The sequence below is a fragment of the Pseudorca crassidens genome, chromosome 13 (genome assembly GCF_039906515.1).
Source record: "Pseudorca crassidens isolate mPseCra1 chromosome 13, mPseCra1.hap1, whole genome shotgun sequence".
NCBI classification, from domain to species: Eukaryota; Metazoa; Chordata; class Mammalia; order Artiodactyla; family Delphinidae; genus Pseudorca; species Pseudorca crassidens.
The window spans coordinates 26,178,910-26,422,702 of record NC_090308.1 but is presented as its reverse complement, the minus strand read 5'-3'; the positions used below and the strand labels follow the sequence as shown (position 1 = coordinate 26,422,702).

Sequence of the window (243,793 nt, the reverse complement as noted above, 5' to 3'; positions counted from 1 at the left end):
GCATCAAAGGACGAATGAGACAATGAGGAACTATCTGGCCAGCTTCTGAAAGAAAGGAATGGGATTCAGAGGGTGTGCCTACAGTTGGGGCTGCTTTGGGCCTGGCAACTTTTGTGCACAGGAATTAGGCGACTGGGAGGCTGAACTGCATTTCTGACACCTCAAAGGATGAAGAAAAAGTAAGGGTGTTATAGTCTAGTCTAGATGTATGTGTGAATTGGACGCAAAATGACCCTTTCGTGGATAGCAACTCTTCCTTCCGAACATATGAGTAGCCCAGAAAAAAGTCTCAAACCCTGAAAGTGGATTAAGGTAACTCCAGGCATTCAACAAACAAAATTCACTCCAGAGAAAGACAAATCATCCTGGACCATGAATTATTTCACAAATATAAGATCCGTGGATGTAGACAAACATTTTAGTGCATGGTAGAATGGTAGAGTAGGAACAAGAATACGAATCCAATCCTGCCTTAGCCTGCTGTTCCTGAGTTCTCCCCTCCAGAACCACTCTCCATTCATATCCCCATAGACTCTACCTCTGGAGGCTAATCTGTATGAATTAAATCAATGGGTTTCCTTGCTTTCTGTTTACCAATTGGGTTTGGTCAATGCAGAGCCCAGCAGGGGTTCTGAGGAAGGACAAATACTGGGACTCATGAGTCACCTCAGGCTGGCTGTGTTGCTCAATAGGAAGTCATTCCTCTTCTCAAGGTGGCAGATCCTAAAGGAAGTACAGGCTTTCATACTCATCCCTCACCTTGTCCTTTGGCACCTAGAAATGATGATGGCTCTGAAACTGCTGGCTCCAAGTTACTGCGCAATACCTTCAAGCTTCCCTATAATCCCTCCACACCTTTGCAGTTAGTCTTTTTGTAAATAAACCCACCTCACATTATCCTGTTTCCTGCTGAGACTCTAATAACTACCAATGAGCCTTTAGAAATCAGAAAACTAATTTAACCTCTTTCAATTTATTTCTTCATCCATAAAATAGTGTTGAATTAAATTAAATTGAAAATCCTTTAAAGCCTTAATGTGCTTCGTTTAAGAATTCAGTAGTGATACCTGTTCTTTTGCTGAATTGAAATGTGTGAAGAATCAAAGTACTACTGGGTAACCAAACAGTGGATGAAGGTATGTTATCTTTATAGAAATATTTCAGCTAATACATATAAAGAGTCTGAGATAGTTAGAATGTCACCATTTTGCAACGCAGTGAATTTGGATCCAGGTGTGGATAATCAATAGTTACTAACATCACTAAAGGAGAGACAACCGGATCTGTCATATGCCTCCTGATAGGAAAACAGACCACCACTTATGAGAGGGTCATACCAAAAACAGTAGGCGTGAGTCTCATCAAAGCCCTGGAATCCAAAGCTGAGGTTCAACAACTAATTCCAGGAAATACAAAGAACAAAAAAACAGGTTAAAATACTCCGGAGATGCAATGAGTAAAATCTAGATGGTGGGAAATTCTGCAAGCAAAGGACTCGTTTTAATTTTTGCACAAGTAAGTTACTACCACTGTAAATGATGCTAAGTTCATTTTCTAGTAATGACATGATCAAATGTGTCTGAGAGCCATTTCCATCTGAAAAAAATACAAGTGCCCATCACCATGCTAACTGCTTTCTATGCATATCTCACATCTCCCATCTTTATAATGAGAAATCCAGGAACCCAGGGGAAAAAGGTTACCCAATATCAGGCAAGGAGTTAGTAACAAGACCAGGGTTCCAATCCCGAGCTTGTGCTGCTTGTTATAATGGGAGGATAAGACCATTGCATCTGAAAATATCAAACAACCTGCTTTTTTCATTGTGGTGTGAGGACATACAACCAGCTCATTTAAAGCTGCATGAAGTTTAAAAGAAGGGTGATGAGAAGTTAGGACAGAGTCTATCTGCCAAATTTGGAATTGAAATATCATGTCCAAAGACCATTCTTTCTTCTTATCCTGGAAGCTGGGTACAGTAGCTGTGTTTCTAAAGTCCACAAGGGTGAATGTGGTTTGTGTTTGTTTGATGCTTCTGTTTTGTCTTGAAGTTTGCCATTTATTTCATAATTAATGCTAATTTAATACAAAATCATGTTTTGGATTTCTAAATTCTCCGAGAAAAACCTGTGCTCGTGGAAGATGAACCAGGTTCCTTGGCTTATATATTAGCTTCTAATTCTCCCTCCACCTGCTTCAGCAAACTCCTGGAGCAATGGTACTTAGCCATGGGCGCAGATCAGATTCACCTGAGGAATTTTACACACATAGAGACCCTCCTCCCAACTCCTAACCCCAGAGATATGATTTAAATAAGTTTAAGAACAAGAGGCTTTCAATATACCTATAGGATTTGATAAAGCAATTTTGTTATCTAGAGATCTTACTCTTGGGATTCTTTTCATCTTTTTTTTTTAGATCAGTAAAAATTTATTTATATCTTTTCATCTTTAAGTGACTCAATAAATGCTTAAAAATGGACAGAATTGTCACACAGAGTGAAGTAAGTCAGAAAGAGAAAAACAAATACCGTATGCTAACACATATATATGGAATCTTAAAAAAAAAATGGTCATGAAGAACCTAGGGGCAAGATGGGAATAAAGACTCAGACCTACTAGAGAATGGACTCTAGGACACGGGGAGGGGGAAGGGTAAGCTGGGACAAAGTGAGAGAGTGGCATGGACATATACACACTACCAAATGTAAAACAGATAGCTAGTGGGAAGCAGCCGCATGGCACAGGGAGATCAGCTCGGTGCTTTGTGACCACCTAGAGGGGTGGGATAAGGAGTGTGGGAGGGAGGGAGACGTAAGAGGGAAGAGATATGGGGATATATGTATATGTATAACTGATTCACTTTGTTATACAGCAGAAACTAACACACCATTGTAAAGCAATTATACTCCAATAAAGATGTTTAAAAAAAAAAAGAAAGAAAGGGATTTGCCATAATACTTAAAAGGATTTGTACTCATTCATTTAGCACTACATTAAGCTTTAAGTATTAAACAATAAAGTATGATCTCAACTGAGTTCACTCCTATCTGGAGAGACAGATGTGTAAAGAGATTGAGCTGCGATAGAATAGGTACAGAAAGAGTAGGAGGAGGAGCTATATCAGTACAGCTGAATGGGAAGAAATTGTGGCCTCTGCAAAAGCATGCAAAAATGTACTGACACGGGCTTCCCTGGTGGCGCAGTGGTTGGGAGTCCGCCTGCCGATGCAGGGGACACGGGTTCGTGCCCCGGTCCGGGAAGATCCCACATGCCGCGGAGCGGCTGGGCCCGTGAGCCATGGCCGCTGAGCCTGCGCGTCCGGAGCTTGTGCTCCACAACGGGAGAGGCCGCAACAGTGAGAGGCCCGCGTACCGCAAAAAAAAAAAGTACAGACACGAATTGGTATGTTGAATTATAGAAAACTGCAAGCATTTCAAGTACTAATACGTGTAAAAGAGTCATAGTAGTAATAGCTTCATAGAAATTATGGTCTTACCGTCCGCCACTACTAGCTATTGCTACTCATTTTCAGACAGGCTGGGACCTGGGACCTGAGACCCTTTGCTGCAGTGCTTGCACCTGGACAAACATCTCCTTGAGCAACAGAATACAAAGACACTGTAAGGGTCTAAAAATAATTGTATGCGCGTCCAGCATGCGCAGTTGGGGCATATTATGAACAACAGCATACAAAAAGACCAAACCCAGCTGACACTTCTGAGGTGCCGGAAGCAAAAGCAGTGTACTGCGTGTGATGCCTGCACACGGCCCCACCAAGGGGTGGGCAGCCCACCTAAGCCACCACTCGGCCTAACCCACCGCTCCTCCCCTCACCTGGCCTCTCATCAATTTCTAAAGAGTCCAAGAACCCAGGTCAGTCACAATTATTTCTACAAAACTACTACTGCAACTGCTCTATTGTTGTGCTACTACTATTACTAGGATGCATGTCTGATATGGTAGTTGTTAAGAAAGCATGGAAACCAAGGCTGAGGCCGGATTTTGAAGCATCTTCATGAAAGTCAAGTTTAATTTCATCCTATAAGGAAAAGAGACATTCAAGGATTTTAAGCAGAGGAGTAATATGACCCCATCTATATTTTAGAAAGAAAACTATGGCTTGCTGTAGAAGTTTAGGCCTGTGGCTAAACCCAGAAGGAAGTTAAGATGCTTCTGTAAGATTCCAAGCCTGGCCTCGGGAAGGAGCAGTGATCTTGTTGCCTCTCAGGTCTCCTCAAGCTGGAATTATTTTTGATGTCTTTTTTTTTTTTTTTTTTTTTTTTGCTGTACGCGGGCCTCTCGCTGTTGTGGCCTCTCCCACTGCGGAGCACAGGCTCCGGACATGCAGGCTCAGTGGCCATGGCTCACGGGCCCAGCCGCTCCACAGCATGTGGGATCCTCCCGGACCGGGGCACGAACCCGTGTCCCCTGCAACGGCAGGCGGACTCTCAACCACTGCGCCACCAGGGAAGCCCTGATGTAATCTTTGATATGCTTCTTTTAAAAGTATAGTTGCCAACATTTTCATTTCTATTTCTGTCCTAATAAGTTAAAGCAATTTTAATGCAGAGAAATGGTTCTCTTCACTTTTTGTGAAAGGAAGACCAAGGCCCTATCTATTTAGTATTGTTCTATGTCCCACGCACACTCACCATTTCCCAGACTGTCAACGTGTCCCCTTCTTCCTCCCTCACTTCGACTAACGTTCTTACTGTTAAAGGCATCCCTTTAATTTAGATAAACAAATCATGGCAAATACGTAGATAGAGCCACAGTAAGAGCTTCTGTGTAAGAAATGGAAACCAACTCTGACTACCAAAACCAAAACATGAATTTTTTATGAGGATATTGGGGCTCACGCATCAATGCAAGGTTGGCGTCCAGGCTCAGAAAAGGCAGAAACCAAAAGCCTTCAAAGGCCAGGAGCTATAGCTAAGGTCGCTCCACAGGAACAATATCTGTGACTTTTTCTTTGTCACAGAAAATAACTGTGAATTACAGTTGTTAAAGACATACGACTTCTAAAATTAATAGTGCTACTTCATGAATAAATAGACAAATCAATCAGACAGAATAGAAAATCCAGAAATACATCAAGTTACATAGGAAAATTTAGTATAAGATAAAAACAACCTTTTAGAGTATTGGAAAAAAAGGACTTTCAAAAAAGTGGTGTTGGAATAACTGCAAAGCCATATAGAAAAGTTAAAATTGGATTCATTTCCCACACCATACACCAAGAAAAATTCCATATGGATATGAGATCTAATTATAAAAAATGAAACAATATGAGTACTCAATAAATATATGGGTATATTCTTTTCAGCTTAGGAGTGAGAAAAACTTTCAGGACTATGACTCAAAATTCAAAAACAAAAGGAAAAATAGATAAACCTGATAGCATAAAAATAAAAAGTCTTTATATGGCAAAAGATGTCACAAACTAGAAAGACAAATAGCAAACTGGGAATAAATATCTGCAGCTGATAGCACAGCTCATAAAATGAGTTTCTAAAAATAGAGACTAAAAATCCTATAGAAAAATGAGCTATAGAAAGCTACAGGCAATTCATAAACATGGAAAAACAGGTGTCCTTTACCCATATAAAAAATGCTCAACCTCATTCATAATGAGATAAATGCAAGTTCGCATTCCATTTTTCAGTTACTAAGTTGCCAAAAATCCAAAACTTTGACAACACACTCTATTGGTGAGACTGTAAGAAAGTAGGCGCTCATTCATATCTGGTGGAATAAAACAATGATAAAATACCTGCAGAGGGAAATTTGGCAATATCTAACAAAAGTATGTACTCACTGATCCCTGGCCAATCAATCCTACTTCTAAAAATGTATCCTGAGGTTACACTGGTGAAATTATGAAAGACATTTTTAAAGACTGTTCATTTTAGTACTATTTACAATAGCAAAAGATTGAAAATCACCCAAGTGTTCATAAGTCAGGAACTGGTTTAATAAACTATGATATAGTCACTCAATGGAGTACTATGCAGCTATAAAAAGGAATGTTGACTATCTTTACCATAACCATTTTTTCTAGTTTTCTGGTTATTTTCACTAGGATGATAATCCCAGGTGAATTCAAGAAATAATTTTTTTAAGTAATGTGTTATATTGCTACTGAATTTTGTAATATAAACTCATACATACACGTATATGTCTCATTTTCTTAATAAAATGGTAACACATGATATACAATTGCCTACTGCTTATGGTTTCAGGTATTAGACAACAGGCAGTACAGGACTGGGAACCCTGAAATAAGGGAAATGAATGAGGTGACTTCTGTCAGAAGGCATTTTCTGTACAGTGCTGTAAGGAAGGAGAACTCATACATACACGTATATCTCTCATTTCCATTAGGATGATCAAAGATTATCTTGATATCTTGGAATACTATATGAATAGCAAAGATGGATACATGTAAATATAGGCTGCCCTTGAGATAATCTGAAATCCTCTTTCAATGTATGGGCCAAAATATCATATATATTTCTACTATGTTTATCTTAATTACAGATCTCTAGTATAGAGTTCCAATTTATGAGACCTTTGAATAAATACAAATATTTATTGTCTTAATGATTTGTGAACTAAAACTTACAAAAGCCAACCAAGAAAAATTTGTTTAAATAACATTTTATTTAGATAATAACATTTAATTAAATTGATCATTGTGATGATTAATTTTATGTTTCAACTTGACTAGGCTATAGTGCCCAGTTGTTTGAGCAAACCCTAGCCTAGACGTTGCTATGACAGTATTGTGTAGAATGGTTAAAACATACAACAGCTGACTTTAAGTGGATTACCATCTGTAACTCATCCAATCAGTTGAAGACCTTTAGAGCAAAGATTGAGGTTTCCTGGAAAAAGAATTCTGCCCCAAGACAGAAACATAGAAATCCTGCCCTAATTTCTAACCTGCACGATGTATATTAAAAAAATATGTCAAATGCTAAACATTTAAACTTTACCCACAATTTCAAAACAGAAAATTTTCTGTAGATTCAAGAAGTTATCAATTTTCCTAACTTGTGTTAGAACTAATTCACAAAATGTACAAGTGTTTATATACTTCAAGCACAATACATTTCATTTGAAGCCTCATGTTTTTCATTACATAAATTTAACTATTTAATTTTAGTACATGATTCTGAATTTGTGCATGCCATCAAACATACCATATCCCAATTCCCAATTTGGTATTTTTTAGTAACTGTGCTTGTCATTACTGAGAAAACCAATAAAACTATATTTCTTTAAAAATTAAGGTAAAAATTTAAATCTTCCAGACTCATTGTAGAATATTTTGTATCTTTAGGTATTTAAAATATGTTTAATATAAAATACCCAAATTTGGAGTGTTAAAAAAAAATCCTGAAATTCATAAATCATTTTTCTACCCAAAGGGATGGGAGGGTTGGTTTAATCCCTATCTTTGTAAAACCAGAGATTTTATTTAAAACTAGATAAAATTTAAAACTGTCATTTTTTTCTCCTTTATTTCTTTGAAGTTCTTTGTCTATTTCCTATCTTTGAAGTCCCTTTGAAGTTCCTATTCTTCTCCTGTGGCCTATGACATTTCTTTTTTACTTTTTGAGCTTACCTCTGATTTCAGAAAAAAAAAATTATTTTTAAAAGTTTATTTCACACCACTTTTAGCTTCATACAAATACATTCACAGTCCTACCCCCTTTCTGGATAAAAGCAATTTCAAGTACAATACTCAACCTCCAGTTCATTTTATTTCATATATTTTACCAATTAAAGCTTCCTAATTTCAATTAAATCATGTTTGGAATACACAAGTCTTAGATAATCATTCTTGAGCCCTGAGATCTCTGAATGCCATTTCCAGTTCAATAGACTTCTACTATGTTTGTATGATTCACAGCACTCCAAGCTCTTTTTGGATAGAATAGAAAATTTTGTCTGTATAACAGATTACCCCACACTGTAAAACAGAGTCTTAACATTTAGAAATATTTAAAATTCATCAACAGGGGACTTCCCTGGTGGCGCAGTGGTTAAGAATCTGCCTTCCAATGCAGGGTACGTGCGTTCAATCCCTGGTCAGGGAAGAGATCCCACATGCATGCCTCGACTAAGAGTTTGCATGCCACAACTAAGGAGCGCACTGGACGCAACTAAGACCCAGTGCAACCAAAATTTTTTTTTTAAATAGAAAAATAAAGTTCATCAACAGCTCACTTACTGCCTCTGTTTCACTGGGATTCTTTATTTCAAACATGGACAGTTCTTTACTCTTTGTAGTCTAGGCTTATTCTGATTTTTAGTTTCTGAAATACTAAGCTTTAGACTATGAGGAAGTTAATTTCAGTACATCTGACCTCTTCTGGGGAGATGTCTTTAGTCCATTTAAGGTAGTTGGGGCAAACTCCACTGGAGCACAGCACTTTAATAAGGCCCATACCCTGGTAATTCTATTTCCATTATTTATAGGATATTCACTAGGATATTGCCTTTCTCAAATTGGAAGGCTGTTAGAAAAAAAGCGTCAGGGAATAACTAGTATGGCTAGGGTCATGTGTAGCTCCAGAATGAGACTATATCTAGATCAGAGGACTAGGAAAGGCTTGGCCTTGGTTTTAAACCCAGGCCTGTGGAGTGAGGGGTAGAGACAGCAGACGTCAGCTATTACAAGAGAGGGAGCAAGAGGTGTGTTGAGTAGATAGGATTAATAGTCATGGCAGAGACTTTAAAGTCTCTACTTGTAGACTGAAAGGAATTACCCAGTCTAACCTGTTTTTGTGTGAATTCCATCACATTATTCCCATCAGCATTTCCTGGGACCTGAGCTCTGTAACACTGATACTTTGTTCAGTACTCAAGTGTCATAGTCACACAAGGGAGACTTTTTACCAATAGTCCTGCCACCCAGCATGAAAGGGATTAGATAAGAAATAGTTGGTCGCAATAATTGGAAAATGAAAGCATTCCATGTTTATTCCCAAATAAGCCGAGATATCTTTATCACACCACTTATGGTCCTTTATAACCAAATGCAGAAATTATAGTTTTGTCAAACGTGTGTGTGAACCTGATGCTGACTGCCTCACTTCCGAGTATAGGGGTTGCTCTGTTGAGCAGAGTCCATATTGAGTCAAAGCATGCAGTTTCAGTGGAGAAGAGCCCTGAAAGTAACATACTTTGTATCATGTCGCTCACTTCTAGTCCTTCTGGTTACTACAAATTTCTAGGGGAAAAAAGAGAAACTCTGAAATGTGGTTTTCCTCTCTTACAAATGTTCTCTTCTGTGCCCTCTGCAAATCCACCTTTGCTGTGCTGCTAGTGTAAAGGGAAGGGTTTCAGATTTTTTTTTTTTTTTGCCTCTTTAGGAAGAAGTTGGTGTTTTCTTTTTACATGAACATTTAGTCAAACTTGCAGAGGGAACGTTTTTATTAACTGTCCCCAAAAGTTTGTTGGATACTCTAAATCCCTATTAATTTTACTTGGGCTGTCTATCATTCATCAATCATTTCTCTGCTCATTTATTATCCTTCCTATGTACCTTTAAATTTAGATTGGTTTAATGGGAATATGATATGAATTTCCCTAAAAAGAAGGCACTTACTATCATCAATGAACATTACTAGCTCCTCATTTACTAGTGGCCCTGACTCATTCTAAGCTTACATCATACTCAAGAAAGGGGAAATGAACAAACGAAAAAAAAACCCCAAAAAACCCCATTGTATTAAGCGATGCATTTCCAATGGCATTTTACTTTTTGTATTCAATAGTTATTTATCAAATTTAATTACAAGTTCATATAGCTTTGATCAACAATACTAGTGATCATACTAGTACTGACAATAAATGAATGATAACTAGTCTTAGAAAAAGACAATCCCCCAAACCATATGGTTATAGGATATTTTTTTAATTAAAAATTTAATTTACATGCATATTTTTCTTATGGTGATATATGATAAGGAAATCAATAAAATAATTCCAAGCATAAAAATATATTACATTAGAATAAGATTCAGAGGAGAATAATAGAATGGAATTATGAGTTCAAGGAGAAAAAGAAATGATAAAATTTCTAACAATTAAAGATGAATCTTCAAGCATTTTTAAAAATTGATAATAGTGATAGGCAGGCTCTATAAAATGGCCCCCAGTGATCCCTGCCTGCTGGGGTTTTTTTTTTTTTTTTTTTCGGCTGTACTACTCGTGGGATGCTAGTTCCCCGACCAGGGATTGAACCTGGGCCCTCAGCAGTGAGATCACAGAGTCCTAACCACTGGACCACCAGGGAATTCCCTGCCTGCTAGTATTTATACCCTTGTGTAATCCCATCCCTTTGAGAATGAATTGACCTAATGACTTACTTCTAACAAAGAGAATATACAGCAAAAGTGATGGGATGCAGCTTCCAACATTAGAAAAAGACTGTGGTGACCAAAAGACTGTGATTTCTCTTCCAAAAGAGGATCTTGCTAATCCTCTTTTGTTCCCTCTCTCCCTCTCTCACCTGTTCTGAGGGAAGCCAGTTGTCATGTTGTGAACTGCCTTATGGAGAGCCCCATGTGGCAAGGAACTGAGGGAGGATTCCAGCCACTGGCCAACAAGGAACCAGGTCCTTAGTCCAACAGCCCACAGGGAACTGAATCCTGCCAACAATTATGTGAGTGAACTTGGAAGCAGATCCTCCTTAGTCAAGTCTTTAGATGAGACTGGAGCCCTGGCTGCCCCCTTGATTGTAGTCCTGTGAGAGATCTTGAGTGATCTGACCCAGAGAATCTGTGAGAAAATAAATGGTTTCTTTAAACTGCTTAGTTTAGGGACAATTTGTTACATAGCACTAGGTAACTAATATAATAATTGTGAATCAAATGGATATTGTTTTTAGAATCTGTTGGACACATTTAGGAATGAGAAAATATTTTGAATTTTAAAATGACATTTTTCAATAAGCTTGAAATGATATCATTTGCAGCTATTTAAACTTATGAGAAAACATTTTAGAAGGCAACTTAAAACCTGTGTGGGGTTCATAATTTTTCTAAATTCTTTTAGGGAGTAGAGAAGTGAAAAATTAGCCAAGACCTAACAGCATTGGGAAACCCCATTCCTTGGTGATAGTGAAAAAGGTTAAGGGAGAGAATTAAATCTTAAATGGAATTAAAGAGTTCAGTTATCTGCCTTGAGAAAGTAACGTTAGTAATTGAGCCAAGCTAGATGGTGCACAACTAAAATAATAACCTCTACCAAATGAGGACTTAACAGTTACACATTTTACCTCATTTAATCATTACAACAACACTTTGAGGGAGATTTTATCTTTATGGAGATTTGAGGAGGCCAGTTTTTCACACCCAAATTATTATGTTGAGTTGAGCCTACAGAAGGGGCACTCATTTATCCAGCCATTTCTCCATGTGATCCAATATCCATTTTTGGGATAAATCCACCCATTTATCTCATTTATCCTATGACTAATCAAGGGACTGTCATTACATGTGCAGCTCACCTAAAATGTTATACTGCCCCAGAGCTGAAAGTGGATAAAAAGATGTCAGACTCTCCTCGTTATACAAGTTAAAAAACACAAGGCCTGGGTTCAGTCCTAAGTCCCTGATTCTGAAGGCCTGTGCTCTTAACAGCTCTGTCTTTCCAGTAGATATGAAAAATGGTTAAATGCATTTTCTACTGTGTTCAGATTATGTCAATCATACAGATTTTTGCCTCTCTTTCTACATAAAAGTTCAGTAAATACTAACACTCTGGTTAAGATGCTAAAACTTTTTTATTGTAGTAAAATATACGTATCATAAAACTCACCATTGTAACCATTTTAAGTGTACAGTTCAGTGGCATTAAGTACATTCATATCGTTGGGCAACCACCGCTGCCACCCATATCCCAAACTTTTTCATCTTTCCAAATGGAAACTGCATTCCCATTAAGCAATAACTCCCTATTGCCCCCTCCTCTTACCCCTGGCAACCACCATTCTACTTTCTGTCCCTATGAATTTGACTGCTCGATGTACCTCATATAAATGAAATCATATAATATTTGTTCTTTTGGGGCTGGCTTATTTCACTTAGCATAATGTTCTCAAGGTTCATCTATGTTGTAACATGTGTCAGAAGTCCCTTCCTTTTTTTAAATTTTATTTTCTTTCTTTTAATTTTTTTTGGCTGCGTTGGGTCTTAGTTGCAGCACATGGGATCTTCACTGAGGTATGCGGGATCTTTCGTTGGGGCGAGTGGGCTCTTCCTTGTGGTGCGCGGGCTTCTCTCTAGTTGTGGCGGGTGGGTTTTCTCTTCTCTAGTTGTGGCACACAGGCTTCAGGGCGCGTGGGCTCTGTAGTTGTGGTGCGCGGATTCCAGAGTGCATGGGCTCTGTGGTTCTGCTGCACGCAGGCTCTAGTTGAGGCGCGTGAACTCAGTAGTTGTGGCTCGCGGGCTAAGTTGCCCTGCAGCATGTGGGATCTTAGTTCCTGACCAGGGATCGAACCCATGTCCCCTGCATTGGAAGGCGGATTCTTTACCACTGGGCCACCAGGGAAGTCCCAAGAAGTCCCTTCCTTTTTAAGGTTGAATTGTATGTATGTATATACCGCCTTTTGTTTATTCATTCTTCTGTCTGTGAACACTTGAGTTGCTTCCACCTTTTGGCTATTGTGAATAATACTGCTATGAACATGGGTGTATGAATACTTGTTTGTCAGTTCTTTTGGGTATATATCCAGGATTGGAATTGCTGGATGATATGGTAATTCTATGTTTAATTTTTTGAGGAACTGCTATACTGTTTTGCACATTGACTGTATCATATTGCATTCCTACAAGATTTCAAGTCGTTAGTGATGAACAATGAGTAATACAGACAATTAGCCCACAATTATGGACTCTCGGAGCGCAAAGACACTTTACAGTACATTAGTCCAAATATCCTTCATATTCGAAGATAATGCTTAAAGTGTTTGGATGATGATTATGTTACCCTCTAGCAAACATTGATTAAAGGCTTCCTACGTGCCCAGCACAATGCTGCACAGAACTAAAAGGGAAAAAGAAATTACCCATCCTTTTCTGGAATTCTTTCCTATAACTACCATATGCAGCCTTAAACATAGCAACCTGTTCATTTACCTTGGATAATCGGATTCACCTGGGTGGAAAGACCATGCATTTCAATTATTTTACTTCCTGTCTATCTCCATGGGAAAGATAAACTAGTTTCAATAAAGATGTGGGTTGGTAAATATTTGCAACTAGAGTCTTTATGAGGTCACCATAGCAGTTATAAAAGCAAAACAATTTAAATATAATTGTAGATCCTTACGTAAACCTGACATCTAGCCATGTCTACCTACATTATTTCAGTCTTCCACAGCATTGGCCAAGTTTAGAAGTTACACAATGCTGATGTTTAATGAATGTTTAGATGAAAACAGTTTCTATCTCAGTTGTGAAAAACCAAATACCCTGAAATGATAATGAGGATAGGTAGTAGACAAGCATATTATAATAATAAAGGGAGCTCTGTATAAGTGCTGCTAATGCTCTAAGTGTTCTAAGTGCTGGAAATGGTCTCTCTGCTGGACCTTGAATGACCTGGTATCTTACCTCCTCTTCAAGACTTCTGTTAAATGTCACAATAAGTGAATACTATTCAGTTTTGAAGAAGAAAGAAAGCCTGTGATTTGGGACACTATGCTAAGTGAAATAAACCAGACTCAGAACAAATACTACATAATCCTGCTTATATATGGAATCTAAAATAGTTGAATACATAGAAGCACAGAGTATAATGGTGGTCGCCAGGGGCTGGGGTGGGGGAAATGAGAAAATGTTGGTCAAAGGACACAAAGTTTCAGTTATGCAAGATGAATAGTTCTGGAGATCTCATGTACAGCACGGTGACTATAGTTAACAATACTGGATCATATACTTGAAATTTGCTAAGAGGGTAGATCTTAAGTATTCTCAACACACACACACATGCACACACACACACGACTATGTGAGGTGATGGGTATGTTAACTAGTTTGATTGTGGACATCATTTCAAAATGATAGCGAAACATGTATAAATATATACAATTTCTATTTACCAATTACACCTCAATAAAGCTTAAAGAAGAGTACCAATAAGGTGTGCATGGCAGACAGCAAGTCTATGCCTTAGTTTTCTTGGCTGTGCAGAATCTTAGAAATCAACCTGTTTAATACCTATAAACCTTTTCAAAGTTTTTTCCTCCATGAGCTCCAGAAATGTCATGGTTTCATAAGCGATTAATCAGAAGTTAATATCAACATCAGAGAATGAATGTAACCACCCTGCATTCATATAACCTCAGTCTAAAAACAAAGAAAATTAGAATTTTGTCTGGCCTTTGCTGCAGAATTATAAACGTGCAATTCCTATTTAACTTTTGAAATATTTAGATTAGTTTAATCTTGTTGTAGTGTTTGAAGACCTCCTAGCTAGAAATTATTGATCCAGTTGAAACTTGTCCATTTTACAGAGGAAGAAATAAAAATCTAGGGAAAGTATGGAATTGAGAATTAAAGGGCAAATTGAGATTAAAACGCAGTATTCTTTGTCCCATAGCTTACTTGCATTTAAAAGAGGAATCTTTAATTAATTTAAAAAGTCACAGGGAATAAATTCCTTTTTTAAAAAATAAATAAATACATAAATTTATTTATTTATTTTTGGCTGTGTTGGGTCTTCGTTGCTGCATGCAGGCTTTCTCTAGTTGCGGCGAGCGGGGGCTATGCTTTGTTGCAGCGCGCGGGCTTCTCATTGTGGCGGCTTCTCTTGTTGCAGAGTACAGGCTCTAGGTGCGCAGGCTTCAGTAGTTGTGGTGCACAGGCTTAGTTGCTCTGCAGCATGTGGGATCTTCCCGGGCCAGGGGTCGAACCCGTGTCCCCTGCATTGGTAGGCAGATTCTCAACCACTGCGCCACCAGGGAAGCCCGGGAATATGTTTCTAGTACTGGAGTTTCAGGCAGTCTTTGACTCTACTTCCATCCATATGCCTAGCAAAGCTGGACTCCAGTTGGAGAGTACAGGTGTGGGGAGAGGTGTGAAGAGAGGGAAAGGGAGAGATAGGAGAAGATAAAAAATATTTCATGTCTCTCTTATTCCTTAATTTTCCAATTCAACTCAAGTTGTCAAACATTTATGGAAGGCTTACTGTACATTGAGCATTCTTTAAGATTCTGGAGATTCAAACAAATTAGACCTGGAGTTGACTTCAAGTGCCTAAAATCCAGTATAGGAGTGGGTTTATTTATGTATATGTTTGTTTTTATTCTAGAAAACCTAGCCTGTGGGATGAACTACAGTATTCTACAACGCTGTAGTCACGTATTACTAGGGAAGGAGTGGCTAATATCTCAGAGTCCCTCAGAATTTTTTCCATGGTCAGGATTATCATAAACAATTTATCCCAGTTGGAACCAGCCTTTGTCCTTTCCAGAGAGACCACACTATTTTTAGCTTAGACTGGAAATTTTCCTGTACCACTCTTGGCCAAGGTTCCAGCTGTTTTGTGTTTGCTCACTTCAATATTTTCTTAACTTCTCTTTAGCAATGCGAAAAACTCCAGAGATTTCCTAATTTACTCTTTGCACTATTACAAAAAATACAGTGAGGGTTTAGGCTTGTATTACGCTGCAATCACTCAATAATAATATTTCCTGAATGCCTATCTCAGGTCCCTGGGATACACCACTGAACATAACAGGCAAAGATTCCTGCCAGCGTGGAACATACACTCATTACTACATATAATAGAAATCTGAAATAATTAAGGCTCAAAATATAATTTTTTCTCTCATATAAAGTAAGTCCAGATTTAGTCAGTCCAAGGCTCCACTGGTGGCTCCACTGTCACTAAGGATCTTGACTCCTTCACTATTCGTTCTCTCAGCCTTGTCTCATAGCTTTCATCCTCAGGATCACCTCATACTCAGAAAATGGCTGATGTAGTCCAGTCATCATGTCTATATTCCAGGCAGCAGGAAGGAGGGGAGTGCAGGCAAAAGACCGTGACTTCATGCTAATTAGTTCTTTTAAAACAGCTTTCTTAGAAGCCTCGCCCAATTATATCCACTTAGAAAAGGGATATCTGCTAGGGAGCCTGGAAACTGTAGCTTTAAACATGGCAAGTATATGCAGCCAACAATTTGGAGGTTTTGTTACCAGGAAAGAAGGAGAGAATGGATGTTGGATAAGCAATAGCCTTTGTCACATATATCTTAATCTTCAATATAATGCGTGTGCATGTGTATGTATGTATCTATAAATAGAGAGATGATAGGTAGATAGACAGGTGGATAGACAGATGTACAAGGAGACAATTTAGAGCATCATAAAGGGGACTCATCATATATATGTAGTACTTTGGGGGCTGTTTTTACCCTTGTAAAAAATAATATATATAAAACCTAACTTTAAATATTAGACTTCTACCCATCTTTAAATTTTTACAGTGATTATCCCACCTAGACAGTTATTGTTTAAGGAGTGTGGGGTATGGGCTGTCACTCATTTCACTGAGTGAAATCCACTATCCTTAGTTCTCAAAATAATCTGCCGATTCCTTACTGTATTTATAATCTGAGTCAAAAAGGTCTCCCTGATTTCGTAAATAAGAGAAAAAAAAAGGACTCCTCTGAGAGGTCCTGTATTTGGTTCAGGTAAAAGACTGTGTGTCCTTAAACCCTTCGGTCACATTGGGGGTTGGGGCTTGAACATATAAACTGGGGGTGGGGGGAGGGGGAACACAGTTCAGACCACCACAAACAGTAACACAGAGAGCCGTGCTCTACCATCATTTCTTGATAACTGTGGCAACGCAGTAGATGAAATACATAATACCTCTTAATGATGTAAGCGGGAGGTGAGAGTGCAGTCAGCTTCTCCCTTCCTCTCCTCTTTAACATGCCCTGTAGCCCCAGGAATGGAAGAGACGTGTGGCTCTAAAGTAGTGGGTGTAATGGTAAGAGCTCTGTGCACCTGCAATACGCTCAGTTCTGGCTCAGTTGTGGAAGAGCCGACTTCCTTTCTTTTGGCCTGAGTTTCCTAATTTGTAAAATGACAGTGATTAAGTTCAATTACTGTCACAGCATTTTATTTAACTGCTAGAGTAACAGTAAATAACTTCTTGAAAGATTCTGAATTTGTACTATATCTCTGGTTTGTTTTTGTTTTTGTCTTAGAAACACTTTTGATTGAAAGATTGGCATATGTATCAACAAAAGCAACAGCATATTTTCCAGATGTCTTGACAGGGGGGGAAATTCCTTCAGTAGTATATTAGTCTACACAGGATGCCGTAACAAAACACCACTGATTGGGTGGCTTAAGCAATAGCTATTCATTTTCTCACAGTTCTGGAGACTAGAAGTCCATGATCAAGGTGCTGGCAAATTTAGTTTCTGGTGAGGGGTCTCTTTCCGGCTTGTAAATGGCCACCCTCTTGCTGTACCCTCACACAGCTATCCCGCTGTGTACGCGCAGAGAGAAAAGAACTCTCATGTCTTTTCCTCTTCTTATAAGGACTTCAATCCTTTTGGATTAGGGCCCCACCCTTATGACTTCATTTAACCTTAATCACCTCCATAAAGCCTCTATCTTCAAATTTGGTCACATTGGGGGTTGGGGCTTGAACATATAAACTGGGGGTGGGGGGAGGGGGAACACAGTTCAGACCACCGCAAACAGTAACACAGAGAGCCATGCTCCACCATCCTTTCTTGATAACTGTGGCAACGCAGTAGATGATATACATAAGCTATATGTTAGTTTAATGTCTCAAATTGCTTCTTCATTTTGGGCTTAAATTATTCAAATTGGATAGCTTAACTGACTATAAGACTGGATAATTGCTCCATGCGCTCTCATTTCCCTGATTTAACTACCTGAAAAATAAAAAAACAAGCTTCCTTTCAAAGGGTACATGGTCTTAGATCCCATTTAATTTAACACTTACTCTTCAGAATTTATTTCTTCAGAGCAGAAGTCTACTACGAACACAAAGACAGAAATAGTTAATAACAACAATAACAACATACTTTTGTCTTTCTGTTTCAGGCATTTAACTAACTTTTTCAAATGACTAAAAAGCCAAGAGAGAAAGAAATCTAAACTTCACTGAGCGCTTACTATGTACCTGGCATAATACTAGGCCCTTTGCATAAACTGACCACTAAATCCTTACAACAGCCCTAGAGGCTATTATTATATCCATTTACAGAGAAGAACTGCCCACAGTTGAACTGAGAGGGTGGAACCTGGATTTCAAACCAGATCTGCTTAGTTCCAAAGCCTGTTCTCAGCAATATTATTTGGGGTAAAACTGAATATACATAATGTCAAGTAGATTAAGATACTTCTATGTTGTTAAAAAGCATGGGATTAAGACTGTGTGTGGTTATGGAATGGTCTCCAAGATATATTGTGGGAATTTTTAACTGATAGTTGCATATGGTTTAAAATTAAAAGATTTTAAAAAAATATCCAGTGACTAGCAAGTCTTGATTCCATCTTATCTCCTAGTGTCTCCATTATTGCTTCCCAGTGGCAACCACTATTACCAGTTTCCTTGTGTTTCTTTTGAGATATTCTATCAATTGAATAACAGGACATCTACACACATACACACATTTTGAAAACACAAATGGTGGCATATTAAAGCCCTGTTCTGCACTTTATTTTTTTTAGTAAACACTATATTGCTCTCTGACCAGGGGCACTGAAAAGTTAGAGTGAGAAGGACACTGCTTCTCACTATATACTCTTGAATAATTTTTTTAACCATGTGCATGTATTATTTTTCTCAGTTGTAAAATGTACAAGAAAATGTCTGCATATTTTTAATATTTGGATAAAGATCTTAAAAACAAATAGTAAGATTTTAAAGAAAACTAACTCAAGGCCATTTTATGTCTCTTTTAATTTTATGGCACAATTTCTTCTTCTTGAGGAGCATGATTTTCGCAATATTTACTTTCTGAATTAAGCTTTGGGTTGTGATGCTACCTAAAATCAACGCACCTCTAACAGGAAATGTTACTCTGTTGTCTATGAAATATAGAATCCAAGTTTTGGAATAAAGTATGGCTACAGCCTGGTGGTCTTACTTTGAATTAAAAAAACCTTCATTTACAATCACTTTTCTTTAAGACAAATCTTGGAGTCATGATATTAAGAGATAAAAAGAGTCAGAATCTATCACACTTATTTTACACCTGAGAGAGAGTACCAAAATGTAAAGCAATGTGTCCCAAAACATAAAACAAAGATTCCTAACATTCAGCCCACTGCTGTTTCCATTAAAAAAAAAAATCCTTAATAATCATTATCCTTATAAATATTTTATTCATTAAACTTGTCATAAAAAGGATATGACCTGCACAACCCCCCCCCAAAAAAAAAGAGAAAATAAGAAAAGCAATTACAATTCTTAAAAATGATATTAGATGAATGTTCTTTTCATATTCAGAAGTTAAGTTCTAGAGATGAGTTAGAACTTCTGGAAGTATTCAAGCTCGAGGGAGAATATGAAAGAGGACAGAGAGCTTGTGGGATAACAAAGCAAAGACTTTTCCTGCGTAGGGGGTAGCATTAAAGAACACCCAGAAAAGTTAGTGGGTGTAGGGAACAAAAGAATCTTTCAGAAGAAATCTGTAGGCAATCCTTGTTAGTGAGGTGGGGGAGGGGAGATTTTATTTTCTTTTTTAGCTTTTTGAAAGTTTTCTCTCTGAAGAGTGGTGAAGAATAAAATTAAATTATAAAACTTTTCAATTTACTTAAGAACATTAAAGTTTGTTTTTAATGCACCAGACTTTCTGTAAAATTAAGACTATTTTTTAGAGCTGTTTTAGGTTCACAGCAAAACTGAGGGGAAGGTACAGAGATTTCCTATACATTCCCTGACCCCGCACATGTGTTGCCTCTCCTACTATGAACATGTCCCACCAGAGTGGTACATTTGTTAAAACTGATGACCCTACATTGACACATCATAATCACTCAAAGTCCATAGTTTACATCAGGGTTCAGTCTTGGTGTTGTACATTCTGTGGGTTTGGACAAATGTGTAATGACATGTATCCATCATTATGGAATCATACAGAATATTTTCACTGCCCTAAAAATCCTCTGTACTCTGCCTATTCATCTTTTCCAACCCCCTCAATCCCCAGCCCCTGGCATCCACTGATCTTTTTACTGTCTCCATAATTTTGCTTTCTCCAGAATGCCATAGTTGGAATCATACAGTAAGATTGGCTTCTCTCACTAAGTATTATGTATGTATAGTCCCTCCATATCTTTTCATGACTTGATAGCTCATTTATTTTTAGTGCTGAATAATATTCCATTGTCTGGATACACCACAGCTTATTTATCCATTCACCTATGGAAAGACATCTTGGTTGCTTCCAAGTTTTGGCAATTATAAATAAAGCTGCTATAAACAACCATGTGCAGGTTTTTCTGTGGACATAAGTTTTCAGCTCCTGTGGGTAAATACCAAGGGGCACAACTGCTGGGTTGTATTATAAGAGTATGTTTAGTTTTGTAAGAAACCACCAAACTGTCTTCCAAAGTATCTGTACCATTTTGCACTCCACCAGCAATGGATGAGAGTTCCTGCTGCTCCACATTCTCACCAACATTTGATGTTGTCAGTGTTCCGGATTTTGGTCATTCTTATACGTGTGTAGTGGTATCCCAGTACTCTTAACAATTCTCTAAGTCATATGGCTTCCAGATCCTTCACTGCTCTGCTTGCCCTTCTCAGAAGCTCTATATTATGAAAAACTGAGGCTCGAAGAGATAAGTTATTTGCTCAGAATCATACCGTCAACCACATCTGAGCTAAAATTTGTATTCATCATTATTTGCAATGGATTGACACACAATGCAGCCACTTTTTTTTTTTTTTTTACTGTGAATAATGCTGTACCGCAAATCATCACGCAGTCTGGGGACTATGAGAAGAATGCCAGACAACTTCTAAGATTTCTCTTTCACATGAAAGCATGCCTGCCTTTTTGCACAGGTTTGAAGGAAATCAGTGCTGTTTCTACTTCTTAGTTAATGAAAATGATAGCTTTTGAAGAATATGCTATTTTCCAGAGCTAAGAAATCCAAGGCAGGTAATGAACATACTAGGTTTTTAATGTCTGATACTCACTTTAAGATGACCATGTATGTTCCTTTTGTACTTGGTAAGTTGTTTCTCTATCTGAACTTATCTTTCTTAAGAATATATAAACACATACACAGTCCTGAGAAATAGCTTCGTACTATTGCGCATATTTGTCTGAGAGAATGAAATATATATAGTGACCTAGGTTTGTGTTCATTGTAAATGGTAAGATTTATGAATTGTCGAGTCAACCTTACAAAGAATCCTGGAAATGAGTGATCCTGATCTGACTGTGATTCCTCCTGAGGTCAGCTCTAGGACACCATATTCTGAGTCTTTATGCCACTTAGTCATGATGGGAATTATAGTTGACCTGGATTTCCCCATTGACATTTCCACTTGATTAGCTGTGTTTCATTCTAGACTTAAGTAGGAGGAAACTTCTGTTTTTCTTCTCAGACATATGCTCTCAAATCTATAGAAGTCAGAAGTCCTAGCGGAATCACACAACAGACATTTCTGGTATGTGATTCACCCATAGGGACTATGTGGGCATCAGTACAGGGCCTCCAGGTGTTACTTAACAAATTAGAGCCATTTCTTACTAACTCAAACTAATTGGACAAAGAAAAGTCTGAATTAGTAAAATCTTTAATCATATACTTAAGAAAACCTTTTAATTGTAATAATTTCAAACTTACAGAAAATTTATAAGAATAATACTTGAAGTGCCCATATATGTTTTACCCAGATTACCAAATTTTTAACATTTTAAACCACACTTGTTTTTATCTTTCTCTCTACTGTGCCTGTTTATATTATTTATTTTTTCTGCACCATTTGAAGAGTTATCCTTTTATAATTCCCTTTACCTCGTATTACTTCCTAAGTATTTCCTAAGAATAAGGGCATTCTCTTATGTAGCTACAGTACAGTCATCAAATTTGGGACACAAATGGATACAATAGTTTTTATCTAACTACCATTCATAGTTTTCAATTATCCCAATAAGGTGTGCATGACAGGCAGCAACTACATTCCTCAATCCTCTTGGCTGCACAGAACCTTAGAGATCAACCTGTTCAATATCTATAAACCTTTTCAAAGTTTTTTCCTTCGTGAGCTCCAGAAACATTACGATTTCATAAGCAATCAATCAGAAGTTAATATCAACATTAGAGAATGAGTGTAACCACACTGCATTCACATAATCTCAGCCTAAAAACAAAGAAAAGTACAATTTCAGGCTGGCCTTTGATGCAGAATTATAAATGTGTAATTCCTGTTTGGCTTTTGAAATATTTAGATTAGTTTATCTAATCCTGTTATAGTTTTAAAGACCTCCTGGCTAGAAACGATTGATTCAGTTGAAACCTTTCCCTTTTACATAGGAAGAAACAAGAATCTAGGGAAAGTATATTACTGAAAAGTAAAGGGCAAATTGAGATTGAACCTCAGTATTCTTTGTCCTATAGCCTACTTGCCTTTAAAAGAGGAGTCTTCAAGTAATCAATCAAAAAACTCACGGGAAGGGCTTCCCTGGTGGCACAGTGGTTGGGGGTCTGCCTGCCAATGCAGGGGACACGGGTTCAATACCTGGTCTGGGAAGATCCCGCATGCTGCGGAGCAACTGAGCCCCATGCGCCACAGCTGCTGAGCCTGCGCTCTGGAGCCCGCGTGCCATAGCTGCTGAGCCTGAGTGACGCAACTGCTGAGGCCCGTGCGCCTGGAGCCTGTGCCCTGCAACGGGAGGGGCCGCTGCGGTGAGCGGCCCGTGCACCGCGGCGAGGAGTGGCCCCCGCTCGCCGCAACTGGAGAGAGCCCACACGCAGCAGCGAAGACCCAACACAGCCAAAATTTAAATAAATAAATAAATAAATAAATAAATAAATAAATAAAAACAACAACAAAGTACATTTCTAGTACTGGAATTTCAGGCAGTCCTTAACAGGAAAAAACAGGTCACTGGTGGATCAGGGGGTAGGCGTGGGTTTGATTGAAAACGGGCACAAGGGAACTTTCAGGTTAGTTAGGCTCTGAAAATATACTACTAGGTTAGGCTCTCGTTAACTAGTTTTCCCTGAGACCAGGCCTTGTTAAGAAGAACCGAATGCGCTGGCTTATTTCAAAATGGTTCCTTTTCTCTTCCCCCTGCAGGATGCACAAAGTGGTTTTTTCCCGATATTTACTGTGAGAAACTGGCTGGCCTCCTAGGCGTAAATCTCACAATACTGTAGAGCATGACTCTTTTCACCCCCATTACCATAATCTTTGTTTAAATTCTTATCTTTTGCTTGAACTATTGCTAAAGTCTTAACTGGCCTCCCCATTTCCAATCTGTTTTCCAGTTTGTGTTGCCAGAAGATCTTTTAAAATGAAAACTTGGTCATCTAATTTCTCACATTAGAAAACTTTGATGGTTCCCCATTGTTTACGTTACAGTAGAAGTCAAATTCCCTTGGTATTGCACACAAGACTCTTCATGAACCAATACAATATTCTAGTCTCTCCGTCCAATACTCTTCACCATACCCCTTTCATCTGGGCAGGCTGATACCTGGCAGCCACAATCTCCTATGGGTCATGCTGTTTTAGGTCTCCTGTTATTCCTGCTCCTATAATGACCTCCACCTCCTTGTCTATTTAAAGAAAACCTTATCATCATTTACACAAACATTACTTGTTTTCTGAAGGTTTTTCTCCCATCCCCCATCTTCCAGCACTGACAATTCCTTTTAAAAATAGCCCCTATATATTTCTCATAGCATCTACAGTTTTTTGATTACACTTAACTGATGACACAAACTATATCTTATTGCATTTGAATCCCCAGTGCCTAGCACCGTCCTTTGTGTATAAAGTGGCCATATGACTAGGTTTGTACCTGTTGACCTGGCTTAATTATTAACTGCACTCTCTCTTATTCTCAGAAGGGTCTTGTTTAGCAGATAAGCAATATATGGCCACCCTCTACATGGTATATGCCTGGTAAATATTTGAATGGATGAAGGAGCCTTCGTTTTCATCTCTGGCATCTGAGCACTTACTACTATACAATAAATATAGGAAGAATTTTTTAAAAATTTTAAGTTAGTTTCTTACGATTTTTTTTGCCTTAGCTTGACTACCGCTGATTTAACTTTGCTTTAATTTACCTCGGGCAACACGGCGCTCAATTGCCTTCTGGACTCGCAGCACGGTTTCAGACTTTGCTGTAACTTGTCTCATTTTGTAATCATCAGCCACATTTCCTGATGCCAGTCTTTCAAAAGGTCAATAAATTAATAAAAACCAGATAGCCCGCAGTGGAGGCTGATACGTAAAAACAGAAGGTGTCAGAATCACCACCTAACTCTCAGAAATACTGCCCTCACGTCTACTTCGTCACAGCGGGCGCCAAGCATCTGTTTTGCCCAAGACAAAAATGGCCTCCGTCAGAGTCAATTCCCTTTCCTTTGCGGACCAATCGAAACCTAGCATTCAGGGCACCCAGTGTCCTCACTTCCGTCTCAGCTTCTAGGATCTCTAATTCTCTTAGCGAGTCCGGACCGGTCGCCTCCAACTCGGAAGGGCTTCGGCGGTTGGGGCGGCCAGGCACGCAGGCGGCGGGCGGGATGAGCGCGGCGCGTGGCGGAGCGGTGCGGACGCTGCGGGTGACCGGCCGCCACGGCTATGCAGCCGAGTTTTCCCCGTACTTGCCGGGCCGCCTGGCCTGCGCCACCGCGCAGCACTACGGCATCGCGGGTGAGGCCGGGCCGCGCTGAGCCGCCGGGGCGGGGGCGGGTTCCAGCTGAGTTCCAGCTCCCTCTGGTGGTCCAAAAGCACTTCCGACAGTAGACGGCGCCAGAAAAGAACACCAGGGGAAGCAGAGGAGGAATGCCTGGCTCCCTGACCGCCTTTGTCCAGGCTGGGGAGTTGGTTGAGAGTCGAGTCCATCATCTTTTCCAGTTACAGTGCGGAAGTAGCGTGTGGAAGATGCCTAGTGCCCCTAGTTCTTATGCCTTAGAGCGCACCGACACCATCGCTCCTAGTGACACACACCCCTCCAGGTACACGTGGCCCTGCGGAGAGCGGGCTGAACCTGTGGGGCCCCTTCTACCGGTCCGACGGGACCAACAGCTCTTGGAAGACGGTCTGCAGGGTCACCCCAGTACCCACTAATTGGACCACATTCCCCACAGGCAGCATTCCGGCTGTGCGTCTTAAGGATGCTCCTGAGCAGACGCCAGGAGTTTCCCCGCAAGTGCCAACACGAAATTGTTCACGTTCTTTTCTCGCTTTTTCTTGTCTCCGGAGGAATACAAACATTTGCAGGCAGTTAAGAGGTTCAGGTTAATGGTCTCTGGTCCTGGACTAGGTTGAAAGGCGGGGTTCTATTCTTGACTTACGGGCTTTCTTTTAATTCATCTCGTAGCTGTTGTATACGCACTGAAGGTCTATGAAAAAATTCATTGCATGATGTCAGCTCTCGACAATATTTTTTGTTGGGTCCTACAGTGATTTAGTGATTTCTAAAACGGAGAGGGAGAGAAATATTTGCCTTAATATTTTCACCATTAGCTTTTAGTGGTTGCAAATTCAGGTTTACGATACTTGCCTACCATTTAGGTTGAAGACTCGTGAGTTTGTAATGATATTTTAAATTAGATCCTTAAAAAAAACGCCTTAAGAGGAATTGATACGTTTTTTTAAGTCAGTCATATTTAATAGTTTTCTTTCCTTCAACCCAATAACAAATATAACTTTTAAAATATGCTGATCCTTTAGTAAAATAATTCCTCTTTGGTAGATAATGATATGTTGTGTTCAGCATTTTACCACCAAGTACGTGGTGAGTTCCAGTAGGCATTTTGTTTTAAAATTCCATGCTGAATTTATTTTATTTTATTTTTAAAGTATGGAACCAGTACTCTTTATTTATTTTATTTATTTTTTAAAAAATAAATTTATTTATTTATTTATTTTTGGCTGCATTGGGTCTTCGTTGCTGTGCGCGGGCTTTCTTTAGTTGCACCAAGAGGGGGCTACTCTTTGTTGCGGTGCACAGGCTTCTCATTGCGGTGGCTTCTCTTGTGGAGCGTGGGCTCTAGGTGCACGGGCTGGGTAGTTGTGGCTTGCCGGCTCTAGAGCACAGGCTCAGTAGTTGTGGTGTGTGGGCTTAGTTGTTCCGTGGCATGTGGGATCTTCCTGGACCAGGGATTGAACCAATGTCCCCTGCATTGGCAGGGAGATTCTTAACCAGTGTGCCACCAGGGAAGTCCCAGAAGGTATTGTAGATTTATTGTGAAGGCAGTGTGATGTAGAAGATACACAATCCCTGGGGTCTGTTAGCCTGAGGTTTCTCACCTGTAAATAGGGATGATAACACCTGTTTGGAAGGTTTGTGTGCCTGTCATCCTGCCTGGCCATAGAGTATGCACTTAAATATCTCTCCCCTGTTAGAGCTGTGTCTGGATTCCAAGCATAGGTGAGATGGTAAGCTTAATATTTAACTAAGCACAATGTAGAGAGAGAGACAGAAATGGAGAGCACGGTCCTGATCATTTTGTATACATGGCCTCAAGTAACTTGAAATTTGTGACTGTAAAATTAGGTACTCAGTACTTGATACCTCTTTGCCTTGACATGGTCCCCCAGCGGGTTCAACAGCATGACCTCAGCATTTTTCTCCCTAGGCTGTGGAACCCTGCTAATACTGGATCAAAATGAATCTGGGCTTAGGCTTTTCAGAAGGTAAGATGACTCTAACTATTAAACTTATATGTGTTCTCTGTTGCTTTTAAGACCTTAATAGAATTAGTTTTGAATCTTTGTGATCAATAAGATGTTTTAATTTGCCGTATAAAAGAACCTTCAGGATTTGCATAGTATAGAGCTTATTTTTGCCATGAACTTGTGATTATGTCACTTTTCTTCTAAAGCTCTTGTCTCTTAGTATTCACTTATACATTGTAAAACTTAAAAAAATGTGAGCTAGTTGGTATACTGTTTGACATTCCTATCTTTGCTTTCTTCCTAATGTACTTTAGCTTTACTCATTCAGGAGCTAATTATCCATTTTGTGGATTATCGCTTCTTTCCCTTTCTTCTTTCCATGCCTGTCTTGTCTGTGTGACTGTTAGACTCATTAACGTCTCCATCAGAGTTAGTCAAGGGTAGAGAAAGGAAAGGAAATTTCATCAGAAAATAACTACCTGCTGATAGCTCAGGTGAAAGATTTATGGGAAACACTGAAATTATTGATCTAAATTAGTACTTTCAAGTGCTTGTTCTTCCCTCCTATGAAACACAGAAAGCAGTGAGCACCCAGGTGTGGCAGCATGTCCTCATGTAAATGGTGCCGTATTTCTAGTTGGGAGCCCTGATTTTAACCTAGCTGTGCAGTTTTCTGGCTGTGTGACTGGGCTGTTCTTTTAAGCTCTCTGAAGTTGTTTCTGAATCTGGCAAGTGGCTGCTCTACGAATCTCCCATATTTGTGAAGCCCATGTGAGATAATGTGAGTTAAAATAGGTGATAAACTGTAAAAAAAAAAAAAAAAAGCAATGATTGTTATTTTATGTTCAGCTGCCTATGTAACTAGATTTTTTTGTTTTAATTTTCCTGGTGTAGCTTTGACTGGAACGATGGTTTGTTTGACGTGACCTGGAGTGAGAATAATGAGCATATCCTGGTCACCTGTAGTGGTGATGGCTCGTTACAGCTCTGGGACACTGCCAGAGCCACAGGGCCACTGCAGGTCTACAAGGAACACACTCAGGAGGTAGGAAGGGAATCTTTCTGGGCTGATTGTTTTTCTTTGGTTGAAATCCATTTGGGGGTGGAAACATGGGGAGATGTCTTCAGGGGACAAGAAGTTTAAGCTTTAGTGTTTCTTGTACATGTGTACATGTTAGATGTCACTTGTTATTTGATTATTCAAACATAAAGTACCTTTTAGCCTAAGGAGCTGGAAAAGAAGAAAAGGTCAGGCTTCTCATTAGTCAGTAAAAACGCCTCCGGCAGGAAGTATACCGTGGCGCCGGTTCCTCCAGAGGCGCATCGCTTTCTTTACGCTGTAAGGAAGGATATGCCTCCATACGCTGCCTTAAGATAGAGGTAGGTGGACTTTTCACAGAGACATCGTAAGATTGCCTTTAGGACTTCACTATGATTCCTAAGGATTTTCAGAATATATGGAAGCAAGAGCTTGAAATACTGACTATAAGGCAGAGCTTACTGAAGAAGTTTAAAAACTAAATCTCTTACATGTGCTAGATATTGTGTGTGTGTATGGGTAGCATAGAGAATAGTTTGGCCTTCAGTCATATTAAAATACATATATACTTTTCATGAACATGATGGTAAAGACATTCTCTTTTGGTGTTTTACCTTAAATGTTTTAAGAATTTTCTCAAGGTAGCAATAGATGCTTCAAATGAAAACTTGCAAATTTACTTTCAAATTTGTGCCTGGCTCATGGAAAGACCTCAGTAAATGCTTATTAGGTGCAAGAATGTTAGTCTCTTGTAATAATAGACACATAATAGGTTATGTGAAGATTGTAGACATCATTTTTATAGTTCTAGCTATTAAAAATGAATATCTCTAAGATCTGACTGAAAATAATAGAAAATTTTAGTTCCTCCATTTCATTGTAAAGGAGGCTCTTTGAATAAATGTAGTTATAAATGATCGTGTTTTCATAGAACCACTGAATACCAAGACAACTTTGGTAAAGGAGGAACTTTAGTTTCAGCATGTTCAGTGCAAAAATCCCCACAAAGCAGCATGTCCAAAATTCAGACATTTTGGTACCTTCATGATTTTTGCCATTTTCTTATACCACTTAGATTATGATTAACTTAATGTTTTTCTTTCTTTTTTTTTTTCTCTTTTCTTTCTTTTTTAAAAATATTTTTCCTCTCAAAAGTTTTCTTTCTTTTTCTTAAATCTTTGGGCCTTGTATTGCTTATCTATATAAATTCTAGGGCTGTAGCTAACAAATCGTGAAATAATATATCCAGTTTTATTAAATGGTAGATACTGATTTAATGTTTTCCTTTAAATGAACTTTACATAGTTATTTCACTTATTCTAAAACAGCACATATTCATGAAACCATGGAATTGATAGCTTAGTATGTACATTTATTTCATGTATGGTAAAATAAATTTATAACGAATAAAATAAAATGTATGTACCAGTTAAAATCATCTCTCGTACAACCAATGGTGTTTGTACTGCTACTACTCTGGAAAATACTGTTCGAGAATGTTCCGTGTGATGGTCACGCAGTCTTTACTTCAGCTCAGTGAAAGTGAATTTCACTATCTCATGTGATAACTTATTTGACTTTTTGATTGCTCTATTGGTTAGATAATTGCTCTCTTAGGCCTAAATCTACCTTCAATATCAACGAACCGTTGCTTCAACTTCCCTTCTCTGACATGGCGAGACCAAGTGCAGTCCCTCTTTTCCAGGAGACCCCTTGAAAATCGCTGTCATGCCCCCGTAAGTCTTCCCTCTTCCAGACTGTACCTTTGTAGTTCTTTCGACCTGTCCTCAGGTTACACGGTCTCTATATCTTTCACCCTCCTGGTAAACTCCTTTGGGTGATCTCTTGTTTTACAGTGTTGCTTTTAATGTTGTAAAACCTGATTTATTCCAGAAATGTGTTTATTAGTGCTGAGCTTTATATGACTTCGCCACCATGATCTTGAGCCTCTGTTTCTGATGATATTACCTAACATGGCTGTGCATTCTCCTTAGCCACGTTGTAGTGCTGGGTTACTTTCAGTCCACTTGTAAAGATCTTTGTACTATTGTTAAACCAGTGGTTTACATCATTCTATAATTATGTAACTGGTTTTTTGAACTGAAGACTTATTTTATTGTTTGTTTTTTCAGACTGTTGTTCTAGGTTGTCCTTCCTCATTTTCTTGTCAAATGCAATTTTTTTTTTTTTTTTTTTTTTTTTGCGGTACGCGGGCCTCTCACTGTTGTGGCCTCTCCCGTTGCGGAGCACAGGCTCCGGACGCGCAGGCTCAACGGCCATGGTTCACGGGCCCAGCCGCTCTGCGGCATGTGGGATCTTCCCGGACCGGGACACGAACCCGTGTCCCCTGCATCGGCAGGCGGACTCTCAACCACTGCGCCACCAGGGAAGCCCTCAAATGCAATTTTTGATAAGCATTTTGTATCAGTTAGATGCCTTGGCTGTTACCATAAGAGAAAACCAAACTAAAAGTGCTTTCAACGATCTGAGTTTTTTATTTCACATAACCAAGGATATGGAGCTGGGAATGGGTCCAGGTTTGTTTAATTTAGGCTTGGCAATGTCATCAGATACCCGGGTTTCTCCTGCCTTTCCGCTCTGCTCTCCTCGGTGGGTTTCTTTCTTCTAACGCTCCATAGAATTCCAGTTATCATCTCATCACATGCCCAGTCGTAACTCTGTCACTTGTGAGGGAAACAAGTCACCACTCGTACTTTCATCTAAGTAAGATTCACCCCGGGATGAGGAAAGGACAGAGCTTTTCCTGAAGGGCAAAACTGGGGTTCTGTGAGCAAGGAGAAAGGGAGATTGGTGGTTGGGGAGTCCCCATCACTATGTGCCACAATATTACTTCTTGTCTTTCTCACGATTGTTAGTAAAAGTCGAACCACACCAAGGCGGATGACGAGTAGAGAACTGTAGGACCCTCAGAAAGGTTGTCCTCCATGAGATTGTTAAAGAATTTCTGGTGGTCAATCTAAAGCTCAGTATTATTATACCAAATATTTGGCATTTTTCATTAAAGAGAAATACAGCATTTATTTAAAGTTTGTCTCTTATTCCAAATATGCAGAAACACTTAAAAGGATTGATTTAAGGTCAAATAGAGTTTTGAGGAGCTAATAAATATTTGTTGAATATTCAACAAATAGTGTTGAATGAAGTCCAACAGTCAGTTTTCAGATAGTCAGACAAGTACTTACTGAAGCAAAAAGGAAAATTCCAAGACCTAGATATATTTCAGGCCTTAAGGAATAAAGGTCCTGGTGAAATGAAAGAAAGAAAAACATGGAAAGTTTCCCTTTGCATGGCTTCTAAACTTAGCATCAAAGCAGGAATCGGATTCTTCTCTGTATTATTTAACTGCAGAGGCCATTATGTCTTTTGAGCCCCATAAAATGCCTTCAGCTTAGCCTGCTGCTGAATATATAATAAGAATGGAAGAATAAGAAAATTTTAAAAAGTTCAGCAAGAAGGAGAAAAAAGAGAGTAATTGAGAATTTTGTTTCTGACTTCATGGCTTATAGCACTGTGCTGTTGAGAGTGAGTTAAAAGTGACTTTAAAGATGACAGACTCCGTTTAATATTCATTTCAGCATCTAATTCTCAGTGTTGTTATTACAGTTTTTTAAAATAGTTAAAATTTGTCTTCGTTGTCAAATAGTGAGGCTTATCAGTTTGCTGAAAAATTTTAAAAGATATTTGATCCATTTAAAGTTTTTGATCATGAATTTATAAATAAAGGTAAAGAATCAAGGCATTTATCCTGCTTTTCCTGTATGAATTTCACTGTGGGGTAATCAAATCGTTGGTGCAGAAATTTTCTTGTAATAGAATTCTACCTAGTAAATGTAGAAGGGATAATAGAATTAGAAAATCACCATTTAGTAGCCCCTAATGAAATAATGACCCTAGGCAAGGGTTATCTGTGGATGCTAAAACCATTAATTTACAAGTGATCCACCTTATGGACAATCTTAGGATCACTAAAAGTGGATCAACCAGAAATTACACACCTCCTAATACAATAGAAAGCTAAAAAAAAGATTGAACTGAATCAAATCAAACCTCTAGATCTAACTTCCAATTTAAAGAAAATAGGAAGGGTAGAGGAAAAAGTTGAACACCACCATGAGGAAACAATTAGCCAAATCCAGAATGTATTTAGAACATTCCATAGGACCAATAACTTTGTTTCTTCAACAAGTAAATGTCATTGGTGGGGTAGGGGGACCTGAACCAAGGTGGGAAAGGGAACTTTCCTAGATTAGAAATAACTTAAGAGACATAACAGCTAAGTATAAAATATGGATTTTGTTTGGATCTTATTCAGATAAACCAACTATAAAAGGACGTTTCTGAGACAGTCAGGGAAATATGAATATGGACTGAGTATTAGACAATGTTAGGAACTGTTGTTAATCTAAGATGTGAAAATGGCCTTGTGCTCATGTAAAAGGTGAAGACATTCTTTCTCCTGAAGTATTTGTGAGTGAAATGGTCTGATGTTAAAATACTCCAGTAAGTAATGGAACAGATGAAACAGGATGGGTAAAATATTGATAATTATGGAAGGTATGTGATGGATACCTAGGGATTTATTATGCTATTCTCTCTACTCTTATGTGCATTTTAAAATATCTATAATGAAAAAAAATTTAAGTTTCACATTAAAAGAAATATGTAGCCCTTTCTTTTTTTTTCTTTTTTTTTTTTTTGTGGTACGCGGGCCTCTCACTGTTGCGGCCTCTCCCGTTGCAGAGCACAGGCTCCGGACGCACAGGCCCGACGGCCATGGCCCACGGGCCCAGCCGCTCCGCGGCATGTGGGATCCTCCCGGACCGGGGCACGAACCCGCGTCCTCTGCATCGGCAGGCGGACTCCCAACCACTGCTCCACCAGGGAAGCCCTGTAGCCCTTTCTAATCGCTCAGTAATTAAAAGTCAGTGTCCCTTTCCTTTGTATTGATATAGATAAGTATGAACATTCTGGACACAGTTTTTATTTGATGATTTTTAATTAAATAGACCAACTTAAAAAGGGCAACACTGTACAGTAGATTAAAAATGAGCTCTTTGGGAATTGGACTCAGTAATAAAATTTGTCCTCCTCAAACTGTGGTTCTGATGAAGTTCAGATTTCATAAAGCAGCACAAAATATTCTTCAGTGTTTTTCGTTTTTCTTTGTGTAGTTTCCCAATTAATTTTCTTCAATTTTCTTTCTACCAAGAGTAATTTCATTAAGATAGGCCTTTAGAGGACCCTGCTTTTAAAGCATAGCTGCATATCTCTCTTCTTTTTATATTTCCCGTGTCCACTATTTGAGTGGGAGTGGAGGGGGGAATTGGGAATAGGGAAAAGATGTAAGAGTAGACTAATGTGAGATGTACTTTCTAGTCTCCCGCCCTTGTTATTATTTTCTAGTCTTCTTACTTTACATTATTTTTCTTAGTAGTTTTTAAAAAATCACAACCTGAAATTGTGTACTTATACTTACAGCCTATCTTCCCTTGCTAAAGTATAAGACCCATGAAGGCTGGGGCTTTATCTGTCTTGTCTAACACTATACTCTCCCTCCCACATGCCTTGTTCATAGTAAGTGCTTAATAAATATGTATTGAATAGTTATGTGACTTGAGGTTGGGATAATGGAATCTAGTCATCCTTTTTCAGCTGTCTCCCAAACATCTCTCTGGTTGTAAACTTTTTTTCAGGGCTTGAGGTTAATGCCCAAACCCTGTTCTTCCTAGACATTTCCACTTGACTGTCAGGCTGTCACCGCAAACTCACTGTGTCTAAAATTACACATTATCTCCCTTCCTCCAGTCGTCCAGCTTTGTTAATGCCACCGTCACTGACAGTTCTGAGGCACAAAACCTTGGTGTTATCTTGCAGTCGTTCACTAGTCCTGTAATCCCTAGGGTGCTTTATGTCCCCGTTTATGTCTTTGGGGGAGTTTCTGGTCACTATTTTCACCTCTGCTTTCTGGTATTGACATTTTAGCCAGCCCTCAGGGCCCTGCTAGGATACCTCTCTTCTGGGCATCAAGCTGAATTTTGCATCCCTCCAGCTTTTGTATTTATGGTCTACAGTTTTCGTTTTTGTGTTTTAAACACAATATCCTGGCTTATACTGTTAGTTTCTTTCCCATGTCCTAGTATATTAAACACAGTAAAACAAGCAAACAAAAAGTATATGTTGATTGAGTCACCTTTATTTCCTTCTTTTTTATCCCATTTTTAACCTCACCATGTATGTCCTATGCTTGATTTTGTCCTAGACCCTGGTGCTTGCCACTTTGTTATGAGTCACATAGAAGAGCTGGCAGCAGCCCTGGTATCAGCATAGTTTTCTTACGTCGTGTCTCTTGTTCTCACTGGGGCTGGGTTCTCTCTGAGCCCGCGGAGGCTCTTGCAGTTTTAAAAGGTGAGAAGTTGTCAGGTTTCAAGTCCTCTGTCATGCTGGAAGTGTGTAGAGGTAGAGGAGTCTGAGCTAATGATGTTATCTTTTAATTGTATTTGTTCAGTTATCCTCTAAAATGAAAACAGTAGCTCTTTATAACTACTTAGCAACAGCACAGGTTGTGGAGATAAATTTGGTTGGTCAAATCATTTTAACTCAGTTTCTTGAGTGCCTGTTACATTGCAATGAGCATGAACAAGATGGTTCTGTTTATGATGGTTCTTCCAGAATATAGCAGGTGTGGCAGTTATTTAACACTAAATTGAGTGAAGCATGGTGAATGCTGAACTAGGAGTAGGTGTAAGATGCTGTCGGAGTGCACAGAAGGCAGCATCTGACTCCTCGATGCCTGAGGGGTTCATCAGGGAGGCTTACTTCACAGAAGATTTAAAGGGGCTGAGTCTTGACAGATGAGCGGGGGTTCACCAAGTAGATAGATAGGTAGGGGCTTTAATATGGGTATGGATAATTCATGAAAACAAAATGCAATCAGTCTGGGCCCAAATGGAGCTCCAGTGAAGGGTGATACCAACAAGGGCAGGGTTTTATTTCCTTAATATCACAGTGCAAGGTCACTGAAAAGTTCCATTTTAAAGCGCCGTCATGCAACATATTGTAGAGACAGCCTAGCATCATGATTAAGGTGGACTCTGCGATTAGGCTGCCCAGGTTCAGACTTCAGCTCTGCAGCTTACCAGCTGTGGGAATTTGGACAAGTTACTTAACCTCTTTGGGCCTTGGCACGGTATCTACTGCACAGAAGTGAAGATGAAATGAGACAAAATATGTAAAGTGCTTATGACAACATCTGGCAAACAGTAGGTGCTCAATAAAGATTTCCTATTGTGGTTATTTTTGACTGTTCACATCAGCTTGGAGCAGGGGTTGGCCAGTTAGTACTCGTGGGCCAAAGCCAAATCCAGCCCACTCTCTGATTTGTAAAGTTTTATTGGAACACAGCCATGCCCGTTTATTAAGTATCATCTGTGGCTACTTTGTGCTCTACAAGGCTGAGTTTAGTAGTTGTGACAGAGACCAAATGGCCCATAGTATATTTATTATGAATATAATAAATATATTAATACAGTTATTATATAAATATTTAAGGCCTAAAATATTTATATGGCCCTTTACAGAAGAAACTTGCTGAGCCCTGGCCTAGAGGGTAAAATCAACCTCTTTAGGTCTCAAGCTCTTCCCTGATTGCTTCCGAGCCTGCCTTTTTCCATCCATAACTGACAGATGGCTGCAGCAGCACTTTGGATTTTGCTGACCTTTCTGTATACTTTATGAGCTACTCTCTGTTGCTGGATCATGATTTCGTTAGTGTTCCAGCTGCTTTTCTCTCTTGTGCAAGAATATGGGCTGCAGCAGGGCCAGAACTGGGTGGTGAAACACTCACCTTAGTACATAATTTAAGTACATAATTTAAGGGGGCCCCAAAAGCTCAGTAGTCAAGATAAATAATCTCTTAATGCAGTATTTAAAAAATCAAAATTAATGTAAGAAAAATCTACGATGAACAAAATATCAAAGTTTTAAGTAAGGACATAATCGGTATTACTAATTATTTTTTGTTTTAAACTCAGGTTCCAACATGGCTAGGCATAGCACTAGGCAGCAGAGAACAGGGAATCCATACTTAAGCCACAACAAACCCCAGACAGTCATGCTTTCTGCATAAATATGGTAGAGTTTTTAGATTCAAAATGACCTGCTGGCTGATCACATTTAATGGCATACTCAGGTCCATGGCAGGACTACTTTTGTAAAGTTTAATTATACACATATTTGGTTGAACTTAGCTTCCAGTAGTGATCTGTATATAATCCGTTGTATCAAATAACAGAATTAAAAGTATTTCCATAAGTTTTCATATAATTCATTTGAAGTGGTTTACTGAGAGCAGCATTGGATAACTAAAGCTGTTTACCAAGAGATCTGAAAGTATCACGTCATTCCGATAAGCTTTTTCAAAGAAAGACCAGAAAGGGATATTAATTGAATTTTAATGCTTTCTGATAAACATTGACCTGGCAAGCTTTTTTAGATGACTAACTTTCTAATCTGCTCTGACATTTCTTCAGGGTGCTGCAAACAGTGATTTGTTGGTAGGTTTAAAAATATGTATAATTTGTTTTAGTGAAGAAGGTTTTGGAAATATTCTGTAGGATCCTGCTAAAGTAGAATGGAGTCTTATCTGTTAAGGGTAAGGCTGGAGGAACGGACAAGATGACCTTTCCCTTTCTCAGACACCATATTGAGATTTGCAGGACTTTATTTGACGTTTCAACGAAGTGAATTAGTTGTTCTAACTGGCTGTCACTGTTACAAACAGATAAATGTAATATTGAACTTGATGCTCTTTTGCATTCTAAATGACACTTTAAAATGTTTTTAGGTGTACAGTGTTGATTGGAGTCAAACCAGATGTGAACAGCTTGTGGTGTCTGGCTCGTGGGATCAAACTATCAAACTGGTATGTCCACATTACTGTATTTAAAACCAAATATTCCCTTCCTCAAAGCTTCCACTGAAGTTTTTTCTTTTCTGGAACATACTTCTATTGCTTTTCAGTTAGGCAGTTAATTTTCTTTTCAAAAAATATACTAAAGCATTTATTAGAATTTAAAATTTTCTGTTCTTCTAGCTATAAACTGATAATTAGCTCAGTGTTGATTATTTTGGCCCCTTAAATATCATCTTGCTTTATATAAAAATAGACTTTTGGGCTTCCCTGGTGGCGCAGTGGTTGAGAGTCCGCCTGCCAATGCAGGGGACACTGGTTCGTGCCCTGGTCCGGGAGGATCCCATATGCTGCGGAGCGGCTGGGCCCGTGAGCCATGGCCACTGAGCCTGTGCGTCGGAACCTGTGCTCCGCAACAGGAGAGGCCACAACAGTGAGAGGCCCGCGTACCGCAAAAAAAAAAAAAAAAAAAAGACTTTAAAGAAATCCTTGAGATATATATGTATATTGTGTGTGTATGTAGATACATATATGGTAATATAAAGCATGATGAATTTGCCTCTGTTAGGTAATTGATCTGTTCATTTGTTTGTAGTGGGATCCAACTGTTGGAAAGTCTCTGTGCACCTTTAGAGGCCATGAAAGTGTCATTTATAGCACAATCTGGTCGCCCCACATCCCTGGTTGCTTTGCTTCAGCCTCAGGTAAAGAATTCATTTACCAAAAGCGATATTTGTAGGGAATGGCGGCCTCACTTTCCCCAGTAGGTGGCACTGTGTACCTTAGATTTGGAGAAGAAAAGGGACTGCATTCCTATTTGAACTCTTGAGACTCTTTCATTCTTTCTCAGTCTCTAGGTAAGAATTAGCCTGGCCTGCTTCTAAACCTTTGACTTAACGTGTGCCTTTTTGGTGAGGTGAGAGGTAAGGGACAAAGTGAGGGCTTTGGCATCAGACTTGATTGAATTTGGAAACTCTCTTCAGTGGCCGATTGTGGGGCGTCAGGGTGATGCGATGGGTTTTCGCATCAGTAATATGGGGCTAAGAATGTCTAACTTACGGGGTTGTTGTCAGCATGAAATAAGGAAACATGTAAGATGTCTAGCACACAGTCAACCTCCTTTGCTTGATATTTACCCTCCTTTTAGGGATAGTCTCTTTAATTCATTGCCACTAAGCCATAGCAAGAATATGTTTGGTATGATCTTTTTTCCTAACTGTTTACTTTTGATTCATGTCAGCAATTCTAAGATAAAGCGGATACTTACATTTATATGTCTCTATGTTTTTTGTAGAGAAAAGTCATTTTATAGAAATTTAAAATTACACTTTGTACTGTTTGCATAAGGATTTACAAATTTGGTTTGTTGGCCGATTCCTAAATCATGTATAATCTGAACAATCTACTTTATATATAATTTGAAGAGAAACATTGCACAGTTTCTCTGCAGTGCCATTTAAAACAGCTTGGTCCACCTGCCAAATGGTCATTTAAATAGCTGTCCTCATCTTCACTCGCCCCTGGCTGCTCTGGAGTGGGTCTCCCCTGGCCATTTACCTTCTTCTCACACCCTGTAACCCTGCCGTCACAGCTCTTGTACTTTCCTCCTCTTACCTTTTCTTTCTGCCAGTCTATCCTGTCACCCTTCTGTTGTCCTGACTTTACATGAGCAAGTTCAGTGGAAGGGTCCTTCCATAAGGTGATGGGGAGTAGAAGCTGAGATAACAAGAATAACACTCCCTTCTTCCCATGGTTAGAAGGTAGAATCATTCCCAGTGGGGGAAACAGTATGTTGGAAGGCATTTAGAGGTTATATTCATGTGGTTAAGGATATGGAATATTAATTCTCAGTGATATTGTAATATCTGCCACAGTATGACTTTTCATACTGTGAATTTTATAAGCACAACTATTAATGAATAAGTATGGTTAATTAATGATTAATTAATGATTAATGGTCTGTCTTAGGCAGATCATAACCAGTTATAAATCTTTCAAAGTTGGGAACCAGTCTAGCTCCTTTTATTAGCTACTGAGCTGCTTTGCTTAGATGGCTTTATTTTTGGTTGCTTTATCAGAACAAAGGTTGAGTAACAGTTATAAGAATGTGTTAATTAATCATAAATATTTGTGGTGATTGACAAGATAATATCAGCTCTTTATTTCTTGCTTCTTTTATAACTTTCAAAAAATAAATTTATGAAGAGAAAACAGAAATGGTATCTCGATAATTCCTGTTTGAGCATGTACGTAGTAAAGAAATGCAGACAAAACAGAAACATGCCAAGTAAAAGTAAGTGCTCATTCCCCTCCTCCTATAGAACTACTGTTAACATTTGCTTGTATTCCTCCATAAAAATTCTTATGCTCATTCCAGAATATATGTTCAAAAAATTAAAAATATTAATGGGGAATATTCTTCAGGAAAAAGTCAGATATCTTTAAAGGCTGAATTTGCTTAGTGATGTTAGGTTTTACATGCTTATAGGTATAAAACTTTTGTTGTTGTTGAAATTGTACAGGAAAATAATTTTGCAATTTTGAGTCAGAAAATCTCCTGTCCCAAATTCATTTTCCCCACTGAAAACATTGTTATTATAAAACAATTTTTGATTGTGGAGATTTCTTAGTAATTACAGCTGAATTGAGTGAATCATACCACCATTCAGAAAGAGTTCTTAGACTATAGGTTTAAATACACTTGATGGAAGAGAACATCTCCCAATTATATATTATGAATTATACATATGCATTTATATTATATATTTAAGTTTATAAAATTAAAACAAATCTAAGTAGAAAAAGAGGTACAACAGGTTTCTTTTATTTGATATACCACCAATAAACGTTTGTCTAAAGAAAGATTTCTGATACTATTTCCTTCCTAAAAGCTCTGATACCTTAAAATATATTGCTTCACTTTTCTTTTAGATAATTTGTATAATGTATTGAGTGCCATTAAAGCTGTAAAAAGCGTAGAAATAAAACAAAGGTGAGCAATTTAATTGGCGTAAGCAAGGGCAGAGTTTCTTTTCTAAGGCTGCCTTTTTGAGTCACTTTCATCTGCCTCAGAAGACACATACCGGGAAGGAGAAACTGGTATCTGCTCAGGGTATTCCAATGTAAGGAATGATTCAGTTAGACCATTTGGGAAAATGTATGCATAAATATAATCTATATGACACTTGTTATTTTCCAATGTGTTTATTTCAGGGCAGCAACACCTTATAGATTAGACAAAACAATAACAACTTTCCCGGTCTAGATGATGTCAGTTTATTCTGATAATGAGAATGCTGATAGTGTCAAGGCAACAGTTATTTTAAGGTTTGAACCTTGAAATGGTGAATGGATGTGTCTCCTCCATCTGTTAGAGGTTTGCCAATTCCATGAATGAAAAATTACAACTAATTGTTGTTTTGATTTGTGTATTTGATTACTAGGACTAGTGAACACATTCAGTATGTCAGCTGGCTGCAGTAGTTGTTCTTTTGTGAGTCACCTGTTCATGTCTTTGGCCTGTTTTGCTACTGAGAGCTGTTTGTTGTTGTTTTTCTGTATTGATGTATGAGCTCTTTTTTTTTTTTGCGAAACGCGGGCCCCTCACTGTTGTGGCCTCTCCCGTTGAGGAGCACAGGCTCCGGACGCGCAGGCTCAGCAACCATGGCTCATGGGCCCAGCCGCTCCGCGGCATGTGGGATCTTCCTGGACTGGGGCACGAACCCATGTCTCCCCTGCATCGGCAGATGGACTCTCAACAACTGCACCACCAGGGAAGCCCTGAGCTCTTTTTATATTTAGGAATTAGTTCTCTGTATCTTACGTCTGTTACAAATATTTTCCCAATTTTTTTCTGTCCTTTAACCTATTTATTATATTTTAATTTTTACTGTATAAGCATTGAAACTTTTTGGTAGTCAAAACTATCAATTTTTTGCTTGATAGGTTTCTGACTTTCATTTAGGATGAATAAGGAGTTGGCTCAGTGAAAAGTGGGAGGCCTTAGATGGCATAGCAAGAGAGAACATTCCAAGCAGAGTAGTATATTCAGAATTAAGAACTTGATGTGTTTGAGAAACTGAAAGAGGGCCAGAGGCACTGTTGCCTAAGAGGAAAAGGGTAGCAAAAATGAGGTCAGGATCACAGGCAGGGGCCCAGATCATGCCTTGTGGGCTGGATTCAAGACTCTGGATTTTATCCTATGGACAGTGGGAAGACATTGAAGAGGTTTAAGCCTGGGAGTTATATGATTAGGCTTGCATTTTTAAAAACCCATTTTGGCTGTTGTGTAGAGAATAGTTTGGAGGTGAGCCAGAGTGGTTGCAGAGAAACAATTAAGAGAGAGATGAAGGCATGGATAAGGATAGTGGCAGAAGGGATGGAATAAAGTAGGCTGATTTGAGTGGTATTTCGAGATGATTTTATAAGATGTGGAAGAGGTGGGAGAGGGATGAATAAAGCATAAGTCCTAGATTCTTGGCAAGGACAAATTCATGGATGGTAATGTCATAACTGAGATAAGAAATACATTTGCAAACGAAGATCTTGAGTTAGTTTTAGAGCACGTTGAGCCTGTGGGATACACATGTGGGGTTGTCAATAGCACGTGGAGTTTGGAGCTGAGAAATCAGGCCTTATGAATAAAAATTGTGTCGTTGGCTCATAAATGGGATCTAAAGCCATTGCAGTACATCAGAGCACCCAGGAAAGACTAAATAGAAGAAAGCTTAGAATAGAGCACAAGTTGGCAAACTATTGCCCTCAAATCAAATGACCCACTGACAGTTTGGGTAAAGTTTTATTGGAACACGGTCATGCCCATTCATTTATATATTGTCTGTCTATGTCTGTTTTCATGCTATAGTGGCAGAGTTGAGTAGTTATGACAGAGACTGAATGACCCTCAAAGCCAAAAATACTTACAGTTGGGCTCGTTACAGAAAATGTTTGCTGACCCAGGTATAAGTCTCATTTGAGGGGAGATAAAGGGATGGAAGGTCTTTTGCACAGTGTGGTTATTTAGGGGAGGAGAGAAGGCACAGTAGCAGGGGAGGGGAAGAGTACTTCCTGTATTGTCTCCTTGTTTCATTATCTAGCATCTGAAGATAGGCAATTGGTAGGATAATTGCTCCTTTCTTGCTAATAAGCTAAATCAATGCCCTGAGATGTTGAATCATGTTGAGTGGGTTCCACAGGAAATATAATATCACAGAAATCCTTTCTATTTGTTATGTTTTTTAATTCTAAAACTTAAAAATGACCAAATGTCCCTGAATTCTGAAGTATGACTAGGTTGGAGAACCTCAGAAGTGGAAACCTCCAGGTAAATTGTGAACAGACAAATATGTCCCATTTAGATTAAGCAATTTTTTTAGATCCTAAGATAATAGTGAATTATAATAACTTCTGTGTGTAGAGGTTCAGTTAACTCAGAAAATGTTTTGTTTGCTGATTAAAATTAATAGTATTTTCTAGAATGAAGAAAGGTACACTGATAAAATTATTCCTACTATTTTTAAAATTTCTAAGTTGTAGTTTCTCAGTCCATAATTTGAACCAAATCTTTTCTGAAATATCAAGTCTTTGGGGATGGGACCAGTAATATATTTTTCCTTGTCACATTTCCTTTTCCAAGCCTAAATTTCTTCTTTGAGTTTTTTCAGTCTTTCTGTGGCACAACTAGCCATAAGGCTGGGTGTGTATTAAGTAAATGATAGCAATATTAACACACTTGTTTGAATTAACTAACCCTTTAGCCTGCATATATAACTTGAGTTAGTCATTTTTATGCTTTTAATGGAAATGCTAATGAGTTTCATGTTGATAGTGAATCAGATCTGCAAGATGACTGCAGTTAAGCATAATGGTTATAATTTGACCATTTTATAATTTTACTGTTGGTGAAAAGCCCTAATACAGAGACTGTTAGTACAAGTTCAATTAAAATTCTTGTAAGGATGTGAATTAGTTTGACATTAACATCATTTTCTTAGTGTAGGGATGCCCTTTGGTCTTATATTCTACAGTTTCAAAGTATTCGCCTCAAACTCTGGAAGGAATTAGTGGTGTAGAATAGATCCATCTTCAGAATGAACTGAAACATACTTCTCTTCTAGTGAAGCAGAGAAGGCATGTCTGCTAGGAGCTCTAATTGGTAGCATTTGTAATAAACTAGAATTAATAATGAGTATAATTTAGAAAAGTATTAATAAATAAAACCGTAAATTACTGATACATTTTAAAAAATTCCTTTACCTTACTATTGCATGTAATTTTATTAATTTGTATTATTATTTAAGGCCCCCAAATTATCTTTGTTTTTAATTGTTCTTTTACTGACCATGACCAAAGGTAAAATCTGATAGCGACAAAGTCAGGCAGGGGGAACCTACAAGATGGCGGAGGAGTAAGACGTGGAGATCACCTTCCTCCCCACAAATACATCAAAAATACATCTACATGTGGAACAGCTCCTACAGAATACCTACTGAATGCTGGCAGAAGACCTCAGACTCCCCAAAAGATGCCTGAGGGCAACCTACATGCGGAGGCGGGGCCAAAACCAAAGTTGAACCCCAGGAGCTGTGCGAACGAAGAAGAGAAAGGGAAATTTCTCTGGGCAACCACAGGAGCAGCGAGTCAAATCCCCACAATCAACTTGATGTACCCAGCATCTGTGGAATGCCTGAATAGACAACAAATCATCCCAAAATTGAGGCAGTGGATTTTGGGAGCAACTGTAGACTTGGGGTTTGCTGTCTGTGACTGATTTGTTTTTGATTTTTATGTTTATCTTAGTATAGTTTTTAGCACTTGTTATCATTGGTGGATTTGTTTATTGGTTTGGTTGCTCTCTTTTTTTTCATTATTTTTATTTTAATAATTATTTTTTAATTTATTTTTTTCTTTCTTTCTTTCTTTTTTCTCCCTTTTCTTCTTTTTAAAAAATATTTATTTGTTTTTGGCTGCATTGGGTCTTCATTATTGAGTCTTCGTTGCTGCACGCAGGCCTTCTCTAGTTGAGGTGAGCAGGGGCTACTGTTCGTTGCAGTGCATGAACTTCTCATTGTGTGAACCTGCAACCTGCGAAAAGGAGACCACAGACACAGTAAGTTAAACAAAATGAGAAGACAGAGAAATATGCAGCAGATGAAGGGGCAAGGTAAAAACCCACCAGACCAAACAAATGAAGAGGAAATAGGCAGTCTACCTGAAAAAGAATTCAAAGTAATGAGAGTAAAGATGATCCAAAATCTTGGAAATAGAATGGAGAAAATACAGGAAACTTTTAACAAGGACCTAGAAGAACAAAAGAGCAAACAAACAATGATGAACAACACAGAAAACAAAATTAAATATTCTCTAGAAGGAATCAATAGCAGAATAACTGAGGCAGAAGAACGGATAAGTGACCTGGAAGGTAAAATAGTGGAAATAACTACTGTAGAGCAGAATAAAGAAAAAGGAATGAAAAGAATTGACAGTCTCAGAGACTTCTGGGACAACATTAAGTGCATCAACATTTGAATTATAGGGGTCCCAGAAGAATAAGAGAAAAAGAAAGGAACTGAGAAAATATTTGAAGAGATTATAGTTGAAAACTTCCCTAATATGAGAAAGGAAATATTCAGTCAAGTCCAGCAAGCACAGAGAGTCCCATACAGGATAAATCCAAGGAGAAACATGCCATGACACATATTAACCAAAGTATCAAAAAACAAATACAAAGAAAAAATATTAAAAGCAGCAAAGGAAAAGCAACAAATAACATACAAGGGAATCCCCATAAGCTTAACAGCTGATCTTTCAGCAGAAACTCTGCAAGCCAGCAGGGAGTGGCAGGACATATTTAAAGTGGTGAAAGGGAAAAACCTACAATCAAGATTACTCTACCCAGCAAGGATCTCATTCAGATTCAATGGAGAAATTAAAACCTTTACAGACAAGCAAAAGCTAAGAGAATTCAGCACCACCAAACAAGCTTTACAACAAATGCTAAAGGAACTTCTCTAGGCAGGAAACACATGAGAAGGAAAGATCTACAAAAACAAACCCAAAACAATTAAGAAAATGGTCATAGGGACATATATATTGATAATTACCTTAAATGTAAATGGATTAAATGCTCCAACTAAAAGACATAGGCTGGCTGAATGGATACACAAACAAGATCCATATATATGCTGTCTACAAGAGATCCACTTCAGACCTAGGGACACAGACAGACTGAAAGTGAGGGGATGGAAATAGATATTCCATGCAAATGGAAATCAAAAGAAAGCTGGAATAGCAATTCTCATATCAGACAAAATAGACTTTAAAATAAAGACTGTTACAAGAGACAAAGAAAGACACTACATAATGATCAAGGGATCAATCCAAGAAGAAGAGATAACAATGTAAATATTTATGCACCCAGCATAGGAGCACCTCAACACATAAGGCAAATACTAACATCCATAAAAGGGGAAACTGACAGTAGCACAATAAAAGTAGGGGAGTTTAACACCCCACTTTCACCAATGGACAGATCATCCAAAATGAAAATAAATAAGGAAACACAAACATTAAATGACACATCAAACAAGATGAACTTAATTGATATTTATTTATCAGAAAACAACAGAATACACATTTTTCTCAAGTGCTCATGGAACATTCTCCAGGATAGATCATATCTTGGGTTACAAATCAAGCCTTGGAAAATTTAAGAAAATTGAAATTGTATCAAGTATATTTTCCAACCACAACACTTTAAGACTAGATACCAATTACAGGAAGAAACTGTAAAAAATACAAACACATGGAGGCGAAACAATATGCTACTAAATAACCAAGAGATCACTGAAGAAATCAGAGGAAATCAAAAAATACCTAGAAACAAATGACAATGAAAACACAATGACCCAAACCTATGGGATGCAGCAAAAGCTGTTCTAAGAGGGAAGTTTATAGCAATGCAATCCTACCTCAAGAAACAAGAAAAATCTCAAATAAACAACCTAACGTTACACCAAAAGCAATTAGAGAAAGGAGAACAAAAAACCCCCAAAGTTAGCAGAACGAAAGAAATCATAAAGATCAGAGTAGAAATAAATGAAAAAGGAATGAAGGGAACAGTTTCAAAGATCAATAAAACTAAAAGCTGATTCTTTGAGAAGATAAACAAAATTGATAAACCATTAGCCAGACTCATCAAGAAGAAAAGGGAGAAGACTCAGATCAACAGAATTAGAAATGTAAAAGGAGAAGTAACAACTGACACTGCAGAAATACAAAGGGTCTTGAGAGATTACTACAAGCAACTATATGCTAATAGGTGGACAACCTGGAAGAAATGGACAAATTCTTAGAAAAGCACAACCTTCCGAGGCTGAATCAGGAAGAACTAGAAAATATAAACAGACCAATCACAAACACTGAAATTGAAACTGTGATTAAAAATCTTCCAACAAACAAAAGCCCAGGAACAGATGGCTTCAGAGGCGAATTGTATCAAACATTTAGAGAAGCGCTGACACCTATCCTTCTCAAACTCTTCCAAAATATAGCAGAGGGAGGAACACTCCCAAACTCATTCTACGAGGGCACATCACACTGATGCCAAATCCAGACAAAGATGTCACAAAAAAAGAAAACCACAGGCCAGTATCACTGATGAACATAGATGCAAAAATCCTCAACAAAATACTAGCAAACAGAATCCAACAGCACATTAAAAGGATCATACACCACGATCAAGTGGGGTTTATCCCAGGAATGCAAGGATTCTTCAATATACGCAAATCAATCAATTTGATACACCATATTAACAAATTGAAGGATAAAAACCATGTAATCATCTCAATAGATGCAGAAGAAACTTTTGACAAAATTCAACACCAATTTATGATAAAAACTCTCCAGAAAGTAGGCATAGAGGGAACCTACCTCAACATAATAGAGCCCATATATGACAGACCCACAGCCAACATCATTCTCAATGGTGAAAAACTGAAACCATTTCCTCTAAGATCAGGAACAAGACAAAGTTGCCCACTGTCACCGCAATTATTCAACACAGTTTTGGAAGTTTTAGCCACAGCAATCAGAGAAGAAATAGAAATAAAAAGAACCGAATTGGAAAAGAAGTAAAACTGTCACTGTTTGCAGATGACATGATACTATACATAGAGAATCCTGAAGATGCTACCAGAAAACTACTAGAGCTAATCAATGAATTTGGTAAAGTAGCAGGATACAAAATTAATGCACAGAAATCTCTTGCATTCCTATACACTGATGATGCAAAATCTGAAAGAGAAATTAAGGAAACACTCCCATTTACCATTGCAACAAAAAGAATAAAACACCTAGGAATAAACCTTCCTAAGGAGACAAAAGATCTGTATGCAGAAAACTATAAGACACTGATGAAGGAAACTAAAGGTGATACAAACGGATGGAGAGATATACCATGTTCTTGGATTGGAAGAATCAACATCGTGAAAATGACTCTACTACCCAAAGCAATCTACAGTTTCAATGCAATCCCTATCAAACTACTAATGGCATTTTTCACAGAACTAGAACAAAAAATTTCACAGTTTGTATGGAAACACAAAAGACCCCAAACCGCCAAAGTCATCTTGAGAAAGAAAAGCAGAGCTAGAGGAATCAGGCTCCCTGACTTCAGACTATACTACAAAGCTACAGTAATCAAGACAGTATGGTACTGGCACAAAAACAGAAATATAGATCAATGGAACAGGATAGAAATACCAGAGATAGACCCCCACACATATGGTCACCGTATCTTTGATAAAGGAGGCACAAATATACAATAGAGAAAAGACAGCCTCTTCAATAAGAGGTGCTGGGAAAACTGAACAGCCACATGTCAAAGAATGAAATTAGTACACTCCCTAACACCATATACAAAAATAAACTCAAAATGGATTAAAGACCTAAAGGTAAGGCCAGACACTATAAAACTTAGAGGAAAACATAGGCAGAACACTCTATGATGTAAATCACAGCAAGGTCCTTTTTGACCCACCTCCTAGAGAAATGGAAATAAAAACAAAAGTAAAAAAATGGGACTTAATGAAACTTAAAAGCTTTTGCACAGCAAAGGAAACCATAAATAAGGCAAAAAGACAGCCCTCAGAATGGGAGAAAATATTTGCAAATGAAGCAACTGACAAAGGATTAATCTGCAAAACATACAAGCAGCTCATGCAGCTCAATATCACAAAAACAAACAACCCAATCCAAAAATGGGCAGAGTACCAAAATAGACATTTCTCCAAAGGAGATATACAGATTGCCAGCAAACACATGAAAGGATGCACAGCATCACTAATCATTAGAGAAATGCAACTCAAAACTACAATGAGGTATCACCTCACACCAGGCAGAATGGCCATCATCAAAAAATCTACAAGCAATAAATGCTGGAGAGGGTGTGGAGAAAAGGGAACCCTCTTGTACTGTTGGTGGGAATGTAAAGTGATACAGCCACTATTTAGAACAGTATGGAGGTTCCTTAAAAATTTGAAAACAGAACTACCATAAGACCCAGCAGTCCTACTACTGGGCATATACCCTGAGAAAACCATGATTCAAAAAGAGTCATGTACCACAGTATTCATTGCGGCACTATTTACAATAGCCAGGACATGGAAGCAACCTAAGTGTCCATCGACAGATGAATGGATGAAGAAGCTGTGGCACATATATACAATGGAATATTGCTCAGCCATAAAAAGAAACGAAATTGAGTTATTTGTAGTGAGGTGGATGGACCTAGAGTCTGTCATACAGAGTGAAATAAGTCAGAAAGAAAAATACTGTATGCTAACACATATATATGGAATCTAAAAAAAAAAAAAAAAAAGGTTCTGATGAACCTAGGGGCAGGACAGGAGTAAAGACACAGACATAGAGAATGGACTTATGGACATGGGAAGGGGGATGGGTAAGCTGGGACGAAGTGAGAGAGTGGCATTGACATATATACACTACCAAATGTAAAATAGCTAATGGGAAGCAGCTGCATCGCACAGGGAGCTCAGCTCGGTGCTGTGTTACTAGCTAGAGGGGTGGGATAGGCAGGGTGGGAGGGAGACACAAGAGGGAGAGGATATGGCGATATATATATACATATAGCTGATTCACTTTGTTACACAGCAGAAACTAACACAACATTGTAAAGCAATTATACTCCAATAAAGACGTTAAAAATAAATAAGTCGGGCAGAATTGTATATATTAGCCCTTTATTCAGGCTGAGTCACACACACTTCTTTGTATTACATTGGCCTTTTGTGTAGCATATTATACATAATATTGACTCTGGATGTTATATATAGAGTATTCAGTGTGTGAGAGTGAATAGCAGAAAAAGACTGTGTGTAGAGTGTTAGCAGTATAATTACAAAACTTAAGTATCTCTACTTTGTAAATAGATAGTATATAAAAAGAGTCTTTTATCAACAGAATGTCCATTTGCTTTAACAGAAAAAAGAGACAGTTTAATGACATTACCTTCATGTGTTATATTAGAAATGAATGTAAATTGTGGTCATACCAGCCAGCACGTCTTTGGTTGAAAGTGAAAGACATTCTGACCCAAACTGCCTTAAGGTAGAAGGTAATTTGTTTGCTCACATAGTTGAAATGTCCAGAATTACACCTGGCTGTGTACACACAGCTGGATGTAGGGCTCAAAGACCGTTCTTGCTATCTCTTTTGTTCTGTGTTCTGTTAAGTTGGTTTCAGTATCTGGTACCACATGATAGCAAGATGGCAGTAGCTCTAGCCCCTGCATCCTTTCTTGTTTCTGTGCAGTAGGAGAAAGTGGGAGATTCCTTTTCAGACATCTAAAAATGTTTCATTTTCTCTCATGGGCTCTGATGGCCTGTGTGGATGTTCCTAAACTAATCACTGTGCTTGGGAGAGGAGGCTGTAATGTGTTGATTGGCTTGGGCCTGGCTCAGCTCCTGCAGTTGAGAATGGGAAATGGGAGAGAGGTGGTACCCAGCTACATACACTGAGAATGGCAAGAGTGAATCCTGGTTAGGTGAAGAAGATGAACTAAATTGTCTGCACATCCAAGGCTTGGAATAAATCAGAAGGGATTTGACAAAAACCTAATACTGGACCTGTGAGCTGTAACCTATGTTCCTTAAAAAAAACTGAATATAGTAAAGCCATTTTTCTGCCAGATTTTATGATTTTGGAAACTCATTGGAAGGCTTATTTATCAACCATTTGACATTTCGCTGAAATATTTCTTCATGATGACTTTTCCAATATTTGCCTACTCAATAAAGTTGAAAAGACTTAAAGTTTTTCTTCCACTCTACAAAAGGAGGGTTTGTGGCATAGTAAAAGTTGGGGTAAGCTCTAAAGCTCTCATTGTGCCTTTGCCATTTCAAGAGAGAGAAGAAAATTTGCTTACCAGGCTGTGTGCAGTGCACTTCTTTGCATGTTTTCTTTGCTTGACTTGTGTTTGTATATTTCCTATAGGGCATGTATATTCTTTGACATAGCTGAGCACCTTACACAAGCAAACACTAAAGTTTTTTGATCATTATTATATAATATATGGGAATAACCATTTTACCAGAATTTTTAAAACATACTTAAGGTTAAATTTGATTATTGACAGGGACATTGTCAGTGAGTCAGTCAGATATTTAGTGAATGTCCACCTGTGTCTGGGCACTGAAGATACAGTGAGTGTATAGTCCAGTGGGAAAGAGAGATGCTAAGAAAAAGCCTAGCAACCATAACGGTAAGGAGCATGAAGCTCTTTGAGGACGAGGGCACAGCACAGTGGTTAGGGACATGGACTCTGCAGCCAGCCTCCCTGGCTGCTTTCACCACTGTTACGTGACTTTGGTCATGCTACTTAACTTCTGTCTCTTCAGTCCTCATTTAAAAAATAAGGGTGATAATAATACCCATGTCATGGAGTTTTGGTGAGGATTAAGTGAATTAGTATGAGCAAAAGGCTTAGGACAGTGCCTGGCACAGAGTAAGGTCTCTCTGAGTGGTGACTCCTATGATTAACCTGTGTGCTCAGAATTCTGTGGAAACGTAACAAAGGATTCTTGAGCTTGTCAAAGTTGGCTGGTCAGAGAAGCTTCTCTGAGGAAATAGTGTTTAAACTGCTACCTTATGAACAAGTAAGAGTTAGGAGATGAGAAGCGGGAAGCAGAGGGAGGGGATGTGGAGAGAGCAGGGCATATTTGAGGAAGATCTGAATGGCCTTTGCATACGTATGTGCTGTAAGGATTAAGAGTCTGCTTATCTAGAAACTAAAACTCTGAGAACGGAGTTTTAGAGTAACTTGCTCCAGGTAGAATCTGGAATGCATGCTTGTGTAATAACATACTAGTCCAGTGATCCTGAAACCTGGCCCACCAACAGAGTCATTGGGAAGCTTGAAAAAACAACAGAATTCTAGCCTTCATCTTAGTCCTACTGAATCAGATACCTCTGAGAAGTGTATGTATGTATGTATTTATTTATTTTTGGCTGCGTTGGGTCTTCCTTGCTGTGCGCGGGCTTTCTTTAGTTGCAGCGAGCAGGGGCTGCTCTTCATTGTGGTGCACAGGCTTCTCATTGCGGTGGCTTCTCTTGTTGCAGAGCACGGGCTCTAGGTGCGTGGGCTTCAGTAGTTGTGGCTCGCAGACTCAGTAGTCGTGGCGCACGGGCTTAGCTGTTCCACAGCATGTGGGATCTTCCTGGACCAGGGCTCGAACCCGTGTCCCCTGCATTGGCAGGTGGATTCTTAACCACTGCACCACCAGGGAAGCCCCAGAAGTATATTTTTTAATCACCCCAGCTGAGTCTAGTGATCAGCCTAATTTGGAAAGCACTGTACTAGTCTGTGGTGTCACTCTGTTTAAGATGCCTAAATAAATAGCTTATTTCTGTTGATGTAATGGAAATTGCATGTTTGTTTTAATAGAAATATACTCATCTCTTTAAAAAAAAACCCGACAGAATGGTTTCAGTGCTGAATTCAGAGAGGAAGTGGTTTCCTTAGATTGAGAACTCTTTAGGTTTTTTCCTCAGTTTTGTCATAGTTTGAGTTATATTATGGTCTTTATCAATTAATTCTCTTACTTTGTCTTCTTGCTTACAGACAAGAGCTTGCTATAAAACATAGTATAATCTTTGCATAAAAATAGTTTCAACTGCAGAATTCATGGTTGAGAAACCCAGTATTGTAAAATATTTGTCTTCACAAATATTACAAATGGTAGAAGCTTATATGATAGGCAGTCAAGACATAGTTTTATGTTGAATCCTGTGGCGCACGTATAGCTAATTATGTCTTTCAACTGCTTATAACAGTTTATAGTTTAAGATAGTATATGCAAATATAGCATTTGAGTTTTTCCAAGAATCTGGTCACCTTCAAAGTTGTATGGTATTTGCAAATCTAGACCTAAATATATCATTAGCTAAGTTAAGACAGACCAAAAGGGAGGAGTATATAGAGATTTAGATCTTCCTTAGCAGAGTTCTCTAAGGACATTGGTTTTGTTTAGTTCATGAAAGTTGTATTAGTACAGAATTCATATTTCTAAATTATATGAGATGAAAGGGAAGAATATTTGAGCTCTTTACGTAAAGAGGATTAATATGAAGTAAACTTTCTTTTGAACAATGAAAACTAAATTACTGCTATTACAGACTCCATATAATTGCATAAATCATAGCCATGCCTGAATATGTGGAGTCCAGTAGTTAAAAAAAAAATCATTCTACTCTAAGAAAAAAGTCATATTACATCTGATAGGCATCTGGCATTTCAAGTAAATTATTTGGGCCCAATATGCATCCTTTTCCTACTCATTTCACTTCACAGTTTCAGATTCACTGTTTACACTTATTCTCCTTACCCAGTTACTTAACGCTGCAACTTGAATTAGACATAATAGTAGCCAGCACATCCTATACCATATTCTGCACTTAAATTCACTGGTTCTGCTGCCAGTGGCAAGTCTGCAACTGATAAGAGAAGCTGGTAATTCAGGTGGTTCTATGGCACTATCACATCTGGCTGACAATGAAAAGCCAGTTGTCTGGAAAATGTAATTTGAAAAATACATAAATATAGATGTCCTGGTGGCTAAAAGAGTTGAATGAGTCCTGGTACCAGTGGGCCAGAAGGTCCCTCTCCTACCTGGAAAACAAAGTGGTGAGGAGGAAGTGACGAATGTGTGCAGCAGAAGTGGAATTCTCAGCTCATTCAGAGCAGTTCTGACTTTTTTGTGCCCTTTAAATTAACGGCAAGAGGGGACAACCTAAGCCATGGTGTTTTTAAAAAGCATTGCTTGAATATGATGGTGAAGAACCAAAATATTGTCCCAGAGTAATTTGAAATACACATATATAATGTATATGATATACATAATATAACAATACAGTATATAATATACATACAGAACAGTGCATAATCTTAAGCATGTGATGAATTTTCACAATGAACACATCTGTGTACCAGCACCCAGATCAAGAAACAGAGCATCCCAGAGGCCTCCTTCACATCCTTCCAGTCATTACCCGACCCCCCCACTCGAGGGTGACTACTGAACTGCCTTGTAATAGCATAGATTAATGTTACCTGTTTTTATGTTTTCATGTCTAGTTTCTTTTGCTCAACATTATGTTTTGTGAGATTCATCCATATTGTTGCTAGAATTACTAGTTGTTTCTTAATTTCCTAGTCCACGTTTATTGTAATATTTTGGTACTTTAAAGCATTCACATACACCCATAAAATATAATTATTAGGAATGTAATTATTAGGATGAACACAAGCTCATTGAACTTTAAACAAAGCTTAGTCATGGTTATAGCAGACTTTATGATTTCAGACCTGATATTACATATAAATTTTTGAAAGCTAGTATACATCATTTAGGCATTTCCTATGTTTTAGTGGAAGGCTTGTGCCAAATTGAATCTTTTTCTCTGGGGCTAGGCTTTATAGCGTTTGAAGCTTCAGGTGAATTCCATTCACTGCTTCCATGATGATAAGGACTCACCTTGCCTATAGGTGATAGAACTTGAGCAATCTTAGGTCTTTGTAGAATTTATTGAAAAGCAACCCCAAAAGGGGAAGGGATGCTTAAATGACCCCCGGACACATTCTCTGTCTCTAACCTGGACTTTTCTCTGCTTGTTGACTTGACTCTGCAGGCCAGCTTTCTCCATACAGTGAAACACAGGGCCACCAGCAGCTTCTCAATTTTATAACCTGTAAATTCTACTGTGAGAGAGGGACTGACATTATTTTTTCAGTTATACTTCAGAAAAATCCCAAGTAGATACTTTTGACCTGTCAGCTGTGGCAGGGGCAGAAAATGAGATAGTATGACTGGTCTTGCTTAGACCTGTCCTTGGCCAGTCGATTGTGTTGAGCCATAGGTCTTTCTAGAGTCACATGGTGAAAAGAGGGTGCTGTTCCTGGAAGGGTGTTGCTGGGCAGACCAAATCTGGACATCTACACCACCCTGCTGTAAACTCTGAAGGTTAGGGAAAGTCATGAAAGATCATTTAATCAAAGCTACTTAGACTTCTGAAAGAAATTCTACTGACTGGTGGCTAGACCACAGACAGTGATTATAATTAGGACCCCTGAAATTTTGGGAGCTCTAGTCTATACCAATTCTGAACCATTTCCGTTTGGTACTTTCAAACTCATCATTCCATCTCATCCCCACTGTCCTTAGCTAGATTCAAAAACGTTAGTCACTCTCTTCTATCAGAGTGGTTTTCAACCTTTTGTAAAGTAGGAGGATGATGCTTTTTAAATATAAAAAAAATTTAATCTCGCACACAAACAATAGTACATATTTATGAATACATAAAAATGTTGTAGAAGTATTACCAAAACACAAACTACAGGGATGCACACCGAATTCAGGATTGTGGTAGGCTTGGGCAAGGAGGATGGGGAATGGGGTTGGAAATACAGTAGAGGTTTCAACACTATCTGTTGTGTTTTGTTACTTTTACTTCTAAAATAATTGTGGGGCAAATATGACAGAATGTTATGTGTGTGTGTGTCTATTAAAATTTTCCCCAATTTATAAAATAATTAACGTATAAATTAAAAGAATAAATTGCTCAAGGTTTCGCCAACATTGATCACGTGGCACTTCTCCTCCGACAACATTAGGGGGCAACGTTGTGTAGTTATAGTTCACACAGGCTAGGAAGCCAGGCAGCCTGGGTTCTGATTCTAGGCCCTGATTCCATTGTTTCCTCTCTGCTGACTTACTTCAGCTCCATGTGCTTCAGTTTCCTCATTTGTAAATTACTACAAAAATTACTTTTTATGTTATCAAAATTTTTACCTCACTTGTTGTGATGTTTTTAAAGTTAATATGTTCATCTCTTGGTATCTGTTGGCGATTGGCTCCAGGACCCTCCCAGGATATCAAAATCCCTAGATGCTCAAGTCCCTTGTATAAATTGTCATCATATTTGCATATAATCTATGCATATCCTCCTGTATACTTTAAATCATCCCCAAATTATTTAAAATACCTAATTCAATGTAAATGCTGTGTAAATAGTTGCCAGCACAGCAAATTCAAGTTTTGCTTTTTGGAACTTTCTGGAATTTTTTTTCCTGAATAGTTTTGGCCCATGGTTGGTTGAATTCACAGATTTGGAACCCACGAATATGGAGGACTGACTGTACACGTAAAATGCTGACCAGCATTTGGCATATAGTAAGCACTCAATAAATATTAGTTATTATTTATTCATGTTATTAATAGGGACAGGAATGACTTCTAATCATGGTTATGTTTTGTTATTTTATTTTTAAAACTTTATCTCATTTCAACTTTATAAGGCAGATTTGTTTTTGTTGTTTTTTTTGAAGTATAGTTGAGGTACAATGTTATATAAGTTGCAGGTGTACAATATAGTGATTCACGATTTTTAAAGGTCATACACCATTTATAGTTATTATAAAATATTGGCTATATTCCCTGTGTTGTACAGTATATCCTTGTAGCTTATTTTATGCCTAATAGCTTGTACCTCTTAATCCCCTACCCCTATATTGCCCCCCTGCCCTTCTCTCACCCCACTGGTAACCACTAATTTGTCCTTCACGTCTGTGGGTCTGTATAAGACAGATATTTTATCATAGGTGAGGAAGGTAAGAATCCAGGATGTTAAGTAACTTGACTAAACGTCAACAGCTACCAAATGATTGAGCTGGATTAGAACCAAGCTCTGGAGCTCCAAAGCCCCCATGCTTAACTTCTACATTTCATTACCACCAGCAATTTCATTCTTATCTTTCTTAAACAACTTGCAAAGAAATCAGAAAAAAATGGTCTAAAACTCTTGAACTTAGGTAAATGACCTATGATTTAGAATTGGGATGATAGGAAATTGTATGTAGGTAACCAAAGGAAATTTTTAAAATTTAGCATTTTTATATACCACATATTAGCGTATCTACTATATTTTAGAGACCATGCTAACGATTTACAGAAACTTTGTTACACTAAATTCTTATACCATCCTGCATGTAGTCATTCTGTTTCTTTTTTAGAAATGAGGAATCAGTCTCAGAGATATTATATAACTTCTGCAGGGTCAAACAACTACTAAATGGAATCAAGACTATGCCTGCCATCATATTGGTTTTTTTTTTTTCATTAAGCTGAACTAGCTTTCTCACATGATCAGTTATTGTTTGTAATTTAATTTTGATGTAGATATACGTATATTCAGGGTTTTTCATGTGGTCATTGTTATTTCCTCATAGTTTACAAAATCGAAGGCAAACAGCATGTAAAACATTTAATCAGGGTTGACTTTGTTCAGCTATGTGATATAAATCATTTTTGTAGTAATTCAGAGTATTATCTGTAGTAATCAGAGTAATTCAGAGTATAATCATTCAGAGTATAATCATTCAGAGTAATTCAGAGTAATTCAGAGTATAATGACAAATTTTCTCAACTTGGTTTTTCCAAGGTGAAAAATATACCTTTGGATGGCCCTTTAAAATATAATAAATGTAAAAGCTAAGATTTGAAAATTATCCATTTCAACTTGGTAGATTTTGCACACATTTAGCAGTAAAACTATTACCATTTTGTTTCTTAGAGAATATGCTGGTATAGGGTGCTAACTTTATTTATAAGAAACAAAGATTTTCAGGGCCTTTTCCTATCCTGAAGAAAAATGCATTGGGTGTGTGTTTAATCACTGCTGTGTTTGTCTTAGTGTGAGATTTAGATTTTCCTGCTTTGAGTAGATCTAAAAACATTATCATGGTGCCTTTTTTTTTTGTAGTTCATCACTTTTAGTAGGTCTTATGCATTATTATAGAACAAAAACAATGTATATGTGTATATGATATATAGGTGGCAGTATCCTGATAGTGAAAGTGGTGTGTTTTCCCCTGACTTGTTGTCATGGGTACCGAGTATCCAAGTGGTGTGATGGAAAGTGATCAAGTCTTCCTCTTTCACCAGGTGATCAGACTTTGAGAATTTGGGATGTGAAGACAACAGGAGTCAGAACTGTGGTTCCAGCACATCAGGCAGAAATTCTGAGTTGTGACTGGTGTAAATACAATGAGGTACCTTGTCTGGTTCTATCCTGAGCTGCTGAGCCCTTCCTAATGTTGAAATGTTTTAGATTTTATTTTATCTTTGTTTATGTGGACTTTGATAGTGTTTATGGACCATTAAGTTAAATTCAGTCCCTTTCGTTTCTAATTGATGATTGTGAGTGACCTGCATTAGCATTAATTGGATTTAAGTGCACATAAAACAGGCTGAATAAGAAACAGAAATTCTCAAAAGTTCAGTAGTGCAGCCTTACTTGTTTATTTGGGAAACTGCTTTACAACTTACGTAATTTTTTACTTTATTGCTCTTAACCCTGCCAGTTTGTATCATCTTTTGCTTTCATTTCTTGTTCATTTTGCTAGTGAGGCTGCTGAATTATTTGTATCTTGATTTTTAATTTGACAGTCCATCAGTTTTTAGAATTTTCTGTTTTATCTTCCCTTATAAGCCTAACCAAGCTTCATGTTTCTGTAAGATAGCAGTGTCCATTTGTAACTTTTTGCAGAGCTTCAGCTAACTATATGAGCATATGAATTAGAAATAGAAATGGATTAAATATGTGTTGATATGCTGTTTAAATATATTTATGTACCTGAAGTAGTCTGTTGACTATGACAAATAAGTATAACATATGCCTTATTTTTCCCACTTTTAAAGTAATCAGTGAAGGTTAAGAGAACATTGTATCAGCTGAGTTCTTTAAATAGAAAGAAATAAAATAGATTTAAAAAATATAGAACATATTCAAAATAATACTTGATTTTAATAAAATTTTCAGTGCTGATGACTACAGTTCAAATCTCTCTCGTGAATTTTCCAAATAGGAAAATGAAATTGTGGACTGTGTGTTATACTTTTAGGAATTCTAAAAAAGTTGCTGATATATACTTGAGAGTAGTTTAAAAATTTTTTTTTAAATCATTGCAGCTTTTTTTCAGATGAGCTTATATTGAAGCCGAAAATGTTCAGACAATGGATTACTGCCCTGGTTGATGTGGAATGGGGCTGAGTGTGGACGCAGCTCTTGGCCTCTTGAGCCATGAACTCTGGGTTCACCTAGGGTTCTAGATAGCAGAATTTATAAAACCTGACTAGATAGGAGACTTACCACTTTCTGCATAAATTCTCAGATAGTGTTACATATTATATTAAGACATGGCCCATGAGAGTTGAGAGCAGTGATTGATTTAGAATTAGAAAAACATAAAAATTTAATTTATACTTTGCACTTTCAAATATTTGTAAATTAGCAGGCCTCTTGCCTTTTAATGCTTGGTAGAAACCTCAGAAGATGCTGAAAAGAAGGGTGGGCTCGTTTGTCAGGTATAATTTTTAAAATCTTATGTTCTTATTAATATTCCTAAAAGTAGATTGGGAAATCTACAATGCTGTTTGCGACTATGCCTTTTTCTGTTGTGTATAGTGTTCCATCATATGCCTAAAGCATATTGAGTTCCTTTTCTCTCAAGTCCTACTAATTTTTGCTTTTTGATATATATTTTGACTCCTTTCTATAATGTTATGTAACTTTTCAAGAATGACTCCTGGGGTCAGATTAAATAAATACCAGAAAATAGACACTGTTTCTAGTAGGAAAGCTTGGGTACTGCTTAATTGCAAAGATGTCACACTTTACTTTTCTCTGAATTGTTTTCAGAATTTGCTGGTGACAGGGGCAGTTGATTGTAGTTTGAGAGGCTGGGACTTGAGGAATGTACGACAACCAGTATTTGAACTTCTTGGTCACACCTATGCTATTAGGAGAGTGAAAGTAAGTTTTTATCTTTTCTTTTTATACATAGAACAAAAATATAAATATATTTAATGAAGTATATATAAAAGGTGTTTAGGGGATGGGTTATTGATTCTTTTTTATGCATGTTTTTGTTATCCAATGAATGATAATGAATATTGAAAGCTAAAATTGGGTAAAATACTGGAATAATTATTGAATGAATTGTAATATGTAGTCAAGCAGTACTTAGGATTAAATAAAAATGTTTTTCTCATTCTGTCATTCCCATTCTACTATTCCTTTTAATATTTTTTAACTCTAGTAATTTACTTTGAGTATTATATTCTTTACAATTTTTCATTCAGTGGGAAGATTTCTTTATTTTGTTGAAACTTGCACAGAGAGAGAGTTAATTCTTTATTTTCCCTAACATGATTGTATATATGAATGTTCTCAGAAGTTTAGGGTAGAGACAGTTTTCCACTTTCTAAACAGCAGAGGATGAGGTAACATTTTTCTGCTGATCCCCTCAAATTTGTCAGGTATAAGGTGACTTAAGTTAGTTTCCCAGCTTTTATTTAGGTAAATTTTGCTAAGTCACTGTGGAAAACATCTTATTAAAGGACATTTCCCAATTTCATTCTTTGTTTTTTTACATTAAGGATAAAAAGGTACCTTTTTGATCTTTTCATTAAGATAATTATGTTATTCCTATTTTAAAAATTCTAAATTGTAGTTAATATTTTAAATTTTACTGGTTACAACTCAACATATGAGACACAGTGCCCTGATTTTTTTTCATGGCACACAGGTTTTAGTAGTTAAAACATATTTTCTATATATATTTCACAGTGCTTCTGAGAATGAAATAGGGTAATGTAGTGAAAGTATTTTGCAAACTATGAAGAGCATTCACATGTAATTATATTATGTGTATATAACTATTAAAGTACTGGTAAGAAAAACATGGAAGAAATAAAATTGCAATGGGCAGCCTGGTAAAACATGTTTATTACTAAATACTACTTGTCTTTAAATTTGCAGTTTTTGACCTTGATATCATTTTCATTAGATGTGATATACAAAGAACATAAAAATTATTTTAAAACTTTTAACATTTAAATGTTTATTTGATACTTGTGCTAATAGCAATCATAATATGTATTCACAAAATTGGTTAAGTTAGATGAACTTTATTATAATGTTCATGGGAATGACCTTATGAAGTAGCATGTTATAATTACAGTTAACCTCAAAAAGGGTTTTTTGTGGTTTTTTTGTAGTTTTCACCATTTCATGCTTCCGTGTTGGCCTCTTGCTCCTATGATTTTACTGTAAGGTACAGTGGCTTTTGATATGTTTCATTGTGAAATACCAAGTACCATTTGCCTCTTTGCAGCTTTTCTGAAGGGTAATAAGTTATCTTACTAATATAAAAATAATCTGAGCTGAGCACATAAGAATATTTGCCACTGAGATTAATATTATTTTTTTCTGTTTTTATGATCTGGCCACATATATGAGTAAATTCTTTAGTATTTAAAGGTTAGCTTGATTGTTCCGTTTAAAAGCCTTTTTTCCTGACAGTTGTTCCTCGTAATATCTTCCTATGCTATAAATTGAATAGCCAGTATCTTTTAAATTAAAATTTTAAAAATTACGACATTTTATTTCTTCAGTCTAATTATGTGAATCTTAAGGCTAAGATTGTTATATATGAAAAAAATCAGCATGAGTGTATGTATGTTTGTGAATATATGACTTTGTATGTATGTGTATGCACATGTGTATCTATGTATTAATATGTGTATGTGTATCTCTAATCATACCCCCAGTTCTGATCCCACACCACACAGGGTTCATTCTACTTTTTCTCCTTTTCCAGATTTAAAACTCCTGATTTAAAACTCTCTTATTCACAATATATTTACCTATTTGCTACCCTAGAATTCTCGGAAAGTAGTTTAGAAATCACTGTATATCAGTTCATAGAGATCTTTTTCATTCTGTATAATACTTCATTATGTAGACGTACTATAGTTTATTCAACTAGTTTCCTACATATGGGCATTTAGCTCGTTACAAATATTTTATAAATAAACAGTGCCACAATGAATAATAACCTTGTAAGTATATACATTCACATCACTAGAGAATTAGCTTCAGAATATATTCCCAGATGTGCGATTGCTGGATTAAAAGGTAAACATATACATATATATATATATATATGGTTTTGTTAGATATTACCAAATTCCCGTCCATAAAGAATATACCAGTTTCCATTCCAAGCAGCAGTGTTTGAGACTCCCTGTTTCTCTACCATCTAAAGATCGTTGATTCTTTTTTTAAAAAATTTATTTATTTATTTATTTATTTTATTTTTGGCTGTGTTGGGTCTTCGTTGCTGCGCGCGGGCTTTCTTTTAGTTGTGGCGAGCGGGGGCTACTCTTCGTTGTGGTGCATGGTCTTCTCATTGTGGTGGCTTCTCTTGTTGCGGAGCACGGGCTCTTGCCACGCAGACTTCAGTAGTTGTGACACGTGGGCTCTAGAGCTCAGGCTCAGTAGTTTTGGTGCACGGGCTTAGTTGCTCTGAGGCATGTGGGATCTTCCCAAAGCAGGGCTCGAAGCCGTGACCCCTGCATTGGCAGGCAGATTCTTAACCATTGTGCCACCAGAGAAGCCCCAAGATCATTGATTCTTTAGGGGTTTCCAAGTTTGTGATCATATCATCTATAAATATAGTTTTACATCTTCAATTCCAATTCTGATGCCCCTAATTGATTTATCTAATTGCATTGACAGATACCTTTATTACAGTGTTAAATAGTGTTATAGAGGATGTCTTAATTCTTGTATTAGTAAAAATGCCTCTAGTGTTTCCTTGTTAAAAGTAAGATACTGACTTTAAGAAAAAGTGTATGTATTTATTTATCATGCTAAGAAAGTATGCATCAACTCCAGTTTTCTTGAGTGTGTTTTTTTTTTTAGAGTCAGGAATTGATCTTAAGTTTTGTTGAAGGCTTTTTCAGCATCTATGGAGATGATCATGATTTTTTTTGAGCTATTAATATAATGTATTATATTAATGGATTGAACCAACCTTGCATTCTTAGACTAAATCCCTCTTGTTCTTTGTGTATCGTTATCTTACTGTGGTGTTGGATTTTGTCTGCTAATATTTTATTTAGAGCTTTTACATCAATATTTGAAGGTGATATTGACCTATATGTGTATGTGTACCTCTAATCATACCCCTCATTCTGATCCCACACCACACAGGGTTCATATAGGGTTTTTTTTCTGTTTCTTTTTTTAAATTTTTGGTTTGTGTGTCAATGTTTTAATTGCTTCATAAAAAAGAATTAAGAAGTTTTTCTACATTTTCTAAGCTCTGGAACAGTTTGTGCAACACGGAGGGTATTGGGTTTTTGAAGCATTGGTAGATTTTCCCTGTGAAACCATCCGGGCATGGCTCTTTTTGTGGAGTACTTCTTGATAACTTTCTTTATTTCTTCTATGGAAATTTGTCTGTTTAAACTTTCTATCTCTAATGGGAGTTTAGGAAATTATCCTTTGCTTATAGGTTTTCACATTTATTTATACGGATGTCTGTAGAGCCATGACTTTTTAATTTCTTCTGATTCAATGGTTATTTCACTATTGTCATTTCTGATTTTGTATATATGTGATTCCTACTTTAAGTTATCTAATGGCATGTTTATTTTGTTATTTTTTCTTCAGCATACAAGATTTTGATTTATGAATGAGAACTACTGTTTTTCTATTCAGTACCTCATTAATTACTGCTTTTATCTTTATTTCCTTCTTGATACTTTCTTTTGGCTTACTTTCTTTTTCCAACTTTTGATCTGGGAATTTACTTATTTTTATTTTTTCATTTTGTTAATAAAGTGTTTAAGGCTATGAATTTTCTTCTAGTTTTCATTTCAATTGTAACTCATACATCCTGATATATAATTTTTTTCATTATCATTAAAAAAATGTGTAACTTCTATTTGTATTTCATCTTTCTCCCAAAAGTTGTTTAGTAGGAAGTTATTTAATTTCCATATGAAAGTGCCTTTTAATTTTTGAAAATTTGTTAATAATTTCTACTTTTATTGTGATCAGAGAACACTGTTATTAGTCATTCTGTTTTATGGAATATGTTGATTTTTTTGTGGAGGAGAACCTAGTAAATGATCAATTTTTGTGAATGTTACATATGCAATTGAGAAGAAGGTATATTGTCTATTATCACATTGTAAAGTTAAATATATAACCATAAGCTCTACTAATTGATAATGTCATTTGGATCATCTGTATCCTTTCTTATTTTTGGCCCACTTAATCCATCTTGTACTGAGAATGGAATGTTAAAATCTCCTATTATCAGTGTGTTTCTATCTCTGTCTCCCTGAATCTCTTCTAGTTTTGAGTTCATAAAGCCATATGCTGTATTATTTGGTGCATAGATATTTTCAACATACATTAGTGAACTGAGACTTTTAGCATCAAAGAGACTCTTTCTTTGACACAGCTAATTGCTTTTTAGTTTTAATTATGCTTTATCTCTTACTAGTATCATTGCCTCTGCTTTCATACTATTCCCATCTTCCAGGTATACCTTTTTCCATACTTTTATTTTTAGTTTTTTTGAACCATGTTGTTTCTGGTATGTCTTTCATACAGAGCATATATTTGGGTTTTGCTTGGCAAGCTAAATCAAAAATCTTTTTATTATAATATGCAAGTTTAACCTATTCATATTTCTTGATAAAAATATGTTTGATAGCAAGTCTGTCATATTATTTTATGTTATGATTATTTTGTGTATTATGTTCTATTCATTGTGTGGTGTATTTTTTTGTTTTGCTTTGGGGTTTTTTTTTTGATCTTTTATCAAAAAATTTATATTTAGGTAAGTTTTTTTCTTTGTTTCATTGGTTTCCTTTGGTCTTATAAATTTTGTAATGCTTTTATTCCCTTTATTTTGTTTTATTTAAACTTAAAAAAAAACACCCCAAACAGTTCACCCACTTCTCCTTCTCCCCATCTGCTGCCTCTGGCAACCACCAATCTTCTGTTCTATCTGTGAACTTGTTTTCTGTTTTGTTTTGTTTTTGTTTTTTTCCATCCATGTTGTTGCAAATGGCACAATTTCATTCTTTTGTTATGACTGAATAATATTCCATTGTATACATATGACACAATTTCTTTATCCATTCGTCTGTTGATGGACACTTTGTTTGTTTCCATATTTTGACTGTTGTAAATAGTGCTGCAAGGAACATGGGGATACATATATCTTTTTGTGTTAATGTTTTCTTCAGATAAATACCCAGAAGTGGAATTGTTGGATCATATGGTATTCTATTTTAAGATTTTTGAGGAACTTCTGTACTGTTTTCCATAGTGGCCTTACCAATTTGCATTCCCACCAACAGTGCACAAGGGTTCCCTTTTTCTCCACATCCTTTCCAACACTTACTATTTCTTGTCATTTTTTTTATCATTTTGATAACAGCCATTGTAGTTTTGATTTGCATTTCCCTAGATTCATGATGTTGAGCAACTTTTCATGTACCTGTTGGCCGTCTCTATGTCTTCTTAGGAAAAATGTCTGTTCTGATCTTCTGTCCATTATTAAAATTGGATAGTTTGGTTTTTTGCTATTGAGTTGTGTGAATTCTTTATATATTTTGGATATTAGCCCTTCATCAGATATATGATTTTTAAATATTTCCTCCCATTCAGTAGGTCACCTTTTCATTTTGTTGATGGTTTCCTTTACTGTGCAGAAGCTTTTCAGTTTGGTGTAGTCCTACCTGTTCCTTTTTACAATACCAGTACCATACTGTTTTAATTACCATAGCTTTGTAATATAGTTTGAAATCAGGGAGCATGATGCCTCCAGTTTTGTTCTTTCTCAAGATTACTTTGGCTATTCAGGGTCTTTTGTGGTTCCATACAAATTTTAGGATTGTTTGTTTTATTCTGTGAAAAATGCCATTGGAATGGCCATCAAACTCAATAGTAAAAAAGCTAAAAATTTTTCCTCTAAAATCAGGAACAAGACAGAGGTGCCCACTCTTGCCACTTTTATTCAATATAATATTGGAAGTCCTAGTCAGAGCTATTAAACAAGAAAAAGAAATAAAAGGCACCCAGATTGGAAAGGAAGAAGTAAAATTGTCATTATTTGCAGATGACATGATATTGTATCTAGAAAACCCTAAAGACTCCATAAAGAATGTTAGAACTAATAAATTCAGTAAAGTTGCAGGATACAAAATCAGTACACAAAAGTCTGTTGTACTTCCATATACTAATAATGAACTATCAGAAAGAGAAATTAAGAAAATAACCCCACTTACAATTGCATCAAAAAGAATTAAATACTTAGGAGTAAATTTAATATAGGAGGTGAAGTACCTGTTTATTGAAAACTACAAGAAATTAATGAAAGAATTTAAAGAAGACACAAAGAAATGGAGAGATATTCTGTGCTCCTGGATTGGAAGAATTACTATTGTTAAATTGTCCATACAACCCAAAGCAATATACAGATTTAATGCCATCCTTATCATTAGTCCCTTGTTTTTCAAAAAATTTAACCATTTATTATCTGGTTTGTTAGTTTTTAATGGTATTTATTTTAACTCCTACTTGCTGCATGTACAATAACTTATTTTATGAACTTATTTTACCTTCCTTTTTTTTTACCCTCCCTTTTGCATCAAATTTTAAGTTGTTTTATTTATATTTTGTTAGAACATACCACATATAACATGTAATACATACCATGTTATATATTATTCTTCCACTCTTGTTTCCAATTTTGTTTTCATCTTAGGTACATAACTAAATATATTAAATGCTCATCATCAATCTTTTTGCTAAAATTTCCTCATCATGTTTTAGTTTGATGAAGTTTATATTCTAGTAAATTCCTCAAGAAGGGCTCATGGGTACAGACTTCTCAGGAGCTCTCGCATATTTAAAATTATTTCTCTGTAGTCTCGATGCTTGAAGGATAACTTAGCTGAACATGAACTCCTTGATTTACATTTCTTTCCTATAGGGACTCCAATTAAACATAAATTGAATCTCTCTTACTTGTCTTCTATATCAGATGCTTTCTCTCTGATACGTTTTTAGTCTCATTTTCATTCCTTGGTTATTTTTCTCCTGTCTTTGATGTCCTTATATTTTTGTGTAAATTTATTCTTTGAGCACCATGTAATTTTGTCTTCATTTCTGATATGAATTTGCCTTTTTTCTTCTATTTCTTTCTTGTGTCCAGTTAGCTCTATTTCACTTTTTCCTGTTTTTGTCCACTTCTTTTCTTTGTTTTTGAATTCTTGATTGTAAGGGGAAAGCTCTATACTTCCGACACCAGATGTATGTGGAGTTTTCCCACACCAAGAAATTCTCTAATTCTCAGCAGACACCAATGGTGTGTCCTACAAAGTTAACTCAATTCTAATTCTATCTACCTGGAGATAACATCAGATCCCACAGATTAAGAACTCAGTTCCACTAGACTGCCCTGACTTCAGATGCAAATTGCAAGCCTAGATTGTCACCTGTACGTCTGACTGACTAGCTGTAAATTGGGGTTCCCAAGACCCCCTCCTCAGGTTTTATAATTTGCTAGAATAGCTCACAAAGCTCAGGGCAACGTTCACTATGTGTACTAGTTTATTGTAAAAGATATTATAAAGGATAAAAATGAACAGCCAGAAGAAGAGGTACAGAGGATGAGGTCTGGAAGAGCCCTGAGTGCAGGAGCTTCTGTCTGTATGGAATTGGAGTGCCCCACCCTGCCAGCACATGGGTAAGTTCACCAACCTTGAAGCTCATCAAACCCTGTTCAAGAGTTTTTATAGAGCTTAATTTCCAGCCCTCCCTCTTCTCTGGGAGTTCAGTGGATGGAGCTGAAAATTCCAGCTCTCTAAACACATGAGACTATGTAAGGACTCCATCCTAAGTCACCTCATTAGCATAAACTCAGGTGTGTTCCAAAGGGACTCCTTATGAATAACAGAAGACATTCCTATCATTCAGGAACTTCCAGGGGTTTTAGGTGCTCTGTGCCAGGAACTGTGGACCAAGATCAAATATATTTCTTATTATACTACACTGATCTAGGTCAATTATTTTTCCTTCCTGTCCCCAGATGCTTGTTTAGAGATATTAATTCAGTTTAGAATGTTATATTACAGTTTTTCTTACACTTTGCTATTTATTTTTTTGAGGTGGTCTTTTGTCAGGTGAAATGTTTGAGTTTATGGTATCCATTTTATTTTTATGTTTTTTAAAAAATAGATTAAGACTTTATGTGTTTCTGCATATCCATGTACAGGATTGATGGTTTGGGATTGGTACGTTTCCTTCCTTTTAATCCTCTTTTCCCTTTAAACTATTAACTTCCTAAAATAACTCCTTGTGTCCATATACTTTAAAACCTGTACTCTACTCTATGCTAGGCTTTTTTCACTATTTTCACTCATAGGAAGGTGGTGGCTCTAAATCAGTTTTAGACCTTATCCTAGCTCTTCTCGGTTCTATTCAGTTTTTCCTAAATTTCCCTTGCTGTCCAATAAAGCTTGGATCTGGAACATGGGAGAATGCACATTGGGATTCTGGGGGATTTTTTTTGTTTTGTTTTGTTTTTATACATGTAATTACAAGTTTGGATATGTTGAAGCCTGAGTTTTATGTAGTTTTATTTGTTCTTTTTGTTGTTCTGTATTGGTTTTTGTGAGGATACACTAAGAGGTTTGGATGTACATGGCCTCATTGCTTCAAACTACCCAGAATTCCTCTCCCCTTTACTTCTGAGTCAGTATTTGATATGGCAGAAGCTATGTAACTTTGTTAGTGTAGAATAACAATAAATTACAACAATGCCTTGGGAGAAATTACATGCTCTAACTTGGTTTTTTTGACTGATCCAATACAAGCAGGCAGACAAACTGGGAAGTATAATCACACTGTCTTCCAGCTCTCAATTAAAACGGTACCATAACAAGTTTTTTTCTTTAATAGTCTGTATAAAATAGTATGGAGTGATTATAGAATTTTTAGCATGGGAGCCAAAAAATGGCAACCTGGCAGACAGGAAGAAAACTTATCAGTTGTTCACCACCCACCCCAATCTTTTCCAAAGTGCATCTCTGGAGCTAGATCATTGGCTGGAGGTTAGCGCTGTAAATATGGCTTTGAAGACCATTAACTTACTGGTGGTTTGGTCCATAGGAATGCATCAATCAAAGGGCGATAAGTTTAGAGAAAGAAAAGCAAAAAAACAAAACAAAACAAAAAAACTATCTTCAGGAGGGAATTAATGTTGGAAGGAAGAAGGGAACAGCCCACCCAAAACAGGAGGAGACCCCAGAACATGCAGTATGTCAGAGAAACTGCCGGCAAGGATATCAACCAGATGTGGATGGCCAGTAATGTGAGATCCTCCAGGTAGGCTGAGCAAGATGAAGAGTGAACTTGGAATCTTCTCTCTTACATAGTGTCACCTGTGGGCTCAAAAGGGATTTCCGAGTATAGAATCTAGTTCTCGGATTTCAAAGTCTTTTCTGGTGTTTAAAGCTGTTTGCAAAAGTCTTGACAACTGAGGTGGGAGCATTAATCTTTTGACATCTTAAATCCATTTCACTGTTCTGTTTCTAATTAAAGGGGAAAACCTAGTGACTACTTATTCTTTCTTTTCAGAATTGTCATTATGATCTTAATTCTACTGACCACTCCCTGTTTTATCTATATACTTAAGTATCCTAAAACACCCGGTTGGGAAATGCCTTACCTTTGTTGATGTAGGTTTAACTCGGGAATATGTTAAAACTGGGCTTTTAAATGCAAACTGCAGTACTCTAAAATCTTGTAGGTACCTAACTATGCTCAGAAATCATTACAGTTTTTGGCTCAGCGTCTTAATATTCCCTCCACTTTTTATTGAAGTATAGTTGATTTATAATATTATATTAGTTTCAGGTGTACAACATAGTGATTCAGTAGTTTTATAGATTTTTTCTCTCCACTTTTAAAAATTAGGCTTTGATTCTTTCCTGAATTCTGAGCAAGACTGGAGATTGGGGGATAGATGTTTAGTGCTTCTGGGGAGAGAGAGATGGCTTAGGTCATGGTTCTGTGACACACTACAAGATCAAAAACATCACAGCTAGATTTGTAAGCATTTGGAAAAATTGAGATTATAATTAGGTAATATGAGATCTTAAACATAGTTGAAAAAGACTTCAAATAGGCAATTTTTCTATATAACTTCGAGTTCAGGTTTCTTTACTGTGTAAAATGGAATTAGTAATATCCTCATAAGCTTGCAAGGTGATTATAAGAACTGCATAAGAGAACATACTTGAAAATACTGTGCTAATTCTTTATCTCGGTTTCCAACCTTTGCTTCTCTTCTCAGGCCACCCGCCCCTCAACCCTATTCCCTGCACTTTCAGCAAACAACCTTATCTCTCTCTTTAAAAAAATAACTGTAGGATGCAAGCACAGATTATCTATTTTCACTGCAAGCCTGTAAACTTATTTAAATCTCTACCTATCCGTTCCTCCTCTGCTATTCAGAAGTCTTGCACGAGTGCTCTTAACCCCAAACACTTCTGTGTCCTTCAGCACTTTGTTCCATTAAATTACCTATTCTCTCTGTTATATCCTCAGTCTCCAACTCTCTACTGACTTTCTCCTCAGCCTGTAACTTCTTCCTTTATCCTGTATTTACCTTTAAGTTTTCTTTCCTTCTTAGCCAAGCTTTTAGTGTCGCCTTAAGCTCCATTCACCAAGGCCGTAAAAGCTCTGCAGTCCTAGGGTGCTCTGCTTGGAGGTCTTACCCTATATCATTTGAATCTGTAAAATGGATCCACATCGCTGATTAAACAGGGCTAATTATCTTGAGAAGGCTTTTAGACTTTGGCTTTTGAAGTCGTTTGGCAGTGAGTGGCTCACTTATGATTGATTATGACTTCTTGGCAATCATTATGCTTACTTAGGAATTTTTGTGAAGTGAAAAACTCTAACTTAAAAATTGTCTTCAAATGGAATGAAATGTTTAATACAAAACTTAGCAGTTAATAATGTTAATTTATGTACACTTAATTAAAAATTGATTTTAATTTTCAGCTCTTAGACATTTTTGTGGACCCTTGAAAGCATATAGTCCTAGGCACTTATGGCTATATGTCCATTTACTCCTAAGCCCACAGCTGGCTTTAGCTACACTTCTTTACTGAAACTGTTCTGGCAAAAGCCATCACTGACCTCAGTAATACCACATCCAGTCCACTTGTCAGGACCTGTCATACTGGACCTCGCTGCTGTATTTCAAATTGTTGATCACACCTTCCTTCTTGAAACTCCTTATCCCAGGGATTCCATGTTCTTCTTTTTTTTTTTTTCTCATCCTCCCTGACCTGACTCTTCCTTTTTGTACTTCATCATAGAATCTTTCTCTCCCCCTTAAACTTGGCAGACTCTGGCTTAGTACTTTTTTACATGTCCATTCTAAGTGATAATGCCCACCCCCCTCTTCCAGCTCTGACCTCTGCTGAGAGCTTCAGGCCTGCTTATTCAGCTCTATGCTGGATTCAGGTACCTAGTGTCCAAACAAGCATCTCACTCTGAGCTCTTTATTTCTTCCCTTCCTTCCCTCTGCAAGGCTTGCTTATTTATCTACATTATTTGTCTCAGTTAATGAGAACAGTATCTCTAGTCAAGTCTGAAACCTGTTCTCCTTTTCTCCTACAAAATTGGTAAACATTTTCCCAATATGAAGTGGAGTAAGAAAACTTAAACCAAATTGCTTCACTGGCAGTATATAGAAGCGACATCATTTTACTTCCAGAAATAGGATTTTAATTTTAACATACATTATAGCTACTATTACTGTTCCACCTTAATACTAAATGTAACTGGGGCTACTAATCATATATTCCAATGTAGTATTATCAAAGACTTTCTTATGCAAAGGAAAATGAATAGAGAAAAGAAAATAATTTGAAAAACTTTAATTTTTGAATGTATGTGTATATGTATGCATATTTGTAACTCTCATCACTTGTTGAAAATACGACTTTTAATTGTACTAATGCCTTGTGTGAGTTTAGTCTCTCATTACTTTTGTGTGGTGACCACTCATTAGAAAGGTCAGAAAAGGTGCATTTTGGGTAGATTTTTACACCATGTGATATGAGTTAAATTTATCCTCTGAAGAATTTTAAATCTCAGTGGATTGATGATATTTTTAGTGGCAGAAAAATTATTTTAAAACAAAAATGATTTGAGGCATAAGACCAACAGTAACCTGTTTAGTTTTTAGCGCTGATAATTATACAGATATCACTCTAGATTCTGTATGGCTACTTTCTGTAATGTAAACTCTTCAAATATAAGTTTTCATTTACTTGCTAATTTATATTTTGTTTATTTTTTTAAGCTTTTAAAATAGTTTATATGGTGGGCATTATATCAAAACCGACACTATGATGGATATTTTAGTTTTATAAATTGCAAGTTCCATATTTTTTTACATGGATCTATTATCATATCTAATAGGGAAAATCTTTAAGTCCTTTACCTGTATAGTAGTTCATTATGCTTCATCAAGTAAGTAATAAAGATCTAGAAAGTAATGTATAAAACAGATTTGAAATTATTTTGTATGGTTTAGGTTAAATAAAAATTCCAACCTTCTGGAAAAAATATCAGAACTCTCTTCAGTTGATGGGCAATATATTCTGTAAAAATAGACATTGGTTCTTTCTAAACTTCACTGAAGATAGTACTAAATTTAAAATATTTCAGAGTGGATTATTTCCATTCTTTTATGAATGTTATCATCATAGGTTTTAGCATATTATCTTTCTTCCGATGTACTTTCCATTAGATTACTGCTTCTTCTGTCAAGCCGTGTTTGCTGTACCAGCCACACCTAAGTATAGTTTGAGTTCTAAATGCTAGTGTTTGGTTTTATATCAAGTAGATCATTTCATAAACACAGGGAGAAATCAACAAACCAGGTATATATGACAGCCAAACAAAATAAAAGCTATAATTATGTTTCTTCATTAGGAAGAACATTTTGTCTCTTCCATGTTGTAGCAAATATTTCTCAGATAAAGATATAGCTTTCATAAATTGCTAAAGCTAAAACGATGAGTTTAGCCTCAAACAGAGCAACACTATTCTGTTTCATGATACCTTTATAAATATTCTAACCTTTAAAACATTTTAAAATCAGTGGTCTTTGGTAATAATAAACCAAATAGCAGGGTTTTTTTTAGACTTACAGATTTTTTTTTGGCAAGAAAAATATGAAGTGAATTTTAATTCCAGTGTTTTCAAACTGTACTCATCTACAGCTTGTATGATGTGAAATTCTTTGCCCATACCAGCAATTTTAATGTTTCCAACTCAACTGTTAAGCTCCTTTTTGGATATAAAATGATACAGCTGTACTCTGCTTTAAAATTCAGGCATATTTTACAGAATGGCTGTTATCTGTCAGCCATTGTGGTAGACAGTTTGGAATATCTTGCTGAGGAAATGATGAAAGCAAAGGCTTAAAGAGGAATAGAAGCACACAAAGGAACCCCGAGCATGTCAGTTGTGTTGGCGTAGTGGGAGATATGTAGTCACAAAAATAGATGTGGGGTAGTGAAAGATACATGTTGAAGGGACTAACTGTGGGTTGGCACATTCCCGGGTAACACAGGAGTTAGGGCCACAGACTATGAAGCCAGACTGCCTTTAACTCTCTGTATAAGCTTGAACAAGTTATTTTAAAACTGTGTGGCTCAATGTCCTCATCTGTAAAATGGAGATAGCGATAGTACCTACTGCATTAAGATTACTGTGAGGATTAGGTGAGTTAATATACACAAATTCTGGCACATAATAAATGCTATATAAGTGTTTGCTACTATAGTCATTATTATTATCGCCAGAATGGATGGTGACAGAAGAGCATCTCTGTGGGGTTGAGGCCCATTTCAGCTCTAGTCTTCAAGGGTAAGATAATTTTTATTTTACGACAACAAAACAGGCAGCCTCAACCTGGCCTTTTGTTGGCCCCTGCCTCCTTGGAGTTCAGTTTCTTAGTGACAGTGTGAAACTTTTTGTCAACATGTTCTCCAATACATAGCTTTTACATTCATAGTTCTAGCTCTGAGTTCTAAAAATATAAATACAAGGTAAGAGTATTTTATCAATGCTTCTCTTGTGTGTAGACCTGATAATGACACCATTTGAGTTTACTAACAATTTATTATTCAACATGAAACACAGTGAGGGCTGACCAGTGGTGTGCTGATAGATATTTAGCAACCAGCTCTTTAGGTGGGTGGGGGGAGCCTGATGTGTAGTGTTTGAGATAGGAGTTCAGTGGTGTCAATACCCCAACCAGGGCAGTATCAAGCTACCTGTGTGATATGATGTCAGTAAGCATGGGGTCGGGAAGAGATGTGCGCATCCAGCTCTCACAAGCCAGTATGAGCTGTCTCCAGCACTCTGCTGGGACTGGCCCTAGATGCTTGCTATCTTAATAATTATTGATTTTTTTAAAACTTCTGTAATTATATGTGCATGTATCTACATTTTCATTGAAAAATGTCTAGAAAGGAAAGGTATACACCACGTAAACTTTACTTAAGCATTCTCTATCTCCTCTCCTTTCAGGGGCTTTCTGCTCCCTTGGCAGAATGTTTTTTCCCTTCAGTGCATCTTAGATTTCTAGAACTTTCACATTGTCTCCATGGGCTTCTAGAAGAACATTCTTACCCATTTATTTATATGGAGGTAAAAGGGCTTAAGGCTTAACGTGTATGTTTTCCTAGTTACACTTACACTTTAAGTTACACCTTCAGTAATTCTTAGTGGGGACATATTTGATTTTGTGGCAATGGTGGAAGACAGTACTGGCATTTGGTGGGCAGGGACCAGGCATAAGGTCCTGCAATGGCAATGACAGTCCCTACAGTTAGGAATTGGCTCCCCTTCCTCCAGTGTCAGAAGTGCCCCGATTGGATTGGATTTCAGGCATTCGGAACACTGAGTGCGATAGGGCCAAGAGAAGATGAGTCTTTATTATGCCGAAAATCCTTCCACATCAATATCTGTTCTTACATTTAACTTCTTAGTTTTGGTTATCTGGGTCTAACTTAAATTTTCACACAACACTGCTGTGGGGTGTGTGCTCATTTTATCCAGAAGACAGTTGACTCAGAGAGAGAGAAAGACTGGCTGATGTCACACAGAGCCAACTTGAACCTAGATCTTCTATTTCCGGTCTTTTTATGTTACTTGATACCTGAAGACATCTTGTAAGCCTAGGGCTCTTATGTTTCTGATCGAAATTGCTGAAAACAAGCAGAATCACTAAAAGACTCAAGTCATGTCTGTAGTTTATTTTTAGATAGCTCAGCAGATAGTATTTTATGTACGTATGTGTAGAGAGAGAAAGATAAAGCAAATGTGGCAAAATTTTAACAACTGGTAAATCTAGATGACGGGTATATGGATGTTCAGTATATTATTCTTTGGATTTTTCTGTGGGTTGGTAATTCAAAATAAAAACATTTGAGAGAAAAATAAGCTGTATTTGCTCATGTAAAATAAGATGCTGAAAATGTTTCTTACTATCAATACCTTTAAGTTAATTATTAAATGTGATATTTAATTATAATGTTTAATTGTAAAATAAGATAAATAGCTTTATTATGTTGCATAAGTGTGAAAATGGCCTTTAGGTGGATTGGGGTGAATTTAGAAGCCTAACAAAGCAGCAGACACAGAAATACCTTTTATCTTTGTCACATTTACTCTCGTGGGACTTGCCTTTATACAGTAAGTGTCTTTACTTTGGTGTGCATGATGGGCTTTTTTTGATCCTTATGATTATTAGCACAGAGATTTCCACTAGCAGATACTTCTTTTTCTTCCCCTTCCCCGTAAAAAAAGGTCAGCCAAAGTAAACAGATAGTATAGCTGAATATGTACTCTGTCTCACAAACCTTTCATTTCAACTTTACCTAGTCCCCCTTACTCACAAAAAAAGGTCAGTTAAAGTAAATAGATAAGAAGTGTGGCTGAATGTGAGCTCCTGTGCAGGCTTCAAATGATCATTTTACTTCATCTTTTAAGACAGTTGCTTTTAATTCCTCTACATTTGTTCTTCAAACCACAAGAAATTGTGTGGCTAATGGTATGATACTAACTGTTAATATTTGTAGGAACTACGACTGTATTCTTAAAATGATCCAAGAGTTGTTTAATGTTCCATACCTTTCAGACATCTTAGATACAAATGTCTTTGTAACTCTATCACATTTTTTGCTTTGTAGCAAAGGTTCACTAAACTTCATCACTGATATTAAGAAAGCATCTTAATGTAGTTGTCTTTGGTTTCCTTTTTAATAGTGTGAATATTTGCATTCGCACCTTTGTTTAATTCTTGCAAGGATATTTTAGTACCAAATATATTTTATGTTAATAAAGCATGTTGCCTGATTACAGGGTAGGGCTTATCTGTTTCCTTGTTTTGTCCCTGGCATCCGGGGCATGGATGCACTAAATAATTGTTTATAAATATGAGTGAATTTAAATTATATGAAAATATATGATATCCTTTGGTCACTCTGATCTTAAAAGCTTGCAAAAGATTGTATTTAAATGAGGTTTTCACTTTATGTTTGAAGTAGTAATTAATAAAACCAAATTTAAAACAGAAAGTCCTATTGAGATAAGAAAATGATATTTTTCAAGGAGAAAACTTGCTGTTCTCTTGTATTTAACTCAGTAATGGCTAGATTGCAAAATTTTACTGTTAAACAAAACTTGGAATCTTTTATTGGTATCCTGATTGTTAACTAAAGTTACAGAAAGATGTTTTATTTTTTTCTACAGTCAATTGTAATATGCACTTTACTGTTAAATCTCTTTAAGCTTTATATTCGTAATGCTTAAGATATTTGTAGGTATGAACCAGTAACTCTCAAGTTCATTGATATGTCCCCAAAGATTTTTTCCATTTGACTTGTTTAAATTAGAAAATTCTTAAGGTAATTATTCTCATACTGGAAATATCTTTTGATGAAGTGAAACTTAACTTTGCTAGTTAAATGCCAGGTGAAAAATGAAAATAATTTCCTATAAAATGAAACAATACACACTAATTAGAAAAAATGTGTAAGACTTTGGATTTTAAATACCTTGATTGATAACTGCAGAACGTTTTTCAGAATTATTTAGTACTAACATTTTTCTTTAAGAATCACATCAAATCCATGTCTAATTCAAAACCTAATGCAAGCACATGAAGAAATAGATCTAAAAGGAGTGAGGACGCTGGTCAGAATGGCCATCATCAAAGAATCTACAAACAATAAATGCTGGAGAGGATGTGGAGAAAAGGGAACCCTCTTGCACTGTTAGTGGGAATGTAAATTGATATAGCCACTATGGAGAACAGTATGGAGGTTCCTTAAAAAATTGAAGACAGAACTACCATGTGACCCAGCAGTCCCACTACTGGGCATATACCCTGAGAAAACCATGATTCAAAAAGAGTCATGTACCACAATATTCATTGCGGCACTATTTACAATAGCCAGGACATGGAAGCAACCTAAGTGTCCATCGACAGATGAATGGATAAAGAAGATGTGGCACATATATACAATGGAATATTGCTCAGCCATAAAAAGAAATGAAACGGAGTTATTTGTAGTGAGGTGGATGGACCTAGAGTCTGTCATACAGAGTGAAGTAAGTCAGAAAGAGAAAAACAAATACCGTATGCTAACACACATATATGGAATCTAAAAAAAAAAATGGTTCTGAAGAACCTAGGGGCAGGATAGGAATAAAGATGCAGTTGTAGAGAATGGACTTGAGGACACGGGGAGGGGGAAGGGTAAGCTGGGACAGAGTGAGAGAGTAGCACTGACATATATACACTATCAAACGTAAAATAGATAGCTAGTAGGAAGCAGCTGCATGGCACAGGGAGAGCAGCTTGGTGCTTTGTGACCACCTAGAGGGGTGGGATAGGGAGGGTGGGAGGGAGACGCAGGGGGGAGGGTATATGGGGATATATGTATACATATAGCCGATTCACTTTGTTATACAGCAGAAACTAACACACCATTGTAAAGCAATTATACTCCAATAAAGATGTTTAAAAAAGGCCACTCTGGGAAACTGTAAAAATAAATAAATAAATAAATAAATAAATAAATAAATAAAGGAGTGAGGAATGTTAAGCCTTAGCTTAATGCAGTAGAAGTCACCGCTTTGAACTCTGAATTGTGCTGATTAGTTCCAACAGAAATTTTATGGATTTTGTCAGTTAATTTGCATTATAATTTTAAAAGTCTGTTGTGCAGTGTCGAAAGGCAGCTGAGTAGATTTTGTTGTATATATTTGTACAACATCTAATGTAAGTGTTGCTTTGCCTCATCTTCCATAGCAGGAAGTCAGAAGATAAAATCTGAAAATGAAAATAATCAGTGAATTCTGTGTGTGTATTATTTAGAAAATATGGACTAAAATATCAGAAGAAACAGCTAAACGAATTGAAAGTGATTGCCTCTGAGGTGAACTGCTCTTTGTCATGAACCTTGTAGAAGTAATGGACTCTAATCTGTGCAATTATGGTTTTTAAGAAAAAAGTTATAGAGCAGGGAACCTCAGTGTTTTCCTCTCTTAGTGACTTGCATGCATAGTCAGTCTTTTTATTTAGATCAGTGGGGTACTACCTGTCAGCTGTTAGTCATTTACTCTGTCCCCTGAGAACTCAGGGATAAATAATTCACCCTTGAGGGCTGTCCTGAAACCCCAGTGTAGAATGTGGGAATACTAAATGTTCTAAAACTGAATTCTTAGAGATTTGACCTAATAGAATGAACTATATGGAGAATAAAAAACAATTATTAATCTGTTTTCATCTTAAACAAAATTCAGCATCGTCCCTTTTCTTTCTTCACTATTAGATCGTGTGTGTGTGTGTGCGCGCGCATGTGTGTGTAAAACAGTAACCATCTTGAACTAGCTTCAATAGAAAAGGGGAATATTTCTCAAAATATGGGATCCCTCAGAGTCCAAGGCTAGGAGTGTAGCAGAACCTAAGGAAACTACTGAAACTGCTTTACTCCAAATGCCTGCTTCATCATTCCTCTTTTTTTCCCTTAAGCTTTCATGTCCAATCACTGGAAAAGAAACAGAATTACTTGGTCTTCTCTGTCTCTGTTTTTCTCTGTCCCACCCTTATTCATGTCTGTCTTCTTCCCCTCACCCCCTTCACTGTATCCATCCTCCTCTGAGGAGAGAGTTGTTCAACAAAGGAGATCCTTGTAATCTGTGCAGACATTTCCCGGCCTGATAAACCCGAGTGGGTTTATTCACAAATGCTTAGCTGCTGAGGTGAAGACACTAAGTATTTCATGGTTATAGAGCTAATCAATGACCAGAGCACAGGCAGGCGGCTGCTGTGAGTTTAATGTTCTTCAGCACTGAGGTGTGGAGTGAGGTTCCACTGCAGCCTCATCTGATCGTGTTAATCACGTTATCGTCTGTACTTCTGTGAAATGCTCTTCTGCTCCAGGTACTCACATGTTGGCACCAGGTACAGTTGAGATGTACATAGACTATTCTTATCCCTGAGATACTGATAACTACTTCATGAGTAGATAGCGTTCTTACCATTTCTTTTTTAGTTTCTTTTTTAGTCAGATATTTGTTTGGAACTTTACTGCGAAATTATTTCATGGTTCTTCAATTTGTACCAGTAAGCAGTAAACAAACCCAGTGTGAGTTTTTCTTTTTTCCTTTATCTCCTCTTGTTGAGGTGTGGCATTCTTCAGAAAGTCGTCTGCATCCCTATGGATCGCAGCCATAAATACTTTCAGAACGAGCCTTCCTTTAATGGTTTTCTTTAATTTGTCAAAGTACTCTAGGCCTTGTGGTGTATGGTTCCTGGGCTTAATGTTTATTGTGATGGAGTAGAGTCAGCCCATCTAAAATACTGATCTAATTAAAATCTTAATTGAAATATTATTATTAATTCCTTTAGATAAAGAAGCTTAAGTCTAGAATTTTATCATATTTAACCCTGAAAGTTTGTAAATATGGTATGCTTTCCGGATATCTGTAATTCAGTGTTCTGAAAGTCATCTGTGAAAACTGTTAAGTAATTCTTCAAAAGTAATCATATATTCTTCATTTAGCAGGCAATTAATATTTTTCTGTTTTAAACTTTATTTTTATTATTACCGGTTCCAAAAACAAAAAAAACCACAAATAACTCTCCAGTCTAATCATTTAAATGAGCATTAGCACTCAATAAGCATTTTTGAATTAATTAATGAAAGTTTACCTCTTTAAAAAATTGTTTCGATAGTCTACAATTTCTATTTGTTTAATCCCCTCCAAAAGTGATACAGATGATAAAATAATAAGGCCATGATTTCATGTGTTCTACTCAGGGGCTTGTGACTTCAAAAGGATGGGAATCTCTGAGGTTACAAAAAGAGCTGATCAGTTCTCAACTGATACCCAGGTTAGGAAGGGACAGCAAGGTAGATGAGAGGATGCAGTAAGTGCACATACAAAAATATTAGAAGGGAGAAAGGAAAATTCCTATGCTTCTTGCCATGGGAAATGCAGATTTATTCTAATTCATGAATTCCTTGGGGTATTGGTTTTGAATGTAAATTGGCAGGCTAATGGAGTCTTGGTGTGGGCTTTGGTTTATGAAATTTTCTATGGAGTTTGAGGAGTTTGGGGGAAGCCTGACTTGGTCCAGTTCATTTGAATTTTCAGGATGTTAATCAAAACCACCTGAAGAGTCCCAGATCCTTCCCAGCTATATGCCAGATTCCCTGGCATGGCCCAGGCCTAGAGAAAAAGGGAATGGGAGCATCTTTCAGTAGAATGTACTGGACTTGAAGCCACTAGTGTCTCGTGCCTTGGGGCTGCCGTTAATTAGCTATGTCACCATGAATTGCTTAATTTCTTTGACCATATTCTCCTCATCTCTGAAGTGAGAATAATTATACCCTGTATATCTACCTTGAAAAGTTTTTGTGCTGATCAAAAGCAGTACAAGAGAATGAGAAAGCACTGTGTAAACTGTGTCAGTCTTTGTTGCTGAGGATGGATTGGGTAAAGTGAAGGAGTCAGTTTTGGATCATCTTTGTCCTTTATTATTGGTAAGCTGGAACTAACAGCTGTTAATACACTAACAGGTTATTAATAAATTCTTCCCAGTAATTTGTTACCACCAGTGATCAGTGATTCTCAAAGTGTGGGCTTAAGACCAGCAATATCAGCTTCACCTGGGAACTTGTTTCGGAAGCAGATTCTCACGCCACACTCCAGAACTTCTGAATCTGGTTTTAACAAGCCCTCCAGGTGACTCTAATGCAAACTTAAGTTTGAGAGCCACTGGTCTAGATCAGTGATTCCCAGTTAATGGGTAATGTGCCCCACGGAGGTCAGACTCTCAACCTGGGCTGCACATTACAATCACCTGGAGAATGTTTGCACCTCCCAAAGTACCCCAGGCCAATTAAATCAGGATTTCTAGGAATAGTGCTCACAGGTCAGTATTTTTTTAAAGTTTCTCGGTTGATTCCAGTATAGTCAAGGTTGAGAACCACTGCCCTATTGGCCTCACCTTCTGCCTGAAATCACTACTGTTTCTCATGGGAATTTATCAGATCTGTATCTTGAAATAATTTAAGTTTGAGAAGTACTGCTTTGGATGGTGATTCCCAAACCTAGCTGGTTGAGCATCAACATTTCCTGTGAAAAGCTTTCTGGATTCCTTTCAGACCCAGTCAACTGGAATTTCCAGGAAAAAATTCCTCAGCAAGGCTGGGGCATGTGTATTTACTGAATGTCTGGTATAAGGAGTTTTTGGTCCATCATTTGGGAACCACATCAAAAGGTGATTTAAAAGTTACCTTATTTGTGAGGTTGGCCTTAGTTATCCATCTTGTCCTTAATATCCTCACTTAATTTTTTTATTCATCCTTTCATGAAATATTCTTTGGGTGTCCATGTGTCAGACAGATACTTTTATACATGTAAGAGATACAAATAGGGTACTGTCCTTGAATTCAAGGAGCTTGGTGCCCATTAGAGGAAAATAGATAAATGCATGGAAGCACTGTAAGTATTATGATAGAAGACAGAAACATGGGAATCATTCTTGATTTCTTCTGTCCTCTTAATTCTTCTGCCTAAATTTATCTCCAATCCAGGAACCTTTCTTAATCTTCACTGTTACCGCCTTAAATCCAAGCTGCTTTCTCTGCTTTCCACCTGGCTAACTCCTCAACCTTCAGATTTCAGCTCAGTGTCACTTCCTTGGGAGTTCATTCTTACATCCCTCTGCATTGTCTTTTGGGGCATTTGTCAATTGCAATTACATTTGTGTTTTTGTGATTAAAAAAAAAAGTGTCAGTCTACCCCACTGGACTGTGAGCTGTGGAAGGGCTGAGGCCAGGTCTCTCTTGCTTCTGGTGCTTATACCTCACACATTCTAGGGCTTATAAATTGTTGAATGAATAAGTAATTAAATAATGAGAAAAGAAGTTGTTACATTTTTGCTCATCACTCTAGAGAGTGCTGGACCCAAATAGTGCAAACAGAGGGAATTACAATGGTGCAATTTGCTTAAAATTTCAAAAGCACTAGATGACTATGAGTTACTAATAAAGGACCTCAAATGCCTTCTGGTCCCTAAAAAATTAAATTATGAGCAGTGTGAAAACAAAAACCTCACAAATACTATCTGATTACTAATTAATAACTAACTTAAATTAATGTACATGCAAGGCATTGAAAAGTTGCCAAAACATTTCCCCATCTTTTTCTTGTAGTTAGGAAAGACTCACAAGGAGTTAATAACTAACTCAAGTTGAAAACAGGAAAGAAAAAGGAAGAACTTTGAAAAATATTTTAAGCCCTCTGTTGAATTCACCTGTAGGCTTAATTTCAAAAGCATTGGTATAGAGATTTCAAATTACATTTTAATCAAGTAAAAAGTAATTTCAGCTTAATTTTTGAAATAATTTTGGTGTTTTATTTGACGCAGTGCTACATGCTTGCTTTGTTCAAGAATTGTGCATTCAGAAGGCAAAAAGGAACTCAACCAAGACATTGTACTGTGATGAATTTTTCTCTTTCCATCTCCAATTTAAATGAAAAATGTCCCTACAGTTCTGTAATATTTTTAATCATTGGAGGCCTGTCCAGTATATTTACTTCCCATGAGAGAGCTTAAATAGTCAGTGATTTCATCAGCAAAGAGACAAAAAGGCACCAAGCAGTATATGTGCTGGACCAAAACAAACATTTCACTTAAAAGTAATGTGCCTTATTTGACCACTTAATGATATATGTAGCCTGACTTCTCCCATATTAAAAGGAGCCCATTTTACTTGTGTGATAGGTGCATGAAGGCTCTCGGATATATAGAACTTTTGGGGCCCTGGAGTCCGGGGGAAGATTGCACGGAGAGACCTTGCCCACTCCCTTAATTGCAGTCGTGAGAAAACCTGGAGAAAAGCTCGCCTCCTCCTTACAGTTCACCCCTTCCTGTTGGCACTTGAACGGAGATAGATAAAAAAATTCTGGCAGTGTACATGTCAAACTGTTAACAGTGGTTGCCCTTGGAGGGTGGGAATGAGGAAGGAAAGACATACATTTCTTTTGTTATTTATTGAAAAGGCCATTTATGATGAAAAAACAAGTTATAGTTTATAGTCACAGTGCTCAGCTTTTGGTTTTCTCAGCGTATTTAGCTTATGCAATTTACTGTATTCAACTTGATATTTTTTGATAAGACATTTTAATTTACTGAAAATTATTCATATTAATATTGCTTTTTCTGGTTTTCCTGGCTCCTCCCTTTGAGGTTAAGAAAATTGAAGCTCAGGTTCTACCTATTTCACACACCCTCTAAGGCAAAAGCTGGTTTCCAGTTCCACGTCCTCCTCTGGGTTTCAGTGTTTCCATAGTTTTTACCTGAGTGTTCCTCACTGATGCTTTTGTGAAGTTTTTGTGGTGTTTGTTTTTCTGTATTATGTAGGATTTTGGTTTTTTTCAGTAAGAGTGTTGGTCTAGGCACCTAGTCAGCTATTCTGCTGGGAATGAACCTCCCATCATTTTTGCAGCATAATGTACACTTTGTATATTACATAGTTTCTATCAGAGCTATGAAATGGTATCATAACCAATGGCACTTTTATGGCATTCACTAGACTAGCCCTCCCTTCACCAAATACTAACCTTAGAGTTTTAGCATGCGTTTTGTTTGATGAGTTTTTTTTGCAAAATGCAGATAAATACTTGATAGTTTTTCCTATGTTAAAATTAGGGTGGTATGAATCTGTGGTGTGGAACTGGGTGGGGCTGTGACTGCCCATCAAGTTATGTATTAGCACAAATTCAAATTGACTTTTTGAGTAGAATTTCAGCCCTCCTGCATGTGTGACTTTCCCTATGACACTTATTCAAGCTAAAGTTGGATGGTTTCACACATGTGTCCTTATTAGGTAACCTAATTTTCATAAGGCCCACCTCTCCTGTCCTCAGTGTAGCCTTATCCTTTAACTGGCTTAAAATACCAATAAAAACTGTTTTCTAGGAACTTGTCAGGAGGGTATAAATGAATCCTTGTTGCTTTTTATTATCCCTAAAAAATTCTAAAAGAAACCAATCTTTATGGTTTGTCTAAAGAGTAACCCATTCTACTGAAATAAAATCTAAATCCCAAATGAAGTCAGAGAGCTGATACCTGGATTAAATTGACTTTCCCATAGAAGGGACTGCTAAACTACCCTTTGGGGTGATGCCATTGACTCATGAGTAACAGCCCATGAAACAACATCTCTGTGTTTCCTTAAGAGATGTTGAGGATGCTCTTCATTACCTAAGCATAGGGTTTCTTCTCTGTGAACTCCCAAGGATGAATTCCCTTCTGAGATTTCCAAGAGCAATTTGGATGTAGACACTATGAATTCAGGGCCTGATCGTGTCTCCCTTTCTTCTTTGGCTGATGGAAAGCTTAGCGTCTCAAGGTCCTCCCTGTCAAGTATATACAACTTCGTGAATATATTTTTGTTTACCAGTCTCACTGCAGGTTTGAATTTACTTTACTATCCTTACTTTTCATTTAAATTATATATTTTTGCCATATTAAATGCATATTTTGAAACCATTTTGAATATTTTTTGGAACAAAGTGGGTATATACAAAATCATTTGATTATTGTTTCAAATAATGCAAATCAGTGAATAACCATGTTTCAGGAATGAAATTACACAATTACATATTTACTTTTGGTTATTCAAAATCTGGAACATTAGATTTCAGTACAATTTCTGTCTCTAGACCCAAAGGAACAAATATGCATAGACAGTGGAGACCACTATTATGATTTCTGAGAGAGACTGCAGCCTGTTCCCTCATTTGTTTGGACAGGAAAATTTTCAAAAGTAAAATCACTCTCTTTAAATATTGTGTAGATTTCAGTAATCTGATAAATGAGCTATTTATTCATTGTCTCTCTGGTACCCAACAGTGGATTATCCATAGCAACAATCCTTTTCAAACTTAATGAGACCGACTCTGTATTTATTAGGGAAATAATACCACCAGGTTAAACAAACTGACTGTTGGTTCTGTGTATTTACTCTCTTTCAAAGAGATCTGCTAAACCTTCAGTGTGTTCCATGTCGTAGATCATTAGGGAAGCTGAATTGGATATGACTCTATGATTCTGAATATGCCATTTTTGTGGTGTGTTTAGAGTCAAATAATAAAGATGATGAGCAAATAAAGCTTTAGACATAAAGTACTATTTTGTGCATTGAAAATAGGGCCAAATTCTTCTCCGTACAGTAGAAATCAGAGATATATTATGATAACTATTACCACTCCCAGTCTATAGAGGATAAATAGAATACTTAATACTGGCCCAGGAAAACATATTTCAGTTTTTCTTTATGCTAGAAATTACATTGACGTGGACTCTATAAGAAAGGTCGTGCCTCAGAAAAAAGGTAGTTTCAGAATTGCAGAGATTTTCATAAGAGAACAGATTCTTCTTAAAGACTTTGAATTGCTGTTGAAATGTAAATTAAACCTGCAATCTTTTCATGTCAGTTGTTGAGAAATGAAGTAGTATTTAAAGACACAAAATGTTAGAGTTCATGTAATCCAATATCCTTATTTTATAGCCATGAATGCTTTTAGAAATTGCTAAAAAACTCTAGTGTCTCTCATCTCAAATGTCCTTGTACTATATAAAAAAACAAACTAAATGTGTTAAGCTTCCATCCTACAGAGTATGCTAATGGGAATATAATAAACTTTTGCAAGGGTAGATTGAGTAATAATTCCATTTGGTTTTTGTCTTTTTATATACAGTAGAAAAGAGCACATTTTTTTCCTTATTAGATTTTTAAATGTACATTAGTAGTGGGGCTCTGCATTTATGTATTGATTGAACCTGTTTTGATGAAATCTGCTATGTTAAATATCTATTTTTTCTTAGATAAAATTTTTTGTAGTTTTAATATTTAAATTATTTCTTTTTCTTTATGTTCACAGATTCTGGAACTTTTCAAAACCTGACCCTCTTCTTGAAACAGTGGAACATCATACAGAATTTACTTGTGGTTTAGATTTAAGTCTTCAGAGTCCTACTCAGGTAATGGATCAATCGCCACATGTTTTTTCTACCCATACAGTTTACAAATAGCTCTACGTGTGGCATGTGTTGCTTTTATGAACAAGAGTCTTGCCTTTAGGGCAGGGCAAAGTACATTTACTTAGTAAACCTGATCTTTTTTGCTGTATAAACTTGAGCATTTGAAATACTAGGGAAGAAGAGGTATCCAGAAACTTGGCATACCTCTCTCCTTTTGAGAGATTGACTTGTCTGAGAGGAAAAGGAAACTTCCCCAAAAATATTGTGCTTAACATTGTAGACCTCTTCCAATGGGTAACAAGAGAAGAATGGAATGAGGAAGGATTGTCCCCAGAGGTTGGTGGGAGTCAAGAGTGTGTGGTCCTGGATTCAGCTGTCCTGCTAAGCATTTGAGATGATGGGCAGGTCATTTCCCTGTCAGGACTGTCACCCTCATCTCCACACCCCACGTTGGAAGAGAGGCTTTACGTGAAGAACAAAGTAGAGGAGAGTGGCAACTGTTTTAATTACTAAAGTTCATATTTCCGCCCTTTCTTTCTCTTGAGAACTTCAGAGTCAATATTTTAGATTTTAAATATTCTTCAAGTTTTTTAAAAAAGCAGTTTCAGTTTTGAAAATTGTAAACTCAGGTCAGAAACACTGGACTATGTTGAGTGATAAGATGCTTTATAATACAGACTATGTGAAAACAACATATCAATGGAACAAAGTAATACGTGAAAATTCTACAATATGACCAAGAAGTTACGCATTTATGATAAATTTTAGAAGTTAGACAAAAAGCAAATTACATTTCTCAATACTGTATTCTTAAGTTTAAGTGAATACATGGGTTTCTTCTTTTTTTTTTAATTTATTTATTTATTTTTGCTGTGTTGGGTCTTCGTTTCTGTGTGTGGGCTTTCTCTAGTTGTGGCAAGTGGGGGCCACTCCTCATCGCGGTGCGCGGCCCTCTCACTATCGCGACCTCTCTTGTTGCGGAGCACAGGCTCCAGACGCGCAGGCTCAGTAATTGTGGCTCATGGGACTAGTTGCTCCGCGGCATGTGGGATCTTCAATCACATGAAGTTGCTCCGCGGCATGTGGGATCTTCAATCAGACCAGGGCTCGAACCCGTGTCCCCTGCATTGGCAGGCAGATTCTCAACCACTGCGCCACCAGGGAAGCCCATGGGTTTCTTTTTATTTTAGGAGTTCAAGACAATTCTGAGTTTAAAATGTTTTCATTAGACATTAGAATATTCTCATTTACATTAGAATAATTGTTTGAAAATGACTTAACAGCATCTAAGAGGAGAACAAATTGAAATAGTGAGGGGTGAAATGGCATTATCTTTAATGTGTATACAATGTGCTTTAAATGTACTAGTTCTTTTTCTGAGAAAAACATTTATTATAGATGATTTTTTAATAAAATAATTATACCTGTTTGCTAGCCCAGTTTAAAAAAGTTGTAACGTACCTATTGAAATATGGCAATACCCAAAAAATGACCCTAAATAGATATCTTCCTTCTCGTATATTTCTATTAACCCATCTCTATGATCCCCAGACTGTGGCCTGAGGCAACACATGTGCCTCCGTGACACATGGCAGTTCCTCACCCAGGTCTTGGAGACAGCCAATCAAGAGTTGTGTTTCAGATGTCTTCTGTTAGACATTCAAATGGAGATAGGCAGTTTGATAGAGGCTGTCCACCTCAGGGAAGAGTTTAGGGCTAGAGACACAAATATGGGAATTTTTAGCATATAAATGGCTTCAAAAGTTTGGGGGCAGAGTGAAATTATCTGGAGAGAATATGTGGAAGAAGAGGCTCAGAAAAAACTAGAAGCCTGAAAGAAGAGAATTCCAGCAAAGGGGATTGAGAAGGAATGACTAGTGAGGTAGAAGAAAAACTATAAAAGTATGGTATCTTTGAAGTTCAAAGAAAATAGTAGTTCAAGGAGGAGAAAATCACACATGCTGCTGGTGGGAATATAAAATGTTGCCATCACTTTGGAAAAGTTTGACAGTTTCTTAAAAAGTTAAATGTAAATTTACCATACACCTCAGCAATTACACTCTTAGATATATACTCAAAAGAAATGAAAATATATGTCCACATAAAGACTTGTATGTGAATGTTCGTAGCCAGAAAGTAGAAGTAATCCAAATGTCCATCAACTTGGTGAATGAATAAACGAAATGTGGTATACCAATGCTACAACATGGATGAATCTCCAAAGTATTATGCTAAGTGAAAGAAGCCAGATACAAAAGACTACATATTGTATAATTTTGTTTATATAAAATGTCCAGAAAATGCAAATCTATAAAGATAGAAAGGAGATTAGTGGTTACTTGGGGAAGGAGCTAAGAATGGGAATTATCTGCAGATGAACACAAAGGGTCTTTAGGGAGTGATGGAAATGTTCTAAAACTGGATTGTGGTAATAGTTATACAGCTATGTAATGATACTAAAAAATCATTGAATTGTACACTTAAAATGGGTGAATTTTATGGTATTTAATTTATATTGGGTTGGCCAAAAAGTTCATTTGGGTTTTTCCATAAGATGTTTCTGAAATACCTGAATGAACTTTTTGGCCAGCCCAATACCTTGATGAAGCTGTTTAAAAAAAGAGAGATAGAATGGAAGAAGTTCTGATTTTTCCTAAGATGTAAAAAGATGAAAATCTTTTCACTGTAAAAATAAGAAAAAAGGCAGATAAACTATAAAATCAGAACTTCGTGAACCCATCAGAGAGCTGAGGTGGCAGGGAAAAAAGAAGCCTGAAATCCGAAGAGAGACTGACCCCTTCCTCTAAGGAGAGATGGGACACTAGGACTATTTTACCTGTGACAAAGCACAGGAAGAAGACACAGCTGCTATACAAAAGGGATATAATGGAAAAAGTGAACAACATGTGTGAACAAATGAGGGATTTCAGCAGAGAGATGAAAATATAAGAAAGAGTCAAATGAAAATAGGAAAAAATTTAGAAGTACAGTACAAGGGATACAGTCCTTCAATATACTCATCAGTAAATTTAGAGATAGGTCACTAGAAACTACCCAAGCTGAAACAATAGGAGAAAACAAGAATGAGGGAAGTAAAAGAGAATAGAACATCCAGGAACTATGGGACAATGTCAGATTGGAGTCCAGAAGGAAGGAGAGAATAGGGAAGAAGTATTTAAAGAAAATTTTCCAGGGAATTCCCTGGCGGTCCAGTGGTTAGGACTCAGTGATTTCACTACTGTGACCCAGGTTCAATCCCTGGCTGGGGAAGATCCTGCAAGCTGCATGTCATGGCCAAGAAAAAGAAAAAAGAAAAATTTCCAAAATAGTAGAAGTTGTCAAACCACAGATCCAAGAAGTCCAGAGAAACCCAAGCAGGATTTAAACAAAGAATCAAAACATCAAGGCATACCCATATTCAAACTGCTAAAAAACAAAGATAAGGAGAAAATTTTAAAGGCAGACAGAGGAAAAAAGAAACATATCCAGAAGACTAAAGATAAGAATTACAACAGACTTCTTGTCATAAATCATATAGACCAGAAGATGATGAAATGTCTTTTTAAAGTACTGAATGAAAAAACTGTGAACCCATAATGCTATACCCAGTGAAAGTACCATTTGAATATAAAGAGAAAATAAGGAAATTTTCAGACAAAGGAAAGCTGAGAGCACATCTCTGCTGTAAGAAATGTTAAAGGAAATTCTGTGCAAAGAAATAAGCCCAGACCAAAACATGAAACTATGGAAAGAGAGAAAAGGAGGGAGGGAGGGAGGAAGGAAGGAAGGAAGGAAGGAAGGAAGGAAAGGAGGAAGGGAGGGAGGGAGGAAAGAAGGTGGGAGGGAAGGGAGGGGAGGAAGGAGAGAAAAGGAAGAAGAAGAAAGGAAGGGAAGGAAGGGAGGGAAAGAAGGAGAGAGAAAAAAAAAACTCTGGAAATGGCAAAAATGAAGTAAATATACAAGTCACTGTTTAAGTTAATTTTATCACTCTGAAAAATAATTAACTGCCTAAAGCAAAAGTAGTATTGTATTCAATACATTTGTGTACAATATATTGTAAGGTTTTTAATATATGCAAAAGTAAAATGTAGGACAATAATAGAACAAGGGAAGAGAGGCAGGAGTTAGAAGTATACTATTGTAAAGGCATTACTACATGTGAAGTGCTATAATACGATTTGAAGGTAGATTGTGATAAATTCAAGATGTATATTGTAAGCCCTATGGTAACCTCTAAGAATTTTTTTTTTTTTTTTTTTTTTTGTGGTACGCGGGCCTCTCACTGTTGTGGCCTCTCCCGTTGCAGAGCACAGGCTCCAGATGCGCAGACTCAGGGGCCATGGCTCATGGGCCCAGCCGCTCCGTGGCATGTGGGATCTTCCCGGACTGGTGCGTGAACCCATGTCCCCTGCATCGGCAGGTGGACTCTGAACCACTGCACCACCAGGGAAGCCCTCTAAGAAATTTTTTAAAAAGAGCTATCATTAATAAGCCAATGGTGGAAATGCTTATTTTAAAAATCAATTACTTCAACATAATAAAAGCCACATAGAAAAATGACACTTAGCCAACATCATACTCATTGGTGAAAGACTGAAAGCGTTTTCTTTAAGATCAGGGATAAGACAAGGATGTTCACTTCTACCAGTTCTATTCAACATAATATTGGAAGTCCTAGCCAGAGCAATTAGTCAAGGAAAAGAAATAAAAGGCGTCTAAATTGGAAAGAAAGAAGTAAAATTATATCTGTTCTCAGATAACATGATCTTATATGTGGAAACCTTTGAATCCAACCATTTCAACAATTATATTAAATGTAAATGGTCTAAACACCGAAATTAAAAGACATTAAAAGTGATAGATATGTGAGGGACTTTGAGAAGACTAGGTCAAGATTTAGTGACCTATCAGATTTAGGGTTTGAAGAAGAGGTTTTCTGACTCCAAGTTCTAGGATTTGGTTACTTTCTATATAACATTTTCAGTGATTAGTTTATCCTGTTCTTCTCCATTTTATTTATACTGTGTCTTGGACTTTAAACTTTCCTTTCAAACTAAGATCATGATCCCAACCAGTATGTTTTTTTAAAAAAACATATCTAACATTAACACATTTTAACCCAAACATTTATTTTTATTATTAATGTATAGTTTTACCAAGTAACATTAAACTCCTTTCTAGGGGAAGTAAGAATCAAGTTCTTAGTGCATCTCCCTATTTTTTTCTCACTTATTTTATCTCAGTTATCTATTTCTATATAACAAACTCCCCCACAACTTATTGGCTTAAACAACAATTTTCTTTGCTCACAGTTCTGTGAGTCAACAATTTGGGCTGAGCTCAGCCAAGCAGTTCCTCTCTTGGTGTCTCATGTGGCTCTGGTCATCTGGTGGCTTAACCAGGACTGGGTGGTCTAAGATGGCCTCACATAGATGTGTAGGTGTAGCACTGGTTGTCTTCTGATCCATGTGTCTCTAGATAAGTTCAGGTTTCTTCACCTAGCATTGTAGCTTTCCAGGAGGACGAGAGCAAAAGCTGCAAGGTGTCTTCAGGACTAGACTTTGAAGTCACACGGCATTCCTTCTGTGGCAAAGCAAGTTACAAGGCCAGCTCAGATTCAGAGAGTGACAGAGAGACTCCACGTCTTGTTGGGAGTAGCTGCAAAGAATTTGTAGCCATTTAAAATCTACCACATTAACCTTTTGTTGGTATAGTTGATAGTTTAAGTTATTTTTGACATATAATATTTATTCTTTATTCTCACAAATATGTATTCAAGTTTACTTGTTGCATGTTAATTTAATTTCACTCTTTGTTCATAGCTTATTCTCTTAGAAAGTATCTTTCTCTCACCTCTTAGAAAGTACCTTTCCATCTGCTTTCAAAAATGTGTCACCTCTGTGGTGATCTTAACAGCTGTGAGACTTTGCTGATGTTACTTTTGGGCTCCCATGTCTTAATATATTCCCTGTCTTAAAAGAGATTTTTCTTGTATTTATAATTTTATATTTTTCTTTTTAGCTTCTCCATTCTTAGAGATCTGAAAAATGAGATCCAAAGACATTCTTGTATTATAACCTTCTTTCTTTTTGACAGAGTGTAAGATCTTGTCTTTAAAGGTTTAAAACTTGACAAATAGGTGTCTGGGGTCATTCTTTAAGGGTAATTGCTGAGAAATACTCTGTGCCCTCTTGTTAACCAGGATGAAATCATCTTTCACTTCAGAAAAATTTTCTTTGAATTTTTTCCCTCTGATCTGGCATTTTCTCTTTTCTTTCTTATCATTATCTCTACATTGGAAACCTTTTTTTCTGTTTTTAGGCTTATGATTCTAGACCTGTAATATGTCCATTTGTATAATTGGGATTTTCTGTATTAATGTATTTTTAGAATCCCTGACTTTGTGCTCTGCAGTATCAACTCTGCTCTTTTGAACGTTCATGGATATTTAGTTTAGTATTTATAAGCTGGGTACAGGTTTATATATCATTACACATTCCTTTTGGAATATAGTTATTTCTCTTTTAAATCCCCTTTAAAGTAGGCATTATTAGTTCATTCCAAGACATGTCATCTATGTGTTTAATAAATTTATCTTTTTTCCCCATGATGAAATTGGAAAATTATGTTTAGAAGAAAGAAAAAAGATTACCCATGGTTTTGCCACTCTAGAAGCAATCTCAATTATACCATATTAACTTGTTTCTTTTCAGCCCTTTTTTAGGAATTTTTATTTGAAGTGTAACACCCATATTGGAAAAGGCACATATTTTAAGTGTGCAACTCAGTTAAGTTATCAAGAAGTAACTATACCTGAGTAACTACCATTTAGGTTAAGTATGGAACACACTACCAGCATCCCAAGAAGCCCACTCATGTTTCCTCCCAAATCTTATACCCCTTTCTCCTTCCCAAAGATAAGTACTCTCTTTTTCATTTTGTTTCAGTGTAAGATGCTTAGATTTGGTTCTGATTTAAACTAGTTCTGTAGGTGTAGTTTTTTGGGGTTTTTTTGTTTTGTTTTTTTTTGTGGTACGTTGTGGCCTCTCCGGTTGTGGAGCACAGGCTCCGGACGCGCAGGCTCAGCGGCCATGGCTCACGGGCCCAGCCGCTCCGCGGCACGTGGGATCCTCCCAGACCGGGGCACGAACCCGTGTCCCCTGAATCGGCAGGCAGACTCTCAACCACTGCGCCACCAGGGAAGCCCTGTAGGTGTGTTTTTTAATGTATATTTGACTTTACTGATGTTTTAGTAAAAAATATTAGCAGGGCCACCAGGGAAGCCCTGTAGGTGTGTTTTTTAATGTATATTTGACTTTACTGATGTTTTAGTAAAAAATATTAGCAGGGCCACCAGGGAAGCCCTGTAGGTGTGTTTTTTAATGTATATTTGACTTTACTGATGTTTTAGTAAAAAATATTAGCAGGGCCACCAGGGAAGCCCTGTAGGTGTGTTTTTTAATGTATATTTGACTTTACTGATGTTTTAGTAAAAAATATTAGCAGGGCCACCAGGGAAGCCCTGTAGGTGTGTTTTTTAATGTATATTTGACTTTACTGATGTTTTAGTAAAAAATATTAGCAGGGCTTCCCTGGTGGCGCAGTGGTTGAGAGTCTGCCTGCCGATTCAGGGGACACGGGTTCGTGCCCCGGTCTGGGAGGATCCCACGTGCCGCGGAGCGGCTGGGCCCGTGAGCCATGGCCGCTGAGCCTGCGCGTCCGGAGCCTGTGCTCCGCAGTGGGAGGGGCCGCAGTGGTGAGAGGCCCGCGTACCGCGAAAAAAAAAAAAAAAATATTAGCAATATGTGCGTGTGTGTGTGTGTGTGTGTGTGTGTATATATACACACACACATAGAATCATTATGCTGTATACCTGGAACTGATAAAATATGGCAGTTCTATCTCAATTAAAATAAAATAATAAAGAAACAACAGCAAAAATATTAGGGTACCATTTAAAAATTCAGCTTATGTTTTGATTCAGATCCCTATTCCACAATCTTAGATATCACGTTTACAGGTTGACAGTGGATAAAATATTTTAAAATTCTCAGTATGAGGTTGTAAAATCATATTTTGAAGATGGCTATCATTACTGGTAGTTAGGATATATGTGTCCTGTTCACCTTTAATCTGAGGTGATATTTTCTGCATCTGTCGCAGACTAGCTTTAGAGTTGAAAAGAACACGTGCCAGAAGCACCCAGTGTCCTCAGGCATTAGTCTCTGTTGTTTCCTCTTTGTTGCTTTCATAATTGTGTAATTTTTAGCTTAAAACTGTATAACAAATGATTGTTTTCCCCCAGCCATAAAACCTTCCCCAGGCCCAGCTCCGTAGGATCTTGGTGTAACCCTGTGTCTACTGCCCCCTGCACTGCATGAGCTGCCCTTGCAGTAAGAGCTTCTCAAATTTTTGATGCCTTAGCCTCTGCTGCCTCTGGGCTCTCATTCCTGAATCAGTCATTTACTCTCTTATTCATTTTTCTTTCTCTAGACTATAGAGCATTGCTTAAAAAACAGCAGACTTGACACACAACAAGTTACTTTTCAAAAAAACTTCAGTTGGGTTCTTGGTCCTACTCAACTTACCTCTGAAGTCTTTTTGATTTTTTCTTTTCTTTTTTTTTTTTTTTTTTTATGTGGTACGCGGGCCTCTCACTGTTGTGGCCTCTCCCGTTGCGGAGCACAGGCTCCGGACGCACAGGCTCAGCGGCCATGGCTCACGGGCCCAGCCGCTCCGCGGCATGTGGGATCTTCCCGGACCGGGGCACGAACCCGCGTCCCCTGCATCGGCAGGCGGACTCTCAACCACTGTGCCACCAGGGAAGCCCATGAAGTCTTTTTGATTTTGTAACCCATTCTCCACAGTATCGTTTCTCAACCTTCTGCAGTATCATTAACACTCCGGACATTTGTCCTTACCTCTTATCTTATTGTTAAAATAGACAAGAATGAATATCTTCTTCCAGTTCTATCACCTCAAAATATTTATGTTCCATCTCTCTTTTTCCCCTTTCCATTAGGTTCCTAATTTTCTCATTGGCTTCTTCGTCCAGGTCAATAATCCACTGGTTTTTGTTTTGTTTTTAGACCATCAGTCAGTTCTTTTCTCTATTTTCAAAACTCACTTGATCCCACTGTCTTACCTCCCTACCAGTAAATTCAGTTTCTCATCTATTATTAGACATTAAGAATTAGTAGTTTACCTGTTGCTTTTAGTTTCTCAAAGTCAACACTCTCTTTTAAGCCCCTGCATCTGTCTTCCTTTCATCATTCAATTAAGCCCCAAAAGGTCACTAGTTAAAGCTCCTGAAAACCAAGTTAGCCTTTTCTCAGACTTTTTTTAGCTATATAATGTTAATTTTTTTTAAAGAAAAATCTTCCCCTCCTATTGCTTTAATGCTAACCATGCTAAGCAGTTTTCCTTACCTGTTTGCTAAATATCTCCATCTCTTAGGCCAGTTTCTTCCTTACCATCCTTCCAAAAGCAGATATTCTCCAATATACAAGTCTTAGTCCTCTAACTTTTATGCATCTTCTTCTTGCAGTTGGCATTTAATTATATGTTAGTGATCCTTGACCCGTTTATCCAATTGCCTTTACTGTGTGATCTCAATAGATGTTATTATATACTTATCCTTCAGTATTCCTAACATGGTCAATTGATTGCATGATGGGGCCAGACTAGAGACCTGGGAAAGCATCCTAGTTTTCTTGTTTCTCTTTGCATCCCTAAATTCAAATGGGCATCAAGCTTATGAATTTTTCCTCACCAATATCTCTGAAATATGGACCATACTATTCTAGCTCCACTGCCTTAGATAAGCATTTATTAGTATCTCTGCCATGGATGACTGCAGTAATCTCCTAACTGGTCTCTAAGCTCTTTCCATCATTCCACTGATTTCTCAGCACTGCTTATGGGGAGAGCTCTCCATAATGCAAGTATGATTTTGTTAGTCCTTGACCTGAAATATATCAATGGCCCCATTAAAGGCAGCAATAAGATGAGGTTTGCCACCCTTATTACTGTTAATCAACATGGTTCTAAAAATTGTAGCCAATTAGTAATAGGAGAAAACAAAATGGAATATAAATATTTTTAAAAGGTAGAAAATTTTATCATTATTTGTACTTCATACTATTGTCAAATGTTATAATCCAAGAACATCAACTTTAAACCTATTAAAAATAATAAGTGTTCAATAAGGTCATTAAAGATATACAAAAATGAATACCATGTGGATACCAGTAATCATCAGTTAGAAAATAAAATGGCAAAAATTACTTTTACATGGCAAAAACTATGTGTGTGTATGTATGATACATAGAAGAATAAAAATTTTTAAATGTGCAGGACTTTAGATAAAGAAAATTATATACCTTCACTAAGGGACTTTTTAAAAAGACTAGAATAAATGAACAGACATATCATGTTCTTGCAACAGAACACGTTTTTTTTTTCTTACGGCTGTCATTTTTTTAGGCCTTTTTCATCTTATAAAGATATTACGTTTGCCTCCTAACAGGCCTTTCTCTTTTTGGAACGCGTGGTCAGTCACTCCTGTGATTGCTCTTTAACTAGTCTGGCCATTAACTTTCTGCCATACTAGTTATATACCAGTTTTAATTTACAAATCAACATAGATAAATTGTCATCCTCATCATGTCCTCTCAGAAAACTTTCAAGAGGCAGCTTATTGCCTCCATAGTAGAGTCTGAACTGTTAATCTTACTTTCAAGACTCAATATTATCTATGTTGCTTTCTAATTTTATTTCTCAACCATCCTATGTAATCTCCCTATTTCATACCAATTATATTTTAATATTTGTGATCTCCATGTGTTTGCCACTTTTTCCCTCACTGTCCTCCACTTCTGCCTGGGCAAAGTATTTCTGCCTTTCCAAGTCCTGGACAAGGTCTTCTATTCCTTCTCTCCTTCCTCTTTTTTTATTTCAGTACATATTCGAGTGCCAGCCATGTGTCAGGAGTTACATAGTGAATTTATGCAAACTCCCTGATATGTATATACTAAATAAATGTTGAATGAATGAATGAATGAATGAAAAGACCTTTTTTTAGTATATTAGTCAGCACTTTCCTTACTTTTACTTAAACTCCATACTGATTAACATAATAAACCACGTTCTTCTCTGTAGTCACTTCCTTCCGGAAGCTGGTTGAGTAAATAAGACGTATTTTCTTTAGCCTGTTATTTAATACATTGCAACATAATGTCTGGGCTGCTTTTTCAAAATTTAGAGTTGACTGTGATTTCTTTCATTCTCTTTACATCTCTCTGCTTATTTTTCTTGTTCATTTTTGCTAAAGAGGTCATATGTCATACAGATAATTATAGTAGTTTGAACAAGTTTCCCAAGGGCAAAAGCAATTGTCCACAAAATTGAGAGAAATGAGTATAATGATAAATAGGAAATGGAAAACTTGTCAATAAAGTAAATCTCTTAATGGGTCTGTAGGGCTTCTTTGTTATATTAATAGCCATATTAAATCATTTGAAGTGTTACCTTATCAGTGGCATGTGTAAACATTTTAATAAAATGGAGAAAATTGATAAATTAAGGAATATAAATTCATTTTCTAAATTATACATGTATTTAAAGTCTGATATTTTCATTATAATGTTTCCTTTTCCAAAATTTGCATTTATAGGATCATTATTATTGAGGATGTTTTATGACAAGTCTTATTTGATCCATCAGTGATAAATTTTTATTATAAACTCCTTATTGACTGGGTTTGTTTCTTTAATACCCTTGGGTCTACTGTAGAACTTAGCCCAATACTTTGCACATAGGAAATGGTAAAATATTTGTTTAATACAGTTGCTCTCAAGCATTCCATGTATAACAATGTCATGATGTATACACTATAGCTGTATTCAGAAATTAATGGGCTATAGTGATAGATAATAAATTTCTATTCAGTTTTTCAAGAATGTTTCATTATATGTTTTAAAGAAATTGACATATTAGGGTAGTAGCAAGAAATTCATATTTCTAATTAGTGTGCTTATTCTTAAAACTTAGAAATATCTATTGTGCTGTTCAAAGTAAAATTGAAATAACTAAAAATAGAAGTTATATGGACTCTTATCCTATTAATTATTTTCCACTACCCTAGGAAATAGCAGCTTTTAAAAATAATAATGAAAAAGGCTGATCCTGTCTTCAAACTTTACACTAAACAAAGAAGTATAAAACTTTTTGACAAACCATTTTTCCTGTAATGTCGATAACTTTCATTTTGAGTTTTATTGAAAAGGTTTGTGTTTTGATCTCAGATTAAAGGAAACTTAGGGGAGATAGGGATGAAATGTACTGCAGTGGGGCTTGCAGGTTAAGAAATAAGTTTTCTACTTGAATATCCTTGCAGAAGATGTAGAGACTGGAGGCTCCTACCTTGTGGTGTCTGCATGCACAGCACCGCAAGGGGAGAGGGTCACACAAGATAGGCCTTGGCAGCCAGCCTTCAAGAAACCCTAGACGGGAGTCAGACAGGAGCCAGAAAAAAGCCTCTCTCAAAAGATTAAGAGTTTCATCAGAGGACTTATAATGCAATTTAGTAACCTTTAAGCTAGAACTTTTAGTTTTTCATTTATTCTTTTTTTGTTGTTGAAGTATAGTTGATTTACAATATTGTGTTAGTTTCAGGTGTATAGCATAGTGGTTCAGTAGTTTGGCAGATTATTCCATTACAGGTTATTATAAGATAATGGGTATAATTCCCTGTGCTGTACAGTATGCCCTTGTTGTTTATCCGTTTGATATGTAGTAGCTTGTATCTGTTAATCCCATGCTCCAAATTTGTCCCTCCTCTCTTCCTTCTTCCCTTTGGTAACCATAAGTTTGTTTTCTATATCTGTGAGTCTGTTTCTATTTTGCATGTATACCCATTTGTAGTATTTTTTAGTTTCCACATGTAAGTGATATCCTATGGTATTTTCTTTCTCTGGTCTTCATTTATTCTTATTTATTCCACTGCCTAGAACACTTTCCTTCTCTCCATTGTATCCCTGCCCCACAAACAGAGGCTCTCTGGCTTAGCCATACTTCTTTAAGCCACAGCTTAGATAATATGTCCTTCTGAAAGCATCCACTTTCCTCACATTTGGTTATAGTGACCCTTTTCCTATTTCTACTAGACCCTGTCATTCCTCTATCATTGTTCACATCACTCTGCACTGTAGGTATCTATTTACTTATTAATCTCTCTGCTGGACTCCAGATCTGTGGGGACAGAGACGAGGACCATCTTGTTTACTGTAATATCTCCAGCATACTTCTGACACAGAAGAGGTGCTCAGCAAATATTTGTTGAATAAATGGATGAATATAAGTATTTATGTATATGTGTATTATATTTTAGATAGCTTCGTAGTGCAGAGGAGTATTTTACTAACAGCTCCTGGGACATAAAAGAAAGCTCCCTATGAAACCTCTAATTAATACAGGCAGACCTCGGAGATATTGCAGGTACGGTTCCAGACCACCACAATAAAGCAAATATCTCAATAAAGTGAGTCACACAAATTTTTTGGTTTCCTGGTGCATATAAAAGTTATGTTTACCCTCTATTGTAGTCTGTTAAGTGTGCAATAGCACTAGGTCTAAAAAAAAGTCCATACATTAATTTTAAAAATACTGTATTGCTCAAAAATGCTAACCATCATCTGTGCCTTCAGTGGGTTGTAATCTTTTTGCTGGTGGAGGGTCTTATCTCAATGGTGACGGCTGCTGAAGGCTGGGGTGGCCGTGACAACTTTGTAAATAAGATAGCAGTGAAATTTGCCGTATTGATTGACTCTTCCTTTTACAAACAACTTCTTATACTATGTAATGCTGTTGGATAGCATTTTTACCCACAGTAGAACTTCTTTCAAAATTGGAGTCAGTCCTTTTAAACCCTGCTGCTGCTTTGTCAACTAAGTTTATATAATATTCTAAATCCTTTGTTGTCATTTCAACAGTCTTCACAGCATCTTCAACCAGGAATAGATTCCATCTCAAGAAATCACTTTCTTTGCTTATCCATAAGAAGCAACTCCTCATCTGTTAAAGTTTTATCATGAAATTGCAGCAGTTCATTGAATTGAATCACAATTCAATCAGGCTCCACTTCTAATTCTAGCTCTGTTGCTGTTTCCACCACTTCTGCAGTTACTTCCTCCACTGAAGTCTTCAACTCCTCAAAGTCATCCATGAGGGCTGGAATCAGCTTCTTCCACATTCCTGTTCTTGTTGATAGTTTGACCTTTCCCCATGAGGCATGGATGTTCTTAATGGCATCTGGAATGGTGAATCCTTTCCAGAATGTTTTCAGTTGACTTTGCCCAGATCTATCAGAAGAGTCACTATCTATGGTAGCCTTATGAAATGTTTTTCTTAAATAATAAGACTTAGAAGTCGAAATTACTCTTTGGTCCATGAGCTGCAGAATGGATGTTGTGTGGGCAGGCATGAAAACAACATTAATCTAATTGTACATCTCCATCAAAGCTCTTGGGTGGCCAAAGTGCATTGCCAATGAGCAGTAATATTTTGAAAGGAATCTTTTTTCTGAGTAGTAGTTTTCAACAGTGGGCTTAAAATATTCAGCAAACCATTTTGTAAGCAGAGGTGCTGTCATCCAGGCTTTGTTGTTCCATTTCTGGAGAACAGGCAGAGTCAATTTAACATAATTCTTAAGGGCCCTAGGATTTTCAGTATGGTAAATGAACATTGGCTTCAACTTAGAGTCACCAGCTACATTAGCCCCTGATGAGAGAGTCAGTCTGTCCTTTGAAGCTTTGAAGCCAGGTATTGACTTCTCTTCTTGAGCTGTAAGAGTCCAAGATGGCATCTTCTTCCAAAAGTAGCCTGTTTAGTAGTCTGAACATTGGGAGTGTGTTGTTTAGTGTAGCCAGCTCATTGTCTTGGTTTGATCTTCTGGATTAACTTGCTGTAGCTTCTGCATCAGCACCCTCTGCTTCAACGTTTATGTTATGGAGAGGGCTTCTTCCCCTAAACCTCATAAACCAACCTTTGCTCCTCCAAATTTTTCTTCTGCAACTTCCTCACCTCTTTCATTTCTTCATAGAATTGAAGAGAGTTAGGACCTTGCTCTGGATTAGGCTTTGGCTTAAGGGAATGTTGTGACTGGTTTGATCTTCTATCCAGACCACTAAAACTTTCTCCATGTCAGCAATAAAGCTGTTTCACTTCCTTATCATTCGTGTGCTCACTGGAGTAGCACTTTTAATTTCCTTCAAGAACTCTTTTTTTTGCATTCACAGCTTGGCTAACTGGTGAAAAAGGCCTGGTTTTGGGCCTGTCTTGGTTTTTGTTTTGTTTTGTTTTGTTTTGTTTTTTGCGGTACACGGGCGTCTCACTGTTGTGGCCTCTCCCATTGCGGAGCACAGGCTCCGGACGCGCAGGCTCAGCGGCCATGGCTCACGGGCCCAGCTGCTCTGCGGCATGTGGATCCTCCCGGACCGGGGCACGAACCCGTGTCCCCTGCATCGGCAGGCGGACTCTCAACCACTGCGCCACCAGGGAAGCCCTGTCTTGGCTTTTGACACGCCTTCCTCACTAAGCTTAATCATTTCTAGCTTTTGGTTTAAAGTTAGAGACATGCGACTTTTCCTTTCACTTGGACACTTAGAGGCCATTGTAGGGTTGTTAATTGACCTGTCTTGGGGAGTAGAGAGGCCTGAGGAGAGGGAGCGAGATGGGACAGATGGCCAGCTGGTGGAGCAGTCAGAGCACAAACAACATTTATTGATGAAGTTTGTTGTCTTGTATGGGCACAGCCGTGGCACCCCAAAACAATTACAATAGGAATGTGAAAGATCACTGATCACAGATGACCATAACAAATATAGTAATAATGAAAAGACTTGAAATATTGCAAGAATTACCAAAATGTGACACAGACACAAAGTGAGCAAATGTTAGAAAAATGGTGTCAGTAGACTTGCTTGATGCAGGGTTGCCACCTTCAATTTATAAAAAACCACAGTATCTTCAAAGTACAATAAAGCGAATCACGATAAGACGAGGTATACCTGTGTTCATGGTGCTCAGAAATTCCATTTATCCCCCAAATCCTATAAAACTTTTTGCCTTTACCCAGATCTCTGACCTCACACCTGATTAGGTGCTCGTTACCACATTTGAGGCTCTACTCAAGAAAATCTTTGGAGGAGGAAAATCACTGCGCATACATGGATTCATTCATTCATTCATTCAACAAGCATTTATTAAAGGTTTATTATATACAAAACACAAGGAGTACAGATTTGCTCAAGACATGTAATCAGTGACTCTAAAAAGATCCTGTTTAGGTTTAGTTGTACAAAAGTGTTTACATCCATATGTGAATGTTGTTAGAAAACAGAAGCTATATTGCCCAGAGGACTGTCACTTTCTTCTTAGTTGTCATAAAGCATAGAGCCTAATTTATTGTGCAAGTGTGGTAATGTGCTCAGCTCTGATGCCTGAAAGATTTTGCTCCATTTGTTCCCTTTAGAACAGATTTTTTTAAATCTGTATTTCCTTAATTTGGCCCTGTGGGTTTTAGCCCATTTAGAACTCACCAGGGTACAAATCTCAAATAAAATGAGTAAAATAAAAATATTGTTATTAACCATAGTTTAAATGGGTAATAAAATTTTCTAATGCGTTTAAGTAGAAATTCTGGATACTTGCTTACGTATCAATAGAATAAGATCGGGAAGCTATGTAAACTTTTGGTTAAGAACGCTTCAGGTAGGACTAGTGTTTTTCTTTAAAGATAGTTCAGTCATGTTTCTTCTTTCTTAGTCCTCCTCCCAATTCATGGTCTTCCTACCACATATCAACCTACCAGATTTGAAGCTTAGATTCTAAATAAAAATGTGAAAACATGGCACAAGGTGTTTTCCATTGTATTAGTGGCAAATTAACCTCTTCTTTCTCCTCAAGAAAGGAAGAGAAATTTTCCTTTAGAAGATTATTTGAATAATGCTAAATTTCTTTTTAGTCAACAACAAAAAATTCCTGCACATAAAGTACTCCCAAAGAAGTCCAGGTTAGTGCACAGGACAAAAGTCCTGTTAATTGATATACAGTCAGCCTTCTGTACCCACGGGTTCCCCATCCACACATTTAACCAACTGCAGATTGAATATTAGGGGAAAAAAATTCCAGAAAGTTCCAAAGAACAAAACTTGATTTGCCACACACTGTCAACTATTTCTGTAGCGTTTACATTGTATTTACAACTATATACATGGCATTTACATTGTATTAGACATTATAAGTAATCTAGAGGTGATTTAAAAGTATATGGAAGAATGTATATAGGTTACATGCAAATACTACAGAATTTTATATAAGGGGCTATAGCATCCATGGATTTTGGTGTGTGTTGGGGTCCTGGAACCAGTCCCCTGCAGATACTAAGGGAGGACTGTATATCGGGGGTTCTATAGTAGAGGCTCTCATTTCTGGCTGCATATTAGACTCTTCCCTACGTATTTATAATACTCAGCTGGTGAATGCTCTGGATTAACTTTTGGGGGGCCAGGGGTTGAGACTCTGAAGGAAATTATTGCTTTTCTCTCCTCTCCCCTCAAAATGTATATACCCACAAAATACTGCATTGTGGACTTTCTGAAGCCCATCTGTGGACCTTGGTTTAAAGACCCCCAGCTGGGGCTTCCCTGGTGGCGCAGTGGTTGAGAGTCCGCCTGCCGATGCAGGGGACACGGGTTCGTGCCCCGGTCCGGGAAGATCCCACGTGCCGCGGAGCGGCTGGGCCCGTGAGCCATGGCCACTAAGCCTGCGCGTCCGGAGCCTGTGCTCCGCAACAGGAGAGGCCACAACAGTGAGAGGCCCACGTACTGCAAAAAAAAAAAAAAAAAAAAAGACCCCCAGCTGTAGATCAGCCCTAGGTGATACCAATGAAGCTGCTCCCAGGACCACACCTTGAGGACCAGTGCTGTGAGGATGGCAGTCATCTGTCTTACCAAGCCCTCCAGGTGATGCTAATGCATGCCAAAGCTTGAGAACTACTGCCCAATAGAAATGCCTCTAGGAAACTACAGTTTAATAGTATGCTTTTGTCTCAATTGAGGGTTGAGATGTTTATTTTAAAAACAGCCATATGAAGAATGACTTGTATCTCTTGTAAATCCACTCTTTTGGTATTGAATGCTTTTTGTAGTGGAGGTATATTATTATATATTTCTCTTATAGTCAAGTTCTAGAAAAAACTTTATCTCCCCTGATGAACTGGTAAATTTATTATGCTGTTTGCTTATCTTACATTACTGTTTGCATTTGTCAGCTTTGCTGTCAGAAGGTGGAGATAGAGCTCAATTTCATACCCCATTTTAGCAGTTATTCTTAGCCTCTTTTTCCTAGTATAATTATCGGCCCCTTATCCCCATTTCATGTGTGTTCTTTTAATGAAATGGCTTTTCTGTGGCCATGTTAAAGGATAATTTTCAAAATGGCAGTCATGGCTCTCATACAAATATAGCATGAACATGTGTCAAAGACCTTATGTAACTTGTGAAGGATTTTACAACTAGCTCAAAGGAGCCGAAGAAAAGACACATATAGGCAATTGCTGAATGTGAAAATGAATTTACTAATAGGTGCAGAACCGGTCAGTATCTATAAGGCAGTAACATTTAATGATTAGAATCATCTCTTGGGAGACAGGATGAGGCATCAGTTGCATCTCCACAGGACAACCTTCATTTGCAATTTTAATGGCTGAGAATCATTTGATTACTATCAGTTTTCTATAACTTTAGAGTTGTAAAATAATCCAGTCAAAGACATTGGAAGGCATAGACCCCTATAGAATCAGGTAACCCTGTGGGGCTCTAGGACAATGCCAGCATTCTGCTGAAAGAACACCTAGCAATCTTTTTGCTGATTGCAATCTTTCACAGTTTTTCCTGACAGCAAGGTAAGGAGCAAAGAAATGAGTCCTCATATAGGAGACTGAAACGGAGAAAGAGGATCTTCGGTAGATGAGGAAGGAGATATCCTGTTATCGTCTTCTCATTCTCTATGCTGACTCTGGCCTTGAAGGAGTCTTCATGGCAGGAGTGCATTCCCAGGGATGGGAGGGAAAGATGGCTTGTTGTGGAGAAGCAGGATGAGACCTGGGAAAGATTCCTTGCTGTGTTTGACAAGCTAAAGCAATGAGTAGATCTCATCCAGTAAAGCAGATTTTTTATTATCATGTCATCTGTTTGTTTATTTTTTGGTCTTTTTGTTAACCCTTATTTTTAGCAGTCTTTTTTTTTTTTTTTTAAATGTCTTTTAGGCTGGCCTCAGATAGGTAGTTTGGGAAATTAAGAAAAAGCCCCAGGGGCTTCCCTGGTGGCGCAGTGGTTGAGAATCTGCCTGCCAATGCAGGGGACACGGGTTCGAGCCCTGGTCTGGGAAGATCCCACATGCCGTGGAGCGGCTGGGCCCGTGAGGCACAACTACTGAGCCTGCGCGTCTGGAGCTTGTGCTCCGCAACAAGAGACGCCGCGACAGTGAGAGGCCTGTGCACCGCGATGAAGAGTGGCCCCTGCTCGCCACAACTAGAGAAAGCCCACGCACAGAAACGAAGACCCAACACAGCCAAAAATAAATAAATAAATAAAATTAAAAAAGAAAAAGCCCCATGTTTACCCTAAGTTATAGAATGCCTTTAAGGCCATTGGGGTGGTGATGGTAATTAATGAGTGCCCCCTAACCCGAGACCCACAGCGACCACACCGTCACCTTTCTTTACCAGGAAGTCTCTACAGTGCCTTCCTTAGAGAATCTGGAGCTGCACTGTTAGTTTACTAAAGTGCTTCTTACCTTATTATTTTTTTAATTGTTAGCTTTTTAAAACTTATAGCACTAGATGGGGTTTAATTAATTAGTTAATGGAGAAATAGTGTTTGCATTAATTTGAGTCAATCTGTTCATAATTCTGTATCATTGCAGTTTTAAGTCTTTCTCATATTACCAATTAATGTAGTACAGAATTATGAACATTTGCTGATTCAGTGGTCTTGACATCTGTTTATAAGTTCTAAGTAATTAAGAAGCTGGATTGAAAGGTGCTAAATAGGGATTCAGAAAGGTAATTTACGGATACCTTATATTAGAAGCTTACGTCTCATTTCTCTGATCCTTTTCTCCATAGTAGTTGACACTTAACATACAGAAAGGCCCAGCACTTGGAAAAAAATATACATAGGTGAGACGGATAAATTTGTATAATGATCTTTATATTCCGTGGTATAAAAATTTACAGTTGCGGGCTTCCCTGGTGGTGCAGTGGTTGAGAGTCCGCCGGCCGATGCAGGGGACATGGGTTCGTGCCCCTGTCCGGGAAGATCCCACATGCAGAGCGGCTGGGCCCGTGAGCCATGGCCGCTGAGCCTGCGCGTCCGGAGCCTGTGCTCCGCAGCGGGAGAGGCCACAACAGTGAGAGGCCTGCGCACCGCAAAAAAAAAAAAAAAAAAAAAAAAAAAAAAATTTACAGTTGCAGGATTAGGCAGATGATGAGTGTCAGTTGGCCTTTTGTGAGGCACTATTTTCAGTGGACAGACTCAACAGATTTAGGTTCTGGTTCCAACTCTGCTGCTCTAGTGTGGTTATGAGAAAAAATTAATCTCTGCAATCTTAATCTATAAAATACATTCTTTGAGCTAATCTTCATTGTGTCATTGTTATGACATGGAACATGACATGGTCCATGCCCTCAAAGAGCTGAAGACACATGTGTCAATAAATAAGCACAGCTGATTATTATAGGTACAGTGAATGACTTCACAGAGGAGGTAATGCTTAAATGGATTCTTCCCAAAAGAGGTGTCATCTCCAGGCAAGACAAGGTGAGGGGCGGAGGGAAAGGGAAGGAGAAAGAGGTTATTCAGGGTAGGGGATCAGTGAGAGGATAAGAGCACAGAGGCATGAACAAGATGCCAGGATTTGAGTGTGTGAGCCTGGTGCAGTGAGAATAAAAGAAGTGGGTAGCAACCAAATCTTGAAGAGTCTGGTTTTTAATGCTTAAATGAAAAAAGTTTGACTGAAAGGTCTCTAATGCTTTCTCTAGCTTGGATTCTGATCTGAGATATTGTTAATGAATGATAAGGAGTTAATATGTTCTGATTAATCTGAGCAGTTCCTGTATTCTGTAGTGACAGCCAGGTAATTAGATTGACCAGGACTGTGAGTTCCCTTATATAACTTTCAGCCTTTGCAACCATTAAAGGATGGGAAATACAGTGCAAATAACTTTGGTCAATTCCCTCTCCTGCTACTTCATCCTTCATGTTACTATCTACATTTTTTCGTTTCTTCTTCTTATTTTATTGTGGAAAATTTCAAATGTATAAAAAGCAAACAATAGGATAATGCACTTCCATTATCCAGCTTCAACAATTATCAATCAACATTCTTGTTTTGTTTATTCCTCTACTCATGTCCCACTCCTCATTCATTATTATTATTGCTATTATTGTTGTTGTCATTATTATTCTTACTATTTTTAGGTATCATCTACATACACTGAAATGTACAAATCTTAGATATAGGTTTTTGACAGATACACTTGTGTAATCTACATCCCATCTCAATACAAAACGTTTGCATCTTCCTCCAAAATTCCCTTGTACCCCTTTCCAGACTTTCCCTAGCCCCATCCCTCCCTCCAGCTGAAAAGACAAAACAAACCAAAGCCCTAGTTTTTTTTTTCATCTTAGATTAGTTTTGCCTGTTTTAGAACTTATATGACGGAATCTCCTGAATGTACTCTTTTGTTTCTGGCTTCTTTCCCTCCACTTATTATCTGTGGGATTCATCCATGTTCTCGTGCCCATCAGTAGTTCCCTCCATTGTTTTGCTTAGCAACATTCTGTTGCACGAATTTACTACAATTTGTTACCCATTCTTTTGTCTGTCTTTTGGTTGTTTCCAGTTATGCGGTATTGTGAATGAAGTTGCTGTGTACATCCTTGCATACATTGCTTTGTGAAGATGTTTTCATTTCTGTTGGAAACCCCTCTAGGAATGGAATCACTAGGTATATGTTTAACTTTATAAGGAATGGGCAGTTTTCCAAAGAGTGGTTATACCAGCAAGGTATGAGAGTTAGAGCTGCTCTACATCCCTGCTAACATATGATATTGTCTATCTAAAATTAAAATTTTAGCCCTTCTTATGAGTAAGTAGTGGAATCTCATGGTGGGTTTTATTTGCATTTCCTTGCTGCCTAATGATGGTGAATATTTTTATGTGCTTATTGGTCATTCATATATCTTTTTTATCTGTTAATAAAATTTTTTTTATTTGTGTTGTCTTTTTATTATTGAGTTATAGTTGTTCTTTATATATTGTGGATACAAGTTCTTTGCCAGATATATGTTTTGTGAACATTTTCTCCCATTCTGTGTTTTGCTTATTCGGTTTCTTAGCAGTGTCTTTTGATGAGCAAAAGTTTTATTTTTGATTGAGTCTAAGTTATCTAATTTTTATGGTTATTGCTTCCTGTTTAAGAAATCTTTACTCACCTTTAGATTGAGACTATATTCTCCTGTGTTTTCTTCTAAAAGCTTAATACCATTAGCTTTTATATTTCAGTCTGTGGGCCATCCATCTCAAATGAACTTTTGTTTATGGTGTGAAGTTGGGGTTGAGTTCATTTTTTTCCATATGGACATCCAGTTCTAGCATCATTTGTTGAAAAGACTCTTCTTTCCCTGTTGGATTGTTTTGGTACATTTGTTGAAAAGCAGCTGTCCGAGTGTGGGGTCTATTCCTGAGTATGTTCTGTTCCTTTGACCTACTTGTATATCCTTATTCCAGTATTGCATTGTCTTGATTACTGTAGTTTTATGATAAGTCTTGAGTCAGACAGTGTAAGTAGTATAACTTCGTTGTTCTTTGCCAAGATTTTTGTGGTTATTTTAGGTCCTCTGCCTTTCTACTTCAACTTTAAAAGTCACTTTCTCCATTTCTATTAAAAAGCCTGCTGGGATTATGAATTATTTATAAATTATTTGGGGGGAGAATTAACTTCTTAAATACTGAACCCATGAACGTGGTATATTTTCCATTTATTTGGGCCTTCTTTAATTTCTCTCAGCTGTGTTTTAGTGTGGACATTTTGCATATCTGTTGTTAAATGTGTTGCTAAGTATTTTGTTATTTGATGCTATTGTAAATTAATTTTTTGATTGTAATTTAAAATTTTTTCTTGCTAGTATACAGAAATATGATTGATTTTATATAGTAATCTTATACCCTGAGACATTGCTACACTTACCAAATTTTTAACACACAGTTCCTGAGCACCATGAACTATCTTCCCTTCATGTTTTTATGTGACTTTTTGGACTCGAATGTCCATATCTCCCATGTCTGCCCCTAAAGAGGGCCAGTGTGAATGCCACGGCATTTGTGAAATCTTCTGACACTGCCCCAGTTGGATTCAAAGAGTTCCTCCGCTGAGACTCTCTATTAGAGCACTTTCCACTTTTGGTTTTGAATGAGCCATTCTTTGAAGGCAAGAGCTATACTTTACCTCCTTTTTTATCCCCACAATAGCTAGTATGATGCCTTGGTTCACAGTTTAGGAATGTATCTTTTCAACATTTATCTCAGGACCTATAGGGAATTATGTAGCTCTGCCAGGAAATCCTTACAGGCAACTTCAATCATTTGGAACCAGTCCCCAAAGTGTATCTTAAAAAGGGAAAATAGACCTTTTTTCAAAAACGTGTCCCTGTGTACTTCCTATTTAAAGAGATGTTCCCTGCTGGATGATCTACTTACACTCTAAAAGACTTAGGCTTTTCTGCCAGTTTTGAACATTTGTAGATTATGTTTCCTTTTTGTTTTCAGGTGGCTGACTGTGCTTGGGATGAAACAATAAAGATATATGATCCTATTTGTCTTACCATGCCTGCTTGAGATAAACTACTCAGAAACAAAGGATATGACTGAAGAACTGCTTAGCAGGAAATAAATGATTGATAACATAGAGTTTATGTTTTTATATACTATTCAGATTGAAAATTGAAAAATGTATTCTGGAATCAGTTTTGAGGAAGCTGATAAAGACTTTGGCTCACTATTTAAGCTTCTGGTACATGAGCCATATTTCTTAAAATCCTAAGGAATATTGAAGTTATGATATATCTTATAGTATCTATTAAAATATAACCTTTCTAGTATAAAATGGATTAAAATATGAGAGATCTATAGATTATATTGATATATTTCATTTTTAATTTGCCATTTTTGATGAAAATATCACTGCTGTTGATAAAAATCTCAATAAACTGCATCCCTTGATCATTTATGATTTTATGACACCCCCAACAAGGTTACTTTTTCTAATATAGTATATATATATATATATATATATAACACTATATAATATAGATATACCTGTGGTTCAGTAACAGGGCTCTAATAATCACTGATTTATTCAGCAGTTATTTATTGAGCATCTACTGTGTGCTTGATACATGGAATGAATGAGATTCTTTCAAGGACTGGTGTCTGTCATGCTTTAAGAACATGGATTCAGAGAGTTAAGAGCTTACATGTATTTTACATTTATTCAAATATTTTTAGATATTATACCCATGACCCTATGTCTCTCTTCCTATTTCTCTACAATCAGATTTTTAAAAAACTGGTCACTGGGCAAAAAGTCTTAGGTCCCACCAAGGTTTCAAGCAATTACCCTTGAAACTAAGTAATGAAAGCCCTAAGTAATGCTGTAAACCCTCCTTACTACCTCCCTAAGTCTTGAAAAACCTTTAGGTGTGACGACCTATAAAGAATTAGGTTAAAAGGGAAAAATTAGTGGAATAGACAACTTTGCATAACACTTATGTTTTTATATAATGTTAAAATAAAACATTATAAATGGCGAAAATTGTCATTAAATTTTTAACAAGTTTTTGAGATTTTTTTAAAGAGCAAAATATACTTGTAGTAATCAGAACAAAGATAAATGTAAATGTATGTATATTGTCTAATTTACATATTTCCCTGTTTACTTGTTACAGAAAAAAAAGTAAGCTTACAAAACACAAAAACAAGCCCACAGGAACAAAAGGAGACATAAAGTGGAGCCAGGAGTGGGCTTGAAAATATATGCCTTAAAGTCCCAGAAAGTTGCCACTGGCAGCATAAATGGGAAGTCTGGTCAAGTACACAATGCTGCCCAAGGCCTGAGGGCAAGGACTTCGTCCTAATCCCTGGCTTGGCCCTAGCACCATGCCTGGCACGTAGAAAGTGCTCAATGCATATTTGTCAAATGAATGAATGGTCTCACAGAAAGTATAACTCTTTTCAGTTCTTAGACCAATCAGTGCTAATTGTTTTTGAGAGGCCCCCATAGAGAGGACACTGCTTCACATGAATGTCTTGTAAGGAACAAGGTGCTCAAACACATCCTTCGATGGGTCACGATGATTAGGTTGGTTCGTAGAGCTGCTCTGTGTTGCATGCAGTTCAATAAAAGTGGGTTCACAGTGAATGTTCTCTGTATCGGCAGAATTTATAATAGACCTTTTTAAATACCTAACCCAGATCATATTTACAGTGAAATGAAATTACTTATTTTTCTTTTAGAATGCAAGAGATTTTATTAAAATAATCTACCATGTATCATTTGAAACAAATACTTGTGATTTAAAAACTAATATCTCTCTTGATTTATTTCCCCTCTATTTCAGGGAGGTTAGAGATGTTTAGAACCCTAACTTCATAATACTTAACTCAGGTGCTTGGAGTCTCTCAATCTGAAGGAGGGTGGGTGAACATTTCTTCAGTGAGTTCCCTGAGCTAGGATTGGCAAACTAGAGGAAAAGGAGCTGGATTGTGTCCTGAAAGGGAATGCACATGATTTTGGAATTCTTGGTAATTCACAAGCCGAGCAGCCTCTGGATTTTAGAGGACAACCAGTCATTCTTCTAGTTGGGAAAATTAGAATTTGTCTCCTGGCAACTGAGTTCTTGGGTTTCATCCTGCCTGCCTCCCCAAGTTCCTCCTGCACCTGCAGTGACAGCACAGCACTGAGGAGTGGATGCAGGAAAGGGGAACTCAGGTCACTGAGCATCTTCTGTGATCTGGGCATTACATGAGATGCTTTCTGTATCTAATCCCCTTTAATCTTTATAACGTCCCTGCAAGGAAGCCCTCCCATTTTCCAGACGAGGAAACGAAGGCTCTCGGGAGTCATAGCGGAAATGTGGAGCTGGAATTTGAAATCTGCTATGACTGGGTCTGGTCCTGCCATGTGGCCACCTTTTCCTAGGAATAACAGAAGTTGGCCCACTGAGAAATAGTAAAGCTGTGGGACACGCTGGTGACTAGATCCTGATCATTCCTGAGAAAACTGGCAAAATTGTGTTTCCAAGTCTAAAGTGCTAAGAAGCTGACCCTGGGTCTGGGGTGACCCTAAAGTATATCAACCCCAGGGAGACCCAGGCTGAGAGCCAGCCATCCCTTCTGCCTTTGGCAGTGAGTGTTCTCTGCATATCTTAGCTATAATTTGACTCTTCCAGCAATGAACTCATTAATTTCTTACTTAACTGGCCTCTTCTTGAAAGAGATAATCCACTTACGTGTTTTTGACTTCCATACTGACTACTCCCAAATCTCCTGCCTTCCCCACTTGGGTCTCCCTCAGCCTTTGCACTCATTTTCTTTCAACCAAATTCATCTTGCTCACCAAATGGGCTCCTCCTGCACATGCTTTTTTCATTTGTTATCAATACTGTCTACCCAGGCTCTCAAGCTAAAGACCTAAATGCCATCCTTGTTCCTTTCCTTATTCCCACCTCTCCAGTCGAAGGCACATCAAATAGGTCACTAAGTCCTATCCCTCTCACACCCTAAATACTTCTCCATTCTGTCTCTTCCCCTCAATCCAAACACCACTGCCCTAGTTCAAGCCGTCATTAGCTTTTCTCTGGATGATCACAACAGCTTCCTAAATGATGTGTCTGTTTCAAGTTCTGTACCCTTGGAGTCATCCTCTTCAACACAGCTGCCGGAGGCTGATCTGAAATGCAATCTGACTACATCAATTTCAGTGTAAACCTTTTCTCTGCTTATAAGATTGTCTACGGGAAAAAGTTCAAGCTTACTAACCAGGCGGCCAAAGTCCTCTGGGGCTAGCCCTTGCCACTCTCTGCAGCGTGGCTTCTCTCCACATTGTCACGAACTTTGTGCTCCAGCAGCACCAGTGTGCTCACTAACTCCCTGTGTAAATAATGCAGGTTTTCATTTCTATCTTAGCTTAAGGTAGTCCAGGTGCCTGCATTACCCTGCTCTTGGCTTGGCAAATTCTTACCCATCATTTATTTGAAAGTCATGTGAAATGACTAAAGAAAAAGTTTGACAACACACAAAAATTAAAATAGCAAAACACACTCTTAGCAAAGCTAAAAGAAGACATATTGGAAGGATATATTTGCAACATATGTAACAAATGATTTAATATCCAGAATTTATAAAGAGCTCTTAAAAATCACTAAGAAGACAACCAAACATAAAAGCAACAAAGGATATCAATAGGAAAACAAGTGTTTAATATACTGCAAAAGGATACTTAGTTGAACTTTGTCTCATTGATGACAAAGACTTCTTTTGCTTATTAGTTTGGCAGACATTTAAAATATTGATACTATCCAATATCGGTTAAAGCGAAAGTACCGTTATACACCTTCTTGGAAGGCAGTTTGGCAACGAAGGTTTTAAATTAGCCATTGACCCAGCAGTTTCAGGTCTAGGATTCCCTGCCTGTACCCACCAAATCCTTACAGAAGTATCTAAGAACAAATTTCCAAGGGTAATCATTACATCAGTGTTTGGTAAAACCTAGACGCCTGTCTGGAGAAGAAAGATTATATGACAGAACAGTCATTTAAAGAATAAGGTAGAACTGTGTGTGCTGACATGGAAAAACAGATTGTTATTGATATGTGTGTTATCTGTTTCTGTGTAACAAATCACCCCAAAACTTAGCAGCTTAAAGCAACAAACATTTATTTATCTTACAGTTTCTAGAGGTTTGGAATCCAGGAGTAGTTTAGCTGCATTGTTTTCGCTTAGGCTTAGGTTTTCTCATGACATTGCAGTTAAGCCCGTCACCTAGGTCTGCAGACATCTGAAGCTCAACTGGGGCCGAAGGGTCAGCTTCCAAAGTCACTTACGTGATTGTTAGCTGGCCTCAGATGCTCACTGTAGAACCCTGCACTGGCTGGCTGAGTGTCCCTACGACATGGCATCTGGCTTTCCTCCAGACTGGATGATACAAGAGAAAGAGAAAATTCAAGATGGAAGCCTCGGTCTTCTGCACACTAATCTCAGGAGTAATGCCATCACCTCTGCTGCATTCTACTGGGCACTCAGACTGACTGTTGTACAATGTGGGCGGGGTTAACAGGAGTGTGAATATGAGGAAGCCAGCCATCTCTGGGGGCTGTCTTGGAGGCTGGTTACCACAATATGCTTTTATAGACAAATGTGTATGATATCCTAATTTTATTTTTTTTTAAAGGGAGAATTATGTATGTATACATATGTGCACAAGAAAAACTGAAAGGTTCATGCCAAACTCTCAACAGTAGCCAGCTCCATGTAGTGGGACTGGGGGTGGGGAATACTGAAGACAGCATGTTCACTTATTACTTACAAAGTTTGTTTTCCTTTTATGTACTATAATGAGCATGTATTACTTTTACAATTAAAATAATGAAATAAGACCGTATTTCCTTCTCCAGGAAGCCTTCTAGGACACACTTCTCAAGCCGATGCTATTGCCCTCCTCAGCACTCTCCTTTCTGCCACAGGCCCCCACTGTTGCATGAGTGTCATTGTGTTGCCTCACCTCCCTCTGTGTATCCCTGAGGACTAAGATGAGTGCTCATCTTTGAATCCTCTGTGGCTAACAGACTGCCTGGTACAAAATACTAGCTCTGTATGTGTTTGTTGAATGAATGAGCTAAAGGATTTATTTAATGCCATCAGAATTTATTGTGTGGCTCCAAAGGTAATGGAGGTTGAGTCTTGACCCTTGATACCAGTAGGTCAGATAGCTTTTTGACCTTCAGATCTACATTCATGTTCAATTAACCTTGCTAAACATAGTATTCTTTTTTTTTCTTTTTGTTATATTTGGTTCTTATATCAGATTTGTTATCAATTGTTTGGTTAATGTGATCTGATATCTATTTATATATGCTTATATATTTTGAAGGCCTGAAAAACTGTCATAGTCCCATGAAATTAAAGAAAATAGTTACTGAATGAAACCCTCTCCTCATTTTCTCCCAAATACAAGCCTGTAGTGGACAATTAATACTTTTTTTAAAATATTTTTAAGCCATTTAGAGTTGGGTTTTTTTTTTTTTAACACACATAGTATTCTTACTTTTCCCATTTTTCCTTAGAAGATTTCCCATTTTTCTTTTAGGAGATTATCTAGTAACTGGTGTGGGAGATGGTATTAAATTTTTTTTAAATGAAAGCCCTAATGGAAAAAATTATATGCAGTAAAATGGAGAAAATGTACTGTTTCATGCCAATGTAGGTTTCAAACATTAAGCTAAATATTCTTGCCTAAATGAGAAGGGTAAGAGAGCTGAATCAGCCCCAAATCTTTTACCTAATGTTAGTATCACAAATGGAAGCAATTATAATTGCTGGCAGAAATGAATCATTCCAAAACTAGGTCTGTGCAGACAATTCTTTATATTCACTTAATATGGCTTAAAACAACCATCCTTTAATTGGAATAGTCCCCAGAAGTAGAAATGTGTTATTAGCTGATGCTGTCTTTAAAAAATTAATTTTCAGAGTTTTTATCTGAGTGTACTATGAATATATGCTTATACCACCACACATATAAACATAAATTTCAACTGTTGCTTCAAACCTCATTATTTTCTAAAGGAAGAACATCAACACTTGAAAAACAGAGTCTCTGAAATAGCCAATAGTGTGTAACCATAGCTTGTAGCTACAAAACCCAAGAATTCGCCAGGGAACCGGAAGCACAGTTTTCAGTATAATGCTTTCCGGTTGCCACAGGGGGCCATTCCGCAAGCATTTTATTGAGTGCCCACTTCTGGGGGCCTACTAGGCCCTGGGCATACCAGCAGGAGGACTGGTCGAGACCAAGCTCTCTCCCACCAAAGGGAGCTCCCAGCACACACAAAGCTGCCGCAGATGAAGGACTGCAGTGATGCTACCAGCCCCTGATGTAAACTGTTATTTTGCTGCTGCGGCAATAATAATCGCGGCTTCAACATCTGGGCTGGAAGCGTTACGTTTAGCACAGAAGTGGAAATATGGAGGAGAAAACAAAAGAATTAGTAGGGAAATGTGCCGTGTGTATTAGGGCAATGTGGTGGTTAGAAGGTTGGGATCCCAGTGGGGGTGGGTGGGTAATAGAAGTGAAGGAAAAGAGAGGTAGGGCGCCGCGATCTCGCGCGCTCTTCCTCGCTCCGGAATCCTGGCCAAGCCGGTAATTTTTAGGCAGCGCGAAAACTAAACTGTGCTCTTAGTGGTGACCTCTGCTGAGCGAACCCGCTATTGCTACCGAGTTTACGGTCCGGACATTACTTTCCAGGGAACGAAATTCAGATCGTAGGGACACAGAAGTCTTGCACCTGCAGAAAATAAGAATTTCATTCTTTTTACTCTTAGCCAAGTAAGAAGTAAACAGTTCACAAGTCCTGTGGGAGACAGACATGCCCTGGGCCGGGGAGGCAGGAGGTAGGGGTTGTCCTCCCCAAAGCGGCCCGTGACGGTTCCGCAGGTGGCGGTCGGTTCCAGGGCATCCAGAGAAAGCTCGGCTCTACGTCCGCGTTCTGCCCCTGGGACCACGCCCTCCCTCCCCTGCTTCCACCCACACCCCATTCCCCAGAGCGGCCAGTCTCTCCCCGCTCACCCCTGGGAACCGTTGCCCCGGCGATCCTCCGGAACTAGTAGAGGCTACTTGGACTTAGTTTCTGCTGTTTTGCCTATTTCACATCTTTGCCTCACTTGGAATAGGTGTCCCTGCCCCCGGCCCCAGGCTCGGCTGCCCAGCGAGGCCACGGCGCCCCCGGGAACCTCCCCCCGCCCCTAGCCGCGAGCGTAATTCCAGGTCCCTCCTCGGAAGGCGCACAGGCAGAAGAGCGTGTCGCCCGGGACTGGGAGGGACCAGCTTCCCGCTCTAAATAAAGCACGTCCCGGCGGCGGCCCGGGGCCCTGGGCTCCTTCGATATTGGGGCGTTGGCGCGCGAGAATCCGTGAGCCCCGCAGCCCGCTGGCACCGACCTTTTCCCCTTCCCTGGCCGGCAGCTGAACAGGGTCCCGCGGCTGCGCCGGGAGGAACCGTGGGTGGGAAAGCCGCTGCAGCTCAGGGGGAAGGGGGCCGAGGGCGCTGTCACTTGTTGCGGCTAATGAACGGTGCCCGACCGTGGAACGCAGCTGTTTCTAAAGTCTTTAGCTGTGCCCGCGATCCCCCAGCCTGCGCCCCTCAGCTCGGAGCCGGGAAGCAAGGGCAAGCGGGAGCAGCTGGCCATGCGGGAGAACAGAGGACCGCGCCCCGAGAGCCCGCCTGGCTGGGTGCTAGGTGCCCGAGGGGCGCAGGTCCGGTCCCGCTTGCGGCCGCTGCCGGGGCTTCCAACCGCAGAGCGTCCTCCCTGACGGGGAAACCGCACGGGACACAACCCAACGCAGCTCGTCACCTACTTACAAATCGCTGTCGCTAGGATTCCCGCCACTCCTCTCAGACCAGCCCCCCACCCCTGCCACTTTTCGGAGTCCCCCGCCCCCGTCACTGCCTCCCCGGAGCTGCGGGGCAGTCGGACGCGGAGCCGCAGAGCCGCGAGGACGCCCGGCTGGAGCTGCCCTTTTGCAGCCGAGCCGGCGCCCCCTGCCCTTCACCGTGGTGTTGGGCGGGCTCCCCTGCCGCCCTCGCTCCGCTCCTCCCGGCTCTCTTCCCCGCTCTCCTTCCGCAGGTCTCGGAGCTCCACCACCGCCGGGTGCGGCGGGGCAGGCGCGATGCGGCAGCTGTGCCGGGGCCGCGTGCTGGGCATCTCGGTGGCCATCGCGCACGGGGTCTTCTCGGGCTCCCTCAACATCCTGCTCAAGTTCCTCATCAGCCGCTACCAGTTCACCTTCCTGACCCTGGTGCAGTGCCTGACCAGCTCCACCGCGGCGCTGAGCCTGGAGCTGCTGCGGCGCCTCGGGTTCATCGCTGTGCCCCCGTTTGGCCTGAGCCTGGCTCGCTCCTTCGCGGGGGTCACCGTGCTCTCCACGCTGCAGTCCAGCCTCACGCTCTGGTCCCTGCGCGGCCTCAGCCTGCCTATGTACGTGGTCTTCAAGCGCTGCCTGCCCCTGGTCACCATGCTCATCGGCGTCCTGGTGCTCAAGAACGGCGCGCCCTCGCCGGGGGTGCTCGCGGCCGTGCTCATCACCACTTGCGGCGCGGCGCTGGCAGGTGAGCGGGACCCGCGCGGACCCCCGGTACACCCCACCCCACCAGTCAGAGACCGCGGAGATCACTTAGGGCAAAGCCCTCACTTCCAGATGGGGAGACTGAGGCAGAGAGAGGCGGAAAGCTTTGAACGTGGTCGCTCGGCTCGAAAACGGTACTTCTGAGACCCAGCAGAGCCTTCCCCAGGGTTCCGGCCTCCCCCTTTCAGAGCCCCCTCCCCCGCCCCCCGTCCTGGCTTCCGACCCCCGCCCGTCTCACTCCGTATCGCCCTTCCGTTCTCGCCCTCCCCCTTCCGTCTTCCCCCTTTATTCGTTCCTTCCTCCGGGAGGGGTGGGAGAGCAGCCTGAGCCTGGGAGCTAGAGTCCCCAGACCAAGACGGATGGAGGAGGCCGTGAACTTCCCTGGGTCACTCGGGGCCGGAGTAGGGAGGGACGACGGGAGCCAAGCTGGAGCCCCGGGGCTAGTTTGGGATCTCCGGCGCCGCGCGGGGGCCTGCGGGCGCGAGGCAGAGGCAACTGGATTGAGACCCGTGCGGGCCGGGCTTGGAGGACTGAGCGAGATGGGAGCTGGCGAAGCGGGGTGCCTTCATTCGAGGGTCGAGGGGAGGGTGTTCTTCGCCCGGTTCCCAGCCCGCCGGCGGTTAGAAGCCACTAGCCGGGGCCCGCTCGCTCCTCCGGTGCCCCACGGAGGCGACAGGCGTACCACGTGCCTGGGTGACATCCGTGCCAGCTCGGGAAGCCACAGCGCCTACCCCGAGGGCATCTGCGCTGTCCTGGGCCTCTGTCTTGGATAGAGGTAGACGGGAGACCCCCGGGGATAAGGAAGGGAAGGAGCGCCTCTCCTGCCTCGAACTGGGCATTGGCTGAACTTGGCTCTTCCTTTCGATAAGCGTGGGTAGAGCTGGGCGCGAACCCTGTCCACTTTCCAACAGACGCCTTTGCCCCAGTGGGTACCCACCCTTGCCAACCCGGTGTCTCCTCTTTTTCCTTCCTGCCCTGGCTCCTCCGGCCTCTTGATGCGCTCCAGGAGCCGGCGACCTGACCGGCGACCCCATCGGGTACGTGACGGGCGTGCTGGCGGTGCTGGTGCACGCCGCCTACCTGGTGCTCATCCAGAAGGCGAGCGCCGACACGGAGCACGGGCCGCTCACCGCGCAGTACGTCATCGCTGTCTCCGCCACCCCGCTGCTGGTCATCTTCTCCTTCGCCAGCAGCGACTCTATCCACGCCTGGACCTTCCCCGGCTGGAAGGACCCGGCCATGGTGTGCATCTTCGTGGCCTGCATCCTGATCGGCTGTGCCATGAACTTCACTACGCTGCACTGCACCTACATCAACTCAGCGGTGACCACCAGCTTCGTGGGGGTGGTGAAGAGCATCGCCACCATCACGGTGGGTATGGTGGCCTTCAGCGATGTGGAGCCCACTTCTCTATTCATTGCCGGAGTCGTGGTGAACACCCTGGGCTCCATTATTTACTGCGTGGCCAAATTTTTGGAAACCAGAAAGCAAAGCAATTACGAGGACTTGGAGACGCAGCCTGGGGGAGAGGAGGCGCAGCCAAGTGGAGACCAGCTGCCGTTCGGCTTGGAGGAGCTGCCCGCGGAGGGTGGAAGTGGCGGGTCGGAAGGTGGGACGGCAGCAGGTGGCTCCACTCAGCAGGGTGGGCAAGAGGCGAGGGGCGGCCCCAGAGGAGTCCCGCTGGTGGCCGGGAGCTCGCAGATCTCACACAGTCCTGCAGAAGTGAGCAAGAGGTCATTAAAGGATACTTACCTGGAAGTGTGGAGGTTAGTTAGGGGAACCAAGTACATGAAGAAGGATTATTTGATAGAAAATGAAGAGTTACCCAGTCCTTGAAAAGGAAATGCATATATGTATATATGTACATACCCTTATTTTCTATGTTAGAGATGACATATTTTAATGAGGAGCCGCCCAATATTTTGCTTTGAGGAGTGGGGAAGGGAAGCAAAGAAAGAAGCTGAAACGCCTGACAGCAACAAAATTAGCAACGGCGTGTGAATAATTTAGCGCGAGTTTAGCCGAGCATCACAGAGACAAAAGAATGTGAAGGTGACTAACAAATTAAGGCAGGGTTTCCGGCTGCAGACTCCTGGCACATTTTTTTCATTATGACCATAACCACGTATCTGCATGTACCAAGAGTCCTTCAACCACCCCCTACAAAGATGGAGTGTAGAAATGATGGCAGCGCTTAGTAAACTCAAAGATTACATTCAGGGGCACCTTTTTGATGATAGTTAGATCTATAGTTTTTATGGCCAGCTGGGAAGAGTATATTATTGAAATGACATTTTTAAATACACTGATGTTTACTGTTTATAGTCATCTAAAATATGTTTCCTCTAATATTTCCTCACTTTTAAAAAATATATAAGTGCTCTACTATTCTATTATATATTGGTAGAAAATGTTAAAGCTATTTTGAAACTGAATCCTTAGCTTTCATCATGAAGTTTAAAGTTGGCTTTTGGTAATTATAAAAACAATTGGAGAGGTTGTTTTGGTTCATTGCTTTATAATATTTATTACTGAATGCCATAACCTTTTTAAAAAACAGTTTGACTGTGTCCAGTATTCTCTCAAGGAAATGCAACGGCTGACGTATAATTCAGTATTAACTGAAACCCAAACAGAAATGAGACCGTTCTGTTAAGCTAGGCCTTTCAAGTTGCACTGCACATCCAAACCGTGTTACAAAAAGAGCAACTGCTATATTCACTTTATGATATTTTTCTATCTTAAATTTGTCAAAATAAAGTATGAGTCTCTCTGCTAAAAGGGATAATGTTAGAAATTTGTTCTAGACACATCTGTGTCCTCTTGCTGTTGTGTGGCGTGTGTTTGCCTTCCATGGTGGTGTTTTAGTCTCTGGGATGCAGGGCCCATCCCATCAGGAGCTTCCTAAATTAGCATGGCAGTTTGGTTTCAAACAACAACAGCATCAAAACACTCTCATTTTCCAGTCAAGGAAAAGTAAAGTAAAATAAAGTCCTGCCTCATGCTGCAGTGTGAAAGCCATCCACAGCTGACTTCAGTTAACATAGAGTTTGAGACATAATAGTAGCGGGCAGCCAGGGGGAAGTCTTCCTGTCAGCCCTCTCCTGGAGAGGTACTTGGAGGGTGAAGACACTCATTATTTGCCAGCATATTTCTGAGAGTCTCAGATGGTGGCGTCCTTTATTTTTCTTTATTTTTCCAAAAATCAAAACAGAGCAAAAAGCAGAGGCGTCAATTTGTCTCCACAAGTTGGTTAAGTGACATTGTAATGGTTTGTAATGGTTTGTGACTGGGTCTGGTTGACTTGTTCTCACGGCAGTTGATTGTTTCCATAGGTACCTCTACAAGCCATTTAAGATGTAGGAGCTCTCACTTGGCTGCAGTTAGGAATGGTTGGCTAGAGTTATACTGGCTTCTTTCAAATTAAGCGTTAGTTGTAATGCCGGCATGCCAGAAGGCAACATCCTGCTGCAACTCTGTGAAGCTGAGAATTAGTGAAAAGCAGCGAAGTTGAATGAAGTATATATATTTTTGTTAAGTCCACTATCAGGCAAATGGATAAAATGATTGTTTTTCACTGAAAAAAGAATTCCTTTTGGTTAAAACTGTTGGTTTGCATTTATTACAAAAAGATTAACTCTTTTCTGTCAATAAACTTGTGGAGACACTGTATCAGTTAGAATTCTCCAGAGAAACAGAACCAAGAAGGGGTGTGTGTGTGTGTGCATGTGCGTGTGCGTGTGCGTGTGCGTGTATACTGAACCTAAAAGATTTATCTATCTACTTTAAGGAATTGGCAACTGTGGGAGTTGGCAAATCTAAAATCTGTAAGACAGGCCAGCAAGTGGGAAACTCAGGTGGGGCTTTTATGTTGCAGTCTTGAGGCAAAATTCCTTCTTCTGCAAACCTCAGTCTTTGCTCTTAAGGCATTCAACTGATTGGATGAGGCCCACCCACATTATGGAGGGTAATCTCCTTTACTCAAAGTTTACTGAGTATAAATACTAGTTATATCTTAAAAAGTGTCTCCACAGCAACATTTAGACTACTATTGGACCAAACAACTGGGCACCACAGCCTAGACAGTTGTCATAGAAAAGTAACCATCACAGACACCTATGGTAGGAGGGGTGAGGGGGGTATGATAGGATAGAAAAAAACCAGGAAGATCAAAAGTGTCACATGCATTGGTTTGGGCAAAGCTTGGGAGTCTCTCCGTGGAGCAAGCAAGTCACAGGGCAGGGCAGCATAGGAGTTAGTGCTGGAGCTCAGCCACGGGAGGGCATGATTAGGTGGCAGCCATGGCCTGGTTTGCAAATCCTTCCTCCATGGTCAGTAGCACTTGAGTCCATCCACAGACTCAGGTCCACCCTGACCTTTGGGCTCTGTCAAGGCATTGAGTCAGGCACGAAGGAGGCTTCTGACATTCTCCAGAGTATCACCATGGGAGGGACTCAGCTGGAAGTCACAACTGTCACGTGAGTGACCCAGTCTTTGTGCCCATTTCTGACAACTTGGATTCTCCCTTTTTCTGAGAATAGGCCCCCACCTTGTACGCCTTTTGGTGTCTGGTCCCAACTGACAATCTGTTCCTCTATCAATTCTTCAGGATGGAGGCCCTGCCTCACACTCACTTGCCACTTCTCAGCTGGAATCTGTCTGTGGAACACAGCATGATGTCGGGCCTTCTCAGTGCTGGCCCTGAGCTGGACCCCTACCCAGATTCTGTCTAGCCCTCTATTGTTAACCGAGTCATAGATCAATCAGAAGCTCTGGGGTAAAAGATTTCCCAGAACTGTGCAGGTGAGAGGGTGTGTACATGCTACTGTGGGTTGCTGAACAGAGCTGAAGCAGTGACCTAAACTTCTATGAGACTAGCCATCCTGAAAAGTGGTGTCAGAGGGCCTACTAGTCTGTATGATGAATAGCAATAGTTCACCAAGACAAAGCTGGGTGAAACTCACAAGTCCCTACCTGACTGAAGATTTTTTTTTTTTTTTTTTTTTTTGCCTTTTAGTTTGAGAAGTTTCTATTGACCTATCTTCAAGCTCACTGATTCTGTTTTGACCATGCCCAGTCTGTTGATGAGCCCATCAAGGTCATTCTTCATTTCTGTCAGTGTTTCGGTTTTTTTAAAAAACTTCTAGCATTTCCTTTGAATTCTTTCTTAGAGTTTCCATCTCCCTGCTTACATTGCCCATCTGCTCTAGCATGTTGTCTACTTATTCCATTAGATCCATTAGCATATTAATTATAGTTATTTTAAATTCCCTGTCTGGTAATTCCAGAACCTGTGTCAAATCTGAGTCTGGTCCTGATGCTTGCTTTGTCTATTCAGACATGTTTCATCCTTGTTACTTAACATGCCTTATAACTTTGTTGTTGTTCTTGAAAGCTAGGTGATGTATGGGATAATAGAAACTGGGGTAAATATGCTTCTAGTGTGAGATTTCATGGTAATATTGACTTTGTTTAATGTTTACTGCAACTGTTGTCTTTGGGCTTCTCTAAGAGCTCCTCCTTAAATAGAGTTTGACACACCTCAGCTCTTACAGCTGTAATCCACTCTTATTAGATTGGAGCCTTGTCGGTGTGCTGGTAAAGTGTAGGGGCGGGGACGTGTTCTACAATCTTATTATTACATCTCAGTCTGTTAGTGGCCTGTGTCCCTGGGTTGTGACCTTCACAGGTGTTTCTTAGCCTTTTCTTTTTTCTCCACTTAGATGATACAGGAGGACCAGAGGGGCCTCCAGTGGGAAAAATGCCCTTTCCCCAGGGTGGGAAAGTCTGGTAAGTTCCTGCCGCTGGAGAGTAGGCCTCTGTTGTGAAGAACCCTCTGGGCATATTTCAAAATGATTACTCTTTCCCTCCCTCTGCCAGAGTGCCAAGGTTTCGGAGAAGTCAAACCCATGAAAATGTAGTGGCTCCCCTAAGACTCCTCCAGGAGTTTCTCACGTGGTAGTCCACATTCAGCTTCCAGAAATTTATAAAATTTACCATTGAAGTGTTTCTACCAGTTTATAGCTCCAATGGCTTCTGCTTCAGGTAAGGAGGTCTCTGCTGTAACTTCCTGGATTCATCTGTCTATCCAGATTTAGGGGTGGCAGTTTGCCCTGTGACCTCAGTTCTCTGAAGAGTCCTTGCAAAGTCATTGATTTTCAGTTTGTTCATCTTTTTCTGCTTGTAAGGAAGATAGTAACAACTTCTAAGCTCTTTATATGATGGAGCTGAACCAGAAGTCCTGGCTGAAGATTTTTGAAAAGTCTGCTCAATTTCTATAATGACAGCCACTGTGAAGGGAAAGTAGACATTCCTAAGGAAGGTTCCAAAAGAAAATAAAAGCACCCAAAGCTACTGGCCCTTCTTGTAACTCCTGACCTCTGCACCTCATGTTGCGTGTTGGCCACTCCTGCACTCAAGCTGTGGTGATATACGCAGGTGAGTGTGGGCAACTTTTGAGTCCGAGTGTGAACAAGGGTCAATGCACATTGAGATTGGTTGCCACAGTAGTTGTCATTAGTATAAATCAAAGTCGTTTTTATTGTTGCTATTTGCTTAAGTCATTTTAAGTTGAGATTTCTGCCACTTTCAACCCAAAGAGTCCCAAGTGGCACAAATATAAATGAATGGTTCTTAGCCCACAGGGTGGGGTGAACAACAAAAGAGGTTTTTGTTTGTTTGTTTTGTTTCTGTTTTTCATTTTTCACCATGCAAGCTGTTACCTGCACCTGACTAGGGATTAGATATGTCACCCTGGTCTCTTACAAATTACCATCTACCATGTATCACCTATGGTCTTAAGCAACCCATGGTTTTACCTGTCGTCTTTCTCTTCAGTTTACAATTCAGTTGAATCCCACATTCATGCTTCACAAATTCACTGGACATTGGAGCAATGTTGTGTATTGCACACTATTATAAATAATAATACCTGAGGTTTATTATTACAGTGCTTGCTATTTGCTCGAAGCAGTTCTAAGTGTTTTATATGGACTAATTCATGTAATTCTCACAATATTCCTACAGGTTGGCATTAATATTATCCCAATAATACAAAGGATAAACTGAGGCATGAAGAGGCTCCGTAACTTGCCCTGGTCTCATAGCTGGTAACTTGTAGGTGTGGGAGCTGATCTGAACCCAGGTGGTCTAGCTCCAGTGCCCATCTGTCTCACCATTATGCTATTCTGCCTCTTGGTAAGAAGCACTCAACCTCACATCATAAAGCTGGAGGAGGTGGGAGTGGTGGTGGGCAGTTCCAATGCTTGTTAATTTTGCAACTCAGTGAGGACCCAGACTCTATCCATTATTCCTTTCTGCTGTCCTCAAAAAGGAAAAGGATCCAACCTACATGTTTGTACGTACGAACAGTTTTCTGTTTGTGAGCACTAAGGGACCCAGAGAGCAGTTGAGATACCATGAAAACAGAATAGAGATAGGGGTCCAATTGCTATTTTTTTTTTTTTTTTTTTTGGCAGTACGAGGGCCTCTCACTTTTGTGGCCTCTCCCGTTACGGAGCACAGGCTCCGGACGCGCAGGCTCAGCGGCCATGGCTCACGGACCCAGCCGCTCCGCGGCATGTGGGATCCTCCCGGACCGGGGCACGAACCCGTGTCCCCTGCATCGGCAGGCGGACTCTCAACCACTGCGCCACCACGGAAGCCCTCCAATTGCTATTATAACCAAGTCCCCAAGATCTCCAGGCTTTTTGGTCCATCTCTCATTTAATAGTCAAATAAAACAACTTAATCCTTCACCTTAAATAACCCTGAAAAGTACAGAGCTTCAGACTAGTGTTTCTGAGGATTCCTTGAGCATGCTCAGTGTTGTTGATGACTTCCTTCTCCCAGCTGCTGTGCCAATCACTTAAAAAAAAAAAGCTTTATTGAAATATAATTTACATCCATAAAATTTGCTCATTTTAAGTGCACAATAGTCATTAGTATATTTATAGAATTGTACAACTGTTACCACCGTCTAATTCTAGAACATTTTTAACATCCCCAAAAGAAATCGTGTACCATTAGAAGACAGTATCCATTTCTCCTGAACCTTCCCAGCCCCTAGCGTCACAAACCTACTTTCAGCCTCTATGGATTTGCCTCTTCTGGTTGGATGCTTCCTGCTGTCCTGAAATTGCTCTTTCAAGCTGCTCTTCCTAACCCGCTCCTGTGCTCCTTTTTTACGCCAGCTATTGCTAATAGACAGTTGATGTTGGGATGCAGTTGAGATCTGCTAAATGCTTGAAGCTCCCTATCACAAGGGCATTTCAGTGCAGGAAAGGAAAACTTGAAAGTTAATGTCGAAAGCCCTTGCTCTTGGTGTCTCTGAGTATTTCTCTCCCTACTTGGGCCTTGCTTGCTGCTGTGCACAGTCCCTTTCCCATAGTCACACTTACCCTAGACTTAAGCCCCCAAGGCCCTTATTTTCTTAATATTTTTCTGAAGAAGTAACCGGAAGGGCTATAATGCTGTTCTCTAAGACAAAAGAGCAATCATTCTCCAATATAATTCTTCACCACGTCCTAGAATGTGGAAAAGCCATAGTTATTAAAGCATCACCACTTTTCTGTCCCACTACACAAAACACACACACACAGATATGTATATATGGGGATATATATATATGTGTGTGTATATATACACACATGGATAGAGAAAGTTACTCTGGAAGATTTTACAATTAATGCAAAGTTAATTGCCCATCTGTCATCTCCCAGCCCCTCTCCTATTCTTCCTTGCACACAGAACTCTAAACTTGTTCAGGTACAAGCAGCAATGTGCTCAGGGAAGGTGGGCTGACCCCCTAGTTGGATTAGTCATCATTTTTCTAAAGCCATCGTGGTGGACCCATAGCTCTTTGCCAATGATTGGTTTAGCGGTGGGCCTGTGACCCAGCTAGAGAATGAGGTGAATGAGTAAGTATGCTAGGGAAGGGGTTCTGGGCAATTTCGCTCTGATAAGAAGATGCTCTTCAGAAGAAACTCCCTTTATCCCGCCTTTGCATGCAGTTGGTGTGGATGTGATGTCTGAAGCCACAGTAGTCATTTTGCAGCCGTGAGTGGACAGCCCTAAGGGTGTACAGCAATGTGCTGAAGGCAGCCAAGAAAATGAGGGAAAGAGTCTGTTTCTTGACACCGTCATTGTGCTGCTGAATTAGGAACATTGGAACTGCCTACTTCAGGCTTCTTGTTATAGGAGAGGATAAACTCCTATTCTAAACTCCTATCCTATTTTTGGTTGGGCATTCTTTTTCTTTCAGTCAAAAACTTCCCAACTGATATAATTTAAATTTGATAATTACTTTTGCTTCTGAAAGAAAATACACTTGAAAAGCAACACCGATTTTTTCCATTGCAACACCGATTTTAACCCATCTATCCATAATTTATCCCTTTATTCAACATTTATTAAGTAAATATTATATACCAATTTCTGAAATGTGTTTCCTTTTTTAAAATATTTCTTTATAGTCAATGTAATTAGTGATTTTATATACATGAAGGATTCCTTCCAAAAGGGCTAATTTGAGGATAAAGACTAGTCAAAACATTCTTTGAAAGGGCAATAAAAACTCTAAGGTTGGGCTTCCCTGGTGGTACAGTGGTTGAGAGTCCGCCTGCCGATGCAGGGGACACGGGTTCGTACCCCGGTCCGGGAAGATCCCACATGCCGCCGCGGAGTGGCTGGGCCCGTGAGCCGTGGCCGCTGAGCCTGCGCGTCCGGAGCCTGTGCTCCGCAACGGAAGAGGCCACAACAGTGAGAGGCCTGCGTACCGCAAAAAAAAAAAAAAAAAACCTCTAAGGTTTATCTTCTAAAGTTTATCTGAAAGGCACAACTGGACAATGTTTCTCATATTCACCAAGAGTTTAAAAAACGAACTAGAAATGTGATTTAAAAAAAAGGGGCAAAAGGTGTCAAAAGAAAGTTTTTAGCAAAGGAGATCAAATGTCTCTTATACAGATGAAAGAATCCTTAACATCATTTAAATAGGAGAAAAGCAAATTAAACCACAATGAAAACACGCGTGTCAGCAAGGCTGTTGGAACGAAGGTTGTTCAGGAGAAAGCACGTTGGTACCACCTCTGAAGACAAGAAAATGGATGATAAATAATGCACCTTATTATGGGCTGAATGTTAATGTCTCCCTCCTCTACCCCCAATTCATATGTTGAAATCCTAACCCTCAAGGTGTTCGTATTAGGAGGTGGACCCTCTAGGAGGTGATTAAGTCATGAGAGTGGAGGCCTCCTACCTGGGATTGGTGTCCTTACAAGAAGAGACAAGTGAGCGTGCCTTCTCTCTCTGCTCTCTGCCATGTAAGTGGACAAAGAGGAGCTGGCTCTCTGCAAACCAGAAATCAGGCCCTCTCAAGACACGGGATCTGCCATCACCTTGATGTTGGACGTTCCCGGCCTCCAGAATTGTGAGAAATAAATTTCGGTTGTTTAAGCCACTCAGTCTATGGAATTCTGTAGTTCAAACTGACTAAGACACAGCTATTATTTCATCCAGAATTTATCCTAACAATATGATTGCACATGGGCACAACAATATATGTACAAGGACTAAACCATTTTTGCCATACCAAAAATGACAAGAATCCTAAACTTCTATTTAAAGAGTGCTGGTTAAATAATTTATGATACAGCCAAACAATAGAAGACCTGCAGTCATTTACAAAGAAAGACTTGGGGATGATCTTCAAGATATGTCTAGGAAAAGCGTGCAGTATAGAAAAGTGTGGATTGCATGCTACCGTGTGTCTACAAAAAGGGATGCTGTCCCTTTGTATGATATGATATCTTTGGAAGACTACAGAAGAAGTTGGTAATAATTCACAGTTGTCACTGTGAAGGGGAATCAGGTGACAGTGATACAGGGGTCAGAGGAAGACACACTGTGTACCCCTTAGTACCTTTTGGATTTTGTGTCCTCTGAATTATCTACTTAAAATTATTAGCATAATAACTTAAAAAGGTGACTACATTCCATGATGGGACCAACAAAGCCTCTTTGTCTCCCAAATTCCCCTTTCCATGGGTTCTTGCTAAATACTGGTGTTTGCTGCCTGCTGTTGAACATGATACTGACAACCCACTAATAAATACACCAAGGCTTGGTGAATCCTTAATATTCCCCCCAAAGTATAGAGGATAAATAAATCAAATTCCAAAAAGTAATTTAAAATATGTGCTTGTGCCCGATAAGATTGCTAAGGTCTGAATGTTTGTGTCTTCCCCAAATTCATATGTTGAAAAAATAATGCCAAATGTGATGGTATTAGTAGGTGGGGTTTTGGGAAGTGCTCAGGTCTTGAGAGGGGAGACTTCATAAATGGATTATTGTTCTTACAAAAGAGACAAAGATTTTATTTTAAATAAATACCTTTGGTGGGCACTTAGTTTTCCCCAGGCATTCCTTCTCCCTTCTTCCTTCTGGTACTGGAGTGCCCTGCTTCAGCTGCAGACCTCAGACTACAATCCCAAGTCTCCCTGCAACGAGCTGCAGCCAATCGGATATGAATGAATAGAATGAGGACAATGCCCATATCACTTGTTTAAAAGAAACTTGCTTGTTGATGAGAAAGTTTTGGAAATGGATAGTAGTGATGGTTGCACAACATTGTGAATGGAATCAGTGCCATTGAATTGTATACTTAAAAATGGTTAAAAGGGCAAATTTTACTATATATAGTCTGGTCAGACTGCTATAACAAAATACCATTTTAAACCACAAACATTCATTTTCACAGTCATGGAAGCTGGAAGTCCACGATCAGGGTGCCAGCATGGTTGGGTTCCGTAAGGACCTGCTTCCTGGCTTATGTAGACAGCCACCCTCTTGCCATGTCCTTACTTGGCTAAGTGAGAGCTCTGGGCTGTTCATCCCCTTACGTGGGCACCAATCCCACCATGGACTGTTCATCCCCTTACGTGGGCACCAATCCCATCGTGGACTCTGGGCTGTTCATCCCCTTACGTGGGCGCCAATCCCACACGACCTCATCCAAATCCAATCATCTCCCCAAAACCCTACCTCCAAATACCACCACACTGGGGATTAGGGCCTCAACATATGAATTTGGGGAAGGTCACATTCAGTCCATAGCAATATATTTTACCACTATTAAAAAAATTAATAATGTAATATACCCAAGTCCATTGACCGGTACACTTTAAACGGGTGAATTGTATGGTATGCATATTTTTAAAAAGTAAAACAAACCTGCTTGTCCTTTCCTCTCTCTCTTTCCTGTCCCATGGCTGGACTGTGGATGTGGCACTGACCCAGCTATGACCAAACACATTTAGAAGAAAGCTGGGAACCTGAATAATCCTGTGAGTGAGGTTTTCTACCATCACAACCCTACCCCTACTTTCAGACGATTGTGAGAGAGAAATACACTTGTTTGTTGAACTTCTGTACTCAGGATTCTTTTTAGTTCAGCAGTTTAGCCAGTGTTCTCACCGAAACACTGTCACCTCACTTGTCACAGTGAGAAAGACAATGATTTGGAAAAAAGAGACAGGGATTGAGGGCATCAACCTACTCTCTTTCTTCTGCTCCTTCCCTCCGTCATCTTGACCAGCACTCCATTTGTAACCGGCAACGTCCCAGGACTCCACAATTCCTATACCCACTACATAATTTTACTTTAATTTACAGAACGCCCAGTACTGTAGATAAGAGTAAGCTACTACTATCCAATTTTTTTCCTTTGATTTCATTAACAGTGGATGGAGTTTCAATGAGCACAATATTCTACAGTAGAACTTAAATAAGAATTAGTTCATGGTTCACGCCAACAGAGTCAATTGAATATATCAACTATATTCAAATAAGCAAATCAATTTTTTCCCTAGCTATCTGAGTAATGTCTGTTTGCCATTTGTTCCTTTTATTTCACTACAGAAAAGATTATGGAACATGAAAGCAGAAGGGTAGAAACCATCACTTTTCTTAAATCCATCCTTTATTATAAACTAATTCGGTAGATCTTCAGAGCTTGCAAGAATGTAGCAATGGATTAACTTCAGTGATACGTTCTCAAAATAACCCATAAAGTAAATTTGATGCAGCGGGAAGAACAATTACTTATTATCAAAGGGCATGCCTTTGATTATGTCTCTTCACATGATGTAATTCCAAATATGTTTGGCTCATTTCTGCCTCTGGATCAACCTTTTCCTTTGATGTGATGGAAGAGACAAAGGTTGATTTTAATTGTTTGATGCCAAAACACCTGTTGAAAAATTTAAAAACTTGATAATCTTGATGTTTTTCTATCTTGATGCAGACCTAATTCAGAGAGATCTGGACAGTGGACCAAATTCCTTGCTTTTCGTTTGGCTATTTGGCTTCATGCAAGATAGCCATGTGTGTGTATGTGTCCTTGTATCAAAGATCTCTTAATGAATGAGAGATGCTCTTGGTCTTGGACTGGCTTTCCATACAATTATGATGAATCTAGAGTGCTAATGTATTGTGTGATTTAATAAAACATCACCAGTTATAAATCTCTGCTATATAGCACCCCTGCCTTGGATTAGTGGAAGTTAACACAGGTCATGTCTGAAATTCAAAAGTCCTGACTATATGTGGAGTGCTTTCACACTGATTGCCCAGTTCTTTGAAGGGCTACAATTCTTTCTCATCAATGATTGCTGTGCCCAGTTACCCTTAAAGCAGCCCATTGCAAGCAGCCCAGTTCAAAAGACCAGTTTCCTATTTTCCTTTCAGGAGTAATGTTCAATTTTCAAATGATTTAGACAGGCAAATTGGGGAAAGTTTTACATTTTGCAATTTGCCTAGTGGGTGTCTTCCAAAATCTGCAATATATTTTATAAACATTATTACTGACTTGGTAAACGGCCATTTCTGTAGGCACTTACTGTCATTGTGATGGTATAAAGGCAAATTCACTTTACCTAATATTCCCTAAGCCTTCCAGAGTGCTGCAGTAATCATAGGATGGTGCTACCTCTTCCATGTGATGAATGGCTTTGTAAACAAACACTCTCCCCTTTAATTCCATCACCATATGGAGAGATGATTGTGGAAAGGGAGCCAGTAAACCAGGCAGTTCACCGCACAAAGGCAGGTACTCCACTGTCTTATCTGCCCTATTTCCCACTGCCCAGCACTGTGCCTGGAACGTGGTCCAGCACTCAATAAATATCTGTTGACTGACTGACAAAAGAAAACCAAGTCATGAAAAATCAAAGCACAACTTCAGTTTTCTCATTCAATTGGAAACTACATTGGATTATAAGCTCTTTTAAGATGGCCTGATTGGTAAGCCTGATTTCCCTAAAGTGCCATTCTTGGAAAATAAAATGCTGTAAATTGAATCTGCTGGGTAAGGAATTGGCTGTGTAGTCTCTGCATAAAAGGCAGAGGCAGGAAGGCTTGGTGCAGACTGTTTGGAGGTCTGCTCAGTGAGATGGGGAGCTCTCACCCAGCACTCTTGGTTCCCTGAGGCCCCATGCAGTCAGGTTTTAGGAGACTTGCTCTGACTCAATCCAATAAAAATGTTCATAAAGAAATTTTTTTTTTTTTTTGGCTAGGATGCTTGTCTTGAAAAATAATATAGAACATTGTTAACAATTCAGACAGGAATGGTAGAAATAGGTCAGACAAAAAATGAAGGGTGAAATTGGCCTGGCCTTTCTTTAATCTTTTGAACAGTGTTTGAAAGAGCTCTTGGCCGATGAACAAATTTGTTCTGTATTGTGGAGTTAATATCTGTGCCAGGGTTTTTGTCATCCCTCTGGGCATGGTGATCAATATAACTAATAAAGAGGAAATGGCTAGACTGAGCCCATTGGAGGCCAGCAATCTCCCTAAGGGGTCCCACAAAAGAAGACACCCTGAGATAATAGTCACACTGAGTTTGGAGAAATGTGGGTCTTCGCAGAACAGTTAGTGGCTCCTCAGTTAGCACTGAGTTACCTTGAGGAAGCTTGGCAACATCCAAGGATGACACTAGAAAAGAGCAAGAGAGTGAACCAAGCGAGTGAGGGAAGAAGGAACCATAGGAGACAGTGAATGAGCAGAAAACAAGGGAGGCTTTAAAAAAAAAAACAACTTTATTTTCTTAGAGCATTTTTAGGTTCACAGTGAAACTGAGAGGAAAGTACAGAGATTCCCTACACAATGCATGGCCTCCCCCATTATCAACATCCACCATCAGAGTGATACATTTGTTACAATCGATTAGTCTGCCCTGACACATCCCGCTAAGTCCATAGTTTTCATTACAGTTCACTCTTGGTATTGTATATTCTGTGGGTTTTGACAAATGTACACACATCCATCATTATAATATCATACAGAGTATTTTCATGCCCTAAAAATCCTCTGTGGTCTGCCTATTCATCCCTCCCCCACACTCCCAGCCCCTGGCAACCACTGATCCTTTCGTTGTTTCCAAAGTTTTGGCTTTTCCAGAAGGTTATGTAGTTGGAATCATACAATATCTAACCTTTTCAGACTGGCTCCTTTCCCTACTTAATGATACGTATTTTAGTTTCCATGTCTTTTCATGGCTTGATAGCTCATTATTTTTCAGTGCTGAATAATATTCCATTTTCTGGCTGCACCATGGTTTACTTATCCATTTACCTTCTGAAGGGTATTTTGGTTGCTTCCAAGTTTTGGCAACTATGAATAAAGCTGCAAAAACATCCAGGTTTTTGTGTGGATTCAGGTTTTTCAACTCCTTCGGGTAAATACCAAGGAATATGATTTCTGGATAACATGGTAAGAGTATATTTAGTTTTGTAAGAAACCACCAGACTGTCTTCCAAAGAGGCTGCACCATTTTGCCTTCCACCAGCAATGGATGAGAGTTCCTGCTGCTCCACATCTTCACTAGCATTTGGTGTTGTCAGTGTTCCAGATATTGGCCATTCTAATATGTGTGTAGTGGTATCTTACTGTTATTTTAATTTGCATTTCCCTGATGATATATGATGTGGAGCATCTTTCCAAATGCTTATTTGCCATCTGTATATCTTCTTTGGTGAGGTATCTGTTAAGGTCTTTGGTCCATTTTTTAATGGGATTATTTGTTTTCTTGCTGTTGAGAAAGGATCCCTTATTAGGACAGCAGAAGAGTTTACTGATGTTGGGAGTGAACCAGTGGTCTGTATCTGAGATATATATATATATGGTATATATATATGTATATGTTTATCCAATGCTAACACAATCTAATATATATGTATATGATATATATCCCTGATATATATATGTATCCAGTGCTAACACAATCTAAGTCACACCCAAGAGAACCTCTGATTAAAACACAGCGATAAAGAGAAAAATATGTAGTCACCAACTCAAATGCAAAGGGAAAAAATGCATGTTATCAGAGGTATTGTTTGAGAATCAGATAGAAGCCCTGGGTCCAATAGGATTTTTAGGTTTAATGGTTCGATGAGAAAATTAAGGAGGTTTTTCCCTTTAGAGGACTGTTGACTAATTGCCAAAATAGAAACCAATCTAGTTACCAAGTCCTTCAACGTTAGCAGGAAGTTAAAGATGTGTATGAAGAACTGCAAGGCAAGAGCATATGCTTTACACAAGACTCCCATTATTACCCAGGGTGGTCTCAGTTTTCCTTTTTGAAAACTGGGATGATCAAAGAGCTTCAGGATTAAGCTTTTTAGTTTCCTTGTTTCTGTTGTTGTTCTACACCTTGGTTATCCTTAAAAGCTTAATATTTCAAATTCTGACTAAAAACGAAATAAATGATTTGCTTTGCAGAAACTTGCTTTACAGAAATCGCTTTACAGATTCTAAACATTGTTTAGGTTAGAAAGTTACCACATGGGGGAAAAAAAAGAAAGTGACCGCATGAGAAGAGGCTGTTCAGCTTCCTCAAGCCTCTCCCGGAAGGATGCACGTCAACACCTGTTAGAGGATTCCCCCCACCCTTCCACCAGCTATGTTTTTATTTATGTTTGTGTATTTGTGTCCCCACTAGACAGAGCTTCCACGGAGCAGGGCTTGGGTTTGTTCATCTTTGTATTTCTAGTGACCATGTGCTTTATAGCACCTAGTGTGCATTTGGTAAGTGCTTGCTCAATCCACGAATCCCTTCTGTGTTGAAAATATGTTTTCAAACAAAGAAACACTTGTAATAAAAGGAGTTCACAGGCCCTTCAATGGCAGGCCTTGAAGAACAGTGATGCACTGAAAATCCTCCCTGCATTTCCTGCTATGGTAGTGTTGTCAAAGTGTTCAAACCAAATTATACCACAGACATCCAGTTAATTCTTTTTCCCTTTTTATTAAGTCGGCCATGCATTTCTTACTTGCAAATTATGTTGTCCTCAAACCTGGGCATGTCACTGTTATGTAAGCTGGACATTTAGGGACAAAGAATTTGTTTTTTGTTGTTTTGTTTTCAGGTTCAAAAATGGAAAAAGATCTTCAGGGAAACTAGCAGAGCTGGATGAGTCCAGCTGTGGAAGGGTAGGAAAGGTGGCTTTCTAAAAGAGGCCTAATCAATGGAGCCCCGTCTGTGTGGCTGAGGATGCATTCAAATGGCTGCCAGACACTGTTATTAGTTCTGGATGAACAATGAGAACTGTAATTTTTACTGGCTTAACTTTGAGGATTTTCCCAAAGCTGGAGGCACTCTGATTAAAATCTCCAAATTTGTTAACTAACAAACATTCCTAAGCAGGCCAGAATTTCTCCTGATTGAACACTCTTAATATACAACATAGAAGTGCAAGGTACCCCAGTAGATAATTATTTAAATGAGGTGCCAAATACTTGTGTTAAACAGACATCTTAATTAGCAAAACAGATATATTTTTGCATTTAAAATACTTAATAATACCACTATTCAAGAGTTATAAAGACTGTCTGCTCTGAGAAGGTCAATGAAGTCCCTACGTTGTTCATCTCCATGCATCCCAAAGTGCCTTTCTTATTTCCTTCTCTTCATGGCATTCTCATGGATTTGCTTGAGGTGTTGCACTTTCCTGAGAGAATAATTTTTATTGTCAGATATGTAAAATGATGTTTTCTTAAGACTGTATGAATTGGCAAAACTGAGCATAAGAATATAACCTAAAATATTTTGTAGAGAAGCATCTAGCTTGTTTGTGATGGTTTTATTAGCTGCTTATGGCAAAAAAGTCTTTTTTTTCTTAAGCGTTCAACAATGCATGATTTTTATTCTCTCGCTCTGAGAGCTTGTATCAAAATATATATATATATTAAACCAAGGAAAATAACTGAAGATTTATGGGCCTCTTGTGCTTTAAAAAGGAAATAAAAAAGGTAGCCACTAATTTGCTCAGATACAGCAGGCTTAGTGGTCCTGTATTTTGAAGATTTTAAGAATGTTTCTTAAGGTGGGAGGAAAGGGAAAACATTCACTATCCCTTTCCAGAATTTAAACAGAGGGCAGTAGACATTCTTTACACCCAAATAAAATTATGGCAGCAGTTCACATGTGACCAAGGTGAATGTAGAATGGAGATGTTCTAAACACAGCTAGGACTCTCAGCAAAGCTAATACTCTAAAATCATATGATTACATTTTGAAAGAAAATGCACAAAAACCAAATAGGAATTTTGAGATTTTTCATTTGAAGGTAAATCTTAATGCTATTAAATTCACAAATATGTTAATTTAAATACCCAGTTCTATTATCTAAAACACACATTGCAAACATACAGATACCTATTCTCTCCACATGTCAGAGCCCATTCATTTCATGGTTTGGAAATGGGGAGAATAGATCCCCTTAAACTGCAAGTCAGCAGTTGTTTCTTTACAGTTAACTTTAGCAAAACTCATTCAAAATAGTAATTAACAATGATCTTCTTTACTTGTTAACTCACAAGGAAACACCTTCAAAACTGCATTTTGTTAAAGTTTCTGTACTAAAATGTAGAAAAACTGAACTACACAAATATTGAAAAGTTAAAATTTCCTTAATTTTTTATTCCTGGTACCACTACCACAATTTACAGGACAATATACCTGATTTAATAAAAATAAAAATAAAAAGCTACAACAGATAAAAGACCTCAGGAATGTACATCTAATTGACACTACAGTGCATTCATCAATAGCTGCACTTTTTGCAAACTGTGGCTATGACCGTCCTGAACAAGAAGGGTTTCCTGTTTAAGCTGCAGTAACTTTTCTGACTGTGGATCATCGTTCCTTCTGGCAGATTTTTACAGTTCCTCTAATGCATTTGGGACGACTGTCTCAAAGTAACCTGCAGCTTTCCTGATAACTCCTTGCTCTCTCTCCTGCTAAGAACTGTAACCCTTTTCTTCTGGGTTTTTAGAACCTTCTGCTACCATCCACCACTTCCACCACCAGACCCATAACCACCACCATAGGGACTTCCCGAGCTTCTTCCACCCAAACTGCCCCCCTTCATGGGTCCATAATTTGATTGCTGTTGTCCACTATAATTTCCAAAATCATTATAGTTCCCACCATACCATAGTTACCTCCAAAATTTCCTCCTTTACTGTAACCATCATATCCCCCCCCCCCACCGCCACCATATCCCCCATCTTGGTTTTCATATCCTGGTCCACCACCACCATAGCCTCCTCTACTACTGTAACCAGGACCACTGCCATAGTTACCACTGTCGCCTCCAAATCCATCATATCCACCATCACCTCCTCCATGACTACCTCTGCTGCCACCACCTCCACCACCATAGCCTCCTCTTCCACCAAAGTTTCCACCACGGCCAGTTACCTCCATCGCCTCCAAAGTTTCCTCCACGACCCATAAATTTGCCAGATCCACCTCCACGAGTCTTCCTTTTCTGAGCTGGATTATGATTGGTCCTTGTCCGAAGCTCTTATTAGAATTATTAAAAGAAAGGTGTTATCACTCTCTCTGAGTGATACTCAGCCTTCTTGGATGATGGATTTTAGTGTCTGCAACAGTGGTTTAAATTTGAAAAAGACTCGATTTATACAGCTACCATGACAGATGAAAATGAGGGAGTATATTCCTAAACTTGAAAAATATTAATATGATCTATTAGGCTTCTTTCTTTCCTTGACCAATCATCCAGGTAACAAATATTTCTTGGGCACTTTGTTGAGTAAGGCACTTTGGGCACACAAAGAAATGTACTTAAGACTTAGCTCCTGCTCTCAAGGAGCTAACATTCTCCTTGGGAAGATGAGATATATGTACATGGCAAGTGACTTAACAATCCAAAATAGTACATGTCAGTACCAAGAACAAAACAAAACAAAACAACAGACCTTTCATTTGCAAACTATAGATGTTTGCTCCAAGGCAGAATAAAGTTAGTAACTACCAAAGCAGGATTAAATTTCACTCCCTTGGTAAGTCTCTAAGCTTGAAAGGTTAGAGGCATATAATTTGGGAATGAGAACTATTCGTCTACAGACAGTGCAAGTCTAGATTGTGAGCCAGATCCTTCAGACAGGTTAGTAAGTGGAAGAAAAACGAATTTCATAGAGGCTACGTGAAATGACTGGTTTTATCAAAGTAACTATTGGAAAGGGGACAAATCATTCCAGCAATTCCCAGGCAGGCTGGAATGATTGGACACCAAGCATCAGTAGAAATAATGTTAATGAGATTCCTTCTCAGGTGCCACAAAAAGCATTATTCTTCCTCTGTTCATATCATTGCGGAATAACCACAATGGCTGATGTGCTATTGACTTTCTGGAACCCAAATCTTGTGCAGCTAAATCAGCCTTTCTTACTGTTCACGCTGGGATTCTCTAGATGTCACCATCAGAGTCCTTGTCACATACAGGGTTCTCCCTTCCTGCTTCCCCTTGAGGAGGTAGAATCATCCACAAAAGAGGCCAGTTGCTTTTCTGCTCATTCATCCCACATGAGATGAGTGTACCTGAGCTGTTTCAAACAATGCCCCTCCAGATTAGAAATGACCTAGAATGAGATCAGACTCTGAAAGGTGGTCCATATCTGGAGAAGGTTAAAATATGAATGTGGCTTTGTACAAGACGTTATTAACAATGCCTGAAAACCAACAGTTGAAGCCAAGGACCGGTGATGACCAACCATATAACCAATTTGTAATACATGGAGGTTTGGGGGGACCACTATTACTTTCAAACACAAAATTTCCCGTTGCTACAGAAAAAGGAATAGAGAAAGAGCTATGAGAAGGGAAAGAGGCTGACTCAAAACTCAAACAGGAATATTTCATGTTAACAAGCTGCCTGCCAATAGTTTAAAAAAAATTCAGGAGTCTCCATTAAATTGAATTTCAAACGCATCTCTTTTGTGATCTGTTAATGAGGACAGTTTGACATTTTCCCAGGTGAAATAATTTAAGTAGAAACCATGTGACATTATAATCAATTTAAGCAGCTCTCTAACTACTTCAAGTTTGTCAAAGTGTTTTACAGTTAAAGCTATAATTAGCTAGCCCTTCTAAATTCACTGTGAGGTAAAGATTTGAATTATCAAGGAAGCTTTATAACTGTGGAAACAAAGAACAAATAATTTTCAGAAAGAGGCAGCCATTTGGGTGCTGGTTACAAGGATATGTTCATCTTGTGAAAATTGATCAAGCGACATACTTAAGGTATGTGCACTATTGTGAATGTATATTACATATCAATGACAAGTTAAAATAAAAATGTGTGTGTGTGTGTGTGTATTAAGAAACCTGGTATAAAGAGAAAGAAGAAAGATCCCCTTCCAAACTAACTTTTCTGAAACTACCCAGTAAGGGCGTTTGTGTTTAGTGTAATGGGCCTTTGTCCTGCTGAGCCAGACGCCTGAGGTGCTAAAACTAACTCAGTTCCTCCTAGACTTAAGTTGGAGTTTGAAAAGCATAGACTTGTGTGTTCAGGTGTGTAGATGGGAGTTAAAGTGGCAAGAAGACAAATAGATGGATTATCACATGGTTTGTTTACCGAGGGGTTTGCTTCCTCCACGGAACTCTGGGGTCTTGACGGCCCGGTGCACTAGAAGCAAGTCATGACTGTGACCTCCAGGTTCAAAGCTTTCATCTCGCGGAGATGGGAACAAGCTCCTAGAGGGGAAATTGCTAGAGAGTGGCTGACCCGCTCACTCCCAGGGCCTCGGTGCTTTAGATCCAGATAGACCTGGAAGCAAATTCCAGCTTGATGGTTTATGTACCCTGGGCTGTGGGCAAACCAGTGGACCTTTCTGACTCAATTTTCTGAGAAGCTTAAAGAGAGAATATAATAATGCCCATACGGTAGAACTGTTGGGATGATAAAAGGGAAAAAACACACAAAGGTCTGGCAGGCACTGTGTTGTATGAATTCCTGCACCACACACACCACTCCTTTTTCCATTTAAAACCAGAGAAATGGATCAGATTAGTCCCAGAGTTCTCAGCAGGCAGGAAATGGAAGGTGACAGCACCTTCTTAAAGCAAAACTCACCTCTGTCTCCCTCCCTCTGTCTCCCTCCCTCTCTCTGTCTCTCTCTGTCTCTCTCTCTCTCTCACACACACACACACACATACACACTCTCACACACACACGTTCCTCCTTGACCTGAGTCTCCTATTTTAGCTTTCGATGTCAAGCTTCCTGAAATTTGAGTCTGCTCTGCTGTTTGCGCTCTCGCTTCTCCCATTCAGTCTTCAGTCTCTGAGATCTGGGTTCTAGCCCCACCACTCCACTGCAACCGCTCTGCCAAGATCCTCAGAGATGTCACGCTTACAAAAGTCAAGTCCCTTCTTCAACTTGATCTGATTACTTTTCTGTGGCATTCGTCCCGTCGATCGCTCTTTCTCTGAAACACATTCCCTCCTTGGATTTTACATGGCTCTCACGGTTTTCATTCTGCCCATCTGCCCACTGCTTCTCAGTCTCTTTTTCAGGGTCTCTGAAATGCAGGTGATCTTCAGGGCTCCCTACCTCTCCTTGACCATCTATCTCACCCCCACCTGTGACTCCTCCTACCTTCCAGATGGCACACAAATGTATCTTTCTATCCTGTCCTGTCTCCTGAGCTCTACGTCTCTGTATCAATCACCCGTGGGAAGCTCCATTGATTAAACATCTTGTCTCAGCTGTGTCCACCATTGCCGCTGTCTCTACTTCCTCCTCCTCTATCAGGCTCCCTATTCCTGAGCCCTGAATTGTACCACCATCTATGCTGTCGCTTTAGCTCTCCCTCACTACTAGCAACGAATCCATCGACAGGTTTGGTACCCTCATTTCTTATAAATCCTCTTGAAGCATATGTGTTTCTTGTCCTCACACTCACTGCTCTAACCTGGCCTTTTCTTTTCTTTTTTTTTTTTTTTTGCGGTACACGGGCCTCTCACTGTTGTGGCCTCTCCCGTTGTGGAGCACAGGCTCTGGACGCGCAGACTCAGCGGCCATGGCTCACGGGCCCAGCCGCTCCACGGCATGTGGGATCTTTCCGGACCGGGGCACGAACCCATGTCCCCTGCATCGGCAGGTGGACTCTCAACCACTGCGCCACCAGGGAAGCCCCAGGCCTTTTCTTTTTAACTATTATTATTACTCTTTTAAAAAAATATTTATTTATTTATTTTGGCTGTGCTGGGTCTTCATTATGGTGCGCAGGCTCTTTGCTGCGGTACGTGAGCTTCTCTACTTGCGGCTCTTGGGCTTCTTTAGTTGTGGCACCGGGCTCTAGAGCACGTGGGCTCAGTAGTTGCGGCTCGTGGGCTTCGTTGCAGTATGTGGGATCTTAGTTCCCCAACCAGGGATCAAACCTGGGCCCCCTGCATTGGGAGCATGGAGTCTTAACCACTGGACCACCAGGGTAGTCCCTAGCCCTGCCTTTTATCCTAGTTGGTTTTCTTGATTTGAGTCATTTAGAAAGGAGGTGACAGCCTATGTACAACACTGATGCTGTGAATACAAATCAGATTAATCCCTTCTTAAACATGCTAGTCATTGCTTCCCATCTACTTCAGAATGAAGTTCAAGCTCTTAGTATAGCCTTCAAGACCCTCTATGATTGCCCTGGCTCTCTTTTCCAAATTTCACTTTTTCATTCCATATCTCATATCTTGAGATTGTGCAGCTGAGATTGCCAGTAATGTCCTTCGCTTTTCCTGAACAACTTCCATTCATCTTTCAAAACACAGTCAGCTCTGGGAAGAATTCTCTCACCTTCACCTTCTCTTCTGCACTCCATCCCCAGCTGGGTTGGGTGCCTGGTTCATAACATTCTGCTCATAACAGGAGACCTCCCTCTCTGCATTGTGATTGTCTGTCTACTTGTCTGACTTTTTCATTAGAGGCAGGAAATGTGTTCTTTCATCTGTTTTGCCAGGGCATAACACGATGCCCGCATGTACCAGTCCCTCCATAAATGCAATTTGAGTGAGTGATGAGTTGGCTAGAGCAAGTCTGTGGGAAACTTTGGTGAGGCTTTGGAGGAGGAGGGAGGTGTGAGTGTGTATGAATCGGGTGGCTTATCGACTCCTCCACAGTCTAGAACTAGCTCAAAAGTAATTTAAATACAAAATGAGAAGCTCATTTTTTTCCCCTGATCCACCCACATTATCATTTCACTGCTACCTGAAGACTAAAAACCATATAGCTTTCTGTTGCTTGCATGACCCTGTCAAGTGATCTGAAACATGTCATTCGTGAGCAGTGTCTCTGGCGGGGCTGACACCCACAGGAGAAGATTTCTCCCAGCCTTTGCTTTTTCTCTCCTTCATTCTTCTGAAACACATCATATATTCCTGTGAGCTTTTTCATCCCGGAACAATTCTCCTCTGATGAAAACATCCTCTTCATCTTGTTCCAACCTCCCTCTTCCCCCAAAAACCTCCATGGATAGAACAAAGGTGATGACTTTTTAAAAATTTTAATGAGGCATCCAGGGGAGTGGCGTAGAAGGAGATTTTAATGTTGCACTTAAAAGAAAAAACAGACAATTTGTCTGAATCTTCTTTTGGAAATGTATCAAAGGGAAATATTTGGAATTCAAATGTAAATTGTAAAACAGAAAACAGAATGTCCATTAGAATGAAATTGATGCTGACCAGTGGCCCAACGATCCCACAGAAACAAAGATTTTTGTTCCTTTGAAGTTAAATAAATGTTAGTTATACTATGTTTTTGACCTCATCTGTTTTTCCTTAGAAATATTAGTATAGAATGGAAGATAAAAATCCATAGGCAAACGACTAAACTCAATCTTATCTTTGTTCATCTGTCTTCATTGTTATTTTACATCAAAGTCTGGATCAACTTAATTTATAAGGAAAAGAATATTTATTCCATGACCCTGTATTGAAGGAAAATTGTTGAGTTAAAAAACAGTTATTGGGTAGAGGGAGCATGAAATATTGAAGAAATTTGTTACCTTTTGTGGACATCAGTATCTGTAAGCAGCTACCTTACAATTATAAAAATTCATTTTGCTTAAGTGAGAGAAAGCCTCTTAGGGTTATTATTTAGTCACAGACTTCCTCCATTTTCAGTGGGTGTTTACTAAGAAAATGGAAGTAGAAGAGTGATTATTTGAGCAAAATGTGTTTCAGTGCTGATTACCAAAAGCCTTATTTTCTCTACAGAGTTAAGATCTCTTCAAATTCTCTCTCAATTTCTCTTTTTGTTTTTGTGTTTGTTTCTTTTTTTACTTTGAGTAAACACAGCCATTAATGACTGAGCTACTGTGGCCAGGCCCCCAGTCACCCACTGCTGTGGCTGCTGGTCTGGAGATAGTTTACCAGGGAGGAAATAATGTAGACGAGAAGCTGGCAGGGGGCAACGCGTAGCAGAGGGTCTCTTAGTAACACAGATCTTCTTTCTCAGTTCTCATCTTTCATTTATCCAAGTTCCATTCCCCCAAAGAGGTCTTCCTTGCCTCTCCCTCCAGGCCCTCTGGTTCCATAGCCCTCAGCAACTACATTCATACCTATGCTTATTTATGGACTTTTCTCATGTCCTTCTCAGATTATTGTCCATCAGTAGGTTTGATTTTCTCTAGTAATTTATATATTCTCTAGGAGACTGGGTTTCTTGAGTTGGGAGTTGAGAAACAGACAGAACCATAACTCTATTGACCCTCATTCTCTGTCAGTGAAGGTGACCCTTTCACTGGGATATTGTATTTACCGTGAGTTTTTATACTGTTGGTTTGGTAGTCTAGATAGCACCCTTTTCTGAAGGATGAGGTCATTGACTAGGTCAGTCATTCGAGGAAGATTTGCAGCACTCAGATGCTTATGGAAAGTTGAGAGAAAAGAGGTCCAGGAGGGCTGTGGGATGGGAGTCTGTTGGGGTTTGGGCCAGAGGGTCTCAAGAGGTCCAGGAAGTAGTTCCCAAATGTTGGATCATAAGACGGCAATCTCCACAAAGAACTAAGTTGGGAGCAGAAGAGACCAGGAGTTTGCAGTTCTGGGTTTGTCTTTGTGCTGGATTAGAAGGCAGAGACTAGACATGCTATGCTCAGTCAACTACTGCAGGGTCAGATCCCAAAGTCCCATGTCAGAATGTCTGTAAGCTTATTTTATTCTCTGTGTTCATTTCCATTTTATCTGCTGAAAATACTGAGTAAAATCTTTTTGAAAATTTGAGCTTTTCTAAGATATGCTAAGAGGAGCTAAGGGAAAAGTTATAGGGTTAGGTTATGCCTCTAGACCAGGAATAAATATTTTAGGTTTGTGGGCCATATGGTCACTGTCACAGCTACTCAGCTCTGCTATTGTAGTGTGAAAACAGCCACAAGCAACACATAAATGAATGAGTGTGACAGGGTTCCAATATAAGTTTATTTACAAAAACAGGCAGGGAATTCCCTGGTGATCCAGTGGTTAGGACTCAACGCTTTCACTGCTGGGGGCCTGGGTTTGATCCTTGGTTGGGGAACTAAGATCCTGTAAGCTGCGTGGTGCCTCCCCCCCCGAAAAAAAACCCAAAACAGGTAGGAGGTTGTCGTTGGCCCACTGACCTTAGTGTGCTGTAGACAGGAAAGGGGGTATGATCCATCCCTGAGGGCCAGGGTAGCGGTAGCAGAAGGAAACCAAGTAAGAGATGCAGAAGGCATAGGTGGCTCAGGAGACAGGCTAGGATCTCCTGGCTGCCTAAGACTTGAGTGTTTGGGTTTTAATTTATTAAGAGAGATACTTCCCTACCCCCACCTCAAAAAAATCTTGAGAACAGGGATTTTTTTTCTTGTTTGTTTCTGCTGTATCCTCTGCACCCATGCAGTTGCCTGGCACTCCAAAACACTTGTTGATGAGTAAATATTTAGTGAATAAAATTATCTTACATAACAGGGTTGAATGAACATTTAGTATCTCTGTGACCCTGGGCATGACTCAATATATGAACAAACAAGCAAAAATACTAGTTTCAGTATTGCAAGGCTAGAAAAAACAGTTGCAAAGAGAAGAAATCAAATATACACTTTCAATTTAAAGCTAATTGAAGGTGAGTGTTGTGTCTACTCATCTCTGCATCCAGCACAGGACTGTGCCCTATGTAATCCACACTGTGTTGGTAATGAGATACTTGAGGGTGGAGCCAAGTCTTGAAGGCAGACCCTAATGGTGGGCAGTGCTATGGTCTGAATGTTTGTGTCCTTCCCCCCGCCCACCCCCAGAATTTATATCTTGAAACCTAATGCCCAATGTGATGGTATTAGGATAGGAGGTGGGGGGCTTTAGGAGATGTTTAGGTCATGAGGGTGGAGCCCTCATGAATGGGATTAGTGCCCTCATGAAAGAGATGCCAGAGAGCTTCTTTGACCCTTCCACCATGGGGGTGACACTGAGAAGATCCCATCTATGAATCAGGAAGCAGGTCCTCACCAGATGCCAAATCTGCCAGTGTCTCCCATTCTCCAGAACTGTGAGAAATAAATTTCTGTTGTTTATAAGCCACCCAGTCTGTGGTATTTTTGTTGTTACAGCCTGAATGGACTAAGATGGCAGGGGAGGGGAGGATGACTTAGCAAATCTTCACTAGGCTTCTTACAGAATTATCCATTGCACCCATGTGGAAACCACCCTACCTGCACATTTTGGTATTTTCACTAATAATACCTTTTTGGAGACTATGCTATTAGGTTATATTGTATTATGTTTAAAGTATTATGTGGACTAAGTGCTTATATCTATGCTTCTTGCAAAGGGAAGGCAAGTTCCCTGCACTTTTCAGATTTCACCACCTGCCACTTTTCAGATGCCAATGTGGGGACATGGGTTTGAGCCCTGGTCCGGGAAGATCCCACAATACTTTTCAGATTTCCCCACACTGGCATCTGAAAAAAAAGCCCATATGGACGCTAAGGATTTGGGAACTGATTCCCATAACACTACCTGTGCCTGGGGTAGGGCATGATGGACATTCTTGAAAGAGTTGATAAGAACTCTTTCGAAGGATAGGATGACAAGGGTGGGAGGGAGGTGTAGAAAAGGCAGTGGGGAGGAGGAAGGCAGCACCAGTCCGGTAGGAAAATGGGGGAGAACTGAAAGGGCACAAAACAGTTAACTCACCTTTGCCTGTGATTGGCCCCTCTGTGTCATATACTGGGCATTGACTCACCCTCACCAGCACAAGATTTAGAACCGAATGTTTTTGTCTTGTGTTTGTTGGACGAGCTGATTTTTATTCAGAGTTTCAGTCAGGAAAGGAATCAATATTAGAATACGTGGTTTACAAAACAGGTCAAGATTAGAAGATAGAAAGGGTACAATTTGGAAAAAGGAGAGAGGACTTAAGGTAAAGTCTGGGCAGGCTGATTTTGTGTCCCTGGCTTGTGTCATTAGCACTGTTAGCAGCAGATGTTGCTTGCTCTTCTCAAATTAAATTTTAATGTCCTTAGAGTTGGAATAATGCAGTTCAGTTCTCTCTCAACCAGAGTATACCATCTCTCGGTACTTTCAGAACTGTTAAGGTGTATTTTGTGTGTAACCTTTATTTTGTGTGTAATACATATGAATGTTTTTGAGCATCATTCAGAAACAGGCCATTTCTCTTTGACAGGTCTGTATCGATTCAGGGAAATGTTTGCTATTAGGCTGACACTGTTGTCAGCTTAATCCAAAATAACGTTAAGATTAGGCTCTATAGGTGGAAAAGTCACTAAGCTAAGTTTTAAAAACTACCTTTGAATGAACAGATGAAAAGAAATAAGAAAATTAATTTTAAAAATCTTTGCTTGAATTCAAAGTTCATGAAACTCTGTTGTGAACTTACTTTTAATACATAACTTTAAAATTGAAGAAAATATTTGAAAATTAGTTTCATATTTTTTCAGCACTGCTTTTAACTCTGTTCACCGGAATTGCAAAACTTATCTATTTGTAGTAATTTTGCTTTCTAAATATGACTCTTAAGCATACGTATTTATCTCATTGTTAACACATATCTTTACGAAAGAAATAAGCAAAAGTTATAGTCACACAATTATCAAAGTATCCCGTGTAGATGATTTCTATTTTAATGAGAAGTCGAAAAAGACTTCTGAGACAGAGCCTTCCCTATTAAATACTACATAACCCTCTCCTTGCTGATGCCAACTAGATCATATTCCAAACTGATGATCCAGCTGTTAATTCAGAAAATAAAGCAGGTGAGAAGGTCTCTATTTTGCCTTTAACTTTCATTATTTTAACAATTTTTTCTTTCTCGCTTCAAATGCAAGTCATTAGCAAATGTCACCTAAATGGTACTTCCTTTGTGACTTTGCAGCTCTCTTTGTTATACATTCAGCAGGCCTGAAGCCTCTTCTGTGTATTTCTGGAAAGCTATTCCTCTGTGTAAGCTAAACAAATGGTGCTGTTTAAGCTGTTAAAATACAGTACCATAGTTGTTTGTTTTTTGGTTTTTTGCATCCTCAAGTTGCATCTAAATGAGAGGTCTGACTAATTGGTTCTAGGAATAGTATCAAAAGCAGCCCTGGAGAATTTCTCCTGGTATTAAGGGAATGCACTTCCGGCGCTCTCGCCGACCTCAAACAGAAGGAAGGGCGTCCCGGTTTCCCCTGGAGCCGCTTGCACTTATCTCCACCAGCTTAGTGGTAGTGGGATGCGGTGGTGGGGAGAGCAGGAAGAAAGATAAACGTGGCATACTGCAGGCAGACCCGTGCTTGGAGGGGAAGGAACTGCTCCAATCGAGAGAGGAGCCGGGGCAGGGCTGGCCACGTGGGCGAGCGACCAGCGCTGTCACACAGGGTCCCGCGCCCAGAAGGGGGGCCACCCCCGCACTCCCAGTTTCTGCCGTAGCCGTTTTACCATAATGATTTATCTTTGAATTTGTGTCAGGTAAGTGAAGTCGGACGGGACAATGAAGTACGGGCCGAGATCCTGGAGCCTCCCGCCGCCCTCCCGCCTCCCCGGGGACCGCGCATCCTCGCAGCCGCCCTTCTCCCGCGCCGGCTGGGCAAGGGCTCCGGGAGGGCGGGGGGCGCGCGCGCACCCAGACTCTTGGCAAATGAAGGGAGGGCACTAACCGAGAGTGTGGAATATGGCACATGAAGGGATCGACTTCTTTCCGACCCCATGCCCTCTCCTCTTTAAAGCTGCTTGAAAGGTTTATTAGTGGTTCCTGGATCTCTTTCCCAAAGGGTTGGAGTAATGCCCTGAGGGCTTGTCACGTAGGCCTTTACCCCTTCTAATCAGCCAGATGGCAGCTGCGGGAAGCAGCCAGGGAGGCAACAATCACGGGACAGTGTTGACAGGGAGGTCTTCAACTGAATGGGGAACACGAGGAAGCATATGCCGTGGAGTTTCTCCGCCTGGGATATTAGATTCGCTTTTGTCAGTTGGGTTTTACGTATTAGTTGGGAATACTTCAATAATAAACAACAGCTATTTGATTATGTTCATTTACTGGGCCAAAATAGAAAATTGCTTTAAGAAAAAAGCCCTTCTAGATTAAAATTTCATCTCAGAAACATGGATAACTTGTCACCGCTCTTAATCTAAAAATTTTCCTACCTTTGTAAGTGGTTCAAAGTGTGTGTGCTGTTTGTGCTTGTGTATTTAGTTTTTTATTTTTATATGAGAAATTATATAAAAAGAAAACACACTCTCTTCAGTAGCAACCTGTAAATCTCATAATCCTTAAGGGAAAAGGGATCAGAGAAATGGAGCTACAAGGAGAGACGTTGCCTGCCTTTGCAGACCTCAGTGTGGTCACTGGCTTCCCTCAGCAAGGGCAACATACCGTGCAGATGTGCAACAGAAAGCAAGCAGAGAGTCTAATGAAAATGCCAGTAAGCCCTTTGGGAAGCTGGCAAAGTGTGTGACAAACGCGGACACAAGCTCCATCCATAGGCCTATTACTAGAATAGGGACAACGTCCAGCTCCCTTAACTGTGGAATGACATACTTATACCTGCCACTGAATTGCCTCAGTGTCACCTGTGAACTATACCTAATCTTAGACAGCAAGAACATTTGCTCATTCAGTTATCTGTCTCTGTGTCCATCAACTCATCCATCCATCCAAAAGATTGAATGTGGTCCTTTAAAACTGTATACAACAGGCTCTTCTGTCAGTACAAATATTCCCTCTTGGAAACCGTAATGTGACATGAGTTATGATTAAGTGGATTATATTTTTCCTATCAAAACAGCATTAAAATTGAGAGCTTTCTTCTGTTCAAATCCCAGAAAAAAGGTAAACAAGACACAAAATATTTGGCAAAAGCATCAATACAAGTAAAACCCCACAAGCCTCTATAATCTATAATACAGTAGAAGTATATGTGGGAAGACCAAAGCTGTGAGAGAGGAAAGGACTTGCCTGGTGTCAGTCACTTAACTCAAAAAAGCTAAGCTTATAAACCTGGTCCTCAGATCCACGTTCCTTTTCTGATACCATATTTCCTCTCTCAGAAAAATCCAAAGATTTATTTAAGGTTGCTTAAGTAAGAGATCACAGTATACTGTAATACGTGCATACAACATGAAAAGTTACAACTATATTTCATATGATTAAATTAAATCATTAGCCAAAATATATATTGAAATAGTTAAAGATTGTTATTCAATTAAGAATGTAAATCAACTATACTTCAATAAAAAATATAGAAATTGTTTGCTTTATTAAGAGCTACTAAAATTTGGCGGGAACAGAGGGGAAGCCCATTTCCCTTAATAAAAGTGCTCAGGAACATCTGAGCCAGTAATTAAGTGGGCTCGGTCCGTTGTTTGCCTGACTAGGTTCCATCCGTTCCTTCTTCTTTCCCCACAGACCCAGATTTTATTTGGGTTCCTGTCACTTCTCTGCCCCTTTGTGCCTCAGTGGCGTGGACCCCTTCCCAGCTCTAGGGCTGGTCTCCATGAGTGTAAGGAGGTGTCCACACCCTTGCCTATGGTTGGTTTTGGGAAAGTCATATGACTTAGTCAAATGGGACAAGAGGGGAAGACTGTTGGAAGCTCTGGGGGAGATTTCCAGAAGATGCCGTCTCTCTGAGGTTATTTTGTCAGGGCTGAGATTTGCAGCAGCATCTCACTACCTACCCATGAACTAACAATGAAGTGAGTCAATGAATGGTGTTTATTGTTTAAGCCCATTGAATGTTTTCCTTTGTTTGTATCCCCAAAATGGATGCACGGATGCAGCAAGTGCCCCCCTCCTCCCCTCCTCCCTCCCTGGCTCCCTATGTCCCCCTAGCATGTTGCTATGCACAGGTGTCCTCCTCATTGTGGAGGATGCTTAAGTGAACGTGAATTCAGAATCCCTGCCCCCAAAGGGCTTACAGCAGGCTTCACAACTTTTTTCATAACCAGTGCCCTCCCATGAAAATGTAATATCACAGGTATACTAAATATGTGTGTCTAATATCTATCTATCTATCTGTCTATCTAAGCTTTATACATTAAAATAGTAAGCCTTTTTTCCCCCCAAGAAGCAATTTTTGCCTTCTTGGGAGAGATATTGCCTCCGTTGAGAACGGTTTAGAGGGAGAGATGGAAGCAGGCAGTCATGATGAGATACATTACGATGAGGATATCCCCAGGATGGGAGCACCTATACACATACAGAAAGCAGAGGCATTGCAGATTCTTTTACAGAACAGTCACTGCAACACACAAATATTTAAAACTATTACCATGGGCTTTATTTGGTCTTAAATTTATCTTGTTCCATTCTCTTCTCTCTTTCCCCATCATCTTCTCCCACAACAGCTACATTCTGACAGTCTGAAAGAAGAAAAGCAGAACCCAAGGACAGCCAGGGTTGGGGAGGGGGTGTAGGGAAAGAGGCTTCAGGTCATAAACCTCAGTTTTGTTGGTAAATCATCTTATTTTCTGTCATGTCTCTGAAATCTCTTTTTCATCTTTCTCTTCTTTTTTGTTTTCTTTGCTATCATCCTCATAAGCCTGTATTGCCTCTGGTCTGGGCAATTATTTCTCTCTTTTTTAAAATTATTTACTTAGGACCAACTGAATTTCAAGTACTTCCTATTACAGTCTCAAGCAACACAACAACCATGTGGATTAGGTATTAATGCCTCCATTTTACAGACAAGGAAACTGAGGCTCGAGTGTTTTAGTGACTGGCTCAAAGCTAGAAGCTAGTAAGATATAGACAGAGCTGACACTTAAACCCAGTTTGCAACCTATGCTTATGCTCCTTCTGCTGGTGTTTTGTAATGTATTTTAAAAATTACACATGTGATAAATGAATACCTTCTCGGCAAAAAAATCAAAAAGATATCACAACTTAATATTCTTATTAATCACCCCTCCCTATTCCTATTCTTCCTGTCCCCATCCCCAAAGGTAACCACAGTCACAGTTCGGTGTGGAGCTTTCCAGATCTTATTCTAGGTATTTCATGTGACTATTCGTGCTCCACTGCACTGGAGGGACCAATACAGCACCTCAGGCATTGGCCCCCCTGCTTGGATGACTTCCCATGACACAGTCCAGTACCTTGCATGTAGCTGAGCAGCTCCACTTGGTAACTGGCTGGTTTGCAAATCCTTCTCCTCGTAAATTACAGCTTGCCAATGTGCAAGTGGCTCTCTCCTCTGCTCCAGACCATGCCGTGAATATTAGGTATGTTCCTTTTGGTTTATGTTTTCACCCCTTCCCCTCTTTACACCATTTTTCCTCATCACCTTTTAACCAGAACACTTGGGTCCCTTTTTCTCTTTAGGATAGCAGTGGTTCTTTTTGTTGCTGACTGGGAAGAGTACTTAGGTAAATATCAGTGTGGACTGTAAAATAAGCTTAAGATAGCGCTTTTCTACCATGGGCTAATTTACTACCTCCTTCTTTTTTTGCACCTTTTTCTTCAGTTAACAGAACTTGTGAGCTAGTGATAGAGAAAATAAGTTATTTTAAGGTTGACAAACTGCCTGCAGTCAGCCCCAGGGATTATCACTAGACTAGATACACGCCGTTGCCCTTGCTCCCCGTACACTGCTTCTGCAGCCCCTTCCGAGCTCGACAGTAGGACACTAGGGAGGTAAGGGGGACATATTTGCAGGGGAGAAGCTGGTGTTGCTGACCTTTACGGAGATAGGCAAGTGGGGCATGGAGTCCAGAGGGCCCAACCTCGGCCTCTGTGCCTATGCACCCCAGAGCCCCTACCCAGCCTGGAGCCCTGGCTGTGCACTCCAGAGCCCGCTTCCAGCATGCAGATCTCTAGGTAGAGTTCTGGGTAGAGACCGTGCACGACACCAATCATATGGCCATGATGCTGAAAGGGGAGGTGGCTCATCTTCCCTGCAGAGACAGAAGTCAGACCTCAGGGCCTTTCTTGCCATACTTAGTGGACTGTGGACACACACTTGGTCCTTGCTGGTGTTACTTGAGGCACCAGTCAGGGGGTTATACCAGCTGGAAGGAATGTGGAGAATAATGGAGGAATCAGCCACTGTCTACACCCCACAGGTAGGGGCAGGGAGATGAGAGAGCGCCAGCCACTGTGGTCCAGAAACTGCCCCAGCCTCTGGGAGTCACAGGTGGGTAGTCACAGATGCTGCCACCCTCCCCCATAGGGGTGGACACCATGCTGCAGGGGTCTTGTCAAATCTTATCAGCTTCCTGATGAAGGAGGGCTGGGAGGAAGGTGAGGCCTGACAGATGAGAAGAATGGAGAGAGGGGAACGAATCTGGGTGAAGTTTTGGTCAAGTTTGCCATCCCCATTCATCTTCTCTGTCTCAGGACTCCTTATATGAAAACCAGCCACCATGTACTTTACTCAGCGATTCATCCCTAAGTCCCGCTGATGGACAGAAATGCAATGTAATAACTTCCACCACAAGGTGGCAGCAGCATCTCCTTGGCTGTGTTCAACTAGCCTGGTGGGCACATTTTCTTTAACTACAGAAGAAATGGTTTTCTCCCTGCTTGTACTTTCAGAAACAAGTTGCTCTTTGAGCACCCGAGGATCTTCACAGTACTTATCACAAGGAGTTTTCTGAATGTTTCTCTTTCCTTAAATTAATGTCTTGGAAAAAATGAGGTTATGCATTAGCAGGTGCCTCTTCTGTCTTTGCCTAACAGCCAGTATTTAAAATCTAACTCTTCGTATCTGTGAAGCCAGTGGTTTTGCAATGGGATTAAGGGGACAAGGGAAGGTGACCAGATGTTCTAATTGAGGCAGACAGTCTTGGTTCCGGTAATGAGCAGGTGCTCTGGAAGAAGTCCCAGGCAGGCTCTGCTGCGCCCCTTATCTGAACCAAGCTGATGAGCTGGCCCCTTTCCAGAGGAGGGTGACCAGAGCAGACAGGGATCTGGAAACCAGGTGCAACTGGGACATGTGGAGGCGAAGGGGGATGTTTGCTGAGGAAGAACGCTGCATTTAGACATTTGAAGGGCTGTTGTGGAGAAGACAGGTGGTTGGAATCAGATTGGTTAAATGCTAATTATGGAAGGGACCTTAGAAATCCCATCAAACACACTCCCCAGTTTACAAAAGGGGAAAATGAGGCCAAGAGAGTGACACTTTCCTAGTGTCACACAACTGGCTGGTAATAGAGCTAGGACAAGAACATTGACCTTGGACTGTACCTAAATATGGTCACCCATCAGGTTGTAAGCTATACCCAAGGTGGGGGGAGGGAGGGTGATGGCTTCTGTTTAGTGTTGAGGCAGAAACTGAATGTCCATAGAGAGAGTTCCTGAATTGCACAGAGGGCTGGCCACAGCCCAGCCACTAGAAAACCTCTGCGGTTACTTCTAGGTTCTCTGCCTCTGTGCCGTTGCCGTGGGACTCTTCCAGTAACTGGTAGATAATTCATTGTGTGTAGTTGGGTGAAGTGAGGGTCGGAAAGGCAGTCCCCAGGAAAGGTCTGGCCTTCAGAAAAGGCCACGTTTGTGTGCTTCTCCACAACAGGAGGCTACGGAGTTCTCCGGCCTGGGATCCCCTAGTGTTCTTGCCCTTGCAGAGTCCCCAGGCTCTGACTTGGGGGTGGGGTGGGGAGAATGGAGCCAGGAGAAAGGAGCATTGCAGGATTCTCTACACAGCAGCCAGGCCCTTGGAAAGGGGGCGGGGCTACTTGTGATCTGAACTTGAAGCTCCCATTGCCAACTTCATAGGACCCCACTGTTGTCTTTATCCCTGAAAAATCCTTCTAAAGCACTATATGATATTAATGTTCTATCAGCTTTCCATGTATTTGTTTATTCTTTGTTAAGGTGCCTGCCTGACCTGGGCATGAGGTTTCATCACACCTTGCATGCCTTTTTTTAAAATTTTTAAATTGATGTATAGTTGACTTACAATAGTGTGTTAGTTTCAAGTGTACAGTAAAGTGATTCAGTTTCATATATGTATATATTCTTTTTCAGATTCTTTTCCATTATAGGTTATTACAAGATATTGAATATAGTTCTCTGTGCTATACAGTAGGTCCTTGTTGTTTATTTTATATATAGTAGTGTGTATATGTTAACCCCAAACTCCTAATTTATCCCTCCCCCCTTCGCTTTAATCATAAGTTTGTTTTCTATGTCTGTGAGTCTATTTCTGTTTTGTTAATAAGTTTATTTGTATCTTTTTTTAGATTCCACAAGTAAATGATACCATGTGATATTTGTCTTTCTCTGACTTACTTAGCTTAGTATGATAATCTCTAGGTTCATCTGTGTAGCTGCAAATGGCATTATTTCATTCTGTTTTATGGCTGAGTAATATTCCATTGTATATATACCACATCAAAAAGACAACATACGAAATGGGAGAAAATATTTGTAAACAATGTGACCGACAAGGGCTTAATTTCCAAAATATACAAACAGCTTATACAGTTTAACATAAAAAAACCCAAACAACCCAATCAAAAAATCGGGAGTAAACCTAAATAGACATTTCTCCAAAGAAGACATACAGATGGTCAACAGGTACATGAAAAGATGTTCAATATCACTAACTATTAGAGAAATGCAAATCAAAACTACAACAAGATATCACCTCACTCCGGTCAGAATGGCCATCATCAAAAAGTCTACAAATAATAAATGCTGGAGAGGGTGTGGAGAAAAGGGGACCCTCCCACACTGTTGGTGGGAATATAAATTGATACAGCCACTATGGAGAACAGTATGGAGGTTCCTTAAAAACTAAAAACAGAGCTACCATATGATCCAGCAATCCCACTCTTGGGCATATAACCAGAGAAAACTCTAATCTGAAAAGATATATGCACCCAATGTTCAGAGTAGTACTATTTACAATAGCCAAGACATGGAAGCAACCTAAGTGTCCATTGACAGAGGAATGGATAAAGAAGATGCGGTACATATATGTACATTTGATGATTATCTGGGTGATGAAGAAATGAGTGCAGGCCATTCCCTAGATATGAGACACTGCAGCAATTAATTAAGCACTTAATGACTATTTTCTTAAGATGGATAGGAGTGACAGCAGTGCCCAGAAGAAAATGAGGTCCTTCCACTGCATTCAGCCAGAGAGTGCAAAGGTCATGCTAGAAGAAACAAGGGCAATTATGCTCCCAAATGTGTCCCACATACCATAGGGAAGTTGAAATGACTTAGGTGTGAAGAGGAACATTTCCAAATGGAATTGTTGTGTACATATTTTCAAGTGTGCTAGAAATCCATGGCTGGTGTATTAAATTTATTTATTTAGAATGAGGCCAAAGCAATTACTTAAGTTAAAAAAGTAGGTAGGTTAGAAAAATGACAGCTGATACTAAGTGCAGTGTGCCTAGTCTTGTACTAAGTGCTTGATAGGTAGTCCCTCATTTAACCTTCTCACAGCCATCCTATGAGTTGAATTCCATTTTCCTGGAAACTAAATGAGAGCAAAGAAAATTTGCATAACTTGACCAAATGCACACAGTTATAAGGGGCAGACCTGTCTGGTTGCAGACAAACTCAGATCTGTCGGAATTCAGAATCTGGACCCGGAACACCGTGAGATGCGGCTCTTCAAAATGTAATCACTCCTCCTCCCCAACAGAGGGGCTTTGTTTCTGCTGGATCCCACAGTAGGGCCTTAACAAATCTTTGATGAATGGATGAGTGAAAGAATGAGTAGCACATGATAGATGCTGATTGAGGCAAAAGTCATAAGGTGGTACATGGATGCCTGAAGCTTAGGAAACCCTGACCTAGTTTAATGGTTTCAAAGTGTGTTCTCAGGAACTCTCCTGGGATTCAAGCCGCAGAGGAGCCTCTGGGGCTGCTATGAGAAGCGGGGGAGGTCAAGAGGCAGGTTTCCAGCCCATTCTATCAGCTTCAACCAGGGCAGCTCTCTTTGTTTTTAACGTTTATTTCCCCTCCTCCCACTTTAATTTTTGAAAGTCTTTACTGCTGTTGCAATCAAGACAAAACAAAGCAAAAATCAAACAAACAACAAATAACGCCTCACAACGAAAACCTCCCAGTGATCCCAGTGCAATAACCTCATGATACAGATGAAGAAACAGTCCCAGAGAAGGAAAGTTTAGAACAAAGCCAGAACTTGAATCCAGTCTCTCTGACCCTTATCCCAGTGCTTATTCCATCACACTGAGAAAGTGATATTTGAAGTTTTGTTGGAAAACATCATTGTAGTACTGATGTCTGTATCTAGTATGTGGAAAGATAGCTGTAGGGTCCAACCCTGACCTACACAGAGATGCATTTTAAATGCTAGGTATTCCCCTCTACAGAAATGTCTTAGGTGAGTTCAATTCCCACCATTCACTTGCATAAAGAACAGGTAATTTGGAAGCATAAATTTAGGAGGAGTAGGCGGAATTAGCCAATCCGATCTTTCAAAAAGGGTTTAGTACACATTGTAACAAAATATATTGCTCAAACGAAGGTGACTTAATAAATCATAGTTCAAACCCTAAACATAGATAAAAGATAACGTTATTACATAATACATGGTGAGTGCAAGATGAACTGTAGACAAAAAGTGATTAGTTAAGCAATAGGAAGAAAGTCCTTCCAACTAGGGTGGCTTCAGTGCTTTAAGATACCAGCAACTCCTGAGGGGACCTTGAAGGATTGATGGGGTCCAAGCATTCATGATATAGGGAGGGGGAAGACTTTGGGGAAGGCAGGTAAGGATTTTGGAAATACTTTTATGATTGGAGCTGGGGCATTGGGCTGGGTAGCTGATGAGTGTGGTAACATCTTTGAGGCAGAACATCTGTTATACTGTTTACTTGAACTAAATGATGGGAAAGAATTTTTAAACATTTAAAATAATGTGGAAATCAAAGAGGTATGCATTATTGTCAATAATAGTAAATTTATCATTTAAAAATACAGTTTCCTTCAACTATATGCGATGTAAGATTTTTATTCTTTAAGATCTATTATTGTTTTAAAATCACATATTTGTCCAATTTTATGGAATAAATGTAAATTGTTAAATGTAAATCAATTTTAAAAATCAAAATCCTAGTTCAAAGGAACTGGAGATTTTTTTACTTAACATAATCATACTGTGAATTTTTTTCGTTAAGAAATGAATCACTGTACATAAAAAATTACAAGTTTTGTGTTTTAGAGGAAATAGGACTTGACACGTTCATTCTAAAAATAAGACTTATTGTGAAGAATAATTTGTGAGATTACTAAGAAAACTCAGAAAAGATAAGTAATGAGGGAAAAGTACTGAGGATTAAATCAAAAAACCTTAATATAATAGCTTTATACTCATACAATAATACACATGAATCAATGGAACCAAAATACGTACTAGTTCATAAGGGGATTTTATATGTGATACGGAGGGTACATTACTTTCCTAGGGCTGCTGTAATGAAGTACCACAAACCGAGTGGTTTAAAACAACAGAAATTTATTGTCTCACAGTTCTGGAGGCTAGAAGTCCAAATTCAACTTGTCAGCAGGACAGTGCTCCCTCTGGAGATTCTGAGGAAGAATCCTCCCTTGCTTTTTCCTAGCTTCTGATAGTTGGTGGCCATCCTCGGTGTTCCTTGGCTTGTGGCAACATGACTACAGTCTCTGGAGCCGCCTTCATATGGCCGTCTTCGCCCTGTGTATCTTAGTCTTCACTTGGAGTTCTCCTCTCTGTCTGCTTCTTTTCTTCTTATAAGGGCAAGCATCTTATTGGATTAAGGGCCCATCCTACTCCAGCGTAACCTTAGCTTAACTAACTACGTTCTCAATGACCCTATTTTTTTTTTTTTTGCGATACGCGGGCCTCTCGCTGTTGTGGCCTCACCAGTCGCGGAGCACAGGCTCCGGACACGCAGGCTCAGTGGCCATGGCTCACGGGCCCAGCAGCTCTGTGGCATGTGGGATCTTCCCGGACCGGGGCACGAACATGTGTCCCCTGCATCGGCAGGCGGACTCTCAACCACTGCGCCACCAGGGAAGCCCAATGACCCTATTTTTAAATAATGTCATTATGAAATACTGAGGCTTAGGACTTTCAACATATCTTTCTGGAGGACACATTTCAATCCATAATGGATGGTATCACAAAATTGTAGGGAAAGAAACCATTGCTCAAGAAATGACAATTTATTTAACTCTTTTGGACAAAAAATAAAGTTGGTTGGACACACCTTACACTTCAGCCCCAAATAAATTTCAAATGGATTAAAATTAAACCTAAAATATGAAAAAGTAAAACAGAAAAATAGAAGAAAAATGACTACATCCTAGGAGGTCAAAGACTCTAACTATAGAAGCAGTAGTAGATGTTTGTCTAAATTTGTCAGAAACCCTTAAAATTAAAAAAATGAAAAAAAATACTAAGGCAGGGAAAACACTTGCAATAAATATGACAAACATATGCAGAATTCTTCAAATTCAATAAGAAAAACACTAATGCAACAATAGAAAAAAGTGATAAAATTGTGAACAGTTAGTATATTTCAATCAGACTTTAATGTAACATATTCAAAAATAAATTTAATGCAAAACCTGCATAAACAATAGGATAACCATGAAAAGTATGTCTAAATATATGAGCAGAAAAGACCTGAAGGTAAATACCTCAAAATGTCAACAGGGGTTTTCCCTTGGTGCTGGAATTACTGTTGATTTTTATTTTCTTCCGTATATTTTCTGTATCTACCCAATACACATGTATTCTTTTTACAGATAAAAACATTTTTCTTTTAAAGGCTACCCACTCCAATTTATTTCTGTGCAAATAAAGATTGCTAAAATTGAATTGCTTAATGTAAAATTATAGCCCTAGTATACTAAATTAGTTTTCCAAACTGATGTAACAGAAATCCAAAAATGCGCAAAGTTGGCTCGAGACTGCTTGTATGTTAGAGATATATGTGTGTCATATCATTTTTTTGGTTTTAGTGCATATCTGAATGTTCTGAATTTCCTTTTCAGAACAAGTAGTACATACCAGCATTAGTTTTGATGCTTTAAATGGGCCCTTTAAGTGGCTTGGCTTCCCAAGAGAAGTTCTTTGAATATCTCAGATCATGGGAACGAGGGTCAGGAATATGCAGACAGAGACTTCAGGTAGAATTTGGCTTTTAGACAACTTGCCCCAACTTGGGGGACCTTTTTTATACTCCAAGGTGCTCTTCTCTCCCTCTCTTCAGTCAGATTCCAGTTGTTGCCTTTCTAGTGCCTCTGACTGGACTATAAAAGCAGAGCTGTTAGTCACCCAGTCACTGGTGTGCATCTCTGCTAGTATCTTAAATGAAGACCTAAGGAATTTTTGGTTGTGGGAAGCTGTGTGTGTGTAGGTTGTACAGAGGGTGGGGAGAGGACTTCTTTTTCTTTTTGAGGTGAAAAAAATTTCCGGTAATCTTCATTGCCGTTGTTCTGATTTCTCTTTACTCCTCCAGAAAGGTTAATGACTCTTTGAACAAAGTTGCCCCAATTCACAGTACCCAACACTTGGGAAGTGACCAAAGGTAGCAAGGGAACTATGCCTGTATATTACAGGATAGCAAGTTTGGAGGAAGTTGAGCACCATCCCTTTTTACTTTTTTAAAAATTAATTAATTAATTTTTGTCTGTGTTGGGTCTTCGTTGCTTCACGCAGGCTTTCTCTAGTTGTGGCGAGCGGGGGCTACTCTTCGTTGCAGCGCACGGCCTTCTCATTGCGGTGGCTTCTCTTGTTGCGGAGCACGGGCTCTAAGCGTGTGGGCTTCAGTAGTTGTGGCACGCGGGCTCAGTAGTTGTGGCGCATGGGCCCAGTTGCTCCGCGGCATGTGGGATCTTCCCGGACCAGGACTCAAACCCGTGTCCCCTGCATTGGCTGGCAGATTCTTAACCACTGGGCCACCAGGGAAGTCCCAGACCACCATCCCTTTTGACCCGTAAAATAAAATATACTCAGGATTATAGTGTCTTTAACCCACATCTCTGGTTTGTGACTGAGTTGGGGGCAGATCTGCATTTTACTTGCAGATGGTCACTTAATATTTGTCTCATGAGTTTCATCGTTCTTGCCTTAATGGGATGATATAATTAATATAGTCAAATTGCATCACGAGGCTAGCTGACCATACATAAATTGTTAAATATAAATGGATAAACAGAGGTTCATTTTTTCCAACTGGCCCCATCTGATGGCAAAGGAAGTAGAACTGCCAAAAGCTAAGCCTGTGTTTTGAAATCAAGTAATTATTCCGGGTGGAGAAACTGACACAGGAAGGCACAGTGGCAAGCCAAGCATACCCCCGCCTAATGGGGTGTGTGGCATGTTAAACTGCCTTAAATTCCCTGAAGTGGTAGGTCTCTGGCAGGCTGAAAACAAAAGTCAGGAAAGTACTGATTCAAAATGTATTGGTCATCTCTATTTGGAAGTGGATACTTTAAGCCAATCCCCCTTAGCATTCCTGTACTTTCATAACTCTTGTTGCCTTTTCCGTAATTCTGGAGACATGACCTTTATCGTTGGCCAGGTTCTAGACTAGAAGAAATTGTGCATCCAGCTCTGGCATTTGTCCCTTTGGAAAACGAGTGAACTACTCAAAACTGTCTAAAAATCCTTTCTCAAATCTCCAGAGGAGATGATTTTCTCCTAGACTACGCAACCCAGCTATTGATACCCTCTCCCTGTGTCTGGCTGGTTAATTAACCTGGGCATGAAATTCTGGGGCGTCCCTCGCCTTTCATTCTCTCTCCCTCCCATTTTGCTTTTCTTCTCTTCTCTTCCTTCTTTCTCAAAGCAAAACACATTCCTCAACTTGCCTCTTGAATCTCAATTTAGCACTTTTCTCACTTGAAGCCTGATCTTGAGGTCTTGTCTTATCCTCAGTCCCAATCAGTTTATCAAAATATTTTTTCCAAATAAACATAGAGCACTTCCTCAGAGGAATTCCAGTGAGTAAATTTTCTCTGTCTCATTCCATTTATAACAGTGATGTTATGGAACTTGAAAAGTATAATATTAAAGACAAAACGTTGCCTTACTTAAAAGATAAACAATATTTATGATGCAATCCTTATGTATTGATCACTCTCCAAGTGATTTCCTTGCCTTCTCTTACTAGCTAACCTTTCTGGCAACCCTAAAAAATAAATGTTTTATTCCCTGTTATTAAGCAACTTGTCCGAAATCACACAGCTAGTAAATGGTGAAACTGGGATTTGGACGTAGGAGTTTGGTTTTTACTATGACATACACTTACATCTAGGGAGGCATGAAGGACATAAATTTTTTTAAATTTCTTTTTGACATTAAGTTTTGAACAAGGTATGAACAGAGAAGCAGGAGAGAGTATTAGATAAGTAAAATATATTTGGGAATAGGTACTCAAAAACTGCTTTATTAATTTATTAAATATTCTCTATTTTAGAATTGCTTTTTTTCACTGCTTTAAAATTATTTTATTGTCATCATTCATTCATATATTGAGCATTTTTGCATTCCTTTTTATTTATTTATTTTTTAGTTTATTCTTTTTTATTGAATGAAAGATTTTTTTTTAAACATCTTTTTTGGATATAATTAGTTTACAATGGTGTGTTAGTTTCTACTGTATAACAAAGTGAATCAGCTATACGTAAACATATATCCCCATATCTCCTTCCTCTCGTGTCTCCCTCCCACCCTCCCTATCCCACCCCTTTAGGTGGACACAAAGCACCGAGCTGATCTCCCTATGCTATGTGGCTGCTTCCCACTAGCTATCGATTTTACATTTGGTAGTGTACATATGTCCATGCCACTCTCTCGCTTTGTCCCAGCTTACCCTTCCCCCTCACTGTGTCCTCAAGTCCATTCTCTACGTCTGTGTCTTTATTGTTGTTCTGCCCCTAGGTTCTTCAGAACCATTTTTTTGTTTAGATTCCATATATATGCGTTAGCATACGGTATTTGTTTTTCTCTTTCTGACTTACTTCACTCTGTATGACAGACTCTAGGTCCATCCACCTCACTACAAATAACTCAGTTTCGTTTCTTTTTATGGCTGAGTGATATTCCATTGTATATATGTGCCACATCTTTATCCATTCATCTGTCCATGGACACTTAGGTTGCTTCCATGTCCTGGCTATTGTAAATAGAGCTGCAATGAACATTGTTGTAGATGACTCTTTTTGAATTATGGTTTTCTCAGGGTATATGCCCAGGAGTGGGATTGCTGGGTCGTATGGTAGTTCTATTTTTAGTTTTTGAAGGAATCTCCATACTGTTCTCCATAGTGGCTGTATCAATTTACATTCCCACCAACAGTGCAAGAGGGTTCCCTTTTCTCCACACCCTCTCCAGCATTTATTGTTTGTAGTGAATGAAAGACTCTTTAAATTCTATAGTGCTTTACAATTTTCAAAAGTTTCACACACATGATTTCATATAATCTCATAATAACTCTTTTTTAAATGCTCTGCCCCTATATTGCCCCTCCTCCCTTCCCTCTCCCCATGGGTAACCACTTGTTTGTTCTCTATATCTGTGAGTCTGCTTCTTTTTAGTTTTATTCACTAGTTTGTTGTAGTTTTTAGATTCCATATATAAGTGATATCATACAGCATTTATCTTTCTCTGTCTGACTTATTTTAATGCCCCCCAAGTCCATCCATGAGGCTTTAAATGGCAAGCCTTCATTCTTTTTTATGGCTGAGTAGTATTCCATTGTGTATATACACCACATCTTCTTTATCCATTCATCTGCTGAAGGACAATTACATTGCTTCCATACCTTGGTAATTGTAAGTAATGCTGCTATGAACATTGGGGTGAATGTATCCTTTTGAATTAATGTTTTTGTTTCTCATTTGGTATGTGAGCTAGTCTAGGCACAAAACAGTTCTTGACTTCAAGTTTGAGTTTTGTCTTCTAACCAGTTCAGAACCCAAGGAGGAAGTTGGGGCGGGGATGGGAGGTGGTGGTTAGGGGTGGCTTTTGTACCCTGCCAAACTCCACTCCTAGCTCCTAAATGAGGGATGGTCCTTCACTCTCAGCCCTTAGGGCCAGTGCCCCATCCTACCCTGTTGGACATCCCTTTCTATTTAGATACTCATCTCTCCTTGGACTCTCTGTCTCCTCCTTGTTGGGTCTTCTAGCCCCTTCTGACCTCTGCTGCCTCCAGGGAAGAATGCCACTCACTTATCCATTCTGGATGGGGTGGGCTGAAAATGTATAGTATGTGTGACATCTGCAAGACAATCAGTACATATGCCCCTAGGCTTTCTGTGTAGTTTTTATGCCCTCTCTAGAACTGCGATCCCTAATGCCCTCTTCTCATATCTAGGCTTCTGTAAGTATCAAGCCCAGAAGGGTATATGGTGGTGAGAGTCAGAGGATAGAAACCATTTTTCTTCTATAAGCCATTGCTTTTATATCTCTGTGCTCCTGAATATCAGCAATGAGAATACTTTACTATTATAAAATGTACTTTTTGGCGAATGGCAGAATAGTGACTATTGCTTGGAAGGGACCACATTATTTTATATATATATTTTTTTGCTTAAAACAACACACTCCAGAAACTGACACACCATTGTAAAGCAATTATACCCCAATAAAGATGTTAAATAAAAAATAAATAAATAAAACGAAAAAACCCAACACACTCATACAATCATTATTACTACCATTATACCATTTTTTTAAATATGAAAGGACTTTCATATATATCATTTTACTTAATCCTCACAACAAGTTTTAGGAAGGTAAGTTAGATATGATTATCTGCTGTGAATCTCAAGTTTGTATGTTCTCCTTATTTCCTATCTACATTTTCTGGCCTGTGATTGTTATGTTCATGAAGATATGCTATCTTACCGTGTCTGGTTAGTTTTTCTAAACTCTTTTCCGTGGATTAACCTCTGTTTTATTCTTTTTTATTTCTTGGATTGACAGGATATAAAAATATTAAATAATAGTTTTACATTTGACATTTTTTATTGGTACTGACTTTAAAGAGAATGGCTCCAATATTTCCCCACTTTTTCCTATTTTTAAATTTTATTTTCCCTTTGTATTTTTTGAATGCTTTATTCTTTTCAGATAGCAAAATTACCATACATCATAAAAATTTTGGAAAATATCTTAAAAAGCACAGAGAAGAAAATAAAAATAAGTTAATATAAAAAACTCCACTTAGAAATAAACCTATAAACTATGTTGTGTCTATTCCTTCTAGCTTCTCATTTCTCTCAATTTTATACTATCATAAATTATTAAAGCTCCCAACTGTTATACATGTTTAATGTTTATAATTTTCCTATATTTTAAGGGATGCCATAATAAACATTTACTTACCTATATATTAGAATACTTCTGGGAAGTTCCTAGTAAAATTGCATAATCAATTTTAAAGCTTTTGATGAATTATACCAGATGGTTATTCAGAAAGTTTTACCAATATATGCTTTTAAAAATGTTGCGTGAGTCTATGTGTTTTACCACGTGCTAAATAATCTTAGGTATAATCATTGTTTCAATCTTTGCCTCCTTGATGAGTAAAGTAATACTTTAGTGTTGTTTCATTTTGTATGTTAAACTCTGATGAGGCTGAGTATTTTTGTGTGTATGAATTGCCTTTTCCCATCCTTGGCTCATTTTTTTTTTAATCGAGGAGCTAATAAAAGAAAAAACCTTACTCTAAGAACTTTCTATACTAAATATATTAATCCCTTGTCGATTACATATTCTAATTAGCCTGTTATTTGCCTTTTTAATGGCATTTTAACAATTTTTTTGAATTTGAAAATTATGAATGGTTATTGAGTTTTACCAAGTATCTTATTGATACTTATTAATAGTTTTTCTTATTTTTAAATCTATACATGTGATACATTGCAGGAAGAAAAAGAAACCATATGTTGGACTATCCTTGTATTCCATAAACTCTTTTAGACATGTCATAATTTTGTTTGAATCTGATGATATTTTTCGGGAGAACAAATCATTTCGTGTTATTAGAGATGCCAATTATTTCCTGCCTTGGGGATTCTTCCGCAGCTGAGCTGTGGCACTGCCTTCCCAACTCCAAGTATCAGGACACTGCTCTAGAATTGGACACCTGACCAGAGGGTTCCCTCAGTAGACTCACCAGAGACCAGGCTGGCATGACTTAGGAACGTGGAATTTTGAGTGATTCAACGGTGAGCACCTGAGCTGCAGGTGTGTTGGGCCACATACAAGATAAACAAGCAGCTATGCAAGAAACCCTGTGGTTCCTGAGAGGTGGGAGTTGCAGGGTGGGTTCTTGAGGGCTCTTGAGTTTCTCAAGTTTCCAATGAGTCTCAAAGGCACCGTCTGCCCCTGGATTCTGAGCCCCTCCAGGGTTCTTTCAATCATATACTTTCCTCTCTTTTAAGGTAGTTGGAGATTTCTGACTTACGCAACCAAAAAGCCTTCAGTTGACACTCAGGATGTCACTGGCCTTCTTCAAAAATAGGACAGGGGGCTTCCGTGGTGGCGCAGTGGTTGAGAATCCGCCTGCCAGTGCAGGGGACACAGGTTCGAGCCCTGGTCTGGGAAGATCCCACATGCTGCGGAGCAACTGGGCCCGTGAGTCACAACTCCTGAGCCTGCGTGTCTGGAGCCTGTGCTCCGCAACAAGAGAGGCCGCGATAGTGAGAGGCCCACGCACCGCGATGAAGAGTGGCCCCCGCTCGCTGCAACTAGAGAAAGCTCTCGCACAGAAACAAAGACCCAACGCAGCCAAAAATAAAAAAATAATAAAAAAAAAAATACGAAGGGGACGAACTCAGCACTATCTGATCTGGAAGTTTCCCTTAAGCTCCACAGTTCTATAAGTCTATGGAATTAATGGTCCCCTTTATTGGGACAGTTTCTAAACCCAGCTTGGTAGAACTCTGGAATAACAAAGATTCAGTGAAAACCAGGAGCCAGATGGCGATGTGTTAAGACAGACCTCTTAAGACAGGAAGACATTTCCAATTTTCGAAAAATTGTGTTTCCTTAAAACCTGAAGGAGCATTTTGCTTCTCAGTCACTCAATTGAACGAGTACCTCTGCTTCCTAAACAGGGTAATTTCAGCTGTCTGTGCTTCTCTTCACGTACCTCAGACTGGGCATCTGGCAGTGACAGGTAATCAAATCATATCGAGGGACACTGAGCCATCTGCCTTGATCTCAGCCCTCAGAACTGAGCTATTGGAAAGGGTTTCAGCTTTTCATCTGCAGCTTGCAAGCCCGCATGGTCCAGTTTTCTCAATGAAAGTATTGATTTAGGCCTTTAAAAATAATTCCCGGCCTTGCTGACATCAAGGAGACGACTCATAGCATCAGGATAAAAGAGAATCAGGCTGTGAATAAAGCCATTCAATTTTCTTTTGCACACAAAACAGAAGTCTGAAATGCCCGCCTTCAATGGCCAAAAAAGAGCAGCGAGATAATTAGGACTTTAGGATTAAGAAAGCACAGTGTTGGGAGATAATGAGGAGGCTGAGGGTGACAACAATTCCTGGGCTGCTGTCAGACGGGATATATGAAGAGGGATGGAGCTTATGCTCGATGCAAAGAAGGATACCTTTATTTCTGTTAAAGACTTGAATGTACAACAAACATCAAAACTGATTGGCTTTTAAATTACTTTTAAGTCCCTTAGTATCTTAGTCAGTTTGCTATAGCAGATTCCAATAGACTAGATGACTTAAACAATAAATGTTTATTTCTCATGTTTCTGGAGGCTAGAAGTCCAAGATCAGGGTGCCACGATGCCCTTAGTGAGGGTCCATGTGGTTATGTCCTCACATGACCTTTCCTTGGCATGTGCACAAAAAAAAAGAGGGAGAGAGATCTCATGTCTCTTCCTCTTTTTATAAGGGCACTTATAATCATGGGGACTCCACCCTTAAGGCCTAATTTCCTATTTACCACCACCAAATACCATCAAACTGGGGACAAAGTGTTTCGACAAAAGAGTTTTGAGAGGACACAAACGTTCAGTCCCTAGCACTTGAGAATATGTATTCTATTCAGGGATCTTTGGATTGCATCTTAGGTTGAGTTTCCCATAAGTGGACCCTGAGATAAGGATTCATGGGAAAGTAGTTTATTAGGAAATGTCCCTAGGAGAAACTGGTAGGGGAGTGGGATTGTGCAAGAGTGTCAGATCAATATCTCACAGGGCGTAACTCTTACTCAATCCTGCAGTAAGTAAAACCATCCAGAGTAAGGCAAGGGTTACAAATAGCTCCCAGGGGATGTAAATTCCCGGGTAGTTATAGCTCTTAAGACCAACAGGCTGGGCAGCCTGAGAGTAGTCCTCTAACAAAGAGCTGCAGGTACTGGTTGGTAGGAGTGAAAGCACCTTGAGGGAAGGCCCTTGTGCAGGAAAAGGATCCATAGGGTACGGATGGTGCAAAGACAGCAAGTTGCAAGAAACAAAAACCCACCCAAGGTAACGTAAGCAAAGGGGTATCTCAGTTAAGATTTCATTTGGCTGCATATAATAAGAACTGGATTCAGCACCCAACCAAAAGAATTTATGTTTCTAATAAAATAAGAAGTTCAGAAGTTGGCAGTCTGGGATTGGTGTAGCTGCTTCCTGATGGTATCAGTGAACAGTGTTCCAGCTCAACCTTCTTGCTTTTTGCTTCATGCTTGCAAGACGGCTCTTCTACCTCCAGCCTCATGTGTGCATTCCTGTAGGAAGAAGAAGAGGAACAGAAAGAAGGCCATATGTGTATCGGGAAACCAAACACCAGAAATCTAGAACAGCCTTCTGATTATTTTTTATTGGCTCTGAGTTGCATAATTACCTTTAGATGTAAGGAATTCTGGGAAGTGGCATATGGCTCCCCTGAAAAGACTAACTTTTCTTTTAGTAAAGAAGAGAGAAAGGACAATGACTGGGCATCCAATAGGGGATTTTTTGCAAAAATACAGTGGGCCATCTTATGAGCATCCAAGGACAAGACACAAGCACAGCTTGGATTCCCGAGGGATGGTGCCAGAACTGGCCAATGAGGAGGTTGTGTTTTGTAAGTTAAGTCTGAATAGATAATGGAACATGCCTGTGCAAAGAGGAGATATGTGAAGTCACAGCACACACACACACACACACACACACACACACACACGCCCTCATGCACGCTGGCTTAGTCCTGTGGCACTGTGAGCAGTGGCCGATGTTCGTGCTAAGCAGTTAGCCTGGCTGCACACGCCAAGGCTGGGACCTGGGTCCGGATTGGTGGTGATGATGGCGACAGCAGCAGCAGAAGCAGCAATAGTGGCAGCAGTAGCCATAGCTCTGGAGAGAGGAGGGTCCGCGTTTGAAGACGATGCTAGGATCCATGGTGGGTGCCTGTCTGCTGATCTGGTCGTGGAGCCTATCTCTGGGGCACTGACACAAATCTTAAATCTTTGGCCAGGAACTGCTGGAGCTCAGCTGGTAAAACTTTGTCAGCAAATTATTACTAAATAAAAAAAGACACGTGGGCATTGTAATAAAGCCTATCAGTGAGTTGCTAGAATTCTTCATAATTTAAAATCTCTGGTTTTGAAAACTGTTGCAACGTTGCCAAATACATATCCACAAGCCTAGAAATAGAAATTAAACTTAAAGATCATCACATCTGATGGAAAAGAACACTATTGTCATATGAAGCATCAGGTGAACCAATTATTAATGAAGGAAATCATTTTAAAATTAGTTTTCTCTTGTAATGGAAGATACAGTGATAGAATACATAAACAGATGTTTGAATTGTATATAAATCATGAAGTCAGATTTCTGTATAACCCCCACAAGTTACAGGAAATATAAGAGGAAATGTTAACATGCCATTGTTCAAATTTGCATTTAAAATTAAATCCAGACTTACATGAAAGGGATTTGTATGAAGGATCACATTTTTTAAGAAAAACTGTTCTGCAAGAATCATCAGCTCTAGATGTACTGATATTTGTATTTCAAAATAAATAATCAGAAAATTTCCCCAAAGTTTTCACAGCCTATAAAATACTCTTAACGGCTCCAGTAACTGGAGTTATCAGAAGATAGACATGGGCTTCCCTGATGGCGCAGTGGTTGGGAGTCCGCCTGCTGATGCGGGGGACGCGGGTTCATGCCCCCGTCCGGGAAGATCTCACATGCCACGGAGCGGCTGGGCCCATGAGCCATGGCAGCTGAGCCTGCGCGTCCGGAGCCTGTGCTCCGCAACGGGAGAGGCCGCAACAGTGAGAGGCCCGCGTACCGCAAAAAAAAAAAAAAAAAAAATTCAATCTTGACTTTTCCAAGAGCACCTCACATTGCTTTCAATATCAATTGAAAATGAAGTTGCTAAAAGTATAAATTTTGATGGCCTAATAATTATGTTTGCAGTAGTGAGCCAGAAAAGCCTAATGATCAATCAAGCCACCACACTAATAAACTATTATTTATTGTGTTATATGAGATCGTGACACAAAAGAATATTATTTTGTTCATTTTGTAAGTTCAATTCGTAAATGATTCCTATGTGTCACGATTATTCCCTTGTTATGGACTGAATTCTGTCCCCTGTCCCCAGTTCATATGTTGAAATCCTAATAACCTTCTATGTGACTGTAGTTGGAGACAAGTCCATTAAAGAAGTAATTAAAGTTAAATAAGGCCATAAGGCTTGGGCTCTAATCTCATAGGACAAGTGTCCTTATAAGAAGAGGAAGAGACGCTCGACATGTCTCTCTTTCTGCGTGCACAGAGTAAGGGTTGTATGAGATACACCAAGAAGGCAGCCATTTGCAAGCCGGGAAGAAAGTTCTTAGCAGAAAGCCTAGCAGCACCTTAATCTTGGACTTCTAGTCTCCAGAACTGTGAGAAAGTAAATTTCTGTTCTGTAAGCCACCCAGTATGTGGTACCCTGTTAAGGCAGCCTTAGCTGACTAATATACCCCTGTACATTTTATGAATAATTTTAAAGGAAAAATCTTTATATTTTAGTACCTTTAGTGGCATTTTCCCCCTTGCTTTTGAATAAGGGGGTCCACATTTCCATTATGTGCTGAACCCTGCCAATTATATAGCTGGTCATTCTCTGAATTGAGGTCACACTCTGCGTCTCTCCTAGGGTCTCTTCTCTCTGCTTCCTTTCTCTCTAATCAGCTTTTCATGGTTGCATATAACCCAACAGGCCACTTCCATCCCGACTCTACATGACCTTTTAGGTCAAGTGCTCAACATCAACCCATTAGTTTCATCTCAGAGCCCTGACTCTATATTTCCAAGAGAAAGAATCTAACTGGCTTGGCCACACATGTGTTCCTGGATGTCCAGGCCTCCAGCTGCAGGAGCTGAGATGGAAGGCGATTCCAAAGGCTGAGGACTGGGCTTGTGCTCTTAAGTGAGGCAATTAAAATGCATACGTGGGGACTTCCTTGGTAGTCCAGTGGGTAAGACTCTGTGCTCCCAATGCAGGGGGCCCGGGTTCAATCCCTGGTCGGGGAACTAGATCCCGCATACATGCCACAACTAAGACCTGGTGCAGGCAAAATAAATAAGTAAATAAATAATTAAAAAGAAACAATAAAATGCACATGGGGAGGATAACTGGCTTCAATTCCAAGCTCAACTTCTTTTCTAAGGGTGTGCGCTATCTTCACTCCTAAATGTAACCAACCTCAGTTTAAAAAGGAAAAGCAGAAACCACTGCTCTGTGCTAACAAGTATTTCAGGGCTGTGTTGCTCAGTTCTCCATCTACAAAGAACCCATTAAGAATAGGATTAGGTGGAAATTTTCAACAGAATAATGCAATGTCCGTGAATTTTTAGCTGAGGATCCTCAATTCATTCCAACATGGATTTCTGACATACTGTCTCACTTAACATTAAACTGTATTTGAACAAGTTAAACAGCAAAGATATAAACAAAAAGAGCAGCATATTTTCCAATGAGATAAATTTTAATAACATTTTTGGGTTAGATTCATACCTATAATTTTTAAAATGTACTAAAATCAGGAGTCTTGCTATACATTTCCAGAAGCAAACTTGGAAGAGTCCTGTTGAATTAAAAGTACAAATTAAAATCATTGATTACTGACAACTACCATATGCTATCACTTATATGTGGAATCTAAAATATGACACAAATGAACTTATTTACAAAACAGAAACAGGCTCACAGACAAAGAAAACAAAATTATGGTTACCAAAGGGGAAAAGAGATGCGGGAGGGATAGACTAGGAATTTGGAATTAGCAGATACAAATTACTGTATGTAAAATAGATAAACAACAAGGCCCTACTGTACAGCACAGGGAACTATATTCAATATCCTATAATAAACCATAATGGAAAAGAATATGAAAAAGAATATATATATATATATATATATATATATAACTGAATCACTTTGCTATACACCAAAAACTAACACAGCATTATAAATCCACTCTGCTTCAATAAAATAATCACCAATTACCAAAAAGTTTAATATAGTCACACCTTAGTTACCTAGAATTCAGGCTTACTGACAACTCCTGCAATCTGGAACCCAGCAATGGAACAAAGTTCCCTGAGGTACTGAGACATCTCTCACAGAATCAGTGCACTGAAGCTCATTTGCGTTAATTGTAGATGCGGGACCCAGTCAAAGCCCGCTCACCCTTACTTCATACTCTCTCTAAATAATTTTGATTTTCTGGTTTGCCAGCCCACAGCAGATTAAAACCAAAAATTTATTAGGATAGTGGAAATAAGTGAATGGAAAGCAGAAATGCTGCTAAAACGTATAAAGTGATTATTGACATTGGAGAGGAAACTGAAAGGAGGAACTGTAAAACCACAGTAGTTTGGAGACATTTAATGCACACATGCACCCATTTTGCATTCTCACATACATTTAATAAACATGAGCCGAGTGCCTCCTATTAGCCCATCACTGTGCTTGGTGTCCAGGAAACTCAGTGCCTACCCACAAGGGCTTATAATCCAGCATAAAGATTGACAAACAAAAATGCCATTATGATATAGTAGGGCGAATGGTTAAGTGCTGGATAAGACTGAGCCCAGGGCCATGAGCCAGAATACATTTAAAGTGTTCCAGGTGAGACGCGAAGAAGCCCTAATTAAGACGGTGGAAATGAAGAAATGTGTGAGATATGAAAGATCAAGGAGGTAGAATTTCCACTTCAGGATGACTGATTAGTTGGGAGAGGTGAGGGAGAAGGAAAAGGCAAGGCTGGCTCTGAGATTTCTGGCTGGCATGAAGAAACAGTGAGAGGCTCCAATCTCTCCAATAAGGGCATCACCTTATTACAGCTGACATTTTAAATGAAGACTTGGGAATCATGACATAAGGTCAGGGAAGTATGAAATCCATTTAGTAGTGATTTTCTGTATTGGGGAATAAAACACTTCATTGTAAATGAACGGTATACAGAGAAGTCCTTGTAAGTTCCTTGAGGGCAGGACATACATGATTTATCCTGGTGTCCCCAGTGCCCAAATCTGGTGGGTGCTTAATAATAATTTATTTATTTGGCTTATAGAAACCAATTAGAATCACTCTGACCTTTTCTAGTCATCTCCCTTTAGGGAGTAAGATAAAACGGAGGAAATTTGTAAATGTCTTTCGTGCTTGAGCAGATAGCTATTGGCTCCAGACATAGTCTTTCAAACAGAATTTTTCTTAAGGCAACTGAAAAGTCTGTGTTGTCATATTGGATCAGATCTTCTGAAGACCCTGGCAAGTAGCCTTTCCATCTCCTTAGATTTCCAGTGGCTTTTACAAAAGTAGCAGACACCAATTCGCTCTCTGATGCTGTAGGATCTGGAGGGACACTGGCAGTGCCACCTCAGGGCAGCGGGAGTGGCCCTGTGTACTCATAGGCACTCTGCGTGCTCACAGGTCCAGGGATACGTGTGCAGTAGGAGCCTGTCATTCCCTAAAGGCAAGGAGGCCTCATTCAGCCTTCCTGACCAAGTCCTCATGGGAATCTATTCAGAAAAGAAGCTTATCTCCAAGTGGCAACTTGTAAACAATTAATTAAGTCAAGATGCACTTCAAAGAAAAGCTCAGAATTAGGTCAGGGTTGGATGAAGGGAAAACACAGTCTAGATGCATTATGGAGCTTCTCTGAAAAGAACTGTTTTCGTGATTTTAATCACTGACATCTACTGGAGCAATGTAATTTTTCTTTTATTTGAATGTTTAATTTTGGAAGTTAAGCCTGAGAAACAGAAGCATTTTATCCTTTATCAGATAGCTATGAGTCATGATTGATACGTGTGAAAAAATGAGTTATAAAATCTCAGTTGGCTTTGAAGCAGGAACAGAAACAAGAGAAAATAAGAATCACATTGCGTAAGGAGAACCAGCTTCCAAAAGCACTCCTGAGGACGTTCATCCTTGCCCATGAAATACAGCTTCCTCTATCAGATTGCTAAATTTGTGAGATCGAATAGCAGACTTTGTCACTACAAAATCTCTAGTTGGATAAACACTACACTGCAAGGATATGGGTGTGTGAATTCAAACGACACTGGGCAGTGGGTCTTCTTGGTCTTTATGTCTTATTCTTTATGTCTCTCGGTTGGAGGAGCCATGCTTTTATTTCTTTTGAAACCCTCCCTCCCCGTCCCCCGCAAGCAGCTGGGATTTTCTGTAAACCTGAAAGTTGTTCAGTAAGTGTGGCTGGCTAGTTGCCAGGTAGAGGTGAACCGTTCCCACGTCAGCCACCTCTGGGTGGGGAAATCATTCTGGAAGCATTTAGCTGGGAAGGGGGCCGCCAAGGAAAGGGCACACAGCCTAGCTCCTGGGGGCAGAGAGAGGCTCATCACCTCTCCCTGGACTTGCTGTCCGCGACCAGGGGCTGTGGGATTGCGGGAGGGCTTGGTCAGCTCAACGTTCACCTGGGAGCAGGTGGGGCCTGTAGACAGGCAGGCAAAGGAGGCGCCTGGGGGCGGTAGGGTACGGGCAGGCAGCGCGGGGCGCAGGGACTAACCCTGTACCGTTTCTGAATGTAAGTGGAGGGGGCGCGCTGAGAATGGGCTCTCCTGTCACGAACGGCTCCTCGTCCTTAGGGGAGGGTGATGAAGCCGACTCTCTTCTGAAACGACCGTTGGACCCGAAGGAGTCAGTCTGGGATGTAAAGGTCAGTGGCTTTGCCTGCTGCACTTCACGGAAGACGGTCGGTGCGCTCTGCCTTCCCGCGCTGAGCCAGCCACCTCCCTGGAAGCTGAGCCTCAGGAACGCTCCGCGGAAGGAAAGGCGGCAGGGGCTGCACCTGCTCGCAACTGCTTCCCACTCCGGCTTTCTCAGAGTCCTGACCCCGGCAGCAGCGTGGAACTCAAGTCAGCAGATGCTCAGGGATGTGAAGACGGCTTGGGCGGCTCCGCAGTTGAGGGCATATGTAGGAACCAGAGGCGGGAACCTTCTCTGTCAGAGACAGGCCGAGTTTATGCATTCGTAGATGAATTCTGGGCTTGTCTGAAATTTTGCTGGGGGTCTCCAAATGTAATCCTTAGGCGCTGATTTCTGTACTTTCCCTGGAAATACAGCTATGACTCAGAGATATTTATGTTCACTAACTGCCTTATCAGATACGTAGGGTCTTTAATAATTCTTTTCTATCATACCTACCACCTAGCCTTGAACGCTGTTTAAAAGGCAGACTTATTGAGGGTTAGGGCCTTGCTCCTACAAATATATTTGCATTTCAGATTCTAAACAAACCAAACATGGCTTCCTAAGAGAGCATCTGTTTATATCTAGCAGTATTGAAATATTCAGCTAATTCATCCCACTTACAACTACAAAGTTTACTTTGGTTCTTTTAAATAGTTAAAATTAAAGGTTCCCAAGGTTGTATGAGCTCCTTTTTCTGGGACTGCGTTGAAGAGCTATCATATTCTTCGGGTGGTAGACTGCGCTGTTTGCTAATTTCCAGCCTGATAGACGTCTCAGGGGACGATTCACCGTCAGCGTGCCCATCAGGTTTTACTTCCTAATTTCAAATACATTTTTGAATGTTCCTGTCTGAGTTTATACACTGTGCCTGTACTTATAACATTGTTGGAAGGATGTAGTTCATTTAATTCTCACTGTTCCATCCTAATTACTTTTTCTGTGAGTCTTTGGTCTTTAAAAATGCGATAGCTAGGGCTTCCCTGGTGGCGCAGTGATTGAGAGTCCGCTTGCCGATGCAGGGAACACGGGTTCGTGCCCCGGTCCGGGAAGATCCCACATGCCGCGGAGCGGCTGGGCCCGTGGGCCATGGCCACTGAGCCTGCGCGTCCGGAGCCTGTGCTCCGCGACGGGAGAGGCCACAACAGTGAGAGGCCTGCGTACCGCAAAAAAAAAAAAAAAAAAAAAATGCGATAGCTAGACGCCTCTCTGTCCTTGAGGGTGGTGCGGGTAATAGCATGAATGTGCTCCTAATAGAATTTCCACACTTTTCTAAATGTCACAAGTGATGCATGACCACGATGAAAATGAGAAAACATGTAAGCAGAAAGAAAAACAATGCACTCTTATATGCATATTTATAAAAAGTATTTATAAAAATGTGTATTTGTAAAAATGTGATTCATTTCATCACTTTTTAATATTTTCCTGCTTAATATAATATGAACATGTTCCTTGATTCTAATGGTTGCCTAATTTTGCCTTGTATGGATGTAACAAAATTCATCTTTTGTTGTTGGAGATTCAAATTATTTAAAAATCTTTGCTATGGTCAATGCAGTGATGAACATAGTTATATTCCTGTGCATTTGCTCAAGTATTTTTGCAAGATGAATTTCCTGAACCCAGTTTCTTTTTGACAGTAGCTTTGTTCATGGTCTCAAGTGGCCTCCCCCTTCAGTGGGACTTGATTCTCCCAACACAGAAGCTTTTGCCTCTACTTGATTCTTCATATTAGTTTTTCTGATCTCGAGTCTTCATTTTAGTTGCTGTATCTCACTTTGGGATTTTTTTTTTTTTTTTTTTTTTTACTTTTTATTTTTGGCTGTGTTGGGTCTTCGTTTCTCTCTTTTTTAAAGTGAAGGTGACCACTATCTACCTGCACACAGTCATCCAGATTCAGTCAACTGATGTTTGTCGACTGCATCACATCATGTCAGTCTCCTGCATAAAACTTTCTGGTGGCTTCTCATTGTCATTAAAGTGTAACCCAAACGTCTCACAGCTGCCACATATGGTCTTCATATGATATCACTTACATGTGGAATCTAAAATATGGCACAAATGAACTTGTCTGCAAAACGAAAACAGACTCACAGACGTAGAGAACAGACTTGTAGCTGCCAAGGGGAACGGGGTGTGGGGGAGGGATGGGGTGGGAGTTTGGGATTAGCAGGTGCAAACTCATATACAGAATGGATAAACAACAAGGTCCTACTGTGGAGTACAGGGAACTGTATTCAGTATCCCGTAATAAACTAAAATGGAGAAAATATGAAAAAGACTATATATATACGTATTACCGAATCACTTTGCTGTCAGCAGAAATTAACACAGCATTGTAAATCAACTACACTTAAAAAAAAAAAAAAAAAACCTCCTGGTTTTTACCTGCCCCCTGCCCTCATCTTCTTCCAGGTTCCTCCTGGTTCACTATGTACTACCTGCCTTCCTTCTGACCTTCCCTTCAAACTGCAAGTACATGTACATCCCAGAGACTTAGCACTTGCCCTTCCCTCGGCCAAGAACCCCTTTCTGGAATATATTTTTGGTTTGGTAATTAAAAACTCATTGTTAAACCCAAGGTCACCTATTCTACTATGTTTTCTTCTGGAAGTTTCATAGTTTTGCATTTTAAATTTAGGTCTGTGCTCCATTTTGAGTTAATTTTTGTGAGAGGTGCAAAGTCTTTGTCTAGGTTATTTTTTTTGCCTGTGGATGTCTAATTGTTCCAACACCATTTATTGAATACATTATCCTTTCTCAATTCAATTATTGAATTGCCTTTGTGGCTGGATCAAAGATCAGTAAACTACATTTGTGTGGGTATATTTCTGGGCACTAATTCACATAATTTTCAAGATTCATTTATTCATATTTTCCATCAGCAAATATTTACTGAGAAACTACTATATAATAGACACTTATTTAGGTGCTAGGAACATAGAGTGAAAAAAAAGGTCAAAATCCCTGCCTTCAATATTTTGGTCCACTTGGCCCTATGAAACATCTTTACTCATGAAACTACTAAAATCAAAGCTTTGATCAATCCACTATCAGAGATCTTAACTTTGGATCTAAACAGAGATGTAGCCTCACTGAACACAACTCACCGTACTTGAAAAGAGTTCGTGTTGATATATTCCAGTATTCTCATTGACTTGACCCAAATTGATCAATTCAGGTAAATATAATTTGAAACCTTAAAAAAAATCCCTGCCTTCATGGAGTTTACATTCTAGAAGTTAGGTAATATATTACATGTAAGAATATTTTTAGAGTTATTCACATTCCTTTCCCAACTAAGTACAGTGTGCCCTTAAATGCCCCTGTCTTTGCTCACACTTTCCCATGCACTTGCTTGTTCATCACAAGTTTGAGCTGAGTGCTGCGCACTGTTCAAGGTGCTGGGCTATGAAGAGACCCCCTTCCCTCCCATCTCTGTTCATTCGATTCTCACTTTCTCTAGCTGTTGGAAAAGAACGATAATATGATATTTAGACCTAGGCATACCTGAGACCTTGAGTACACTAAGAAATGAGATACTGGCTAAGTTGTATTTACCAGCTTACTCTGATGCTTCCAGCAAAGAAACCTCTACTTCAGTGCTAACTACCTTGGGCTTTTCTGTATAATTGGAAGGAGAACAGATAATATTTATTCAGGTTGAAGGGTGATATAGGCAATGTTTTTAAATTGTAAACCACTCTTAACCTGTCATTTATTTGTACTTCTTTGATACATAGCTGTCTGGTCCTGGTCTCAGAGTCAGAAAGAGATTTATGGAAACAAGATGGGTTCTGAGCCTTATTTGTGTGAAGTGCTCCCTTTTCTGACAACCCAAAACCTTCATTAAGGAAAAAAAAATGATAAAAGAGACTTGCTTAGGCAGGATAGCAATGACGAGGAGAAATAATTTTTAAAAAGACACTGGTTTTTAGACTCACACTGTTTTTTTGTAAGGGAGAGAGCTCAGAAGAGTCTGTCTAGTGCCAAATGCTTCAGGTGGGAATTTTTCTTTTTCTTTTTTTAAAAATATAACACTTCACTCCTTATTTATTTATCTATTATTATTTTTTTTGCGGTACGTGGGCCTCTCACTGTTGTGGCCTCTCCCGTTGCAGAGCACAGGATCCAGACGCGCAGGCCCAGCAGCCATGGCTCACGGGCCCAGCCGCTCCATGGCATGTGGGATCTTCCCGGACCAGGGCACGAACCCGTGTCCCCTGCATCGGCAGGCGGACTCTCAACCACTGCGCCACCAGGGAAGCCCCTTATTTTGTTATTTTTATTAAAAAAATATTTTTTTGGCCGCACAGTGCGGCCTGCAGTATCCTAGTTCCCCAACCAAGGATCAAACCCAGCCCCACAGCAGTGAAAGTGCGAAGTCCTAATCACTGGACTGACAGGGAAGTCCCCCAGGTAAGAATTTCTAAGCTCTTGTACATCACATTCAGGGAAAGGCACTACTTGGCTCACCTTAGCTGTCCACAAAGAGCAGGTCTACGGCAATTTACGAAAAATAGGATGAGTGACTAGCTAGTGAACTGCCTGGAAGAAAAAGGAGAAAATGGGGGGAAATAAAGAAGATCCCAAATATTGTTTTTTCATAGTAGACATTTAGAGGCAGAAGAGAACTTAAAGACCACCTATGTCAACCCCCAGCCCCATGGAGGAATCCTCTCTGCAAAAGCGTCAGCAGAAACCAGCCCATGCTTGAACCTTTCCTATGACAGGGAACTCAGTTCCTCACATGGTTATGAATTAAGAGCTGCCACTTAATTATAGAAAGCCCTTCCTTCCTTGGGACTGAACTCTGCCTTCTAGCAACTCCCAAATATGTGTCCTAATTTCTTTCTCTGGAGCAATAAACACGTGGCCAATGTCCTCACTCACAGAAAAGTCCTTCGCATGTGGCAGCTGTTTGGACTTCACCAAACCCTGGATTCCCTCCACACTTCCCCTTATGTCCTGGCTCCTGGACTCTCTTTGAGACGCTTTTTGGTTGTTCAAGCCTTTGTTAAAAGGTGATGCTCAGAATGAACATACACTCTAGATTTTTGAAACTGGGGTTAAGATCATGTGGGTGTCTAAGAAGAAATATTAGCACACCTTAATTATACTTCTGTTTATACTTCATTTGGGGGAAAGTTAAATGTTTAAAGTTCATCATTATGCCTGGATTAAAGGCGTTTCCACTTGAACGTGTTTAAATTTGTAATTTTGCAAATTTTTCATTTTGGAAGCTGCTGGCAACAAGCTGGCTGGAAATATGGGACTTAGGAAAAGCAAACACATTCTATTTGCCAATGGTCACTAAGCATGTGTAACCAAGGCAAGCTTATTACAGAAAGGAACAGTTAGCTGGAGTGTAAAGGCAGGGCATTTGAAAGTCGTAATCCTTCTTCTCTGCATACTAAAATCAGCAGAGATCAACTGTTAGCTGCTTCATAAGGAAGGGATTTATTTACACTATGTAATTTTTGTCAGTGGGACTGCCTGCCTGCCTGCCTGAGATCTTTTTTTTTTTTGCGGTACGCGGGCCTCTCACTGCTGTGGCCTCTCCCGTTGCGGAGCACAGGCTCCGGACGCGCAGACTCAGCGGCCATGGCTCACGGGCCCAGCCGCTCCGCGGCATGTGGGATCTTCCCGGACCGGGGCACGAACCCACATCCCCTGCATCGGCAGGCGGACTCTCAACCACTGCGCCACCGGGAAAGCCCGCCTGAGATCTTTTTAACTCATTATTACCTGTGAGTAGGAGAAGGTGCTTGCATTTCAGAAGTTTGTGTGAATCACGTGTCCTCCTCACTTCCTGCCAGGGCTCAGGTATTCACTCTTTGAATAATGGCAGTTCTCAGCCGAGCCAAGGCACGCCCTTCACCACGGAAACCCAATGAATCAATTAGTCAATAGTTCTTTTCTGTCCAGAATTTTAGGCATAATCAAATCTTGGGAAACTAAGAAGATCGGTAAACAGAATATCGTCATAAAATACTTGTTTCCGACTTGCAAGGGAAAATGTTTAAGAGCGATCATCATTCCAAATAGCTTTACCAATGGTACAAAGCTGACACTGGTTATGGAACCTATGAGAATGACACAAAATTTAGGGGCTTTGGGGTACCATTATTGTTTTCCTTAATTAAATATACACACATTAGAGGATATATTAATACATATGTGCAGTTTAAAGAAGAATAATCAAAGGAGTACACTGCTTCTACCATGTTTAAGGAGACTGTTACCAGTTCCGCTGAAGTTCCCGTGAGCTCTGTGCACTCCCATCCCCTTCAGTCCACGGGGGGAATCCATGATCTTAAACTTTGTGTTAATCATTTCCTTGCCTTTCTTTATAGTTTTACCATGTATATATGACTAGTGTTCAATTTTGTATTTCTCGAGATGTTATGTAAATGGATTTATCCTCTGTATATTCTCTAGAAATCACTATTTTTGCTCAACACGCCTGTGAGATTCACGTTGCCATGTGGACGTGTAGTTCCTTCCTGTCCATGGCTTTCTTCCGCTGATAGATAAATACACTCATTTTGTGTCAGGCACTCTTCTAAGAACTTTCAATATATTGATTCCTTTAAACCTCCCACAACCCTAGGAGGTAGGGACAATTATTATCCTTATTTCATAGATGAGGGAAGTTGGTCCCAAGAGGTTAACTAAATTGCCTAAGGTAATGTGGATGAAAAGTGTCGCCTGCCATATCCTGATGGTGCGCGCTGAGGTGTTTCAGGATGGAGAAAAGCAGGACGCTGGCCATAGACAGTTAAGGCGCATATCAAAGGAATGATTTCAATGAGCCCAGACTCTTGGATCTTCCCAGACATGGAAAAGCACTAAATTCATTAACTTGATATGTCTGGTTTTCTTTAATTAGCAGTAGTCTTTTGATGTTCTGATTGATGGTGTTTTTTTTTAATTTTTATTTTATATTGGAGCATTGTTGATTAACAATGTTGTGTGAGTTTCAGATGTACAACAGTGATTCAGTTACACATATACATGTATCTATTCTTTTTCAAATTCTTTTCCCATTTAGGTTATTACAGAACATTGAGCAGTGTTCAATAGATCGGGATAGATCGGGAGTTTGGAATTGACATGTACACATTGCTATATTTAAACTAGATAACCAATAAAGAATTAACTGTATAGCACAGGGGACTGCTCAATATTCTATGACTGATGTTTTTTTGCAAAAACTCTTATATAGCCTGGCTCTTCTCTTACCTCTTCGGAACAGTCTATCAGAGTTATGTGAGAGGCTGCCTCCCGGGCTTCAGTCCTCAGAAGGTCTGCCGAATAAAATATAATTCTCACCCTTTAGGTTGTGCAGTTTTTTTCAGTAGACAGTCCATACATCCCTTTGTTAGTCAAATGCTGCGAAATTCTTTTAAAAGCACAAAGTTGACAAATTTAATGAAGATCCAATATCCCATGCCTCCTTTTTGGGGGGGGTTGGGATTAAAATTCCCACTGATTTTTTTTCCCCTCTCACATCAAATGTTCTGAAGCGTCTGCATTTCAGATTGGAGAAGAATGCACTCGAGGAGAAGGAAGAATATGTAAACTATCTTAACTCTATGAGACCTCTAAAAGCAGTGGCTAATTCATACGTCCCACAAAAGTCAGTTCCAGGAACAGGCAAATGGCAGATGGTAGCTATCCCCAGCAGCGTTCATTGTCTCAGTGGCCTGGGCGTGAAAACACAAACACCAGACGATGGCCATATGGCTTAATACCACTTAATACCAAATACCACTTAATCTAGAGAACAACGGATTGAGATGTCAAAAAGAAATCTGTTGAGGAAGTAAGGGAGAAAATACCTCGTCTGTTTCCAGATTTAGCAAAGTGCCAGAGACAGGGTTTTAGGGAAACCCATGAAGAGGCAGCCTTGCCTGAGGACAGAAGGAGACTCCTTCAACTGGCACCAACACAACGTAACCCCTCCCGGAAGGGAGCCTTGGATGAAGCAATGCTTTCAGAGCCTTAACCTGCCGTTTTTACTGGCATTCAGAAATGAAAACCACCTGGAAGATTTGTTGCAGTCTAAAACTAGTAAAGTACAAAAGAAATCTTGTGGCTGCCATAGGCAAAGGAATCTGGAGGAAACTCAGTGATAAACATGAATGTTTATCCAGGATTTACAGTGAAAGCCAAGATTGCCTTCAAGGATCTGTCACTGAAGATCCTGAAGACCTTTAGAGGAAAGGTGGAAGGTGGTCAAAACTAAGCACAGGGGAGTCCCACACCCTCAAAGGGAAGATACACGACCATCTAAGAGTCATCCAGCCACTCTGCAGAGGCAGTGAGTTCCAGGAAATAACATTTTGGAGAGGTTCAGTTTTCTTTAAAGGATTCATATCACTTTGCTCTTAATAATGCCAACTTTTGGTTGCTGTTCGACTAAAAAAGTTTTAAAGCATTAAGTTTAGAAGAAATAATTCATCACCTGTCATTTCAGTTGTTCTAGTTTGAATAAGATTGGTGCTTCATAAAGTTAATCTAAGTATAGTTAAGACAGTTATATATTTTCGAGTGAGTGAAAAGAGCAAGTTATAAAAGTTCAGTAGGATCCCTTTTGAGGAAAAATAGATACATAAATGTATTGAAAGTGTCTGGAAAATTCTACACCAGGGTTTATCAATGTGGGCACTATTGACATTTTTGGCCAGATAACTCTTTGCTGTGGGGGGCTACCCTGGGCATCGTAGGATGTGGAAGAGTATTCTTGGCCTCTCCCCACTAGATGCCAGCAGCACCCTCTCCCTAGAGTTGTGACAACCAAAAATGTCTCCAGATATCGCCAGGTGTCCCATCGGGGACAAAATCACCCCCAGCTGAGAATCATTTCCCTACCCTAAGATGTGTACAGTGGTTAAATCTGGGTGGGAGTATTACAGGTAATTTTAATTTTCCCCCCTTTATCTCTAGTTAGTTTGTAATGAGTATGTGTACATTTTTTTATGTGTACATTTATCTTCTACAGAAAAAAATAAAATCTAGTCTTAAAATACCCACAACCATTGCACTATTTATTTATTAGATTTTAAAATATTCTAAGTTTATTGGCTGAACTGCAACTAGCCAATAGGCTGCTTGAAACTAAGCAGTAATATATCTTGCTGGTAATTTGTCTGTAGTCACACTGTTCTTTTTTACATTTAAAAAATGTTTATTTATTTATGTGTTAATTTAATTTTTATTTCATATTGGGGTATAGTTGATTTAGAATGTTGTGTTAGCTTCAGGTGTACAGCAAAGTAATTCAGTTATACATATACATATGATTTCTTTTTCAGATTTTTACCCCATATAGGTTATTATAGAATATTGAGTACAGTTCCCTGTGCTATATAGTAGGCCCTTGTTGATTATCTATTTTATATATAGTAGTGTGTATCTGTTAATCCCAAACTTCTAATTTATTGCATTATTTATTAAAAAATTATAGGCACATGTTCTTGAGCAAAGTCTTTGAAAAACCGTGGATAGAAGATTTATGGAAGATATAATGTGGGAACCACAAAGGAAATAGAAAAAGTTCTTTCCAAGGTAATTTAGCAAAAATTCATCTCAAGATGTGGGATGGCAGTGTGTGGGCCAGAAAGAATTTGATTTATGACCCAGGTGCACTGATCCATACTGGCGTAGCCCTCTATTTGATGTTCTCATTAGATTTACCATGCTGTACTGACTTGCACTCCGGGCTGTACAAATAGTTTTTCCCTGCACTGATTTCCTTTGAGGTGAACTCAGCCTGGGGGCACCCGATCTTCCCCATGTTGTAGGCTGAGGGGACAAATGTCCCTCTTCTACTTCATTCCCATGTGCAGGATGTGGCACTAGGTTTCATTCACTTTGTAGCAGGGGGTATTTTTATTCACCCAGTTGTTTAGAATTTATGGGGTATGGACATAGAGCCACTAGCAGACATTTTCATGTGGAAAAATCACCTAATGTGGAAGAGGTATGTAAAATCCTAAAACTGATGAACAGCTAGTGAAAGGATGAAGGTGCTGGTCAAAGATTCTGAAACCTCAACTTCCCAGCTCCACTGGGACCTCAGGCCTAGGGATGGAATCTAATGAGGCCCCAGAGGATGACTTCTCGGAGCTGCTGAGGCTCTGGCCACAGAGGTGACAGGAAGCACGATGATTGTTGCTCATAAAGGTAGACTGCATCAAAGACTGTGTCACTTTCCCCCACAAGACATACCTACTGTACACTCACATTTGAATATATATATATATATATATATATATATGCGTGCATTATGTATGTTGCAAAGTACTAAAGAAACAAAATTTTACAAAGGCTCAATACTTCTGATATGCTTAGAATGATAAGAGATGTGAAAGGAACTCAGAATTAGATTCCCTTTTACAAAACCACAGATGGATTTCAATCTGAAGGCATAAAGTAGGAAGCAAATTACTCTTGTACTTTTCGGTAAGAGAAACAAAGAGAGGCAAACTCTGCCTTTGAATCAAAATAGTCCTATGTCTAAATGGCTTCTTTTCCTGGTGTTAAGCACAAACGATAACAAACAACTAACACTCGCTATGTGCCAGGCACCGTTCTAAATGCCTTCTACGTTCTAAATGCCTTCTACGTTCTAACGCTTTTTCATCCTCAAAGTAACCCTAAGGTTGTTGTTATCCTCCCTACAACGAGGACATTGTAGGACATAGTAGATGCTCAGTAAGTATTTTGTGAATGAAATGAATAAGCCAAACAATTATCAATCATTTTATTTTCTTTTTGCTCTTAATAGCAACTCATTCTTTCCCACTCCTGAATTTCCTTTATAGTAATAATAAATTTGTTCTTCAAAACTGGCTGTTTTGAAGCAAATGGTGAAGGAGATGGGAATAGTTAGTGGAAATTAGCTAGGGTAGTATTGTTTTATGATATACGTTCGTTCCCACAGTAAATTATGTCAAAATTTTAATACACTCTCTCTTACATATTTATTTAATAATAAATTTGTTCTTCAAAATTAGCAGAATTATTTTTACAAAGATTGAGAAGAACAGAACACTCTGGTTAATAGAATTATGCTCTAAATTAAATCACTAGATCAGAAGCTGTTTGGATTTGTGGACAATCTGAAAAGACCATGACTTCAGAATCCATCTCTCTTACCAGGGTTGTCTGTCTGTGCCAAGAATATAAATAAGAAAATACAGATGATACCTGTTTTTCTGAAAGACCATCAATGGATCCTGAGCTCATGATTAAAGCAAACATATGCTAAGGTAAATCATACGAAATTGCTGTCTCTGCAGGTCAAGAACAGTCAAATATCAACAATTTTATATGGCTCAACTTAACAGATTCTGTTATATTTTAATACAATGTGACTATCGAATTTAATTTTCTAAGCAAATGATGAAGGAGATGGGAATGGTTACTGGAATTTAACTAGGGTGATATTGTTTTATGATATACTTTCATTCCCACAGTAAATTATGTCAAATACACTCTCCCTTACATATAAACTCAACTTATTTCTTTTGTATGTCTTTATTCATTGATTTTAAGATGATGTAGATGTGGGATATTCATTCACACATATTCCAAGGAGTCTCTAAGGCACTGCTCATTCAAACGGAATATTTAATATTATAATAGTAACAGTGATTCAGCTACTGAACATGTTCTAGTTTATAGATTATCTAAATATCTTTTGAAAAACACATTTCCAGAAATAAATGCACTGTTCTATTATAAAATGTGGCATTTTTTTTCAGGTTAATTCCTTACTAAAAAGCCTCTGCTAGTTATTGAGAGCACATTTTAAAATTTATTTATTTATTTATTTATTTTTGGCTGCCTTGGGTCTTTGTTGCTGCGTGCGGGCTTTCTCTAGCTGCAGCGAGCAGGGGCTACTCTTGGTTGTGGTGCGCAGGCCTCTCATTGTGGTGGCTTCTCTTGTTGCGGAGCACAGGCTCTAGGCGCACAAGCTTCAGTAGTTGTGGCTCGCAGGCTCTAGAGCGCAGGCTCAGTAGTTGTGGTGCAGGGGCTTAGTTGCTCCGTGGCATGTGGGATCTTCCCGGACCAGGGCTCGAACCTGTGTCCCCTGAATTGGCAGGCGGATTCCCAACCACTATGCTACCAGGGAAGGTGAGAAGACATTTTCTGACTATAAACTAATAACAACAATTTATGTTTACACTCGAGAACTTCTCCTAAAGTATTAATATGGCCACTTAAAGTAGCCCAAAGCATATGACATCAAGATCTGTGCCTGATTTATTCACTCTGAACATGGATTATTATGATTGAACAGTGGGTTAGGTCTTTAAATGTGACCACTTCCCACCCACTTAGTGGTATTTGCATGTTTTAAGTATCTCATCATTCTGGCAATAAACCAAATTCTAAAAAAGTAGCACTTATACAATGAATGGTCTTCATGAAGTATTTTTTACAGTGCTATACGCTTGGTAAGGGCCCAGAAAATAATTGTACAAGTGCTTGTTAGAAAATCATAAATAAAGAGGCCACAGTACACCCACCTGAATAAGTTCTGCATTCAAGTTGGCCAACATTTTTGAATACTTACTGGGTACAAAGAGGGTCAGCCACTGCACTCTGGGCGCCCACCATCAGTGCGGGAGACCCACACGCACAACCCAGCCACCACAGGAGGCGGAATGAAACAAGCACTATGAAAATAGAAGGAATAAGTAATTCTCACTGACACAGAAATCCGAGTAAACTTCTGGCTCCAGTACTTTATTATTCGGTCACTTATCTGTTTGCACTCACGTGTTTTGTAACAGTAGAGGTCTGGCAAAGGGACGTTTGAGTGTTAGTCTTCCATTTGTACATATAATCCCCATTCCTCCATAAACTGCATGAGATAGGCTTCATGTTCCTCCAGTGTCTTGTCTGGAGCCTGATCCTGGTAGAGTCTAGATAAGAGGCCCTCCTCCTCGAGTCCCTCAGACTCAGGATGCTTACATCTCTCTGAGTCATGTTCAAAGCTGGATAATGAAGGTATACACAGCCTGCCAGTCCGAGGGTCCCAATCGACCAGTGTGGTTGACGGTTCTGCCTCTGGCCCCTCCTCTGTGTCCACATGCCCCTGCGGCAGGTGGTCCAAGTCTCTGAGCTGAGGGGTATATGAATATGGTAGTGTTTGTGGACCCAAGTCTGCTAAAGTTGCCTGTTGCTCAGATAACTTTCCTTGTAGGGACACTTCCTCCTGCAAATTGAACTCCTGATCTCCAGGCCCCACAGAAATGTCGCTAGTTCTTACATCACATTCATATTCGATGACTGTTTTATCTGTGGGCATTGTCCTGCTGGGTGGCTCTTGCTGGCTTAAGGAAGTCCCTTGGGTGCTTTTCTCAGGGTCATACACAATGTCCACCACATGGGAAGCATATCCCAGGTGTTTCACCTCCACTTCCTCCTGATGGGGCTCCTGGTCCTTGCTGGGCTCATTCAGGTCTGATGCATCATTGCTTTTTTCCATTACACTTATATCCTTATGAGAAGTTTTAGAATCCTCCAAAATATTGAGGGTGATAAAGTTAATCACAACTTTTTCAGCAGGTACAAAGACTCTTTTGTCAAATTCATTTCCATAAATCAAAATCTATAAAGAGAGAAGAGAATGGTTTTCATCTTTTCACTTTAGAGAGACATTAAAAACAGCTGTTAGATCACTAATCATTAGAGAAATGCAAATCAAAATTACAATGAGGTATCACCTCACACCAGGCAGAATGGCCATCAACAAAAAATCTACAAACAATAAATGCTGGAGAAGGTGTGGAGAAAAGGGAACCCTATGCACTGTTGGTGAGAATGTAAATTGATACAACCACTATGGAGACCAGTATGGAGGTTCCTTAAAAACTAACAATAGAATTACCATATGACCCAGCAATCCCAATACTGGGCATATACCCAGAGAAAACCATGATTCAAAAAGAGTCATGTACCATAATGTTCATTGCAGCTCTATTTACAATAGCCAGGACATGGAAGCAACCTAAATGCCTGTCGACAGATGAATGGATAAAGAAGATGTGGCACATATATACAATGGAATATCACTCAGCCATAAAAAGAAACGAAACTGAGTTATTTGTAGTGAGGTGGATGGACCTAGAGTCTGTCATACAGAGTGAAGTAAGTCAGAAAGAGAAAAACAAATACCGTATGCTAACACACATATATGGAATCTAAAAAAAAAATGTTTCTGAAGAACCTAGGGGCAGGACAGGAATAAAGACGCAGATGTAGAGAATGGACTTGAGGACATGGGGAGGGGGAAGGGTAACCTGGGACGCAGTGAGAGAGTGGCATGAACATATATACACTACCAAATGTAAAATCGATAGCGAGTGGGAAGCAGCCACATAGCACAGGGAGATCAGCTCGGTGCTTTGTGACAACCTAGAGGGGTGGGATGGGGAGGCTGGGTGGGAGACGCAAGAGGGAGGGGATATGGGGATATATGTATATGTATAGCTGATTCGCTTTGTTATAAAGCAGAAACCGACACACCATTGTAGGGCAATTGAGCTCCAATAAAGATATTATAAAAACAAACAAATAAAACCAGCTGTTAGTTAGAATTTATACCGTCCCCAGATAGTTGTAAAGGCCTATTCTTACCAACTCATGGAAGTGAAAGTTATGTTTGGAATACGTGGGAAAACTCCCTCACCTTGAGGCAAGAGACCCAAGATGCACGACATGCATATGGCAGTGAAGAGTGGTTCCCTGGGCGGTCCTGATCCAGTCCAAGGATCGGGTGTGACCGCCTCTTCCTCTAACTGGCTGAGGGAATTCAGGGGGCTTATTTAATTTCTTGAGCCTCCTTTTTTTAATTCTGTAAAATCAGAATTTCTGCTGTGTCAGGAGTGGTGAAGACTGAGAGTTTTTGAAATTGCTTTATTAATTACAGTGTACTATGTGTTTATCAATAAGCCATCCTCTGGGCTACCAGCTCTTTTTTGCATATACGCTGGACAGGAAATGTGGAAGGGCATGAAAACTAGGTGTAAAAAGAGAAACAAGCACATGAATAGAGATGGTTTTACTTACTTCCCCCATAAACCAAACTAATCACGCTATAATAGGGCCCCAAATGGAAATTCACCTGCCAATTTATAGCAGAGAGAGAAACTCTAAATCATGTCAGGAAAACTTGTTTAAGATTAAAGTTTTGCTGGCAATACATGGAAGGTGCCTGTTTAGATTGCCAGTGATGAGTTATGTTACAATCCTCATTATCCGCCCTATGATGTGATTTCATTTAACTACAAAATAGGAACTTCAGCATCGTTCTTTTACAAAAACGTGGGTTTCAGAAAGTCACAGGCTGTCAGTTCTCCTGTGCTTTTTCCTCCTAGGAAAGGTCTCCCTACGTCATTGAAAAGCTAACTCTGAAACCTAAATGAAGGCAGAATAATAGAAACATTTAAAAACAGAACTAACAGGAATGCATGTATGTATCGTGTACACGTGAACACGTATTTTGATAATTCCCAAAGAAATAGTTTTTGATTGTTAAAATATGCTCAGCCTTGGGAAACCTCCAGTACATGGTCCAGAAGCATAAGGTTTGTTCCTTCTTTTACTTTCTTGCTTCTCCTTGCTGTGAATGATTAAGCCCTGGCCGCTTTCCCCCTAAACATGTTTCCATTCCGTGTCTGTTTCCAGCCCTATATCCCCCTCTCCTCTTTTAGACTCTCATCTTCTCTCTCCTGGACAACTCCCACAGTCTCCTAGCTGGGTTTGTTTGTTTGTTTGTTTGTTTCTAGTCTTCCTCCCCCTAAAGTTGTCTTTAACACTATCCAGTTGTATCTAAAACTCAATCTTGACCATAATGATCCCAGCTCAAAACCCTACAGAGTTTTGCAAACACAATGAAGTCCAAGGTCCTTAGAATAGCTCCCCAATTCTCCCATTATCTGGCCTTACCCCCTCACCCTCCAGTCTCTTCTTTCATAGCTTCTCATCAGGAACCTCATGGTTTTGCAATATTATATGTTTTCCCAAACATCCTCCTACCTTTGCCCCTGCTGTTTCTTCCGCTTGAGGTAGGTGCCCTCTTACTGAACTTTCACGACCAAGCCCAGGCATGAAACTTCTGATCCTCCACGTAGGGTGCCAGCACCCTTCCTGTACCGCAAGAGTCCCTAGAACCCACTTGCATCTTAGTCTTCACATATCCTTTAAAACTTCTAGTCCCCAACTAGACTTAAGCCTTCGGAGGGGCATGGGTCATGACAATTTATCTGTGTACCTCAAGACCTAGTCTGATCTGTTCCATAAATATAAAATCTTTGTCAAAAGGTAAGGAATCTTTCTCTTTGGTTATGGTACTGAGTTAGTCTAGTACAGAAAGTGTTTTTAATTCAACAACTCTTTTAACTTGAAACTCACTCTGCCCATAAAAGGAACGGTATCTGTTCTAGGACCTCCTTTTCTATCTTCCTGGGTGTGTTATAAAGCCTCCTACCACTCTAGGCACTCACCAGATTTGCTGGGTGTTTCTCTTTGCCGACGTAGGTATATCTGTACATGGAGTAGCACATCACAGAAAAAATAAACACAGTAACAGATATGGGCAAAACATAGCAGAAGATGACTTTAACCTTCAGTGTTGATGTTTGATCTGTAAAAAGAAAAGTAGGGTGGGGTAGACAGCTGTGATTTGGTGTGGTGGGAAAACACTGGTAACGTCAAGAAGCTTTGGAGAGATAAGTTACTTTAAGGAATTCAGTTTTCTCATTTATACATTGAGAAGCTTGAGCTAAATGTTAGAAGGGATCTCAGAATTCTTACTCTCTCTGACAATAGATGGGCTTAAGGAATCATCTGGACTTGTCTCCAACCTTTACAGCAAGGATGCCTTAACAACCCAGGTCAGCAGATATTCCAGCATTTTATACCTGGCTATGCGATTCATGCCGGTTCTTCTATTTGCAGAAAAGTGTGCCTGATACTCAAGTAACTCACAGCGCTTCAAACCAAACAACAAAACCTTCTTGTGAAGATCCCATTAAGCTGCCCCACGTTTCCATGCCCCTCATTTGACTCAATCTTTTCCACATATTCAGGACCTTGCCACGAATGTATGGCGTCATCTTCTGTGTGACAAACAGAATCATCCTTACACAGCTGGCCAGGCTTTCTGGTAGGTCTGGAGCTTGGGGATGTGTGAAGAGGCAGCTGAGCTGGTGTGTGCTGAGAATGGCAGTAACTCCCTCCCTGGTCCTGCTGTGCCGTAGGTTCATGATGAGTTTAAAAGTCCATAGAGAAATGAAAAGATCTGGTGAGTAGTTTTAAGAAAAGTAGCCCTGGATCACCATGGATCAGACTATATGCTTGATAGATAGGACTCATTGTGACTAATTTATATTTGTTAAGCTCCTGTGGAATACTTGTAAATTGTGAAGGTTAAATTTATGTGTCCATCTGGCGAGGCCACAGTACCCAGTTATTTGGTCCAACATTATTCTAGATGTTTCTGTGAAAGCATTTTTTAGATGAGATTAGCATTTACATTAGTAGACATGAGTAAAGCAGATTGCCCTCTATAACGAGGGTGAGCCTCATCCAATCAGTTGAAGGCTTTGACAGAAAAAAGACTGATCATGTCCCAGAAGAGTGGATTCTTCCAGCTGATCACCTTCAGATAAGAACTGCACCATAAATTCTTCCTTAGGTCTCCAGCCTTGCAGACTTTTAACTTACCAACCTCCAAAATCATGTGAGCCAAGTCCTTAAAATAAGTCTCTATCTCCATCTTGATGTGTGTGTGTGTGTGTGTGTGGGTACATTTATACATAAAGATTATGTATATTGTGTTCTATGGAGAACCCTGACTACTACAGCATTTAGCACAAATGACAGAAGTTCTAGGGCATTCCTTACATACTAATACAATCAGCAGGCGTGTCGTGGGAGTATTCTAACCCATTGCAGACGTTGGGTACTCTTGATGCCTAGTCCTGGGAGAGAGCAGCTAAGTTACTGTCTGGTCAACTGTCTAGTTAAAGAGTGGAAACAGAAGTATCATGGACTTCTGGTCAACAATAGCCAGTGGGAAAAGCCCAGGTATGGGGGTCCAGCTGCAGGCTCTTCCATCCCGAAGAGCACATCTGTCAACAGGTTCCACATAGAAAGATGCCAATAATGCAGATGTTGCAGATGGCTGAGCATCACCTGCCCCTACTTCAGGCTACAACTCAGTCCAGTCCTTTTTTTTTTTTTAATTTTTATTGGAGTATAGTTGATTTACAATGTTGTGTTAGTTTCAGCTGTACACCAAAGTGATCAGTTATACTTATACATATATCCACTCTTTTTTAGATTCTTTTCACATATAGGTCATTATAGAGTACTGAGTAGAGTTCCCTGTGCTATACAGTAGGTCCTTATTAGTTATCTCTTTTACATATAGTAGTGTGTATATGTCAATCCCAATCAATCCAGTCCTCTTAATACAATCCCTGGCCTCTGGACCAAACTCATCCTGACAAACAGAGCCATGACAACAATGACTGAAGGCACTTAGTATATACCAGCACATGTTTGCAACAACCAACTAATAAACTGTATCTGTATTTTAGGAATTGGGGGATTGTGGAGAGCAGAAATATTTCAAAGAATAGTCCCCAAAGAGGTAATAGTGAGTTTTTGAAAAAGTAGACCCTCATAATTGTGTCTTGGAAAGGTATCTGGGGTGCTCTAACAGCTGGGATATCAAGAAAGGTCAGACCATGAAATGGTACCTTGTTATTACCGTTCCAGGACTAGTGAGAAGGTCAGCTCCTTCTGCTTACTGGGAAGTATTTCATTTAATCTGTACTTTAGTTGCTTTAGCTCTGCCAATGGCTTAAATGATTTCCACTGGGAATTCATTCCTACCATTTGCCCACTGATCAAGCTGTTAGTAAACAGAGCACTTTTCCAAATACAAAAATGATTTCCTCAATCTGCTTTGCTTTGCCTTTTGCTTGCCTTGCATTTTAATTTTATTGATATTTGACATATGGTAGAGAACCCTTCATTTTAAAGGGAAAGGTATGATAATGATGGAGATTCAAAAATAAAGCTTTTCACTTCTGATATGTATTCACAAAATTCCCTTTTTAATCCTTAGGACAGTTTCATCTCGAAATGTGGGAGGCTTGAGGGGAGAGGAAAACAGGGGTTCTGTCAGCATTCCTGTCCCATAGCTGGTGACGGAACCAAGTCTTGGGGAAAATGATTGTGACGTTTGGAAGGCCAGCACATTTGGAAGAGAGAAACAAGAATGGATGAAGAGCCATTCAATGAAGGTAAACTTTAGGATTTATTTTCAATTTTTAGGTTTTGAGTTCAGGGTCTTACCACCCTCAGGGGAGAACAATTAAACAAACGCCAAGCTCCTATAACTCTAGTCTCCTAACAGGAACGAGAATCTTCAACCACACTTCCTTGGCAGCCAAGTTCAGAAAACACGAGAAGACAAATAAAAGGAAAGAGAGAGAAGCAACTATAAGAGTGAGGGAATAGTAACTGATTTGCTGATCCCAGGCCCTTGCACAGCCTTGCACAGTGAGTGATATCTGAACACAACCTGCAGCACCTATAATTTGTATTCCCGAGGGGGAGCAAAAGACTCTGTCGTAAAGTGTTTTTAGGATACTGCTTTGTTCCTAGGAATAAACTCATGTGATGTTCTTAAAGACCACAGAACTTCTACTGATCAGAGTGATTATAGTGTGAAAGAAGAAAAGCCATGTGTGTAAAAATTCCTATAATTTTTCTTTCCCAAGGTAGAGTCTTGTTGGACTGGTGCTAAGAGTGCCCTAGGAGGTGAAAACACTCCCTACTGTGAGCCAAGTTCAATGGTAGAGTCCCGGGCTGCTCAGTGCATTTCTGGTGGTGGTTGTTTCTGCCTGCACTTCAGCCTGTTTCTGGTAGACACGGATTTTCAAAACCTTGTCTACACCACCATCCTTCCTTCTAGTTTTAGCAGATTTCCTACCTCAGACCAGCTGAGATTCTCAAAGCTTACCTTTCAAAGTACTGACACACTGCTTCTCAGACGGCTGAACAAGGCGAGGAGGGCCTGGGACGAAGGGCTCCACGAGGACGCAGTACAGAGTGTCCGGCTGCAGCCAGCCGAATACCAGCGTTCGGTTCGTCACACACTGGGACCACTAGGATAGGGGATTGCGAAGAGCAGTTAGAGCCAGAGCTTTCCAGCACCACCCCAGACAAGTAACTTTAGAAGGAAACAGAAGACTGAGGTACCAGTAAGTCCTTTACTATCACTAAGAGCTTATTTTTTTAGCAACAACTTTAAAATATCCTTTTCCTTCAGCTTGGCAGTCCCAGTTAGGGACTGGGCAAATTGTGGGAACAATTCTAAATAATGACATAAGGAGGGATTTCTTCTTCCACTTTGTCCTGGGTTCTTGCTGATATGTTTTTCTTTCTTGGAGAGTGACTGACAGATGTTAAGCAAGTAAAAACTCTCCATCAAAGTGAGGTGGACAATTGCTCTACCCACCCACAGCAACATCATAGCAGAGACTTTCTGTAAAGGAAATCTGAAGGCAGTTTTGAAAATGTCTACACATCAGCTTCAACTGTATCTTGTATGGCGACACTTTTGAATGTCACACCTTCCCAGATTCACATGCCGAGAATTTAAGCATCAGGGCTGTGTGTTCCAGCATTAGCTGCAAAAAGTGACACAAATGATAGGTCCCCATTCCATTTCAGGCTTACCGTTCTATTTGATTTAGTATTATGTATGGACACATTATACTTCAGATTAGAGTATATTTGTTCCAGGGAAATAGAGCTTTCTTCTGGGTTTTTCTTCCACTTCTTTGGAGCCGTCAGAACAATAGATATGGATTTCTCATCAGTAGTCAAAGCAACCTCTGGTGGGCCAATTTGTGCTTAAAGGGGAGGGGAGAGGGAATGATCATGTTCAGATGTAGAAATCACCTCAGATGAAACAATATAATCCTACTGGGATCAAAGCTCTAACGCCCACCCTCTTATCTGAGATGCCTCAGAATGCTCTAGGTGGGCCCAAGTGATACCGAATCTTGAAACAATCATGTCACACACTGACAGAACGTTAAAGCAGCAAATTTACTTAGTCACATGTAGTTCCTAGTCACATGGCTAAACAGTACTAGATGACGGTAAATATAATTAAAAGTGTTTGCATGGGCTTCCCTGGTGGCACAGTGGTTGAGAGTCCGCCTGCCGAGGCTGGGGACATGGGTTCGTGTCCCGGTCTGGAAGTTCCCACATGCCGCAGAGCGACTGGGCCCGTGAGCCATGGCCGCTGAGCCTGAAACTCACAACGGGAGAGACTGTGCTCCACAACGGGAGAGGCCACAGCAGTGAGAGGCTCATGTACCGCAAAAAAAAAAAAAAAAAAAAAAAAAAAAAAAGGGTGTGCAACACTCCTGGGACCTGAAACGTTGGTGATAAATAACATTAAGAGGATTTGATGTGTTTGTAAAAATCAGAAATGGAGAAATGAAGCGCTGCTAAAGACCTCTGGGGAAGTAAACTTTGGAGAATGATCTAGAACAGAGATTAGCAAACTTTTACCATAAAGGTACTGACGTAAGTATTTTAGGCTTTGCAGGCCATGTGATCTCTGTCGCAACTATTATTTATATAAATGTAAAAACCATTCTTAGCTCTTGTCTTGTACAAAAACAGAAAGGGGAGGGGGTGCTGCATTTAGTCCGAGGCCATAGTTTGCTGACTTCTGATCCAGAAAGGCAGCAAGGGAAAGGCTCCAGCTCCAGAACTCAGGGAGCGCTTGTAAATTTCATCACGGCAGCTCTGAGTGGGTCCTCTATGGCTGAATCAGTCACAGATCAGGGATGGAAAATTTTCAAAGGAAATACCAGGAAGATGTTGCCTTAATTCTGAGTTACATCTAGAAATTATGTAATAACTCTACCAAGTTTGTAACAAGAAGAGACTTAGTTTGGTGATCAGAACAATCTTCAATCAACCTGCGGGCATATGTCAAACAGTTTATAAACCCACAACATGAAAATAAATCTGTCAGTTGTTCCTCAAATTATATAATCTCAACTAAACAATAAAACAAAATCAAAATTTGATAATATTGGCATCTAGGGCTTCCCTGGTGGCGCAGTGGTTGAGAGTCTGCCTGCCGATGAAGGGGACACGGATTTGTGCCCCGGTCCGGGAAGATCCCACATGCCGCGGAGCGGCTGGGCCCGTGAGCCATGGCCACTGAGCCTGCGCGTCCGGAGCCTGTGCTCTGCACAGGAGAGGCCACAACAGTGAGAGGCCCACATACCGCAAAAAAAGAAAAAAAAAATTATTGGCATCTAGCGTCAATTCTGGATCCAGGAGCAATCTTAGAGACACTTGGCCAAAACTTTCATTCTAAAGATGAGACTCTGAGATGCAGCAAGGTGAAGTACCTTGGGCTGCTCACTTCACCTGATCGACAGAGTGCAGAGCGCTGGCCTCGACAAGGCTATCTATGAGGCAGAGACCGTTACATTAGGGGGTCAGATGAACTAGATATTGATACATGTTTAACAAACAACTGTGTTACTTACTTTCTAAAAGAGGATAGAATCGTCCAGTTTCTGCCCATTTAGAACAATTCGTTCCCCAGATGGCCTTAGCTTTGGCATAATATTGACGTTCGTAGTCAGAAGTTTCAGCAGAGAGATCACAGTAGGTCCTACTGATATTTCTGCATTCGGATTTATTCAGCCATTTCTTTTGCCCATATCTGCTGAGAAGGAAACTGTGAATTAACAGTGAGGTGCTCTCTATGCTTTACAGTAGGAAAAAAAAAAAACAGTCATTATATAAAACTGAATGGAACTTAAGACCTTCTCTTCAGAACAACAAAAGGGCTTGTCATTGAGATAAAAAAGAATTTACTTTTGCTGCTGGCAAATTTTTTCATTAGCTGTCAGGAACATGAGTCAGAGTTTCTATAATCACCTTTCTTTTCTGTGAATTATAATGTGGACAGTACATTTTGAAAGCATGTATTTTATTATTAGGCTTGGCCCACAGTAAACATTTTACAGATTGTGGGATCAATTCTTCTATGTAAATTTTTAGCCCACATGCATACCAAGGTCAGTTTGATGCGTCTTTTTTTTTGGATGGATTGTTTTAAGAAAAATTAGTCATTTTTTCCTTGGAAATTCTTCTTGACATTCTCATAAAATTTAAAAATATACTTGCCCTCAAGGGTTCTGGGGAAAATTCACTAGGTTGGAGTGCATTCCGAAATCAGCATTTTCAATGATCATAGTGATGATGATGATATTAACTAGGTTGTTCACATCTGTTTTTCCTCTCCTTTATTAAAGACATAGCACCCATAGAAAACAGGAGGTGGGAAATATTTTAGCATTTCTCAGGTGGAAGAGACTGAGGTATTGAGAGTTTAAGTGACATGGGAAGAGCCAAGTGAAAGAGACAGCGTTGCGTGAGAGGCTACTGAAAGGATTAAAGCAGGTGTGTCGGGCTTTCAGACAGCTAACTCTGGTGGTAGCGTAGAGAATGTAATGGGTCAAGGGTGGCTGACTGGGGAGCAGTTGAGAGGATGCTAGAGTGGTCCAGGTGGAAGAGGTAGGTGGCTTGCACAAGGATGGTGGCAGTGGAATGAATGACAGGACAAAAGGAAAAAATATTAGGAGACAAGACTTGGTGATTGAGTGCATGAGAGAGATGAGGGAAAAGAAGGTGTTAAGGATGATGTCTCTTTCTGCCCGGGCTAGTTGGGTGGAATGGTGGTAACATTTACCAAGATCAGGAATGCGGAAGAAGAGTGGGTTTGGGAAATGGGGAGAGGAGGGGGGAGGGAAAGATAATGAGTTTAGTTTTTGACATGTTGAGCTTAAGATACGTAAAAGGTATCCAAATGCGGATGCTCAGAAGGCGCTGGAGCTCAGGAGAAAGGGGTGAGTGGGAGGTAGGGATTTTGAAATCTACGGCATAAAGCTGCTCATGGAAGGCACAGGCATGAATGAAATTACCCATGGAGACAAAGCAAAGCCTAGGATAAAATTTCAGGAGCAGCAAGATTTAAAGGTGAGATACAGGGACTGCCCTGGTGGCGCAGTGGTTGAGAGTCTGCCTGCCAATGCAGGGGACATGGGTTCAATCCCTGGTCCGGGAAGATCCCACATGCCGCGGAGCAATTAAGCCCGTGCGTCACAACTACCGAGCCTGCGCTCTAGAGCCCACAAGCCACAACTACTGTGTCCGTGTACCACAACTACTGAAGCCCACGTGCCTAGAGCCCATGCTCCACAACAAGAGAAGCCCGCGCACCACAACGAACAGTAGCCCCCGCTCACCACAACTAGAGAAGAGCCCGCGTGCAGCAACGAAGACCCAACGCAGCCAAAAATAATAAATAAATAAAATAAATAAATTTATTAAAAAAATAAAGGTGAGATACAAAGTACACTTAGAAATAGCAGCTAAAGAGGGAGAAGGAAAAACAGACATCACAAAAGTCAAGGGAAGACTGGGTGTTGAGAAGGAGGAAATGTCAACTTTATCAAGTGTTGCCAAAGCTTAAGGGTATCTTCTCTTTTCAAAATATGGCAGCAGAGTCCTGAAAGTAAATGTCTCCTGTTTCATAAGTACCATAGCTACCAGAAAACATTAGAAATATAGTTAGATCTTGTTGACCAATTTCTCCATTCAAGTAATCACCATGCTGAGGGGCTTTCAAACTTTTTATTGACTGTGAGCCATAGAAAGAAACACATTTCACAGTGTGACCCAGTTCACACATATATCCAACATACTAAAACAAAGGTCTTGGAAGATAATACCTAAACTTTACAACATGCCAGGCACTTAGTTATTTTCCATTCTAATCCACTCCACGCCATTCTAATCCTTCCCGTTAAAAAAAAGATGCTAGGGCTTCCCTGGTGGTGCAGTGGTTGGGAGTCCACCTGCCGATGCAGGGGACACGGGTTCGTGCCCCGGTCTGGGAAGATCCCACATGCCACGGAGCGGCTGGGCCCGTGAGCCATGGCCGCTGAGCCCGAGCGTCCGGAGCCTGTGCTCCGCAACGGGAGAGGCCACGGCAGTGAGAGACCCGTGTACCGCAAAAAAAAAAAAAGATGCTAGTTATGTCCCTCAAAATTGACTTCATGGCCCACCAACAGGTCTTGACTTGTGGTTTGAAAAATATTGCCATCCCCTATTTGACCTTTTCTCCTCAAATTTCCTGACTTTGCCAAGGGCAAGGCGGCTTCCCATGACAGATGTCAATGAAGGAGAAACGCTCTTTACTGAATTCTGGACAAAATGGTTTGTAAGTCTGACAAGCTGATAGACATGAATCATTCAATAAATACTATAGTAATGATGTTCATGCATGTCAAAAAGTCATGCGGGGCCCTCAGTGGTCTCTGATTTCTGGTAACGGCAGGAAATATTTATCAAGTGCCTATTATGCGCTTGGACTGCTGCTTAGGATTTGAAAGCTTTATCTCATTTAATTATCATAATAACCTTAGGAGGTAGGTACCGTTATTTTCATCCCATTTTACAGATGAGGAAATTGAGGCTCAGTGATATTAAGGGAGCTGCTCAAGGCAGTCTGACTAGTATAACAGGCATATCTGGGATTTGAACCACTTTTCCCTGATGCTAAAGCTTGTGCTTTTAATGCTACACTCTATTTTCAGCATTAAATTCTTTGGGTAGATATAATTTAAACTTTTGTTAAAATTTCATTTTTTGCTTAGAAACAAACTTCACTCAAAAGTAAAAAAGTATAATATGTAACCTGCCCAAGGCCACCCATTTAGGTTCACAGTCTGGCTATGACCCCAGGACTGTTTGTCTTTGGAACTGAGCCTGGAGCCCTGTCAGTGACACAAACTGCCCTGTATTCCTGCCCACTGTCCACATTCACAGGCATGTAAGAACACCATGGCAAGTTTCTTTTCAAATATTCTTTTTTGAAATTTATGTAATCTAAATTATCTACTCTCACAGAGCAGTTATTACTCTCTCTCTCTTTTTAAATCCTTTTCTGAATCACATAAACACATAAAGAATAGAACAAGCTCCTTGCTCCACCTAATGAAAAAGGAGACAAGGACACACTCATGAGCCATTTCTCCTGGCAGAGTGATGCCTCTTCCCTAAAGTACTGGTTCCTGAGAAATTCTTCGGCAATGAGAATGAAGTTCTAGATAAATGAGGTCATTGTGAGTAGCAGCCAAAGTCTTTCACTGCCTTTAATGGTCAGAATTTTCTTTTCTTTTCTTTTTTTTTAACATCTTTATTGGAGCATAATTGCTTTACAATGGTGTGTTAGTTTCTGCAGTATAACAAAGTGAATCAGCTATACATATACATATATCCCCATATCGCCTCAGAATTTTCTTTTCAAAGACAAAAATGATGTTATTCTTTTTTGTAAATATGGTACAGTTTTTAAACTCAGGCAATCAGAAAAGTATAACCGAGAGAGAAATAAATTACCCTGAAGCCCATTACCCTGAAACATTTGGTACACATGATTCTGCACATCTCATTATGCTTATATGTACCCAGAGGAATGATTCAATAGCTGAATATATAGACAAAAGCTAGGTTATGCCATACTTATGATTTTAATAAAAGTAGTAAATTTAACTTGATTCAAACTTTGAAGAAAAAGAAATTAAAATGAAATGAATCACTGCAGTTCAAATGTTTCATCACCACATGAGATATTAGTTCTTAAAAAGATCTTTTAAATTAAGAAAACTGTGTATGAAAGATATTGAGAGTTTACTTATTAAAATGATGACATATTTTCATTTTGGATCACATATAATGGCTTCATGCTACGGAAGTCAGTACATATACAGTTTTTCCCCACCTTCTGATTTGTTATCTTATTGATAAGGTTCAAACATTTACAAGAAAGTTCTGTAACCATATTTCCCAACACTAGTCTTAGTTCTACATTTAGATAGTTTCAATACCTGCTCCCTTTTTGCCAAAATCTTGTCATTTCTAAGTTCATTTAGGCTCATCTTTATCCCTCTGTCAGTTGGATATCATCTTTAGTTAGTGTTCCCTCCCCACCACAGCCTGCAAGAAGGTCTCAGGGGAGTGACAGCCCAAGTTCAACCTGCTTGAAAATACAGAAAATATATTTGCTGAACTTGGTAAGAGTCTTAGGTCACACTTATTTTTCCCTCAGAAGATACATCACTGTCATGAACTGAGTGTTGCCAGATAGAAATCATTGCTTTTGCTGTGACGGTCATAAATCATTTCATTTTCTTCAAAGTTAAATAACTTTACCAAGATATGTCTTCCTATTATCTTTATTAAATTTTCCTAGACAGAGCATGCATTTACGATATGCAATTCCAGGTAGTCATTATTACCTGTTCAATTATTACTACCTGTTAGCTATAATAGGTTTTTCATCTCTACATAACATTTTTATTTTCCATCTCCTTCCTAAGTTCTGCCACCGTGCTTTTTAAAAAAGTTCTTCTTCTTGTCTTAGAACCTCTTCTTTGACTGTTATCCCTTCTTTGAGGTTTACCATTAGAGAACATGTTGTTTATGGATTCAAACTCTGAACCATTATTTGTCTGAATTTTTCTTTAATTTCCATGAGAAAGCTTTCAGGAATGTTTGACTTGTGTTCGTTTTGTCTTTCTCCCTTTCAGTAATTAGGGATAGGTGTGCTGGATTCTTTGGGACAATTACTCTTTGAATGGAGCCAGCTCTTTATTAAATATTAGGTGAGTGGGTATAGGAGTGAGGATCTAACACACACCCACTTACCATTTTGCATTCCTTCTTGATTGCAGTGAGCGTTGAGCGAGAGGTGAAAAGTGAAAATGTCCATTCACTATTATCTTTAATAAAAACTGTGAGTTGTACAGAAGTCTGCACTCAGTTTCACTTAAAAATATCCTATAATTCTAATAAGTATAGATGTTTCAGAGGTGATGGATTTCCTTGTTTGCTCAGCCACAGAATAACGTTTTGACAGACTTCTTTTCTCCATTTAAATAACTTCTTCTTGCCTAAGTACTCAATACTCTGTTTCCATGAAGAAACTGTTGTCTAATTTAATCTAACAAAACACAATGAGACAATTTTACATGAAATATCTAAAACCTTTCTTTTTCCTCACTCATTTAATACAATAGATGGTTTATCTTTGCACAATTAATAGGAGTCTGAGTCTTGTGCTTATAAATTAGCCAAAACGAAAAGAACCAACTTACATGAAATACTGCACAGAATAAGTAACTTCCACTCCTTGTAGGCCCTGTGGTGGGTTCCACTGTAGGGTATTCTTCATGTTTATAGATAAGAAGGTTATATTTGTAGGTTTAGGCAGACCACCAGAGACACAGGAAACTGAAAAGGAGTAGAGAGGAATTGAGGTCTTAATAGAGAGAAAGGAAGACCTAACATGTGGTAGCTGGTCTCCAGATATGGCCCCCAATGAGCCACACCTTCCAGTACTCACGCTCTGTGTATCTCCTTCCAAACTGAACATGGGCTGACCTCATGGCCCACTTTAACCAACAAAATTGATACTGGGACTGAGCCTTAACAAGGCCTACGAGCTTCCACTTTTGTCCTTTTGAAAGCCCTGAGCTGCCATGTAAAAAGTGGGCTACTATGCTGGAGAAACCATGTCAAGAGGCCATGTGAAGAGGGAGAGGTTCGGCTGTCCCAGTGTCCCAGCTGAGCCTAGTCTTCCAACCAAGGGGCCAGAATGAAGCCACTGTGGACATTCCAGCCCCATGTGCCATAGACTGAAGCTTCATGAGAGGCTCTGAAAGAGACCAGCTGAAGAACCATCCAGCTGAGCCCTAGATAAATCCTCAGAATTATGAGAAATTATAAAATGATTCTTTTAAACCACTAAATGTTGGGGCAGTTTGTTATGCACCAGAAGATAACTGAAACAATCCCTTTATTAGATATAGAAATAAAATTTAGGATAGATGTCACTGAAAGGCCAGAGACTGGAGACTGGAGCTGGGGTTAGCTTTACTAAAGTATATAATAAAGAAATAGTTATAATAAGAACTAATGAAAGAAGACAATTTATTTAATTAAACACTGATATGCAGGCTTCCCTGGTGGCGCAGCGGTTGGGAGTCTGCTTGCCGATGCAGGGGACACGGGTTCGTGCCCCAGTCTGGGAAGATCCCACATGCCACGGAGAGGCTAGGCCCGTGAGCCATGGCCGCTGAGCCTGCACATCTGAAGCCTGTGCTCCGCAACGGGAGAGGCCACAACAGTGAGAGGCTCGCATACTGCAAAAAAGAAAAACAAACAAAACAAAAAAACACTGATATGTTCACCTAATTGTGTTCTAAGAAAGACTGTATCCTAGAGGATTAATTTATAGAAATTCTCTGTAAAGGAATGATAAAAAATGGAGAAACTACCAAAAAATTAGAAAAGGAAAAAAGAAAAGTGAAGAATAGTTTCTTATAAAAGAAAACAAAGACGATCCTTTAAATACAATAAATGAAAAAATTCTGTGGTGATATGAAAGAATCAAAACATTAATTTAAACTACTGGAGAGATCCCAAAGTCCTGAGTAATAAATAATCAGATATTATGAAGAACTTATCATAAATATGCATATTCTAGTCAATGAATTTGGAAAATATCAAATTTCGATATTTCAAATCAAACAGGAAATAAAACTGAGCTAAGTCACTGAAGGCTGGTCCAGTTTTGGCTAACGTTCAATAATTCTTGTATAAATCAACTGAGACTAATGTCAGAGAAAGGAATTAGCTTTATGATTATGGTAATCCTTGGCGAAGATTAGCTCTATACAATGTATTGTAATCCCACAAGCCAAATGAAAAGAAAGAAAAAATTCTTTCCTTTGGAATTAAACTTTAAAACGTAACATGACCCTGATTCTGAGCCAAAGTAAGCTCTTTAACACGGGGCAGGGTGACCGAACTGTAAGTGGCTGAGTTTGTGTTTGGGCATGTGTGCGAGCATGTGCTACATTTGTAACGACTCCTACTTTTAACCTTGCTCATTTTTTTTAATACCTCAGTTTTATTTTATTTTATTTAATATATTTATTTATTGGCTGCGTTGGGTCTTTGTTGCTGCGCACGGGCTTTTCTCTCTAGTTGCGGCAAGCGGGGGCTACTCTTCGTTGCGGTGCGCGGGCTTCTCATTGCGGTCGCTTCTCTTGTTGAGGAGCACGGGCTCTAGGCACACGGGCTTCAGTAGTGGTGGGACGCGGGCTCAGTAGTTCTGGCTCGTGGGCTCTAGAGCGCAGGCTCAGTAGTTGGGGCACATGGGCTTAGCTGCTCTGCGGCATGTGGGATCTTCCCGGACCAGGGATCAAACCCATGTCCCCTGCATTGGCAGGCGGATTCTTAACCACTGCGCCAGCAGGGAAGTCCTCAGTTTTATTTCAGAGAGGGAAGTTAAACACTCAAAGAGAAGCTCTGTCAACTGGTCACTGTGTGGGATCGTGTGTAGGAGCAGTAGAAAGGATCTCTAAAGGATGCCACCTGCCATCAAAGTGTCTGTCTTTGATTTCTATTCTTCAAACTCCTTGAAACCACTGCATATCAACTGGTATTGGCTTTTTCTGGAGCTTATATATAATGAATAATTACTAATGATTTAATACTGCTCTGTGCTATCACTAGGTTCTAACTTTTAATCATATTTTTAAGACAAAACAGAGAACATGGGGAAGCAGCACCATGAAGTATAGTATTCCCCAACCCTTCAAAAGTGGGGAACAGGGCTTCCCTGGTGGTGCAGTGGTTGAGAGTCCGCCTGCCGATGCAGGGGACACGGGTTCGTGCCCCGGTCCGGGAAGATCCCACATGCCGCAGAGCGGCTGGGCCTGTGAGCCATGGCTGCTAAGCCTGCGTGTCCGGAGCCTGTGCTCTGCAACGGGAGAGGCCACAACAGTGAGAGGCCCACGTACCGCAAAAAAACAAAACAAAACAAAACAAAAAAAAGTGGGGAACACTGTCAAATAAACAATTCCGAGGATCTTTCCAGATCTAAAATGCTGTGGTTTATATTTTTAGATGACACTAACATGTGAAGAGTGGTTAGCATCTTGTAAAACCTAAATTAAAATAGACTGTGTATTATAATATCGCGACGGAAGACATTACCAAAGCATGGCTCCACAGAACTAACTGAGAAGGAACCAGAATAGTCTGATTTGTGGCAATTTGTGTTCGGAGAATAAAAAAACACAAGTTATCTTAGATATTATAATCCAGGCATATTTTCTCAATGTTTATCTATACAAAGGTTTATCTTCTACATTGGTTTTTGTGTGACTTTTAATATAAGTAAATGACAGAATTCTCAAAATGCCTAAAACATACCCCCAAATTTTTAAAGAAATAACTTGGAATAAAGTAAACGGACTGCTCATTTTAATTTTTTTTTTTTTTTTTGCGGTACGCGGGGCTCTCACTGTTGTGGCCTCTCCCGTTGCAGAGCACAGGCTCAGGACAGTGAAGTAATCCATTTGAAATACAAATAGGCCCATGGCTCCCACTGCATAAAAGGCTTAGCCTTTTATGAGAGGAAGGAAGAAAGATGGGGGCAAGAATAGCACTGGAGAGACCTGTGAGACTGCAGTTGCAGCAGCCGCAGTGAGGAAGGCTGAGCTTGCACCGAGATGCTGGCTGTGGATATGGAGGGTGAGGTGGGCGCAGCTGGGAGCTCTCTTTTCAAAGTAGAAACAGTACCCCCGATGAAGCAGAGCTATGAGAGTCACATCAGTAAGAGAGCTGCTGTGTTGTGAAAGCTAAATCAACAGATGAGGATTTATCAAGAAATATTTGCCCTTTTGATGATGCAAAAGAGTGATAAAAAATAGAATTAGCACTTTGTTTTTGAGGAGGAGAAACAGTATTTTAAAAAGAACAACTTATAACTAGTATTTCTTTGTGGTGTTTTCATCTTCACAAAGTTGTAGGCACTGTTTGTTTCCAGTTTGGAAAACATAAAGAAAACACTCCTGAATAAATGTTCCAGTTGAGATAAGTCATTTTCCTAACCTGCCAGTATCGATAAGATAATTTAATCAACACCAAAGAGGAAATATGTCACACCCACATTGATATCAGGAGTCATGTGCCAATTTGTGGGTAACAAAAGCATTTTTGTTCGCATAGATTGATGGCCTGGAAGTACAGCTCTGATCCTCTGAAAGTCCGTCCATTTAATATCCCAAATCACGAAGCTGTTGGATTAGCACACATAATTTTATTTCTGGGAGTGCTATACCATTACAACTTCGGTTTGGTACACAAAGTTCTCCGTGGTCTGGTCTGGCCTCTCCTTTTGTAATTCTGCCAAATGCACTATGCTCATTAGTCACACCAGATCACCCGCAAAACCCTGACTAGCTCTGCGGTTTTTATGCCTTTACAATTTTGGTACCCTCCTCCTATAGTATCTTTGGGAACTAAAAGACGCCTTACTTTTCCATGTGTACCTCCATTTAGAGTACTGGCTTGCACTATTTTAATGACGTGATTATGTTGTGATGTTGTGGAGGGTGTGCATGGTCTCCCCTAAAGGGAGTGGGCATTCCAGACGACAGTCACTGCATGGGAGGCTGGTCTTTCAGGAGAAAATGAAACACAGAAGACCTCAGAAAGGGACAAGAACTCCAGGCTCCCTTTGAGCTTCCCTGACCGGGGTATGGACATTGGTCAATGGAGGGAGACTTGAGGGGGGCCCCCTTGGATAATGGGTATTTAAGATGGCTTCTGCAAACTAGTGGTTCCCAGTGGGGAGGTGGGGAAGGGCAGTAGAGGGGTAGGGGATTAAGAGGCACAGCTATTATGTATAAGATAAGCTACAGGGATATACTGTACAACAAAAGGAATATAGCCAATATTTTATAACTATAAATGGAGTATAACCTTCAAAAATTGTGACTCATTATATGGTACACCTGTAACTTATGTAATATTGTATATCAACCCTACTTCAATTTAAAAAAGGAAAAAAATTAACCAATGAACAACAACCAAAAAGATGGCTTCTGTCCTAACAAAGCTGTGAGGGAACAGCAAGAAGGGGTCCACTTAATGAACTCCTAAGTAATGATGGGTTAGCTATAGCCTGTAAGTCATGTCATTTAGACCTGTTCCCTTTCAGTGTTTATTTTCCTCTCATTATATCTTGGCCTTTGGGAAAGTCTTCTAGCCCAGCTTCATCTATGTTATAACCCCAAATAGAAAAAGTCCTCTATCTCCTCTTGGGTTCTTCTAGTAGAAAGAGAATAAATAAATGGAATTTGAAATGGGTAAATCTTTGACAACTTCATTAGTGGAGTTTTATAAAATGTGGCTGCTACATTAGTTCCAAGAATTACCTTATAGTTACCTTTCTGTAGGTGGAATGAAATGGTATGTGACATTTTCTTAATGGCCTCAAAGATAATACTAAGGTCATCATCTTAAGTATGTTGCAGTTTTAATTATATGCCTGACAGTAAAAGGTATTTCCATTTCATTATACTGTGGGAAAAGTCTATGCATAAATTAGTGCCTGACGAACACTGGTAAAAAGTGGTGAGGTTTTCGGAGTGAACTCACAAAGGGTAATCAGGCTCGTGGTTACCCAAACCTCTCTCTTCTGGGGCTGAGGCTTTCTGAGTTTCCCATTATGGACAGTATGCTCATTCACTCCTGTGGAAAACCATCAGACTACAAGAGGCTGAACCGTCAAATGTGTCCACTTTTGGGGACTTCCCTTTGGGGCCATTCAAGTCTCTCAAGCTCTGATTAACAAGGGAACCTCAGCATTGAGGAAGCCCTGCCCACCTTTGCCCAGAGAAAGTCTCCAGCCCTCCAGCCCCATCTGTCTTTCTGAAGCTAAGCAATGAAGGCATCACTAGGCTCTGAGCTGTTTGACCCTCGGCACCATGTCTTATAAGATTCTTTGTATCCCCAGTGCCTCTCAAATAAATACTTTTTTTTTTTTGCGGTATGCAGGCCTCTCACTGCTGTGGCCTCTCCCGTTGCGGAGCACAGGCTCCGGACATGCAGTCTCAGTGGCCATGGCTCACAGGCCCAGCCGCTCCACGGCATGTGGGATCTTCCCGGACCGGGGCACGAACCCGTGTCCCCTGCATCAGCAGGCGGACTCCCAACCACTGCGCCACCAGGGAAGCCCTCAAATAAATACTTTTGAACTGAACTAACCAGGGACCACTGGGCTCACATAAATTGTAGAGAAAGGGCAGGACCCGGATTCACATGAGCATCTGGATGAGGGTGACACAGTCTGAACCACCAAACCCTGATAGCTTGAAATCACCCTGGGAAACTTACACTATACACGGGATTAGCACAGTCAGAAGATACTCAACAGATGCTTTTTAATGAAGGAAGAGCAGCTCATGGCAAGTGGTTGCTACATCTTACAAGTGCCTTTCAAAATAGGAAAATACCTACTATGCTTGTAAGACCAAAAAAAGAAAAAAAAAATCACCTCCTGAATGAGTTTTCTGTTGTGGGAAATGGGGTTAAAAACAATCGATGTACAAGAAGCACCAGAGGGTGATTAATCAGTTTCAGGAAGCAGAAGTTGGATATATCTCATCCCAGCCTCCACCAAAGGAGAGCCAAACAGTTCACTGCCTTCAAACAGATTAAATATTGTTGTAACTTCATCATGCTGAAAGGAAAGGCATATTTTCTTTTGTCTTAAGTTATCAATTGTCTCTCCTGAAAAATATTAACTCCTTTCCTCTTTTCCCCCTTGACATATATTACATATATCAAGTGCCCTTAGAAAGTGAGTCATCTAAACAACACTTGAAATGTTATTCAGGAACTATTTACCTGAGAAAATATACTTAACTGTCTTCTGTAAAGGAGCCAGTACGGTTTGATGTTAACGTTAGTTCCTCTGAACTCGATTATCTTCCTCTACCAATCCCGCTACAATTTCTCTAATTATTTCTTTGCCCACTTGCTGCTGTACTTGCATACTGCCTCTGTTTTCTCTTAATAGTATACTGAACGTTATATAGGGCACTGCCACCCGCCCTATCTCACTGGCTTCTAATAATTGTTTACGTGAGTAGGTCAGACAGAAGTTTTAAGAACAAGAGTTCTAGAGCCACACTGGGACCTACTCCCCGTTCTACAGCGTACCTAAGCTGTGTGCCCTGAAGTAAGTCATTTAGCCTCTGTACTCGATTTCCTCATTTGTAACATAAAACAATCATATCATCTGCCTCATAGGCTTGTTGGAATGATTAAATAAGGTTCCCAAAATAGCGCCTGGTACAAAGAGCGAGCTCAATAATCATTAGTTCAGTATCGTCCTCCATGGTTACTATTCTCCCTTTATAGCTGATTAGATAGAGGGCCAGAGAGGCGGACTGATTTGCCTGTGGTTATTCGGCCATCTGGAAGCTGTTTGAGCCCAAGTGCTCTGAGGACAACAGGGTTCTCTACTAGGACACTCACTTACTGCCTTTAGGGAACGCTTCGAGGAGCAGTGCTGTGGGAAGAAAAGATTGCATGGTCATTGGAAAGTGTGCATGTTACAGATGACTGCTTCTAAGGAGATATATAAGAATTTCAATGGGGAGTTCAATTCTTAAAAATGCAAATGCTTCATATGCTGCTTTTCCCTATCTTTTCTCAGTGTGAATAAAAATATGTACACACACACAAGGAATTCAAGGAGGAAAACCCTAGTATTTCTCCTTCACTGAAGTTTTTTCTGGTGGAAAGGTACTTAGTCATATCATTCATTCAACCTCATTACTGGGCACCTACTAGAAACAGAAACTGATAGTTACTAGGGTCAGTGGCAGACAGAAACACACAGGAGGCCCTGCTCTCACAGAGCAGATATTTTCTGAATCTGGGACACAATCCATCAATACATGCTTTCCCTGCCAGGTATGTGAACTTTCATATGGATGAGCGATATATAAGTCATACATAAAAAGCATGTTATTTCTTTATAGCCACACCTCAATAAGTAAATCTATGTGCTTAAACATGTTTTGGAATATTGCTGTTGATGCTTGAGAGCAAGTAGGACTTTAAGGTTGAGACTACTTCTTAAAATAAATATACTGGCATCTACCCATCAAAAAGAGTGTGCATTGTCCTAGCAGTTCCCTTGGGAGGGTTTATAATTATTCCCTGGTACTGCTCAGCTCTGGCATCTGGGGCATGCTTCCTTTCAGCTACAACTGTCTTCAGCGGTTGCTTGCATACATGCAAAAAATTCCATCTCATTTTTTTTTTATAGTCACACCTTGTTTTTGCCCAACATAGCACTTCTTACTTGATTACCCAAGTTGGTCAGAAGTGGCTTTGAATGCTTTTGAAAATTAAACCACACCTCCACGATGAAGGTTTGCCACTTAATGGCAAACCTTAATCTGACCGATGCATACAGGTTCTATTGAGAACTCTGAAAAAAGGAGTTTAGGAAATACATTGTGAGATTTTTGTGCACAGCCTCCTAAAATGTCTATTTTGAAGCTGCCATTATTAATTTGAATATGTTGGTCTCGTTAGAAAAGCAGTCCCACTTCCTTATGTCATCTCCTGTATGTATGTCTTCCCTTCCCTTTCCCTTTCAGACTTGCTTTTTGAGGCCAGGGACTTGATTTTTCTCCACATTTTGTGATCTCCAAAGTGTTTATCCAAATTGAATATCATAGTAACTGTGGAAAAATAGATTCAAATGTGGGTTGGAGTCTCTACAACTTGATAACTTGCCTCAGAAAGGAAAAGATAAAAGAAATAACAGAGTCAAAGACAAACCATTTGAAACCACTAAGGTATTGGAAAGAATAGCTGTTGGGAACTCCCAGTTCCATCACTAGGTGTTTACTAAGTATCAACATACATCGTCCACTTTATTTTTCAAATAATTTTCATAAATCATAGTACTTCTTTATATCCTCACATAAGGAATGTGATGCTTCCACTAACATCTCCATCACTTGAAATTTTCAGAGAGAAAATCAAGATAAAAATGTGAGAAAAAATTAATAGAAAAAGTAAGAGAGACAAAAATAATGACTTAGTGGAGATTTGGAAGTAATTAGTAGTATTTACTTCTCTTGGCCGTCGATTGGGATTTTGAGGCAAACGAGGTTGAGAGTGTGATCTCAGACTTTCCAGTCAAACAAGATGAAGACAGAGGTGTACAGCAGCCCTCAAGACCACTGTCAAAAAGGTGCAATATTTTTCAATAGGTTAACTCTCCTCCACAGTGACAAGTCCATGCTTTGATGTTTTTGATGGTGACGGGGGCTCGGATCACACCTCTTCAGGGTTGAATTAAGCCTCAATGAAGTTGTGTAACTAAATGTGATAAAATGGACAGGGGATCCACGTGCTGCGCGGGGCTCACTGAAGATCAGCTCTCTGAGGTGGTTATCCTACCACAAAGATATTAAAACACACTGGTCAGGATAAAAGCAGAGCAATGGTGAAGAGGCCACCCACGAAGAGCCAAAGGCTCTGACGACACTGGAACCTCTCAGAGAATGGATCAATGAAGACATTCCCTTTGCTCTTGCTGTTAAAGCTAACAGAGCCTTCAAAGGACTGTGTTGATTCAGGAAGTGAGAAAGTGCGCCTCGGGCACCAGCCCTCTAGAAAACCACAGCTGTAACAAGGGAGCCTTTTGATACCTGTTTGTGGTTGGATTCAGTATTGCACAGAGCCGCAGACCACAGTGACCTGTTGAAGCTGTCAGTGACCTTGAGGTCGGGCTGTCCTACAGCTGCAAACTCCTTACTCCCACCCACCCGGCAATAAATACCATTGTCAGAAAAAAAATCACCTGTTTCATAGGATTCTGCTTTTTGCTGTTGGGTTTTGTTGGTTGATTTGTAGTTTTACAAGAAAGAAATGTAGGTGGGAAAAAGGAATGTTAACTACGTGGTAGTTTATAGATAGAATATGCTTAGAGAAGGATTTAACTTTATTTTCTTGCTAGCATTTTAAATGCAAAATGTAAAAAGTATATTGGCAATTCTCATAAGTCTCACTTTCCCTTTTCATAGGAAGCCCTGCCTGACTCCTAGATTAGATCCGTTGCCTTGCTCTGTGCTTCTAAAGAAGCTTGGTTTCCTCAGTTCTGGCATTTATACTTTGATGTAATCACCCGAAGTTAAAAGCTCCACGAAGAAAGAGGCCCTGTTTTCTTGTTCACCTCAATACCGAGAACAGTTGCTGATACGTATGAATGAAAGATATTGAATAAATGAAAGAAAGAATGAATAAATGAAAAATGCTCAAAAGAAGGTTATTTAAAAATCACATTGTGTCAAGTTGTATTTTAACTTATGAAAACTCAAAATGAATGTGTGGGGTGTGAAGGTTAATTCTTTTTCATTAACTCTGACCATCTCAAATACCTCATTCCCCTAAGTTATTTGCTCCTAAGGCACATGTGATATTCTATTTTGCACCTAAAAACTATCAGCAAATTTAAAAAATAACAACGTAAAGCATTCGGTAGGATAATTCAGAGGACCTTTTACTTCTTTTATACTTTCATCTAAAATGGCGGAGGAGGGCTGACTTGGAGTCACGTGGACAGTTAGCCTCAAGTACGAAAATGGTCCATGCTGGAGCAAGGGTGAAGATTTTGCAATGAACGTGCCACGTAGAGCAACAGAGATGGAGGTCTGACGAGAGTGAACCCCTCTGCTGAAGAAATTTAAACTCCACCATCTTTATTACATACCCATTGACGTTTCTCTCCTTTTTAAAAAACAGGTATAATGAACATACAACGTATTAGTTTAAGGTGTACAACATAATGATTCCATGTTTGTACATATTGCAAAATGGTGGCTATCTTTTATGTTCATGTTATGGAAAGTACAGGAGACGACTCATCTCTGCCCTTTACATTCTCAGGAGAGCCTTTCAGACGTGAGACTTCTGCAAAGGTTTCCTTTTGGCAGTGGACAAAGACTAATAAATGCGTTGAGGAGGAAAACTGCATGAGGTTGAAAAGGTAGCTTTTCGGGCTTCCCTGGTGGCGCAGTGGTTGAGGGTCTGCCTGCCGATGCAGGGGACACAGGTTCGTGCCCCGGTCTGGGAAGATCCCACATGCCGCGGAGTGGCTGGGCCCGTGAGCCATGGCCACTGAGCCTGTGCGTCCGGAGCCTGTGCTCCGCAACGGGAGAGGCCACAACAGTGAGAGGCCCGCGTACCGGAAAAAAAAAAAAAAAGAAAGAAAAGGTAGCTTTTCTCCACTTTAGAAGCCAAGCTCAAGTCCTGCTCACTGCCCTACAAGCCGCTGAGGGTGTGGTAGGTGTTATAAATTCAACCGTGGCCCCGCAAAGAAATATGTTGAAATCCTAGTCTCCAGTACCTCATAAAGTAACCTTAATTAGATATAATGTCTTTATAGAGGTAATCAAGTTAAAAAGAGGTCATTAGGGTGGGCTTCAATCCAACATGACTCGTACCCTTATATAAACGGAAAATTTGGACGCAAAGAGAGACATGCACAGAGGGAAGATTATGTGAAGAGACAGAGAACAGTGAGTGAAGGCAGAGGATTGGAATGATGCTCAACAGGCCGAGGAATGCCAAGGATTGCCAGCAACCACCAGATGCCAGGAGAGAGGCGTGGAACAGATGCTCCCCTACAGCCTTCGGAAGGAAGCAGCCCTGCCAACATCTTGATTTCAGACTTCTAGCTTCCAGAACTGTGAGCTAATACATTTATGTTATTTTAAGCTACCCAGTTTGTGGTACTTTGTTATGGCAGCCTCAGGAAAGTAACATAGTAGGTGTCTGTTCCTTGTATCTTTCCTCGAAAATGAACACAATGTTTATTTAACAGAAGCATGAATGCTTTAAGGGCTGCCAAGTAACCTGGAAGTAAGGATGGAGGGATTGAAGTAGGAGAAAAAAAAAATGTCTGCAAAGTTGAAAAAGAGGAAATTCAAATGGCGGAAGTAATGTAAACAAATGCTTCAACTAAGAGGATACACTTGCCAAAATATCTCATATCACCAAAATACAAATGTTAATGGTATGGAATGGAAAATTTCAGGGGGCTGGATTAAAGGCATACATGTTGAGACTCAAGAAGTATAAGGAAAACTCCCTGACATATCTGTACAGGACAAGGTTTGCCCATTCTCTGCGCCGGGGGGTGGAGCTGGAGTTCGATGATGCGGTGCATAAAGTGATTGGAGAAGCTGAGTGGAAGCCATTTTGGCGTCTCAACGTGCACTGTGGTGACCACCACACTTGAAAAACAGAACTGATTTTGAATAGATAATATTTGTAATCAATAAAAATTTCCTTTCCAGAAGAGTCTCCTTAATTGCGTTAAAGTCCACCGTGACGGACATCATGTGCTCTAGATAAAACATCATACCGGGCTTCCCTGGTGGCACAGTGGATGAGAGTCCGCCTCCCAATGGAGGGGACACGGGTTCGTGCCCCGGTCCGGGAGGATCCCACATGCCGCGGAGTGGCTGGACCCATGAGCCATGGCCGCTGAGCCTGCGCGTCCGGAGCCTGTGCTCCGCAACGGGTGAGAGGCCACTACAGCTAGAGGCCCGCGTACCGCAAAAAAAAAAAAAAAAAAAAAATCATACCATACTTCTATTCTCTGTATTCTGAGAAGTAAAGAGAAAGAAAATCGCCTCCACAAACTGAAATTGTATTAATATGAAATGCTGAGTTTAAATGAGGGGTCAAGGTCTGTGTCTTATAGGAAAAAACAGCAAAGGTAAAAAGGGAGGGTAACTTTTAGGCATCAGGAACCCTTTGTTCACCAGGAAACTGATGCTGAATCACTTAAGGACCAACATGCCAGGGGCAGTGATTACAATTTGGCAGACCAGCCATGTCATCATGATCTACAGTGAGTGTGCCTGAGAACTTACAGACAATCTGGAACACACACATACAGAAAAGACCAGGAGAGAGAGACGCCTGGCATGACACAACTGGGGAGGTGCTTAGCTGAGACGAATGAAGACAGAGGAAATGTGATGGTTGCAGTCAATGAGCTGAGCAGCTTGTTCTGCATGACTGCATCAGCTTAGAGTGAGGACCAACAATGTGACAAGATGAGAGATCAAGACCTCAGCTCGTTCATGGGAAGAACATTCTAGTAGCTGGAAGTCTACAACGACAGGACATCCTGTCTTGGGTGTCAGGTATCAAGTTTCTTGTGATGAGAGGTGCTCCAACAGCAGATAGGTAATGACTCTGAAGTTATGTTGCAGGGAACATTCACAAGGGAAGCAGTTGGACGGGATTTTAAGGCCCTTTCAAGCCTAGTTTTCTATATCAAAAGGAATTCTGAAAATAAAGCAGAGGAAGTATTTAATTGTATTGTCTTCAGCCAGCATTCTTTTTTAAAAAAGTTCTCTTGTTCTCCAATTTTATATGGAATTGACACATCTTGAGACAGATTATAGAGATTTAATTCATTTTTCTAGTATCACCTTTTGAGTCAAATAATCATAGATGTGGAGCAAGAAAAAGTAAAAATGCTGTCAGAACATCACAATCATAGCATAAAGGTAATGTTATAAATAAGATGAATAAAATGATTTCACTTCTTAAAATATATACTACCTTAAGCTGCAGTTAATACTTAGCAGTCTTTTTTTTTTATCATCATGGAAGTAAACATGTCAAAGATACCTGGTAAAATTGTACATGAAGAAAAAGATGCAAGTAGAGAGTCATTTTAAAAGTATCATGCAGGGCTCCCCTGGTGGCGCAGTGGTTGAGAGTCCGCCTGCCGATGCAGGGGACACGGGTTCGTGCCCCGGTCCGGGAAGATCCCACATGCCACGGAGCGGCTGGGCCCGTGAGCCATGGCCGCTGAGCCTGCGCGTCCGGAGCCTGTGCTCTGCAACGGGAGAGGCCACAACAGTGAGAGGCCCGCGTACAGCAAAAAAAAAAAAAAAAAAAAAATCATGCATATAATGAAAGATGCCTTTTAACCAAAAAGGCAAATTTACTGAGTGACATTTGTGAAAAGCACTATGCCAAGCACTTAAAAATAGTTAATGTTTTATGCTCATAACGTTTTATGAGATGCTTCTACTAAAGTATTAGTTTTATAGCATTAATATTAAAAATTAAAAATATATGTTACTGCTTATTGTCTTTGTCTAAAGTTTAGGCTTAAATGCAAAATCTGCATCCTACCTATGGCTCTGAGTCAGAGCTGTATGGAATGGTGCACTCAGGGAACTGACGCCCCTCCTCAGCCCTACCGCCTTGGTCGTACACCATGCCACCTCCTGTGGGTAACAGATCTCCTTTACTGTTCTCTAGGGAGCAAATTCTGCCTTTCCTGGGTTTGTACTATAGGAAGCTGGATAAATAGCTACAGGCAGTAGGAGCACGTCTTCTGAAAGGGGAGGCTGGTGATACCTATAGCCACATGCTTAGATCTCAGGTATGTGATGCTCTCCAGACATGCTGAGGATGGGCTTCGAGCTGATCAATGAGGAGCTATATAACAGCCAAGAAATGATAAATGTACACGCAAATGTACAAGAAATCCCTCATGTCTGCTCCAAAGGGAATGGGAGAGAAGCTGGAAAAGAGGACAAGCTTGTTTGATGGAAAGAACATTTGAGAAGACAAATCCTGCTTTAGCTGCAATAGAGCACCCAGATGTAGACCAAGTTCTTGACTTTTAGCATACAATATGTTTAATATCAGGTGCTCTCCTGCGAAGTTGAAGCAAGATGTGGAAACGATTTAGCCTTGATATGAATTTGGCCGGTAGAGTCAGGGCCTACCTTTGAGGATTACAGATTTGTGAAGCAGGAAAGACATATCCTGTTAAGTGAAAAAATGCTAAGTGGAAAAGAGAACCTGTAGTATGCTAGGTTTCATGTGAGAAAGAAGGGGAATATGAGAAAATACACACATATCTGTTCACTGGTGCAGAAGAAATACAGGAAGGATAAACCAGTAACTAAGGAGACTGGTTACCTACGGGGGTGACGTGGAATGAGAATAGGAACCAGATTGTAAGGATGATGAGGGGGCAACCCCTCTCCAAGTGTACCATTTGGTACATCTCTCTCTGACTCTTAAACTACAGTAATGTCTCACATACCCTTCAAATACTCCCAAATCAAGAAACAAAACCAACTAGCATGTGGGAAACCCCAACTGAAATACAAACAGTAACAAATGAACCTAACCTTATTACAAATAGACAATAAAGTAAAGAAGGTGAAAGAAAACCAGTCTAATCTAAGGAACTTTGGTCAACAGTATCTTGACTGGGTATTATAAAGCTAAAGACAAAAGAACTGTATATAGATACTATAATCTAGTTAGTAAATGTCCTTCTCATAGAAGCATGGGTTAATACTTCTGAAACTCTAAACTAGAAATGAAGAAATAAGTAAATCTATTATAGATAATGATATCAGGTTTCTCACTGTTGGAGAAAGAAGCTACAAATAAAGACAATGAACTCTGTGCTCTTGGAATCACAGGTATCAGTGTAAGCTTATTGTCTTTTGTATACATAGACACATACATATAGATACAGAAATACAGATGTGTGTGGATGCCTGGGTTAGTATACATATTTATAACTTCCAGCTCTGTCCGCTGAGAGAGCCTAGAAACAACATTCTAGTAGCAATGAGTATGCCTGGCAACTAGATTTTGGTTTCTAGATCCTATTCTCCAGTAGAAGGAGCTAGAGCTCCTTGGGGAAGTAGCTGATTCAGCCCTGGGGAAGGGAAAATACAAAATGAACCTGAAACATTTTATGTTGCTAGAAAGCAATGAAATGCTTAAAAAGAATGGGCCTTGTTGAAAGGACATGGGAGCCAAACTAAAAGAGCTTTTAATGGCCAAAGCTGGAACAATTTGAGCAGCAAAATTAATAATAATAGTATTGGATTATAGCTCAAAGAATAAAGTAAATATTTATGAGTCCATATTGATATATTTAAGCAATTGAATAAATAAATAAATGGGGGAGAAGTAAATGCTCTTCTTTGCATTAGAATTCCAATTTAATAAATAGAGAAGGAAAAAATGAAATTAAACAAATCACTATTAGGCATCATAGTTGTTGCACTCAGTATCCACTGATGAATACTAAAATTAGTGGGTGTAAGTTTGAGGAGAAACAGGATATTTGCATGATCTCAAAGTATCTTCCCACAATGTATTTATTAATCAGAAAGCGAAAATAGTAACTATACAGTGAAAAACCCTGCAGACACCACCTAAACCAAATGATCAAGGTTAACATCGCCAGGAAGAAGACACATTGACATCATAAACCCTTTGATATGATGCGCTGGGAAAGACAACATAACCTCTGTGGTATTATTGCCCAAAAGGAATAACCTCACTCTAATCAAGAGGAAACTTCAGATGAACCCACATTGAGGGGCAGCCTGAGGAGGAGGTGATAAGAACTCTTCACAAATGTCAAAGACATGAAAGCAGAGAGGCTGAGGAACTGTCATAGATTGGAAGAGAGGAAGGAGACACAGCAACTAAGTGTAATAAGTACCCTGGATTGATCCTGGAACAGAAAAGGGGAATTAGTGGAAAAAAGGGTGAAATTGGAACAAAGTCTATAGTTTAGTGAATAGTGTCAATACTATACCAATGTTAATTTCCTCATTCTGAACACTGTACCACAGTTACGTGACATGTTAAAATTAAGAGAAACCGGGTGAGGGGTTTATGAGAGCTCTATTATTTCTATAGCTTTTCTGTAAGTCTCAGAATAGTTCAAAATTAAAAGCTAAAAAGAATAAAATAATGAAGAAAATTTAATTAGTTCACTGGAATAATTTGTGTGTGTTTGAAAAATATCCTGAAATAATTTCTCAGTGAAATAAAATACCTGATGCTGTTGTGTTAATATCAAAGAAGACACACTTCAACAAATACCTTCATTCTGTTAATTATAGTATATTAGTTCTAATAAGCAGAGATGCTGTAATAGACTGCATTCAAAAGCTCCAAACCTAGAGTTTGGCTCATTTGTTCATAGGCATAATAAACAATATTTTTTCCCTCTCTGGGGATTTTGGGAAGCTCTCCTTGAAGGACGCACATTGGAGGTGAGATGCCAAGTCTGAATAGGAGTTAGCCGGGGACAGAGTGGACAGGAACATTCCAGCACAAGGAACTGCAAGTATGAAGTCCTGAGAGGGAAAACGGTTTGGTTTGCTCTAGGAACTGGAAAAAGGCCAGGATAGCAGGAATTAAGTGATGTAAGGCTGGAGACACAGGCAGGAGTGAGCCGTATAAGACCACGTAGGAGAATTCAGATGGAAGCCTCTGAAGGGCTTGAGGAGAGGAGATACATGACCTTGGAAAGTCATCTCCTTCCACTCTCTTACTGGCTTTAAATGCTTGTTTATATTATGCTGACCACGGTTCTTTACCTTCACTGAGGAATAAGACATGGGATTGGGCCAACAGGGCAGAGTTTGATAAACCACAGTGATAAACTTCCTAGTGAAACTTCTGTCCCTGGAGACATAAGAGAGTGAAGGTACAGATGTGTATCCCTCCTGCCTTGAGGGAGTGGCACAGACATTCTGGATTCCTTTAAAAGTTTACCTGAAATGAACTACAAAGAACTTTCCTAAAATGTTGATGCCCCATTGAATTTTTTTTCTTTCTCTTTGGATGTTTGGTATTGTACAGCCTGATCCAATCACAGAGTTGTGTGACTTTGAACTTTTGTGCTAAAAGTTCGAAAAATTAAAGAATTCGCCTACTGGAGAATGGTAATGTCATATAACTATTAGAAGGTTCACACTGCTCAGCAGATATGGTGGCAGATCAATCAGGATAGAATAGCTCTCTCTTAAGAGCCAGGTATGTAACCACATACCATGTAACCACATATGCCTTCTCACCTGGTTTTCCCAGCAGTCCTCAGGGTGCCTGGAGGCCCAGAAGAGGACAGGAACTCTTTAAGAAGACCTAAGAAAGTACCTGAGTCTCGTGGGTCCGAAAAGAGTTTCTTCTGTTTTGTTCTTTCCCCAATTTTGCTTTGAAGCCAAGAATATTATTACCTTCTAATGTCAGCCTCCCAACCCAATTAAGGAGCAAGCTTTATTTCTTTGATTAGAAATAGAAACAACTAAATTCATATCTGTTAGTTGAGGTTCAGTATCTGGATAGGTCAGGAGCAGATCTTCCCATTCAGCTTACCTAAGAATATTTATCACAAGACAAAAGAACTACAATTTCTGGTAACTTTAGGATTTAGAAGAGAAACTTTTTGTGTATAATGTCTTTTATCCAAAAATCTCTCCAAGATCTATATGCACACAATTCTTACCTTTGTAACTATATTGAACTTTAGTAACTTTTTCTTTGACTACTAAGGACACCGCAGTTTCATGAACAACTTTCTTCCTGCATTCACTGTCATTGTTCAGCTCTGGGTTAAAAACATGGAAGCCTGGATCAAATCTGTACAAAGCACAGTATTCTGGGAAGTTGTGTTGCTTTAACTTTTTTTTTTTTTAAAAAAAAGGAGGGTCCTAGATATCTTGCTTTTAAAAAATTTCTTTCTCTCATACACCAGAAATGCGGAAGGAAAAAAAAAAAAGAAATCAGGTTAATGAATCATTCTGGTTTACTGGATTCCAGATGGTAGAGAGTTAAAACTTAAAACCAAAAAGCCTTGAGTTACCTATATCATGGATCAGTTCAAAGTTTTGTTACTTGCAAAAAAATCAAAGAGCACATATATGTACAAGATCAAAACTGCAAAGGAAAAAAATGACGTGCCCAGAAAGATCTTACTTTGGAAACGCTGCACTTTCTAGCTCCGGTTCCCTCAAAGCCCACTCTTTCAGGAAGTTTGATTTTTAAAGCGCAGACATCGCCTCCTTCCCTGGGGTGCTCTGTTGAAAGGCTACAGGTCTGTGCGGCCACGGCTTGGGTGGCGGGAACCTGCGACGTGCCGGCGAGTGCAGTGCGAAAGGTCACTGTCACCGACCGTAAGTTACCAGCTGTGGGGACCGCTCGGAGCGACCACCGTCAACCTTCCTCTACCTCGCCCGCAACGAAAAGTGTGAAACGCGGAGCGCGCGAACTTGACCCTGAAGCCGGCCCACGCGAGGCAGCGGCGAGTTTCTCCCTGGGACTCCAGGGCTCCTGGCGCTGACCCGCGCTCCTCCCGCTCTGCGCGCTTGAAAGCGAAACCCGGGGGCTGGAGGGCCTAAACCAGCCGGAACTGGGCGGTCGTCGCGGCCCCGGCGCTACCCTCCTACCTGCCCGTCCCGTCGGCGCGGCCACCAGCAGCAGCAGCAGCGGCAGGGCCGGGAGGCCGGGTGCCGGGGCCCCTATGGCAGCCGTCTTCGCTGGGGGTCGGGGGGCGCACATGGGCGGCGGGGCCGGGTCACATCTCCGCGGGCGGCCGGTAGTGTCCGACGCCCCCTCGGGCCGCGGGCGGTGGGAGCGCGGCCTCCCCTCGGCGCCCCGGGCCCCAGCTCCCACTGCGCGCCGCGCTCGGGTCGGCGGGGCGGCCGGGGAGGCGGAGTCGCGTCCCGCCGCAGCCCGGGCCGGACGCCAGGGAGAGGGGAGGGCCCGCGACTTCTAGTCCCAGCTCCTCAGGCTCGCAGCTCTGACAATCTGAGACTCTCCACCGCCGCGACCAACGAGATTACTACTGCAGGGAAAACCTCCCTCCAGTAAAGGGAGCGTGAGCCACGCACACTGAACAGTGATTCTGGTCTTCGGGCCTGATGGTCATTTCTGTAAAACTTTTGAAATGTCCGAGTTCAGTGCCGGAGGAAGAATGGATATTTATTTCTCCACACGCTGTCAGTCACTCTGCCATCCATTGTATTTGATTCCATTGATTCCATTTAATCCTCATCATCTGCAATTAGGCATTGTCCCATTTTACAGATGAGGAAAGGGACACTCAGAAAGTTGGGGCGTCGGCCTGAACTCCCACAAGCCTGTGAGCAGTGACGCCCGGATTTCCACACAGGCTTGATTCTAGGTCCCATGCTCTTCATAATGGGAGGGCGGGGCTGAAATTAAGAAATGTGCTGAAGAGTCACAGATATAGAAAACAAATTTATGATTCGCAAAGGGGAAAGGGAGTAGGGGAAGGGTAAATTAGGAGTTTGGGATTAGCAGATACAAACTACTGTATATAAAATAGATAAACAACAAGGTCCTACTGTATAGCACAGGGAACTATATTCAATATCTTGTAATAACCTATATTATATCTCTCTATATCTATCTGTCTATCTGAATCACTTTGTTGTACACCAGAAACTAACACAACAATGTAAATCAACTCTGACTTCAGTTAAAAAAAAATGTATTGAGGGCTTCCCTGGTGGCGCAGTGGTTGAGAGTCCGCCTGCCGATGCAGGGGACACGGGTTCGTGCCCCGGTCCGGGGGGATCCCACATGCCGCGGAGCGGCTGGACCCATGAGCCATGGCCGCTGAGCCTGCGCGTCCGGAGCCTGTGCTCCACAACGGGAGAGGCCACAACAGTGAGAGGCCCGCACATGGAAGCAACCTAAGTGTCCATCAACAGATGAATGGATAAAGAAGATGTGGCACATATATACAATGGAATATTACTCAGCCATAAAAAGAAATGAAATTGAGTTATTTGTAGTTAGGTGGATGGACCTAGAGTCTGTCATACAGACTGAAGTAAGTCTGAAAGAGAAAAACATGTACTGTATGCTAACACATATATATGTAATCTAAAAAAAAAAAAGTTCTGAAGAACCTAGGGGCAGGATAGGAATAAAGACGCAGATGTAGAGAGTGGACTTGAGGACACGGGGAGGGGGAAGGGTAAGCTGGGACGAAGTGAGAGAGTGACATGGACATATATACACTACCAAATGTAAAACAGTTAGCTAGTGGGAAGCAGCTGCATAGCACAGGGAGAGCAGCTCGGTGCTTTGTGACCACCTAGAGGGGTGGGAGGGAGGCAGACGCAAGAGGGAGGAGATATGGGGATATATGTATATGTATAGCTGATACACTTTTTTATAAAGCAGAAACTAACACACCATTGTAAAACAATTATACTCCAATAAAGATGTTAAATAAAATAAAATAAAACCATATGTGGTAAAGGACTGTTTGCCTCCCCCCAGCAAAAAAAAAAAAGAAAGAAAATGAAGCCAATACATTTGAGGGGTGAACTGTAAAATAACACGTATATTAAGATGTATACTTATTAATTTATGAAAATGCAGCATGGGTGTGATTTCCTTAGCGTAAGTTACTCTGTAAGGGAGAAGAGATGTCCATTCTTGGATACTCAGCTGTGGACAGGGCAGGCTCAGAATGTACTAAGGTGATTGCTCCAGAAGTAAACCTGAAGATTAGAGGACAGGTGGCAGTTAGAGGGAGAGAGCTGGCAAGATAAAGCTCTCTGAAAAGTATTGGGGGTGGGGACAAATTTGAGAAAAGGAGAGTTCTGGGGAAATAATAAGCATCTGGTACTTAGAGGATTTCTATGAGCCTTTTAGTCCACTCTGCCATTCTCTGTGGCTGTTTGGGGCCACTAGCAGTTTTTGTCATGCTGTCTGCTTAAATCAAATTATATCCAATATTAAAAATCCTATGGCATCCTATCTCATCAAATCTTCCTCCAACTCTTCAGTTTTTGTTTTGAAAAGTGGTTCATGCATTTTAAAAAATTTTGTAATTGTGAAGCCTAATATGTATACAGAAAAATGCACAAAGGTAGTTGTTCCAACTCAATGAGTTATCACGGAGTGAAAGCATTCGTAAGCATCACTCAAGTCAAGAAATAGGACAATTCTAACCTGACAGAGTCACCTCGCCTACTCTTTCTCTTCTCCTCCAAATCACTCAGGGTGTATTCTATTGTATTTGGCTTGTCTCACTCAACATTAGGCTATAAGAGTTATCCATGTTGTTGCCTGTAGCTGTTGTGCCATGCTGTGAAGTTATTCATTGCATGACTATGCCACAATTTATTTATGCATTCTATTTTTGATGACATTTAAATTGTTTCTGGTTTGAAGCTATTAAAAGTGCTGCTTTGAACATTCTTGTACATGTCTCTTGCTTATGTGCACATATTCCTGCCAGATACACACCCAGAAGTGTAATTGCTGGATCATAAGACATACCTAATTTCAACCTCAGTAACTTAAATAATGCCAAACCTGATTTCTGAAGTACTTGTAACAATCTACACCCCTATCAGCTGTAATGAGAGTTCTTTTTCCACATTCTTGCTAATATTTGGTATTTTCAGGCTTTATAATTGTAGCCATTTTAGAAGATATGTAGAATTATCTCATTGTGGTTTTCATTTGCATTTTTCTGATGATTAATTATGTTAAGAACTTTTTCGTAAGTTATTAGCCATTTGGATAATGGATAATTTATCAGCCTTTTGGATAACACATAATTAGCTCTTGTATCATGGATCTGCTGAAGTTTTGCCTATTTTTTTCTATATGATCGTGTCTTTTAATTTTATTTTTAATTGGTTTGAAGGAATTTGTTACATCTTCTGAATATGAGGCCTTTCCCAGTTATATATGTTGCAAATATTTTCCTTCTTGTTGTGGCTTGTCTTTCCAGTCTCTTCAGACAGTAATAAAAGAAGTTCTTAAATGTAATCAAGTCTAATTTACCAATTAGTTCTTTTATGGTCATTGCTTTTTTGTGTTCTGTTTAAAAAATGTTATCCTAGCCTAAGATCATGAAGATATTCTTCTAAGTTATCTCCTGAAAGCTTTATTATTTTATTTTTCACATTTCAAATTATGATCCAACTGGAATTGATTTTATATATGATGTAAAGTAAGGGTTCAAGTTTTATTTTTTATGTGAGTCCAACTGACCCAGCACTATTTACTGAAAAGTTATCCTTTCCTTACAGCTCTTCATAAACTGTCTTTCATGAAGGGGTCTGTTTATAACCATCCTCTGTTCTGTTGATCTATTTGTCTATTCCTACGCTAATACCACACTATTTTAATCATCTTTTTGCTGGCAAACAAGTCCTTTACTTTGTTCTTATTCGAGTACCTTGGCTATTTTTTTCCCTTTGCATTTCCATATAAATTTTAGAATCACTTGCAAATTCCCACAAAACAACTTGGCTGAGACTTTTTTAAAAAATGCTTTTTATTGTCATACATAAAATAAGGTGCATAAAGTCCACTAATCTTAAATCTTTCATGTATACACAACCATGTTACCAACTACAGAACAAAATATAGAATATTTCCAGGACTCTGCAAAATTTCCACATGCTCCAATCAATATCCCTCCAACACAGGCAATCACCATTGTGGCTTCCACTACCATTTGATTACTTTTTAATCTTCTTGCCCTTCCTACTAATGGAACCAGATAGCATGTATCCTTTTGCATCTGGCTTCTTTTGTTCCACATAATGTCTTTGAAGCTCATTTATGTTATAACATGTATTAGTAGTTTTTCTTTTTTATTGCTAGGATGTTCCATGATAAATTTTTTATTTTATTTATTTTTTTTGAGGTACGCGGGCCTCTCACTGTTGTGGCCTCTTTCGTTGCAGAGCACAGGCTCCGGACGCGCAGGCTCAGCAGCCATGGCTCACGGGCCCAGCCGCTCCACGGCATGTGGGATCTTCCCGGACCGGGGCACGAACCCGTGTCCCCTGCATCGGCAGGCAGACTCTCAACCACTGCGCCACCAGGGAAGCCCTAGTTTTTATTTATGTACTTCTGTACAGAAATTTTGCAAAGGTAGTACAGAGAATTTCAGCATACTCCTCATCCCATTACATTACCATGGTAAATTTTCAAAACTAAGAAAGCTACATTGGCATGTTACCTTTGAGTAAACTCCAGACTTTATTTGGATTTCTCTGTTTTTTCCATTTTTGTTCCAGGACCCAATCCAGGGTACCACATTGCTTGCGACAGCCATGGCTCAGTCTCCTCTGGTCTGTGATAGTTTCTTAATATTTCCATGTGTTCATGAACTAGACTGTCTTAAGGAATATTGGCCAGGGATCCTGTAGATTGAAAAAATATCTATGAATAATTTAAAAATACCAATATGAGTCTAGCAAGTTTTCTAGACATAAATTCAATATCCAAAAAGCAATTGCACATCTGTACACCAACATTAAACAGGTAGAAAATTAAATAAAATATTGTTTATAATAGTATGAAAGATACCTAGTATGTGAGAAACCTTTATAAGAAAATGTATGAAATTCCAATCAGTGACATTGAAGAATAATTTTTTTTTAGGTGGGGAGATATGAATTGTAGTTATGGATTGAGGACTCAATATCTGTTAAAATTAGGTCATATATTCAATGACCACAGATTCAAATCTAATCGAAATTTTAACAGACCTTTGTGAAACTTAACAAGGGGATTATAAAATTTGTGTGCAATTGCAAAGGTCCAGAAATAAAGACTTTTTTTTTAAAGTTCAGATGGAAGGACTTTCCCTTCCACATATCAAGCCTTATTGTAAAGTTACAGCAAGGAAAGGTGGTAAACTAAAAGATCAATGAAACAGTATACAGGCATACCTCAAAGATTTTGCAGGTTTGGTTCTAGACGACCACAATAAAGTGATTATCACAATAAAGCTAGTCCGCGAATTCTTTTTGTCTCCCAGTGCATATAAAGGTTATGTTTACACTATACTATAGTCTATTTAGTGTGCAACAGCATTATGTCTAAAAAAAACTATGTACATACCTTAAATAATACTTTATTGCTGAAAAATGCTAGCCATCATCTGAACCTTCAGCGAGTCATAATATTTTTGCTGGTGGAGGGTGTGGTCTCAATCTTGATGGCTGTTGGCTGATCAGATGGCTGCTGAAGGCTGGGATGGCTGTGACAATTTCTTAAAATAAGACTACAGTGAAGTTTGCTGCATCGATTGACTCTTCCTTTCAAGAATGATTTCTCTGTAGCATACAATGCTGTATGATAAAGTTTTACCCACAGTAGAACAGTGGTCAGTGGAGCAGTCAGAACACACACAACATTTATCCATTAAGTCTTATATGGGTGCGGCTCTTGGCACCCCAAAACAATTAGAGTAATAACATCACACATCACTGATCACGGATCACCATAACAAATATAATAATGAAGAAGCAGTTTGATATTGCTAGAATTACCAAAATTTGACACAGAGACAAGAAGTGAGCAACTACTGTTGGAAAAGTGGCACCAATAGACTTAGTCGAAGCAGGGTTGCCACAAGCCTTCCATGTTTAAAAAATGCACTGTTTTCAAAGCACAATAAAGTGAAGTTTAATAAAATGAGGTATACCTGTATAAAGTCCAGCATTTATAGACATTTGTTGGCGACATTTTACAGATATTTTAGAAGAATGGGAAAAGAGTGGGATTTCAGTGAATGGTTCTGGGAACATAGGGCATTTATCTTATTTTACACCACATGAAAAACAACTTGAGGTGCATTGAAGAGCTGTTTTAGATTAAATGATGTCCTTTCCCCCTGAAATTTATATGCTGAGGTCCCGACCCTCAGTTCTTCAGAAAGAGACCGGATTTGGAAATAGGGTTGTTGCAGATGTAATTAGTTAAGATGAGATCATATTGGAGTAGGATGGACCTCTAATTAAATATGACTGGTGTCCCTATAAAAAGGAGAAATTTGGATGCAAACATGTACGCAGGGAGAATTCCATGTGAACAGAAAGGCAGAGACTGGATCATGCATCTACAAGCCAAGCAACACCAAAGATTGCAGGTAGACCATCAGAAGCTATGGAAGAAGCATGGACCAGATCCCCCCTCACAGGTGTCAGAAGGAGCAAACTTTGCCGACATGTTGATTTCAGACTTCCAGCCTCCAAAACTGTGAGACATTTAAGCCACTTTTCTTAAGGCAGCCTTAGCACACCAATCCAAAAACTAAACATAAAGGTAAAACCAGAAAGATTTTGGGTGTGACCCTTGTGTAAGAAAGCATTTCTTAAGTATAAAAAGCATTAACCATAAATAAAAAGATTGGAAAGTTTGACTACATTAAAATTAAGAATTTCTGCTCATCAGAAGACACTGAAAGAGACACTTAAGAGACAAGCTGCAAACTGAAAGACTGTATGTGCAACATATATAACATGTATTATGCAGAACATTATATTATGTATACATATATTTTGGATATATATGTGTGTGTGTGTATATATATATATATATATATACACACACATATATTTTTTCTGGATATTAAGCAACTTTAATTTCAAAGAACTTTTTTTCTATTGAAGTATAGTTGATTTACAATGTTTTGTTAGTTTCTAGTGTACAGCAAAGTGATTCATATATAAGTATGAATTTTATATATATAATATAAATATATTCTTTTTCTTATTCTTTTCCATTATGGTTTATTACAAGGCAGTGAATATAGCTCCCTGTGCTTGCTATACAGTAGGATCTTGTTGTTTATTTATTTTATATATAATAATTTGTATCTACTAATCCCAATCTCTTAATTTATCCCTCCCCCATCCTCTTTCCCCTTTGGTAATTATAGTTTGTTTTCTATGTTTGTGAGTCTGTTTTCATTTTGTAAATAAGTTTGTTTGTATCATAATTTAGATTCTACGTATATCTGATGTCATATGATATTTGTCTCAAAGAACATTTTTATCTAAGGGATTTGTAATGTGTTTTTGGTCATCTTTTCTATTTTGAGAACTACTATGGAAAATGGAAACAGTACTCCTAACAGAAACTGGCTTCTGGAAGGGTTTATAAAAAGCCATAGTAGTTACTTCAGCCACTACCGTAAAGCCTGGTGGTAATAAAGAAGATGAAAATCCTTGCAAATGCTGAATGACCTTGGCATTCATGATCATCAAAAAAGTTCTCGGGCTTCCCTGGTGGCGCAGTGGTTGAGAGTCCGCCTGCCGATGCAGGGGACACGGGTTCGTGCCCCGGTCCGGGAAGATCCCACATGCCGCAGAGCGGCTGGGGCCGTGAGCCATGGCCGCTGAGCCTGCGCATCCGGAGCCTGTGCTCCGCAACGGGAGAGGCCACAACAGTGAGAGGCCTGCGTAACGCAAAAAAAAAAAAAAAAAAAAAAAAAGTTCTCAATGCAACAACTGTTGGTATAATAATTCAGTTGGTAGTTGCACCTGCCAGGCATGCTAATTAGCCAGCATATGTGAAAAGAAACTAACGATTCCTCTTTTCTGGTATGGAAAGACAAAAGCACAACATTAATAATCCTCTTCGGTCCAAATCCAGAGTAGTCTGGCTTTACTTGGTTGTAGCATAGTACCCTCTGCTGGGTAATTTAAGGAATTTAAGTCTGAAAACTTTTGAAAATGCTAGGTTAGCACAGAGGTCATTTCAGAGTTTTTATTTGAAAAGAGCCTAGAATAGCCAAGATAAATCTTGGAGAAGAACAAAACTGAGCAACTTACACAAAGACATCAAGACTTACTATAACGCTGCACATTGATAAATTAGAATTCGTTAAAAGTAACAACTGCTGTTTATCAAAAAACACCATTAAGAGAATGAAAGAATAAGAACAGAGCAGAAGATATTTGCAATACATATGTATGACAAAAGAATGCAGAAAATATGAATAACTCCCACAAATTGATGAGAAAAAGACAGACAACCCACTACAAAACTGGGCAAAAGTTTTAACAGGTACTTCACAAAAGAAGATATCAAAATAAACAATAGGCTTCTCAACAGCATAGGTTATCAGGGAAATGCAAATTAAAACTACAATGAGATACGAATACACTCCTACTATGATGGTTAAAATGCCAAGTGTGGGTAAGGAGTTGGAGCAGCTAGAACTCTCATGTATTTCTAGGGGGAGAGTTAAACGGTAAAGATACTTTGAATAACTCCATGGACAGACTCATGGACAGATGACCTGTGCAGATGCTCAGGGCCCATAACTTAGAAGGGCTGTATGCATGGTTTGATGCCTTGCTGTCGACATTTTGAAATTCTTGCTGATTTTTTTTTTTTTTTTTTTCGGTACGCGGGCCTCTCACTGCTGTGGCTTCTCCCGTTGCGGAGCTCAGGCTCTGGACGCGCAGGCTCAGCGGCCATGGCTCACGGGCCCAGCCGCTCCGCGGCATGTGGGATTCTCCCGGACCAGGGCACGAACCCGTATCTTCTGCATCGGCAGGCGGACTCTCAACCACTGCGCCACCAGGAAAGCCCCAAATTCTTGCTGATTTTAAACTTTTTTTTGTAAGTGAAGACTTGCAAGACTGCGGAGCATACACCTGAGCAGGAAAGGAAGTGCAGTTTGTGTGTCTGTGCTGTTCTTTTGTACCCTGGTCATGGATAGCATTCACTATATCCATGGGCACAGTATTCTAGGGGAACCCCAATGCCTGGGAGTTCAATGAAATTCAAAGGAATGCAAGGTAAGTGGGGGACACTGACAGCCCTGAGAAGCCCCATTTCTGCTTGAACCAGAACTTGCATTGAACAGAAAGAACCCAATGATGTTTTAAGAAACACACAAAAACCCAAAGAATTCTATCATAGCCTTTCTTACTCATGTTACTTCCCTGCATTAACCAAACGCGTATGCTAACAATGATAACGTGGAAGGAAAGGAAAGATAGGGCCACCTATAGTTTTTTTTTTTATCCTACTTTCTCACCAGTAAGCTGAGGGTAGAAAGTGTTGACATAATGGGCATATACAAAGAGAAGACACAAAAATATTTAACTTAGTTCCATGCAGCATTTTCACTGTTCTCTTAAGAATGAAATACATATGCATATACAAACTATGAAAAATGAATTGTGTAATTTCAGTGATCCTGCATACAGGTTAAATGCTTTAATATTTGCATATAAAACAGCCATTGCACAATATTCATTCATATTCATTCATTAAAAAGGTGAAATTTATGCTAAAGTTTAAACATTTAAGTTTTTTTACTTACAGGACATTAAATAGAAAATAAAAGAACACCATGACAAGTTGAGAGAGACTTGGGGAAAAGGAAAAAGTTTTATATTTTAGTATTTTTAATAGCATGTTTCCCCACTTTTTGAATAAGGGGCTTTTCATTTTCATTTTGCATTGGGCTTGCAAATTAGGTAGTTGGCCCAGTTTCTGAATCAGTGGCTTTAATCCTGGATAGAAACTCAACAAAAATGAATGCTTATTTTCACCCAAAGACACGTACAGAAATGTTAATAATAAATTTATTCATACTAACCCCACCCAAACAAGAAATTATCCCAAAGTTTGTCAATAGTAGAACATATAAACTGTAGCATATTCATATAATGGAATATTAGACAACAATGAAAGCAGATAGATTACAGCTACATGCAGCCACATGAATGAATCTCACAGGTGGAATGTTGAACGGAAGAACCCAGGTGCAAAAAGAGTACGTACTATGTGATTTCATGTATAAGAAGTTCAAAAAACTGGCTAAATATATAGTGACAGAAATCAAAATACTGGTTATCTTTTGGAGGTTAGAAGGAGGGGGACAAAAGAGACACTTCTGAGGAGCTGGGAATGTTTTATACCTTGATCTCAGTGGAGGTTAAACTTACACATATGTCAAAACTCATATGTCAAAATTAAACAAGCTGCACCCTTAAAGGTATGTGTAAATTATATCTCAAAAAGAGGAAACAAAAAGAGAAAAGTTATCTTTCCCGAAGTAGCTGTATCAAGTACCATAATGAATGTAAAACCCTTTCTCCACTCTGTGTGTGTGTGTGTGTGTGTGTGTGTGTGTGTGTGTGTGTGTGTGTGTGTAACACCCTAGCTACCCCTGGGAGCACTGGGAGGTCTGGGCATGTTGTGTATGGGGACAGAATGAAACATCTGACTATCCACGTTCCTGACTCACTGCCTTTACTCTGAAACAAATTGATTATAAATAGTGGCATTTTGTGGCAAATTGATTATAAATAGTGGCATTTTGTGGCAAATTGATTATGAATAGTGGCATTTTAGTGGCATATGACACTATTTTACTTTGGGTCTGAATTCCTAATCCAAAGATCGGCTGTAATTAACTCTTGCACTCTCCCGTATAAAATATGAAAGCTGAGTTTAGGCTTATAGGTTCTTTTCATCTTTAAATATAGATTTAAACTGCTTTCATGTATAATTATTTTTATTTCAACACTGACATCATATTTAATTTTCTCTAGCAGCTGGATTTTGTGCAACAGTTCTTCTTATCATTTGCCTTTCTCTATGTTTGGAAGGCTCTCCTCTGATATATCCATGATTTGACCCTTCAATTCAGGTTTCTGCTCAAAAGTCCTCAGAGAGACCTTGTACGGTCACCATCCAAGATAGCAGCAATTCTCTTGTCAAAATCTATGCCCTTGTTTCATTTTTCTTTTTAGCATTTACCATGACCGGACATTATGGGATGTCTCTATGTGTGTGTGTACATTACTGTCTTCCCCAGGAGGGTAAGAATTCCTCTTGTACTCACTGCTTGGCACCTAGTAGGTGCACAATAAACATTTGTTGAATGAATGACAAAGCTTACTTTCAACACCAGGAAAAAATGTAATTTTGGAATTTTATGTTTTCTCAGTTGTTGATCATTAACATTTATTCAATTTTATGATACAATTTAAGACATTGCAGCTGTAGGGAGAGATGAGTGCTTATCCTGAAAGTAAAAAAAAAAAACCAGGAGAAGATGTAGAAGGATAAATATTATTGGTAAAACCTGGTTGATCTGAAATCAGAATCTTCCTGGTGTCTCACAGGGTTCACAGGCTTGGAAGGCCAAAAGCGGAAGTCAGCACCTGGAGTAAAGAGTGAGTCCCCGTCCCTCCCAATCAGGGTGCACCACACATCAGAAATGCAGCCGGCCGGCCACTGGATGTCACTGTCTCCCACGCTACCGAGTCTGGGTGTCCGGCTGGTCTCTCTACGCATGAATATGCAATGTCCTAGTTTACAACCCTGACTGAGGGCACAGACTCACCTGTAAAGGCCTCCTCAATATGGGATCACTTACTTCTCTTACATAAAATTTATTTTCGGTTCTGAGCAGCACAGAAAGGTTTAGAAGAGATATGTGATCTCAAGTGCCGCTCTCAGCTATAGTCTCAGCCTGAAAACAGTGCTCGGGGGAAGCAACACAGCTGCCAGAAGGAACCCAGCTGCCGTTTATCTTTTAGTCAAGAGTCAAGACTCTTCTACAGACCCAGGCTTGGACACGAGGACTGGAAATCATTTGGGTTTCATAGCTGGTTCAGATTACATTCAAAGATAACACTAAAATTCTTCCATTAAAAAAAGAAACAGGAAATGAAAAACAAGGCTTAGTGACCAGTTTATATCAAAACATGACAGTTGCTCCCTCTTCGAAAGACTAGTGCAAGCTTCCAGTTTGACTTAGAAGTACATCTTCAGCCAGTGCCGTTAAGATTTTTAACTCACAGGCATTACCTGCTTGCTTTCCATACTTACACAGCCATATAAGTAGAATAAAGTAGGCAAGTTGCTACGGGCTACTTACCCATTGCTTCCCTCCTGCCCCCTTTGAGCCTATGCTTGCTCACTTTTATTCATATCAAGGTAGGAATATAGGAACTTGTTACACTTCCATTAGGAATGTTTCCTATTAAACTCATTTATTCAACTATTGAACAAATATTTATTGAGTACCACCTTCTAAGTACTAGGCACTATTTTAGGAGCTGGGGACACAACAGTGACACAACAGATAAAATTCCTATTACAGTGGAGCCCACATTCTAGTGTTCAAACAGAGATTAAAATCTTAAGCTAAAGGGAGATCACACAATTGTTTCTATAGATGTCAACCAAGTAAGTGGAGGTGCATCTGTTCTTCTCATCACCGAGAAGGTGGTTTGATAGCTCACTGAGTAAAAAAGGTTCTACTGATTGCCACCACATCCCTGTATAGGCCACTCCAACAGCCTCTGAGAGCCTGCTTTCTTCATATCCATTTTTGCTCTCTCCAATCTGTTCACATAGCCAAAGAGATTTTTTTAAAAGCAAATCTTATAGTAAGAGAGAAAAACAAATCTGACTCCATGTTGGCTCTGTTTATTTAACTTATCCTATTGCTTTTGCTACAAGTTGATCACTAAAGGGATGTTGCCCAGAGCTTAAAGTAGACATAATGGCCCATCTCCAGGAGCCCTGCCTCCCATGCCTGAGCATTAAGCTAAAATATCTTTGTTTAGATCACAGAAAACATGCTGACCAAGCCCACCTGTGAATGGCTCCAGGAAAGAAGAAATTAACACATCCCCTCCAGAGTCTGGCAAGAAACAGGAAATATTTGCAACACCTTATCACCTTTTTTTTTTTTTTTTTTTTACTATACCTCCTCACCTCCTCCTCTTTGTTCTATAAAAGAAACTAGCATCCAAACCCAGGCAAGATGGTTCTTTGGGACACTAGTCCACCATCTTCTCAGTCTGCTGGCTTTCCAAATTAAGTCGCTGTTCCTTGCCCCAACACGTTGTCTCTCAATTTATTGGCTTCTGTCGTGCATACGAACTTGGATTCAGTAATATTATCTTTTAGCTTTCTTGCTTCAAATCCTTCAACGATTTATCACTGCTCTTAAGAAGACAACAAAACAAGGTCTTTACCACGGCTAAGACTTATCCCCTGCCTATTCCTCCAGGCTCACCAGGCGCCATTCTTCCCCTTGTTGCTTTTCCACTCTCTAGAGATTCATTTCCCAGTTCTTCTCATTGCCAGGCAATTTTGTGCATCAGAGCTTCTGTAGATGCTGTTTCTTTTGGCTGGAAGTCTCTTTGGTAACCATCCCTCATTCCCTGTCACATACACACACACACACACACACACACACACACACACACTCACCCTTAAGTGTGGCTTGAACTCCAATCACTTCTGCAGTGAAGTCAGTCCCACCGGATTAATCAGGTTTTCCCTATTCCATAGTCCTGATAACGATGCTGTCCATGGTACCTCTCAGATGCCTGAGCCTGTGCACTGCCCCGCATGTTATCCCATTCAGTTTACCACCACTGGACATTTTGACAATTGACTGCTACAATGTGCCAAGTTATCAGTTCTCCACGTACGACTCTTTGTAGAGTCCTCATTGCCAGCCGGCCAGCAGGCCACCTATCTCCCAAATCCCAAGTTAGAGTCTTATTCTTAGGACCATTTCTGTAACCAACTGTTTTTGGTTGGGTCCCCCGGGAACAGCTCCGAAATGGAGATTTATGGGCAGTGGTTAATTGGTTAGAACTCCAAGGATTAATAAGGCTAAGGAAGCAAGGGAAGCATTGTTGGTGGAGTGAGGTTAAACTTTGGTGTAGTAGCTGCAGTAGGGGTTTCAGCCAATCCCATGAGGGGCTCTGGATCTGGGAGGGGTTATCCTAATTGAGGGAAGAGGCTGCTGGGCCTTGTAACCTTGCAACCATCAGTCACTGGGTTCCAACTGCTCCAGGAGAGGCGAGCACAACCTTGTGTAAGGCAGCTCCGTTTAGCCAAGGGCCGTTCCCTGGGAGGGACTCAGCTGTGACAACCAACACTTCCGGCAGCTGGAAAAGAAACGCCTCAGTCTGAAGTGGGGATGCGAGTGGTGTGGAATAGCATCCCTTACGGCAACCCAGCCAGGTTTTCATACGGTGTGGTTCAAGAAATTATCGATGGATTATTTTCTCTCTATTAAAACACGAACCTGCTACCCTGACCCTACTTTGCTACTTGCTCTGCTCTCAGATTTAATCTTCGTTGACTCATTATCTCTGCCTTTTATTCTTCCAAACCTAAAACACACGTTCCCTTGGCAGAAAAAAACTTGACTAGAAGGCTTACTATCTATCAGGCACTGTGCTGGGTATGCCCTTTTTCAAACACTAACCTTTATTTCTGTTCTCTTCCAAAATTTGTTGAACACTGAATTCTACCTCTTTGTTTTACCTTTTTGTTTCTGAGATGTTCATAAAATTGTTCTGAAGCTCTCTTTCTAAATGAAGACTTATAGTGATCGTGTGTGCGCTAATTGCAGTAATAAAATGAAAACTAGACAAAAACCGAAAAAAGTTATTTCCACAGTAGTATTTAACTATATTATGAGTTATTTTATTGTTTTTTAAGTTGCTAAAACGGATTCATCCTTACTATTTAACATTAACTTCGAAAGGCAAGAGCTTTTAATAACTGTCTTATAAATTTATACATGCATATGTTATCTGTAAATTTCTGCAAACAGTAATTGCAAACAAGAATGGATTTTTAAAAGAATCATTTCACAGCTCTCCACAAGCCCCCTAAATCCTATATTGTGTGCTTTATAATTCTTTTTTTTTTGTGCTACGCGGGCCTCTCACTGTCGGGGCCTCTCCGGTTGCGGAGCACAGGCTCCAGATGCGCAGGCTCAGCGGCCATAGCTCACGGGCCCAGCCGCTCCGCGGCATGTGGGATCTTCCCAGACCGGGGCACGAACCCGTGTCCCCTGCATCAGCAGGCGGACTCTCAACCACTGCGCCACCAGGGAAGCCCTACAATTCTTAATGAGATATTTATTTCTAGTCTCTTGAAGCCCCAACTATATAGTAAAAAATGAAATAAATGTCACTTAGATTGCCATGATATTCTTTTATCTGTTTGACCTAATGATCTCTAAAAACCTTAGATTATTATATTTTCGTCTTAGAATCTTCTCACTGTTTTGACCTTTTTCCTCATATGGTTTTAGCTATCCTAATATTCATTCTAGAGAGATTAGCACAATACTAGAAGTAAAACAGACTGTATTCTAGAATGAGTTTTAGTTTTCTCATATGTGAAACAGAATTAATGTTAGTATATTTTGCTGTGAGAAGGATTAAGAAAATCTATGTAGAAGTGCACTGAAAGCAGTAAGATGTTTTAAAAATAAAAACATTTTTACTAAAAAGAGAAAAATATAGGAAGAAAGAAACATGAAAGACATTCATTGGCTGTGCACTGAGTTCCAGGTGCTTAATATAGGTTATTTCACAACTGTGCTGTGAGGTAGGTATTGTTATCCCTGTTTTAAGGATGAAGACACTGAGGCAGAAAGAGGTTAAATAACCTCTTAATGCCACTGGCTCGTAAGTGTCTGAGTCACGATTCACACCTAGCCTTTTGGATATTCCAAGCTGTGCCTTCTTTTCACTGCACCAAAGCTGACTCTCAATTAATTGTGTATAATCCATGGAGATTAGTTTACTACAGTCCACCCTCAGTATACATGGGGTGATTGGTTCAGGACCCTCGTGGATACCAAAATCACGATGCTCAAGTCCCTTATATAAAATGGTGTGGTATTTGCATATAACCTATGCACATCCTCTGTATTCTTTAAGTCATCTCTAGATTACTTATAATACCTCATACAATGTACATGCTACATAAAGAGTTGCCAGTGCATGGCAAATTCAAGTTTTGCTTTTTGGAAATTTCTGGGATTTTTTCCCAAATATTTTCCATCAGCAGTTGGTTGAATCCCTGGATTTGGAAATTGTGGATATGAAGAGCCAACGGTATTGTGCATTTTTCCATTTATTCTCCCTCCTATCTCTTTCCTAGTCATCTCTGGTAGTGTCCCCTGGAATCTTAGGGAGGCAATGGATTATAATTAAAACTTGTTTTTGGCAGTTCAGTTTATCTTGTTTCCCATGTTTGTTTTAGATGAAGAAATCTGAACTTGAAAATACATGCTATCACTGTGAGTTGTGTGTATTTTTATATATCTAATTTTAATCCTTAAAAGGAAGAAATTGCTTTCAGGATGCATCTCACAGGTCACTTCCAGAAGGTCAGGAGGTGCAAATGAGCTGAGCTGTTGATTCAGCTGAGGTAATATTGATGAGCACATGCTTGCCTGTGGTTCTATAATGTGGTTCATCTCCATAAAATTTCAAGCTTTATGGGTTTGAAAGCATTAACTCATGTTTTAGGAACATTCCACATAGATTATTATAATTCTTGGTGTGCTGCCTGACCATCTGCTTACCTACAGGAATTACAATCAGATAGAATGGCCCCATTCAAATCCAGCTCAGAAAAGAAATATGAGAATACCTGAGTCTTTTTCTGTTTTGTTGAAGCAGCACAATTTTTTTACACTCTGCCAATCACAATAATAAAAGTACATTAATTTGTGACTTTTCTTGCTTCAGGTTGATTAGAGTAAGAACATAGTTATCTTTCCTCCCTCCTGTGGTTCTGTGAGAATATATCAGTGATCTCGTGCAGCACGCACTTAAATTCTTGCTGCCTTGCATCCTGTCAGGACTTCTCCTCAATTTCAGTTTGCAGATTTAGCTAAATCACAGCAGAAAATATATGGCAGCTCTATTGGGTCGCCTAGTCATGGTTTGAATGAAAGAGAGGGAAAGTGTGAGGTGTAATGACTAGATTCCCTTTATTAAACCAGACACATTATAGATAAAGTATTATTTTCATATTATTGATGAGGAAACTGAGGCTCAAAAGTATTGGTGTACCTAGTTTAAGATCTCACAGCTAGAGATTTGGTGTGGGTAAGAGGGGAACTGGAATTCAAACCCAGATGGTCTGGCTCTGAGTCTATCCTCTGAACCATTAAGCAGCATCTCCATAAATGGATCTCCAATATGTCAAAGGCCAACTTCTCACCATCCTGTTTTGTTTTCACCTGCAGGCAACTTCAGCTAGGATGTCACTTGACAGGTAATTTATACTAAGCCCAGATACACTGAAAATAAAGTCTTACAGTCAGAACGGCCATCATCAAAAAATCTACAAACAATAAATGCTGGAGAGGGTGTGGAGAAAATGGAACCCTCTTGCACTGTTGGTGAGAATGCAAATTGATACAGCCACTGTGGAGAACAGTATGGAGGTTCCTTAAACAACTAAAAAGAGAATTACCATATGACCCTGCAATCCCATTACTGGGCATATACCCAGAGAAAACCATAATTGAAAAAGACACATGCACCCCAATGTTCATTGCAGCACTATTTACAATAACCAGGTCATGGAAGCAAGCTAAATGCCCATCAACAGATAAATGGATAAAGAAGTTGTGGTACGTATATACAATGGAATATTACTTAGCCATAAAAAGGAATGAAATTGAGTCATTTGTTGAGACATGGATGGATCTAGAGACTGTCACACAGAGTGAAGTAAGTCAGAAAGAGAAAAACAAATGTTGTATATTAACACATGTATGTGGAACCTAGAAAAAGAGTACAGATGAACCATTTTGCATGGCAGAAATTGAGACACAGATGTAGAGAACAAACGTATGGACACCAAGGGGGGAAATCCGCAGGGGTGAGGGGTTGGTGGTGTGATGAATTGGGCAATTGGGATTGACATGTATACACTGATGTGTATAAAATTGATGACTAGTAAGAACCTGCTGTATAAAAAATAAAAATTAAAAAATAAACTAGGGATAGAACGAAAGTACTTCAACATAATAAAAGCCGTATACAAAAAAACCCCATAGTGAACATCCTACTCAATAGTGAAAGGCTGAAAGCTTTCCCTCTAAGGTTAGGAAGAAGAAAATAATGACCACTTTCACCACTTTTATTCAGCATAGGGTGGAAGTCCTAGACAGAGAAATTAGGCAATAAAAAGCAATAAGAGGTATCCTATTGGAAAAGAAGAAGTAAAATGATTTCTGTTCACAGATGATATGATCTTATATGTAAAAAACCCTAAGGATGCCACAAAAAAATTGGTAGAACTAATAAATGAATTCCGCAAAGTAGCAAGATACAAAGTCAACACACAAAAATCAGTTGCATTTCTCTACTAAACTTCTCTACTAACAGAAGAGAAGTTCTGAAAAGGTAATTATGAAAACAATTCCACATACAATAACATCAAAAAGAATAGAATACTTAGGAATTAACTTAATGAAAGAAGTAAAGCATTTATACAAGGTTAATTACAAACCATGACTGAAAGAAATTAAAGAAGACATAAATAAATGGAAACACATCCCATGTTCATGGGTTGGAAGAATTAATAATGTTAAAATGTCAATATTACCCAAAGTGATCTATGGATTCAATGCAATCCTTATCAAAATCCCAATGGCATGGAGTTTTTTTTTGGCTGAAAATCCATCCTAAAACTTATATGGACTCTTGAAGGACCCAAAATAGGCAAAGCAATCTTGCAAAAGAAAGAACAAAGCTGGAGGACTTGAACTTCCTGATTTCAAAATTTACTACAAAGCTAAAGTAATCAAAACAGTGTGGTAGTGGCATAAATACAGACATATAGGTCAATAGAATGGAATAGTGAGCTCAGAAATAAACCCTTACATATATAGTCAAATTGTTTTTGACAAGAAGTCAAAACCATTCAATGGGGAAAGGACAGTCTTTTCAACAAATGGTACTGAGAAAACTGGATATCCATATGCAAAATAATGCAACTGGACTCTTACCTAACACCACATACAAAAATTAACTAAAAATGGTTTAAAGGTCTAAATGAAAGACCTAAAACTATAACACTCTTAGAAGGAAACACAGGGCAAAATCTATGGCAATGATTTCTTTGATGTGAAACCAAAGGCACAGGCACCAAGTGAAAAAGTAGACCAATTGGGCTTTGTGAAAGTTTTAATGTAAAATGGTACAGACAGTATGGAAAATAGTATGGTAGTTCCTTAAAAAATTAAAAACAGAATTACCATGTGATCCAGCAATTCCACTTCTGGGTATACATCCAAAAGAATTGAAAGCAGGATCTCAAAGAATTCATAGCAGCATTACTCACATTAGCTAAAACATGAAAGCAACCTAAGTGTCCATCGATGGATAAACAGAGCATGGTGTATACATACAATACAATATTATTCAGCCTTAAAAAGGAAGGAAATTCTGACATATGCTGCAACATGGATAAACCTTGAGGACATTATGCTAAGTGAAATAAACTAGTCACAAAAAGACAAATTCTGTGTAACTCGTATTAGATGAGGTACTTAGAGTAGTTAAAATGATAAAGACAGAAAGTAGAATGTTGCTTACCAAGGTTTTGACAGAGAAGGAGGTGGAGAGTTATTTGTTTAATGGGTATAGAGTTTCAGTGTTACAAGATGAAGAGAGTTATGGAGATGGATGGAGATGGATGGTGGCACAACTCTACAAGTGTATTTAATACCAGCGATCTGTACATTTAAAGATGGTTAAGATGGTAAATTTTATGTTATGCATATTTTACTTCAATGAAAAAAAATGAAAAAAAAAACCAGGTGTAAGTATAAATCGTGATATACCCATACAGTGAAATTCTACTCAGTGATAAAAAGGAATGGATTACTGATACACAAAACTAAGTTGATGAATAATTAAGCTGAGTGAAAGAAAACAGGCAAAAATAGTGCATGCTATATGATTATATTTATATAAAATTTGATAAAATACAAGCTAATGTATAGTGAAAGAAAGCAGATCAATGATGCCTGGAGACAGAGAGGTGGATAGAAGTGATGGAGGGAGATAATACACAGGGACATAATGAGACTTTTGTAGATGATGGACATGCTTTGTATCTGGACTGTGGTGATGGTGTCATGGGTATATACCTTTGACATAATTTATCAAACTGTACACTGTCAATATGTGCAGTTTACTGTATGTCAGTTGTGTGTAAATAAAGCTATTAACTTTACAAAACCTTGCTAACATTTCTGGGATACTTGTTTGCTGCTGTGGGTGTCTGACAGGCGGTAAGCACACCTAACTTAAAGGTCAAAGGTGGCATGGGCAGCCATCACCATTGCCACTGTTGCTGCTGATGGCATTGCTCCTACGACGACCTGGGGATCCTGGGTGATAAGAAGTACAAATGAGAGACAGGGGACAGAGTTACAGCTTCTGCAGTGTGGGGATTCTGAGTCAGATCTCTTTTCCCACCTGGTCCTAGGTGCTGGCCACCCTGCCAAGGGCCTGGAGGAACTTCTGTCATCAATTCCCTCCTTCCTTCTCCCCATTTCTCTCCAGGACTGTGCACGGGCTCCCAAGCCCCACAGCTCAGGTTCATTTTCAGCCTTCACCACTTAGGAGCTGTGTGACCTTACACAACTTAGGGCCACCTAACAAAGTACCACATACTGGGTGACTTAGAATAACAGAAATTTATCATCTCACAGCTCTGGAGACTAGAAATCCAAAATCAAGTGTCAGCAGGGTTGGTTCCTTCTGAGGGCTGTGATCTGTTCCAGTCCTCTCCCCTAGCTTCTGGTGGCTTGCTGGCCATCTTTGGTGTTCTTAGCTTGTGGCAACATAACTCCAG

General features: G+C 39.6%; 3 protein-coding genes and 1 long non-coding RNA gene across 10 annotated transcripts; 2 read left to right on the top strand and 2 right to left on the bottom strand.

Moving 5' to 3' along the window:
- Positions 1-11,783: 11,783 nt before the first annotated feature.
- On the bottom strand, positions 11,784-24,914 carry LOC137204505 (uncharacterized). Its single transcript, XR_010933667.1, has 2 exons — positions 24,332-24,914; positions 11,784-15,060 (listed from the first exon to the last, which is right to left on the bottom strand). It is a non-coding gene; the product is annotated as an uncharacterized lncRNA (long non-coding RNA).
- Positions 24,705-111,000, top strand: PEX7 (peroxisomal biogenesis factor 7). The gene is made up of 10 exons (XM_067701963.1): positions 24,705-24,920; positions 26,852-26,909; positions 27,786-27,936; positions 36,794-36,871; positions 37,455-37,563; positions 57,376-57,482; positions 59,132-59,245; positions 60,493-60,548; positions 85,871-85,970; positions 109,863-111,000. The coding sequence occupies exons 1-10, from the start codon at positions 24,791-24,793 to the stop codon at positions 109,929-109,931; spliced, it is 972 nt and encodes a 323-aa protein (XP_067558064.1). The 5' UTR covers positions 24,705-24,790; the 3' UTR covers positions 109,932-111,000.
- Positions 111,001-117,396: 6,396 nt separating this feature from the next.
- On the top strand, positions 117,397-121,260 carry SLC35D3 (solute carrier family 35 member D3). Its single transcript, XM_067702932.1, has 2 exons — positions 117,397-118,476; positions 119,500-121,260. Exons 1-2 carry the CDS (start codon positions 118,038-118,040, stop codon positions 120,327-120,329), a joined length of 1,269 nt encoding a protein of 422 aa, XP_067559033.1. The 5' UTR covers positions 117,397-118,037; the 3' UTR covers positions 120,330-121,260.
- A 46,685-nt stretch (positions 121,261-167,945) lies between these two features.
- On the bottom strand, positions 167,946-223,026 carry IL20RA (interleukin 20 receptor subunit alpha). Of its 7 annotated transcripts, none has more exons than XR_010933666.1 (9): positions 222,760-223,026; positions 203,719-203,854; positions 198,037-198,230; positions 196,193-196,368; positions 195,474-195,618; positions 191,941-192,080; positions 188,210-189,044; positions 188,004-188,106; positions 167,946-168,944 (listed from the first exon to the last, which is right to left on the bottom strand). XR_010933666.1 is itself a non-coding variant. In XM_067701958.1 (8 exons), the coding sequence occupies exons 1-7, from the start codon at positions 222,869-222,871 to the stop codon at positions 188,253-188,255; spliced, it is 1,695 nt and encodes a 564-aa protein (XP_067558059.1). In that variant the 5' UTR covers positions 222,872-223,026; the 3' UTR covers positions 187,068-188,106; positions 188,210-188,252. The 7 variants fall into 7 exon arrangements, 5 of the variants coding, with proteins under 5 accessions (XP_067558059.1, XP_067558058.1, XP_067558060.1 ...); XR_010933665.1 differs by lacking the exon at positions 167,946-168,944 and adding an exon at positions 187,083-187,587; XM_067701958.1 differs by lacking the exon at positions 167,946-168,944 and having other exon boundaries at positions 187,068-188,106.
- Between the last annotated feature and the right edge of the window lie 20,767 nt (positions 223,027-243,793).

Coding starts and splice junctions, on each gene's coding strand:
- PEX7 (XM_067701963.1), top strand. CDS start 24,791: ATGAGCGCGGCGCGTGGCGGAGCGGTGCGGACGCTGCGGGTGACCGGC. Junction 24,921..26,851: donor GCAGCACTACGGCATCGCGG/GTGAGGCCGGGC, acceptor TTTTCTCCCTAG/GCTGTGGAACCCTGCTAATA. Junction 85,971..109,862: donor GTCTTCAGAGTCCTACTCAG/GTAATGGATCAA, acceptor TTTTGTTTTCAG/GTGGCTGACTGTGCTTGGGA.
- SLC35D3 (XM_067702932.1), top strand. CDS start 118,038: ATGCGGCAGCTGTGCCGGGGCCGCGTGCTGGGCATCTCGGTGGCCATC. Junction 118,477..119,499: donor TTGCGGCGCGGCGCTGGCAG/GTGAGCGGGACC, acceptor GATGCGCTCCAG/GAGCCGGCGACCTGACCGGC.
- IL20RA (XM_067701958.1), bottom strand. CDS start 222,871: ATGTGCGCCCCCCGACCCCCAGCGAAGACGGCTGCCATAGGGGCCCCG. Junction 196,369..198,036: donor ATTCTATCCTCTTTTAGAAA/GTAAGTAACACA, acceptor CTCCCCTTTAAG/CACAAATTGGCCCACCAGAG. Junction 195,619..196,192: donor ATACTAAATCAAATAGAACG/GTAAGCCTGAAA, acceptor CCCCTATCCTAG/TGGTCCCAGTGTGTGACGAA.